We start from the raw sequence: 276628 nt of genomic DNA on the forward strand, positions 1-276628 counted from the left end.
ATAGAGAACTTCAGCACAGTCACTAGCCACAGCCCTAACATTACTGCTTTAAAATCAAAAGGGAAAAAGGAGAGGAAAAACCTTTGCTTCATGCCCGTAATTAACATAAAGGAAATTCTTTGTATATTTTTATTAAGGAAAATCATGCTTAAGCAAAGTGGTACTTTACGAGGTGGTTTTTTTTTTTTCTTTCCCCAAAAGAAAAAAAAAATAAAATTGATTGTGCTTTATGAATTAGGAATAGGATTGTAACCTTCCAACCCCAATGACTCAAAACTTGGTGGCATTTCTATAGCAAAAAAACCCCCCAAACCAAACCAAACCCAACAACCAACCAACCAATTCTGGGAAAATAACAAATGTACCAGTCTGACATTCAAAACTCTGCTCAAGAGTTGCTCGGGGTGGGTTGATTTCTTCCAGGCGCTGTCCTATAGGTTGCACCACAAAATAAAACATCTTGTCCAAACCCCTCCGAAAACCCGAAAGAATACAGCAGGTAACATTCAGCTTTAAAAATCCATCTTAGTTTGAATTTCCAATGCACAATTATCCAAATTCAAGTATACTGGCATCCCAGGTAGACATTTACTATATTAGATTTCATAGCGTTAAAAGAAACAAACAAACAAACAAAAAAATATCTCAGTTTGCTGAAAGACACCAGGAGAAATCAAACATTTCAATTCAGAAGTATCCTGGAAAAAAAAAAACCCAAACCAACCCAAACAACAAAACAACCCAAACAAAACAGAGCAGATTCACTTGCTTCCTCAATCGGTGCTTTTAGGCTTTTTTTTTATTCATCTTTTTTTTTTTTTCTAGATCATATTCTTTGTTAACTTTTAAGAAATTTTAATCCTGTTGTACACACACAAGCAGATGGCTACCAAGCTGGTGCAGAAGGGGGAGGAAAAAAGGAAAATAAAAATCAGTGCCGATGGATTCGTGGACTACGGCCAATGGGCCGATCTTCGTGGATCTGAAGCTCTCAGCAAGGCTAATCCATCTGGTCAGAGGACCCTCTTAGGAGATGGAGAGTGTTTGCGAGGTGTTTAACCATACTTCAAGCAAGAGAAATAAAGCAAACTTGAAGCCATTAAAGGGCAGCAGTTTCAAAACTATGACAAAGTAAGAGTTTGACTTCACATGTGCTCCAGCTAAATCAAAGAGAGCATCGTTTGTGGGGTTTTTTTCGTGGTTTGTTTTTTTTTTTTTTCCCCTCCCGAAAAGGGAACAGCTTATAATCCAGACCAAGAAAGTGAATAACATCCAGATGAAGGCTTTCAAAAGTCCCAAAAGCAAATAGACCAGTGGTTGTCAGTCCCTACAGTTCAGAAGGGCAGGCAGGAGTCCACATATAAAAACGGACTTAAAATCCAAGTCAAAATTTTTAAGCTTCAATGCTCTGAATAGCTCCATGCATTTGTATTGTTTGATTTTTTTTTTTTTAAATGTGACTCCACGTAAACTACGATCAGCAAGGTCGACCTGAAGGAGCACCTTTGATTCCACTGTCTGATCTACACGGTTAGTATATCATCCCCCAGATTTTATACTTTGAGAAAACGCTGTTCCACGTTAGCATCCAAGGTGGTGTCTTTGGAAACATCGATAAGAAAGCAAACATCTTTTTGCTAACTCCCTACCTACCAGGGCAGCTGTTTTAGCTGACAGTTCAGTAGCACACAAGTTGACTTGGCCAAATGGAATTTGAATGCATGCATTCGGGCTGCATATTGCTACCAAAATGGAATGTGGGAATATGCTATGCACCTCGGGTTCGAGAAATGACCAAGAAAATCAAGATCTAAAGGGTGATATATATATATATCAATGCTATTATTCATAAAAACCTTGTTTAGTAATAAAAAAAATTGCTTTGTTTAAATATGAATATTATAGTCTGCTTCTCATGGTTAGGAAATTAGAGTCTCTCTGAAAAGCAGGTTGCCTCTTCTACTACAACTCCATATCCTGAGCCTCATCTTCCGAGAAGTCGGACATGGAGCTCTCAGATGAGCTGTCCCCGGTGCCTTCTTCCTGTTCTTTTAGTGCTTCTTCTGTTGCATATTTCTGAATGTATTCTGTATGTGACAGAAAAGAAAAGACATATAAGCAGCATATATTCAACAGTCAGAGGATGGGTGAACTACGACCAATGGCTGGTTGGGTCACAACACGTTTGATAAGTCATATAGGTTACGATATTTCTCAGACCAAAGGCAGCAATGTCCAACAACACATGAAAACGGCTGATGGAGACCTTGGAGACGCGCAAGACCCTTGAAAACAAGTACGATCCCAAGGCTCCCGCGTCAGCATCACACACACTCGTAGCTGGAAACAACCTACGTCCTCCCCGGTGCGGTGTATCTCACTTAATAGGACAGGATTCGATTTACTGCCAAAATAGGAGCTACCATGGTGACCTGGAGAACAAGCTTAAAAGCCATTGAGGTGTCACCGTTATATAGCCTGACTTTAAAAATGAAGAGCTGAGACTTTAAACCGATAGCACAGAACAACCATCACTGAAGCAGAGAGCCAGACTAAACTTCCAGACTAAACTCTGGAAACTAAACTAAAGCAGAGCAGAAGACTACAACAGGAATAGCTGCATTTTTTTTTTTTTTTTTTTTTTAATAAAAAGTAAAAGCTCCTTTCCTTCCCCAGCCCTAAAATAAACACGGGTCTGCCCCAGGCTCTGTTTTCTTGCAACCTGCTTCACATCAGACAGCAGCCATAGAATTAGCTGAGGAGGACCCACAGGGAGCTCTCTGCGGGGAGGAGGGCCACCATACTGCAGGTCACCGACAGAAACCGTGTCTCTCAGCGGGGTCCAAACCACGCTGGCTCTAGGTCTCTGGATCAACACCTTGAACTTCAGCCAGAAGCAAGCAGGAAGCTGTACGGCAAGCATGGAAACTGGTTTACTGGGATTCCTGCCAGTAGGTAAAGTAACCGCTGCTAACCGTGGCTTGTGTGGCTTCCACGGTCACCTCCGTGCGGAGGGGCAGAGCAAAAAGGCAACATGAAGTGGATCGGATCAGTCAGAGTCTGGCAACCACTTTCCTTCCTTCACGGCTCCAGTGACCCCTCCGAGATCTGAGGAGGGGCAGGTGTCCCCAGCGGGCAGGTGACCTTGAGCAGAGAGAGCCTATTCCTTACGCGCATGCAGACGTGCACAATGGAGCAGAGGTGAAAGCCTGGCATGAAACTGGGCTAGAGAAGGGGTGCTCAGCCTCAACATCAAGTCTTCCTCTCTTTATCTCCTCTTTTCCACCTCACACTGAGAAAGCAGCTTCAATGTACGAAGAAGTGACATAACCTCAGTATCCTGATGGACATTCTCCACACCGAGGGTCACGCACTTCGGCGAGGAGAGGGGTGTTGTGCTCACGGTGCCATTGGGGAATTTCAGTTGCAAAGTCATTATCTTTCCAGATATGAAGGCACTAAACCACGACAAATGCTCCTCCAAACAGCGGTATTAAAAAAACGAAGAAAGAGGGAATACCATCAATCCTTTGTGCTCAAAGATGAGCCCCTGCACAGAAATGGGAATGTCACATCCCAGTCCCAGCCCAGCAGCTGTCCCAACTGTCTGTTCTTTAATTCCTCCTAGGGAACGAGGTCCACAAGGAGCTCCTCCCAGAGCACAGGTCGCTGCTTTTTATTCCATACTGTAACAGCAGTTATGGTACAAACAGCAGCTACGGACAAAGCTGCGGGAGGACGCATCTAATGCCAGATAACTAAGTGCTACAATACAGGTTTTAAAGACTGGGCTTTGCAGAGCCTGGCTCTTCTTAAAGCCATCTCTACTTCCCTCCACACTTCAGTCCTTCAGACTAGTGGAAGGGACAATACTCTGCAAGAGATCTGCATCATCATCATGGGTTTTTTCCACACTTCTGGAGCCAATGTAGGGACACAGAGCCCAAACACGTTACTCTGGGTTCAGGAGCACAGTACAGACAGAGCAGCCCAAGGCCAGCACTTCCTGGAGGAGTTCCCAGGATGGAGCAGCTGGTGGCCTTGGCAGACCTGCTCCACCCTGGAAAAGCTCTAAGAGCTGGCTGGAAGGTGCTTCTGAACCCAGTGAGCTTCAGCTTCTCCATCTAATGACGCACGTAGCTTCAGTCTAACTGTTTAATATACATTATTAACCTGCTCACTTGGACTACAGAAGCAGCTGTTCAAATCTGTTCTACAGGAATTCATTAAGAACTGATGAAGTATTGAAGGCAGCTACGAGCACTCAGGGTCTCAGATTTCCCTCAGGCTGCTGGAGCCAACGTAGTATCAACGGCTCCATCCTCAGGCCCCGGCCACTGAGAACCCCCTTCTTGGAAGGTGCTTGCCTGTGTCACCACAGAGCCTAGACCCTGCCTGATCACGTCTCCTCCCTGTACAGGAGAACAGGAGCTGCAGAGTTTGGGGCAGGGACCATCTGCCAAGAGATGGACACTGCAAAGCAAGAAGAATTGGTGCAACAGACCTAATGGTTTAAAGATGAGAGGGACCAACTGAAGGAGGGACCCAAAAAAGCAGCGTGACTTCAGAGAATTTACGTGGGAAGGTGGGTTGGCAGTAGACAAAAAGCAGAGCTAAGGAGACGGGATGCTGACGTGACGTATCCGTGTAGCAGCTACTCCCTCCCCATAGCTTTCCAAGAATTAATCTCACTCTGGAAAAGGGGTGTTCACCCAGAGAAATTGTTATTCCTTGCACAATCCAGCAAAGGGAATCCAGGTTCCTTTGCTGTAAGACTTTGGATGTCCTTGGATGACAAAGGCAACCCCTTACTGGGCACGTTAGAAACACATTCCCTCTACCCTTACCCCAAACCCACCTAAAGAAATGCTGTGGCTGCCTTGGGAGTCCCCAAACACAGTAGCCACAAGCCAGTGACCATGGCAGGACAGGAGGCCAGCAGTGCTTCTTCACTGACTACTTCAAGTGTTCTCGGGGCCACTGGAGATTCAGACATGGAAGCCACTGTTTCCCACCGTTGGAAAAGGCCTGCTTGAAGCACTTCAAACTTAAAATGCCATCATCTACCCAGAAAAGCTACCAGGTCCCTGGGCTGGGTTTTCTGAAGGTTTAATCTGGGACAGGTCAAATTTCCAGGGAGCTTCTGTGCTGAACGTTATATTGAACTTGAATCTTCAGTCTACTAAGGGAAGAAAATGGCAACATCTAAATAATACTGACAAACTTTCTTCCACAGAAGCCTGTTGACATCAAGAAGGGGAAGTCTTGATGCACCCATTCCTGCCAAGGAAACACCACTTTGATTCATCTGTTTTGAAACTGTGGAGCAACAAGAACCAGCTGTGGTTGCACCCCGTGGCTGGTACGTGCCTGTGAGCCATATCGGTGTTTCAAAGGACTCTACTGAAACTTCAGAGCCTAAATGCGGGATGGGAGAACTGCTCCCAGGGACGTCCTCTGCTCCCAGCAAACAGCCTGCCCCTCAGTACCCTTCAGCTGCTGTTACTCACCACTCCCACCCTCCCAAAAGAAGTTGTCATATTAGATCTACCAAAGGTACCAAAGCTGCTTCCTCTACCTGAAGGCTCTAACATGAAGAATCACGGTCTCCAGCTGTATATTGGTAATATTAATGGACATTTATAAGTTCCACAATAAATCCTTACTTGTTTGGGTCTCATACCAAGAATCAAAGGAACTACAAATCTTGGGCCACATTTGTAAGCCTACGCCCATCTCTTCACTACCACAATGTCAAAACAACTGTTCTATGTGCTCATAACTAAAAAAATGAAGAAAAGCAGCAATAAATTATTTACCTGCCATACTGAGTTTCCCAGAGCAGAGAAGCTGCTACAATCCATTGCATCAATTTTAACATGTCCAAGGCTATTTTTAAAAATGCTACGATATGAGGAATGACAGTGTTTAGCTCTACCTTATACTTGTCACGCAAGCCTGGGAAGAGACAGCAGAGGCAGGACTCTTGGGTATATGGAACACGAGACATGTTGCAAGCACTTAAAACTCCTTCCAGATCATCTTCATGGCCTGTACCTGGCTGTCAGGATGGAAACAAGGGAGCAGACTATCTCATTTAGCCTCCCTGAGGGATGTCCTCAGATCTTCCTTGAAGCACCTGCTCTTGGCCAACATCAGGTTATTTGGGAGGGCTTTTGTTGGTTTTTTTGTGGGTTTTTTTGTTGTTGTTGTTGTTGTTGTTTTTTCCCCCCAGGGTGCATCTTTTTTTATTCCTGTTTCATTAAAGCACAGAGGACACTCAAAGTGTCCCTTGTGTTAGCCCTGGAGATTTTATCTGACAAACCATTTTGCCTGGAAGCTTGTTCACATGAGGGAAAAAAAAAAAAAAAAGGCAATGGACTTCAGGATACCGAGCAGGGCAGATCTGCAGGGTAGTTCTTACGATCCTGTCATGCAGCTGTCAGAGGAGGCACGCAAAGTGGGCTGAATAACTCAGTATTTAAATCACAGCTTTGCTTGGCCTCATTTGTAGTTCCGCCCTCAAACAAAAATTGCAGCTGATGAAGAGTCATTTCGCATCAGAACAGAGTGACTCGAGGTTTAACCACTCCAGAGCGACGTGGCAGAGCTGATGGAAGAACTCCACCACCAAATCCCACATCTTTCTGGGATACCTGTGCTCTCTGAACACGAGCCAGCTTTCACAATGCTTCGTTAGGAAAGCTGCTACCCCACCTCAGGAGGAGGAAGATGATTAGATCGTGCCGCTCACAGAGGCTCTCCTTGTTGACCAGGCCCTGCAAACCTTTCTGGCAGGGGTCCCATGGACAAACAAGTCTAATGGTTATTCAGTAACAAAAAACCATAATAAATAAATCAGGCGGTCATGGTCTCTTAAAAACTTAGTTGAAGAACAAATCTGGGCCAAAGGCTGTAAATTTCCCACCACTGGATTAAATGCTGATTGTGTTTACTGTATCAGGGGAGAAATAAAGTCCATGGCTTTGCTATAGGCCTGTCACATCAGGAAATGGTGCCCTGCTCCTGCCCGCAGGAAGCTGATTGTAGGGAAGGCAGAGCGCAAATTTAAAGTGCAATTCTTATTTTTCATCTTATTTCTTATGTTTGCAAGACTAATTCAATTTGTCTCACTTACCAGCTTGCTAGGACAGTCCTTCTATCACCAGTCACTGTTTACATTTAGCCTGGGCTCCCCCAGCCGAGTTCCACGCCTGTAACCGCATCCTACTCGCACTCATCACAGAATAAATCATTCCCTCCCTCTTTGAAGGCAACTTTGACACATCAAAGCTCATAACCCCGTTAAAATCCTCCAATTCTTTCCACCTCTCCTCTTAAGACACGCCAAGACCATCTGCCCTTGTTTCACCCTTCCAGACATTACGAACTGGGCTGCAGCTTTCTTAAAGGGCAGTCCTTGAACCGGGCACAGCACTAGTAAGCCTCGGCTTAACTCGGAAGTCGCAAGGAACGATTACTTGACATTTACGGAGAATTCCTGCTCTATCACAGTACTTTCTGCAACAGCATCACCGATTCCTTGATTGCTGCTCTCAGATCGCTTTCCACAGAACTGCTAACAAGCCACTTTCTATCCAGTAATCATGCAACTGGACGCTCCATTTCAGTTTAACGCTTTTCCTTGTCCCTTCTTCGATCGCACAACTTTTCTTCCAAATCATTTCTCCAATCTCTCAAAATCGTGCTGAATCCTAACCCAGTTTGCTTACAGCCTTCTCTGCTTAGGGTCTGCTGATTGATTTAAAAACCCTGCCCCACATACTGCGCACACCACGGCAGCGGTTCATCCACCCCTTACTTCTGACTACCCCCGTTTAAAATGGACGGGGCCCCTGTAATGGGAAGAAATGGGCACTGACACACAAACGCACAGCAAAGAGAGCCCTCATTCCCCCAGGGTGAAATCACAGTAACACCACTCATTCCACAACATGTTATTTACGCCCTTACCTTTAATTTTCTGTTTGTACTCTTCTGGTCGGTGGAGGTACATGGCTGCAGCGTCACCATTTAGAGGATCTATAGGGTTAGGATAGGCCAGCAGCTGGGGCAGGAACGATTCAAATATATTGGTGAGATCTGTAAGTGAAAGACACAGTTGTTCACGTCCACAGACCCAGAGTCAGCCCAATTAATCATCCTGCAAGCACCGGCACTGAAACAGCAGCACAAAGCTTTGAGGGCAGACACCCTGAAAATCCGGGCACAAGTTAAAATAAAGGAAGCGACACCAGGGAAAGCACGTACGCGGCTGATAAAAGAGCTTCTGCTGCTGCTGGGGGGATGCTGCAGCTCCTCAGCTAACTGCACAAACTACTCGACATCCCAACAACGTAGATACAGATATCTGTGGGTTAAGCAAAGTGGAAGGACCCAAATGTCTTGTTTCCCACTGAGGTTCAGCCCTGGCTTAAAAAAAAAGGAAAAAAGAAAAACTCACTGAATTCTCCTCCTACTTCTATTACTGTCTTTAAACGTTTTGTGCTCCATGACTAAATGGATGTATCTCAAGCATAAAGCATCTTCCAAATTGCTTTAGATGATTGTGTTAATAGAAAGAGCAACCAACAAGTCCCTCCTCCAACTCAAAACAATTCACAGAATGTGAAGAGCTCACATTAACACCTTGGTGCCAGTTGGCATCTGCCACTAAATAATCCACAACAGGAAACATACTTCTGGTGCCGATGAGTAATTGTGGATACACGAAACCCTCTTCCCACATCCCTAAGATGACAAGTACCACACTTCAGGGGTGGGGGTGTTCAGAAACAAGCCCTGCGTCATCATTTCTCCTCGGGGGCTTCAGAAGGACCACGCGCACCCACGCAGAGCAGAGATTAAACCTCCAGTGCAGGGCTGCGTGCCAGGTTTTGTTTTAACCTCTGGAGAGCTGCTGATTGTGTGGGGTTTTTTGTTGAGTTTTCTTTGTGAATATTCTACCTGTTTTTTTATCAGGACCCTCCTTTCCTCCCTAATTAAAGGAGGTGTCTCTTTCCTGGTGAAAATCCTGCCTGCAGATGAGCATCACCAGTCCCCTCCGGCGTGGATCAAAGTGGAGCTGTGAGGAGGGAAGCCCAATGCTCCCTAGGATCCGCCACGTGAGCAGCTAGCCATCTCAACTGGCCTCTTACAGGAACAAGGCTGTGTGACCATTCCTGAGCCCAGCCATCAGCCGAAGCCCATGGAGCTCCTAAATTCAACCAGACGTGATGGAGGGCAGGGACCTCAGGCCCTTAACTTTTGGAAAGATTCAAAATGCGTGGGTAGATAGGAGGAGAAGTCTCCAAGTGCTCTCCCTGTACAAACGGTTACTCCAGCTCTGGGCTGCAGCCACAGAAAACCAGGCTGTAAACTCCATTGTCAGCGAAGATACAGCCTCAGAAGAGTGGCGCAGTAGGTCCAGGCAGATCATCGCCACTACCCGATGTTATCACTTCTGCAGATCTACCAACAGGCGTGCTTTTCAGAATGTGCTTTCAGATCTTGCTCAAGAGGGTCAAAGGAGACAAGGTTTTGTCAGTTCTTCAGAAAGCCAACCATGTCCTGGGCTGCATCAACAGCAGCGTGACCAGCAGGTCGAGGGAGGGGATTCTGCCCTTCTACTCCCCTCTGCTGAGATCCCCCTGCAGTGCTGCATCCAGCTCGGGGGTCCCCAGGACAAGTAGCACACGGACCTGTTGGAGCGAGTCCAGAGGAGGCCATGGAGATGATCCGAGGGCTGGAGCACCTCTGCTGTGGAGACAGGCTGAGAGAGTTGGGCTTCTTCAGCCTGGAGAAGAGAAGGCTCCAGGGAGACCTTAGAGCCCCTTCCAGTCCCTGCAGGGGCTCCAGGAAAGCTGGAGAGGGGCTGGTGCCAAGGGCAGGGAGTGACAGGCCAAGGGGAATGGCCTGAAGCTGCAGGAGGGCAGATGGAGATGGGATGTGAGGCAGAAATCCTTCCCTGTGAGGGTGCTGAGGCCCTGGCACAGGGTGCCCAGAGAAGCTGTGGCTGCCCCTGGCTCCCTGGCAGTGTTCAAGGCCAGGTTGGATGGGGCTTTGGGCAACCTGGGCTAGTGGAGGGTGTCCCTGCCCATGGCAGGGGGTTGGAACTGGATGGGCTTTGAGGTTCCTTCCAACCCAAACCGTTCTGTGATTCTTCCCTCCTGCATCAACACGCTCGGGACGTACAGACACTGTGCTACAACTCCCTCAGTCACCCATTCAGCATAAACCCCGCCAAGCAGGAGGAAAGGCCACGGCTCTGTGTACTCAGGAGCGGAAGGCTCATTATAGCTGATACTGCATCACCCAATTGCAAAAATTAATGACAGTGATTGCTATGGATAGCGATCGGCTGGGACACCACAAAGAAATTAGGTGGTTTTACCCTGAAATCTTTCTGCTATATAGAAGCTGTTGCCCTTCCAACATTGGCTGAGGACAGTCATGAAGCACTTCAGAGCACACATGGTGCTGTGACCAAGTTTGCCACAGCTGGCACAGTGAGCCAGGTGCCACCAGCTGCTTCTAGGATAACCACAACAGCAACTGGAAGAAGGATCCCAATCCAAAGAGGGACTACAAAAACAGTGAGAACGTTCTGTAAGAATACTTTCTGCCGTGGCAGTGGCTTGTCCTTGGTAAACCAATTAACCCTCCTAGGGATTGGGTTCAGACACTACCAGCAAGAAGTTGACTTTAGTTTGTGAAGCCACCTGCTCTCGGGTCAAGTCTCTCCACAGAGCAGGCTCAGATCAAGTACCTCTTTGTGGCTGTTAGACAACTAAACTCTCACACAGACTGCACGAGCAGAGCCCCGGAAGGCCACCAAGGCTCACAGGACACTGCAGGGATTTTTATTTTTTTGTTTTAAGAGGCCTCAGTAATTTCTCCCTTCTTTCAAATCCCCCAAAGCAGCATTGGTTTAGCAGGAACTAGCTGAACGTGCGCAGGAAGCCTAACCATAGTGCCAAGGACATGATACTTCATTTGGGAAGGAGAGGGAATCTAGCCACGAGGTCCTCATGAATTTATTGGGAGCTATTCTGGGGCTCTTCCACCTTAGTTGCTCTTTGAATTATCTGACCCATATCCTCTGCCAGCATAGGAGCGCTCTGATTTAAAAGGGGTGACGCTCCAAACATCACAGCTATGCTGAGAGGCACTGGGGAATGTTATTTCCCCCTTTTCATTTCATGTTCTGAAATGGGCTGCCCCCTTATTTCGCAGGAGGCAGCAAAGGCCTGGAAGCGAAGAGGCGATGTAGGCGCTCCAGTGTTTGATGACTTCTGAGTGAAGGGGCAGAATGAATGCAGTCACCCCCCGCCTCCTCCCTGCAGCTTCAAGGCATCCCACAGCCAGGCAAGGGAAATCTGCAATAAGATGACTGTCAAGCGATGCACTTTCTAGTGCCAAGTTTCACTAGTTACTGTGGAAAGTGCTCTGTACAGAATACACACCTGTTCCCTAACACCTATCACTGATATCACAAGGAAAAACGCAGATGATTTTTGCAAGCTTGCTCATATTAATACATCACAAGCACAGTAAATACCAAGCTGGGGTTTTTCCTACCTTTACGAGCAACAAGGATGACAAAAATACAGCAGCACTCATTAGGAAACCTCACACAGAAAGCCCTCCTTTGAAATTGTTTGGAAATAGTGCAGAAATCCCACTGTGGCAGTCTGGGAGAGCGTGCTGCAGAAGAGGGAGGCTATCCACGCACGGCTTCCAAAGCAAAACCCAGACTGCCAGAGCACAAAAACCAGCACTGCAGTTACACTGGAGTGATTTTCTTTTGTCCAGCCATCCCCGCGATCTGCAGGTGGCATTTCAGGCTGCGGAACAGCAGCACATGCTGCACTGAGCTGGATTCCGCTGCCGACTGAACCATGCGGGTTCATCCCAGCAGAGGGCTTGGCTTGCTAACACCGCTTTAATTCCTCCACCTCGCATCAGATCCTCCCAGGACACAAGAACATCCTCTTCCTGCGTTAGCAACACCACCTGGGTCACAGCTAAGCTGATCTCTCACAACAAAACCACGTGAAGTGTATGTCATGCATCTACTACATGAGGACTTCAGGCATTCTGATGAGGAGTAAAGTTCAACAAGTTGCTATAGCAATTTTCCACCCAGCATTCTCCAAGTCTGGTATTTCCTTCCAAATTGCGCTTGTGAGGAAGGTGAAGTAGCTTGTCTCTCTAGCAACTGCTTCAAAGCTTCAACTTACATAGGTAAAATCATTTTTTCATGGAAGAACGTGAAGGATTTGACATGCATGTTCCCCTGAATACTCTTCCACAAAGCATAATTGGAACATCTGAAGGTCACATTTTTAAAATGCAGCCAACTAGACTAGATACCCAACTGTATTCCTTTTAACAATTTCAGCTTTCCCTACATGCAATTTGAATGGGTCTTCAGCTACCAGTCAATCTTTTTACATCTCTAAAAAAGGAAAGTTATGGCCAGAAACGACCTACCAGGAAACCCAAAACATTCTGCAGCGAGCAGTGTTGTTAGATACACCACCACCTCCTAGCCTGCAATGAAATGATGCTGCCATGACAAACAGGAACAGTTTGTGGTGCCATCTCCTGCAGAAGTGGGATCACAGCCTTGTGCACGAAGAACTACCCGCTCAGATGGCCGTACAAAACGTGGATGGGGTAGCTGGTAGCTAGGTTTCGCTTTAGATAGTCACTCCTCTCAATGCGGAATCATGGTGGGGTGCTGTCAAGCAGTTGCCAGACAATGCCAAGCAATGGATTCAGCGATCCTTTGTGAGGCTTATGGAATATTTTTGCCTCTCCAGCATAAAAACAGGTTACAAAAGTATTTTCACACAAAAATCTTATTTTTCACATGATCTTGACTCAGTGAGGAGTCCAAAACTTCAATATAAAAAAAAAAATCCCACACCCAGAAGTTAGCCTAAGATCATCTGTCTCCAGCAAGCTGCGTTATGTTAACACATCAAATACGGATGTTCAGGGAAATGCCAAACTTACCGTAGAGAGCTGTCCAAGTTTGATTGATTACATCTAGACATACAGTTCCTGACCTGAAACATATGGAAAGGATGGAATTAAAACACAGTCACACTCAAAAATACTCTGGGGATTTAATATAATCTACCCCCTCCCTTCCTCTGCCCTGCCTTTGCCCCACCATTTTGGATAAGCTATGATTTTCTCCTATCTTGTGGTTAACAGAGGGGCAGGCTTTAACTACGTGAATCTTCATACTCTGCAGAAAAGAAATTAAATTGGAGCTTTTACTGAATTAGCTGGTCCATATGGGGCTCTGCTGGAGAGACTGAAGCATAGGTGGCTCCCCTTAACAACCTTAACTGAAGCAAAACGTGACAAAACATCTTATGTTTTGAAGAATTTTAATATGAACGTGAAACTTCAGCTAAAGAGGGAGCTATGGCTTAGCTGTTCCTTGCTTCTAGGAAGCTGGCATGATGCCAGTGAGGAGGGGGACTAGCAACCCTGAATTTTCTGTAAATGAGGCGTGTTGCAGTGCAAAGACATCTGCAAGAGTCTGCAGCACGCAGCTCTCCAGTCTTGCCCACAGCCTGACCCACTCCTGAAAGTTAACTTGCAACAACATCTACTTCTATCAAATCCCCCACTCTGGACTCTTAGATTGATGAAAGCATTATTCAACTCATCAGTGTATTATTGTGAAGCCCAAATACAGTTACAATTAGACAAACTCCTTAGAAAAAAAAAAATCCCCACACAAGGGATTTACTTACGCTTCGTCAATGTTGGGATGGAAAATTTTATTCATGAATCCTGCAAAGAGACACACTGGTAAATAGCAAAAAACAGCCAAAGATTTTTTTTTTTTATTCTTTTTTTTCACTCACAAGAGAAGTCTGGAATTTACTGAACAAGGACTCATCTAACTAGTTTCAAAGAAAATCCAGCCTTAGCTATATATAGCTATGTAACCTTTAAAATACGCAGGCAACTTTCTGACCCTAGGGTCCTCATCCGTTCCCTCGAAATTCAGCAAAACCCTCTGCTTACAGTCCAACTGCACCGCAAAGGTTTTGTGGTTCAGTATTATCTTGAAAAGACCTGCTCATCAGCACAATTGAGCACCCACATCTGATGAAGTGCTTTTAAAAGCTGCAAGGATCTTTTGAATAACCACTAAACATAAACCTTAAGCTCAACAGCTGCTTTAAGATTTTTTTTAAATTTTTTTTTTTTTAAACATCTCCCAGCAAAGATTTTCTGTGAAGTTGCAACATTTATCTAAGCCATTCAGGGGCAGCGACTGCTGCAGAGAGCTAATATTTGGAGTTTTGCAACAACATAGCAATTAATTCATCAGTTGGTACCTCCGGTCTCCTCTAGGAGAAAACAGCTCTGATGCAAGGTCTAGAATGAGAAAGCTCGTCGTGGCTTTGTCCACGTTCCAGACTTCTAGATTTGACAGCGCTTTCTTTGTTCCAACTTGCAAATTAAATTGTTTAAAAAAAAATAAATCCTGTGGTTTCAAGACTTATGACATCATGGTAGAAGATGCTTCACACTTTCAAGACTGCAGCCGATAGCAGCAGCTAGAGCTAAGCCGTGTTTTCCAGCTGCCTGCTTTAACCTCAAGACAGATGGCATCTCAAAAACACTCCCCTCTTCTCCCACAAATAGAGTTTATAAAATGAAAATATTAAAGGAATTATAACACACCATACTTGGCACCATGGCCTGTGTAGAAGTAAAGCACATCCACCCCAAAAACAAAGTTAAGTGTTTCAGACGATGGCTGTGAGTGGATGCAGAATCCAGCTTCCAAATTCTTCCCTTCCCTTTCAACAGGAGGAACCCAAATACCCAGGTATGGAACGTGTTCCCAGAGCAGAATGGACGCAGAACAGGGATAAGAAACTGGGTTTTCCAATTATTTCACTGCTAAATGGACTGAGTATTCCTACATGCTTCTGCTGGCTTGGCTGAATCATTTGGGCTCTGCCCAGTAGGGCTGCTGCAAGCCTTGTTTTAGTGCCAGGCTAAGCTGCTTCCAAATCTCAGCATTGCTTTTTTTTTTTTCAGAACTTAAAAATAAAATCTTCTTTCCTCTGTTGTACCACCATCCCGCAGCTTGTAAAACCCTACAAACAAGGGAATCACAGAAAAGGGAATTGCACCTTTCTGCAATAAACAGAAATCTGCTTTACCCGACAGCAATTATTCCTTCTGACAAAGGTCCGCGTTTATAAAAACAGTAAGAAATTTAGGCCTGGGATATTGACTCAATCCATTTAAAAAAACTCCTTCCAGACCTCGAAACACAGAGGTTTTCTCTCTGGAGCAGCTCATGAAGTGTAGGAACACGTCACAGTTTACCATTCAGCAAATTCTCCACCTTCCCCACCTTTATCCAGCCACTCCAGGCGAGACACTGCAGTAACGCCGATGTACCATCTCTGCCCAAACAAGGAGCGATCGCGATTTGAATGACAGCATGGTTCCCATCTGGGCTAAGAGCTGACATACGGATTTAACTCCCTTTCTTTCCATGTATTATGACACAAATATAATTTCATGTTTACTTGTACTGCTCGGATTTTGCATAAATACAACGCAAGGCTGAAACAGTGCCCGAAGCCAGAACAATCTCTAAAAGAAGAACCGAGAACTGCATAAACAACTCCACGCTAACAAGTGTCTTTCAGGAATACTTTGCCACGATTTAGCTTGAAAAACTGAAGCAGACTTAAAAAGGGAAGCCGTAGTGCCATCAAATATTTACGTTATGGCAGCTCTCGCAGGTTTAAATCAGGTCATGGATCCATTATGCCAGCACTGGAGAGCTGCAGCGAGCACCGATCCCGATTCTAAATCCTGTCTCCCTCTTGGGGAAGGGGGGAAGTTAAGTTTCTGATAAAGCAGAATAGAAGAGGATTGGGGAGGACACCAGGTAACAAGAATAGGAGGGTAATGTGTAGACCTGCTGAATTAAACACTTTGTTCTTGTATCTGGGACACAGACCAGCTCTAACCCAGCTGGACGCAGACAACCCTCCGCCCTCTCCCCTTTTGGTTTTCTGATCATCTCACCTATTTCCTAGTACCTTCTACCACAGCCACCTGCAGCTGGTGAGGCAAGGCTGTGCCGCAAAGTCACCTGTAAGGTTTTGGTCAACTCTTCATTCGCATACTTCAGCATTTAAGCCACACTCGATATCCAGGGAGACGAGATTAGGTTGTCCGCTCAAGCAGCTCCTGTGCTAGAGATTTGTAATTCTCTGTCATCTCCGCATTCACCCAGGCAAGGAACAATCCCTTCTTTCACGTTGTCCTTGGTCTCAAGCTTTGCAAATGAAACAGTTGTTCTTCAAGAAAGAATGCGAATGTCCTCTCCCTGCACTCCTTATTTCTTAGGCTGTTGCCACATCTTCTTGCAACTCTTCAAAACTCCCCCAGCTTCATTCTCCTACCGACACAAACTGCTCAGGCCAAGAGCAGTTCTGTTCACACCTTTCATTTTCCTGAGCCAGAAATAAGCTCAAACTATTATCTCCTCCTTTATTTGAAATGTAAAGTCACCTGCAGTGATAAAGCACTAACGTTACTCCAATAATACTGACTTGCTCTGTATTTATTTTTTACAAATACAGAAGACAAAGCAAGCATAAATAGCCACGTAAAAAAGAAATTCCAATTTAAAGGAGGAAGCCAGGAGTAAAAAAAAATACAAACCAACACTCCCAAGCCAGCATAAACACTGGGGCAGGTTTACTGCTGTAGTCTTGAACACAGCACACCCCAGTCAATACACCATGCAGAATTCCAGGTGAGCATTCCATGAAGAGTGCCAAGGGTTTGGGTTCTCACCACAGCCTGGAGCATGAAGGTCACAGCCCGAGCAGTTGCGATTCTGTGTGCTGAACCTAGCTGTAAACACTTAATTTAACATTTTAAAGCAATATTTACACTGAACCCTGGGAAAGCCAATGCTTAGGAGGAATTTGAGCAGCAGAGCGGCTGCAGTCCACCCTTTCCATGCAGGGAGATCAAGATCCAGGATCACATTTGAAGGTAAAGCAGGACTACGTAAGATCTGTACGGACAAAAAGCCTTTGGGTGATAACAGAAACAACCCTGTACATCCACAAAGGAGTTACACAACAGAAAGGGACACATCTTTTCTGAGACTGGAAGACGCTGAGACCAATATACAGATGCTGACCTTCAAAAACGCTGGTATTTCAGCAATAGCCCTGGAGTAATCACTCCTTGGGTTGACAAAAATCTTTGAAGAGAAGTGCATTTTTAAATTAAAAATCAGCTAACTGAAAGGCTGTCAATCTTCCTGGATGCTGCAAACACAGGAATATTCACAAAGCTCCAGCAGCTGGACATATTCCAGCATGAAACGAAGTTCTCTCACCGCGTTCACACACCAACTGTAGATGGGTCTGAACATCCAAGGCACTGAATTGGGGTGAAGCAGTCACGCTGAGGATTGGACCCCGTGGCTGGATGACAGCTGAACACGCTCGCCAGGTGAGCAAAACCGCAGTGGAGAAACAGGGAGGAAATCAGACTTATGTTGATGTCAACACCTCTCTCAACTCGAGAGGAAAGCTCCCAGGAAATGGCTAGAAGGCACTGCCAGAACCAATATGCTGCCGTGAGCTGCTTTGCCGGCAAGTTCTCCTCCAAGAAGCAGAGCCCAAACACCTGGATAACTTGGGGAACGCTGAGGACACCCTCGTTGTCCTGTGGAGCCATTAGGTAGAAAGCTCCTGCAAGAGGCTGTTCCACATCAATTGCTCCCCTATCGCTATATCTATAGGCCTGGACTGTGATTTAGAAAGGGTCCCCTACCTTGGTACAGCCCCCAGAGAATCACAGAATGGTTTGGGTTAAAAGGGACCTTAAAGATCATCTAGTTCCAACCCCCCTGCCATAGGCAGGGACATCCTCCGCTAGACCAGGTTGCTCATCTACTACTCAGGCAGGATGGACTCAAAACTTGGAGATAAGAGGGATCGGAAACCTGGGCTGGAAACCACCTCCTTGCTCTTTCCGCAGCTCCAGCTGCACAATGCTGGCCCGCAGCAGCAGAAAGCTTCCTGGACACCTTGGTGCTTCTCCCCCAAGTCAGGAACCGGCTGCAATCCAACAAGCGGTGCTTCAAAACCTGGCCCGTTGCTTATCTGAGCTCAAAGTACAGCAGCTTAGCTGGTAGGTTAGGTGAAAGGTCCCCAAAAGACCTTTTTTTTTTTTTCTCCCCCTGCAGTGCAGCTCCTTAAAGCAACGCTGGTGCTGTGAGCCTGGCTGAAGCACAGGGGAAGGAGTAAAAGCAGCATGTCAGCAAACACAGCACATCCCAGCCTCCCGTCATCTTGCACGGTAGGGAGTCAGCTGCACGGCCTGACCACACCAGCGATAACTGTAAGAGGACTTCCCAGCGGCTCTGGGGAACGTGCCAGAGCAGAGCGAGTTTATATCCACTTACCCATCCCAAACTCGCCACTGCTTGCCCACGTGTCGGCTCTCTTTGCTCATAAAATAAGGCCAGCTGGACACTTCTCTGCTTGAACAACTGTGACAGCAGATACAGATCTGTGTACCATGGTGGTGCCAAAGAGCCGACAAGACAAGTGTATGTAACTGCTCCTGACTTTTCAGTGCAGCAAGACCAACAAGCCTCAAAGTTTTATTTTTAATGAGATATTAAGGCCAAGTCAGGAAACTGTTCAGACTAGTGAGGTGGGAAGGTGGTTACGGTCTCTCTGAAGCAGGACGCAATGAATTTTAAATACCTCAACAAATCAACGTGGCTTGGGTGACCACCCAAGGCTCGGGGCAGAACTATGTGCACAGAGATCAGCACACACAAGAGCTTATGTATGGCACAGAGAGGTCAAGAGCAGTGTTTTTCCTTTGCTTTTTATAACCACTGGACAATATACCTAATGGAAAAAAGATCTCCCAAGTCCTTGCGTACCGTTGCCAAACGGCCAGATAAGATTAGTCTAAACTTAAATAGTTCACCCTCCTCAAACACCCAAAAGCCTGCAAGGGAACATGCATTTATTTTTTTTTATTTAAAAAAAAAAACAAACAAACACATTGCACTCATTTCATGGACTACCTTCTTGTGTAACTGATCACGAGCCCGCCACGCACCACCGGTTGAGAAACCATGGTAGGAGATGGGGGAGAGGGCATGAGAGCAAGATTTCTGCCCCAGTTCTCAACCCAGTACCCATTCCCCTCTGCAGACTGGGACAACTGGTTTAGTGTGTGGCTGTTCCCCATTTGAAGGGCGCAGGATCTGCCCACCTCGGAGGTGCGTACCTTGTCTGGAACTCTCAGGTCAATAAGCTCTCACTGGCAAAGGAAAAGATTTATTTTTTTTTTTTTTTTTATGAAATTTGGAGGTTAGGAACCCATTCAGAGCACTAACCACAGAGTCAAATATAACACCGTGCCCTCACCACGGAGGCATTCACGGCACGGTGGTGGCAGGAGGTGCTGTGTAACGTCAGCTTGCTAACAGCACAAGTAGAACAGTTTATATTACCATACTCAAATTCTAGTAGCTTTTCAAAACAATACCATAAATAATTCTGCAGCAGCTTCACGAGGAAAAGATCGGGACAGAAAAATATGGCTGTAACTGATGGAAAATAGTGACAGAGCTATAAACTCTGCACTGCCTGCTCAGAGTGAATCGCTGAGTGCTCCGTTCTTAGAAACAGAAAAGCAGTATCCACAAGCTCACAGACTGGTGCTAAGAGCAGCAATCTCTGGAAAAAAAAAACATGCAGAGCTAACACAAAGCAATTGCCCAGTATCAGTTCATCTCATCGCTTAGGTGTACCATCACCTGATGCCCAGGCTTCAGAGACTGGCACAGACGGCAGCAAATCTGTGCCAAGTCAGGCTGAAAACACCTACCCCATTTTGTCAGTCTGTTCCCATTCTCCGATTGTAGCAGGGAAGCTGCAGAGGGTGCACAGTTGTGCGTCAGACCGGAGTGGAGACAGGGATACAAATTACCTTTAGGTGTCTCGTCTTTCCCCTTAGACAAAGCTAAGTGTATTTGAAAGAACAAGCATTTTCACATCGCTTATAGGTCAGAATAAGGATCAACACGCACAGGGAAGAGCAAGCTCCGAATGGTCACAAGCGATAAGTGACTCATGAAATTCTAAGTAGCAAAATGTAAGGCAATCCAGAGAGGAGCTGAAAGTAAAAATAGCAGCTGCAGTTAAAAAGAAAAATTAAGCACAGGCCAGGAGAGATCTGTTAAATCCTGGCTGGAGCTAAACACTGCTTCATTCCTGTACTGGCTGCCACAATGTCTCGTTATATACATATACACACACACTTCCATGCGTGTACATATATATTTTGTTTTACAACACACTTAGGAGAAAGGTGAAATATAAACGCAAGATATCTGCAGATAACTGGGCCAAAGATGGAAGGAAAATGAGAACTGTGTATAAATATACAGAAGTTATTTGAGAAATTGAGGCTCTCAGCAAATTGTACGCAAACTTTGCAGCTGTGACATTTGATTATTAAGAAACCAGGGTGACTCAGTGCCAGCCTAGTATTTCTGCAGATTTTAGCCATAAAATAAATGCCACGGTGCTTCCAGGTAAGAGCTCAGGCTCCCAGGTTCACATGTTTCTACTGCTCCTATGATCTAAGCAGGGCAGGACATTCACACTCTGCGCTTCCTCCTACGTTTATGGCATCAAAGAGCATTAATCTCCGGCTCTTGGCAGGCGTATGGACTGATTAAAAACACACAGAATTTACACAAAGTGTTCTCATGACTTGGGAGCTCAAAACAGTACTTCAAGTACTTCACAACTCCCCTTTGAAAAAGCAGGAACAGACCAGGCAGAAAGTTCCCCTGAAGATATTAAATCCCAGAGGGAAGGGAAAAGTAGCGGAGCAGTGCCAGCAGGGTTACTGAAATTATAAACAGCTCAAAACTTATTGTCTAGGAGAAAGCAAAAATGGAACCAAACTTCTAGCAGCGGAGTGCTTTGGGTCCTTATAAGCACACAGGGTTATTTACATTAATTGACAAAAGCATTAAGAGCAGCAGCATTCACTAGTTTCAGAAAGCAACTGGGTATTCTTCAGGAGTTGGTTTTGTTCTAACAAACTGTTCAGGTTTGCTTCAACTCTGAAGATTTGGATATTTAGGGATCATGAGTGGAGTTAGTTCATCTCAATGGAAGCACTCAAGCCCAGAGCCAACATGACAGCCCTACATCTGGCTCTGTTTAGATTCGTGTTCTTCTAGGATGCACATTTCCCTTTTTACTGTATGTTACAGAGCTTTTGTTAGGAAAAATCATCCTGCACCAATATGGGATCTGTCCGAACACACAGCAAAAACCAAGCAAGGAACAGGCAGTGCCAGAAATACCGGAAAGGTACTGCAGGACACGATGAAACACTGGAAGCTCTCCCAGGAACTGCTCTTTTCACATAGATCCCAGGACGGTTTAGGTCTTTAAGCAGAGGCATTACCTGCATTGTCAGGCAAACACTGTCCCTGGGGCGGCATCATTTAATAGACTACAGCAATAATTAACAACCTGAGAAGGGCGGGAAATAAATGCCACGCATATTTGAGAAGGGAGCTGTGGGTGGGACAAGGGAGCAAAGATGTGGCAGAAGAGCCACCATACAGACCGAAGGCTTCTGCCCGAGACCCTCAAAGGCAAAGAGGGCCATCAATCATGTAAGGTTTAAGAAAAGGTCCACACCTTTCAGATGACAAATCTGGAACCCACCTTAAAAACCTTTTCAAGTTTGTCAGTCGCACTTTAGAAGAGAACACCAAGTTTTCATGTACCTTATACTCAGAGCCATGCTGGGATAAAAGCAATTTGAACAGATTATAAAGCAACTATATTAGCAGTCATTTTTCAGAAGCGGCTTTCTAGAATGCATGGATATGCTTCAAGCCATCATGTTATTTGCTGCAAAAAGCCCATGCCATGTTCAAGACTGCATTAAGATTTTCTAAGATGGAAAGAAAATTTTAGCCTACAGTACTAGAGGAACAAGGAAAGCTGCAAGAACAGCATTTTGGTGTTAAGCTTCAGCATAAAAGTGTAATTTATTAAAGGAAAAGAAACTGCTGGATTCTATATTTTATACAAGCCAGTGACTTACACAGACAATTTGAACTCTGCATGTCATCAATGCAGTGGGAGCTACGCAGTGCTGAGAACAGAAGGGCTGCAAACAAGCTACACATGTGCCCTAGATGACCTTCTGTCCATTTGCAGGCTCCACCATCTCCGAAATCCTTCACTTCCACCTCTTTACAGATCAGAGATTGCCATGACAAATTTCTTCCCTACTAATTCCTATCCCCGTGTTACCCAGAGTTCAAGCTGGCTGAGGACTGCTGGGTTACGACACTGGTGCTCACTGGAACAGACAGACCTGGGAAAGAACAGGATCTGGTCTCATCTACAGGCTTCTGAACATTCCTGGTTCAGCTGGGACGAAGGCTTGCTCTGGAGCTATCTGTAATGCCCAAACCAACGATATCAGGCACCGCATACCGAGTCTGCCTCCGAGAACAGCGGTGTGGAGATCGGGCTGGCCCAGAGGAAAGGGCCAAGACGTCACTCAGCCCTGGCTGTCCAGATAAGCTGGGGCAGCAGAAATGGGAACCAGACAAAGAAAAACAAACTTCTTCCTGCAGATGGTTGGGAGCTTCCCTGGGTCCTAGCGCTCCCCTTGGCACTTCCACTCCTCAGCTCTTTCCTCCCCGCAGCAGAGCTGAGCCCTGCTTTGCTAAGCCAGCTCTCATCTAGCATCGTCTGTTTATTCAACCTGAAACCTCAGCTGTGCACTGCTTCGCCCGGGAGGTAACCTGCACTTCCAGCAGCCCAACAGACAGCAAGGCAGGCCCTAGAGCAAGAGCCAGCCTTTTGGGGAACTCAGCGAGAGAAGAGGTGGTTTTTTAGCCACTCCAGCAGAGACTCGTAGGGCAAGGGAAGCATGCTAGAAGGTCTGATGAGTCTGGAATAAAACAGGCGCCATGCAGCAGGTATAAGCAAGCTGATGGAATGGAAAGGTGCTGTGCTAAAAGGAAGACGGCAAAAGCAACATCAGAAGGGACAAAGCAATTCAGTGATTTGAGCAGAAAACAACTCCCTGCACACCCACCCACCCCAAGTTCAGAAGGAGAAAGGCCATCCTGGTGGTGTCAGTTCTGCAAACGCAGCTGGGGCAACACTGATCCCAGGCTGCCTTTTACTCTCACCTATCCCAACCAGCACTAAACAGCCTCAAAGCAAAATCACCAAAAGGTCAAACCTACCGTCTTCCACACAACTAAACCAGAGCCTAAAACACCACCACTACGAATATACAAGAGCCTGGCCAACGTTTAGCTGCACTGGCTTCACAGGTTACTGGAGAAAGTTTGGTTTTGCTTTAAGCCAGCAAGCTTGATTTCTGATACACAAAGGAAGAATATATATAGAGAAAAATAATCTTGAGTAGACTAGCACCAAAGCAATTAACATCAAGGAAATTATGGTTCATATGCTTTCTGAGAGTTGTCTTTCATCAGTCCACTTTTAAGATCGCCAACATGACAATACCCTGATCTGCATCAGTTTGTGGCACTTGAGAAGGAAAAAATGATGAGCACCAAATAACATACTGTGCATCTCGTAAACGGCCTCTAACCTAAGAGGTTTATAGCAAGTTTCAGGGCTGACTCAAGAGGAAGGAGAAAAGGGTTCACGTAGCTGCAGCAATACTGCATTGTTACTCAGCCACGTGCACATTTCTGTGGTTCGGTCAAGGTTTCAACGGGGGGGGGGGGGGGAAAAAAGGTAAAGGACAGCATAAAAACAGCGCTGCTCTTTCCCAAAAGGCACGGTTCACATTTGGAACCAGACAGATTATTTCTCACACCAGAGAGATTTTAAATAGAAGACACTCTTAGCGTAAGAGTCTATTTTAAGAAAGCAGCCAATACTTATCATCTCCAAATCAGGATGTTGATATTGGAAGGGACCCATCTCATCCAACTCGTATAGTCACGTTTCCACATCAGTTCTCCTTGGGCTGTTTTCTCCATTCTTTACAGTCCTCTGGTGGCTTGAGGCACAAGCACACCCTTCTGATGGAGAAACACCATGTCACAGAGCTCCCACTGCTTATTCCATAAGTCAGAATAGAGATGTTGAAGCTTTGTGCATCTGCTCCAGTTTTTCAAGCGACGTTGGCTATTTTATTTAGAGCTTAAGTGATTGGAATAAAGTTAGGTACCAGAAGACATCCGAGCTAGATCACTGTTACCCAAGGACAAAGATAGGATGGATACAGTCTAAAGAACATTTCCTTATCAAGCTTCCTATTTGCTCTCGAAGGTTAAACAAGCTGAACCAGTCTACGCAGCTGCGGTTTTTCTGGTGATAGGTTCCTGCTCCTGTGTTCTTCCACATATGCATCACCTAGTCCAAGAGGACAGAGGCTTCAGCTCCTGCCTTCACTTCATAATCTTGGGGTAAACCTAGCTTTTGGGACCTCTTGCCCAAAAGTGGATTGAACACCCACTGTGGTCTTTGTTTTCCATATCAAATAAGACATTTTATATAAACAGGCTCCAGCACTCACTGTGGTATCCTGCACCGTACCCATGAATGGATGTGTTGTTAAAAAACCAAATCACATTTCCAGCTCCTAGCCCTTCAGCCAAAAGACCAAACTTCCTCTCTGCTTGGCATGCAATATCTGGAAGTCTATCGTAAAAGCATTCTGCAGACTTGAAGTAAAGATCTTATGGTTGCACTGAGAGTTGGTGCAACTTCACCTGCAACAATGCTGCAAGCAGTAACATCACTCCTGCATAAACAGTAACATGATTTTGACTGAAAGTGATTATTGGTTACCTATAGACGGGGATTTGAAAGGGTATTTATCAGGAAGGTCGACTCTAACTTTCCATACTCCACCTTCATATGGTGCTGCAATGAAAGAAATGTAGGTATTAGACACTTCGTAACTCAGGAGAGAATAAATAGAACTACAGCATTAAGCAAAACACCTCTTTGGAAGAATACTTAGTTCCATCAAGGGGGTAAGATTTCATATCAAACCTCCTACGGTAAAAGCCTTTTTCCTGTGCTGCCTGACAAGAAATACATGATTTGAACTGATACTGCAGAAGATCTCGGCACAAAGACACAAGAGCCTTATTAAAAATAGAGACTTTAGAATAATCTACTTACCTTTAGAGATGTTACTAAATTAAGGCACGCTGGAAACCTGACTTGTGATCCAGTCACTCAAAAAGCCATCTTAATTACAAACTCCGCAAAAATTCAGATGACTGATGCAAAACTTATGAGCCAGGTCTAGAAAAACTAAGGATCAACAAGAGGCGTGCTGAAGGACATAGCAGAGGGCTTAGTTGTTCGAAGGCAGTATTCAGCTCTGCTCAACTCCAAGGGAGGTGGTTCATCTGCATTAACACTCACAGTTGTATTTCTCCCTGCCCTCAAACACTGCTACCCTTTGATTTCTCCACCCAACTTAGATTTGCTCATCTCTTCTTCCACTCCAGAAGAATGTATCATGTCACTGTTCTCCACCATGAACCATTAGTTTATTTCTACAGAAGGGCTGGGTCATATACTTACTTCCTTGTGGTCCATAAAACTTCACAACAAATTCATTGAGTCCTCCTAAGATTGTGACTTCATGTTTGCTCTCAATACTGATACATCAAGTAAAGGAAAACATTTAGTCCAAAACCCATTTACTCAGTAACTTGCTAGAAGCCAGTCAAACCAAATAGTTTAAACCCAAATATTCAAAATATCCTACAACATGTAATTTAAGTGTCTTGACACATCTAAGTGACCACACCACCACAATGACGTTAGTAAAAGCCAGTTCTACACACTGATGAATCCCTCCCCTTGCATTGAGCAATCTTGAGATGATACCTCCCTCTCAGAGCTGCTTAGCGTTCTCCATCTACTTCTGCAGAGCGTAAGCTCTGATTTCAGACAGTGTTGAGTCCCTATCAGCAATGTATTTGGAAACATATTCAGACTGTGGAGGGGAGCTAAAATCCAGGAACATTAACAGCTGCGATGCCTCACCGCACACAGATACGAACTGCAGGGGCAAGGCTTGGAGGTGAGGCCAGGACTTGGAGAGATCTCTCTCCTTTCCAGCACTCGGGGGACGAGTTACGAAGCAGAAAGTTACCCTTGCCAACCGCTCACATTAAATGTTTACTCTCCTGCCCAGATTAGAGGAGCGGAACTCGCCCCAGTCAGTCCCTGCTCTGACAAATGTGAGTGCTGATGAATTCAATTCTCCTTGGCTGCCTTCGGTGCTGTCAGATGGCCTCCCACAGCTACAATGCAAATTACGGCAATCTCATGTTAATTTGACTTGCAAGACCAAAAAACTCTGCGTCTTTGGAGAAATGGCAGAAGGGTGAGATTATGAGGCACTGTTACAGTGCGAAAAGAACAACCATATTTTCCAACATTTAAAGGAAAGAATCAAAGTGCCGGCGCTTTGGGAAGAAGGTAATACAAACGGAAAGGCAAGAAATCTTAATTTCAAGTAAGGCTCAGTTAAGACAATTAACAGCGATGTTTCAGCACCCAAGCTTGATGAAGAATTCTGTGATAAATCCGGGTTAATGGATTGTGAATAATATCCTACAGCAATTACCTTTAATCAATAATCTTAATATGAATTACGAGGGAAACATCAGAAAAAAAAAACAGAGCAGGAGAAAAATCAAAGGTTTATTCCCACCTGAGCTTCAGACTGCTTCAGCTCTGCACCACAGAGGCTGCCCCCCGTGAGCGAAGGGAGCAACAGTGCAGAATATCTAATAAAAGATCCTTAACATCACAGCAGCAAGCTTGGCAGAAACGCTCAGGCTAAGAGGAACTGAAGCCAGGTCCTCTTTTACAACCAAGATGCTTCACTTGGATGCAAAAGGTTTTCTGTTTTCAAGACACAAAATTTGCCCAGGAAGCTCTCCGCTTTGCAGCAGTTATGCTGAACCCCTTGCACCGCCACGGCACTGAGCAAACAGGCACCACGTTTGCCTTGGCACACACAGACACACTCACTGAAACACTCCTGACCCACCAGAAACATAACTGGCTGGGACCTACAATGAGGAACAAATAATTCTCAGCTTGGGTCAAATCCCCAATTGCACATTATAATCCATGAAGTCTGCTTAAGGCCAGTCAAACTGCTTTAAGAGAAGAGGCTCCTGTATCCAGAAGCGCCAATTCAATCCCAGCAGTCTGCGTGCGTACTCATATGCAGGAGATCCAAGTCCCATCTGCAGGGTCCGTCAGGATTTATTACAGTTCCTCAAGTACAATGACTCCCAGATTGGACAGTTTTCCCACAGTGCCAGCTCCAAAAGAGTTTGGATGCAATAATTCTCTTCCCCTCATTCTCAGGGGGAGGGAGAAAAGTTTATGGCAGTTTGTTTTGGCTCAGGAGTTTTCCTGGTTCAGCATAAGCTGCTTTGCCCTACAGTTGAATGGCAAGTAGCTCGCCGCACCTGGCAGTCACCCAAGAGCAGCTCACGAAGGGCAGATCGATGCCTTAACTGCCCCAAGCGCAAGTGATTTCTCTGCTAAAAGCCAAGGGGCATCTCTGGGAAAAGCTTCATCCCTACAGGTTTGTGGAGAGCAGCTTAGCACTGAGGTATTGCAGCTTGCTTCAGACCTGGCGTTAAGGGACACTCGTCACCAGATCTTTTCATGTCACCCAGTATTACGACAGTAAGTTTTAAATATAGGCTCAACTGAGTTTAGGTTCCTTTGAAAATGCACATTTAATGGATAACTATTCCACATTCAGAAACGGGCTCTTACACAAACCTGCCATGTATGATGATGCCCCAGAGTGAAACGTTTAATACTGAAGTATGTTAACACTTACAGCAGCTTCGCGGATCAGGTTAAATACAAATGGTTTTACTTAGGACTAAATCAAGTACCACATAATAAAACCCAGCTCTCCCAGCCTGATCTTCAGAGCGAGCTCCTGAGCAGCTGCAGCTTGTATGCTCTTCGGCTCCGCAAGTTAATACCGACCATAAATTAAAGCTGAGCTTTCTGCACTCAGACTCAGTCCTGGAGTTCCCAAGTTCAAAAAACTATTAGCAAGCAATGCAGTGCCGTATTTGATTATGCTCCCTGTTGTGGCAAGGACCTAAAACTCCTACAAAAAACAACCCCCAAACAGCAAGGGAGTTAGGTTCACGAAAGGGATACATATTGGGATGCAGATGCTAGGTTTGGGAACAACTGTGTTGTTTATTAACATGATACAAGAGCTTGAGGACACACTGAAAACAAAGTGAATTTCAGCAATAAAGCTCTTGGATCAACACAGGGGAAATCTCTGGAAATGCATTAGCAGAACTGAGGAAGCTGGGGAAGCCCTCTTTCCAGGGGATGAGGTGAATTCCATGTGAGCCTCCACCTTCTAACACCACTGGGGTGAATCATCTTCCCTTTCCCCTCTCCACCAAGTTTTGTGTAAAGGTAGAGATGCCCAGGAATTTGAAATCTCAAAACACCACTAACAAAATGATGGAGAGCATTAGCAGGAGAAGTGCACAGAGCAATTACAGAAAGAACAACTTTTACACCCTACAAGCTCCTTCTATCTCCAGGAAGTCTTCCGAAAAGGAAACGTTTATTGCACAAGCTGGGACTCCTGGAAGACCAGGAACCCCAGGCAGACCTCAAGGCTTCTCCAGCCCACAAAGCTGTACCCGGGAATCCTCTAGCAGCACAAGGCAAAAGCACGGGGGAACAGCAGGAGGGACTTGACATGTTCGGAGGACTGTCCGGACCATGTTCCCAGAGAAAGCTCCACCACAGCTTATGGCAACATATCTCAGAATAAAGAGCGCAGGCTCCAACCCAACTATTTTCTCAGCTCAGACAAATTTTTTCCATAAGGCAAAAGTCTTACAAATCCCAAACAAATCCCATTCCAAACACGCCAGCAATTAATCAGCTCAGATCCAAAAAAAAAAAAAAAAAAAAAAAAGAGTTGCCAGTTTGAAGACTCACAAGACTTAAGGAACCCAGTTGTGCCTAGGGCACCACAAACCTCCCCTCCTGCATTCCGAGCTAGACAGGGCCTGGTGCCGGATCCTGCAGCAAGCCAAAGTGGCTCCAAGGAAGGAAAAATGCTCCTGGTCTTCAGCAAACCAAGTACAGCTTCAGGAAGCCCCAGGAAAAGAGCATCAAGAATTTGGAGCAAGATTTCCACAATTAAGGTGACTGGACTGTTCACAGCAGCCCCTGTGCACTTCTCCCAGGACATCTGCGTTCATGTCCAGGATTTCCATCCACACCTTTCATCAGCTAGTGATGTAAATCTGTGCAGAAAGCATTCCTGTGAGTGCTCGGGACTTCAAACACGCAACCAGCATTTACGGGGAAGACCGCAAACCCCTCACCTTGTTTAAGTCTACTCTGTCCAGGTGAATTCCTCTATCCACTGTCTGTCACTGCACTCTTCATTATTCAGATTTGCAAGAAGAGAATGAGCAGGTAATGGATAAAGACTTCAATGTTTTCAATTCTAGTGGCAATCCAGTGGTTCATACTGGTACGAGCAGCCTGCCTTGTTTCCACAGCAGGGCACACAGCTACACCATGTGTATACGGGGTCAGGAGTAGAGAGCTACAAACCCAGTTTGTAACACATCACACGTGCTAAAATGTTTAACAGAAATACAACCAAATCCCTTTCAAGACTCTCAGCTTGCTCCTACTAGTCTAGGTGACTTATGGCCCCGCTGCTTTTATCTCTTTATCAGCTCAGTATACTAATTTGACTTTGTGTCAAATATAGCCAGTGTAAAAGTCAAGAGAAAAGAGCAAAATCTGGCTGCGAGTCAGGTTTCTAACCAGTGAGAAGTTCAAAAGCTTTACCTTAAATCCATAGAAACTAGAAGGGAGTCCTGAGGACCTGAAGATAAATTAAATTATCTTAGTCCCAAGACTATTAAGAGAATTTTAATGACAGTAAGTGTCGAAAATATTTAGATGATGATATGGAACGCAAGCTTATTTTCAAATATCAGTTCAGAAGGGGTTGCTAGGAGAGAGACAGAAGGGAATTTTTCTGCAGCTGATTATAGACTCCCTATATAGTGCCTGAAATGTGCCAGAAGCGCAAAGGCCAACCGCGCCACGTATTAGCATTACAGTAACATCCACAGCCCCCTATCAAGATCAAGGCTCTATTGTTCAGGGTTGAGCTCGTAGGAAATTGTTTCTTTGGTCAGAATGAAAAGTGATTTAAAGCATTTTGTCCATTCTGCATTGGGACAAAAAAACCACACAAAACCTTTCAAAGCTGGAGAGTGAGAAACTGCCCAACCATCAGTCAGAAATAGACTGGCCACTGCGGATGTGCCTGTTCCAGGGTCAAGTTCCCATTCCCTCATCCTCGTGCGGGGCCACCCAGCACCGTAGGGCTGGATCTCCCCCACAGTAATTAAAAAAAAAAAAAAAATTGTTAGGATTCAACTTCACACCCAGATCTCCCAAAATCCCAGATGAACATCACGGCCAACAGATGGTTAGTCTGTTTGCAGGGTTGAGTGGTTTTTTTTCCTGGCAAACATTTAGCCTTTAAAAAAAGGCCCTTCATTAAGTTTCTTTAAAATTAACGTAAGTTATAAGCTTGGGCAAATCAGTTTTCCAGCTAAAAATATTTCACTGAAAAATATTTTTACAAGTCTAGTGGCCGTGAGCACCCTGCCCCAAAGCAGCAGACAAAGCAGAAAGCTGAAATACCCCAGGGGAAAATAAAGTTGTATATTTATCTACATGCATCCCAATACGAGTTGCAGATAGGTCAATGGTTACCACCAGAAAGCAAGTTTCTGCCTTCTAAGGATCTCTGCCACGTCTTCTCTTACTGACGGAGACTTGTTTACAGCTATCCTTCCAGGGAAAGGACCTCACCAGAGAACACAGTCTGAATTTGAGAGAAAATGGTAAGACTACACCTTTGTGTGTTTAAAAAAAAAAAAATCATCCAGCTCTGCTACCTAAGCAGCTGAGAACCCATCTTTGAGGAAATAACTCACCCTCTGCATATTTTGTGACAAATCTTATTTAAAAATTTAAAAAATAAGATTTGTATTAATCTTGACTTTCTTCCTTCACGAAGAGCTTTGCAGGCAGTGAATGAAGCCACTCCAGCTGCTTGCGGTACAGAAAGCACCACTCTGCTTGTTTGAGGTGTAAATTCTTCCGAAGTATTTGCAAGCAGAATTTTGCAACATAAATAGCCTCTAATATTGGGACTGGTGGTTATGCATGTTTATTTTCTTACAAAGGTGAACAAGTTCCACTCTAAGAAGCACTCACACAACCTGCAGTTATCTGTAAGGAGCCCTATGATTTAGCAGCATTACCGGCTACACTGACACACGGGCAGCAAAATGGCAAGTTCAGCTCAGTCGCATCCTTGCCTCCAAGCCTTCGCAGGCTGCCTCGCCTCCTCCAAACTCCCTGTCTTTATCTGATACAAGTTACCCGAGGTGCCAGTCGCACACGTGAAACCACAGCCGGCACCAGGACTTTGGCGCTTTAAGCAACAGGAATATTTATTCTTATTTTCTCCAAGTAAAAGTTCCTGCCCTTTACTCACACTTGACTTTGTCTTTCCCTGCAGCACACCAGAAGAAAGGACACTTAGAAGCAAAAAAGGTTATAAAGAAGAAAATAAAAAGCTCTTGTGATTTCTTTGAGCAGCAAGAGGCAGCACTTTCTAGTCACCCTGTTTGTTGCAAACTTCGAGAACTCCAGGCTAAACCCATTCAGATTATTAAAATCCATTGGTTTTTCCCCCAAGCTAGTTATTCTCATTGCCACAGGGTACCACTCACAGTTTCCAGCTTCAAGCAAAGGGGTTTTCTAGCACCACAAATGTGTTCGCTATTTGCCAAGGACATTGTGTTGCACGATTTCTGGCATCGGGATCCACAGCCCCATGGTCTGCACGAACCCCAAGAAGGGAAGACACCACTGGGGCAATCTGCAGTTTATCTTCACGTACCTGGGGCAAACCTTTGTCTGAATTGGGATTGCCCAGGAACGCTACAGCTTCGCAAGACGCAAAACTCACTTAAATCCTACAGTGTAAAGGAGGAGGACAGCAAGTCAGTTGCAGGCAGCTGTGGAAAGCTCTGAAGACAACCAGCTTTCCCAGGCCTCCCACCCTCCTTACGGCTGGGACAAGTAAACCAGGGACAGCGTTACACAGAGATGGTTTCACTCATTGCAAGATGATGGCCGGTTATGATTGCAGCCAAAATACTCTGGTAGCAAGGGAATAGCAAATGAATAACTGAACAGCAACCTGTACTTGGTTGCCGAGTTTTTATTTTATTGCACACAAGCGTTTTCTCATTAAAAATGCAATTTTGCTTAAAAAACCCAAACGAATCCTTACTCACCACTTCTCTACCGGATTTTAACCGACAGAGATGAGAAATCACACAAGAAAGAGCAGTCTTAAGTTATTCTGCACACACCCTTCACAATTTCACATCAAGGATGGCAAATTTCCCCAAGACAAACACCCTCGTCACCAGCAATCCCATCAAAATGCACTTTCCAAGCTCAGCCACGTCAACTGGAAGAGACCTTGCAAGTGTGATCGGGGTTTTGGGGAGAAGGAACTGCTGCTCCAGTGACCCCTCCAGTCTGGCTTGCTTACTTTGGAGCTCTTGAGGATTTACAACTGTCCACTGTCCACTAAACTTTGTGCCAAGAAACTGGAATAATAAGGAAAAGGTAGAAGGAAAAGCAGCGTTCCCCAGAAGACACTTCGCCTACTAATTGCAAGCTATGAACCAACTAGAAATTGTCAGCATTTTTCCTACAGAGAGGACACTCCAGGCTTCAAACCTGGTCTTTCCTCACCAAAAGCGAAGGGAACCACCATAAGGAGGCAACAAGGTACATGTCATACGACTCTGGATTGAATAATACTACCCTTTTCCTTCAGAAAACAAATTACTTCATTGCCCTCCCCAACTCCGTGCTGTTCCCTTGAAAAGTTTCAACTTGTTTAGAAAGAGATAGCAGACATTTTTTTTTTTTTTTCCGTAGAGAAAACAGATTAGAATAAACTTGTTTAAAACTGTGTTCTTAAGCTTCCACTGCATGGGTCAACATTTAATTGCAGTGGTGGCACCAAGAGCTCCTTCACAATCAGATTAGACGGGAACACAATCAGTGTCATTTTGACAGTAGATAATGAGCGCTGTAGTCAAACTCCAGTTTTGTGGTGCTGATTACTGTGCAATTCGTTTGCATTTACAGACAAGGAAGAATACAACACGTACAAGCATCAGGCCCTCATTTTACCAGGCATTGTTAGCCAAGCGCAATTCAGGATGAGAATATAGGCCCAGGGTGACACCTTCGGATTTGCATCGCAGCGGAGCTTTGCTTGCGAGATGACTGTGTTTCGGTGCTACGCGTGGCACTGGTCAGTCCCAGGAGCAACATGTTGGACAGAAATAGCTTGAAACCACTTAAAACTGCGACCTATGCAAGGGCTGCTCAAGAAAGGCAGGGAGATGGGTTAGTCAAGGTGAGAAGAAGCTGGAACACAAGATTTTTAAATGTGAAAGGAAGGGACTGGACTTCATGAAAGGTAGTTGGAATGAAGTTGTGATCAATACAGCTTAACTGCTGTTCCCGTGCATGACCATAACGCAACAGCATTCACAGGCACGAGATTTCTTGAACCTCAGTAAAACAGGACAAACTAGAAACCAAGAGAATTTAAGTGTAATTAGTCTGTAATGATAAGCAACTGTCAATCAGCAAACTCCTTAAATGGATCCTAGTTGGAAATGACTGCGTAGTTTGAGGAAGGCATCCTACCTGAAAGGACTCACATGTAAAACAACAGGCAGAGCCATGATGCAGGAGCGTAAAGCCCTGGGCTTCTCTGGGCAAAAAAGTCCGATACGATACGATTGCACTGGTCTCCTCTGACCTGATGCTCAAGCCTCCCAGAAGAATTCAAGCTGTTCACCTGGCATGAACAAGGTGGAAATAATCGGGGAACCTTGCGCTCACAGCCAGACATTGAGCCAGAAGCCACAGAATTCGTGACGCTGACGTTCAACGTCAGTCACGGGGGAAACCAAAGTCAGATCCAGAAGCAGAAGAGGACAGCAGTAGTAATTTACACAGCCACATATCCGTCTCTAAGCTAAACCACTAGCTGTAATATTTGCATTGCTACAGCCTCCATCAAGAGAAGTTTGTTACCATGGTGATTGTACATACTGGTGGGAACGGAATATTAAATGTACGAATAATAAACTTCTCAAACAAGCAAGAAATTTCAAGTGCCTTTTAAGTGAAATATCAGAAGGAGAAAATACAATAATTTCTTTTTCCAGTTGCATTGGGTACAGTTGATTTCTTTGTGAGGATTCAAGAAGTGCCAAAACGCTTCTGAAAGAGAACCTGTGGTTGTAAAACCACAGAATTGAGAGCGTCACCCCAAACCTGTGCTAGACCTGACACCAAGCCTAAGATTTAACTGTGTTGCAGAGGCTGTGTCCCATCACACGTCTCAAGAACATACCAGATCTGTTAAAAGCAAAATGCTTTTCACGTGTTCGCGTGGTTGGAATACTTCACTAATTCAGAGACACATTTTTATTTTAAGATGTGGCCTCTTCCCTCAAGTGAAATTTGGTTTAGGTTTCCGTAGACTTTACTGAAACACTTTTTCACTCCAAGAAACCTACACAGTCATTTAGAAACTGCAAGCATGTCAAGCCACCTCAGCAACAGCAACATAAAACCCCAAACGTACAAACAACCATCTCCTCAGGCTGTAAAGCCCTCGGGACGTGACATGTTTGTAGTCAAAGCAGACAGATGCAGAGGAGGTCAGCAGCTGAGCTTTGGCAAGAGTTTTTATTTAGGGGAAAAAAAAAAAAAATCTAGAAGTACCTCAAGTTCTTGATTTTAAACAAGATAAAGAGTTTAATGGGGGGAATAAGAAAGTGTCAAAGCAAGTATTTTCATTCTGGTAAACTCAGAGTTATAATCTGTTGAACTTAAGCTTAATTTTAACATGCTTTGGCATGGAGCAGTTACCAGTTCTGGAACCAGAGTCCCCATCCTCTTTGCTCCCCTTTACCAGGATCTTGCGTGCAAGGGATGCTGATTTGGGCCACAGAGACTCACCATGGGGGATGCTGATATGCTGCATCGGCTTGAGCTACATCATAACACTGAATTGAGAAAGTGTTAAATATGGGAATCCTGAGAATTGTTTTAATAAACACTTCACACCGGGATGTCTCTTCAACCAAAATCCTGAAGTCCTCTCTAAAAGAGGCTTCGCAAAAACAAACCCAAGCTTGAACCATTAAAACATCAAGGGGGGAGGAAACACATTTAAATTCCTGTCTAGGATCTCGCTCCCTTGGAATCAGGGTAACGTATCACGACAGCTCTCCATGGCCTGCCAGGAACATAACTCAGCAGGATTTTTCCTTTCTTCTTTTTTTGGGTCCAGGCACAACAGAGGTGAGACTCACCAGGATGTGCTGGTTTAGCCCAAAACCCCTGGCAACACACCAAGAACTGGCCCATGTGATAAGCAGATGTGATGAGAGCAAGACGGTTAGTTGCTCAGGCTGCTGAACAAGTACAAAAGGGTTTGGCAACGTGACTGGAAAGATAGCTGTGGGGCAGCTACTCACATGTATTGCCTCTGCTTGCTTTAAAACCGGATCTATGGAAGAGACTTGCTTTGCTGATCTTTGCTATAAACCTAATGGAGCCAACGCTGGAGCAGAGTATCTGAAACATCACAGCAGAAACAAAAGACTGAGCTGCTCTGTAAGCACATCTTACACTGAGGATACTGAGCTATCTACAGCATAGCGCTGTTTTGCAGAGCTCCTTCCGACTCCCCACCAGCAGATGCGAGAGTACATGGAACTACTCAATGATATATTTCTTGCTCACTGAAATCACACCTGCACTGGGTGGGTTTTTTTTAAACAAAGGATTTTGTAAACCATCATCTTCAGAATTGAGACAGCAACAACTATTTGAAACGCCAGCTAGAGCAAGCTGTGCTTAAACTGTGAGTAAGACTCAGAGCAAGCATTGAACACTGCCAGTGAAAATTAAGCAGCACCGGTCCTCATGAAGCTTCTTCAACTTTTAAACATTCCACAACAATTAATGTCCTGAGCTTAATACCCGAAATCCTAGTTCTGAACTGTCACCCATCTAGGTGTTTTCTGTACCAACCAGAAGTAAGGTCTCTCAAAGACATTTTGGAAATTGTTTCTCCCTCTGAAGAAGAGGGCACAACTTAGATTTGTTTGTTACAGAATACTTTGCAACTTGAGCCAGAAGCTCCAGCATTTCTGAGCCTTTCAGGAGAAGGGTTGTTATCTGCCAGTCCTCAAAGAAACGAGCTTTAAAACAAATCTCAGAAACCACTGGTATTTCTATAGCATGGGTGTAGGAAACAAACGCAAACTGAATTTGGAAATTAAACTAGAGATTAGCACAATTCCCTTGACCTCAAGTAACGCAAGGGAAAAGTCATTGCGTGGCTTCAATCTAGATTTCCCACCGCCTGTAGCAGCCCAAGTTGAAGTAACACACAATGCTCCACCAGATACAGGTGTTCGTTTCAGGGTGGATCATACCCTGAGGCACCTGTGACTTTCTGTTCCTTTCAAACCACTTTATTAGAAAGACTTTTTTTTTTTTTCAAGAACAAGTTAAATTCTGCTCTTCTGCTGATTCTCAGGTTCAGCACACAATGTACAGACTGCCTCGCCAGCGGGTAGAAAAAAGATCAAGATGAACATTGCCCTTGGGACCGTCTACCTCTTACCTATGCAAAGGGGCTCGCGCCAATATGTTCATTAATGAAATGCTGTCATTAATAAGCCTGTTGATACAGCACCCACACCTTGTAAGGGCACATCTGAAACTGTTGATGGGGAATCTGAGGGCAGTACACCTTTTATAGATTGCTTGCAAAACCATGAGGATCAGATTTGTCCTCTTCTCTGGGCTACAGCAAGGCATCCTGACAGAGCCTGCCAGAACTTCTGGAGAGATCAGATTTGCTTCTCCCCTCCTCTGTTTTGTTAAAAGGCATCTCAGGAACGATGTTTTAAAGGAACAGCTCAGACAGGACTTTACACGCAATGTTAGGTTCTGGTGTTGGGTTTTTTTTAAACTCAAACAAATAGCCTGAAGGACAGGGCAAGATTTGACTTTACTCTGTATCTGAATCACAGAACCGGTGAAGTTATGACAACCATGACCAGTTTCCAACACAGACCATACACTGTTTTCTCTCAAACCAAAAGGGGGAGGCGGGGAGGGGAAGTGATTTACGAACAAGCACCTTTCAGACCTTGGTTACACGCAGCAGCTGAAGCTTATAGACACTGTTTTCCTTCTTTCTAGGTCACCTGCAATATAAAGTGAAAACACCAAACAGTCCCATGTACCAGGAAACTGCAGTTCAGTTTTGCTGAAAGAATCACAGACTGGTTTGCGTTGGAAGGGACCTCTCAAGGTCATCTAGTTCCAACCCCCCTGCAGTGAGCAGGGACATCTTCAACTAGATCAGGTTGCTCAGAGCCCCATCCAACCTGACCTTGAGTGTTTCCAGGGATGGGGCATCTACCACCTCTCTGGGCAACCTGTGCCAGGGCCTCACCACCCTCACAGGGAAGAAGTTCTTCCTTATATGTATTCTGAATCTACCTTCTTTTAGTTTAAAACCATTACCCCTTGTCCTGTCACCACAGGCCCTGCTAAAAAGTCTCTCTCCAGCTTTATTAGCCTCCTTTATATATTGAAAGGCCACAATAAGGTCTCCTCGAAGCCTTCTCTTCTCCAGGCTGAACCACCCCAACTCTCTCAGCCTGTCTCCATAGCAGAGGTGCTTCCAGCCCTCGCATCATCTCCGTGGCCTCCTCTGGACTCACTCCAACAGCTCCATGTCCTTCTTGTCCTGGGGACCCCCGAGCTGGACACAGCACTGCAGGGGGGTCTCAGCAGAGGGGAGCAGAGGGGCAGAATCCCCTCCCTCGACCTGCTGGTGATGCAGCCCAGGACACAGTTGGCTTCCTGGGCTGTGACCACACATTGCCAACTCATGTTGATCTTCTCATCCACCAACACCCCCAAGCCCTTCTCCTCAGGGCTGCTCTCAATCCTTCATCCCCCAGCCTCAATTAATACCAGGGGTTGCTCCAACCAAGGTGCGGGACCTCGCGCTTGGCTTTGTTGAACCTCATGAGGTTCACATGAAAAGAAAAGGTGTAGGAGCATCCTGTGTGCCACAGCTTTGTACACAAATGCCTACAACAATCCATCATGCCATTGTCATCACTATTAAATCAATTATCCCCTTTATTCTTACTCTGTAATGAGAGCCATGGGGCACTGTAGCCTATTCAGTGCTTCCTCAGTAGATCCCATAAAGAGATCCAACATCCCAGTGCTGGCTGTAAACAGACAAGACGCACAAGGCAAGCGGTTTTGCCTCAGCTTTATTTAGTTCAATCCATTTGGCCATCTGTATTTAAAGGTTTAGTTTATAAAGATGGGTCTATCACTCAGCTTTCTACCTACTCCAAGTCAGGTCAGCTTCTGCTGTACCTATCAGTCTCAAGAAAATACCGACAGACACACATTTCCACGGTTAGGTAGAGGGTCGATAAATGCCGTTTCCCATCCGTCAAGCCACTAACTCTAACTGCAGACATGGCACGGCTTTGTCAGCTAATCACCAAATCATCTGTAAAAAGTTCACTTCTTTATCAGCCCTGGAAATTTAAGAAATCAGGCTGGTGCTTCTGTCAGTCTCAGCGATTCCTCTTGCATCCAGTTTCTACCATTGGCTTTTGCACCAAGAAGTTAAATACTCGCCTGCTAACGAGTATTTTTAAAAGTCTCGAGCGCTTCCGAGGGGGTTTTGGCCTTTCCCAAAGGATTAACTGTACAGGATTTTCCTGAAGTTTAAGGTATAAAGATACATTGTGTTCGAGAGGAAGACATGAAAGAGCCATACTTGGAGACTAACACTGATCCCCACACGAGCTTCCTCGTGCAACAGAAAGGCAAGCTTTAGGGACGCAGCAGAAAGGTTGCCAAGGAAGGAGCCTAACAAAGCGTTTGGGGCTTTGTTTGTAGATGTGAATGCACCAGCAGGCCTGAGCTCGCCAGCCATCAACAAAACCGCGGCAAAGCAGAGCCGGGGTGGCACCGGTGCCCAGAACGGAGGGTGCCCTCACCCTGGGACACCCGCCACGCTGCATTCAGCCATGCCAAATACTTTTTTTTTTTTTAATGGTTCCCAGGTTTTGAAGACCAGGCCTTTGCTCAGCAGCTGCACCAGAAGCAAAAGCAAGTCGCCCAGGCTATTTCTCAAGCGCCGCGGCTTTCTCTAGCTATGCGAATAAGCCTGCCATCTCGGCATCTCGCAGGAAGGCAGGGGTTCGTTAAAGCTGCTCTGGCACAAGCAACACCACCACAATCGGAGGAAGGCAATAAAAGTAGGGTTTTTTTATAACATGACCAGCAGAAGGTGTTGCTAAAACACAGGAACACATAGCCCTGGTTGCTGTGGCCAGTTTCCTCTGAAACAATCTCGGAACCATACAGATGGAAGGGCTGGGGAGAGACTGGGAAGTTCCCCTGAAAGGGTTTTGGAAGGTGCTCTCAGAACTGGCCATTTTAAAACTCTCTGAAGCTTCCTACCCTGCAGGAGCACCAAATCCACTTTGAGAAGGGAACCAGGACAGAGGAGCAAGTTTGCACCTGCCAGAGTCAGGAGCTCCTCATCACCCAGCCCTTTTGCTTCTGATCCAAAGAGCTTGTTCTAGCACATCTGCTCAGGCTTAATTATCCCCCTTCCCTCTCAGCTCCCTAACGAGAGGCACATCATTTATCTGATGACAGAGCCCAGGGGAGTTTTACAAATTAGCCATCCCAATTTATGTCCACCTATTTCTGATAGCTGCAGGAAGAACGCTTGCCTCAAGGTTTCCTGCAGGAATAACAATACCTGAAATTTGTTACGGGGATCAAAAAAAAAAAAAGCAGTCAATCTAAAACTGAGCTTTGTAATTCAGTTTTGCGTACATCACCATAATACAAGGCACACTATCAATATAAATGCTATTGTTAGGCCACTGCTATTCCCAGCTTTTAGACTTTGTTATTGAGCTTTGGAAAGTGAAGGCAGTGCTTTCTTATAATTAGTTAAATTCAGCTGAAACGGAAGATTCCTTGACATCATCTGTTTGGATCACCACTATAGAAGGGACAAAGGAACACTACTGCAACTGCACTAAAAACTAATTAACACAGTTTAGTCGTTAGCGGGTGCAGCTGCCTGAAAAGTGGGATTTTTGTCACAGAGTTTGAAGTATCTCCTCCTTCAGAGATGAGCTGAAAAAAAACCCCCAAAGCTTACACCACTACAGAACAAAAAGCCTAGTGCTGACCTCCGCCAGATGCTCTGAATTACAGGTGACCTCCGGCAGACCCAGCAAGAGTTTCAAAGACACACATTTATCACAGCCTTCTTTAATAAATCAGAATTAAGCCAACTTGACACACTTTAAGCCATTTTGGATGACAATACTACTAATCCACAGAAACCCCCCCAATTAACCAGTGTCCTACTGCAAATAAATAGAATCCCAAAACAAGAGAGGAAGTTAAAACAAAGGGCATCTTGGAACTGCAGAACCAGCACATTGCTCCCAGCAGCCTTGAAATTTTCTCTTGTACTGTCAGAGTGACTTATTTCCCCCCCCCCCTTTACTCATCTCTGCCATCTTGATAATTTTAGCAGAGGTGCTGGGCTCGAAAGAAAGGAGGTGGGAACATTCTCTACTTGAGACGTATTTTAAGATTAATGAGAAAAGCGCTTCCCCCTTTGCTCCGAGTGTGAGCTGTTCCCATCCCCAAACCAGTGCAGTTCTCCAACAGCAACTAAGAGTTCAGCAATCCACAGTTTTTGGGCTGCAGAGGCAGCCAACCGATACACAGGCAACCAAAAAAACTAGCCAAGCTTCTCCTCTGGGCCACCTGGAACCACTGTCAACCCAGACAGGATTGGTGTTACTCAGGAACTTTGCAAACAAACCTCAGCAGCGTACCTACTCCATGTGATTAAAAGGCAGCCAGGGAATTCACTCCTTGTCTTGAGCAGATGTATAACTGGTTGTAGGGCACAGCCCAAGCAGACAGCCCAGAAACAGGGACCGGGCAGGAGGCTGGATACAAAGCCTCACACTTCTGGCTCATATGCTAAATTTAGTCCAGCCTGGTAATGACCTAAAAACAGTTGATGTGGGTTTCTGTGACGCATGTGGCAGCCCAGTCAGCTCCATTCAGTTCTTAAGAGAAGAATGTGCACGCTGCAAAGTTCTGATGCCTTTTGGGTGACTTCAGGAGAACCAATTGGTGAAAAGTAGTTACCGATTCACACCTATATACAACAGCTTTGAATGAGCCAAGCGATTTCAGCTTCTGATCCAGGATACATCTTGCTGAGGAATTAGGGGAATACTGTCCCCCCCACACACCCCCACACCCCCCCGGTGTTTTACACGCTCTTGACCGCAATTTTTGTGTATTAAGGAAAACAAGCAAGAGAAAATCAACACCACTGACGAGGCACACTTAGCAGCAGAAGCATATAACCTGCCAGCTCAGGACACTCTTTCCTTTAAGGGGCTTTTCTGCTGTTTGAAGTGCCTTGTAAGGGAGAGTAAAAGCCTGCAGCATCATAGTGCCATACACCTGAACGTGCAGCCTTTCCCTGGGTGCTCAGCAACAGATCCTCAGCTGCTATTTGAAATAAAACAAGACCTACAGAGGATTATGAAGTTTACCTATCTTAAGATTCGCTTCTTGTGCCTTCCAAGCCTGCAGAAAAATGTCGAGAGCGAGCTGCACGCGGAATATCCTGAAGTGCCCTAATTACACTGAACTTCAGGTAGCAACGAAGAAACCTGCGACTTTGGAAGCCACCAAGAGGCACAGAGGACAATTTAAGGACCCTTTTAAAAAAAGCCAACACGATAATGCAACTCCTGACCCTGATGAATCCCACTGCACCCCAGCCACACCGAGCAGGAAGCCCTTGCAAACAGATAATCTGAAGTCTAAGAAAAAAAAAAAAAAAGGAAACTACATCAAATGCAATATTCATCATCAGAGGACTAAAACTTTTGGCTCTAACAGGACAGAGATGCTGGTTCAGACTCAAACCAGCCAGTTACAACGTAAGCTACGATCTCTACTTACACAACCAACACACAACTGCACGACAGCCTCAAATTGCCTTCCCTAGAATCCCCACGCGGACAATAACCCCACAAAACACATTTCTTGCTATGACTAAACAGGCACAACAGGCAAATCATCTTTGCTTAACCCTGAATCTTTTTTTCAATGCATCATGCTGAAGTGATGAAAGATTTTTTTTTATTTTTCCAGAGAACTGACATTTAAAAAGCTACAGCAGGTCAGTGCAAAGGGACAACTTTTGAGCAAGTAGAAGTCACTGTAAAGATGAGTCAAGGGACTGTACCTGAGGATCTGCACAAACCGTGTGCTTGCAGGAACCAATGCAAAACATCACTATGAATCCTAACGCAAGAATCTAATCCTCTAGCTTCAATATATGCTGATAGTCAAACACACCCCTCTCCTAAACAATCTATATTCTAAATCTGCAAAATTGAGTTGAGCAACACAGGATGGGCAGATGGTTTAATTGTCCAGTGGTCAATAAGCTTTGCAGGACTGAACATCAAGTTTATTTCAGTGGGTCAGCAAATTTTCTTATTTCAGAGCAGATGCACATTTGTGGCATGCTTTTAAATGCAAAACAGTGCCTTCTCATGGACGCAAGGGGTTAACATTATGAGTACATTATTGCTAATCATTTCAATTTTACAATATTTTTTGTTTCATTTGGTACGATGCAAGTTTCAATATTATGCTGGGGAAATTCAAGCAGTGACCAATTATTAAAGTGGGGTTCACAGTTTAAATGACTTACTGAAGCCACAGGAGTATTTTTTCGGTCTTGCACTTACTTAAACATAACTAGTGTTTTCAGATTCCCCTCCCACCCCAGTTGCTAGTGCTGTGGCTCTTCCCACGTGTAAAATGCACTGCTTTTGCCTTCTGCAAAGTTAGCAGAGCATGGCTATTTACTGGCGAAATCTCCTTCTCCTTAATCCAAACAAGGCAAGTATTTAAACTTACCTTTTCAGGGCAACCTTCTGGTCACACTGCCAACATCAAACAAAAGAAAACATGGCAGAAACCATGAAGTAATAAAAAAAACTGGATTATGACCAACTTATAACTTTCTCAGCACTTGCAAACACACCAGAATCTGTTTAAATCCAAGACCTTGGAGCTTTACACAAAACACTGGAGTCATTATGGTGTCCATAATTTTTAAGAACGCTTACCAGCCGTAAACTCACTTGCAGGGTGCAGTCACTCCTATCAGCCACGAGAAGGGTGAGTTAACACCTCCTCACATACCTTCCCTTTCAAGGAATGCAGACTCTGGTATGAGTTACAAGGATCTGATTTCTGACATCTCAACTTCTCAACTGAGTATCATTCCCCCCCCTCCCTCCCAGTCTCTCAAAGCCACATTCTCCTCTTAGGATCTAAGCTTAGCCCAGTAACTGTGCACGGATTCATCCCTAGGACAGGAGTATTAAGTTACCTATGATGCCAGCCCCATTAAACAAAACGCTGATCATTTAGCTTCCTTATTTTCACTGCCTCCCTCACTTCACAACTGACACTGTGGCAGGTTGAAAGCCTTAAAAGCAGGAGGTGGCTTTGGTAGCACCGAGGAGTAAGTCGGTATAACCATGCTGAGTCACGTCGCAGTTAGATTTGACATTTCCAGTGTAAGTGCTTCACTCCTAGAAGGGCTGTTTCTTTATTTCAGCCTTGTTTACTTTACAATCCTGTCATACAAATTAGAGGATTACAAAGCAAGGCCATCACCAAAACTTTTGCGGAAATCAGTCCACGACATGTCGCTCTGGTCCAAGCAAACTACAACCGCCAAGCATGAAGTAGATGCCTTCAAGAAGTATTACAACGCACTGCTACGGCAGACTGCTCCCAAGTCCCATCGACACAGACACATTTCTCACGTAGAACATGAGCTCAGCATGAAAGCAGCCCAGTTATTGCATGGTTTAAAACTTGCCTTGCTGCTATGTGAAACCATTACTCCACACGCATTCATATTCAGCTGTGTTGGCTTTGAAGATTTGATGGGGAAGGTCAGTGAGTTTGAATTAATGGTATTAGACGGAAGAAAAACATAACCGGTTTCATTTGCCTTCAGTGGAAAGGAGAGTGTAATAGAGCATTAGTGTCCACCAGCTTCCCATGATGAAGATGCTTTGATTGAATGTATCATCAGGGAGAAAAACCTCTCCCTACCCTTAAAAAGAAAAGAAAAAAAGGAAAAAAAAAGGGGGGGACACATAACTTTCCCCATACAAACCAGCTTGGGAACAGCCAGGAGCCAAAGGCAAGTTTTGAACTTTGTCTGTCACCAACTCCATGCCATGTTCTGTTCCTCCAGGTCTCAAAAGCACCAGGTTCCTCTCAGTGCAGTTCTCCCAAGGCTGATACTGGGTTTAAGAAAAGCCAACAGCCCCCCCTCTCTAAATGCATCTAAAAAGAAACCTGGTTCTTTTCAAAATAAATAAAAGATCTGGCTTCAAACCATTTACATTTGGCTGAGCAAGACTTAAAGGAGCAGCTTCATTTGCCCCTAAAACCACGATGAGTTTTAACTCTTCAACCATGTCCTCAATGGTGACCAAAACCTAAACTACAGTTTTGCAGCGCAGTTTTAAAATAGCATCTAGATCTAGAGACACCATGAAGAAAATGATTTCCAAGCTCCAGTCAGACCTCTGGGTTTGTGTTCTCATCCAGCTTTTCTGCTGCAAAAGAATGGGCGTCTCATCAGACATTTGCCCCTGCCCTGACGCGTCGCTTCACAGCTCCCCAGCATGCCTGGTTCTGCCACCGTCATGACAAAATGAAGTACCACAGCCCACCAAGAAATGCTAAAGCGCTTAAGTTAATAATTTATCAATCTTTTCAACTTTGCATCTATTAATCTACCACACTTCAGGTTAATCAGGGACACGCAGGCCTGGTTTAGGCAAAGGTAAAAATCAGTGTGTGGTACTGAGTGAATGAGGATGATATCTGTATGAAGTACCTAATCCTATGCTAAATCAGGTTAGATTTTAGTCAAAATCTCACACTTTACAGACTGCCAGAGTCTCTCCAATGCAAACATGCTTAAGCTTACCTTTCAATGTCATACCTTGCTCAGGGGCCAGGAGCAGGCAAACTGGACACTATTCATCCTCTCTCAATACCATTCATTCATTATGCATACCACCACCTCATCCCCTCTTGTTCACCTCCGCTCGAATAGTCTGTCCCAACACAGTCATTACAGAAGGTCCATAGACGACTGACTAGAAAAAAAATCAGCCGTTACACAGAGAACCCAGGCAGTCGGGAAGGCAGCAATGATTTGCACATCTATAATTTACATGCTAAGTCCCCCCATCACCGCTCTCGCAGGAGAGAGTGCTCAAGGCCAGGTGAAAAGCCCACTGGAATTTGGAAATAATGCAAAATTTATCTAACAATCAACTGTCAGCTTTTAACCTCAACCTTTCACAGGGGATGACAAATGCCTCCAGGGTTAAGCTCCCCTGAAGGGCAGCAACTGTCATAAATGCAGACTTTTCCTAATGAAAACATTAACGCAAATTTAAAACATTCATTTTTAAGGGAGTATCACCAGAAAAAAAAAAGCACCTTAAAGCCATCTACAGCCAGATAGTGTGAAACATTTTAGAATAATCCACCCAGACACTCTATTTGTACGACCTCAAAGAAAGTATTTTACGCTTCTTTCTTCTAGCATTTAGTCCAAGGAAAGCACGCACCAGCGAAATGCAATGATTTCTGGAAAACAGCATTTGGCCCTCTGAAAAGCGATTGAAAATGGCTATCCTAAAAATCCCTTCCTCCCACTGAGTCACTAATATCTGGAAGTCTGCACCACCTCCTGCACTTTCCTGTACATGGATCACGCCGAACGTACAGGCATGCTCTGTAATTCACAGTTTTAAAAGGGATTAGGGTCGATAGACCACCGCTGCCCCAGTTTAAAGATGATACAGGCAGATCCACCCCTCTACCTGATCTGAAACACCTAATGCCAAGAAAATGGACTGTGAGTGATTTGGCTTCTATTGGAAGGCTGAATCAATTTGCTGCGGGGAATAAGTCAAATGATTTAAGACTAGAGGACAGCTCTTGGAAGCTGCAACAGTAACAAAAAAGAAATTAATAATAATGTCTTAGTCCTGAATCCAGTACCAGCCTCAGTTTGCAGAGAATCATTAATGGCTACGCAAGCCCAAGAGGCAGCAAAATCACTTTTTTCCAAGAGACTAAATCCACCCTCAATCTCAGACAGATCATTATCAGAGAGGCTCAGGAACTGGAAGAAGATGGAGACTGAAGATGAGGAGATAGCGTTGAGAGGTGAGTGGCCATAAGGCCGAAGGGACCAAGTTGGGACAGGAGGGGGAAGAGCCTGGCAAAGACTAAGCAGAGATTGTCTGAGTGATGAATAAGCGAGAGGAAACAATTCTGAACATCACAAAAAGGTGAAAGAAAAAGAAATAAACATTGGTCCGGGGGGGGGGGAGTGTGAGAACCTCACGGTTCTGCCAGCAACAAAACTAACTCGAACCATTTCCCCGGGATGTGGTAGAAGATCCATCACATGGGGCATTTTCTAATGGCGAGGGCAGTTCATCCACGAGCTCCCTGCTAGAATCGACAGGCACCAGCACAGAGGCTGCATGACCGAGTAGAAACTAGAGATGGCAAGGTCGTATGATTCTTCAGTCACGCGAGCTCTATTTTGGTGAAGAAAAACAAAGAGCAATGCTCTATGTTCACTATTCCAGAAATACATGGACAAAATCCACAGGGAAATGGAGGGTGTGAAAGGAGGGAAGCTGAATGCACACAATAAGACACACAATGAAACGCTGAACTCCTGTTCGCACACCCACATATAGAATTCACATTCAATATTAAAAAAAAATAAAAAATGTTATTCAGCAATCTCTCATCTTTGCTGCCAGAATAACATCCAGAACAGCAGGAGAGCAAAGCAGAAAATTTAGACACCTCTCCCTCAGCATCGCATCACCTCTAATTTAAGCAGACAGTAAAGCTGATAGCTCTTTGGCTAGGAACCCACTCCATATAGGAGCCTGTCACTTTAACTGTGGGCACTTGCCTGCCTTAACAACAACCTGTTATGTGTTTATCCTGGTTATGACTCTGATTAAATCACGGTTTAAGAAGGGCACCAAGTACCAACAGGTGCTGAGAACATTAAGTTATAGTGCAACCAGCAATCGCTCTATGCTGGGGTGGTTTCAGATGCACCCTTCCCTTCCTAACAGCTCAATTCCTGCTGCTTTAACTTGAAGAAAAAAAAATAATCATCAAGGAGAAAAGTCTATCAGGACTCTTTAAGCGCTCCTCCACTTTTGCTTGCAACAGGACACAGGGAAGGACAGAGGGCTCCAAGGACGGGATCCTGCCCAAGAAGTGAAAGCCCCTTCGGGAGGAGGGCAGGGTTGCCAACCACCACCTCCGCCCTCAGGCAGCCCCCGTTGTCCTCAGGCATCTCCCCCTCCACGCCGAGGCAGCAAACCCGGAGCCTCCGAGGAGCGAGCCGCCACCACCTTCTCCCAGAGCGATCCAGCGGCGAGGTGCGAGCTGCTGAAGGAGGCACTCAGCACCTTGCAGGATTTACTTCCTTGGCTTCCAAATTAACAGTCTGCTCAACCTAGCTCCAGGTGCAACAGGTAGGCACAAGGTAAGACAGCAATTAATCACTCCTTCAAATACGTGCTTAAATGATGTTCTTCTAAAAACAAAGTAAGAAAACACTCTGAAAGAGTACACCTCTGCTTTCTATTAGCTGCAGAGAGGAAGGCAGCAGCACAACACAGGGCAGCTCCTTCTGCTTGCCACTCAAGTATCAACAAAGCAACAGTCCAGCAACTTCAAGACTTAGCTTACAAGCTTTTCATAAAATTTTTTTTAATGTTTTTAAAAAACTCCATAATTTTAATACCAGTGTACAGCAATAACCAGAATCAGGACAAAACGCAAGCTGTATGTGAAGATTAAATATAAAGTTTCCCTGGCAAATGAAACAATGCAGAGCCTCATCAGGGGGTATCTTCTGCTTAATCCTACATATTAAGACTTTAACAGGGTTTGCAAGATTCGCAGCCATGCTCGAAGCTAACGTTATTGGCTGCCGCTGCTAAGAAATGTCGAACACGTGGGAGTGCACTCAGCAAGACGCATTTCCAAAAGCTTGCCGGGATTGTAAGATAGTCGTGATGACACTTAAAAACAATCACCTACTACAAATCCAAGCCTGAAGAGATCACAGTATAGTTTCACTAGAAAAGACAGAAGAAATATCAAGCACGCCCTTCTAGACACAGCAGCAGAAAGGAGAGCAGGACACCATTTTACAAGGCAAACCACTTGTTTTACTGAAATCCTGCATGCACTTTTTTTTTTTTTTTAAAAACTGTTGCTACGAAGAAACAACCTCCACAATTTGTTTAACGAGCATTTAGTAATCTAATGCCAGTTTAGTCTTAAGAACTAGGTACCATAAGCATAATCCTAAAGATGACTGCCACGCTATCCAGAATACCGAAATCATCGCTTTGAGTCTAGGGAATGAGACGGAGAAATAGTTAAAATTACCCAAACGCAGAGTGATACAAAGGCTTTCTTTTTCTTATTTTAAATAGGGCCGAGATGTCAAGCTAGAACAGGCACTCTGCTCCAAGCCGTCTTAACCAAATTCATATTCTACAGTTTCATCTCAATGACCATCGCAATTATATGATTAAGCAGGTGCACCGCGCTTTCAGGTCTGTTCGACAAGCCTGAGCTTCAATAGCCTCCGCGATCAAACTGACAAGGCAACAATGGAAGAGTGAACTTACAGTTCCAGCCAAGAGCCTGTCCTTTCGGGGCGGGGGGGAAAATCCAGCCGCCAGCAAAGACGCTGCATTCAGCACTAAAAGCAGCAAGATGATACCCTTGAAAGTTGTCATTTAGGTAACAAAGATGATTTATTTATTTTTTTCCTCTAGTTGGTTTGGTTTTGGCAGAATGATCCGTGAACGTAAAGTTCTCATAATGGCAGGTAGCACTATACATCCTGAGCCGCATTTAACTGGATTTTATTTATAAGCCACAACCTGTGCCAGCATTTCTGACTGCTCTGGGGGAAGGAGGGGGCTCTCCCAGTTCTGAAACGGGGCCGTTGCCATGTCTTTGTGCGTTTTGAAGTACCACCACGCGATTACCCTCATCCCTGGAGACCTCATTAAAACAGAGCCCCAGAAGTAGAGCAGAAAGCAGCGTAGCATGACATTTTCAAATTTATATTCTGACTTGTAAAAGTTTCCAGAAATGTCTATCCTTTAAAACAAAACAAAAAAAACCAACAACAAAAACACAACAACAAAACACCACCAAACCCTACCAAAACAAGACATTCCAGTGCACATGCTCTTCCCCTGGGGACAGGCCAAAGAGAACAAAGCCACGTGACCGTCCTATTGCTCAACGCGACTCTTGGAAGGTGTTCAAGTAGGATGATAAGTGCGGTGTAAGCCTGTAATGAACATAAAAAGGAATTTATCCCAAATGTAAACTGTGTCCTACCCTTTGCCTCAGCCGATCTCAGCGGAGCAAACACAGGGAGTTTTGCGATTACAAAATACTCCGCAGGTAAACTAAGGAGCTTTGTACCTTTATTCTCCTTGACTCAGGACGAGCCTAAAATTAGAAGGGAGCGCAACGCTCTGTGTGTAACGCTCCCCGGTAGTTTCAACACGTGTTACAAACCTTCAGCTCTGTAAACTGGTCAGAACAGGGAGATTCAAATGAAGCTGGGCACTATTTATCATTCCTTTCATGCACAGAACAGGGTGACACTTCCCTTTTCCAGCTCCGATGCTTAAAAATAGAGCTTGGGGACTACAACCCAGCCAGAAGCATCTATCCACAAAAGGAGGAAAATAAATCAGCGCAAAATAAACTCCTGTCCAAGGGGAGGCTGCAAACAGCTCGCCCTGGAGCGTCCGGGTTGCTCCCTGGCGCAGAACAATAAACTCCGGCTTGGAACCATTGCAGCCGGTAGCAAACAGCCCCACAGTCTGGAGGGGGGGGGGGGGCTGCGGGGTGCTGGGGTACATCCCTCCACGGGTGTAAACACGCTGGTTGGGGCACCCCATCAGCTGCTGGCTCGCTCCGCCCCGGCCCCAGTTTCCGGGTAGTAACAGAGCAGCCAATCCACGGAGTTGCGAGCTCTGCCCGAGGCCTCTTCCCTGCAAACACAGCTCCAAGGCCGGCAACTCGCCCCAAAGCCGGGGGGAACCAGCAATGGGATCCCCCCCCAACTCCGGCACCCGGCAGTCCCCGGGGTGGGGGCACCTTGGCTAGGGGCCACCTGGAGAGGCCTGGCCTTGAGCTTGAGCGCTTTCCGGCAGACCCACGGGACATCCCCACGCTTCTGGGCCACTGGCGAGCGGGTCCCGAGGTATTTTGGGGGGTAGAGAGTCTCTCTGCAAAGCCATGCTCGCAGGTGGGGTGCAGGCAGTGCCCCCCACTCTGTAGATACACAGGTCATCCAGAAAACTTCAGCAAGCGTGGTGGGGGGCAGCAGCCCCCCCCCAAGAGGGGAGGAAGGCAGTGTGGGTCCCTGCTGCAGGCCCTTCCCCAGCGTTTGCACAACATTGTGAGCGCGATCAAGAGAGAAACAATGAGTGACTCAGAGTTTCAGCACATAATCGTCCAGGCGATTATTAAACATCAGTTCAACACATTAACACGCACACACAGAGCTCCCCCCCGACACTGCCAGCCCCAGAGAGCTGAGCAACCTCTCCCCTTCCCTGCTCACAAAGAGGCATCCACAAAAGGACACGGACGTGTTAGGATTGAAAATAGGAATAATAAAAAGACCCCACTCGGCTCCTAAACCTGTCAGAGCAGGAGAAGGCAGCGGTGTTATTCGCTCTTGCCATCACCCCCTCCCTACTCAAAAAGGTAGCCCTTGGCAGGCCATAAATCCATGCCGTTATTCTCCATCGAAGACACGAAAAGCGGCTGAAAAGGGAAACTGTAATGAAAATGGCAGCAAAAAGGGTAAAAAACCCCACCAAACCAACACAACAAAACCCTCAAGCCCCAGGGAGGAGCAGCCTTCAAGTACATTCCTTCAGACAAGCCCTCTCTCCTTTGGTGACCACCAAGACTCCCCTGATTCCCTGTCTCGAATCAGACCCTCATTTCAAATCAGCTTCCAGAGAGGAAGATTCCCCAGGGAAGCGTCTCTGGAGTCTGGGCCTAGCAAGCTGCAGCTCACCCCGGGCAGGCGAGGCAAGTCAGGCAGACAAACAAAAAAAAGGCTGGGGAGGGAGGAGTGGTGAGCAGAGTCATCTGACACATCCAACTTCCTAAGTTTGTTGTCCGCAGGAGACCAACCGCTCTAACCCTCACCCCTCAAAACACCGGGAAGGCTGCTCTGACAATAACAAGAGCTTCGTTTTTGGAAAAGCCTTGGGTTTCTTTTGTCAGGGGGGAGAAAAAGAGCAGAGCGGAAACTACCCAGCATCGGGAGGAATGCCAGATATTCAGGGCTTTCTACCTACCACTGCATGGCCCGGCTGCCGCTAGAAATACAGAGCAAGCAAAGCCACTTCAGAAAAACCTGCTCTTTGTCTCCTAAAATGCTGCGATCGCTGGAGATGCCAGCTAGAAATCGAACAAAAAAGGGGAAGAAAAAAAAAAAAGAGAGAGAGAGGGGGAGGGGAAAGGAGAGCAGCAGTGGATCAGGTTGGGCCTCAGCCCCTCTCCGGCCCAGACCTCTTTCCAGAAAATCTTTCTTAGGGATAGTATTTCCCCACACACACACTAAACAGCTGGAATTCCCGACCCTCCTCCCGGTGCGATTAACCATCGATCGCAATTGGCGTTCGGCAGAGTATGACATGTGTGTAACTTTAAACCCCCGGATAAAAATAGCTCTGATTCAAGCATGATCGGTAGTCATTTCCTATTTGCTTAAAAACAAGGTGAAAAAATATACGAAGAGCAGCTTTGTAGAGAGAAACGCACAGGCTGAATGTCAAACAGAAGTTTCCTTCGATAAGCCACCTTCTTGCCACAAACAGGAGCGGTGCTGCTCCTCCCTCCCCCCCCCTCCAAAAAAACCCCACAAAATCCAACTAAGTTTGTTTATCTCTCTCTGGAAACTAAATCAGACCTATTTCTCAGCCCCTCGACACCACCAAGTTAGAGCCACCAGACCCAAGTCCTGCTGAGGGAGGTCAGGCACATTCAGTCAACAGAACTGAAAAACATTTCAGCCACTCTTGTCATTTCTACCCTTTCTCAGCACACACCGCCACCTTGTAAACAAAAACTATTAATAAAACAATCCTAGGACCAAATTCCCAATGATATTTTTCAACGCCACCCACACTCCAGACAGAGAGAAAAAGGATTCGCCACCCTGTAAAGGGCCAAGAATAAAAATTAGGAGAAAAAATATAAACAGATCTTTCACAGAAAGGGGAGAAAAAATAAAAATAATAAAGCCTAACCTAACCTGGAGCGTTACATAAACGGGACCTCTTGTGAGATGGGCTGCGGGCCCCAGCCCCGCTGCCTGGAGCTCTTCGCCTGCCCCCCCCCCCCCCCCCCCCCGTCACCCAGACACGGGTCTGCTGTGAGCCAGTCCCCATGGGCCCCCCCCCCCCACTCCCCCCAAAATATTAAATCCCTAAGCCGGCACCAGAAGCTTCGTGAAACGCAGGCTGAAATCAGGGAGTAAATAATAATAAACACCACAAAAGCCTTTCTTTGGGCTGTGGCTGCTGGAGCTGTTCTCCCCTTCCTCGCCCTCCCCCAGCGGCTGGGCCGCAGGCCAGGGCAGGCAAGGGGGGGTGCAGGGCACCCAGGCCGGGGGGGGGCCTTCACTAAGGGGGGGGGAGAAGGGGCACCTGCAGGGACACCCCCAGGGAACCCCGCTGGTGGCTGTCAAGCCACAGAGGGGGATAAGCCCCCCCATAAGGGAAGGTAGGAGGGGGGGTTACGCATACCCCCCCCCCCGATAAGGGGGGCCCTCACTCCAGGGGAGGCAGGGCCAGCCCCCAGCTCTGAGGAGAGGCCTAGGCCTGGCCTCAGACAGGGGCGCTGCTGCCGCCCGGGGGGATGGGGGGAGCAGCACCGGAGGGGGGTCCCGGTGCCCCTCCGCCCCCCCCACCCCGGTGCAGGCCCGGCCGAGGAGGCGGACTCGCCCCCGGGGGCTGCCGGCGGAGGAGGGAGGGGGGGTTAGGGGGGTGCGGGAAGGATACAGCTTGACCACGTCGGTGTCCATCCGCCTCTTGCCCGGGCTGGGGGAGGACATGGTGGCCGCGGCCGCCCCCGGTGCTCCGGGCGGGCTGTCAGCGCCGCCGCCACGGACCGGGGACGCCCGGCACCGAGTGGAGCGGGGGGGTGCCGGGCTCCGAGCCGCTGGGACCCCCCCCGCCGCCGCCGCCGCCGCCGCTGCTGTCGCCGCCGCTGTCGCCTCTGTCGCTGTCGTCGCCGCCCTCCTCCTGTGGTGCCGCCGGTGGTGGTGGTGGTGGTGGTGGTGGTGGTGGTGCCGCCGCCGCCCGGGCCCCCCCCCCGCTCCGCGCCGCCTCGCGCTCCCTCAGCCGCGAGCCCCGCTCCGGTCGCCTCTGCCGGAGCCTCTCTCTGGACCCCTGACGTCACCCGCAGTGACCTCACCACCCCGCACCGTCCCTATTGGTTGCGCCGGTAACGCTGCGCCGGCCCCGCCCGCCCCGCGGCACGCCGGGAGTTGTAGTGTGTGTGGGGGGAGAGAAAAAAAAAAAAAAGTGTTGGAGAATCCGCGGGTTCGAGACCCCGCCGGGGCGCGGCGGCCCAGCGCAGGTGTCCCCCACCCGGCAGGACGTCAGGGTGAGGTGGCCAGCGTCACCCCGGGGAAGCCACCATTGAACCCAAACTCCTCCCCACCCTGGATCACAAAGCAGCGATGTGGGAAACGGCCAGGCACGAGTCACCGTGCCGACTTTCCGGTGCGACACCGGCAAAGCATTTCCCGTGCCTCAGTTTACCCAACCGGACAGGACAGAGCAGGCACCCGCCAGCACCCCGGAGATGACAGCGGGGTGCGTGACGACAGCGCTAGTGGGTGTCTCTCAAACCGGCGGGGCTCTGGCGTGGCACCTCCACACCCGGGGCGGACATCCCGCATTCCTGACCCCAGCATCACCCCAAAAATTTGCCCCAACGCTTCCTCCCCACACAGGAAGGAGCCGCAGCCGATGCACCCCAAAAAGTCTGAGAAAAGAGGTAACCTCACCCCACAAGTGTGCGTGTGGGGGGCGATTTCCTCCGTTTAATGCCACAATGTGCCCCTCCAGCCCTGAGTCTGGCTGGGACAGGAGGTAACGCATCCCAGGGGGGTCAGATCCACACCCCGAGTGAGCTACGCTGGGAGGAATTTGGGGAGACAAAGGGGAACACGGTGCTGTATTTGAGTGGAGCAGCGGGTGAGTGGGGGGTAGAGGGTCCCCCATTTCCCCAGCCTCAATGCTCCCTGACCAGCGCCAGACAATTGGGAGAACAGGAGGGGAAAAAAAAAAATCAGGATTTTATCTTATTTTTTTTAAATCTTTGCATTTCATCTGTGTAACAAAAGGGGAGCTGTGGGTCCAGACCCCACTTCCCAGCCCATTCTCACCCCTCTGGGGTACCGGGGGGTGTGGGGGGTGTGGGTGGGGGAGTGTGGGTGGGGGGGGTGACACCCCCATCTCCACCCCAACTCCCAGCCTGGCCCTGGGGTGAAGCAGCTCCTCGTTAGGGCCAAGTAATTAGGACCCTCTTAGGAAAGGAAGGGGACCCACCCAAACTGCAGCCCTGCTGCTCCCCAGGGGTTTCCTGCCACCACCCACCCAACAAGCCAGCAGGAACCCCCCAGGGTGGGCAGGTGCACCCACAAGTTTTGGGGTGCAGGGAGAACGGGGATCAGCCCTGACCGAGGCAGCCGCCGCCTTCTGAGGAACAGGGTGGCCAGAAAATGCCCCAGAAGGGATGGGGCAAGATGAGATGCAGAAGAAATCCCAGAGCTGGGGAAACAGAGGCAAGCCCCCTCCAAAGGGGGTTCCTTTGCTCAAAAGAAAAAAAAAAAAACTACTTCTGGGGTTTTGTACTCTGGCCCAGGCGATTTATCACCCCAGGGAGAACATCAGCCCCCAACTAGATCTGCTTCAGGCAGTTGATTGCCAGGTCAGACGCTGGCAGGTATTTGGGTATGAGGCTGTGGGCATCTCTGCATGTACAGGGGCTGAGGCCGGGGCAAAAAGCCCGCATCAGGCGGGGAAGACGGTGAAACAAGGAGTGGGAAACAGGAGAGAGAGGCAGCTGGAGACGGATCCTGCAAAGATGAGCATCCAGAGGGATACAACAGCCATGTGCTAGGTCCAGAGCTCACCCTGCCCGGGGAAGAAGCACCACACCAGCAGTAAGAAAAAAAACCAACACAAAAATGAAATGTTTATTCCCACCTGGCCTCACTTCCCCACACCGCTGGTGGCAGCTCACAGCTGGCCAAGACGGTCACCCACACGAGGTGACCGCATATCAATCGCCCCGCGCGCCCGCGGCACGTCCCAGCTCCAGACGGGGCTGTCGAAGTGCTTGGAGCCAAGGGCTACAGCAGCAATTTGTGAAGGCGGGGGGCTCCAAGGAAGGCCATCAGGGAGGAGGGAGTCCCAGCGGCCGCTGGGGGCTGCATTTGGCCCAGAGCCCCCTTGGTATCCCCTCCCCAGCGCACGGAGCTGCCGTGGGAGCAACTGCGAAGCGGATCTCTTCTGGACTGACGCGATGCTCCCCCTCTGCTGCCAGCCAGGCGGCGGTTCCCAGAGGCAGCGGCCCACTCAGGAGGAATTCATGCACTCCCACTGCCGGAAAATGCGGAACACCTTGCAGGACTTCACCGAGAGACTCTGCGATAGAGGGGAGCAAAGCAACAAGGTTAAGGCACCGCAACAGGACTTGCAACTGCCATCGACCTGGCTACGAAGCACCCAAGGAGAAACTGCAGCAAAAAACCCATCTGAAATATCGTAATCGGCTGCCAGGACATCAATTTGCTCCTCTTCTTTGTTAGCCCTATTTCAGGACCAGCTGGCACTTTCCCGGCACGTGGCACAGCCAGAAGGGACCAGCCTGTTGGGGACACAACTTACACGAAGTCCCCAAGACAAATGCTGAAGCAGGATGGCTCCACTGGTCCCTGCAGCTCAGCAAAGCAGGGGGGAGCCGGCAGGAGAAATCCAAGTGGATAATGGGGCCCGTGGGTCCGAGGAGGCAGCAGCAGGTACCGGCTGCTCCACAGCCACTTGGGGAGGGAGGCCGTGGCCTCAGCTCTGCTCCTCTGGCTCAGCAAACCCACTGGTCCAACAGCCTAGGGCTGGTAGCCACAGGAGCCAGTGGTCAGGATGTCTGCAGAGAGGGCTGGGAGCTCTCTATCGGGACATGAAATGAAACTGGATCTCGGGCAGCGCTGAGCCGCTCGGGAAAGGCTGTTATTTATAGCAGCCCCTGAGCAGATCTGCGCACAACACATCGTTGTAATGGATGAGACCTGGCCGAGAGGCTGCCAGCGCAGCTGGAGGGGAAGCTGAGACTCTGCAGACACACACTTGGTCCTTGCTACCCAGCTGGGTTTGCATTTAGCCCGAACGAAGCCCATCTACCCCAAATTCTGCCCAAAGGCTTTCAGTCATGGGCAAAGCTGGAGCAAGTGGTGTTTAAGCAATTGGTTTTGGGGTTGGGGATCCCGCAGGCTCACCACAGGCTCTGTCTCAGGCACTCTGTCGCACTTTCTGGTGGCGAGGAGCGTGTTCAGTACCACTCGCCAGCCTGGCTCTGCCTTCGCAGGCTCCTTTTCTGTCTGGGTCGCGGTATCCTCCGAGGCTTCCCCTCCCTCCACTGCGTTGACCCAGGGACACCAGTCACGATGCTGAGAGCTGGGGTCAAAGAAGCTCCTCAAAGAAGTATCCTGGGTAGGGGAGGAGGTGACAGTGAAGGAGGAGAGCAACAGCATGGTTTAAAACAGACTCCAGTGACATGATAAAACCCTCTCCATGCCTAAACATTGGCCCTGAGCTGGCTACAGGGACAAGACTAGTCCCTGGATCAGCAGCACCCTGCCTGGATCCCTCTCCTCCCCACCCAGGCTCTCCCTGCGCCTGCATCCAGATCACTCACCGAGCTGCTGGAAGAGCAGAGCCGTGTCCGCTTGGCTCTGCGGAGAGGACTGGATGGCACCTCCACGTTGTCCCCCTGCCCCATGCTACGGGTGACGGGACGGCTCCTCAGAGTGGGGCTGGCCACCTCCAACTCAGCCCGGTCCATGGGGATGGGAGAGTCCCAACCCCGCGGGTGAGAAAGGGCTGGGGACAGGCTCTTCTCATGCTGCCAGTGGGGAAAGAGCAAGGAATTAATAGAGCTCCTCTGGTCACCAGCATGTCCTCTGCCTGAAGGGGATGGGGGGTCCTGCCCAGCTCAAACAAGAGACCACAGCCTTCTCAGCCATCCTGGCAGGAGACGCGCCACCTTCCCTTCACACCAGAAACATCTCAAATGCGTTTAGTTGGACATGGGTGAAGGCAGCCACTGATGTGGAGCACTGAGTTAGACAAGACAAGGATATTGGCTGGAAAGGCCCTTTTTGTGTCTTCCTACAGGACAGCTGAGGGAGGGGAGGACAGAGAGCTGCAAGGAGCAAGGGCAGCAGCAACCCACTTCTGTTGGACATTGCCTACAGACACAGCACCCAAATGAGCCTCTTTCAAGGGAAAAGGCAGTGGACACCCAAACTACATCAGTCTCAGACCCCTCTGTGCCCCTGTATCACCCAGACATCTCGGGCCAGCTGAGCTGGGCCATACCTGCTCAGAGCCTGGAGGGAGACTGTCTTGGCTCCGCGTGAGCATCCTGCGTGGAGATGTGGACACGAGTGGTAAGCGCTCAGCGGGTGCTGGAGGTGTGCTGCTCGGGCCACAGGAGTCCAGCTCCGGCCCCGCAGACTCCAGCTGGTGAAAGCCCCACAGTCCCACCTTCCTCATGCAGCGGGAGCAGGTGATCACCGAGAGGTGCACGGAGCCAGACGCAGTGCTGCGGGGACAGAGCCAAATCATGAGGGAAGGTCAAGGATGAGTCTGGGCCCTTCCCCAAAACTACAGCTTTCAGAACAGATGCAGGTATTTGGCAGAGCACAGGAACAGTCACAGGTACCTGAGTCAGCATGTTTCAAGACTTCAGTACCCCTGGGCTGAGGCACAAACTTACTGGTTTTATACCTTTGTGTGCTAAGAAGTAAAACAAATCCATTAAACTCCATTTATAGCGTTGATTTAAACTGGCTCGGTTACATTTTCGCTTGCCATGAAGCAGGAGCACACTCAGTTAAGGCTTATCAGCCGAGAGCATCCCCATCGTCAGCCCCCGAACTGCCCAGCCTCAGCGGCAGCTCTGTTCTTCCCCACCGTAAGCCCTTTTCCAGCCCGTACCGTAAGAGATCACTTCACCTTCAGCAAGCTGCCTCAGGCACAAACAGCGCGGCTGTTCTGCTCCCAGCGTGTACTTTGGGAAGCCGCAAACCTTCAGGTCACAAACCTTCCCTCCCTTCCCACAGGCCTGACGAGCAATGGAAGCGTTACTGAGGATGACATTTCAGGGATCGACTTCAACATCTAAATCAGCAATGAGCTGAGTTTCAGACACTTTGCCATCTCAGGGAGACATCTATTTTAGATTAGGTAGCTTTGCACTGGTGTTTCTGGAAGCCTGTCAATTTTAACGGCTGGAGATAATAAAATAGTGAAATAAGGGATACTGAACATTTCACGAGGGACATCCACATTCCTCCAGCCTCTGACAGGTTTCACCGCAACCACGAAGCACAGCGGACACTTTGGTATCAGTCCTATGCCACTACCCACCTGCAGGTCCAGCCGCACAGAGCAAGGATGCAGGCAGGAACGTGCACTTGCAGTATTTCCGTGGCAAACTTCATCGGCGGTTTCTCTCCATCCGTTTTGTGCTCCAATTCCTCCGCGATCAGCTGGAGAAGGAGGCTGATCTTCTCCTCTGTCAGGGACTGCAGGGCAGAGAAAGGCAGCAGAGTCTGATAAAATACACCGCTTCTACTCACAAACCACATCCCACATGGAGAAAAATCCCTTTTTCACTCCCCAAAAGGGCTGGGTGTGTGAGCTAGCATGAGCCAACAGCAGAGCAGGTCGCAGCTCCACAGCTTACAACAAGCCTGAGTCTGAACACCCGTCCCTCTGATCCCAGGGAGGCAGCAGGGGCTGCGTTTGCCTGTGCCCAGGCACACTGCGAGTGCTTCTGGAGCCGTTGCTGAGGCACAGCGAGAAACAAGAGTCCCTGAAGGCTGTCAGTTGAGCTCCAGACCTTGCTGCTAGCGGGACAAGATGGGTAGTTAGATGTGAAGATACAATATGTCCATTGGCTTTATGCTGTCTCTTTTGGGGGGGGCTCTGTTGGGTTTCATGGCTCAGCCAGCCCATGGTGGCAACCGTAAAACACCTCTGCGATTTCTGCTGAATGGCTGAAGAGTTCCCCAGTTCCCATACGGCTTCTCACTGCTGAGAGCCATCTGTTTCCCAGTGAGCGAGTGGCCAACAAGCCAGACTTGGCTGGAGTAGAGCAGGGCCTGGCCAGGTCCCTACGAGGAGACAATCCCACGCTTGCTCCTGGCTGTGGCTACGCTCCAGCCTCTTGTGCCGCAGCTCCCGTTCTTGCCTCCTGCCTGCTGAGCCTCCTCACACGACTGCCTTGCACGAGAGGCCTTCCTCACCTTCACAGGCCTCTGCCCACACCTCTGCTCTGGGGGAGCCTCTGGCACCCCAAATTCCCAATCCCACCTAGAGCAATGACTGTCTCCAGTGGGATCCCGACCACTCAGAGGGGTGATCCGCAGGCTGCTGCATCTCATGGAGCGCTCGGAGGTAACAAACAGGGGTGGGAGCTACCAGGGAGGGCTCCCAAAGGAGCCTGTGGGACCCCCAAATCACTACTGCCGGGCACCAGAAAGCACAACACATGCCAGGAAAGGCGCGGAGTGGGAACTGGACACTACAGCCCACTTCCCACTGGCAACATCATTGTGACAGCTGTGCCTGCGTTGGTCAAGATGAGCCTTTCCAAACCCCTTTTTATGCGCTTCCAAAAACACCAGGTGAAACCACCAAGCAGGGAATGTCCAAGGAGAAAGCCAAGGCAATGTCGGACCGCTCACAAATGCCACCAGGGCTCAGCTTTGCCTCTACCCGGCAAGCTGGAGTCTCCAGTTTGAATCTCACAACTGTTTCAGTCAGGGTTGGCGCAGGCATGCCTGGCATCATCGCTGGGGACTTGAACGCACCCAATCTCGAGGGCAGATGGGAACTCACCATGTTTTTCACGTCTTCTGGTCTGAGGGAGGGCAGCTGCAGCTCCAGCTGACACAGGCTTTGAAAGCGGTCCAGGAAATCCTGGAGAAGGGCTCTGGGCTCGTCCACCAGCAACATGGCAAACCGATCTGGTGAAAGCAAACGCGGGAGGTCTGAGCTGTGCTACCAGCATTCCCACCCTCTCCTTATACCCCAGGGAAGAGGGGATGAGTCCAGTCAAGGTCTCCCTGTAACAGTCTCCTGGCTTTTAGAAGAAAAGCTGAGCACAGTCTTTCTTCCTTTGCAACCACCCTTCCCCGGGGTGCAGTGCAGCTCTGAAGATGAAATCTATCACCCTTTGAGCATTCCATGTCATCCAGCCTGCCCGTCCTCTCCCAGTTACGACCCAAAAAACATTTCAACTGCCCTTGAGGCACTCAAAGATTAAGAGAGGCTGGGGACAACCCAGCCTGGAGCTCCAGGCACTGCTCAGTTGTTTATCTGCTGAGGCTGCTCAGAGACATTGCTTTGCCACTGTGTGTTTCATCGTCCCCATGAGGGAAAGAGGGGACTACAATGACACTGCCTGCTTTGAGAACGTGAAAAGAAACCATAATTCCTACAATGGGAGACAAAAGCAGTGACATAAAGGGAGGAAAAAAGGGAATAATGGCAGACATGTGCACTAGCCGGGCTCTGAGACACCAACCTGGGCAGGGGCTGTCAGGCCAGAAGCAGAATTTCTCATGAGCGGTGCACAACGCCTTCTTCAGCTCCACGCAGTGCTCCTTATCTGCAAGGCAAAGCTCACTTCTACTCCCCTGCGGAGCCACCTCCTCGAGGAATGGTTGGGAAAACCAAACCAGGAGAGGAAGGCAGCAGGCTACAAGGGCTTCCCTGCTCCTCCCGTTCAGCATGGCTCAGGTGACAGATGCCACCCGAGGCTGCAGGTTGCAGAGCCTGAAGCTCTCACCTCACACTCATCTCCCTCCCCACCAAAAGGAGCTGCCGCACCTCCAGCCTCCCTGCGGGCAACCACGGAGCAGTGGATCCTGCAGCAGTGAAGGCAGTGCAGTGAAAACACAGCTCAAACCAACCACAGGCACAGGGACAGCCTGCTCTTGCCAGTTTTACCTCCTGGGCTGCTGCCAGTCCTGAGCTAACTTGCCTGACCTCTCCACCCTGACTGTAGGAGCCAAATCACTGCCATGTCGGGAAATCAAGCTTCCCTCCCCACAAAAAAAAAAAAAATTTTAAAAATCTGATACTTAATTTAACTTATTCACACCTTTCAGAACCAAATCACTTATTTTTCAAATTATTTTTCAAGCCTTTCTTCCAACCTGTGATTATTTTAGATTTTCCTAAACCACTGCAATTACCAACAGAATAATTAGGCCAAGGTTTATTTTAAAAAAAGATAGTCTGAACAAACAGCGGACATCAATGTTCAGAGCTCCCCATTACACACGGCCCATGCTGCATTTGTCAGACATTAGGGCTGCGCTCTCTGCTACCTTCCAGGTAACAGGAGCAGGGACTTGTGGTCAGGAAAATTGAGAAGTGGAGATGACACCACTGTTCCTGCCACACTCTCAGCCCCATGTTGTCCAAAAAGGGAGAGATGGGAGCTGTTACTGTTCCCTGCCTGCACCTCACAGCACCAGGAGCGGGTGATGCTCTGCGGGCAGGGGAAGGAAACTGGTGCTGGGTTGGGAGCGTGGTGAGGACAACAGGACGGCGGAGCTTTACTGCTGTAGTCTGAGTGATTTAAAGAGGGCAGTGGAGTTAATTAAATTACACAATTTACAGACTGAGTTGGTGATCAGCAGCCACCAACAGCCCACGTTAGAAGTTTAGAGGAAGATCAGGGCGGCAGACTGAGCAATCAGGAAACAAGATTTAAAAAAGGGACTTGAATGCATCCCAAGGAGGGCAACAAAGCTGGAGGAAGGGCTGGAAGGAATGTCCTGTGAGGAGCGGCTGAGGACTTGAGGTTTGTGTGGTTTGGAGAAGAGGAGGCTGAGGGGCCACCTCATTGCTCCCTACAGCTTCCTGAGGGGGCGTGGAGAGGGAGGTGCTGAGCTCTTCTCCCTGGGATCCTGTGACAGGACACACGGGAATGGGGAGGTTCAGACTTGGTATCAGGGAACATTTCGTTACCAAGAGGGTGGTCAAACACTGGAATGGGCTTCCTCAAGAAGTGGTTGATGCCCCATCCCTGTCCAAATGTCTCTTAAAGACTGACAATGGCCTTAACTTTTAGGCTTTAACTTTTGGTCAGCCCCAAAGTGGTCGGGCAGTTGGACTAGATAATCATCACAGATCCCTCTCAACTGGAACCATTCAATTCTAACCCATCTCTGACAACAGAAGCAGGAAGTTTCACCACATTCTCCCAAACTAAAGGACATTTATTCAACTTGCACTTTATTTTCAGAGACATCAAACACCCAGCACCACCCAGGACAAGACTACAGGAGTCATTTACGCGCACACACCCCCCAAAACCCTACAGCCCACCCCTGTACTCGCAGAATGCCAGCATACGTACACTTGTTGAAGTCAAACGCGAGCTGCAGGCTGACGCAGAGGAAGGCCTGGCAGCTGGAACACTTCAGCATGTCGCACTCCACATTGGTCCAGCCGTACTTGGCGCAAACCAGAGGAGACAGCTCGTGGGGTTTGCCCGCCCACTTCAGCGGGTGCTCGCGTTAAGGATAAAACTCAACAAGTTATGAGTTAACCAGGCAAAGCTTTGGCCAGGGTTTATTTGGCCAAAGAAGAAGAAAAGCTTCTGAGAAGATGGAGCCTGCGGGGAAGCCACGGGAAGGGTGACAGCAAAGCGAGGTGGGGGACGGATGGAAGCTGAGCATCAGAAAGGATATGGTGAATGTTTCTACTCTGCTGAAATAAGCTTCCTTGCTGGCAGACTCCAAGGAGAGAGCATCCATTTGCGAAGATCCATTAGCTGATTCTGACCAGTCAGATTTGTCCTTCCTAAAAGGAACAGCAAGTCAGCAAGCGAAGCATCTATGCTTCCCTGGAAAGATTTCATTAATTAAAAAATGCACAGACCACTATCTACCCTCTCATCCTTCAGGCTTACCCTTACAAGAACCCTTTCTCCGGAGCTCCCAAGCCCTGATTTTAATTACTTTACTAATAAACCAAGAATGCAACAAGCAAAGGTGTGCATTAAACAATTCACGGTGACCAAGAGCAATGGCAGATGGGGATTTGATGTGACAAGCTTGTTTTCCAAGCCCACTGAAACCAGACCAACGATCAGGACACGTCTCTGAAGTCAGGGACACACCTGAGCTCCCGGTACCTGGAACACCGGCTCCCAGCGCTGGCATCCGCGGCCCTTCAGCCTCCCCCCAACACCCCTCCGCAAACCAAAATCCGGGACTGGTTTGGTCAAGGATGTACCGCGCCTCCAAGGGCGACCGCAGTTGCTTGGCTTTAGCCAGGTACCCCCAGAGCTCAGCCGCCCAGCACTCCCAGTGCCTTCCAGGCTCCCCATCGCCCACCAGTAACTCCTGTGACTCTCAGTGCCCCTCTGCGGTGTGACCCCACGCTTTTTGGGACAGAGCCTCGGTACGTGGCCAGTTCAGCTCGCTCAGGCTGCGGGGACACCACAACGCCACAGGTCACTGACCTGCCCCTGCCCTCCCAGTGCTTCCCAGTCCCTCCCAGCACACCCCACCGCCCCCTTTTCCCAGTAGCCCTCCTCCATAATAACTCCCAATACCTTGCAGCGCTCTCCAGCACCCCCTAAACATCCCCTGTCATCTCCCAGGGCCCCTCAGCGTCTCCCAGTGCCCCCCCAATAACTTCGAGGGCTCCTCACATCCCCCCCCTCTCCACGCCGGTGCCACACGGTCGGGCCGCCCCTCTCAGGCCCGGAGCCAGCGGGGCTCCCCCGCTTCCCCTCACCCGTCGGGACTGGCGCCCTCGGGGGCGATGCCACCATCGATGAGGTCGCGGATCTGCTGGGGGGTGACGGCGGGCGGCCTCCCCCAGGCCCCCCCCGCTGCCCCGGGGCTGGGCGCCGCCATCTTGGTCCCTCACTCGTCACGGCCCGGGGAAGGGGGGGCGGGAAACGCGGCCGCGCAGGACGGTTCCGGCCCTCCGTGGGGTTGACCATGACCCCACGCAACTCCCGCGCAGCTTCCTCGTCCCCACGGAGGGTTAGAGGTACGCTACCGCTGCCACCTCCACTGCGGGACTCCGCGTCCCTCCCTGAGCCCCGCACGCTTCAATCCTCCACCCCGTTCCCGGCGCTCTATTTTTCCAGTCGGGCGACGCGCAGAGCAACGGCGTTCTCGCGGCGACCTCTCGTTCTCGCCGCTGATTGGTCGAGGAGGGGAGGGTGGGGCCTGCTGCTGGCTGCCGCCTGGGCTCGCCCTGAGGAGAGGAGCGGACGGGGTCATGTCGGCGGCGGACGGGGCCCGGGCGGGTGTCAAGGAGGGCCCAGGCGGCGCGGCGGGTGGTGGCTGCGGCCTCCTCAACCATTTCGTGCAGCTGTCGGGCAGGCCGCGCTCGGCGGGTGAGTGGCGGCCGGTGTCCGGGGAGGTGGTGTGATCCCGTTCCCAAGGCCCCGCAGTGTCGGGGATCGGGGCACCCCCGTCCCCGCGGCCCTGAGGGGGGGAATACCCCGCAGTTGTGGGGGTTACCACGTCCCCGCGGCTCTGGGACGGTTTTTTTGGGGGGCTGGGGTGCCTCGTGGACCCGGGATGGGGGAAGGTCACGCCATCCCCAAGGCTCGGGGAGGGGTGTGGGGGGAGCCGGGAGCCCACGGTCGCGGATGGGAGCGGTCACCCCTTTCTAAAAGATCTTAGGGTCTTGAGAGGAACCCACAGTCTCAAAGGTGGGGGATCACCCCCCTTTTACGACCCCCAGGGAGTGGCGGTTCTTCCCTCCCTGTCCTGGCAGTCTCAGCGCTTTGGGGGGTGCTTGGATGCCCCACACAGGCAGCACATCGTCATCCCCATGGACACGGGGCGTGGGGTGACAGGGTACCCCACGATCCCTGGTGGGGGGCCAGCCCCATCCCAGTGACCCTGAGATCGTGGCTGGGCCTGGGCTAAACCACAGTGACACCCCCCCACCCCTGATCCTAATGTATCAGGTTTTTGCATTGGGATGGGCCAGGCTACCAGAGGGTCCTTGGATGAGACGTCAGCCCAGTCCTGTGCCCTGGGAAAGGTGGTTCTTTCTCTTTTTCCACCTTGCTCCTAGCAGTGTTGGTATGTGCGTGAGAGGGGGTACCCCATAGTTCACAATCGTAGGATTGGGGAGGTCATCCCCATCCCAAAAGTTCTGTGATACTGGGAGGGATGTGGGGCACCCCATGGTTCTGTGATGGGGTGGAGGGGCTATTCCCAGTTGGTTTGGGGTATCCCCCCATCCTTATTTTCATAGCACCCCCAGCCCTCAAGGGCCACATGGTGCTGTGGTACTGCCACCCAGGAGGTGGGTACCGCAGGCTCAGGGCATCCTTTTCTGTTCTGGTTGCCCCTGGCCTCACCACTCAGATCCCTCAGTAGGGAATGTGAAGCCCCTCGCTGCCTTGGGGGTAGGAGCCTGTGTTCAGTGTGTCTGGAGCACTAGCGGTGGCTGGGAACAGATTTGCAGACCAGGGTCCGCGTTTCCATCCCTGTGAAACCTGCCACGATCTGGATCTGCGGCAAGGACGCCTTCAAGCCTCGTGCAAGACCTCCGTGAATTTGCTAAGTGGCTCCACATCTTCTATTTTTAGGCAAATTCTCAAATGTGTTTCCTTCCTTCTGTGATAAAGGTCTTTTTTGGTAATACAAGATCTGAATATTCACATTCCTGAATTTTAATCATTGGCTTGAGCTAACTGGTACCACATCCTCCTGACTGGGTTGTAACGATCCTGCTTTTGGCTACAGATTACATCCGGATGTGGAATCCTGCCCTCTGCCACCCGTGATGGGGCAGATGCTGCAGCCCTGGGGGGAAAACTACCCCTGTTCAGCTCAGCCTTAGCACTTAAGTCCAGCTTTAACAAACCCAGAGCTGACTGTCAGTGTTGCTAAAAAACTACCTGATGGAAAAATCCCATTTGAGTCGATTGCTGGAGTATTCTCCCCGTTTGACACCTGTTAACATCCTATTTATAGAGCTCCAGCAGCAGCCCTTACATAACTGTTGAGATAAAGAGGGAGGAATATTTTTTTTTCCCCTCTTTTCATTTCCTCCAACCAGGTTTGTTTTCTTACCTCCCAATTCTCTTTCAGAGTTTCCATTGTTCCTTCCTTTCCCCCCACCATTCAATACCCTATACTCCTTCCATAAAGCATGTTGTCTCCTTTTAATCCTGTTTTTATAAGTAATTACTGTTGTCAAAGTACATGAAGAGCTCATAGCACACTTTGGTGTTGGATGTGTTCACTATGTCCCTCCCTGCAGACCTCCTTTGCTCCTGCTAAGCTGTGTGTCATTTGACATAGATCTGGGCTCTCTCTTGTTTAAACACGAGAGCGTATGCCTTGGTTTAGGTGCTGTTTTTGTCACGTTCTCCTTTTCCACCTACTTGTAGAAAAGATTTTCAACTTTTGTCACCTTTTGCACTCTGGAGAATTTCATTTGTCCGGGGAAATTATTATGAAAGGTAAGCAGGTGGCTAGCGGGACCTGGTGCTAGTGTTGTGCTGTTCTGTTTGCTTTTTCAAGCAGAGTATTTCTGTTGAGAGTTTCTCAATAGGGGCATTTCTCAAGCAGCATCCCCAAAAGAGACTTGTTGATGGCTTAACAGCTCAAAAAAAAAAGAAAAAGCAATTTGTTTATGTTTTTGCTGCATCGTGATAGGTAAAATTGTATGTTGGATAAGGGAAAGGAAGGAACTGGTTTTAGGTGTTTGTAAGATTTAGAAAGATCAAAAATGTCAAATATAGGTGGGATGTGGTTTGTTCTTCTCCTCGTTGGAAATCTTCCTGTCCACATTTTAATTTTTTCAGTGTTTTCATCAGACTCTTGGGGTTAAGTGGGTAGAAACAATCTGGAGACCTAAATAGATCTTTGCCTCTTGCACGCTCAGCGTTTATGCTCTTGTCTTGAGCTATAATTTTCCCAGTGTACCAGTTACAGTAGAGGTGGGGTTTTTTTGTGTGTGGAGAGGGTCAGAGTTTCTAATATGTATTTAAAAAAAATACAACCAAATATCCTGAACCCCTTTGCATCATGTGAGGGAGCAAGCCTGAAGCCAAATCGGATCCTGGGCTGCATCTGCACGGGCATGACTAGCAGAGAGAGAGAGATGGGATAGTCCCACTCTGCTCAGCACTTGTCAGGCTGCCCCTGGGGTGCTGTGTCCAGTTCTGGGCCCCACAAGTCAAGAAGGATGTGGACAATCTGGAGAAGGTCCAAAGGAGATGGTTGAAAGGCCGGAGAACCTGCCCTACGTGGAGAGGCGGAAGGAGCTGGGTCTCTTGTTCCTGGAGAAGGGAAGGCTCGGGGCACACCTCATCATGGTTTCCCAGCTCAGAAGAGGACAGAGGGTCTGTCTTCACAAGGAGCTACACGGAGAAGACAAGGGGCAATGAGTGCACGTGGCACCAGGGGAGGTTTCATCTTGGTGTAAGAAAGACATTTTTTACAGTGAGAACAGTCACTGGAACAACCTCCCCAGGGACATGGTAGAGTACCTGTCACTGGAAGGTTTCAAGGTGCAACTGGAGAGGGTGCTGGATAATCTCATCTCTGCTCCCTTTCCTACGAGACACTGACCAGATGATCTTTCCAGGTCCCTTCTGGCCTGGGCTGTTCTACGTTTCTCATTTTCCAGAATTCCTTTCTTTATTTTCCTTTCACACAAAAAAACCCCCAAACCCAAACAATCCAAGGAACACTCAATAGCGTAGAAACACACCACAATCTGTAATATATGTATTTCTGGGGCAAACGTCTCCTCTTTTGCTCCAGTTTCTCAATAAGAACAGTTCACTCATAAGGACTCTCTATTTTATTCTCCGCTCTGGGATGCTGTCTCCTGTATTATAATCCCACTCCTGTTTTACTAATCATGGGAAATACCGACAATCAATTGCATGCTTGTAGAAATGTTTGAAATATGTGATTGCTACAAAGAAGTTTGAAAACAAAAGCCTCCAAGAAGCAGGGTAAAGAAGCAAACCCATTCTGGATGTCAATCCAAACCCGAAAGCTCTCGCAGCTGGATGTGAGAATGATCGTTCTCCTAGAAACATCACTGTAGAGACTTCAAATATTTGAAAGGCTCTTGGCCGGTGGCCTGTGGGTTGTGTTTGGCATCCTTGGCTGGATCCTCTGGTTTCTTCCAGCTGCCCTTGGCCTCAGGCGGAGTCATCGTCCAGGCGTCGGGGACCCAGGCGCACTCTCTCCTGGGTGTTTTTCAGGCATGGGCAGCCTGCCACAGAAGGGAGCTGTGTGATCTGGAGAGGCTGAACGCAGCTGGATGAACGAACAAGTTTTAGACCTTGTTCTCGGTGACACATTCACATCCTGCTTATCCAAACGTTTGTAAGGGACTCTGATTACATGAATTACAAACTTATTTTGTCTGGATGGTATGAAAAAGATGAAGCTTTGAAGACCGGAGTCAAAGTCAATATTGACTTGTCCTGTTCTCTCTCTCAAGAGCTAGCAGCGCTTTGGCTTCAGCCCTTGACCTAAACATCCTTCAGAAGTCTTGCAGAAATCGTAAATGGAAAGGGAGATATTGAAGCCTGCTATTCTGGATGTTGAAAAACTAGGTAGGAGGGAAAATAATATGGGTACTGTCTTTATAAAGCCTTAAGAAGCAGTAAAGAGGATGCATACACACACCTTAGCTCTTCACCACTGGTATGTTACTTTGAAAAGATGGGAACCAAAAGCCACGCTGTATTTGTTAGCTTTACATCCTGTAGTTATTTAGTTTGTATTTCCAAAAAAATTAGAAAATATATTTCTAGTAGTAACGATAGTAATGTTGCGGCGTAATTATGCCACGTGATATGGCCTTGTGCTGGGATTAGTAGGGTTGAAGATCACAGATTGATGGAAAGAGCCAGCATGTTTGGAGTAAGTCTTGTGAGCGGAAGACCCTACACCCTGATAACAGGACAAAGTTGATGCGCTTGCGACTCAGTGTCCATGCCATTCCTTTTCCTGTTGGCCCGACAGGAAGAACTTTAAGAAACTCAAAATGAGGAAATGCAGACAATAGGCAGCAGACCCGCCTAAACTTCATGGCAGCAGAAGGAAGCAAAATTCTGAGGCCAAAGCATCTCACCGTAGGAGCCAGAGGAAATAAAAGATGTCTCCAAACCTAGTCTGTCCTTCTAAATGAAGAACAACCCAGGAATCATAGCGAGGACTTGGCAGCTGTCATCCTTTCACCCTCTGTGCTGTACGTAAGTGATCCTGACCAGATCACTTGGATATACTTGGTTCTTGTGGGTATCAGCAGCCAGACCCAGCTTATTTAAATATTTTGTAAAATAAAATCACCTTCCCCTTCCGCAAGATCTCACACTGAGTTTTGTTGCACTAACTTCTTGCACCCTTTACTGTGCAAATGACCCTCTGGTGGGTATCGTGATTAAAATAGGTCGAGAAAAAAGGGAGCTTATAGAGGGCGGTGCTGGGGTTGCTCTGCTGGGAGGTGTTAGAGGCTACACCTGGATATCTGTTGGTTATGCTCTAGGAATAAATAAAACCATGCTTCGTTCCAGGTGATCTGGAGGAGAAGGAAAGAAGGGTTCGATTTAAAATACTTTAGCATAGTCTTCAAATCCTGATTTGAGATGCACATAAAATGAAGAGGACTCATAGCTGTACCTGCAATTAGTTTTCATCAATAAATGCAGAAATAGCAAATAGTCCTGTAGCTCTAGGAGGAACATCTCTCTAGATGCGAGTCTTTAACCAGAACGAAAATTCAGAGTATTAAAACCACCGGTGCTTTGATTGCAGCCCAGGAATCTGATTTTTCATTCTAGCAATCTATTTGGGCTGAGTTTTCCTGACAGAATGTGATCCTTGCTTTTTATTTCACTCCCAAATGTTTAAACTGGACGAGGTCCTCAACGTTGACCTGTTTCGGGTTACCTGATGTGCATGGCAACCTTTAATCCATCAAATTACAGAAGAAAAACGATACAGCTTTGTTCAAGGAATGAACTGGGAGCTTGCACAGCATTAACTACTGAGTGCTACAACGAGAGCTCGAATCCGGATGCTTTCTCTGTATGCCATGGGATGGCTGCCTTCCCTTGCTCTGTCTTGTATAATATTGCTCAAGGAACTACAGGTACAGCAGCATTTAATCTTTAATTTTGTAAAGCAGAATTACTTGATGGAAGCATGCGATCACTTCGGCAGGTCTGCTCTCACGCTGCCTGCTGTCTTGAGCACGTGTTGGAGATGAAGGTGCAGCTGCCACACTGTATTGTGAGTGCCGATAGGTGTTGCTCAGATAAATTTTGGTAAATTTGTGTGTTATTGGTGACCTGGCATTGTGTGGTGCAGTGTGGTTGAGGTGATGCTCTAAATAGGTAGCTTAAAAAAGGGTGTATACTGTCGATTGTAAACATTTGGATGGCCATCGCAAGCTTATGGTTGAACTGCCGTCATCTTAATAAATGGTATTTTGTGTGTTTGAAGCAAACTTCCTTTAGCAGTAGGAATCTGTAAGCTTTTATTTGCTCTTATTTTGTAATTTTCAAAGTCTCATAATATTAAAGAACTTAGAAACTTGATGTGTTGGTAAAAAATACGCTGCACATGTAGAGTGTTTTCTTTGAATGCATCTTGGCTGGAAGAAAAAAATGGTTGCTTGGCCTTGAGATTTAAAAGTATTGGCAACTTTTATTGGATAAACCTCTTTTCTGAAGGTTAGAAAGCAAGTGTTTCTTCTCACCTTGAATCTCACCTGCGTGTGGAAACCCTGAACTCGAGACCAGTCGTACTTTTTAACTCAGGTCGCCTACGTGAGATGATGTTGAGTGTGTACGTCTTCTGGGAGGCTGATACTGCAGGAATACGTTTCACTGATTGCTCTGAGTGCCCAGGAAGGTTTGTTTTACAGGGGAAGAAACCGGCACTGAGCAACTGCATCCCTGCAGCACCGAACTCTGAGCTTTCAGATGCCAGAGCATCCTCTGGCTCCATCCGCTGCTTTTCTTTTGCTTTTTGGCTGCTTTAACATGAGCTGGGCAAAAGCGAAAGGAAAAAACAGGGATTTGCTGCTTCTGTGGAGAAAGCCACGTGCTATAAGGAAAATACAGATTCTTGGGGTCACATGTGACCCTAAAATTTGAGTGAAACCTTTCATATTGGCCTTTAATTACTGCTTTTGGCTTTGAGGATTGTTCCCTGTGTATTCTGAATGGAATAGACAGTTCTCCCTAATTTCTGTTGCCTTTATCTTATGTGCTTTCCTTTTCGTGAATGGCAATGTCTTTAAATGGCCAAATGAGTGAGCAATAAAATGGTTGCATGAAAGAAGCAAGCAGTACATGGCAAAACAAATCATAAATGCTTTGACTGCTGCATTGTTAGGATCTTTCTGTAATTCAGTGACTTGGGATGGGGCAAGCAGCAGGTCAAAATATTATAATTATGCTCCAATTTCAGATGGGTCTTTCGCGATCCTTTAAGGCTGAAAGAGTCTGCTGATCTGACTGTGCAAAAGTATATTTTTTTGCATCCTTAGCAAGCAAAAGCACGTGGCAGGGTTCAGAAATGAGGCATCCCGAAGCTGGAAAGTCTTCGCAGTTGCAGCTCCAAGGCTGTAACCCAGGGAAAGGCGTATGTGTTTGCAAGAGGAGTGTTTATTTAGTCCTGCTCCTGCCATTTCTGCTGGCTACAGCCAAATCTCTTTCTGGTAACTGTAGTGGCAAAAGAGCTTGACCTGTTTCCATTTCCAGAGTTGCTTTTTAAGCATGACGTTAGCAATTTCACTTGATCTTCTTTGCTCCCAAAGGATCTAGGAATCATTTTTTCTGTTGCAGGTTGCTTTGGCTACTGCTCAGCCTCATACCTGGCCCTGGCAAGGGATGATACGGGGGTCATTCTTTTCTGCTTACAGGTTTCTGAGCAGATGGTGGGACAGCCCAGACCCACGGCCTCTTCCTTCCAAGGCCGGCTGGGAAAGGGAGGCGATGGTTGTGGATTTGCCACCTCAGGAGAACAGCACTACATCGGTTTGCTGGGAATTGATAATGAGGCATGGTAGTGATTAGAGGAAATTCCCTTAAAAAGAAAAATATGCAGAACCTGATGGCATAGGCAGACCTCACTCTCTGCCAGGAGCTTCTCATTGATTATTAGATTTATTTGTGTGGGGTTTTTTTTTCCTGGCAGTGTGGTCATGATAAGAAAAGGGGTATTTTTGGGCAGGCTCTTAAAACAGCTTTGTATTCAACTCTTTCATTGTTTATTTTTATTTTTAATAAATGAATTCAGCTAATTAGACCTTTTTCCCCTCCCTTGCGTAAGAAAAAAAAAAAAAGGCCAGCTGGCTAGCTTACTAACTCAAACAGCAGGTACTCCCGTCTTGTTTAACCTACCTGGTGAGACGATGCCAGCGTTTTTTTCCTGCAGTCATGAAAGGCATAATAATTGAATGGAAAGAAAACACCTTTGTTCTTCAAAACTTGTCTTTGTGCTGCTCTATTTGAAGCGCCTCTTGCCTTATGTTTGTGCTGCATGTGATTCAGTGCAACCACTTGGTACTTCACAGTTTAATTTTCTTCTTCTATAACTTTATTATAAAGCTATTGAAAAGTGATAGATAAATCCAGTAGACTTGAGCGTAGCTGTTGACACGTGTTGTGGTTCTGGGCATGCTGGTAGCATTTCATCTGCTCTATAGCTTCCAATGATCTGCTGATGCCAAGGGATTTTTGTGGGGTTTTTTTGTTTTGGTTTGTTTTTTTTTTTCCTCCAGGCCTTCCATAGATTTCTGTAGCTGTCAAGGCACCAGAGTTAGAATTTAATAAACTTTGTGTTAGTCAGAATAGGAACAACATTTGTGGACTAGCAGGTGCAATTCAGCTTTGTTGTCCTTGTAAGAGGGACATTTTGAGTGGGATTCTTGGATGCCATTCAGGACCATTACGCTTTCCTCCTCTAAAATGAAGGGTTTCTTTACATTTTCTTAATGAACGTCTTTGTCCTCTCCTCCTTCTCGCCCCAGATCTATTCCGTATTCAAAGTTTTCAGAGAGGTAGGAAACAAATGTCAGGAAACTGGGGAATAGATATTTCTGCTGCCTTTTTGCTTACTCTCCTTCTGTTCTAATAATACCTCTTGCAGGAGAGATACCCAATTAGGAATCCGTGCTAATAAAGTCAATCTGGGCCATCCAAGCAGCTCCCTCTGAAGTCACTTAATGAATCACTTGAAAAGGGTGAATTGAACAGGGTGTTAACAGGTCAGTGTGTAACTATCGCCAGCAAGTAAGTTTCTATCAGATGGCTTAGTCCTAAATTGTGACTTTCCTTAATTATGTGCCTGTTGTGATGTTTCAACTTCATTCTGTTTGTGGAGCTTCTTATTCTCTTTACGTTTTATTATTCCCATTTCTGCCCTCAGGACCAAGGCAAAGGAGTCTCCTTGTGAATGCACCTTCCCTTCGTTCCTGCTTCACTTTGGAGTCTTTAAACTGGGAAAGCAAGTGCTTTACAAATTATGTCTGTCCACTTTAAAGCCATTTTCTACAACTAACTTTACGACCTCTTTCCCACAGATCTGTCTTGACTCGGTACATTGTGCTGCTACTTTGCATGTCCGGCATCAAAGAATTCATAGTGGGGCCCAATGACTTCCAGCGTTTCACGGTGATGGTGCCTCGCTGTGCTTTGCTTAGTGTCAGGCTCTTCTTTAATGTGAGGCAGGTTCAGCTCTTGGGGAGCTGAGCTTTGCTAACTAGAGGAGGAAGTTAGCAAACCCTTGGGTGTTTCCATCTTCCTGCATCATCTAAACTTTGTGCTTGTGTAATAGGCTTGTTGCGCATCGCTAACGCTGGAGCAAAAACAGATCCAAAACGTGCACTAAGAATTTAAGTAGGAGATGTGAGTCATCTGATAAAACATAATTAAATGGAAATGCAGCTCTTTATTGGAGGTGCAAGTCATAGAGCTTGTCTGCTGAAGAAACTAATCTGAATTAACTCTTCAGTAGATTCAGCTTGTAGAGGTCCCTTCTTTAAAAAGACAGAGTTAGAGGAATCTTTTTCTAAGATTTTCTTCTAAAGTGAATTAAGGTCAGTTCAATTCTGAACAGAAGAGTTCGGTGACCATTTAACTCAGTTTAACATTGTACCATTCAGTTCATCGATACGTTTGTGAGTGTGCTTGCATAGGTGACGAAGAAGATGTGTTGGATAATTTTTTTTCCCTGTTTTGTGGGTAGATTTGTCATCTTCTCTGGGCCTCTGTGAGCAGGAGGATCTAGTCCTTTGAGACGAAGGGGTTAGTGAAGAGCGAAGCATAAAACCAGCAGGCTGGAAATGTGAAGACTTTGGAGCGAAGTCAGTCCTTAGATCTGGAGCAGGGCGTTGAGCAAACGCAGCTGGGGTCTGCTTGAATAGAGCAGATAATCTGTTATTCTCGAGTCGAGCAAAATGAAAGTGCTTGTGTTTGTGTAGCTACAGGGGTTGGCCCTGAGCTTTTGGAAACCTTGCTCTGGTTGGCATTTCCAGCTCTCCTTTCCCTGGGAGTCACTGCTGTGTAGCAGGCACAGCAGGAGAAAGCATTTTGGCCGCTCTCATCCGCAGTTTGGTGTTCAACTTAATGCTGAGGACAGTGGATTTCCCCTGAGCAGCTGAGCTGTGAATGCATGACCAGGGACAGGTATCAATTCTCCTGCTAGCTCTGCTGCGAGCACCCCTATCTTCTGACAAGTTACTGAGTGAGTGTTTAATTAAAAAAATTTTTCCTGTAGTGCACAGAACCCTTCGAGTTGTTGGTGAGAGTACTGGGAATGGACAGGGAACTGGCAGCAGATGTGGTTTGTGGCAGGAACAGCTGCGTGGGAAGGGTGGTTCTTTCCGACCATCTCCGTTGGGTACTTGCAAGTATCTGACACCAGCTCTTGCTTCTGATGCCCTTTCTGTGTCTTGAAAATACCTTGAAAAAAATTGTTCTAAAGATGGGAGACAGGTTTCTAGGTAAATGGGAAGAGGCGAAGCCATCTGGGCTGTGTATGGGCTCAATGTACCCATCTTGCTATCTCGAGGACCTGTGTGCATCACATCTTCCCCTTTTAATTTTGAGAAGTGAATGGCAGAGAAGGCCTCCTTGGTTTTGTTTTTTGATTTCTTTTCTTTGATTTACACCTCTTACTCTTTAGTCTGTTTGCTTTATATAAAACTCAGCCGCCTTCTCTCCTCTTCCCTCTGGAAAATTCTCACGGCAAGCATTGTAACTAGAGGGAAATAGGATCTATAGTTAATGTAATATTTGAACACTTTTTAAATTCAATGGGCGATTGAACTAAATCCTCACTCCTCTGCAAAGTGTGTGCCTCAGTGCTCCCAGTCTTCCCTGGAATTAAGCTGCCATTTCAGTTCTTTCAGGTCTTCTTTTTGGAGATCTCCAGGGCAAACACAGAAGAAGAGAAGAGCAGGATGAGCTCCCTTTGGCCGAGCATAGACCCATGAGCCCTTCGCCAGGATTTCCTCTACAGGCTGCAGAGAGGCATGGACACTTCTCAAGCACGATTTTGTTTGCAGATATCCAAGATCAGATGAACTGCCCTCCCAAAGCATCTCTGATTGAGTCTGAATGATTACCTTGATTGTATATACCTTTATTATCAGTGTGTTCACTTAAGAAAAGCGAATCCATCTCTTTGGATAGTTTTGGAGTTTAAAATAAAAAGCCAAAAGGGACGGATGTTTCTCTTTCGCTTTGTGAATCACCTCTAAAGCACGTAATATTTGTTTAACACTTTAGTCCAGCACTGAGTCCAGTAACTTCCCAGCTGCTGCTATTAGTTCATGTAATATCGCCCCTCCTCTGCACAAATGTCCACACCACACCGGGTGCCCGATGGCACAGTGTGTCTCAGTAACCAGGCCAAAGACTACAGATTTTTCTGTTAATTCCTTAACTTTCTTCCCTTCTCTTTCAGCCGGTGCTTATTAGTTTTCTAAGTGGGGACTGCTGCGAGACACAATTATTACTGGAAACAACCCAAATCTGTCAAAACTTAGCCACAAGAGTTTGTCTGAACCCTGTAGAGCAGTTTAATTTTGGACAGTTTAAGAGTTGGGAGCTTAAAGCAGCAGCAAACGGGGAACATGATTAAGCAAAACTGCTTGTGCTGAGTTAAAATTCATTATGCAGTCTGGACAAATCATTAATTTCACCTTTCCTGTCGGAAAGATGCTCGATGCCTCATTTGTTATTGCTCCGCACGTCTGATACACTGCTGATAATTGTAACAGGCTCTAAGAAGAAAACATGACGCTTCTTAATTAGATGCTTCACTGGGTCCCATAAAGTCTGTAAAAGAGCTGTAAGAGCAGGTGGGTGGTGAAGATCCCTGGTTTGTTTGGGTGAGGGTCTTTGGGGATCTTCTTTTGATTTTTTTTTTTTGTTGTTTAGCTCTTTATTGTCAGCTGAACTAAAGCAGGCCCACCTTGAGGTGCAACAAGCAGAGGATGTGCTTGAAGGGGTGATGGTTACATGTTGAAATTCTGCATTTTAGGGGGCTATTATGTATCCTCCTTCTCAAGAGAAAGCTTAGAGTTACTTTCACCAAAACACTGTGGTATCGCATAGAAGAAAATGATTTTTGAAGCCTTCCTGGTTTGGTCAGCTTGAGATGTTCTACATGCATCTCACAACCAGCTTCTTTGTTCAGGGACTTGATCATTTTCTGTTCCTTTCATCTTTCTCATTCGTTATCGGTCCTGTGTCTCATTGAAGAGAAACATCCACCTCTGGCACTGTGCTTGGCTCTTGCTGTGCATTGAATTCAAGCAAGCTTGGAATTATTTTTTGATCACTTGTCAGCTGAGACTTCAGTTGTTGTCCAGCAAGAATATTGCTGTTTAGATTTTCCTGGACTGAATCTGTCTTTTTGTCTATTCCACTTGAGGTCTGAGCTTGAATTGTACTCCCTGCTTTTATTTCCATTGGCTTTTAGGGAAAAGGGTGGGTAGGCAGAGGGTTTCCTTTTGGGAAGGGCTGCGTCTGCTGGTTGCCAAGCTCAACTTATAGGATCTCCGATGGGTTCCCTGCTATGCTCCCTCTCAGTGTGAACGCCTTTATCTATGAGCAGATTTTACTTGCTGTATCAGACCCGCCTTGCTTAACATTTGGGAAGTCCAGGGGTGTCCGAGGCAAAAAAAGCCCAGTTGAGATAAAAGGCGCCAGAAGAAAAAGAGAAGAAATGGGGAGAAGGTTTGTGTAGGAGGGAGAGCAAATCATTACTTTTCTTCTTTGTTCCCAGTGGGCAGCTTTACATATAAACATTTTGGAACTGTTTCCTAAGTGAAATCTGCCATACAGAATGACAGAAGGGGGAATTTGTAAGATCTCAGAAACAGCGTTTACAGAAGGATTGTCATGCATCAACCTGCAGAAAGGTCTCCCTTAGGCAGGTGGGGTCCAGGGGCTGGAGTGGACATGAATGAGATGGTGACACACAGAGGCTCTCCCCATTCCTGCTCGGAGAGGTGGATCTGTCATTACAGCACCGTTTCCTCCTGGCGACAGACGTGATTCCCTACAGCTAAACACCAGCCGCTCTCGTTGGAGGACCACCGCAGCGCATGTAGTCCTGACCCTCGGACACAAGCTCAGCTCCTCTGCTGACATTTCACTGAAGCTGTTTTGCCTTCTCTTTTTGCTGTAGGCCATAGATCTCCACCAGCAAGAAGCGGCCATCGTTGCGTGGCAGATAATGCCAACTTGTATGTGTTTGGAGGCTACAATCCTGACTACGATGAGTCTGGTGGGCCAGAGAACGAAGACTACCCACTCTTCAGGGAACTCTGGCGGTACAACTTTGCTACAGACACCTGGCATCAGATGGGCACTGAAGGCTACATGCCCAGGGAACTAGCCTCCATGTCACGTACGTATGGAAATTCAATTCCTATGCACCTATTCCTGAAGCTATTTTAATCGGTGTCCCTGGTGGAATGCAAAAGAGGGCAAGAACTGGGAAATCTGGATCCTGTTTCCAACTCTTCTGCAAGTAGGCCTTGAGTTTGGGTTGGTTTTGTGATTTCTCTTTCCCCTTTCGCTCGGGTTGAGGCAGAGGAAAAGAAAAAATGTCAAATGCAAGAGGTAGTCTTCAGGTGTTTAGCTTGATAGTTGCAAGGCACCTGCACTTTCAGCAGCTAGGTGCTCAGTGCAATCAGATATCTCAAAGCATCCAAAAATAGATCTCTTTGTTCACTAGCCATTTTTAAAAGCAGGCTTTGGTTACCATGGTTTTAGCTTGCATTCTTTTTCTTTTAGAGCATTTCAAAGCCATAAATGTGTAGTGTGAATTGTAGGGTATTTGAACAATATTGAACACTTGCTGCCTACTGTCTCCAGAGCAGGGAGTCCTTTTGGTTTACTCCCTCTCACAGCAACATGTATCTCTGCTCTATCTCTCTCTCCTAGTTGTATTACATGGCAACAACCTGCTTGTGTTCGGGGGCACCGGGATCCCCTTTGGGGAGAGCAATGGCAACGACGTCCATGTCTGCAATGTCAAGTACAAAAGATGGGCTCTGCTTAGCTGCCGAGGAAAGAAACCCAATCGAATCTACGGCCAGGTACGAAGGACAGCCCTTGTTGAGGCACTTTTGAGCATTACTGCATACACTGCGCTGTGTGTGTGTCACAGAAAAGGGGCCAGAGCACAGACATCTCTTTTCTGCTAGTAACCGGTGTACCTAAGTATAAGGAGAGGCAGGTATAATTCATAAAGAAATAGAGCGGTCTTGATTCTTTGAGATTTCAAAGGAAAGGAATAGTTTTCTTGTAGTTAGAAAAGCCAAAATGTGTTAACTAAATGCCAGATGCAGTTGAATGAAAAAGTATGTCTCGTTTAAGGGGTGGTTGGTAGTTTCTGGAGTTGCTCTGTAGCTTCCTCAAAGCCTTTAAAACCCCAAACTATAAATGGAAACAGTGGTTGGTAGGTCTTATTTTTATTAGAATCACGACATGATGGAAAGTCTTAAAAGTTGTTGCTGAATGTGGTGTATTAAAAACTAGATTCACTCTCACGGGAGGACTGCCACCTTTTGCTGTGCTTTCCAATAATACTGCCAATGTACTTGTGGTGCGGAGATCTATAATCCAGCTAATTTCTTATTTAGATGTGTGCCAGACACTTGAGGGAAGGAAAGTAGTCTCCCCTTGTCCAGTTTCAGTTCAAGCTGGCCTTTGGCAAACAGGCACTTGGGAGCAGAAGAAGTTTACATCTCTGCTTCCACCTCGGACTGCATCAGGGAACGGTGCCTGCACCACCTTCACAGTTTCAGTTAGCCGATAGTCCACGTGCTTTGGAGTTGTACAGGCTGTCTCCGTTGTTTAGTCTGACTTATCCACTGCCTTTGGGGCTTTCTCTGCTACGCTTAATGCCGCTGGCATTTTAGCTGGTTTATTAGATTCTCTGTAACAGTATCTGTATAAGGTCAGCGTGGAAGAGATTCAGGGTTGACTGTGCTTTGGTTCTAGCTCCTGGGAGCTGCACAGATCTGTCTTGTCTGATTCCTGAAATGCAGCAGCTCCACTTCTAGGTCCTCATCCTGTGACTTTCCATTCCTACGGGCACCCCCCCATCTTTTATGTATCGTCCTTGTTTGCCCTTCATGTTCCCCCTGAACATGTAATTTTGTAAGTTGTAGGTCGAGCTTTGCAAGCAGTGTCTTGCTTCGGGAGGGCAGGAATTCTCTCTTTTTCAGACACCATCCTTTCTAACTGGTTTCTCTCTGTTACCTTCCAGGCCATGGCCATCATCAATGGTTGTCTCTACGTGTTTGGAGGAACAACTGGTTACATTTACAGTACCGACCTACACAAACTAGACCTCAACACTAGAGAGTGGATCCAGCTGAAACCGAACAATATGTCCTGTGACATGCCAGAGGAGAGGTGAGAGGCTGGACAGTCTCAGAGAGCTTTTGCACTGGGGAATCCCCACTTCTGCTGGGAGTGAGAAGCTGAGAGAGCACAGACAGGACACTCTTAGAGCAGCGTTTTTGGCTGTGAACCTTGCACAACCGGTGCTCCAGCAGTCTGACACGGGGGTGTAGGGAAGGGGTGTGAAGACTTTGTCAGCACACTGCTCTCAACTGTGTGGTGCCGGAGCAGAGCTGGGGACTTGGGACAGCTGGAGAGTGCTGAGGAGGGGAAGAGGCTCCGTTTGATCCCTGTTCCTTGTCCTATTCTGCAGCAAGGTGTGGAGGAAGGAGGGCTGGGAGATTAATCAGTCACCATCTTTGTGAAAGAAGGGGCTGGAATATTGACAGCCATCATGGTGCTCCATAAATCATTGTACTTAAGTTCCGTGGTGCTTTGATCTCAGAAAATGCCTTCCAAGCTTCTGGAGTGCTGCTTAGATTGCTCATGAGAGCTTCCACGTCTGAATGCTCCAACCTGAGGGAGTGATACAGCACAGCCAGGCTTGGGGTGTCTGCTTAAACCACTCACATTTGATAGTGTTTCCAGAAAGCTTTTGCTGTTGCTCACTTGCACTAGTTTCTTGTGCTGCTAAAATGTCCTTCTTTGCACCTTCAGGTACAGACATGAAATTGCACATGATGGTCAACGGATTTATATCTTGGGAGGTGGAACTTCCTGGACAGCTTATTCCTTAGATAAGGTAAGGCGATCAGAAACCTTGAGTGCTTGCCTGGATAGGAGTTTTTTTTACAGTGAAGCGTAACCAGCAAAGTTTCTTCATCTGGCTTTGCCTGATGAAAAAATAGATTAATAGCAGCAGATTGTTCTCCTGTTTCTGTAAAACCTGGTGTTGCCACACACATCTCCTGTTGACTTACAGATGATGTATCTGTGGTACCCGGTGACCACACTGATCTGCAAAACAGCTTCATTTCTGTCGACCTGTTATCAAAGAGTCTATTTAAAAACACTTAGGACATCTTTCTAAATGTTGTATTTGTGCCAAAACAGGAAAGTGCCAAAGGACGGAATTCCTTGACGTTAAATTCAGATATCGATATGGTGACCCTTTTCTTGGCTTCTCCCTTAATTGAACGCTTTAATTTCTTTTCTTGTGGTAAACAGTTTTCTCCAATATGATTTGGGGAGGGAAGAGTGAATTCATCTTGAATGCCAAAATGATAAACAAGGGGACTTTAAATAGTGCTCTGCTTCCAAAAAAGTTGAAACTGCAGCAGTTAACATGACCTTTTACCTCTCCGTTTTCTGCATTTCTTTTCTCCTTACGTGCAGTATGAGATAGGTATTTCTAAATACTTTTGAGAACTGGAGGGTGTGGGTTTTCATCAGTCCAGTTTTTTTAAAAGCAGTATTCTTTTTCTTCAGGTGTGGGGCTCAAATAGCAAAGCCTGAGATGAAAGCTTTAGTAAGCTGGTACACTTTGAAGGTGATTTTATACCTGCTTAGTCACTGGCTGCGATTAGCTATTTTTGGTTTTACACTTAATGAAAAAGAGGTGTTATTTATAGTGGCTCCCTGGGTCAGAGCCTGTAATTGCGTCAGTGCTGGGAGAGCCAGGAGGAACTAATGGCTCCTCTTTGTCTCTTCAGATCCATGCATACAACCTTGAAACCAACACCTGGGAGGAAATTGCCACAAAACCTCATGAAAAAGTCGGTGAGTCTGGAATTTCATGTGTCTTCCCCTGTCAACCAGAGAGTGACCAAGGTGCTCGAAGATGCTGTTTGCTGGCAGGCTGAAAGCCTTTTTCGTAACCTTGCACGATATGTGACTTACCGCTGGCTTCAGGATCCTGCTTGTTTAGAGCTTTAGCAGTGAGGACTAACCCATCTGAGCGTATTTAGCAGTCTGGCTTCTCTCCCTCTCTGGGTGGGAAAGATGATAGCGGCTGGCTCTCCTCCCAGAAGAAGATACACATCATCTCTGCTCCCTCTGAGGACCACATGCTGGCCTGGTTCGCAGCAGGGGTTTCCCTGAAACCTTGTAGGCCCTTGGCTGCTGATTTTCACCACAAGCCAGAGCTGAGGGCTGGAGTCTGTGGGGAATGAGATTCCAGCACATTTCTTCTTTCCCTGGAGAGCAAGTAGGAGTCAAACCTGAAACAGCTGGTTGCTGAATTAGAGATGTTATACCTGTGATTGCAGGAAAGCAGAAGCCCCTTATAAATGAAACAAATGACTCCTCTCCATAATTATATGTTGAGATATAATCACTACTTGTCCAAGCAAGCCCTTTATATATTATATTATTTATATTATAGTTGAATTTTTTTTATTATTATTATTCTCCTCAGGCTTCCCAGCAGCCAGAAGATGCCACAGCTGCGTTCAGATAAAAAATGGTAAGATCTGCCTCTTGAAAATCGGTGTATCTTATACAACCTAGCAATAACAAGCTCATCCTTCTAGCCCAAGAGATGCTGGCCTCCAACACACATTTGAGAGAACTGCAGGGCACGCGTGTCTTTTCTGGAAGAGGATTTCTTTCTCATTAACAGGCCTTAAGCTGCCCAGTGGGCACCACTCTTCGTCTGAGGGATCTTGCTGCTGTAGGCAAATTTACTTCTGCGCTGCACAGTGCTGTCGCTCTTTGGAATTCTGCAGTATTTTATGCAACATGTAAATCTCACGTGGCCACTTCAGTGTAAAATACCACGTATTTCAGCCATGAGTGTCCATGGTGCTTTGCAGATTACTGGTTGCAAGCTCGTGAACAGGTATGAATGATGCTCCTGCTACAGCTTGATGACGAACCTGCTAGCTTTACAGTCTGCTGTGAAAGGCAAAATGGGGCCAAGTGCTGGAAGCCAGGTTCTTTAGAGACAAGATCGTTCAGGGATTTCTTTGATAGTGGGTCCTTTTCATGGTGGTATAAATCCAAGGTGCTCGTACAGAGTGGGTTATGAGGCAGCACCTGAGTCTTTCCACTCTAGCAAAGTGAGGGCCATTTTGTATGTTAGGCGCTGCACAGAGCTTAGTAGAGCCTTTTGTTCTTCACTTTGATCCTCCAGATGTTCTTGCTGTAAATCACTTGTGCAGCACTGTTTGAGGCACAGCATAGAGAGGGCTCTGCACGTGCAATTACCCACAATTTTGAATGGTAGAGTGTGCTGTCAACTAGATTTGAGCTTCTCCCGTAGCCTCGTTGTCCTTCAGAATGCATTCCTCCAAACTTGATAAAAAACAAGTTGCTCATAATGGACTGAAGAAGCAGTTACAATATTGATCCTTCTTATCAAAACTCTTTGGATCGATTACTGAATGCTGTATGTTAAAGAATGGGGTGATATGCCAGATATATATTTCTTAGGAGTGCTAACTGTGCCAAGAAAAGTAAGGCAAGACCTGGGCGATTCTTCCAGTCACCTTCATCTGCAGTATTTTGCTGCACTCAACCTTGGAGTTGAGAACTTGGGCAAAGCCAGGAGCAAGGAACTGCCTCTGGCAGGCAGCAGGACTAGGAGCCGGGGCTGTGGCTGCTTCCTGTGGGTTTAAAACCATTAGAATCTGATCAAAGCCAGGTACCTGTGAACTCAGGTTAGGTGGGGCTTAACACAGCTTCTTAAAGTGGGAGTTGCACTGCGCTCCTGCTTCTCAATGGCATTTCACTCTGAATCTGCCATCGAGGGGCTGGGAATTGGACATGAGCTGGAAACGTGTGCTTGCAGCCCAGAAGGCAAATCGTATCCTGAGCTGCATAATGAGAAGTGTGGCCAGCAGGTCAAGGGAGTGGATTCTGCAGGACAAGAAGGACATGGAGCTGTTGGAGCGAGTCCAGAGGAGGCCACGGAGATGATCCAAGGGCTGGAGCACCTCTGCTATGGAGACAGGCTGAGAGAGTTGGGGTTGTTCAGCCTGGAGAAGAGAAGGCTGCGGGGAGACCTTAGAGCCCCTTCCAGTCCCTGCAGGGGCTCCAGGAAAGCTGGAGAGGGGCTGGTGACAAGGGCAGGGAGTGACAGGCCAAGGGGAATGGCCTGAAGCTGCAGGAGAGGAGATGGAGATGAGATCTGAGGAAGAACTTCTTCCCTGTGAGGGTGGTGAGGCCCTGGCACAGGTTGCCCAGAGAGGTGGTAGATGCCCCATCCCTGGAAACATTCAAGGTCACGCTGGATGGGGCTCTGAGCAACCTGATCTAGTTGAAGATGTCCCTGCTCATTGCAGGGGGAGTTGGACTAGATGGCCTTGAAAGGTCCCTTCCAACCCAAACCATTCTGTGATTCTATCAGTGGCCTCTGTGATTATGAACAGTTTGCTGGAACTGATTTGGGAGGTGCTGAGAGCTCATCTTGAGGTAAGGTAAGTGTAGATCCTAAAACTGTTTTGCAAAGGTGATAGTTGACTTCGTCACCGCACGTTCTGCAGTTGCTGAATGAAGGATAGCTGGGCCTGTAAGCACCGTGGGTTTCCTCTCTTACAGATGCGTTCGTTTGTGGAGGCTATAACGGAGAAGTGATCCTGGGAGACGTTTGGAAGCTGAATCTGCAAACTTTCCAGTGGGTCAAGCTCCCAGCTGCCATGCCGGAACCAGTGTATTTTCACTGTGCTGCTGTCACACCAGTAAGTGACTCATTTCTTTCCTACGTAGCTGAAGTTCAAGCCATTTGTCCAAGCACTCTGACATTTGCGTGGGCTGTAAATAGAGCTGAACCAATGTTACCAAGGAGGTGATGATCTTTACTTGATGCAGAATCTTTAGGGAGGCCGAAGGCTGGTGTGAGGTCACTACATTGACTCCTTTTACTTTTGCTGCTGTTTGAGGAGTGGTAGCACTCAGTGTGTTCTGCTTTCTAAAAGCAGTTGTGTGGAATTTTAGCTTTTAAAGTGAATTGGCTCCTACAAGTAATTCCATGTAATTCCTGTTTGCAAAAAGAAAAAAAAAAAGCACAAATACTCCCCCAGGTAAACTGGTTTTAGCCTACTGAGAACAGCCTGGGTTGAAAGATTAGCAGGCGAGCAACCTCTTTGGAAGTCACTGCTCACGGGAAGGTTGGTATCGCTAGAGCTTTTTCTGCCATAACTAGAAGCTTAGAGACCTCTGGTTGATAAGCAGCAGGCAGCAAGAAATGCATTTACCTGTGCCTTCAGCCTCCTTCAGCTGATCATCGTTGACTGAGGGCAGCGTGCGAGGGCAGAGATTGGGGTTCTTTGGCTCTAAGAGCAGGTGTCACCTAGTTTGGAGATTTATAAATGCAACTCTTTCCGGAAAACTGTAGGCCTGATAAAAGTGTTTCCCAGGAAGCTTGGTGACTGCAGGTGGGTGCCTGGACAGCAGGAATCCCTCTTCTTGTCCTGTATACTGAAGAAATGTCACTCTCAAAATAGGCCAGCAGCTGAGCTTTTCCTGTCTCTCCATATTCATGTGATTCCTGGAGCAGGGTTATGCTGAGCCAGCAGAGGGAAAGCAGCATGGCTTTGTGTGGTGTGGTTTTAGTTTAAAAAAAAAAACCCCAACATTCTTTTTAGCTGAAACCTAAGTATGGTTCTATACTCATTTATTAATGCTTTGCCTCACTCCTAAAATTGATTTCTTGGGGTAGAATTCACCTAAAATACAGAGCAAAGCACTGTAAGCTAGCACATACGTGCTTTAGGGTGAGAGACATGTCCTTCAGCAGCGTGATTTCCTCCCCTTGGCTCCGAGAGGAGCCTGGGATGACTGGCTCAGGCAGCAACACTTCTGTTACCAGCACATAAAGGTGTGTGAGATGACTCCCGCTCTGTGCTTCACCAGCTGGGAAGCTGGAGAGCCAAATCCTGGTTTTCCTTGCAGTGTAACTCCCCTCTCCCCCTTTTCCCATCTAGGCCGGCTGCATGTATGTTCACGGAGGGGTGGTCAACATCCATGAAAACAAACGGACTGGCTCGCTGTTTAAAATGTGGCTGGTGGTACCTAGCCTGCTGGAACTGTCGTGGGAGAAGCTTCTGGCATATTTCCCTCATCTAGCAACTCTTTCCAGATCTCAGCTTTTGCACCTTGGACTGACGCAGGGACTTGTTGAGCGACTAAAATGAGAACATCTCATGCTTCTGTCTGAGACACGCTACGTTCAAGAAGCCCCCTCCCACCCCACTATTTATGGATAGCGTGGATGGTCTTGCTAAGAACCTGGAGGAACCCGCTCAACGCCTTACTCAGCAAATACATCGATGCCTTCCTAGAAATTTTTACTTTAAGTTGTTGAAAATCCATTTTTTATTTATGGAGCTCTAAATTACACCATTAATCCAAAATATTCTCTGGGGCTAATCCATACCATCCAACCATCACTCTCATCAGCACACGCTTGCAACTTAATTGGGGAGGGTGGAGAGCTTGGTGAATGTCTGAGCCCATGCTTACACGTGGCGCATTCAACTTACTATTTTCACAAGCTGTATCTAACAGAGAACATTCACTGCAGAACAACAGCCAACCTGTTCTTTTGCTTTGGATGATACTCATCCCCCTAACACGCAGCTGAGCCCTCCCTCTATAAATCCGAGAACTTCCGCTTGAAGGCTTTGCATGTGTTTCGTGGGCATGTTCCCATCTCTTTGAGCTTCAGAAGACGGCTGGAACGTCGCACAGGGCAGGGAGCGAAGCTTTGCCCGTGCAGCTTTTCTGGTGCAGTGTGCAGTGATTTGAAACACCCTGTGTCTGTGTTCCTCACCTTTTCATATTGAAAGGTTTGCTTGGAAGACTGGTTAAAAGTTACCACTTAATGGACTACTGTGTAGTTTACTCGGGGTGGTGAGGGGAGGGAAAAGGTTTTGCTGAATCCTTTTTAACTCTTTCTGCTCACATTGCTAACTGCAAAAAAAACCCTCACCCCGTAGATTTCAGAGCTGTCTTTTAACCCACAGCGTGTTCTACCCCGTGCTTGGGTGCAAGCCACCCACGCCAACCCTGTCCTGGTTATCAGCGGACTCTAACGTGTAACTGTAAGCTTTTTGTTTTGCTCCCTCCCACGCATCATGCGTTGACCTTGTTCTAGTTAGCTTCATGTTCCTCCGGGGGGTGGAGGATGTTACTGGTGCATGTGGTTTTAATGCAGGTCCTTGGAAGCTTGTGGATCACTCATCCCAGGAAACACAGCATCAAAAAAAAGGGGAGAGAGAACATCTCTCCCTCTTGCTGGGAGCAGTGGTCATCTCTGCACAGGCCAGGGAGGAAAGGATGGCTGGCTCGTGTCTGTACTGTAAGGTAGCTCTAGAGACCACGTGTAAGTGACCATCAAACTCCCAGCAGCTCCACGTAGCTGGCATCAGGTTTGTGCAAAATCCTTTTCATTTTTAAGTGCCTTTTTTTTAAAAAAAAAAAAAAAAAAAAATCAGTTTTTCCCAGTACCTTCTCCTTCCATCAAAGGCAAAGGTTAAACTCTGGGGGTTTAGTTTCTTTTTAAGAGGTTGCATTTATGTTTAAATAAATCATAGCATTGTTTTTATGTTAATCTGAACAGCAGTGGCTGATCAAGTCACCGCTACCCAGCTTAGGGAGTGGTTCAGGTGAAGTGTTACCACTTGCCCCAACCTTAAGCTTCCCCTGTTCTTGGGGATACAATTTTCCCCCTCCTGTAGCCTCAGCTGCTGGTTTATTGTTTTAGTTTGGGGCTGTTTTTTCCCCAAGACCCAGGAAAAATAAAAGTTGGGTATCATAGCTGAAGCGTTCTCTGGTGCTTTGGGCCGTGGAAACTGGTGGCAGCTGGGTGTAGTTCTGTGGTATCTGCCCCCTACATTGTACCTTTGCACAAGGGCAAAGCTGGGACCCTCAGCTGCCCTACGGGGCTTTCACAGCCCCCCCAACTCTGGGTTTGGGCTAGCTTCTAGCCAAGAGCCTGTGGGACAAACCACCTCTGCTCCTGAAGAGTATTGTCATCCTATTTCAACCCCTTCCCAGCCTCCCTGGCTGCTCGCTGCAGCATCCCACTGCTCCTGGCTCAGGGGCTGACCCCAGACCTTGCAGGCAGCTGTGGGCTTGTGGTGTCCTCTTCTGTAGGACCATGATGGGCCAACGGGTCTTTTCTCCAGCTCCCTCTTCTGGCCTGGAGTCAGTGGCTCTCACCTCCTTGCAGAGGCTGAAGTTCTGCACTTACTCTTTGTCTTCTGGCCCCCAGTTCTGCCAGGACCTTTGTACTGGAACAGCCTGGTCATACCTTCCCTCGCCTACTTTAAAGAGCATCTCCCATCATCACCAAGGCAATATTAAAACCGGATCTCTGATCAAGCAGATTCCTGATCTTAGAGGCTGCTCTTCCTAAAGAGTCACTTGTTTGAGGCACGGCAAGGCTCACTGCTCCCTTGGGAGGGTTTGAGTGGTTGCCAGTCTACTGCACGTTGAGTTTTTGAATGACAGAAGCTTCTTGCTGGCTCACAGTGGCAGAGGCTTCGCTCTGGAATGCAGCTTAAAGGATAGATGACTCCAGGCTTTTCTTCATCTCCTACATGTCTTCACCTCCAGCCCAGGTGATGCCCCAGTACTGGTTCCTCCCTGTTAAGGACAAATTAACTCCTTCTGTGCAATACCATACTCAAGAAAGCAGAGTGTTACTGCCTCTGCCAGGGCAGGACCACGATTTCCCAAAGGGAGAGGGAAAAGGTTCAGCTTATACAGCAGCTGGTGGAGGGACAGGAGTTAAGAACATCTGCATTGCTGCCCGGGATGGGGACAGGACACTACCACAAAGGCTGGGTCTGGCTCCAGGAGAAGTCCCAAGTATCCCTCACCCCAGAGTAGATGTTTACTGTTCTGCAGGAGAACCCGCTCAGTGCCACCATCTTCTGCCCTCCCGCCCCACGCCTTTGCCGTCTCTTACTGCCTCGAGCCCATCTGCTGCCATCAGCCAACGCTGGGTACTCACCCAGGAATCTTCCCAAATGGCCATATTAATGACATCAGGATTGTCCGTACTGATGCTATACTAAGAAAACAAAGCTTGATAAAGCAGCATCTTTAATTCCTAACGAGCAACCTGCCCTCCTTTGGGAAGGAGGGGGATCCTGGGCAGCTGCCTGCCTTACCCCGGGCTGTTTAGAGTCTAGTCCTGTTTTTCATTGACTATGAGACCTTTTGGAGTCCAACGTTGACGATGCAGGCAGCGAGCAGTGCTCCCCTCCCTGGTTTTTTATGCCAAAGTACAGGCTGGGGAGGGAGAAAGGGCAGAGGAGCTGTAGTGCCTCTATTTACGTATCTGCATTTTGGTTTTGGGTTGTTTTTTTGGTTTGTTTTTTAAAGCTCTGATAATAACTCAGTCCAAGCCACCCCCTTTGTCCTCTCACCTCACCCACTGGCATTTCCCTTTGCAGAGAGGGAAATGAGCTGGTCCCTGGCACGTCACACCTCGTACCCTGCAAACGGCACCAGGAGCATCCCTGACCCTTTTTAAAAAGCCCCCTGAGCAAGGATGACCCAGGAGAGTCAGACAAGACCAGGCTGGAAACAAGAGCTGGAGCTTAGGGAGGATCACGGAGGAAGCTGGAGCCCACAGCCACCCTCCTGCTGGCTCGGTCCCTCTGTCCCTGGGGCATGGTGGTGGAGCTCCCCTGGAAGCTGCTCCAGTGCTGGGGTAGGACACTGAGTGCTGTCCTGCTCTGATCCCAGGGCTGCTGGCTCCATCCAAGCCACTGCTGGTGCCCAACACCAACCACATTAGGAGCCAGCCTTGGTGGGCACCAAGCGGCCATCACCCCAAGAGCATCACTAACCTGGGTGGGGGGCACAGAGGGGCCCAGACAGGTGAATTAAGGGTCGTTTGAGGAAAAAGAGGTTTGTTTCCAATTCATACAAAACTGCTTTAATGACAAAAACAGCTGAAAAATACTTTTTGGTGCATTTCTAATACCATCAAGAAGCCTTGTGTGATCCCCAGACCTGAGTCCCTTCCAGGCCCAGAATCACCCACTGCCTGGAAGGGCAAGAGGCTCTTTTCAGGCACCTTCTTACAGTGCAACACATCTGTCCATGAGACCACACAGGAACCCCCTTTGAGACTCTCCACTAAGGACAATTTTCCTTCCAACCACACAAGCGTGGGCTGGACATACCTCTGTGAAGTGCCCTAGCATTGGGGCTCCTCCTTGGTTCAGGAGTGCTTCCATTGCCACCACCCTTCCCATCCCTGAAGCCCCGTTGGCACCCCACCAGAGGAGCCAGGCAGCAGCAGGAGCTTCGGCAAACGATGCTTCCGGACCGGAGCCAGCCCGGCCGAGTCCCTGAGACACCAGATAACACCCCAATGAGCGCTGAACCCAACGGGAGGGTTGGAGAAAGCAGAGTCCAAACCTCAGCAACCACTGGGCGATGGGGCGAAGAAATACACAGCCAGGAGGATGAAGTAGACCATCACCAGCACCGTGCCTAGGGCAGACAGAGCAGGTTGGAGAGGGTTACTCCCTGGAGCAGGGAAGGAGGTTGCTTTCAAGACCTTCTGGGGTGGTCTAGGTTAGCTTGCTGTACGGGATTTGCAAGGGCGCCTGCAAAATCTCAGTTAGAAGGGGTTTAAACTCCTCAAGGGGGAACAGAGTGATCCCCCCCTCGGAGCTGCTGCAGGGTGCCAGCTCCAGTCCTGGCCCAGCATTTCCAAGATGGTCAACCACGACCCCAGAATTGCTCAAGCCACCACATGCCAAGAGCTGCACCAAGCAGATGACCCCAGGGCTGGTTCCAGGAGCCCCCCACCCCATCAGCACAAGGAAGCTGGGTACACCATGTCCCACAACAACAGCCTCATGGGTGAGCAGTCACCTTGAAAGTAGTCACATTTGCCATCCATGAAGATGTAGTTCATGAGCACCACGCTGAACATGCTGGCATAGACGTGGAGGTCACTGAAGACAAGCGTGAAGTTGGTCGGCTGTGAGGCAGAGATTTTGGATTTATGGCCAACTAAGGACAGCCCCACACCAACTGTGGTTGGGGACTTGTATGTCACCCCTTGAGCCCCCTGTGCCACGTGCCCCTAGGGCTGGGAACAGCATCAGCCAAGGCAGGAGACATCTGACCCTACTTCCCCCTGAACTGAGCAGAGGAGAGGAGACACTGGGGATGGTGGTTGTGCCCTTGCCACATCTCATGGAGTGCTCTGTGTCCCCAACCCTGCTGCAGGAGGTCACCCAGGGGCTGTCCTGGGGCTACTCACATAGAAGATGGTGAAGAGCACCAGGATGGGGATCTGGAGCATGCAGACCTGGACAGCGATGCAGTTCCCAATCTCGATGCTGGGGGAGGACAGAGAACTTAAGAGCTGCCAAGCACCAGGTCTCAGCACCCCTTGGGTGGCTCAGCTCAGGGTGAGGAAAAAAAACCCACCCCTACACCTTGGGGAACCAACCTGGTTCCAGCCCCATATTTTGGGTGGCTTTAAGTCCTCTTGAGGACAAGTTGGCAGGGATCTGACCCTGCAGTGGCATGAAGCTGGGCAGCCCATCACTGGCACCAAGGCACAGCTATGGCACTGGGACAGGACACGGGGATCACGCTGGAGGAAGACACCTCAGAACTCATCCTTTGAGCCATCTCACCTCAGACTCAGGTTGTTCTGCAGGGCAAACTGGATGCCATTGACGATCTCTGGCAGCTCAGGTACCATCGCCAGCACAGTGACACCAATGAAGTACTGCAGGGAAGAGGTGACATCAGTGCACGCATATGGCCTGATCCTGACCACATCCTAGCCATGGGCAACCTCAGTGCATGGAGCATCTCATCACCTTTCCCCTGGCTTTTGGGGTTCAACCCTGCAGCCAGGGCAGGTTCCCATCCCTGGAGGGCACATCTTGGTCCCCAGGGCCACCCAAACCTGGCTCACCACCATCCCCACACTCACCTGTGAGATGGTGGAGTTGGTGAGGATGGGGCTGATGTGCTCCGTGGCCAGGTCAGCACAGGCTGACATACAGAGGGTGGAGAGCAGGAGGATGACCAGGGCCCGCCAGCGAGACCAGTGGACCACAGCACTGTGGTGGTGGCCAGGCACTGGGGGAAGAGCAGATACATGGTGGGACACCTTGGAGCAGTGAGAAGAGCCAGCCCTGCAGCCAGGGCACCCCACGGTTTGGGGACACTCACTGTGACAGTCGCTGATGTGGATGTCGTAGATGTGTGAGTGAGTTTTCAGGGTGAAGAAGAGGCCGATGAGGTAGGCAGCAGGGAGCAGGAGGGACACTGTGTACACCAGGGGTCTGTGGGACATGGGTGACACATTCAGTGCCACCGAGGTCCAGCATGGAGATGCCAGGGGGGTCCCCTGCACCATCTGGGGATGGAGGAGATGGGGGTGCAGGATTGGAACCCTTCAGAGTGGCAAAGAGGGGACCTGGGAGGGATGTGGGGCCACAACCCAGCCTGGGAGGTGCCACCCTACTGTAGTGACAACCCTGTCCCCACCCCAGCAGACACTCACTGGACGTGACTGTAGTAGAGGGTGCCATTGTTCTCCATCTGTGGAGAGAGAGCCTGTCAACGGGGAAGCAGGGGACAAGGGACAGCCCCGCTGCCACCACCAAGAGCAGGAGCCAGGTGGGCTGGAAGCATCCCCGACCCCAAACCCCAGCAGCTGGGGGGTCAGTGTCCCCGCTCACCAGGTCAAAGTGACAGTTGTGGCAGAGGTAGTGGCCCAGCGGGTTCTGGGTGACGTTGTGGCACTCGCCGCACACCAGCTTCCCGTACACCTTGGAGAAGAGCGTTGGGGCAAAGACACCTGTGTGGATGGAGGGACATGGCATGGGCACCCACACTGGTGGGACCCCCCCACCCCCAAACCCGGGGGACATCCCAGTCCCCAACTCACCTCCCACCGAGAGGAAGAGCAGTGCTGAGCTGACGCCCGCCGAGCGGCTGTTGAACCGTTGCTCCTGGTGCCGGATGCCCCCGATCACCATGCACAGACCCTTGGGGATGGAGAAAGCCCCCCAAGAAATCCCCCATCAGTGCTGTACTCACAGCATCCTCATCCTCCCAGCTCCCTGCAGAGACTGGGTGCTCTCCCACCATGAGCGTGCCACCCCATCTCACCGGGACAAAGAGGACACAGCCCACCAGCGTCCCCGTCAACGCCGACTTGACGATCTCAGCATAGCAGCGGTTGCCCTCACGCGAGCCCTTGATGAGGGCCGTGATGTAGAAGGTGAGCTCCGTGATGGAGCCGAACGTGGCGTTCACCACCGCTCCCACCGCAAAGTTGCTCTGGGCCGAGATGCTGGAAGAGAAGGAGGGTGTAAGCGGGGCTGGCATGTGTCCCCACCTTGCCACCAAGTGTCCCCCCGTCACCGCTCACCTGGCAATGGCCATCCCGATGTAGTAGGAGAGAGGCATGATGGAGAGCAGGGCCAACGTGAACTTGACAGGAGAACTGGTTAGGCAGTTGTGGCTGTCCACATAACCCAGCACCAGCGTCACCAGCACCAGCGGCAGCAGGTCTGGGGTGGCTGGTCAAGGAGTTGACTGAGGTGGGGTGGGATTTGGGATCAGGCCCCCACCCTCCCCACTCCAGCCCATGAAAGGATACTGACTGCGAAGACGTTGATGCCATCCACGGCATATTTGTAGTAGTAGGGGTTGACGGCACGGTAGCAGCAGAGGATCACCTCCCCCTCCAGCGGCACCTCCGTCTGCCGAGGGACAAGTGGGTGACGCTGCTCCAAGCATCCCCCCCCAAACCCAAAATCCACCCCAGAGCAGGGTGTGGGACCCTCGCCTCTGCAGAGGCACCCACCATCCTCAGGCGCCGGACGAGCACCCGCTCCGGGGGCAGCAGCAGGACACGGGTGGCAGTGCGGGCGCTGAGCTTGGCCACGGGGATGAGGATGACGAGGAGCCATGCGGTGACGCACACCAGCCCATGGGCCAGCACCAGCGCTGGGTAGCCCAGGCACAGCCACGCCACGGTGCCAGCACACTGCTGTGAACAGGCAGCCGCCTTTAGAGCGTGCCCACCCCGGGGGAGCAGAGGCACCCATGGGTGCCATCCCCACTGTGATGGGGGGGGGGCTCCCTGGGTGCCCATGCTCAGGAACGGGGTGTCACTGTGTCCAGCATGGGGCTCACCCAGTATCCGGCATCCGCCCAGCACCGCAGGCGCCAGCGGCACGGCACAGGGCCACCGAGCAGGGCTGAGCTCTCCCCCACACCGCTCGTCTCCGCGCCGGCCTCACACGCACCCAGCGCCCGGCGGGATTTGGGGACCTGGGGAGAACAGGGGGTGTCAGGGTGCTGCATGGGACACCCCAGTTTATCCCCCAGTGGGGTCCTGATTTGGGGCACGCCGTTACCTCCTCTTTCTGGATCACTTTGCCAAAGGGCCAAAGGAAATACCCAGCCAGGTTCCAGCAGAGCCGCCCTGCAGGGACACGAGCATCAGCTCTGTTGGGGACACGTGTCCCCTCCAGCTACAGGGCCACCCCACAGAGAAGGGACCCAGGAGACCCCAGCACCCATTGGTGCTGTTTTGGACTCAGCCAGGAGACCCACGGCTCACCCAGCTCTTCACATTGGGGTCCCAAATTTGGGACTCACCATAAGGAGCCCCCACAATGGTGATGAACATCATGGCAGCCACGAGGACATAGAGGAGCGAGAGCCACCAGCCAAAGAGCAGCAGGTAGAGGACGTTCCCACACGTCACTGTGGACCCTGTGGGAGGAAAAGGCACCAAATGGGACCACTGTCACCTGCACCATCCCAAATCCACGCTGCCACTGCACAGGGTTGTCCCCAAGGCCACCAACCTCCAGAGCCCCGGATGACGTTGAGGTCAGAGTAGAGCTCCTTGACAATCTCCGATCGGTCCTCCCAGGGCCGCGCTGTTACGTGGCTCTTCCATTTCTTGAAGCCAAACTGCAAAGAGATTTTTTTTTTTTTTTTTTTTAAGGGGGAAAGAAAGAGAAAACCCATTGCAGCCACCCAGGAGCACCCATGGGTGCTCCCACCCATGCCATGGGCACCCACCTTGTAGTTGTTGGAGAGCTTGTTGGCCTCCACAGCATTTTCGGCCGTCAGGGTGGTTTTCACCACGCAGCTCTCACAGACTTCATCCGAGTGCTGCTGGCAGCAGGATGGGGAGGACATGGCTGCGAGCAAAACAGGGGGGTGACAGCGGGTGCAGGACATCCCCCCCCCCACCCTGGAGCCCCATGCCCAGCCCAGCCCATGGCCAACCTACCTGGGGGGATGCGGGGACGGTGCAGGTGGCAGCCCAGGTCACCCAGGTCACCCTGCACGTTGTTGATGGCAGCACAGTGCCGGTCACAGAGGGAGCTCCGGCGGGGGCCATCACTGTCCCCTCTGGGCTTGGTGGTCTTGGGGACATCTGCAGGGGGCTTAGAGTCACACTGGGGCTGCATCCTGCCCAAGCTCAGCACCATGGGGCACCCAGGGGCTGCTGTGCTGGGGTATCACCCTGGTCCCCAAAGCCCATGGGGGGGACACAGAGCCCCCAGGGTGGCACCCAGATGATGCTCAGGAGAGGGGACCCCACCAGTGCCCAGTGTGATACTCAGGAGGGGGGGACCCTCTGGTAGTCAGGATGTGGGGGGCCACCCTGGTACCCAGTGTGATGCTCAGGACAGGAGGGGACACCCCCCCCCCCCGCCAGTGCCTGGGATGGGGGCATCCCCTCAGTGTGATGCTCAGGTGGGGGAGACCCTCCGGTGCCTGCGATGGGGACATCCCCTCGGTGGGACGCTAAGGGGGTGGGGGGGGGACGACACGACAGACCCACCCCGCCCTCCCAGTGCCCGGCACGGGGGTATCCCCTCGGTGTAACGCTCATGACAGAGACCCCTTGGTGCCACCCCACACCCCCCCTCACCCTGCCCATCCTGCGTGCAGCAGCAACAGCGGCGGCGGCGGCCGGGCTCACCCTCGCTGGCCATGGCGGAGACAGCAGCGATCCCAGGGGCGGCGGTGTCGGTCCGGCCCGGCCCGCCGGTATTTAACGGGCGGTGTCGGGCATGCGCGGGGCGCGCCCCCGGGAGCCGCCCCCCCCTTCCCACCGGGAGGGGCCGGGGCCGACCCGCCTCCGCAGGGGGCTGGGATGGGCGGTATAGCGGGGTGTTTCGGGATGGGGGGGTGTGTGGTATATAGGGGTGTAGGGGGACCAGAGTGCGCGGGGTATGGGGGTGCACGGGGATCCAGGGTGCCTGGGGATCAGGGTGCGCGGTGTATCGGGGTGCACAGGGACCAGAGTGCGCGGTGTATGGGGGTGCACAGGAACGGGGATGCACAGGGATCCAGGGTGCGCGGTGTATCAGGGTGCATGTGGGGTGCGCGGGGCTGGGGTGCGTGGGAGGGGGGGTGCATGGTATATCGGGGTGTACAGGGACCAGGGTGTATATTCTATGGGGGTGCACAGGAACCAGGGTGTGTGGTGTATTGGGGTGCACGGGGCTGGAGAACGCAGGAACTGGGGCGTGCGGTGTATCTGTGTGAACAGGGATCGGGGTGCACAGTGGATTGGGGTGCACAGGAACCAGGACGCATGGTGTATCAGGGTGCAGAGGGACCAGGGCTCACGGTGTGTCAGGGTGCATGAGGATCGGGGTGCACAGGAATCTGGGGTGCACAGGAAACCAGGGTTCATGGTGCACCAGGGCACACAGGGCTCCGCGCTGGGAGTGGGGTGCGCAGGGACCAGGGTGCAGGGGGACCAGGGTGCAGGGGGACCAGGGTACATGGTGCATTGGGGTGCACAGGGAGCAGGCTGCATGGTTTATCAGGGTTCACAGGAACTGGGATGTGCGGGGACCAGGGTGTGTGGCGTTATCGGGGTGCACAGGGATCGGGGCCATGTAGTGAAGAGGTTGCGCAGGATCCTGGGGGTGCACGGGGACCTGGGGATCCCACAGCTGCAGGGATGGGTTTTTCCTCGAGAAACACCCATTTTTGGTCAAAGAAGAACATTTCTGCACTTAAAGAGTCTTTAGCAAGCAACTGGGGCAAAAGGCAACGGACAGCCCCGCTCTGCCCTTGGGACGCAGACTCGGGGTGCAGAATTGGGGTGCAGCCCAGCCACCCCCCTTCCTTGACCGTCCCTCCTTGGCGCACGATGCTGAACAACAGAAGAAAAAAAACCCCCGAAACGAGCATTTGATAAAACAAACTCATTTAATACGGAACCAAACGAGCCATTTTGGTAGCAGACCCCGAGTAAAACCCTGCATCTCACGGGGAGACTGAGTTGGTTCACACCAAAAACCAGCAGTAAAAAAATCCAGTACAAAAATAGATTATCCTAAGAAAACACGTGGTGTTACAAGCCAGTGTAATTCTCACGTCTTTTATGTACAAGTGGGTTTTTTGGCAGTTTACAATGAGCGAGGGGAGTGGTTATTCACTGAGGGGAATAAACCGACACAAAGATCTTCAGCATCTTGGGGCTTATGGATTTTTAACTCCCCCTTAAAAAAAAAATAACTAATTACAGTAACTATCTACACTTCTAAACTCCTCATTTGTGAGAATTTACAAGATTCTTTCCCTGCCCCCTTAAATAAAAAATTTTTTGGCAAATATTGAACTGCCCCTTCTTTGAAATAAATGCACTTTTTTTTTTTCTCCCAAAAAATTGGGGCCTTAAAAGTCTGCAGGTTTGTAGAGCCTGGGCTGCAGAGGTGCTGAAGCCTCGTGCCAGTCCATAAGGCTCCCAAAATAAGCAAAAAAAAAAAAAAAGCTGATGGGAGCAATAAAAATAAATTAAAAGGCAAAGGCAGGGTAATGCTGTGGTTGTACGGAAGGCACCTGGTATTTCAGGGCTCACGAGACTGCTGAAGGTGGATGGCGTGCTTATCTTGTTAAAAAAAAAAAAATTAAAATAAAAACCTTATTTACTGAAACCAGCAGGTCAAACATGGTTTTCTCTTTCCTTCACACCTGCAGCGCGGATGCCCGACTCATCTTGGGGGGGGGGCAGAAAACCCAATTACACCAATAGCCAGGACTAATAATAACTAAAAAAAATGTTTTTATCATCCATAATAAAATGAACCAAAATGAGTCTAAACTTTATGACTTGGCTTTTCTTCTGCCTCTCCGGAATTTCTTGGATCCCCAACTTGGCCAAATTGCTGTTATCTTTCCAAGCGACGGCTCACTCGTGGCTGCGTAGAACCTCGGGAGGGCTGTTCCAGCCCTCAGGTGGGGTTGGAGTTTAGGCCCGAGGATCAGTTAAGCTTGGTTAAGCAGCAATGGCACTCACAGATACATGGAACAGGAACAGCATACAGCTTTTTAAACGGGATTCGTTCAGGTGTAAAGTCGGAAAGAGAAAATCTGCCTGGCCTTCATACGCAGTAGCACTTCGACAGTGAAATATTTTAAATAATATCATCACAAAACCCACACAGGAATTACAAACACTTCCCCTCAACTTGCAAAGTGGAACTTAAATTATCCCCTTTTATACTAAGTCCGTGTTTAAGTCAAAAACATTAACGATGCTGCTCAGTTCATCTCGCCAGAGGAGCGTCGTTCCTCTGAACCAGCATCCCGCTGGAGATGTTATTCTCCAAAAATCCACAGAACGTTGACTCCCGATAAACCAAGATTTACACGCCTGCAAAACCAAAAGCGATCACAATAAATTGCACGTAAATCAAAGCGCCCGTTTAAAAAGTTAAACGAAAACCTATCAATTCTGCACTTCAGTATTTTAATGTGAAGGCAGGTGTTGTCCAAGTCTGGACATTGCTTTTATTGCTCATACACGTAAGATTTATCCAATTTTATTGAAAAGCTGCTATCGTTTCCGACGAGAAGATGATTTTAACACCACTAATATCCTCCCGCTCCAGCGATTTCAGTTTGAGGCGCCTTTGGACAAGGCGCTTCAAACCAGGACACTCTATTTGCATCTCGTACGCAGTGACATGTAACGGCGGGTACTCACCCCAGCATCCCGGATTCTTTTGTCTTGATGATATACAGAAACATAAGCAAGGTGTGGAACATGTTGTTTCTGCCCTGAAGCCACGGGAAGAGAGGAAAAACTCAGAAATCAAGTCACCGACGAGAAATCATAGCGATATTTCAGGTAGGATTAGTGACCATAGAGAAAGACACGATGCAATGCCATTCTGGGGAGGGTTGTGGGGCTTTTTGCCTTAATACTTTATATTTTTCAATTAGGTAAATACCAGAAAAAGACCAAATGTGGGTTTTGGCTGGATTATCATCTCCAAATACTAGAGCTTTTTGGAAATCAGAGATCCAGCAACAACCAGGGATAAATATAAAATTAAAATTTGCAGGAGAATTTCACTAGTTTGAGACTGCAAGCTTCTCCCAAGGATTTTTACGGACAAGCACCGGGCTTGCTGGCCTTAAGTCACGTGAGGAATGACACAACTTGGTATTTTAAAATAAATTGTTAGAAAATAAACCAGAGGAAGCTACTATCTAAGTACTTATATATCTTAAATAGATACTAAAGCTATTATTTAGTAGCAGACTAATTACCATGTCACGGTCAAAGCCCAAGCTAATGTTTACTTCCTGCATTGGGCTAACCTATGTGCAAATAGTCAATAAATCTGGTTAGGACCTAAAAAAAAAAAAAAAGCCAACCCCAAATCCGAGCTGCCAATGATTTCCTGACGGCAGGAGAAGACCACTAACACCACCGTACCTTGGGCAGGTTGTAGACGTGGCGCTGGTAGATCAGCTCGTAGTGGGGTGGATTGATGCTGCTCTGGTAGATGCAAAACACGTTTTCGTTTGAAGTGTCTGCGAATGACAAGTTTAAAAGGCGACAGGGATTTCCAGGGTGCCGACACAATCCAAGAGGCAAAGAGCAGCTACGTGTGAGCGCAAGTACCTGGTTTGTCTGGTGTCTGAAGAAAGTGTTGGGAAGTGAAGGTTTTCCCGTCAGGATACTTGGGGTGAGGTGGCAGCCTGGAGTCAAGGTAAGTGCAGAACACGTGCATAATGATCTGGGTAAAGAAAAACAAATCTCACTTCAGTGTCCTTAAAAATACAGCAGCTTTCTTGCTATAATCTCAGGTGTTAGTTACAGTATTTGGTAGTCTGTGGTTTCAACGTTGACTTAACCCCTCTAAGTTTAGGACCCCAAGGCAGCTTAAGGCTTAAAGCAGAGATTTCAATGGGCCAGGCACTCCACTGGTGCGAAGGTGAGTTTAATTTTTCCAGCAAGTGAAAGAGCGTCAGTCACAACGTGATAAACTGATGCCACACGTCAGGAGCTCAGTTCACGCACAAGTGACTTTATCCTGCAATCTTGCAGAATTTGGCAGCGTCACGTATCTTAGGAGCTTATTTAGGCCACGAACTCCAAGCCAATGGTTTTAGTGATGAGTTCTGTACTAGCTGCAAGGATTTGGCCAAGAAGGGCAGATGAAATCAAATTATACTGCACCTATCAAGCAAATTTCTCTTTTCTCCTCACAAAAGGCAAAATAAAAATCACTGGAAAAACCTGAGCTGCCCATAAGTCTTACTAAGAAAGCCAAAATTTTGAAGTAAAGTCCTGGAACAAGTGTTCAGAAAACCACGCCACAGCCCGCTAGTTGTGTTTTAACCCTTCCCGGAGAGTTCTCAGCATTTTTATGTGGGCAACCTCACTGAATTATCTGTAATTCAGTAATAAAAACACTTTCTGTGTTCATTACATACAGCATGATCTGGTTTGTAGACAAAACAAAAGAGTTTCTCTGGGCTAAATGCCAAAAGTCTCAAGAAGTTTGGGAGATGCAGCTTGGAAATCAGGGCTTTGTATTACTTGCAGTGTGATTAACAAAAAAGCAAAATTGTGGGTTTAGTTTTTTTAATAGGAATTGTCTTGAGTGAGTTAATGTAAAACTTCATGGCAGTGTTTGTAAATTTCTAATACTGGAACTTTTTTCCTAGAATTCTTAAAAGTTTAATATACCGCCCAACAGCACCTCTCCCAGCTGGTTTTGATAAAAGACTGAATTCCAGGGTGTGCTCATGATCTTTACACACTTTAGAGCTGTTCACCCTGTGTCTACCGAGGCGCTAAGAGCTGCTCTGTGGCCAGTCACTACCAAATATTTAATCATCTTCACAAATAGAAAATCAAATCCTATTTCAAGACTGATTTTGTACAACTTCAGCTTCCAGCAATTGAATCTCGTTATATCTTTGTCAGTAAAGATGTGAAGCTCTGACATTCAGATCTCCTGGTTTTTATTCTCCCAAGTAACTGAAAATCTATTTACAGTGGGGAAAATAAAGAATAAATCACCCTAACACCCACTCTATGTCACTCAATCTGCATTTTTTCCCCTCTGTCCATTATAGCAAAGGAAAATGAGAACAAGGTGAAAGGTTTTCCTCGCATTAAAAATTGTTAGACTACGGCAGACATTTGGGGTTTTTTTAAATATAGCAGGAGAACTGCGCCAGCAAGATCCTGACCTGTCAGACTGCTCCTCAAAGTTAGTTATCTGACTTTTCAGAGGACTCTAAGTAAAAGCCCAGCCTAAGACGAAGATACACAATTGCATTTTTGTGACCTACTCAATATCCAGTCCTGTTTGCATTATTCCCCACGTAATCTCACCAACAGCAATGGGATTATCTGCGTAAGCGATGCAAAAAGGATTTTGCCATGTTCCTACTTACTGGCTACTCCCTCCAAAGCCTACGCTGAAAAGCAACCCACTCTAAGCCATCATATCAAGACGTCTTTGAAAACTTACAGAGGAGTCAGTGGGCAAGTCGGTGTCCCACTTGCGGCCTTTGAAATCGCCTCCTCTGCTCCATCGGAATGAACTCATGCATCCTCCCTGAGAAAGCTCTGAAAGCAACAAGATTTATTCAGTTACTGGGGGTTGAAACTGTACAAAAGTGGTATTTTATGCTAGTTTCAGGGGCTTCCCACATGTTTCTGGTGTACAAAACAGGAAAAGTACAGCTAATGAAATGCTTGTAAAGATAATCATTTACAGGATCATTTTTATTTGTAGTTAATGAAGGGATTAAATCCAGCACTTTGCACCCCAACCAGGCAGGAGGAAAATGAGAAATAAGGCTTTTAAAAACATTCCCAAAGTTACATCCAAGTCCCGCGTCGTTACATCGCTGTAAAAAGAGAAAGTTGCAAAGAAACATCTCTCCTGCTTCAAAGCAGCTCTGATCCCTGCCGTGATTCTTCAAACATCTCCACTGAAGGAACATCTGACGCGACCAACACTGACTGTGGTAACAGAAATGTTTTCAAGTCAGTATGGTGACACCACGTACCTTTGATCCTTTCGACCAAATACTCCTGGTTTGGTGTGAGATCCAAATACTGCACTAGAGCGTTCAGGGTTGGAATGAGCGGAGCTTTAACGAGCGCTGCCTGCTTCAGACTGCTGATGCTGGCTTCTGCAACACAAGAAGAGCCAGCGCGAGTCAGCTATGACCACCCCAGAACTCCCAACAGCCGCCCTTACCAGGCACCGCTGCAAAGAGCTCTCCTTTTTGGTGCACTATTTAAAGTTCTAGAAACATTTAACATGTGACACTACTCCAAACACTCATTTCGATTCCAATGAAGTAGCAGATGGCTGCTTTACATCACAGAATATAAAAGCTACAAGGAACCAACATCCACTTTGAAAAGCAGAGGGAGAGTAATGAGGTGGGGACAAGGCCAGCATTGATCAGTTTTTCTGCAGGCATCAGGACGGATGCAGCTCTTGAGGGGACACAACAAGCTGCCTGCAAAAGGTGGATTTAATTTAAACGCAGCTCATCAAATCCACTTCCGGGTTAAGGGACTATAAATTTGAAGCAGTAAGAGGAGCAGTTCCTTCAGATTTGTATTGCGACATGAAAACCAGAACTCCAGTTCATTGGAATTTAAAAAAAAAATTAGTTATTTCAGAAAGCAGTTGATTTTAAGGAAGAATTTGGAAAAGCACATAGGACTGGAGACACTGAGAGTCTATAGCACCTCTATCCTTGAAATGTTTTCTGACAGTTTAATATGATATAATCAGTGATAATTTGAGCCTGTAATTCCACAGCAGTAAGTTTGGGTGGAGGGGGGGAAAGAAAGAAAGAGAAAAAGAGAAAAAGAGAGGTGTATGAATTTTATATAAGACAAGCATAAGTGTGACTTCATCCATATTTCCAGAAGTCTCCATATTTAACAGACCTAATTTACATAAGACCGATCCGATGCCCCAGATAGAGAGCAGCCTTCCATCAACCACCACCAGGAACCCCAAAGCCACCGTCTTATCCTACCTCCGATCTGCAATTCCGGACACCCCATTCTTCTCAGCTGAGTGCTCACAGACTCGATCTCTTGGACAAGTGGCACTAGAATCGTCTCATTAATCCACTAGGAAAGAAAAATGTGAAAATTCAGAAGGTCAGAAGCAGCAAAAATACGAAAGAAAAAACCAAAAACCCAGTCTTTGGCTTAAACCCTATTAATCATCACCATCAGAATCACAAAGAAGCTTAACAACAGAAACACTGAAGCCAAGCAAGGAGAAAAGTAATTAAATTAGAATATTAAGTTAGGCAGAGTTTAAATGACTCTTTAATACTTTCTAAAAGGCCAGAAAATTCAATGTAAAGGAATCAGGAAAACAAATCTCTAGAAAGTATCAGATAAAGCTTTTTGGAACAATGAGAAAAGGGGTATTATGAAGCACAGCCCTCCACCCATAAAGATAATTTATACTTTGATGAGTCCACTCCCTCTCACATTTGTTTCAGGAAATCAAGGAGCTGATAAACACTATGTGTGGGGTTTGTACGTGACAGGATTTGGGATCTGAAGCAAGCTGGCCCTAGGTTTATGAACAGATGCTCAGGAATCTGGCATGGATCTCATACTAATCTTTGCTTTTTACCAATCTTATTACTTTAAAAAAAAAACAAACCAAAACACCACCACAAAACACAAGCAAAACTACATACTTGATAGATGGTATGACTGTAGGGGCAATTCCAAGTTAGATTTACTAATTATTTTGCCATTTTGTGCAATTAAGTCTCCTCTGCAATAGCAATTCCTACTGATATAAGATCAAAGCTTTGCTTTTTGCTTTTTATTACGCGGCTCATGACTGTCAGAAAAAGTCAACCTTCGGGTTGGAATTTTCCATGCTTTGAGCCCAGGAGAATGAGTTAGAAATACTGCAGAAACATCAATTTAGCAATCCCAGTTACTGCAAGGAAAAACAAATCCAAGATGCTTTTGTTTCGCATTCAAAGGTGGATGAACTTTACAGCTGTGAAGTTTTTGGAATACAAAGCACTGAGGCCAGGTCAAAACCGCATCTCAGTAGTCCTCTCTTGACGCACACTGTGTTTCTATCTCCCTGAGCCAGCCCACCCCAATCCTCAAACAGACACTGCAATTCTTCCCACCTCCTTCGGCAAACAGGGGACACGGAGGTGCTTTTCCACTCCACTGTGCTTGTTCTTAAAAACCAGACTTACGTTTCTGAACTTAGCGGTCCAGGAATCCATGTGATCAAGGAGCTGTCGGTTCATTGTCACCCGTGCCCAAACCTATGGAAAGGTTTATTAAGAACATATAAGAACTTAACAGTATACCAAGAGTTTTTAGGGTCTATGATAATTTCTGATACTAACTACAGCACATAATTCAAATTGTATTTTTGCCATAGTTCTTATACATCTGCTGGCTGTATCATGTGACTTTTACAGCAGCTTCACATCCGATGTTCCCACTCTCTACTCATGGTACAATCGTCTTGCACGAGCTCAAATTCACTTTTAATCTCTTTGATCCATTAGGATAAAATTCATCGGAATTGTAGGATTGATTGAAGAAGTATTTGAATGGGAAGCTTCATAAGATTAATGGAGGAAATAAAGAAAATTGATCAAATTTAATTTAAGCCACATGAATTGTGTTCCTTTACATCAGACTTCTTTGAGACGCAGGCGTAAAGGCTTTCTGATTTATATCCTTCAGCCCCTCCACTGGGTTAAACAAAGACCAGTTTCAAGTCAACTTTTATGTCACAAATGTGTTTTACCCAGAGTACGCCCTGTTCTCCAAGGGAGAAATAATTTTCTAGCTAAAATTCAGACTTTGAAAAGTCCATTTACAGTGAAGCTGTATGAAGATGGTTAAATGCTAGAGGATTTCTCTCTCTCCAGCTTTTTTGATACAGCTCAAATCCAAATCTTTGCATGAAGCTGTATATTTTAGAGGCCCGTTTCTCCCTCTTGACCACCCCGCTGCTGAATTTACCTCTTCTGCAGCCTGTTTCGAGCTCAGATCAGCTTCGTCCTTGTGTGCCGATGGAGCCTGGGACCTGCAAGCTGGCTGATACTGGAACTTTCTCAGCATCTGTGAGTAGTCTGCCATAGAACGGCTGTAGTTCCAAAAAGTTGGGCTGCTGGAAGGAGAGCTGGAGTCTGAACTTCCTGAAACGACCCATTCGTTAAACAGTCAGGTACAATTATTGCCAAGTAGTTCTGGAAGCAACAGCACAGGCAAGAGGTCAGTATATCAGGGCTTTGACAAGACACATGAACACAAACTGCCACGAATGCATATGCTGAAGTCAGTCTGCATAACCACTGATTTCGCCCTTATCTTGATTGCCCCTATCCAGGACAAAAACCGCCTGCAGATAATTCACCCCCTTTATCTGAAATGCATTCTCCACAAGTTATCCCTCTCACTAAGGTGACAGAGCCCGTCATCTTATCGTGGTCCACTACAGCCAACAAATGCTACAGAGACAATCTACCAGCACACATTTCTGAATACTTTGGAGAAAAACTTTCTGAAGCTCCTAAGCCACAGAGGTGTGTAGAAACGATGACGTTCTACCTCACGTCCTAATTCCTCAGTAGAAGACTAAACTGTTTGGCAGCTGCCTTTACCAAGGCCACAAGTTATTACCATAAACAAGTTAGGTCTATTTACTAGTACGAGTACACTGGAATCCTTTGCAATTTTTCTCATCCGCAAAAGCCAATCTTGAATAAAACCAACACCTTCGCATTGCCAAGCTTTTTCCAACCAAATCGGTTTATTTACCTAGTTGAACTCTGTGCTGCTTCTCCTCTTCATTTCGAAGGAAGGTGTCCAGTGACTTGAGGTCTGTCATATAATCTTCTTTGCCAGTAGGAGAATTATAGAGAATGGGTGAAGAGCGGTAACGAGACCTTAGCCCGCCGCTTTCCACTGGCCCGATACTGGTAGGGTATGGTGATCCACTAGGAGAGGGGCTGAAGCTGGAAACCTTGGGCGAATAAAAACAAATGGTCATGTCACATGAGGAAGACGGAATTCCACCTTGATTTGTAAACAACATGAATATGAAAGACTCTTGTTTGGAGTTTGGGTTGGTTTTGTTTGGGGTTTTTTTTCCTCCTTGGCATTTACATTTTGGGTTCTTATTTTGGCTTTGTTCTGAAATAAACTAGCCACTCTCAAACAAATGAAGTGACACTAGGGAAAAAGAACAAATCCCAATGCGACAAATTTACATCTACTTTGCAAAAGGAGCAAACAGACAAATACACAACTCTCCGCTGGCTGCTGCTCACCTTCAATGGCAGATGGCACAACACAAAGACCAAACCATACCATTGGGAGCTGTCTTGGTTCTTACCTTATTGTAGCTGCTGCTCGGTGAGTAGGTTACAGCACTGCTGTAGGAAGCACTGTTGCTCGACAAAGCCTGTAGCTGAGGACTGTACCCTGGGATACAACTGGTAGTAAACTTTGGACTGGCACTAGGGGAGCGGGACGGGCTGTAACTCAGCACACTTTGACCCTGGATCGGAGGAGAAGGCGTCGAAGATGGGACTTTCTTTGCTGCGAGCTCACATGGTGGAGTTGTTTGTACCGCTGCAATAAGGAAAAACAGGATTAGCACTGTGGATGCAGCAGCCCCAAACTCTCCTTCCCCGCTTTAAACACACAACAAAACGCATACACAATGCTATCTTAAGGCAATTTTTATAAGATGCTAGAAGGGACACTAGAAAAATCTGGCCCCTACAGAGCTCAGCAGTCAATCCACTGACAGGAAAAAAAGAGAAGACCGAGACACATGACCACAACTCAGTACTAATCCTACAGCTTCAGACTTCAGTTAAACGTTACCCAGCACCCTGCATAACGGGGGGGGTGTTCTCTAACCCATACCATCAGCTACTCTACCTGCCTACTTTATGCATCTTTAGCACACTGAATGTCTTAATTTATCTGTGCAAAGAAACATACGAGATCCTTGAACTTTGGCGATACAGCATTACTCCTGTCTGCTTCCCATTTTCTAGGGGCAGACTATCAGTGTGTAGTGCTACTATGCCAGCCTTTTGCTTTATTTCCCTTGTCAAGTTCTGCTGTATTTTAAAACTTTGCTTTGCTGTTCAAGAGCTTTCTGAGTGACTGCTCTCTGGGCTGTCATTTTCAGACTTCACACAAAGGTCTGTCTGTCCCTCTAATTTGGTTCTTGTTACCCAGCATGATATTAGTAGGATACCAAAACTAAATATAAACCTGCACTCTCTGCCTTGCTCCTAGTCCCATGTAGAGGTTACAAATTCCTTGTCCAACCTCACAACGTTTGAGTCTCTGTCCTTCAGCACCCGTTATCATCCTGTTCTTTTTCACCACGTATGTTTGTTTCCCCTCCAGTTCTCCCCACAAACACTCATCAAATTACCACTTGATGTCGTGAATTTTAATATGCTGCACGTAATTTAGTTTACCACTCATATCAGATGAGGTAATTCAGAACTCACTTCACTGAAGAATCCTGCCATTGAGAAAAATACTATCTTGAAACGAAAAAAAAAAAAAAAAGAAAAAGAAAGATTGCCAGAGATATTTATTACACCCACCTGCATTCTGCAAGCCCAGCAGGGTCTGTTGGCCAGGACTCATGACCAAGCTCGTCGGTGCCACGGTGTATTTGAAGTACCTCCAGAAATCAAATAAGGCATTCAGGCTGAACAGAGATGCAAGTGCAAGTTCTAGAAGAAACACAAAAAGTTTTTACCATAGCTTGAGCATGGGGAATAATAAAAGTATATTATTTGCAAAAACAGGCATACGCCCATTAAAAATAGGTCATTATCAGTGCTATCAATAAGTACCAACTTGGGCAAGTATTTAAGATTTCTTCACCTTCTTAAATGAGAATCACTGGAGATAATTTTCCTTTCTATATTTATTTATATTGCTAAAATTGAATTTTTAAAAATGTATAGTGATTTTCCAAAAGGGACATAGAGTACTGCAATGAAGTTTCACAGTATTTCTCAAAAATAATCTTCCATCAAGTCATCTGTCACTCACCTCATGATTTTTCTTCCCCTCATTTCATCCTCTTATAGTATTTGATACAGCTTAGAGCCTACTCATCCGAAACAAACTTTAATTATTGTGAAATGCCATCCACACCCATAACACAACACAGTAGTAAAATCTGCAGTGTTCTCCACACATTAAAAGATTTAATGCACCAAATTCTTCATGCGCTTTCATGATATATATAAGAAAGTTGTTAACAATTCTTACCTGTCACTAAAAAGGATGAAAATCCAAAAGTTTCAAGGGAGGTAACAGAAAGCAAAACAAAGCTTTGGTTTAAATTAAAAAAAACCCAAACAACAAAACCACCAACAACCAAACAAGGAAAAAAAAAAGTCTTGCTTAAAAATAAATGGCAATAAAACTGACAAGTGAAAAAAGGTAAGAATCCTGAAAATTAACTGAAATGCTGCAGCAACTCACCGATATACCAGAGTGGCCAGTACGTGATGTTGTAATATGAGCTTATGAGTTTTCCAGTCCTGAAAAGAAAACCAAGAGGTTATAATTTTGCAACTATTCAGTCCCAGGAAATACTTAGGGATATACAAAGTGCTTGTTTGAATCAGATGTAACAATTAACGTACATTTCAGTATATATCATGCCTGCAACAGACACATTAAGGAGTCCCCAGGCCAAAACCACTTTCCGGGCTTCGGTCTCTTTCCTCATCTTGATGGTCCTGTCGATGAGGGAAGTCGCCGGACTCTGTTCTGGTATCATTATCTGTAACAACACACACAGAGAAATGACAAAATCTCTCAACTTTTATACAGTAAGATTCTCAGTCAGCACAAGATTAAAGAAAAAAATGCAGTAATTCAAAACAAACTATATAAATGGACTTTACCTTTACCCAGAGTCATATTTAATGTATTAAAAATAACAGAGATTCTTTTTACCAGTAAAAATAGGTAATATTTCTTTGATTAACTCTACTGTCAGCTTATTACTGAGGTCTATTTTCTCCAGTGAGATGCAAATGTGAGGAGAGACTTCAACCTTATTTTTGAAAAACAACATCCTTCAGAAGTGAGAGGCAAAGCTCCTGCCTTCTCCAGGCTAAGGAAGCCAGAGGAAGGAAAGGCCTTGCACAATCTGCAGGTTTTTGTTCAAAATTCCCACTCATTTCAGTAGGTAACAGAGTATTTTCAGACTGTACAGCCACCTCCTGAGGGTTCACTACATCTGAATACTCTTTGCACACCTTGCTACCTTTAATCCTGTAACACCTTACGTGAAAGAAATAACCCGGTGACTTTTTCTGCAAGTCCCATCACTAAAATACGCTACCATTCCTTCCTGCCACTTGCTTAAAAACTTGTCACGTAATTCTTCACTAGATGGGAACATAAATAATTTGCTTTTTTGGGACAGATAGTTCAACTGCACATTACTACCTAAAAAAAAATAAATACAAACCCCAAATCACATTACCTGCTTCTTACTGGTACAAGGATTCAACGGTGAAATAGTTAACATCAGGATTACTGAAAGAATTATACAAGAACACATTGCCTGATATTTTTTTTGACAGGTTTTTCATCCAGTTTGACCCCCAAGACTTCCCTTCCCACAGTGACAAAGGTAGCAGCCCTAAGCAGAGATCCTCTCCTCCATTCTCACACTCCCAACCTCTCTCCCTGAACCACGTCATCCAGCAGAAGCAGGAGTTGTACTTCTTAGGACACTGAAATAGAAGTGAGATTTGGTCCCTTTCTATTTGCCTAGGAGGGTTGGGTGTGGTGTTTTCACCTCCAGACTGAAATATGTCCTACCATACCCCCACCCTCTTCTTCTAAGACATAGTAATGATGGAAGGCCTCACCTTGACAACCCATAAGGCACTGACCCCAGTGCCACACATGGAGGTCCCCCACACCTCCCCTTGCCCGAAACCCCCAGGCTTCCCCCATGCACACTCCTTTGCCACACACTGCCCCAGCTCCCCTTGCCCAAGACTCCACAGCACCCTCCACCCAGATCTCACCGTCACACACAAAGAACCCCCACAGCTTCCCCTGTCACACACACAGGGACCCTCAGAGCTCCCCCTACCCAGACCCCACTGTCACACCTCCACACCTCCCCGCATGCCACCCCGGGGGGCCTCTACAGCTTCCCCCCACCCAGATCTCACCGTTACACACAAGCAGCCTCACATTGCACACACACACACACCCGCCCTGTCACACAGAAGAGACCCGACATCCCTCCTCGCCCCCCCCATCCTGACCCTGTCACATGGAGGTGGCCTCGCATCTCGCTCCTGTCCTGACTCATCACAGCTCCACCCGCTCACAGCCCTGTCACACACGGGTGGCCCTACGCCTCCAGGACTCGCTGCCGGACACTGCCCAGCTCTAGGCAGCCTCCCCTCAGAGCCCTCCCGTGCAGGCCCTAGGAGCCAGGCAGTGCTGGGGCGGGGGGGGCAGTCACAGTACCTGCCGAAGGGCTGAGGATCAGGGGAGGTGAGGGGACACACAATTCCCTTCAGGGAGGGCAGGGGCACCCCCTTTTCCCAGCCGGGGGGACACGCACGGCAGAGCTCTCCCCTCACACACGCGAGAGAAACCGTCCAAGGAGCAACGGCCGCACCGTCTGCGCCTGCGCGAGCACCGCCGCACGCACCGCCGTGACGCGCGGGGGGAGAGGCGGGGCCTGTTGCTATGGGGACGGCGGGGCGCTCGCGCCGCGGCCGTTGGTGGGTGCCGTGTTTTGGCGGGAAGGGGCGCGTGAGGCGGGTGTCGGGGCGGGCGTGTTGGCCGCCATGTTGGCCGCGCCGTGGAAGGTGTGAAGATGGCGAAGGGGGGGGGGTGACTGGCTAACTCGCTGTCCTATGCGCCGTTGTTGTAGTGAAGAGCCACGCGTCGCCGTGTTTTTGTGAAATTACAGCTAAATTAATTGATTACACATAGTAACATATATCAGACTGCATGTTGCCAAGGTCAGGAGTTAAAATTTTTAAGAGATCTTGGGTCTGTTTGCGCGCTGTACAGGAGTAATTTTGTATTTCCAATCCGAAATGCTGTAAGTGAAGTGGATTGTGTGAATTTTGTGCTAAATCAGTGTATCCAGAAGGCATTACCTCAGGTAAAGATGGTCCAAATTGACGTGGTGACTTTGGGTGACGCGCTTGTCGTGTACGTCTGGATGGTAAATCACGCAACATTCTCAGTGTGGTGATGTGCTGATTTATCTTGGTGACATTTTCACGCAATATGTCCTTTTGAGGCAAGAAGAGTGGAGTACATCAGCAGATAGGAATAATCGGGAGGCAGCAAAGCGAGAGGAGCTGGATAGAGGAACTGGATGTGGCAGGGAAAGGTGTATGGAGCTGAGGTGGCTGCAACAGCTCATGCAAGACAGGGGCGACAGTTTTGCAAAAGAAAAATTATCTAGGATATTCTGATTATTCAAGATATCCAGCCTATTTCTTTCCCTCTCTGCTTCCAATTTGGGTAAATGCAATAACTTCCAAGTTGTCCCAGTGTAAAAGCTGGTGGAATGCATTATTCTTTTATAAAAAGCTGGTTAGAGGAAACATATGGTAATAAAAACAGAGTTGGAGAGGGAGGAGACAAATTTAAAGAGGATGAGAGTTGGTTCGGTAGATCCACACTAATGGACGATTTCAGTTGGTTTGAAAGTCTCTTGACTTTGACTTCTTTCCTAAGCAAGAGGATGAAAGCAAGAAAAGCATGAAATGGAGATAATATTGAAGGACTGTTCAAAGCCTAATTTGGCCTTCTAGTCCCAAACAGCTATTTGAGGATGGGGTGAATCGCCCTTTATAGTTACAGAGGAGGGAGAGTCTTGTTTTGGTGCCATTCCCAGCTTTGACGCAGCTCAGGTGAGAGGAGGTGAATCGCACCCAACATCCCCAAAACACTACAAACCTAAGGGCACTCCAGCCTTTCTCGGATTGCAGCTGAAGGACTTAATGGCAGAAAAGAGGTCACTTTGCAATGCCGTCGTCCCTGTGGCTCCGCAGGTGGCTGACACGTTCGGGCTTCCCGAGATGGTCAGCTGGACAATGGGTTGCCGAGGGGCTGCTCTGAACACGGAAACGCTTGTCCCTCAGAGAGGGGACAGCCTGGTGTCCCACATCCAGCACCTATGGGATACCCTTTTTCTTTTCTTTGGTGGTATTACTGGCAGACCGACCCCTTGCTTTCTGGCACTAGCCAGAAACCAGATGAGAGGGAATATGATGAGGATGAGGAAGGCTTTGGGGAGATCAGAGGGAAAATCCTGCTCTATTCCTGCGTTGGCATTTTGATTATCTGTCTTGTTTGCTGTGCTCGAGTAAGATGTTATTTAATTCTGTTTTCTGCTGACACCTGCTGGCCCTTAGCAAAAGGTTATTGTGGGCCTTATACAAAACTTCCCTGCCTAAAGGGCTTTCACAACCTCAGAAGCTGTTATTATTTATAACTATCTCATGGGATGATGTCACTGTTAGAACCGGTCTTTAATTTCCAGGTATAGCTAACTGATTGTATCTCTCCCAGTACCCTTCCCATCCCCTTCTTGTTATTACCAGTTACAATTCATCCATGTACTTGGTGTCCGAAAATGCAAAGCTATGATATGATCTGATGGAGTGTGTGGTGTGTTATAAGCTGCTGTGTGACACAGACATATGAAATCTGGGGACAACCCTGGGAACTTGAAGGACTTGATTTGCTAATTTAAGGAAATTTGAGTTGGAAGTAGCTCCACTGCAGTCAGTGTTATTACACTGGCAGATTTTCCAGAGAGATCAAAATGAGGGTTCTGCTCCTAAAATAAAGCCAGTTGTATTTACAAATGGTGAGCCACAGACTGAAATCCCTACTCAATTTTTATCCAGGCCATTCCCAAGGTGCCTTGCAGATTAGGAGTGTGGAAATAATCCATTACTTACAGAAATAATAGTTCTCTCACCAGTAATCCAAAATGAATCGCATTATAGCCAATTAACTTTGGTCATCTAGGAGATGAGTTGCTGACGGAGCCCTTCGCCACGTCGGTGTTACAGGTCTAGCTCGAGATGATGAGAAAAGCAACATTTCTATCCAAAGGTGAAAGGTGTATGGGATTTCTGAGGAATATGGGCTTATTGAGAGTGTTGGTAGAAATGGCGGAGGCATGAGGACACCCCTCCAGGCTGCATTTTCCTGGGGCAGGCGCTGCTCCCTGTGCTGTAGCTGTGCAAGGACCAGCCAGCCTCACGTCCCAGAGCCTCTCTCACAAGCTCACACACGCTGTAAGAATTAGCATTATATAAGGAATTAATATTTATATGTTGTTCTAAGTAACATAATCTGTACAATGTTATTTTCCTGAAACAGATCCTCCAGAAAGCCCATGATAAAAGATTATTTTCTGACGAAAGGGAGAGCAATTCAAAAGGTAAATATGAGTTTTGTGAGTTATACGTAGGGTTCAAAAAAGCATTACAGAAAATGCCTGGGAGCCCATGAGAGAGCAGGAAGCAATGCAGAACAGATGTGGAGACTGCAGAGGGGACAAGTGAGGCCCCGGGAACACAAGGAAAGCTCTGTCCAGCACAGGTCATCTCCCCTCTCTCCCCCTTTCCTACTGTATTGCTGAACATTTGTTTTGAGAGGATGGGAGACAAGGGAGACCGTGGGCTTGGGTTCAGACATGCTCTGTGGGTATGGCAAGCGCAGAGGCTGCCTCTTCTTTCCTAACCCTGATAGGAGAGACTACTACGTGTATCTTGGTTGCAAGAACCTTTTTTTAGACAGGGGCAACACCAGAAGGTCCAGACTTTACAGAAAAGGAGTGACTCCACCTAAATTTGATGACTTTTGAGGCCTTTCTAGTAGGCAGGGAGGGTCATATCCGTTCTGGCCCTCTATCAATGACAGCATTGTCTGTATATCAATACGGCAATTTTAAGCAACAAGACAAAGTTCGGTTAGACGAGATTCATTTAACCTTTCACTTCTTAATGTGTCACCAGGGTGTTTGTGATGCACTGCGTGATACCACATCCTCTTAGGACCATGCAGAGAGAATGTCTCACCCTGGCCATGTTAGTGTGCCAGAGCCCTGAGAGCGCTAATTGCCCTGACCGGCCTCATGTAGGGCCCCCACCCACACACCCTCCGCCCCTTGGTGCAGGAGCTGCATATAAGCCAAGGCCATTTGGTTTAGTCTTTGTTTGAGCTGCAGTGGGTGCACGGTGGACTTGGGTTTGTAGCTCTTGACATCCTGGCTGTAGACCTGCTGCGTCACTTACCTGAGGATCTGGATTGTGGCTGTTCCTGGTCAGTGCCCCCAGACCTGCTCTGCGCCTCTCGTTTGGGTCCCGTGCTGCTTGTGGTGAGCTCCCTACCCCTGCCTGCTTTGCTGTCACCTTTGGCTTCTGGCTTGCTGTGGCGGTGCACCCCTGCTCTTGCTGCTCCCTAATTTGTTTTGGTCTCAGAGCACCATGGAGGCTTTCAGCCTGGGCAGTACTTCACCCATAGAACTTAACCCTGCGGTTCAAGGCTGGTCTCCAAACCCTGCAGGACCTTATGGCTACAGCAGGAGGTCACAGTACTGCAGGCTTCTGTAGCCCCTTCAGTGGGGATTAGGAGTGGGTACAAAGGTTTGGGTTTAAATTCAACTCCTTAAATGCGATGGGTGGAGGTCCCAGAAGAGGTTGGTCAGGGCACTCGGAGCTTGTTGGTGTACTTTAGACCCTGGCAACATGTTTGGCGGGATCTCTTGGCAGCCTTTAAATCTGTGCAGGATGTAGCATGAGTAATGAAGCAAGCTATAATTTTGCCCTAAATAAAGTCCCTCCTTCCTGTTTTCAAAGAGTGAATCCACAGAAGGTGGTATGGACAGTCTGTCCATGGATATTTCTTTATGAAATGTTGAAGGCCATAAGCTACAAGTGGGATTTGACTTCCACCAGGATTACTGTAGTGCTGGAAGCAGGAAATTCTCATGATGTTTCCTGTCTCTTAAGGTAAACGTACGTTATCTGATTTACGTTGAGAGGAGTGGAGATCTGCTTGTTTCCCAAGGACTGGGTTAGGTTAAACCTCAAAGACCAGGGGACTTGCAGGAACATCCCTATCTCCCTGGAGAGCATATGTTCTCCACGGTGTGCCCCCAAGATACAACAGTTGCAGGATGACTAATTCCTATATGTCAGGACAGGCAGAAACCCTGCCTGAGGCTCCCTTTGTTCCCCAAAACACGAGGCCTGGCCTTACAAAAGTCTTACTTGGAGTCTGCTGTGAACCCACGACAAGAAGCCCCTGTCCCGGCTGCAGAGGGGTGGGGTGGGAGTGGAGACGAGAGGAGGCTCCTCAGGGAGGTGCTGACAAATGTTGAGAGCAGTACGGGTGGGATCCTGAACTGTCTCCCTTCTGCCCTGTGTTAGTTCCCAGGAACCCCATCTGCAGGTATTACAGCAGGGTCAGCACCTGGCTCTTCCTCAGTAACATTTTTAATGGGATGAACAAAAAGTGTATCCAACAGCCCTCCGGCCCTACCTGTCATTCTGGGACAACCGCGGCTGGGTGTTCCCACGACCAAAGGCAAGCAAGATGGTTCCCCAAGCTCAGCCAGGAGACTGCCCGTCGCCGTTACTCCTTCAATGCGACTAATGACAACTCAAATATCTGGGCACCTTTACGGAAGGTGAACAAGATGGAGGCTATTCCCCGTGAAGCGAGACGTAGACAGAGTCCAGCAGAAGAGCAAAGGGACTTGGAGAGCTACTGGATCAGGGAACAGCCCTGTGGGCATTGTAAAGCTGAGAGGACCCGGCAGTGGCTGTTCCAGCACTTCTTCAAACCTGCGTCACCTCCTCCTGAGAAGGATACTTTGTTAGAAGAGGATTTCTAGCAAGCCTGTCCGAGGAGAAAGGTCTAGCTGCACAGTTGAGCTCTGAAGTTCCTGTTCATCCAAAGCTTTTTTCTGCTTCTGCTATACAACTTGCTTTTATGTGAATCTTGCTGCAACCTTTGCTTGAAGGACTGGCTGGATCTGTATGAAACCATCTCAACTGAAGATGGAGGGCATGCTAGCAATTTCAATAAAGAATATATTTAAACTATCTGGCTTACATCTAGAATTGTGTAACTTGTATATAAGAGTGAATTTATAGCATGGCCTTGGCAGGTAGGACCCAGAGCCTGCCCACTATCACCAGAGTGATTATTTCACCCAATTATTTCACCAGAGTATTGAGTATTTTTGCTGGAGTGAGATCTTTCTGCTGGCTGCCTCTTTGTAACAAGGAGTGGGCTACTAGAAATCTACAGTAGGACAAAAACCCATGACCAAGAGTCAACTGGTAGAGCTTCTCACCCCCAGTGAGAGCTGGGATGACATTCAGTTTGATTCTTGTTTACCTAGAAAAATGTGTAAAAGGACACCGAGGAGCTTTGTGGGCAAAGCTTTGAAAACAACTCCTCCCTTACAGGTTTGAATGTGTCAGTGGAAAATATTTTTTGGAGATTAAATTGACCTCCTATCTGTCAGTTGCCTTGAGAGCTCTGATAAATGTGAGAATGGAGTCACATGGAATACAGATATGTTTTATCTGAAAAAGGGGTTCTTAACAAGTTCTGTATAAATTCACCTTTGCTAGGCTGAGATCAACTTCACATCAAACATGAAGCTGATTTTGATCTTCAGTGCCCTCTTTGGGGCTTCCTTGTGCCTGGAAACTTTTGTTGGGTGAGTTATGCTTTTGTGGAAGACCTTTCATTTAAGGCTGTATTTTCCAATTGTTGTTTTTCATGATCTTAACTTTACAAAATCTGCTTGGGGCACATTCTTTGCTTTTTATGACTGACCTGTCTTGTGGCTTTGGTACTCTGGTTTTTGAAGGAACCCCTCTCTTTAGTTTCATTTGGGTTTTCTAAGGAAAAGGGTCTAGCTGCAGAGTTGAGGTCCTAAATTTACGTTCACGCAAAGCTTTGTTTTGGCTTTGACTGTACCTAGGGAGCAGTCTGGAGCCTTGATCTGGAGCTAAACCTCACTGCAAAGCTTGAGTGTTCAGCTTGACAGAGCTGAAAGACCAGAACCTGGCCTCAGATCAGAAAGGTCACTAGTTTCCCTTTGTTTGTGAAGTTTCTCGTTTCTCTTTAAATCCTTAATCCTCTTCAGAGCCTTTCTAAGCAATTGGAATCCTTATTTCCAACCATTATCTGTATGTTGCATTGCAAAATTATCTCCTACTAGTGTATTTCCTCACAGTCTTGCTGATTGTAAGGTAAGAACCTTAATAAAAATGATAAAAACCATAAATAGATACTTCCTGAGATGTAGTAAGTGAGCACTAGATTCCAGTGAGTAAATCTGTATATGAAGATGTAAGGATTAAGAATAAGAAGTAATACACATAATTTACTAAACCCCTAGGATCTGTAAAGCCAGGAGAAGCTATTTTGATCATTTAATCTGGGCTCTGGCATAATGTAGACTGGATTCTTGTGAACTCATTCCTCAGTCATGTCCAGTAGTTGTGGTTAATGAGCCTCATCTCTTCACAGAAGAATCCAACCCAGAAATAAATCTTATGGTGGTGGAGAATCTAATAATAAGTCATTAATGTGCTAAAGTGCCTTCAGTCTTAACTTGGTCATCAAAAGAATCTTTTACCTCAACTGGCCAGACTGAGGAACCTGGTGTTAACGAGCGTCTCATCTTAAAAAAGACATTTAACTAGTTACTAATCTTGTGCACGTGTAGCAGGCTGGCCCTGCAGGTCGTTGGTTGAACTGTTGGGTGACACTAAGTCTGTCACATTAAAGATGTCTGTATCAGCTGGTAGTATGCAAGTAGCTACTCACCAAATTCATGATCTTAATAAACTAATTCAACCAGATGCCTTTTTGAGACTGTTTCTGAGACTTACTGATTTATTGCAGGCACCAGGTTCTCCGAATCAAGACAAGAAGTGAGGAGGAGGTTAAGAAGTTACAGCTTTTGGAATCGCTGGCACACCTTGAGGTATGTTATTCCCACAGAGGCATTTTTCAACATTTCAGACCTGGGTAGGACTTTGCATTGTGTTTGGAAGGTTCGTACCACACTGTGGCAGCTGCCATAAATAAATTTACTGTCTCAATACTTGGTGTTTGATCTTTAAATTCTGGTACCAGCCTGGTATTGAGAAGCACCTGCATTCATATTTTCTTCCTGCTGGGTTTACAATCATATTTGAACTGATCTGCTCTTAATCTTAATATCGAAAAGCTTGTCTTTTAAGTGAGGTTTTGGGGGGTTTTTTTGTGAGTTTTTTACATTAACTGATAGACAGTTGTGGTGAGGCTAAGCTAAAGAAAGGAGTGTGCTCTAAGCATGACAGGACACAATACTGCAGGAGTCGTTCAGTTTGGGAGAAATCAGCATTTCTAAAGCTTTAGAAGAGCTGTTTGCAGAACGCTTTCTCCAAACCAAATCCATTTTCCTTTCTCTTTTCAGCTTGATTTCTGGATAAATCCCTCCTCCCCTGCCCTCCCTGTGGATGTACGAATCCCTGCTAACAGTGTCCAAGCAGTCAAAGCCTTCCTGGAATCCCATGGGATTCGGTACTCCATCCTGATCGAAGATCTGCAGGTAGGCCATGCTGTTGGCACGTGATTAGCTTTTATATCCTTTGGAAACAAATAATGATTCACAATCTGGCCTCATTCATTAATTCATGGACTCTTCTATACTCTGCTTTCCATGAGGTCCTGCCTTTATTTTTGTAGTCTGTGGATTCCTGCTTGACCTGGAAGCTGTGGAGATCACTCTGCAAACGCTATCCAAGGCCATATTGAATAGTGACATCTTTAAACTCATAGGTTTCGTGGAGCTCTTCTGATAACCCCTGAGGAATTTTGTGTGGTCTTTTGGCCTCAGACGTTTGAGAATCACGACATCAAAGTTACTCATAATTCAGTAGACTGTGTTAAGAGCAGCTCTGGATCATAATCCAAAACAACTGTGCACTACCATGTGATGGAAAAGGCACAGCCTTCACCAGCCCTTTGGTTTTTGCCCATCTTGGTGGTCAGCCCATCAGAAATAATCTTAGGCTGGTGCCCAGGATCGCTTCCTGGGGAATGGCAACTATTTCTGGGTAGCAGTTTTAATGCGAGGATTGAGATTTGCTCCTTTTCAAAGCCATAGTGTGTGTTTGGTTTAGAATTGCATGTGGCAGAAGACCTGCTCCAAGAATCAAGGCAGTCTGTGTGTTGGACACTTAGGCACTAGTCTGATGTTTTTTCATGAGCAGTAATCCCAAGATGTCACCTAAAATAGCATTAACTCCGCAAAAACACTGCCTTTTTTTCCCCCCCAAGTTTCCAATGTTATCCTTGTTCATCATAACAAGCATTTAAAACTTAATGCCGACCATTTAAACACTGATATCCTTGCCCACTTTGCTACAGATATGTTCAGCAAAGGCATCTGTTTGCTCCGGAGCTGTGGGAAACATGGGGCTGGAGCCAATATGCAACACCATCATGTTGTTATTTGAGATTGATTAGAAGTTTGCAAATTAAGCAAGGTTTTTCTCAACATTTGAATGGCTTCTTTTAGGTTGTTCTAGATAAAGAAAAGCAAGATATGGTCTACAGTCAACAAAGGGAGCGCAGCAGCAACAGCTTCAACTATGGAGCTTACCACACTCTAGATGCTGTGAGTACCTCAGGTTTGAGGGCATAAGGATTCTTTTTTGTGGCCTTTTTTCATGCTGTCTTCAATTAAATATCCTATATTAGGGTCTAAAATGTCTTTCTGGCTTCTTTTGGCATGTGGTTTTTGTTTTTAAATGGATTAATTTTGTGGTCAGCACCATGAGCCAGCTCTCTCCCTTACAGAGCATTGGAACAGACAAGTGTTGATTGTACTTTTTCATAAACTCTTCTGCAGAGTTCTGTCAAAACCCTTCCTTCTGACCCTCAAAAGAGATTGAGAAATACATGAATCTTGAAATAAGGAAATATAGGAAGCCAGTAGTCATCAAGCAGAGCAGAGGGTAAGGTATTTTTACTACCAGAAGTTCTTAAAGAGGGTTTTGAACTTATTCCTGAAATAAGTGGATCTTGATGATAAAGCAGTGCTTCCGTCTACTTTGTGATGTTAGGAACAGCACTGACTACACTGACGTAAGGTGAGATGGGGCTTTGAAGAGGTCACAGTAATGAAGGCAAAAGGAGAGAAAAGTAGATTTCATCAGGTCCTACGATTGTTCTGGGCAGTACTATACACAAACGTAACGTAAACGGCATTGTAACTTTTCATTTCAGATTTATGCAGAACTGGATCATCTTGCATCTGAGTACAGTAACATTGTCAGTAAGCTCCAGATTGGGGAATCCTATGAAAAGCGGCCTTTGTACGTGCTCAAGGTATGACATAGATCACGGAACGTGTGCCTACATACGTGTATACATATACTAATCTACATATGTATTATAGATACAGCACAATTCAGTCCAAAGCATCCCAGTCTATACAGGATTTTCTTGACTAAAAGGTGGCAGTGTGAGTTTGAAAACTTTCTGTTTTGTTTGGCAGTTCAGCACCGGAGGAAGCAACCGTCCTGCAATCTGGATTGATGCCGGTATCCATTCCCGAGAGTGGGTTACCCAAGCGAGTGCAATATGGATAGCTAAAAAGGTCACTTCGGCAGTGATGGATTTTTCTTTTATCTTGGGAATGTCTCTGATTATTTAAAAGTATATCGCACCTGTATGTGTTTAGCCAACTTTGCTAACTTTCCTTTACCTCTCTTAAAACACAGCCGACTAGAGAGAATATGGCAGCTGCCTAGATAAAGAATTGAAAAATGCCGTGTATTGTTAGAATGGCTGGGTTTAGGTAGACAAAATGTAGTAGTTCAGGTGAAATTGGTGAGGACTGTAGGGCTAATAGTTATACAAATAACCATGGACTTTGAGATTAGTTTGCTGCTTCAGTCTGCTGACAGAAACACTGTGTGGTTGGTTACCTTCCACAAAAGGGCAAAAACTTTCCAGTTCTGTATAAATGAGCATTTAAATTCTGCTGAAAATGACTAAGCTGCCACAGAAGTGCAGCACAGTTGTATATTCCCAACCTGGCTAATCCATCTCAATCTTAGTGCCAGCCTTGGCCCATTCTCCAGGACAGGCAGGAGAAAATTTTGTTGCCCTCTTCCATTAACTTCCTATCTTCAGAATAAAATAATAAACCAGATTCATTGCTCTCTCCAACCTCCAAGTCTAACGAGGGAACAGTTATGGCCAGCAGATAATTAATGTTTCTTGTTTCCCTGCCCTGAAAGCCAGACTTGCCTCTGTACCAAGCTGTTAGAGCGTAAGCACGTGGGAAAGAAATATGGTGATAATCACGGCATACCGTATTGTCTCTGCTTAGATTGCCTCCGACTATGGGACAGATCCATCCATCACCTCTCTGCTGAACAAAATGGACATTTTCCTGCTGACAGTCTCAAACCCTGATGGATATGTATTCACTCACACCACAGTGAGTAAGCGTGCCGTGTGTCTAAGCTGATTTAGAAAGCTGTCATGCTCTTCCAAGCAAACAATAAATGCGAGGGAAGTAGGCTCTGAAAGTCTGTTAATGCTGTAAGAAGGAGTTACAGCAAAAGCGTTGGGCAGCCAAAGATACTAATTACTTGTATAACCCATCTTAACCCTCTGGAAGTTCACCAGCCCTTTGGTTTTTGCCCATCTTGGTGGTCAGCCCATCAGAAATAATCTTAGGCTGGTGCCCAGGATCGCTTCCTGGGGAATGGCAACTGTTTCTGGGTAGGAGTTTTAATGCGAGGACCGAGATTTGCTCCTTTTCAAAGCCATAATGTGTGTTTGTTTTAGAATCGCATGTGGCGGAAGACCCGCTCCAAGAATCAAGGCAGTCTGTGTGTTGGAGTTGATCCAAACCGGAATTGGGATGCAGGTTTTGGAGGTAGGAATAGTTTCTGGATTATGGCTGTCACTAGGAAGAAAGTTCCTTTTAACGTTCCCGGATCCTGTTACACAGGACCAGCAATTGCCTTAATGTAAGGGATTCAGAAAGAAAATGCTCAAATAGGATGGTAATTTTCTTTTGTAAAGATAATTTTGCATTGATTACCAGTGAGCACAAGATGAAGGCAGTAATCTATATCTTCTAGAAGTATGTCCCTTGAGTATTCGTGCCCTGTCGCTGCTGTTCGAGCATTTATCAGTACTTAAGGCCTTGCCTTTAGCTGAAGACCTGTTCTTAGGAAAGCCCGGCTTTGTGTTGGTCCGCTTTGACCTTTCATGAATGCCAGTTCTTACAGGTTTGCCTTTGTTCCTCCTTCGCACCAACAGGTCCTGGAGCCAGTAGTAGTCCCTGTTCTGACTCTTACCGCGGGCCCAGTGCCAACTCAGAGGTGGAAGTTAAATCTGTTGTCAACTTTATCAAGAACCACGGAAACATCCGGGCCTTCCTCACCCTCCACAGTTACTCTCAGCTCCTGATGTATCCCTATGGGTATAAATGCACTGAACCGGCAGACTATGCTGAGCTGGTGAGACATAATGATTTGGCTTTAGCTTCCTCTCTTCTGTCCAGCTGGCTTTCTATACTCAAGTATTACAGTGAGATACCAGGATTAAAACAAGAGGCTAAACTCTGCCATCCATAACAGAAACCACCCATGAGAGCGAACAAAAACCTGGTGCAATGCAATGCCTTTATAAGAGAAATCTTGGTCATATGTGAACACGTGCCGTCGCTACCCATTCTCAGCCCTCTTTGCTCATCCATGTTTCCCTCTTTCTGCTTTAATGACAGCATCACAGCTGTAATAATATCTTTGAGATTATATGAATCTCACAATCGTAATTCAAACAGAAAAGACCTCTGGAGGTCTCTGCCCTCTGCTGAAAGCAGGCAGGCGTTGCAGTCGGAGCCAATTTCAAGGTTGGATTGCGTTGCTTAGGGCCTTGCCCAGCTGACTTTTGATTAATTGTTTTGATTTCTTTTGATATTCCTAAAGACAAATTCCACAGCTTCTTCAAGCCCTTCCTAAAGTTTCCCCACCATCATGGGGATTTTCTTTTTTCCCCAATACCTAAATGCAATTCCCCTTGTGGCAATTTGCTTGTTGCCTCTCATCCTTTTGCCCTACATCTCCAAGAAGAGCCTGGCTCTGTTTTCTCTACAACCACCTGTTACGTAGTTGAAGTGAGCACAAAGCTGACCACTGAGTATCGGAAGATCTCTGACTGTCTTGGGATTTTCCGGTATCTTTTGAACCTTCTCTTGACAAGACAGTTGGTGAGATGAAACACTGGATGATCAGAAACAGAACTTGCTATGATTTAATTCACCTGCAGTGTCACCTCCCAAAAATACTGTGGAAACTGTGAGTGCTGTCGCTGGTACGAGTGATTAAGAAATGGGTTGCTTTGGCAGTACTTTATTGGGAGTATGAAAAATTGGATACTTTGCGAAAGATTGTGGAGATTTCCCTGAGTATGGTTCAGGTTGGCGAAATCTAAATGTTTAGTCTCATTAAGTGTGGCTGCTTTCTGACTCATCATCTTGTCCTCTCCAGGATGCCTTGGGAAAAGCTGCTGCCAGTTCCATCCAGTCCCTGTATGGCACCACCTTTACAGTGGGGAGCATTTGCACTACTATCTGTGAGTATTTTGGTAATCTGAGCTTTTACGGGCTGTCCGAGGGCAAGATTCTCTGTCCCCACCCCCAGGTCTCTCCCTCTTGGAAGCGGTGACACCACCAGCCAAGTATTGGAGCCGAGTGTTCACATAAAAACCTAACACGTGTCCCTCACAAATATGAAAAGTAGGACAGCGGAACTTGAATCACTCTGTTCACCCCTCTGGCTCTTCTCCCGTTCTCTTTCAGACCAAGCCAGCGGAGGCAGCATTGACTGGAGCTACGATAACGGCATCAAATACTCTTTCGCCTTTGAGCTGCGAGACACAGGTCACTACGGTTTCGTCCTGCCAGCCACCCAAATTATCCCAACTGCAGAGGAGACCTGGCTGGGTCTGAAAACAATCATGGAGCACGTGCGAGACAATTCATACTAACAGCTGGGGTGGGAATCAGCTGTCTGTGGCAGCAAACTCATAAATCCTCTTCTCTTGGGGTGCTTGCAACAGCTGGAATGATATGGCATCTGGCTGAATAAAAACCCTGTGTGCATTCCTCCTACAGTAATGTACGTCTGCATATAAAAAGCATTTAATGCTTGTCTTGTTCAGTGCATGGTAGACCTCTTAGAAGATTTTTAGGACACAGTTGTGGTCCATCTCACTGAGACACAGTAGGAACAGTGACGAGAGGATGGAAGATGCGACCGCTTGTGTAGCTGTTGTGATGTCAGAGTGGGAGACAAAGAGAGCAGGCCTTTTCCCACTGAGCTAAAAAGTCAGCTGAGGGAATTGCATCAGTGTGGAGGCTGAGGAGAGATAAAACATAAAGCAGAAAGGTGGGCCGGGAGAGGAGATGCCCGTGACCGCAGCAAACTGTCCGGCCTTCTGCCCGCTAGGGTGTCTCTGCAGCTCCATCTCTTAGTAGATGCAAAATGCATTTGCTCCGAGCAACGCTGGCCCTTAGTAGGGTTTTGTGCTTCTGCAAACCTCCCCGCCCGCACAGTGACCCCCTCCTCCCAACCAGCTCTGTCACCGCTGCGGAAACTGGCTCCCAGCGTGGTGGGGGTGCAGGTTTTCTAAAGCATTTCGGAAGTTTATTGATTGAAAGCGGTGTGAACTCTTCAGAGCTGCTGAAGCACTCGAATGATAAACTTGGTCATCTGGAAAGTTAATTGCTGCACTACTGCAGCATAGTTACAGCTGGGGGGGGGATTGCACGAGCCTGCCTTACGCTGCTCCGGTAGCGTCTGGTGGCTGTTTAGAGAGGACAGGGAGGAATTTCTTTTTTGTGCGTAACAGCTCTGTGTTGCTGCTCTTGTAAACCTGGGGCCTCTGCCAGAGCTCGCTTCTGGGGGCAGAACGGGCTGGTGCAGAAGTCCTGATGTTAAGCATCGTAATCCAGGCTATGAGACTGATTAAAGGAATTTAATTTCCTTTAACGAGCCTCAGGACGCTGCCAGGTCACCGACCGCTGGGGGGGGTGGGTGGGTGGGGGTGTCTCCTGGCCTAACGTCCCTGTGTATTTGTCCTGCCCCCTTTCTCCCTCCCAGGCTTGCCCGGTGGGCATGGTTAGAGGCAGGATGGAGGAGGGAGGACGCCTGCTCTCATCCAGCATGGCCAGTCCTTGGTCCCTCAAGAACCCGCCTGCCTCGTTCTGTTGTTCAGCCTGCTAATTTCTTGGGGATTAAGAGGCCGTGCATGGGAGCCACCGAAGGATCAGAGATTAGCAATCCCTGCTGCTGTTGCAGTGATTATCAAGTCTAACAGGTTTATCTCCATGTCCTGCGATCCCCCCAGCAGCTGATGAGCTACTCACTCCTCCGTGAGCTTGGCAAGAGAGCGAATGCACCTGACGCAGCGGGTAAAACGTCAGTTCAGACTCAAAGGACGCGAGGCTGTTGGCAGGGGAGGTGACGGTGCAGTTGAGGCATAGGGAGGCACCACGTGGGTTTGGGTTGAGGAGCTGTTTTGGAAAGCAAACCCGAGCATGAGGCAGACGGTGCTCCCCACACGTGTCCCCGTCCCCTCTGCTCACAGCACCTGTATCCCAAACTGACACACCCCCCCCCCCGACCCTTCCAAAATCCTCCGGCTGGTGATAAACACACCCCTGGTAAAACCCTACTGACATGGGGCACGCGGTTGGCTCTTAGACCTCGGTGACCTGCTGCCACCGGAGTGGGTACCTTGTGGCAGGTGGTGGGCAGGAGCTGCAGAGCCCGAGGAGCCTCAGCTGGGGTTGTAGACCTGTGGCTTCACCCTGGCTTTGAAGCTCATTTCAACCATCCAGGTCTTGAGGCCACCTGGCCCCTCTTCTTCTAAATGCATGTCTTGATGACAACTGCATCCAGTTTTTGGACCCCTGGCACCAAAAAGACCTTGGAGCAAGTGCAATGGAGGCCATCAAGAGGCACAGGAGGATGTGTCCCATGATGGGATGTTGAGGGAGATGGGCTGGTTTGGCCTGGAGCTGAGACGGCTTTGGGGTGGGGCACCTAACAGGGACCGTCCCATCCCTATGAAGAGGTTAGTGAGAAAACAGAGCCAAGCTCTTCACCACAAAGGGTGATGGGAACAACAACGGCGTCAGCTGAAACAAGAGCGTGCCAGGCTGGACATACAGACACAGACCTCCTGCGGTCCCTTCCTACCTCAACTGCCCATGATCCTGCCTCAGTGAGGACCTCTACCCTGGCACCACCAGCCAGGACCAGCTCATCGACGTCACCAGTTCCACATTATGAAGCTGTAACAGACCCCTGACCGCGGCACCTTCCCTGTGACACACCTTGCTGTCGGTGCAACCGGGACGATGACCTGGTTTTGGTGGGGAAAAGCACGGACAGAAGACGTCTGCTAAAATACTGACCAAGATGATATTTGCCAGCCTGGGAACCCGGCCCAGGAACCCAGACCATCCTTGACAAGCGCAGATGGGAGCTCAGGGGCATTGTAGATAGGCGCACAACAAAGACGCTGCTATAACCTGCGGAACAAAGACGCTGCTATAACCTGCGGAACAAAGAAACCACTATAATGAACTGACCTAAGACAGCAGAAGTCAGCAACAGCTGCTCCAGGAGCTGCTGTCCTGCGCCCGCTTATGTAAAGACATAAAAATAACTTGCTTTCCACCCAAAACCGAGCTCCTCCTTCTCTCTCTCCGATCATTACTCCCAGATGAATGTCCCTGAGCAACCCCTCGGCCTCTCACCGGGGACGCCTGGCTCCGGGCTCCGTGACACCCATCGTCTTTGCAGTGAGACTTCATCCATCGTGAGCTGGCCCCACTCCTGGGAGCGGTTTGATGACTGGCACTGGTAATAATTTGAATGCTATATTTTGAATTTTTTAGATACATATATATGTGTGTGTGTATATATAAATTAATCATAAATACATATGTTTCTATGCTCGCTTTTCTGCGAGTAATTTTGTAGTAACTTGTAATATACACTTGCTTTACTAATCATAATTATACTTGACTTTTGAAGTAATCTGTAATAAAGAAATTAATGGCAACAAAGTGCCGTGTCCTTGTGTTCTCTGGGGTCCTATGACCCCCACCGTCACCACCGTCCCACGCCCGTGAGTTGGCTGGTGACTGTGACCATGACACGCGCACCACGCTGGGTACACAGGCACGCATCCTGGCAGGACCTGAGCGCCGAGGAAGACGTTATCAGATCCTCCCTAATTTGGCTGCTCTTTTATTGACTTCGCCAAATAAAGCAAACATTTGGGCTCCTGGGAGCCGTTCCTGGCTTATCTGTTTGTCGCTGCCGGTTCCGTGGGGACAGCAGATGTGGCCTTGGTGAGAAGGTCCACGAGTGCCCCTGGAGCGCTATATAGGGGGCTATATACGCCCTCAGGGGCGGAGGTTCATCTGCGTCCACTCACCATGAAGTTCCTCCTGGTCTTCGCCGCCCTTGCGGCAGCCGCCCGCAGCGAGCAGCTTTTCGTGGGGTGAGTCCTGCCAAAAGCTGGGGGGTGGTGGGGCACCCTGGTTGGGGACGGGGACTGGGGTGAGAGATGCCTGGCTCCGTCCGCTCTCCTTTGGGGTCAACAAGAAGGATGACATCCCACGGGGGGAAATCTGTCAGCTTTTACCGCAGGGACGCTGGGGAAGACGTGGTTTCACCCCAGCTTTGGAGGGAGGTTTTGAGCATGTAGCAGGTAGAAATTAGGGGATGCTAAATCCTGAGAGCGTCACCCCGAGCTTTTCCAGGGAAAGGACTGACCAGGGATAGGGAAGCCTTGCTGCTGGGGAAGGAGAGCGTTTCCCGCTCTGCTGGGGGCTGTTCCTGTCCCTGGGGGGAGCCCAGCCGGGCTGGAGCAGCAGCTATGTTAGGAAATTCCTAGCGTATGGATAGATATAGACAGAACATATAGATATGTTAGATACTTCCTAACATTTTGGGAGCTCTTGTGGTCAAAGGGAAGATGGAGACTGCCTCGGGCTCTCTGGCACTTGCTGTTTTTCCTATTGCGGCTATTCCGAATCTGCATTTTTTTGCTCTCGACACCAAATCTCCAACAACTGATGCACTTTCAACTTGTCAAGCCCCGGTGTAGACCCTTCACAGTCTGCACCCAGCCCATGATGGGGCCATGTCAGCGCTGGAGGCTCAGCTCCTTTCCCTCTTGCATGTGCTGACGGCTTTGCCTCCCTGCAGGGACCAGGTCCTCCGCATCATGCCCAGCGATGAGGAGCAGATCAACCTGCTCAGAGTGCTGGCCGAGCACGCGGCGGTGCAGGTGAGCTGCGATGGGGCTCCGAGTATCCCCCGGTGTAAAAGAGACCCCCGATGACATCCAGAGCTCCCTCCTTCTTTTGACCTCACATCCAATTTTTCTTCCCATTTTGGATACGTATCATTTATAACTATGTAAATATAATATTTAGCTTGCGTACCTTGAGCCCTCCCATTTCAGATGAAGGGGGAACACCCGGGCCACTGCAGCATCGTTGTTCCCAGGCTGAGTATCCAGGTCTAAAATGTCATTGCCTTTTTTTTTTCTTTTTTTCTTTTTTTTTCTTTTTTCTTTTTTCTTTTTTCTTTTTTTTCTTTTTTTTCTTTTTTTTTGTTTTTTTTTCTTTTTTTTTTCCTTGAATTATGACATAACTCTGCTCCTGCTGCGTTTGCCCTGGTTGCTTTGAGGGAGGTGAATCCTGGTGAAAAGTTTAAGCAGTGGGAGCACCAGGAAAGAGATGGGTGGTGGGGAACAGCATCTGCACCGCAAAGCTGATGTAGGGAGTCACATCTATCAAATTAAAGAGCAAAACCAGCACACAGTGACCCCGGTGTCTCACCACATCTGCTCAAATCACAAATACTCCTCATTCAAAGGGACATTTGCAGCCAACGAGCAACTTGGGCTGAAACATGTTTCTGTAGAAGATCCACTGAGTGAGGCAAAGGGACCCTGACCCATCCTCGTAGCCATGCGTGTCCCAAAACTTGTCCAAAGACCGTTTTAAATCCTTCAATGGAAATTCTTATGAGATCCCTTTTGGTGCCAGGGAGCTCAGTGAATGAGCATCAGCACGGGATGGGGCCAAGCTCTCTCCTCTCCTCCACACCAGGTTGACTTTTGGCGTCACCCCACCAGCCCCGGCCAACCAGCTGACCTGTGGGTGCCCTTCCCCGGCCTCCAAGCGGTGAAAGTCTTCCTGGAATCCAATAACATTTCATACATCATCATGATTGAGGACGTGCAGGTAAGGGCTGTGACAGGGAGCAGGACAAGCTCCTACAGTTCAGTCCCAAGAGAAGGTCCAAAAAGTTGGAAACCATGAGAAGATGTAAGAAAAACTCAACTCCCTGCTCCTTCCAGCCTGTTTGATTTTTTTTTTTCCCCCCTCCTAAACAGGAATTATTGGATGAGGAAAAGAAAACCATGACGAAGTCCAGGAGGATAAATAGAAGCACCAGCACGTTTGATTATGCCTCCTACCACACAATAGATGAGGTACTTTGCAGAGCATCTGCTTCGTCTTTCTGGGGGGGTCATGCTTAGCCCATGCCATGGTTGCATCCCTGTGGTTACATTCATGGTGGCGGCGAGACTTCCCTGGGATACGTCTCTCCTCCCTGGGTGGAGGTTTTAGCTGAGCCAGGAGACCGGGCGTCCCTCCATGTACAGCGTGGCCTCTCTTGGCACCTCCCCGCCTCGCTGGAAGACATCTGCAACTTCATTTTGGGAGTCAAACCCTGTGCTTGGAGCCCAGTGGGTGGCCGATGGAGGCTGTGATGGTGTTGGGGGGATCTCAGAGCTTTTCCCAACACCACCATTTATGCTGCTTTTGCAAAAGCCTTTGTGATGTGCACCTCCCTGCTCGCGCAGAGGTCTTCTCCAGGAAAGCTCTGCATTTTGCATCTGGTGCTGGATATCCTAAAAACCAAAAGGAAAGCCAGGGTGAGTCTCATGACCCAGCAACTCCTCCTTTCAGATCTATGACTGGATGGACATGCTGGTGGATGACCATCCCGACCTCGTTAGCAAGCTCCAGATTGGGCAGAGCTACGAGAACAGACCCCTGTATGTGCTGAAGGTGGGTACTGGGGGCACTCTCACCTTGCCCAGCCCTGGGAGGGCACGGGGCTGAAATCCCTCGTCTCTGTACAGTTCAGCACCGGGGGATCAAATCGGCCGGCCATCTGGTTGGACACTGGCATCCACTCACGAGAATGGATCACCCAAGCCACCGGCATCTGGACAGCCAACAAGGTAATCACGTGCCCTGGGACCCCAATTCTTACCCCAGCCCTTTTTTAACGCCTCCCCGTGGCACCGCTCAGTTGCATCCCTCATCCCCGAGGGGTGCTGAGGCGGCTCCCACTCCCCTTCCCCGTGCAGATTGCCAAGGACTATGGCCAGGACCCCTCCATCACCGCCATCCTGGACAGCATGGACATCTTCTTCGAGATCATCACCAACCCTGACGGCTTTGCCTTCACCCAGAGCTCCGTGAGTGTGGGGACACTGCGGGAGGGAACTTGTCCCAGCACTTGGCTCTGGCAACCGTGGCTGGTCACGGTTTTTGGGTGGGGATGGATGTCCCTTCCCATGTGGGATAGCGAGTGGGTGGAGGTGGTTTCCTCCTGTCTCCAGAGATGCTTGGACAGGAAGGCATCATCTGTCCCCCCAAGGGGAGTCACATCCCTGTGATGGTCTCACCCCCATCTGCTCCTAGAACCGCTTGTGGCGCAAGACAAGGTCCATCACTGCCAGCTCCAACTGCATCGGCGTGGACCCCAACCGAAACTGGGATGCGGGCTTTGGAGGTGAGAGCCAGGCCACTGAGGCCTCACGTGGAGCATTGCTCGTGCCTCAAAGCATCAAAGCTTCTTGCTAGAGGGCAGAAACCTGGGGTCTGGAAACCTTTCCCTGGGGCAGCCTCTCTGCATGGTGTCTCCTCTCCCATGCCACAGGCTCCGGCTCCAGCAGCAACCCCTGCTCTGAGACCTACCACGGCCCTTATGCCCACTCCGAGAGAGAAGTGAAATCCATTGTGGACTTCATCCTCAGCCATGGGAACGTGAAATCGGTCATCTCCATCCATAGCTACTCCCAGATGCTGCTTTTCCCCTATGGCTACACGACAGCACCTGCACCCGACCACCAGGAATTGGTGAGATGGCCCCAAAATGTAGACATAGGGCTGCAACCGCCAGTCTTGCTGGAAGAGTCAGGTCAGACCATCCCAGGACCCTCCCTGCTGCTCTTGTTAGATGCAACCTGCACATTGAAGCCCATCACCTATTTCTTGGAGGGAGGGCGATTGCGAGACATACCTCCCATCGATCAAAAATTGAGGGTGTTTTGGGGAAAAGCAAAAGCAGAGGGGGTGGGAGACGATGGTGGGCTCTAGACCCCACTGCCCTGAGGTTTCTGCTGCCCCAAGGTCTTGGTCCACCAGGTCTCACCACTTTTGGGCTCTCCCTTGCAGAATGAACTGGCTAAAAAGGCGGTGAGCGACTTGGCCGCTGTGTATGGGACAAAATACACCTACGGCAGCATCGCGGACACCATCTGTAAGTGTCCCTTCCCCTTCCTGCGGCATCGTGTCCACCACGAACGCTCGGCGTTGGGATCACATCTCCTCTCCTCTCCCCGCAGACATGGCAGCCGGCACTACCGTCGACTGGGCCTACGACAATGGGGTAAAATATTCCTTCACCTTCGAGCTGAGGGACACGGGGCGCTACGGCTTCCTCCTGCCCAGCAGCCAGATCATCCCCACCGCTACCGAGACCTGGACAGCACTGCTGGACATCATGGTCCATGTCCTGGAACATCCGTACTGAACCCAGCACCTCCCGTGGTGTCTCTTCCTCTCAATAAATAATCCTGGAGACTCTTTATGGTTTAAGGCTGACGCTTTTTTTTTTTCATGCTAGACTTAAAAAAAACCCCAAACAAACAGTGAAAAAAGGATTCCCAGCCCTGCAGGTGTTTATTCCCCCTCATGGTTTTGGCCCTACAAGTCTCCATCCTTCAGGCTCAAAAGTCCTGAAGGACCTGGAGGGGATGGGTGGGTTTGGGGCAACCAAGCCCTAATTTGTGGGTTTTTGGGCAGCATTGATCCATTGTCCCTTCCCTGGGGGCTGGGAGGGAGGACGCTGGGCACCTTCGGGGCCATCACGGGGTGCAAAGCTCCTTCAGGCATTTGCTGTTTTGTTTTTGTCACCTGGGATGACTGTCACCTGCTCTGACCTCTATTCTGCACCAAAGTTTAAACCAATTCCCTCACCCCTGTCACCACAGTTTAGGTCCCCATCTCGCCAACCCCCCCACGTGAAAATATTTATCTCGCACCTTCTCGACCCAATTTAGCCCTTTGCCTCCCCGCAGCTCCAAGCCGCAGCCGTGGGCGGTGGGATTTGGCACCTCCCTGCCTCTCACCCCGCCGGCGGGTGACTCACTGACGGCTCCGGCCGGTTCCCAGGACGGGTTTGGCCGGGACAGGGAGCGCTGCTGAGGGGGGACGGTAGGGCTGCGGTGCCCAACCTTGGCCGGTGCCAGCCGGAGCCTTCCCACAGCCCTGGGAAAGGGGACAGCTGGGGGCCACCGTCCTGATGGGATTTAAGAGGCCCCGAGGTGCCACCGGGACGCAGGACGGGCTCTTTCGGCTGACGATGAGGGTCCTCGTGCTGCTGGCTGCCCTGGTGGCAGCAGTCGCCGGCACCGAGACTTTTGTTGGGTAGGATTTGGGCTGGCGGGGGGTGGCTGGGGTGGGGACGGTGGCACCGGTTGGGGCAGAAGGAGATGGTTCAGCCCCGAGGGGACACAGACGCCCCCAGGAAGAGGCTGAGTTCACATCCCCAGGGTGGGGGGGGATGGATGGAGTGGGGGTTAGGCTGGACCCAGGGGGGTGGCGCTTGGCCTCGCACACCCCCCCCCAACATCCCCTGACCCCCCAGGCACCAGGTGCTGCGTATCATCCCCACCAACAATGAGGAGCTGCAGAAGGTGGAGGAGCTGCAGGAACTTGAGGAGCTGCAGGTACCGGGTCCAGCGGCTGGGGTGGCTTTTGGGGACAACCCCCAGCCCATGTCCCTTGCTTTTGCACCCCCCCAAGCCACGCTGTAGAGCGAGGGGGGGGGCTGGGGGGGGGGCTGGATGTGAGACCAGCTGGTGAAAAGCAAGAGGGAAGCTGGCACCGGCGGGGGGGGGGGCGGGCAGCCCAAGGCCGGATCCGACCCCCTCGTCTTGCTCTCTCCCCTTCCAGTTGGATTTCTGGCTGGCACCCCGTGGCCTTGGGCACCCGGTTGATGTCCGCGTGCCCTTCCCCAGCCTGCAGCCCCTCAAAGCCCACCTGGAGGCCAACGGCATCTCCTACTCCATCATGATCGAGGACGTGCAGGTCAGCAGTGGCGGAGGGGAGGTGGGTGAGACGTGGGGTCTCGGCGCAGAGGGGGACGAGATCTCATCCTGCCCTGCGTCCCCCAGGTGCTGGTGGACCACGAGCGGACGGACATGCTTCGTAGGCAACGCCAGCTGCTGCTCTCCACCAGCACCTTTGACTATGCTACCTACCACAGCCTGGAAGAGGTGAGAAAGCACAAGATTCGGGGCATTTTAGGGGAAAAAAAAAAAAAACCTCCACAAAATACCCCTGCATCCTGAAATTGCTTTTGCAAAGCCCTTTGCTCCACGTGCAGCAAGGGCAGGGGGTGAGGCAGGTGTGACCCCCCCTCATCCCTCTCCCCCAGATCTACGCCTTCATGGACCTGCTGGTAGCCGAAAACCCCAACCTGGTCAGCAAGCTTGAGATTGGCCGGTCGACAGAGAACCGTCCCCTCTACGTGCTCAAGGTGAGGATTTGGGGTTTGTGGGGTGACCGGAGGAGGGAGCAAGACCCAGGACAAAGCCAACCACCCCCCCTCTGCTTTTTCAGTTCAGCAGAGGGGGAACAAACCGCCCGGCTGTCTGGATCGACACCGGCATCCACTCCCGGGAATGGGTGACGCAGGCCAGCGGCGTCTGGTTTGCCAAGAAGGTATGGCCACCTTCCAGACATATCTTATGGCCCCAAGGGCCACGAGGTCCTGCAGCCACCGTGGATGCTGAGTGGCTTACCCCACGGAGAGGACAGTGCTCCAGCAGCACCAGGGAGCCCCAAACCACCATCCTCTCTAGATTGTCCTGGATCATGAGAATGACGAAGGTCTGGCCTCTGTCTTGGACAAGATGGACATCTTCCTGGAGATCGTCACCAACCCGGATGGCTTCGTCTTCACCCACACCCAGGTAATCTCCCTGGCTTCCCTTTCCCTTCCTACGGCCACGCTGGATGAGGCTGGGGAGCTGCACATGGAGGCCCCGAAAGCTCAAATCCTCCTTGTGTACATTTCCATGGGGTGGGAAAGGGACCACTGTGACCCGTTAGCCCTCTCAGATGACAGCCCCCCCATCCACTTGAGGCTGGTGGAGCTCTGACCCCGGACACCAGCTGAGATGGCTCTGCTCTTCCAGAACCGCATGTGGCGCAAGACCAGGTCCAGGCACTCAGGCTCCCTCTGTGTCGGCGTAGACCCCAACCGCAACTGGGACGCAGGTTTCGGAGGTCAGAACTGTCCCGCTAACCCCATGGAAGGGTTCTGTCCCCCACGTGGAAGCTCTGAGGCCACTTCTGGCTCAGAAAGGTCCACTGATGTCTCCTGGGGAAGAGATGGGATTTACTCTCTGTGGCAGAGATGTGGGTTTGGGCTCCACTAGGGCTTTGGTGTCCCCTAGTGACCAGCACAGTGGGGACCACAAATGCAAGCCACCATACAAACATCCAGGAGGAGCTCCAAGAGCATTCCTTGCTGGCCACCAAGCAGCTGAGGTGTGGGAAAAGGTCTTGGGCTTGGAAATGGAAAAGGCCCTTTGACCTTGTGATTCTTTGAGCTACCCAACTGCCACCAAAGCCACCAAACACCCACACCATATTTTCACTTCTCCACAGGGTCCGGGGCCAGCGCGAACCCCTGCTCGGAGACGTACCATGGACCCTATGCCAACTCGGAGCCTGAGGTGAAGGCCATTGTGGACTTTGTGAAGAACCACGGGAACATCAAGGCTTTCGTCTCCATCCATAGCTACTCCCAGCTCCTGCTCTACCCCTATGGCTACACCAGCACCCCGGTGCCTGACCAGAAGGAACTGGTATGGCTGACGCAGAGGTTTGAAGGGGGCCAGGATGATGGGAGGCTGCTCTCCTCCAAGGAGGAGCAACCTCCATCACGCACTGTGGAGGGGACATTGGCAAGCCAGGAAGAAGCCCTGGCTCCTCTGCCAGCCCCTAGGGACTCCCCCAGGCCAAGGCTACCAAGCTTTGGGATCCTTTCTGCCTGTGGCATGAGGGAAAAACCTCTCCTGCAGGCTGTATCCCACAGGCTTTCTCCTCCTCTGGCTCATCTTTCTCTCTTCTATGTATTCTCAGCACCAGATTTCCGAGGAGGCAGTGGCAGCTCTGTCTTCTCTGTACGGCACTTCCTACAAGTACGGCAGCATCATCACCACTATCTGTGAGTAACGGGGGGGCAGCAGTGGTTTCCCCCACCACCATTAAACCAAAATCATCACTCACACCTCGGCACCTTATGAAATAACCCCGTAGGACGCAGAGCGACTAACGTTTCACATCCCTCCCGTTGTTTCCCCACTCAGATCAAGCGAGCGGAGGAACCATCGACTGGACATACAATCAGGGCATTAAATACTCCTTCACCTTCGAGCTGCGGGACACGGGGCGCTATGGATTCCTGCTCCCCGCCAAACAGATCGTCCCGACTGCCGAGGAGACGTGGCTGGCGCTGAAGGTCATCATGCAGCACGCACTGGACCATCTCTACTAATCGGGATTGGGGGCTGAGCGATGGTTTAACTAGCTGGAGGAGGAAAAGAATGCAATAAATAAAGAAGGATAAGAAATACTTTTTGTTGTTTCTCTTATTTCAATCGCGGTGAAAAAGCTTTTTTGGAGACTGACTCGGCACTCCTGTGGATACACACGGTGGCAGCCAACATAAACAGCACACGCTGGCCCAGCGGCCCGAAAAGGGCATTAAAAGAGTATGAAAATAGTGGGACACAAAAGAAAAGAAGGTGCTTGTTTTCCCTCTGCTCTGGCAGAGGATGGAAGGGAAAGAAGTTCAGTCTGACACTTACTGAGCACAGCACAGACCTCGCACACCGCAGCCATGCTGGCAGGAGGGGCGCCCACCTTCCCCAGCCCTCCCAGGGGCCGGGGTAGCTCTGGGATGCGATGGAATTGGGTTAGCACGGTTTATTCTGCGTATTTTTGTGGCTGAACACCAGCTTGCAGCACTGGTAGAAAGGTCTCTCCTCACCCGCTGCAGTCCCATGAGGAAGGGGAACCAAGACCTGCTGACTCCCAGCTTCTGCAGGCACCACTCCACGCTCTCCGTTAGCTCTCAAAGCTCAAACTGAAAAGAAATACTCAACCATATGATGTCATTTACTTTTTATTAAACAAATTAAAACTCCCCGACTACATAGACTTTGACTCTGTCCTCCAAATAATACTAAGTCAAGAGTCCAAAAACATACAAAATCCATCAAGACAATGGGAAAGTACATTCAGCTCTTCCTTTGACATCCTGGATTTGGAAGATCTTAAACAGCTCAGATTAGTTTTTTCCGTCCGTTTCAGAAGGAGGTTTTCACGCAGCCCACAGGGGCCAGGGATTTTGGATCTGTCTCCCAAAATCAGGACTTTAAGCCAACACAATGACCACTGCTCTCATCCCCATTTTCAGATAGATGCATTTTATACGCTTCCAAGGGCTTGTGGAGCTGAGAGATCTCCCACTCGCACACCCGTGGGACCCTGTGTGCCGCACTGGTCCGTGTCTTTCAAGCACGTAATAAATGGCTCTTGGCTCTCACCTCTCCTGCGTGCATTCAGCTAAATCAATCAGGTAGTATCATTTTTCAGGCAACCAGCCTAGGCAAGCTACCAACTGAATCGCACAGGAGATACCGCTTAGTTCAATGTTCTTATTTCACGACGACATAAAAATGGAGGTGCTGTACAAGAAGGAGCAGGGGACTCGGGACATCGAGATCAGACTACGCAGCTGCAAGAGCCATGTTATATGTTCAAAGCTAAACATGGCATTTCCGTTTTATTTAGCTTTTATTTATTTCATTAGGCCACCAAATAGCATCACCTCTCAGTAACTAAAGCCCCAAGAGCTGAGTCAGCTTCCCAAGGCTGCGAGTGAAGAAGAGTGTGGACAAGCAGGTCCCCCGTGGCTCCTGCTTTGAGCTCAGACCACTTAAATAAACACTTTTCTCTCAAGAAGCGATGCTGCCGTTCCATGGAAAGCCAACCGCTCTGACCCAGAGGACAAACTACTTCATTCAAAATAAACACATCGAAAACTAAACCAACAAGAAGTCTTCCAGAAGTAGGATCAAATAGGAAGGTAAGAAAGCAGAGCAGTTAGTAAGATGGTGAGACGCATCCAGCTTCCTAAGGGTGGGCTGAAATAAGATCTTTAATTTTTTCATCTGTTTTTGAGGGGTTGGAAGGACAGTTTGTACAAATTAGAGCTGGTTTGTACAACGTAAAGCACCCAAGGGTTTCCTTGGGAAGTTGGGAGCTTTAAGGTAAGCCCCGTATTTAGATTTTGTTACGCATAAAAATACAGATGTGTATTCGAACACATGGGGGCATTCAGCTCTTTGTTCAGTACCTTTTAAATGTTGGCTCTGCTCTACACCTCTTGATTTCTCCCCTTATTCTCCCTCCGGGGGATCCCTACACAGCATCAGAGCTTTGTGCTCATCACCTTGCTCTTCTCTGGAGAGCACTGAGGTCACGGTTGTCATCAGAGTGAGACTGAGTCCCTGTATCAGCACTCCTCTGATTTAAGACTCGTGGAGACACAATAAACACAATAAATGTGCTCAGGGATTTTGAGTCTTAAATTGCCAAACTGGAAATTAGGTGCAATTTCTCTCACCTTACCCTTTAATCAGAATTATCCCCTGATGATCCACACCACGGGTGAATTTTGGGGTATGTTGAAGATTCTACTTCAAAAAGGGGGGGAAAAAACCCCACTGAAATCCAAAAAGCCATGCACAAAAACCTCACAAGCCCAAGAAACCAAAGCTGGACCAACCTGAGCAATCCTGCAGGTCAAGGCTACAGAGCAGGATCTCTCCGTAATCACCTGTGATGGTCTCTAGTAGGCAACTCTGCTTCGTCACTGGGTAGTTTCAGATGATTTCTAGGTCACCCAGCTAATATTGGTATGGTGGACACACCAATTCGATGAAAGCTGCAATACTTGTTTTCAATGAAATCTTCACGCCCTGTTCAGTTACCAGATTCATGGTCCCTGCTTTTAGGGACCCTGGTGAGAGGGCAGAAGAAAGTTTCCCTTCAACCACCTTAACCTTAAAGAAGCTACTCAAAAAAAAAAACCAAACCACTGGCAAGGGCATAACTAGGAATAAATTTCCAGCCTCTATCAGGCACTGGAACTGCAAAGCTCTTCACTGCTCCACTGAAGAACGCAGCTTGCCTCCAAATATCGGAAAAGCATTTTATGAAGCAAAATGACGCTCTCCCTCCTGACTGGCAGCTGCCTGTACGATGCTTAGGGAAGTCAGTGACCGGCTCCTCCGTGTACATTGTAGTTTTCTGCAGCTCTAGTGACCTGCAACCCGCTCTGGCAAGTCGGAAAAGGAGCAAACCACCAGCGCGCAGTCAAACTAAGAAGACACTCTGCCTGCACACCAAGAGGAGGGGCAGAGCAGATGATTTTGCTCTAAGACATGTCAGCTAAAACCCTGCTCAGCACATCTGGCAGCCTTACTCTCTCATTTAGAACCAAAACCACCACACAGTAGTGCTCTCTGTAACCACAGCAGAGCAGGAAAAGCACAGTTAGAAGCCAAACCTTCCAGATAATAAGGGAGAAAAAGAGGAAAAAACACAGTTATTTTTTCCTCCCAGCCCACCTTTAAAAATACAGAACTGTTTCACAAACTGTCCATGAGAAAATGCAGCTGTCAGGTTACAGTGCCACGCTGGGCATTATTTCCAAAAACATCTTTATTACAAATACTTCCATTCATTAACATAAATTAAAAAAACCCAAACCACGGAATCCTCTCTCCAACATTTTGGCAAGTTGCTGAATGTCTGTATCTCTGCTACAAAACACCACAGTTTTTGCTCACAGACGATTTCTGGCCCATTTACCTTCGCGTGTTCTCCTGTTCACAGTGTCTGCAGTTCCAGGCACAGCGCAGGAGTACGTTACAGACATAAATTCATTTGTCTGAACTATGAGCTTTGCAGAACCGTTTCTACTGATCGCAGGCTTTACTACCAGTTTCCTCCCTCCCCTACAAAATCAGTTATATCAACTCTGTCCTGACACCGCACCTAAAAGTCAGCCTTGCCAAAGCGATATCGTTCCTGCTTCTATGAAATGTCAACCGTTCCAGCTCCCCCAGCCTTACCCAAGCTGCCATTTCTATACCACCGCTGCTTTTCTCTGTGGATTCCTAAAACGACAAATGGGCTGCACCGCTCAGGGTTCCCAGAACCTGGACACTCATTTATTCAGTGGAAGACGACACCGCTGCTTATTTCCACGGCCTGTTCTGGAGGCTGCTCCTGCTGAGTGAACGAGCGGTGAGGGATCCCACGTTGCCAGCGGTGCTGGGGAGACTGGGGCTGCTCCTCACAGTTGTCACCTTGGAATCGCGGCCTGAAGAACCACGGCTAAGACGGCCTGGGAGGGGGGGGAAAAAAAAAAATAAAAAAATCAGAGGCTGCGTGTGTGATGGAGCACAAGGACACACGAATGATCTGTTGCCTTCACTGGCTCTCCAGCTCTCACCGTAAACATACAGACCCATGAATAATTCAGTGGGGGGTTCTAGGCACCCTCTATCTAGCTGTGCAGGCCTAAGAATTTGAAAAACTTACTAATCACCAGGAAAACCTAAAGACATTTAAATACGGTGGGCAGAATCGTATATGCCCACCCTCAGCAGGTCCAGGATTTTGCGATCGTGTAGCTATATAAGATTTAAGTTCTCTGGGATCAGCACAGCACAGGTTTTGGTGGATCTTCTCAGTCAGTTTGGGGAAAAAAAAAAGAAAACCCAACAAAAAAACCCCAAACTCAAACAAAACCCAAACATTCTCCCTCTCCCAGCACTCTCATGGAAAGACTAGAGCAAAGCAGAGAACTGCTGCAGGGCAAGCTCAAGAGCTACAGAAAGCGGCCACAGCATTTGTCCTGGAGTCTTACTGGCAGCATCTGAAGGAATGTGCTCCTCTTCCAAGTAGTACTTTATCTTTTGTAGATCATCTGCAGAAAATCTCCATTTATTCTCAGCAGGTGTGGGTGGCACTTTGGGAGATGTCTTTTTTCGGGCAGATCCAGTGGAAGCTGCCACCTGGCAGGACACGGGGAGTGAGCCGGTGATCAGACCTTCTGGAATCTTCTGTGCAAGGACCTTCAGGCCTGTAGACATATAGATCACACATTATCAGTGACCACCAGCAAAAATGGTATCAGTGATTTTACCAGTCACAAATAAAACACTCGACAGAGCTGAATATCCAGCTCTTCCCAGTCTCCAGCTCACACAAACCTCACTCTCTGCTCTCGATCTACCCACCCGAGACCTCAGGGAGTCCTGCCCATCCCCACTTACCTCCAGATAACATAAATAAGTTCTCAAAGCCCCTCTCACACATGGTTGTTGCAGCCTGGCTGGCTAACCTCTCATCATTGTCATACAAAATGATAATTTTGCCATGTGCATTTTTCTGATAGGTAGAAGAGCTAAGGATTCATTTGTAAACTTAAGGTGACCGTTAATACCTTTTAGAAAGAAAAAGGGAGACAAACAAATGGGACCGGAGACTGAGAGACTCCCTACTTGATCTGTGAGTATCAGGCAGGAACGCCTTCCCTTCACCTGTGCTTTAAAACTGATTTCTCAGTAGCTGAGGCTTGCCAGGCACTGGAAGGACACAGCCTAATCCCCACGGGAGCGCAGCCCCTGCACCAAGTGTCCACTGCTGTTCTGAAGGTTAGTAACAGGCAATAGCAAGAAGAACCTTCTTTTACAACCTCCCCTTTCCAACCTGGGAAATTATCAGCCTAATCCTAGCTAATAATCCTCTTTCTGTCCTCCAGAGAAAAGCCAATCCCCATGAAGGTGCTGAGAGGAAGCCAAAGGATTTAATGAACGCATCCCTCAGGAAGCCCAGCACTCCAGCAATAGCGAGGGACAGGTGCCCAAGTAGTACAGCTTTGCCTTCCAGTAGTCAAAAATCCCAAGAAATGTCAAATTCAGGCAGCTCCCACCAGAGTCAAGAAGTGTTACAGCCTGGAGGAACTAGGATCCGGCATCTGATGGCGGCAGAGGAGCCGCACCAGGGAATCACAGCCAGTGTAAAGGACAGCCCCCCCCCCCGCTCCTTGAAATCCCCAGATTTTGTTGGTTAAGCATTGTCCCGGTCACAGTGACTGCTATAGCTCCAATTCTTTTTGGAAGCCCCCACCAACATACCCCCAGTTTCTTTTTTTTATTTTATTCCAGCACTTTTACATATAAAGGATACATATTCCAGAATACTATTTGTATATGGATTCATTGTTCTAGACAGCGTTGCGATAGGGTAGGAATAAGCTGCAGAGGAGGAAAAAAAAAAAAAAAAGAAAAAAAAAAGAGAAAAATCATACAGCAGCTGAACACCAACCATCACACAACCTGGAATACAACTGACACAGACTTGTTAGAGTTCAACAGACTTGAAAACCCACTGAGTAAGGGACTAACATCAGCTTGGTCCCCTCATCCCTTTCCAGGGGACATGGGTATAACTGGATGAGTGCTGAGAGCATTCTGCACCCAAGTTGTTTTCCACCTTGGGGGGAAAAAAAATGAAGCCAGCCAGACTATGACACAGAGCTGAATACATGCTCCCAGCTGAGACTAGGCTGCTGTGGGATTCTGGCGTCCTCACCTCCAACAATGTGACATTGGTCATACGCATCTCGGTCTCGTACGTCCAAAAGCAGGAAGGGGCAGTCGGGGTAAGGCATGTCTTTAGCCTGAGCGTCCGCTTTCTTTGGAGTGTCCTTTTCTATATCCAGTTCACCGACGCCACTTATCACACTACAAGAGGAAAGAGGAGGTTATGGTGCAAGCTCTCTCTGAACACTTCTGTACCTCTTCATCAGGTCAGAGTGCTTTTCCATCGACTGTTCCAATAGCTCATTCACGTTTCAGTACAGCCAGACACCACATAAAAATGGAGAGAGTCTATTTCAGGCTTTCCAGTACATCTTAAGAGACTGATTTCATTTTTAATCAATATAAAAAAATAAACTGACTACTTTGCTGTGTGAACATACTACACTCTTCTGGATCAGTCAAGTCGAGGAGTTTTATTCAATGTCCTAAGTGACTCTGAGGTGAAGGAGAATAATTCCAAGAAGCTGCCAAGGTCGAGACATCAGCGAGTGAGACACAGTAAGTAACTGTCAGTCACTAGTCAAGGTCAGAGATACCAGGAAGACACCCTAAGAGGAAGCTTTGTGAAAGAAAGGGTTTGGAAATTTGACTCTTATTCTCAGTCACGGGACAATCCATTAAGATCATCAGCAAAGCACATTACTGAGTGTACCAGAGCAGTTTATAACATGGATTCTTGAACCCAGGGACCTGGATCAAATCCCACAAACATATTTCCTTGTCAGCCATTTAGACAATCATCAATTGGCGACAGTGTTGGGTTACAGCCGGAAACCAAACTCCTTCAGACAGGAAAACTTGCCAACCCTCTTTCCTGCTCATATCCCCAAACCTGCAAAATCAGGCTTTACTGAGAAATACAGTATAAAGCCACTTAGTAGCAATTTAAAATAACTAGCTGGATAAAAATAATTATCTTCTAAGACAGGAAGACTGTCTTAGACATTGTATGCTATTATCAGGCACCTCTGCAGCGTGGACCGATAGGATTCCCCAGCTCCTGTGTTGTTTATGAACAGGACTGGACTAGGTGTCCCATCAGGGCTTCCTTTCCCATTTGTCCCTGCTGTGACTTCAGCATCTGCATCTGGAGCAGCAGAATCGCCATCTGGGGAGAGAACAGGGTGCAAAGAGTTAAAATGCTGCAGACAATAAATAAGCAGGTTTTAAGCCCAGCTTCTATTCTTAGAAGAAAGCACGTCTCTTAAAGGCAGCCTTATCTTCATCCTCTTACAAGAATGACTTACCAAGAGGCTCATATTAAAAATAATAAAAAAACCATGTGATTTTTAAGGACTCAAGATCTCATTTTAAGAATTCAATAAAAATTTAATTCTTGATGCATGATATCTACTGAGTTACTACAATAAACTTGGCAGCACGAGGTCTTTCCTATTTGCAAGCCTCTGTTTTAGGAGTGTTTCTGTTCCCAAAGTGGAATGGCTGCAGGCCACAAGTTAAGTTATTTTTTTCCTCCTGATTAAAAGACTTGCTGAATAGTCAGCTATGTCTGTCAGGACACAGTTCACCATATGACAGTGATCTACAGCTCTTTCTCTTTGTGCTTACAATAAATACTGTTACCTTCCAGCTTGTGGATCTCCTCATTTGTCACTTCTAAGGTTTCATCAGATAGGGAGGCAACCTGGATGACCTGCATGAAACAAAAGCAAGCCAAGGATACCTTGATACGCATGCACCAGTGGGGGATCAGCTTAAGTAAAAACAATCCTCAAGCCAAAACATGTTTAACTCAACACAATTTCTACTGGACTTCAAGGTCACATATAAGTGCATACATGATGCATGTGTTGCAAGTGTGGCCTTTTATTAAACAAAACTTGTAGCAAAACCCCCCCAAAACACTCAGCCTTAGAATAAAGAAAAGCCAGATATGCCATGCTGGCAATATCAAATACCAGAATGCTTTCTGATATTTATGAAGTTCAGTCACCGGCTGCAACTGAAACATTTCAGAGAATACGCTACACCGACTAAAATCGGTTAATTGGTCTCTGAGAGCAGACCTGAGGTATTCACATACTAACTCAGTTCAGCACCCCAGTGAGAGTCACAGGATTGGTCTTAATAATCCAGGGGAACTAAAGACACAAGTCTGCAGAAACCCACTCCTTCAGGAAAGGGAAGGTTAAACTTGCAGATACTGCTCTCCTTAGAAGACAGCTTGTTTTTTCTAGTTTTTACTAGTTTTCTTGAACCAACATGTAAGCAACACATAGCTCTTTATTTACCGATCAATTTTTCCATTTTTTTAGTCTTTTGATTCATTACTTTTAATTAAAAAAATACGCAGAAAGCCTTGAGGTCACAACCTTCCCATCTTGTGCAGTTAAACCCGCTATTAAGGAGGGCTTCAGGCTGTGACTGCTTGACACAAAGCTCGATGAGATCAGATTTGAATGCTACTTTACATAGCCCTTTTCTTTTGTAAGAGGCTTGAAGATCCTCTTAAGTTAACAAACAGGGAACAAATTTCAAAGACAGGGTCACTACAAACTTCAATTTGCAACTAAAAATGTTTGACTACTCTGAAAACACTGGCATGAGTGGTTTGCTTTTATTAAGGGGAAATCTCCGAGGGCAGGAAGAAGCCAGCACGGAAGAATTACACACTAAGGCTACATAATTACACAGAAAGCTTTAGACAAAGCAAAAATGCTGTTCACAAAAGATAACAACTTTCACAGAGGCCAGAGATGGGAACTATACATACCAACTGGGCCAAAGTAGTGACTTTCAGTCTTTTAAACAGCTCATCCTTTTTATATCTGTAATCTTCAAAAACAAAACAGAAGAGGACAATGTAAATTTTCAATTAACATCCAGCTTTTGCAAATACCAGGCGATAGGCTTAGTCCCAGCTATTCTCGTAGACTCTCTTTGCCAAGGCGGCAGGATTTTGGGCACTAAGCTTGTGCTGAAAGATCGGAGTGGCAAACCTGAAGGCTTTGTGAAAAGTAAAACCAGTTATAAAGAGAAATTTTGTCCAAATGTGATTAAAATGGAGAAGGCAGATTTAGTTGCCTTTAGACTATTTTGTGCTTTCTGTGCTCGCTGGGGGAAGGAAGCGGTTTCATGAATTTATCACCTTGCCCACTGTTCTCTGAAGCCTGCTATGGTCACAAAGCCTCTTAAACCAAAAGATTTAATTTACACGAATTTTTCATTTGTGTAAATTACAGCAGAATCAGAGCATAGGAGCACTGTATCTCAGACTATGTGTTATCAAATACTAAGCTAAACACGTATGTTTAATCCTACTGATTAAAATGCTCCAGGTTTTCTTACTTTATCTGACAATTCAATTCCGATCCCTACAATTTGCTAATTGGATATCTAAAGGAATGGATAACTGACAGAAGGTGTTTAATGCAGAAAACTGAACAGCGGATCGGCACGGATACCAGCTTGAAGGCCACATCATTGCTACGGAGAAAGTGGACTAATTGAGCCTTAAGCCTGAAGACAAAGCTTAGGCAGCAAGAAAACCGAGCGGTCTGTTGGAACAACTGGCAAACAACCAGAGCAGAGATTAACAGTGCTAAGTAAGCGATGACAAGGATGGAAGCCTGATTGCATACAGATACTCGAGCTGTGTAAACACGAGGAAGAGAGAAGCCTTCTACTGTGAAACAAAAGGGTGTATGTAGTAGGAGAGAGAAGCTAGACGAGTATCAGTAGGAACATCTTGATATGAAATAGCCCCCCCACGGGAAGTAATGGAAGCTTCATCCTTTGGGAAATTTACAGCTAGAAAAGGGGAAAAAAAAAAAGAAAAAAGAAAAAAAGATCAATCCTGCACTGGCAGAGAAAGGCAAAAAAGATGAACAAAATTCCTCACGTGTCAGGTACTGCAGCTGCAACAGAGTTCTGCATGCAGGTCTTGAAGCCACGCTCTAATGAACCTGAGCGCTCTCAAAAAAATAAAATTGCCTCTCCCTTCTTTTCTTTTCCTCCTCCTCCCTTACTAGGCTCCACCTCTGAAGTCACAGATTTTTATTTTTAAAACTAAAGAAAAATCCTTTGCATTTTATAACAATTTCAGTAACTGTTGGAGAATATTCCAAACCAGTCTCTCTCCAGCTGTTCAGCTAAGAGGGCTAACAACGGAGAACAGGACTTTTATCAAATCCAGCCAATAAGCAATTCTAAATCCTCTGAAACCATCTGCTGAATGCTCCATAGCTTAAGCAAGGGAAGATGGGGGAGAAAGGGGAAGGGCTCCAATCCATATTCCTGTAACCAACACACAAAAAATTACGGCAAAATTAGCTTATGGAAACTCTCCAGCTGAGATTTGTTTAGAGAAGGAGCCATGCAAACACTGGAACTCTTCCCCATACAAACGGTGATCACACGCTTCCTGACAGACCCTCTGCTCGGACAAGATTCTGCCCGTACACAGCCAACGGGCACATTACGGTAGCCAAACAGACACAAAAAGAGAAATTGTGAGCTTTATCTCTGGGCTTCTTTTATTCCTATCCTTTCATCTCAAATATACTTCCTGAAGAGGTAGGCCAACTAATTTTCAGCATTCAGAGCAAGCAGAGTTCCCAAATTTAACATCCCACCCCATAAATTTTTTATTAGGCTGCAAAGCAATGTCTGCTTTCTACTAAACAACTTGTCTTACAAAGAAGTAGCCCATCCAAAATAACCCAGTACATTGCAGCGCATACTACAGCTTTCAAACCATGGGTCTAAAGTATAAACTGTACATAAACTAGATTTCAGAATGTCAATTAACTAGAAGATTACCCTGGCAGTTCTTGCAAAACCACCTGGTTTCAAGCCTCAAGCTCGGGTTGCTAAAGCCTCCCTTTACAACTCGGAAATAACAGCAATAATTATCTTTTATACAGCCCATTTCACCTGCCTGACACAAAACCTGCATGTAGCCCATGTCCAAATGATTAAAACTCCTCAGCCACGGACAAAAAAGAGCCCTTCAGTCATGAGAAGAGCAAGAAATAAATTTAATTTAGAAGGACAAATAAAAGCAGCAAAGCTTATGAAATACCGGATGTATAAATATAAACACCGACAAAGCCAAACTGTTGTCACAGTGCTTATACAATACGGCTGCTAGATGGTTTCTTCCCACCTCAAGCAAGGATTATTCACTCCAGAACAAGCCTTTACGACCTAGATCTTGCTTTCACCACCCAAAATTATTTCTATCAAAAAGAAAAGACAAAAGTGTTGTTATTACAAAGCCCAAAGTGGAGCAGATCGATCTGAATGCCTGCGGGAGCCTCCCAGCAGTTATCAGAAAGTTCAGAAGTGCTGCTTCCGACTATAAAAGCAACATGACGTACCCGGTTCCGTCCTGGAAGGTCCATTCGGATTTTCTGACATTTTTTGCTTCAATGAACTGGTCTGAAGCTGTAATTATTGTGTATTCAAGGATGTGCTCCTCGAGGCTTCAGCAATGAGTGAAGCAACACCAGAAAAAAGGGAAGAGGCTTCGTGTCTCTCCTCAAGTCAATCCTCCAAAAGACAAATCATCGTGGTTCCAGCTCTCTTATCACTTTTGATTCCACAGCAGGCTCACAGTATTAAGTCCCACTCTCTCACATTACACAAGAGACAGAGAGTTGACTGTATAAGGTATTTAAAGTTGTGTCCAAATGGTGTCATCTATCCATGAGAAATCAAGGGGGAGAAGTTTCTAAACTGCCTGGGAACACAAGGTGCCTATTCAGCCAAATATAATGAGAAAGTTTCTACTGGACTCCAGAACCATGATGAAACATAAGAACTCCTACATGAAACAAAATCAGATTCACAGCAGAGATTGAAAACCAACTAGACCCATACAAACAAGATTTTCAGCACAGATAAAAACCGATGGCAATCCAGCGTTAAGCACTGAAATCTTAGTCGGTCAACACAGCGTTTTGGAAAGCAAGATCATTTCTCTTTTGATTTTCCCCAAAGACCACAGTGTTTAAAAAAACCCAAACACAAAACAACCAACAAACCAGCAACAAAGGACCATTTTGCATGAAGCCAAGCACAAATACATTTATGGGACAGATTAGCGACCTCCCTTATAATCTGAATGTTACCATCTTAGAGAAATACAGTAAGTGGGTCTAAGAACTAAAACTCAACATTCGAAGTCCTAATTAATCCTCATTAATGGGGACAATTTTTCTTTCACATCAATAAACACAGCTTTTGGGTTTAATAGCTTTCCTGGCTCTCTATGTGAAAATACTCCAGACAGTAGCTGGAAATAAAGTAGTAAAATATTAGCTTTTTCAGTACAAATTTTTTAAAAGCACCTATTTTCAGCAGGAAAACAGACTGAAAGAAAAATCAGTGAGGTTTTCATTAGCCTGAACGACCCAAAGTCTTCAAAAGATCAGTGTTTTGTTCTGGTGAAATCAATAAACTACATGGGAATGAGCCTGTCTTTTTCCTGTCTTGGAGTATTCTAATAGAATTCTAAATACGCTACAATTATACACAAGTAAAAGAACTCAAGCTCAATCATTTTGTCACCTAAAAGTGAAACAGAAGTCTCAGAAATGCAGTCTGAGTCTTTCCAGATGAGTCTAGTCCAGTTTTCTTAATCCAGAGACCTTCTTCCTGCCTGGTTTCCATTCAATACCAACATTCACACAAAGAAGGATCTGGAAAGACTCCTACAGCTGCCTGCCTGGCTTCTTATGTTAAATCTGTAAAGTTCTGTGAGAGACAGAGAAATAAGGTGCAGGATAAAGTGGAATGTGTCCAGCAAAGAATCAAGGTAGAAGCATCTTTCTAACTGTAGAATCTCCTGCGTGTTCCTACGGTTCATGCATGTAAATGTGGGAATCATCGGAGCAGAGACTTCTGAGCAAACAGAGGGCCTGGGATTCAACCCCTGCTCTTTCAGTTTTGAACTAACCCACCGCAAGTTACATTCTGCTCCTCCCCAGATACTCACTTCTTTTAATCTCTTCCAACTTCTCGGTGTATTTTGTCAAACTGTTTCCTGTAACAAAAAAAAACAGTCAATCAGTTTGTTACAAATTTTTTATTAGTGGTTTTCTTCAGCACTACTAAGGCTTAAATTTTATTTTTTTGAAGGAAAAGATCGGGCTATGATACAAATACTTGTTGCAGATCGTCTTTCACCGGGACAATATGGGGCAGCCATAAATCAAAAAGTACTGTGATTTTCCTCTTAGCAATTTTCTCTTGCAAGGAAAACCGAGCTAAATAGCCAAATCAGTCAAAGGACTTGCTGGACCCCAGCTGCCAACAGTCTCCAGGAACAAGCAGTGCTCCGTAGCTTAAAGACTCTGTACTGGAGAGGGGAAGTCACTGTGAACGTTCACAACCAGGAGGAGCTCAAATCTTCTCTGTATATTCCCAGCCCTACTTCAGTTCTTCTAACAGAACGCACCCAAGTTTTATTTTACAGGATTTTCAGTAAGGGGTGTGGAAGTATCCACACCCTGCTAGTCAGAACAGCAATATTCGCAAAAAAAACCCAGCCTTGTAGCACCCTTCCCATTTACAAATTCCATACTGAGCCCCCTCTACTCAAAAGCTAAGTTACTTTGATGCTGCTTTGGAGAACTAAGCCATCACCTTCAGAAAGTCACTACCTAAAACTCAGTACATTACAGGTCCATATGTTATGGCACTCTTTCTAAGGGAGCTGAAATCAGGACCTTGGTATTCAAATCCTGCCTCCACCACACTACTTCAAGCGCAACTATGTCCACACTGTCCCTTCTCCAATATTTTTTGCGTTGATACTATAGGCGGGTGTTACTGGATAAAAATTCAACCACTTTAACAACAAAAAATCCCCAAAGACATCCTCCAAATAATTATCTTGATTTATACCCTTGTCAAGATAATAGTTTATACAAGAAAAGCCCACACGTAGGAACTCCAAGACCAGTAATTTCTATAGGAACTGTCACAACAGAGCCTGATGTAATAAGGTGAGATACATCATAATTGCGATGTGAGTTCTGACATTCCTGCACAGTATCTAAGGTAAAGCAGTTTGGAACAGAGGCAGTTAAGACATTCAGCATACTTTTATACATTCCTACATTCACATTTTGGTTTTTTACCCTATGATGTCACTTACCAGTATCGAGGCGGGTTTTTATATGTTGGTATCTGGGATTCTGAGGGATGCGCCTCATTAAATACTGTTTTAAAAAGGAAAAGATAAGAGGAAGTCAATATACAGCCATGTATTTTCTTTAAAGGCAAAAAAACATTAACAGAAAAGGCAATTTGAAGAGCTCCAAGAGACAGCAAAAAGAGAAGCAAGATCACAGGCATCCTCTCAGACAATTCTCCACTCTCAGACGGAAGGAAAGATCTCCAACTCGGTATTAAATCCCCTGCCGAACCGCCACTTTAAAGCCTAAAAAGGCGAATCTCTCTCCATCCGCCACTCACCCAGAGCACGCCCAGCTCCAGGGGCCCCAGGAAACCTCCCCCCCCGCCCCGAGTTACACCTCTGGAGGCAGCACGGGCCCCCTGAGGCCCCCGAGAGCCCCCCAACCCTCCGGGCACCGCACCGAATCGGTCCCCACACCCCGCAGCTCCCAGGGATGCACCCAGGGCTGTTCCCCTCAGGTCAGGAGGCCGCCGCCGCTCCCCGGCCCGGACCCCAGAGTCCGTGTCTCCCCCCCCCCCCGCTCCCCGCCCGCCGGCGGGAGGGTGAGGGCGAAGCGAAGAGCCCCTCGTCCCACCTCCGGGTCCCCGACACTCCTCCTGCTCGACATCTTCCCACAGCGGACACCCCGCCGCTCCCTCCTTCCCTCCTTCCCTCACTCCCGCCTGTCCGCCCGCCCTCCGGTTCTGGCGTCCCACCCCGCAACTACCCCAGCTCCGATTGGTCGCCCGCCGCCCCCGGGACCAATCAGACGCCGCGTAGGGGCGCGAGAGGGTGACAGCCCTCAATCGTCGCCGGGCAACGGCGGACGCCGCGGCTGCACGCGTCGTGACGCGCGGGAAGCGGGAGGGCGGGGCGTCCGGGCGGCGCATGCGCGGGGCGGGGCGTTGGCCCCGCCTTCGGAGCGCCATGCCGGCTCGCGGCCGAAGCACCTGAGCCAGGTGAGGCGCGCGCGGTCCCCCCGTCCGCCCGCCACGCGACCCCGTCAGGCGCGGAGGCTCCGCCCACCGGTCCCGGAGGGCGGGGCCTGCCTCCCTCAGGGGAGGGGGCGCACGGTGGGGAGGGGGGCGTGGCCTGCAGGGGCAAGTGCTGCCCCGAGGGGGGCGGGCCTGTTGGGGGCGAGGCTTGGCCCGTGGAGGGGCGGGGCTTAAACTGAGGGGCGGGGCTTGTTCATGGGGTGTGGCCTTGCGGGGGGCGGTGCTTTACTGAGGGGTGGGGCCTGGGGGCGGGACTTCGGCACCACTCCCCCGACCTTCAGCTGCCCTTTGACCCCCAGCTCTCAGACTGGGGCCCCTCCTCTCAGCCCCCCATGGGGCTGCACACCCCCTCAGACCCCCAGTGGGGCCCACGACCCCCTCAGACCCCTTGTGGAGCCACACTCCCCCTCAGACCCACAGCTATCCCTCAGACCCCCAGTGGGGCCCACGAAACCCCTCAGCCCCACAGCCATCCCTCAGACCCTCTGTGGAGCCACACTCCCCCTCAGACCCCCAGCCATCCCTCAGACCCCTTATGGGGCCCATGTCCCCCCTCAGACCCACAGCCATCCCTCAGACCCCCAGTGGGGCCCATGTCCTCCCTCAGACCCCCAGCCATCCCTCAGACCCCTTATGGGGCCCATGTCCCCCCTCAGACCCACAGCCATCCCTCAGACCCCCAGTGGGGCCCATGTCGCCCCTCAGACCCACAGCCATCCCTCAGACCCCCAGTGGGGCCCATGTCGCCCCTCAGACCCACAGCCATCCCTCAGACCCCCAGTGGGGCCCACGAAACCCCTCAGCCCCACAGCCATCCCTCAGACCCTCTGTGGAGCCACACTCCCCCTCAGACCCCCAGCCATCCCTCAGACCCCTTATGGGGCCCATGTCCCCCCTCAGACCCACAGCCATCCCTCAGACCCCCAGTGGGGCCCACGAAACCCCTCAGACCCACAGCCATCCCTCAGACCCCCAGTGGGGCCCATGAAACCCCTCAGAGCCCCTATGGGATCCACATCCATCCCTCAGACTGTAAATGGGGCCCACATCCTTCCTCAGAGCCCCTACCCCTTACTGCAGAGACTGCTTTCTGTCATGGATCTGCCACCCAGGGATGTGCAGGTTATGGGGATGTGGGGGTTTGGGGGATTTGGAGGTGGGTTACAGGGACGTGAGGTTGGGTTACGGGGACGTGGGGGTCATGGGGACGTGGTGGTGGGTCATGGGGACGTGGGGTTATGGGGCAAATCCCGTTAGACAGGTGCCTCGCTCTGTCCCACAGGATGAAGGAGTGGTGGGTGCAGGTGGGGCTGCTGAGCGTGCCCCTCCTCGCCATCTACCTGCACATCCCGCCCCCCAAGCTCTCCCCGGCTCTCCTCTCCTGGAGGTCCTCCGGAAGCTTCTTCACCTACAGGGACCAGAACATCTTCTACAGAGGTGACGGGGCCGTGCCAAGCCCCGGGGACACCTCGTCTGTCCTGGTGGGGAGCGGGGCTGGGGGCTCTGCCCCCCATGGTGGCCCCGGGGATGTCCGCAAGGCCAGGAGGGATGATGGCGAATCCCTTCCAAAATGTAATGGCTTTAGAGGGAGTCGCTGTGTGGATCCAGGCGCACTGTGGCTGTTTGTTATCAAAACATTTCAACTGGGTGAAGCCACCAAGGGCGGTTCTTGTGCAGCAGCAGCAATACCTTAGTATTGGTGGGGAAGGATCCCGAGTGCCTCTGACGGGTCACAACAATGAAAAGATACTGAAAAACCTTTTTTTTAGAGCAGTTTTTACCCATCATAGCAACTTGGGGGCAGCTGCAATTAATTTGTGCTAAGTAAAACCCTGGTTTGAATCAAGTAGCTGGTGCCAGCGGCCGCGGTGGCTCATCTGGCTGGGTTTGCGAAGCCACGCTGGCACTGCGAGGCTGCGGTGTGAGTCAAACCCACGCTTGGTTTTGAGGGAGCAGGGGGAGAGGTAACACCGCACTGCTGGTTGGGGTCCCAGAGGGAGGGGAGGAAATTGAGGGGGGGAAAAGCTGACCCTGAGGTGCCCCGTTTCCTCCCCAGATTCGACTGGTGCCGTCGGCAGCTCCGATGTCATCGTCCTCCTGCACGGCTTCCCAACCTCCAGCTACGACTGGTGCAAGGTGAGGGGAGCGAGTGCACAGGGGGGTTGGATGCCGCCAGCAAACCCCACGATTTTTCCCTCCTGGGGATCAGCAAATGGACACGAATGGTGGCTTAGGGCAGGGTGGGCAATGCTCTGGAGGAGTTTCTGCTGGGGGTACCACTGTGCTCCAGGATTATCAGTCCTGTTCCTCTCCTGACACCTTGCACAGGAGCCAAGCTCTTTTCCTCTCTATAGCCACAACTATTTATTGGCTTTTTTGGGGGATGGTTCTGTTTACTGGGAAATTTCAACCTCCTGCAGTTTTCTTGGAGCTGGAAGGTGCTGTCTGGGGGAGAGGAGTGTGGCTGTCCGTGGCTGTGCATCGCCACAGACCTCTCCTCTGTCTGCTCCTGTCAGCTGTTTTTTTTTAATGCATTTCTCCTCTTTCCAGATCTGGGAAGGGCTGACCCAGCGGTTTCACCGGGTGATTGCTCTGGATTTCGTAGGATTTGGTTTCAGCGACAAGCCTGTAAGTAGCCTGGGAGGAGGATTTTTGCAGTTACTTTTGGCCCAGAGGTCATTCTGCCCTGCCAGCACCCCTGGAAAATTGGCATTTTCAATCCAATTTCTTCTATTTACATCTGGAAAAGGAATAGGACATTATAATAGTGGAAGGGATGGGAAAAGGTTTGTGGTGGTGATTGGCTCCGTCACTGTCTTGCCTTTACTTGGGTTTGATGTGATTCCAAAGCAGACTGTGACCCCTTTGGGGCATGGGCAGTGCTCCCACAGGTTTGTGCACACAGCTGCTGGCCCAGGACATCCCGACTGCTCCGTCCGGGGTCACAAACTGCTGGTCTCCACCTCATATTCCTCAATTTGGGTGTTTATTCTGGAGTTTGTGAGCTCGTGGTGGGTCAGGCTCTCACTGTGGCTCCTCTCCCGCTTTGCTTCGCAGAGGCCCCACCACTACTCCATCTTTGAGCAAGCCAGCATCGTCGAGGGGCTGGTGCGTCACCTCGGCCTCCGCCACCAGAGGATTAATCTCCTGTCCCATGATTACGGGGATACGGTCGCACAGGAGCTGCTGCACAGGTCACTGCAACCACTGATGCTGCTCTTTTTTGTCCCCATCAAGACAATTTCCAGCAGATAAGTGGAAGGACGTAGTGCGGAACCCCCTTTCCTCTGTACCTACAGCTGTAACGAACACTGGGAGACCTCAGGGCACATCCATGGTGGGTAGAGCTGAGGCTCCCATCCACCAAATCCCAGCTGCGAGGATGTTTAACTTCCCTCCTGAGCTCCTTCTTATCAAGCCAGGGATAGCAGGGGAGCAGAGATCATCTGACACTGTTAATTTGACCTCCTGGTCGGTCACTTCTTGGAGCCTGGAGAAGGTTCAGTTGTGTTTCACCTTCTTCTCTTCTGTCCCCAGATATGAGCACAATAAAACTGGAAGCATCTTGATCAACAGCCTCTGTTTATCCAACGGAGGTAAGGTTTGCCTGGCGTGGTGGGATCGGTGGGCTGGGAGGGATGGGGAGCTGTGGGATGGGATGGCCTTCCCGTCTCCATCACCCAAGGGAAAGCACCACCTGAACCCAACGTGAATCGCAATTAAGGTGCTGTAATTAATCGGGAGCGTCAATCCTCGGGCTGCATTTGCAGTGCTTTTTGCGGCACCACAAAGAAAGAGAGAGACTGGGAGATGCGGAGCAAAATGCTTGCAGCGTTACAGCTCTGTTCTTTCACATCCTTCCAGGGATTTTTCCTGAAACGCACTACCCTCGGTTCATCCAGAAGGTGAGCTGCTACCCCCTCTAGTTGTACTGAATCGCTCCTCAAGCAGAAGTCTGACTCCGTTGAGTTTGGGGTTTTACCTGGCTTGGATGCCTGCTGCTTTTCCCGTGTCGGTAATGCTGCTCACAGGCATCGTTAGAGGCGGTGGGGAGAGGCAGGGGCTGTCAGGATGCGGCTTGTCTCATCTGAACATCCTGGCTAATCACCCCTCGAAGCGCTGATGTCGCACTGTCGAGAGCTCACGTACATCTCGGCATTACCAAGGGTCAGGAAACTGCTGTGATATGGGGTGCCGGGGAAAAAGCCCTCCGAGGAGGCAGGATTTACCCGTCTGTACGATACCGAGCGGTGCTGTCTCCTTTTTCCCTTCTGCCCAAGATCCTCAAGGATGGGGGTTTGCTGTCCCCCATCATCACACGGCTGATGAACTTCTTCTTCTTCTCCAGAGGGTGAGTCGGGTCTCTGTGCTGCTGGGCACAGTCCGTGCAGGGGGCGTGCGCCAAGCGGGGAGGGGGCAAACGTTGGAATTAGTGTAGTGGGTATCTGGGAGGTGAGCAGATCCCCCAGCACTGTCCCAGGAGAGATTTGCCCCTGGATCTGAATGACCGTGATCTTCTGGGGCCGTTCCCTCTCCAGGTTGGCAAAGCGCTTCAGCCTAATAATAAACCACACGGCTTTTCGCTGTACACTGAAATCCTTCTCTCCCACGAGTATTGGACTTGCAGGTGTGACGGAGGCAATGAAAACCCTACCCACACTCCGCATACGGCGCGCAATCAGATATATGTTTTTATCAGATGTTGCAAACCCTCTTTTTTTTTCCAAAAAGCCCTTTAGAGTGGCCGCTAAGTCCAACACTGGGTGCCTTTGGGGGATGACTTGCAGTGCTGCACTGGCACCCGTGCGTTTTGTGGTAGAAGCTGGAAGCGCTTGACTGTTTTTTTGCCCTCGGCTAGTTTTTGAGCCGTATGCTAACAGCTGCTGCCATGCTGCTCTGAACTCATTTCTTTTTTCAGGCTCGGGGCAGTCTTCGGGCCCTACACGCAGCCTTCGCAGGCAGAGTATTGGGACATGTGGACGGCGGTGCGGACCAACGACGGCAATCTTGTTGTTGACAGGTACGTCGCCATTAATTGTTGCGCGAGCTTAGTTTTACACCCGCAGCATCCTTCTGTTTGCAGGCAGAGCCATGCAGCAGCTTGGAGGTTACCAGGCTCAGCCAGGTCCCTGGATGCTGGCTCCCCAGAACCTCCAGATGCTTCTGTTGGGGTCTGGGATCATCGTTGCACCCCAAAAAAAGAGCTGGGGTGTGATGTAGGAGCAGGGATTCTTGCTGGGATGATGCAAGGCAGGTAAATGAAGTCTGGAGTCAGGAGGATCTGAGCTTGCACACAGTGGGAGGAGGACAACTCTGGAGACGTACAATGTGGGGTTTTTTCTTCTTTGGAAAATAGGGGCTTGAATTTGTGGGGTTTTGTTAACAACTGGAGCTAAACCTGGTTTTCCCCAGTTTGGGACTTTTGGAAGGACGTCGGGCGGGCGGTTGCGAGTTAAGTATCCCCATTCAGCGGGGCCTGCATGCGTCCTTCTTCCCCGGCACACAAACTCCTCTCTCCTCCTGCTGGGAACAATCTCTGGCCAAATCACAAAACACAGTAAGGACCAGATAGCTGGGCCTTTCCAAAGGGCGCTTGCTAATTGCCTCTTATAACGAGGGATACTTGCCCAAGCCCAGCAATGGACACGTCTGACATTCTGCCCACTTGATATGTCCCATCGTGGCAAATTCTTGCCATGTCACCTTTGCCGGCAGTGCAGCCGTGATAAGAAGCTCATTGCCAAAATATCTCCAGCCCCTTAAATGTTGTGTGTCAGAGTATTGGTATGTTTATTTAGCGTAGCTTCCCATCCTCGGAAGGCTTTTTATAATCCAACTGACTTGAACCTGCTGTTTAAATTGTGAGCCTTAGCAAGGAGTCACTCCCAGTTGCTGGTGGGGGGAAGAAAAGAGGCTGAGGAGCCTCTAACACCTCAGATTTTCAGTGTAAGACCCAAGCAGTGCAATTTCTCTTCTCCTGCATTCCTCCACACTCAGTAGTTCAGCATTGACTCCTGTTCTACAGCACACCGAAATGGTTTCAGAGCTGCTGCGCCGCCGGTGAGCCGAGCATGGGAGCGCTTGGACGGTGCTGCCTGTGCGTTGGCTTTCAGCAGACTGATTTCTGCCCCGACGTTTTGTAGGATCTGATTGCAAATCTGCTTTTTGCCCTGCAGCATCAAGTTTGTTAAGGGGGCTTGGCAGTAGCTGACCTTTCGGTGCTCGTTTGCCAGCTGCCTGCAGCCCACTGTGGCTTTCTGCACCACCCGGAATGAGGATTAAAATGATTCACCCCATTTTACAACTCGGTGGTATTTGACCGGGAGCAGAGGACCCAAATTTCCTTCCCTCTGAGTTGGGAAGGATTCAAACCTCATACTCCCACCTCCCCAGATTATGGGTTGGTTCCCCCTTCGTAAACAAACTTGGGTTATCCTGAGAGACTCTGAACTGGACTCTGCACTTAGGGCACAGAGCTGGCGGGGGTGAGACCTGGAGTCAGGGTTGCAACCTCATTTGCACTTTTATTTGCTATCTAAAAATAAACATGTGGGGCAGTTCTCTAAGCTCAGGGGCAGTCAGCAGACCAATTTTTTCTTGCTGCCACCCCAAGGAAGCTGTCTGTCCACGGGAAACACAGATTCCACCTCCTCGGTCTCACTGGACAGGCACGCGATGCCCTGAGAGCAATTTCCAGGCTGTGCAGCAAGGCACCATCTGCTGCATAACAACAGGTTTCTCTTCAGTATTTTGCAGTATATAAACCAGAGAAAGAAGCACAGAGACCGCTGGGTTGGGGCTTTGATGTCCACCTCTGTCCCACGTGAGTAGGAATCCCATTTTTCTTAATTTACTGGTTGTTTTCCTTGATTTACTGGTTGGGATGTTGGGAATCACTGCCCCTGGCCTGCAGGCAGTGGAGCGTGGTGCTGGCTCCTTCCGCTAATCACTGGAGCCTCTCATTATTCTGATGAGGACAACAGGACTCAAATGTGGTTTGTGCAGGGGGTAACAAACTTCCCTGCTCCAGTTTAAGGCTCGGTCACAGCAGAGAGCTGTGAGGCTGTTAAGGTAAGAGGAAATAGAGTTTGTTCCACTGAGCAGAGGTAAGTTTCCTTTAGAGGCTGGTTCACGGCCTCTGGTTTCTCCAGCTGCTGCCCTAGGGAAGCCAAGAGAAGTTACAACCACTCAAGGAAAGGTTCGGTGTTTGCAGGAGAAGGGTTGGAGGCTTAACTTGACCCCAGGGCAGAGAAGTGAGAGTCCTTTCGGCAGCCGGTTTGCTCAGTGTTCTGCTGAAAGCTTCCCAAGTTCCATGTTGAGGAGAACAGATCTACAACAGCCCTCCTGGGCTTGGGTTAGGAATAAAAGCTCGCTCTGTGCTTCTCTCTTGCAGTGCATCTAATCTATGGGCCCCTGGACCCTGTCAATCCACACCCGGAGTTTCTTCAGCTTTACAAGTAAGCGGGAATACACAACTGGTCTTTCATTTTGAGGGAGATTTTTTGTGTCAGACTTTTCCTTCCATTCCCTTTTCATCGAGGCTGTTTATAATTCCCACCTGTAACCTGCACAGCCAGGTGAGTCAGTAGGAACCTTCTGCAGTTTGGAAACTGCTTCCCCATTTTAGGCACCAAAGTCACAATTCTCAGTCAAATCAATTGTGCCAGAAAAACTACATCAGCCGGAGTTAAGATTTATTGACTGAGGTAGTCTTCTCCTCCAAACTAACCTGAAGTAAATCCAGAACTTGGAAGAGTGATCAACTGTAGCTGCTACAGGATGGTTTTTTTGTGCCAAAACCATGTTGTGGGCAGAATCCCAACTGTGCAAGAGGCTTGTGTCTTCCTTGCTGGTAGCATCTTGCTGGCTGCAGTTCCTGTGCTTAAGCCTTGCTGCATTCTTCCAACAGGAAGGTGCTTCCCATGTCCACGGTGTCTGTGCTGGATGACCACATTAGCCACTATCCACAGCTGGAGGATCCCACAGGCTTCCTGAATGCCTATCTGAACTTCATCAACGCCTTCTGAGCTGCTGCAGCTCAGTTCTTGCTCTCTGTTTATGAGTCAGGCTTTGGGGGCAGGAAAAAAACCTTGATTTTAATCTCCAGATCCAACACTTTGCACTAACACCTTAATCTTTGGCTGCCAAACTGTTGCATTTATGCAGTTCAATCCTTTGAGCACCGGAAAAAAGATTAACCTACAGGGAGGCACAGACAAAACTATCAACCTAAGGAGAATTACAGGACACCGACAGCTCTTCTAGCCCTGCGCTCACCTTGTTTCTGACCAATCTATCTCTGTATTTAGAGCCAGGAGGGCTCAAGGGAGAAGAGGAGCACCTGAGGGGAAGCAGAGCACATACAGCAGTCCAGGAGTCCTTCCTTCCCTTCAGCGCTAGGCTATGCTGCGTGCCACGGGCAGACGGGACCGCCAGCAGCCAAGGGTTGATGCGCGTATTCCCAAGATGGATGTTGGTCTGGTTTTTTTGAGTTGCTGTGCAGGCAGTTTAAATTATAGCCCCCTGCAAAGTGTTATAATACCCAGCCAGCTTGTCAGGACTGAAGAATTTGAAAGTGAGTTTGCCTACGCTAATTACAGCAGGAGAACTGGATCTGTAATCCCCCAACATACAGGCAACGATGCTCTGCACCGGTAAAGGGGGGTTTAGGCACCGTAAGTCCATCTTCAGTAATCTCTTTTTAATGGCCAGTTACCCAAAGGCAAGCTCTAAACCTCAAGTTTTTACCACAGCCCTTGTTTCTCTGATTTTTCAGTTCAACAAGCAGAGCCACTCACTGACACTACACCCTTGGGACTGTCTCAGGAGCTTCCCTGAAGCTCGGCTGTAGCAGGAGGCTCTATCAGGGCAGGCTTGTACCTGTTTCACTACAGCAAGCTGAATATGCAATACTGGCACTAGAAAACACCACCGTGTTCTTCTGAGCACTAGCTATTCCACAGGGATCTGGGACAGGTGTTTAAATTAGTACTAAAATACTATTCCTTCCTTCCTCACCCCGACTTGATAACTAAGGAAACACCAGTTCATCAGCAGAGAGATGCAGAACTTCCCTCACAAGGAATTCACTGCAAGGTCCCTCCGTCCCCTTCTCTTCCCAACTTCTGATACAGGATGTTTTCCATCTTTGAGCCCAGGAAAAGGCTGCACTGTTGTTTGGTATTATCTGACGTAAGGCTCAGAGAATTGAATACGCCTTGATAGGTGAAGTTTCATCTCTCTGTACATTGATTTTTCTGTGTGGAACAGAGGAGACAATCATCAAGATATCATAAGTTTGCAGGTTGGCAGATCCTACAGGTTTCATGTGGTTTTTTTAACTGCCTATGTTTGAAATTTAATAGCATCCCTTTAGGAATAAGGGGCTTCTGCTGAGTAAACAGCCATTATGGGCTCAGCCATTACAGGCTACTTTTTCTGTACTGAAGCAGAAAGAATTAGAACAAGAAATTTCTATTTTATTAACAGTAATTCATATGAATTCCACCACTTGGACCAGTGTTTATTTTCTGTTAATAAAAATCAATTTTGACAAAACTCAGATTCCATTTTTATCATCACTTGCATTTTTTTTTTTTTTTAATCTTCCCTGCTCTACTGCAAGTGGCCAGAGATACAATAAGTTAGACAGGAATGCGTAAGTGACAACGAGGGAAGGGACACAGGAAAGGCTCAGTAACAGCCACTGTTGCCACTACTGTAACATCATACAAAATGTTTACCAAATTGAGGAATAAAAACTACATGCAGAAGGACAGACAGGCTGCTTGATATCCAGTAAATATCCAACCGGTGTTTGCAAACGTTTCCACTGCAGTCAGTATGCTGCAACGCTCAGCCTACAGAAGCCAGGATGACATCTACAGGTGTTTCTTCCTTGCTCCTAACTGTCACCTGCATGGTCACGCCGTCTCCTAGTGCAAGCCTGGACCTCACCAGCACATCGCAGCCACCTCTGTATACACCTGGGGACACAGCAACAGTTAAGAGATCACTGTAAGAGAGGCTCAGCGATCTAGTCCTAACCCTGGAGCCAAAAACCAACCCCCAAACTCAAAAGTCACCGAAGTTCTTGAGGCCAAGACTGAAGATAACAGATACTGTCCTAATTAAACAGAGTCAGCAAGTGCTGCTGGAGGGCTAGGCTGATTTAAATAGGTAGAAACCAGGGAGTGGGTAGCTGAAGCTGACTTCCAGTTTGAGAAGGTAACACATATCCTAATTGTGCAGTGAAGGCACAGTCCTTTAGCTCAGTGCCCTGGCTGTTAAGGGAGGAGTAGTCCTCCTATGCTTCTACTAGAGCGCTGGGCGCTCCTGGAGGCAATTCAGACTGCGTGACGAGCCATCTCCTGTCCCACTTCAACATCACTACAGAGACAGACCTGGAGTTACCAATTCTGTGCCTGAAGTAAACTGAGATCCAACCCTCTGTTGGACTCCGACGTACCATGTTGCTTTAACAACTACAATAAAGTTTTGTAGAGCACTTGACATACAGGGATTGCCCAAAACTGTAAGCCTGGAGCACAGTCACCAAACAAGAAGCTGTGGGTACTGCAGGCCAATTCAGGGTGTGTCTTTAGTGACAGGAGGTTGAAAATGAGATGGTCCTAGGACCCTCCTTCTGAGGTAACAACAGGCAAGGAAGTTAGTTAGGTGTCTGGTCTGGAAGTTCTTCATTCAAAGGATTCACTAGTGTTCCAACAGGTAGAATACCTCCATTCTGAGAGAGACAGAGCCTAGCCTAAGTAAATTTGCAACAGCAGGCTCCAAATCAGCACCAGCTGCTAATTTCAACACCCTGGTTCACTTCAGCTTTCTCTAGAGAAAAATTCTCAAAACAAGTAGAATCTTCTAACCCATCTCCCTTCATTTAATTAAATAATAATAAAAAATTATCTGTGTGGGGACATGGAAACATCAAGTTCAATAGCACGAATACTTACCAGCTAAGTAGAGCGTGTGAGAATTTTTGTTCTCTGGCACTTTATCTGATCTCTCACAGGGCTGCATGCCCAAGAACTTGATGATGTTATTGACAGCTTCTGCATTCAGAGATTGAAGAAGAAAATTACCTCCAGGTTGGTGCCAAGCTTTCTGTGAGAACTATTTTGCAATGACAGAACATTCTCTAAGCCTTAACCTTTTCCATTTGTTATCTTGGTTGCAGCCCCACCAATGCAGCAACCTTGCCATGTCCCTTCTGCTGTCCTAACAGCCTGGGAACGCATTCCTCCCTTCAACCAGCTTCAAGCAAGAGAGCACCGCAAAACTTCCACTCGCTATAATCCCAACACAAAGCTGGGACACAGTGTCACATTAAAAGGCACCAAATTCTCCTCCTACCACGCTAAATATATCTCCAGCATGGCAGATTTACCGGGATTATGATGTGGGTCACTGATAAAAGAGGAGAGATCATCTCACCGTCAAGGGTTTTAATCGAACTTAGTGCAAAGGTTTCTTCTTTCTCAAAGTCACCTCCCACTTCTTCCCAGGCAGCTGCAAAGTTTGGCTTTAAAACCTTCTGAATATGATCGGACACAGTCACCTCCAAATCTTCCAACTGACAGAAAAGCAAGGGAGATTTTCAGCTGCCAGTTACAGAAACTATCTCAATCTTAGAAAGGGAAAGAAAGACAGAGAGCAGCATTCTGCCAAGACAACTCTGGCATGCCTGGCTTTAATTTCAGCAGAAGCACATAATAATAGCATCTAAAAAGCAAAGAGAAAAATCATATTTATGGTGGTCATCTGTAAAGCTTGAAAACATTAACACAAAACCATCAGTGAGACTAAATGAGAGCAGAAAATGGGGCAATCACTGTGTAAGTCAAAGCCCATTCTAGTCCTTACTGGGCATCTGAGGAGAGAGACTTTCTCAGAATCCAGAAGGAGCCTTTACTTCCTCCAAGCCCAAAGGACAGGCACTTCCCTGAGATCTGACTTGTATTTCAGCAACTGATAACATGAACACAACAAACAAGTGCAAATGCTTGGTTGGGGTGGAGAGAAAGATTGGGCTACAATCCTGAAAACAGACAAGGGAAGTTATTCCTTCCTCCCTGTCTGTCCCTACAAATCCTATCTCCATAGGTCACTAACGCTTAATTATCGGCAGAAGCAAGGTTTTGAGGAAAGATCTAAAGTTACAAGCTGCCATATTTTGGATGTGGCATTTCAGGCGGGCCTGACGTTCTCTCCTACTGGCTTCAGATCTGAAAGGAAACCATCGACTCAATGGCAATGTGTATTTAAAATTAGTGAAAAGGAAAAGGGAAAAAAAACCAACAAACCAACCAGTCCTGAACTTACCACATATTCATCATCATAGCCATCATCTTCCGGCACACCTGTGTTTGGGTCACAGTCTCGAACAGTGAACTTCATTGTGCAACTGAAAGTACAAGCAACTGGGGAGGAAAAGAAAAGCCCGTACAGGTTAGTGGTGCAGTTTCTTCTGCTTGAGTCCTTGCTTCCCAGAAAGGAACTGGAAAGAATGTGCATTAGCTTTGCCCCAGAAGATACGACACGGTTGTAGTCAGAAAATTTTTCAGCTTCACATAAAATCCCCCTCCCAACTCTAAGATGAAGGTCAAAAGAGGATCTCAGGGGAGGAGTATGCCAAGGTCACAGTGTAACCAGCACAGCTCCACCAAACCAGTCAGCACTGGCTACCAGGAGAAGCTCTGCAAGGATTCCTGACAAGTGGATTATGATCCAAAACCACAGTTCAAGGAATTCAGACTAGTTCTAATCTTCTCTGGTATTAAAGCGATAACCAAGGAATCCACCTCGCTGATGAGCTGAGTCGTGTTAAACCAACTGCAAATCCAACGGAGTTTGTTTTAAGTGTGAATAGTTCAAGCAAGCAAGGGAAGCTTTATGCCCAAGAAAATCTCTCATTCCTAAATTTCATAGTCACTTCTAATTCTCTAAAGAGAGGAAAAATTGCATTAGCCAGATATGTAGAGGCCCAAACTACCGATCTTCCCACACACACGCACTTGTATTTTCTTTAACAATTCTGTTCCTGACTACTACCAACAAACATCCATGTTTTCAAAGGTGCTCCTTTCATTGACTCAAGATAATAAATTCATTTTCCTGTATTACCTGCATGCTCTCCAATCCTTTTTACAAAAAGCATATATACTATTTCGCACAAACACAGGTTCTACATAAAAACCAGCATGTGTGACACATAAGGAAGAAACAGCACTAGAATCTCAGTTTACACTTGCCAAATCCCACAACCTAAACATTTTATCTGTTGTCCAAAAACGTCATTTGAGGGATTTGCTGTGCAGAACTACTCCTTCCCAGCGGGTACCTGCAGTGGGGTCATCCTGGGGAATCTGGACAAGGGTGTAACACATGCCCGGCTGGTTGTAAGCCAGGCTGGGTGCTGGGATGCAACAGATCACGTCGTAAGCATCCGATGGCTCCATCTGCACAGTGACTCTCTCTAACAGCTGATCATTTAACGTGTTTGTGCAATCAAACTGCAGAAGAATAAATGGAAAAAGGACTTGAGCACAGAAGAAACATTTCTAATCAAGGATTTTTACCCCCAAATCAGCTACAATACTTCATGACTTATAGCAGACATCCCGATCTTTAATCAAGCCTACCATTCTCACTAAACAGCTTTTCTCTCCAATTTTACTAGAAATCTTTAACAGATGGGAACATAACCCCCAACCTTTTTTGATCCTTGAGGAAAACATCACACAACCTTTTAACTCTTCCTTGCAACTAACTCCCTTAAGAGAGAAGCTGTCCTTTCCAGGGCACAGCGACAACACTGTTTATGCTACACCCTACCAACTCCTACTGCACCCTGGCAAAAGCGCGTAACTTCTCTTACCTGGAAAACGATGTGATTTGTGAACACGTGTTTAATACAACGAACAAAATACTCTGTTTCTGCTTCTGTGAGCTGCACTGGTTCCGAAGACTTGAATAATGGACCCAAGCTCTTAAACTCTGGAATGGCTGCCAGTTGTTCTGCACAGAAAGGAAAAGACGACAGACACTTAGTGACAGGCTTGTGCATTGCTCCCACCTGACCTGTGGCAGTCCTTGCAACACTTCAAGCGCTGGAGACCCACTGATTTTCTCCCATACCTTGGAATATATCCTGACGTGAAGGTGCAACTTTCTCAGGCTTGCTGGTCACTAGGGCAATCTCTGTGAAGAAAAAAGCAAAGATACTGTGCTGTCAGCTACATCATGCAGGACTTTTAAATGCCTTTATATTGCCGCTAAAAATTTCTTAACATTCTGCTGCGAACCACTGCCAGCCTAGTTCCTCAAACACACTGATACATCTTTTCTGCTATGCAATACTGGATTGTAAGGAGAGATGTTTGAAAACCATGCTTGAGTCTAGAACAGTCAGCAAAAAAGCTGGAATAAGGAGGAGAAGGGGGGAAAAAAAAAAAAAAACAAACCACAACAAACCCAAACCTAATCCTTTTCTTAAAAGGTTGTGCCAAGTCAAAATGCAAGAATTGTGGAAAAACATGGAAGAAAGCCAGTGAAGTGACTAAGCACTTCTGGGAAGTACTTTTTTCAAAACATCTATGAACTAATAAATTCTGATGATGTACAAATTCCTCTCTGATAACAAGATTAGCAGAATAAATAACGACATTCTTGCCAACCCATACCCCTTTGGAAAAGGAACTGTCCTCCTTTATCTGTGAAGATCAAGCAGGCTTGCTCCTGCAGAGCCAGTGTCACCGTAACCCGTACGGCATTCAGCTGAGCCACCTCCCATCTTGGCCTGACCCTACTAGGACAGCAGCCAATTTGCAGATGTCATCTATCTTTATGGCAACCAGAATGCTTATAGTTTATTTAAATGAAGCCCGAGTGTTACCTGCTTTCTGTTCAAAAATCGGGGCAGTAGCCAGTGGAACTGTTTTCATATCAAAAGGTTTGTCAGAAGGCTCCAGTGTATATTGGTGCAGGGCTTTTTCCATCCCAGGAACAGAGACGGTCAACCCTGCAGAGGAGAAGCACAGGTAGAAAATTTCAGTTTTAATAGCAGGAACTGTCAAGGCACAATGACACAGGGTTCACAAATGAAGAGTGTGAATTTTGGATTGCACCAAAACCAATAAGATGACAGAGTCTGAAGGGGAAAAAAAAACCCCACCAAACAAGCCAACCTTATCTGTGTCTCAGTTACCTGCTTCTTCAGATATAAGTAGATTATTGAAAGAGCTCTTCTCTGTAGCCACTGGCTCAGGCTGCAGAGAAAAACTCTTGTGAGGAATCTAGAGTTTACAGCTAGACAGACATGGTTTGGACTTTGGGTAATAAGAAGAACTGGTAAAAGCACCACTCAGTAAACACAAAACAGACGCTAAGTACTTCAAGATACTGCACAAAATTAAAGAAAACTGCTCTGAAGATGACACACAAAGTTGCTATTCCAGAGGGCACCGCAGTCCGAACAGTTCACTCAAGAAAAGTCCTCTTGCAGTAGTCTTAATTATATTAAATACTCTGCTGGCATGAACGTTCAACCACAGACCATAAAATGTTTTTATAACCAGCACTGGCAACAAGATGTCTCATCCTCATTTGGTAATGGAGAAGATGGAGCAAAGATTAAGACGACTGTCCCAAGAGAAGGAAGAAGCAATGGCAATGATGTAAAAAGCCCAACCCATACTCCTGCTCCATTTCCTAAACAATCCTTTACATGTTTTGCTAAGTCTGCCATTCTCACTTAGCAGACATACTTCACAGGACAGCGCTACGGCCAGAAAAAACACACGGTTCTGTCCTTTCTGGTTATTCTGACTCGAGTTACATCATGGAAAACTATTCTTACAGCAACAAAGCCCACCCACAATACAGAATGTGAAATAACAGCTCAGACTTCTTTCCTTTCTATCACTGACCGTTAAAAATATAGGCAGCATTCAGTGCTATCTGTCTCTGTTGCAGTACATTCAAGTAGAAGGTTGCTCTGTCCCGAACTTCGTCATCGCTGTCCATCATGCACCTGTTTTGGGGAACAAGAGGACAGCAGTCAGTCAGCTCAGGGTATCATGAGAGCTGAGCTAAAAATGGCACTGACCAGACTGGACTCAATACCGCAATGATAGTCTGAGCTCCCCAAATAGATTTTCAAGTTATGGGAAAAGTGTTCATATAACAGAGTAGTTGAAGTTTATACGCAAGTGTCACATCAGAAAACTAAGATTAAAGGAGATGTGCATGTGAATTGTTAACACCATGCACACTTGTTAAGGTATAAAATATACACTTGCATTTTATGGCTAATAATTCTGATGGGCACCATGTGGTTGCACTGTTTGTTATTTTTATAGCATTCTTTCACAACAAAACAAAAGCAGAAGAAAGAGATTGCAAAAATAAACATATTAAAGATGCTTTCTATTTCAGACTGAAAAAATGGCTGTGTGAGAAATTCTCTCTCCCACCTGGCAACTTCCCCCTGTCCCCACATTGCTCAAGCCAATTCTTGCAGATGTAATTCGCTTGCACCTACGTTGAGGTTGCCTTCTGCCTGAAGCACTTCATAATTTGAATTATCCCTCACACTACAGAAGTCAGACATGGCATGGGTTTACGCTATAGTGCTATACAAATGAAGAACACGACATTTATGGTATGGACAATTTAAGGAGGCTGGACGGTCTTAACAAGAGACACAAATCTATGAAATGGGAACACCTCAGATCACTACTCAACCGTACACAAGAGTCATTTATGAGTAACATGGAAAATATTTACTTGCTTCAAGGAATGAAAAAACACGTACTAAACCACTGTAGATATATTACCCACTGAGGAACGTTCTCAGATCAAATTACTATCAGATGTTTTCATGACTAATCACATCTTTCATTCGTTTATCTCCAGCAGTGCTATGCTTCCTCCAGCCAGGGAGGGTGGAAGACAACCACCTCCCCACTCCTCAGCTGATATGTTGTGACAACCCCTGTGCAAGTTCTGACCTAGTTTCTTGCGTGGAGCCAGACTGTCCATTGTCACCAATAAGCTCAACACACACGCAGCCATACCCACTCACCTCTGCAAAAGCACCAAGATGCTTGGAAGAAGATTCTCATTCTGGGCACCAAACTTCGCTAGTGCACTTACAGCAGCTAGAGAAAACGGGGAGATGTCAGAGGTGCTCAAGCTATATGCAAACACATTCTCACAGTCAGATTCAAAGCGCTGTGCGTACTGCTGTTCTGAAGTTCCAATTTACACAGCTTTTCGCTCCCACACACCATAAACCTTCTAGTGTTATGGGAAGACTAAACTATTTTCCATATTTTCAAATGGAAATAGTTTCGTGGCAGGGAATAACAGAACAAGATCAGCTGAACAGCCCTGCAGCTCTGTTCTGAGAGAATTCTCTATCAGATAAGGTTAGTTGGCCCCTCTGCTATTAGCTGTAGCTCACACCCCCAGATAAATCCATTTTTCGACACACAGTGGTGACATGCACCCAGCGGTGACCACGGCCAGAATGCATCCAGTGACTTTGCAAGGAGCTGAAACCCCTCAGCAACCACTTAGAGCTGCTTGTCCAAACTAATCTAATTTCAGCTCAACATTGGCTTAAAGAAGTTCCATATACAGAAAGAAGAGAAAGCTCTACAAGGAAATGCAAGCTTTATGGCCTTGGTGGTTAAAATATAATCCTTATTTTTGTACAATGACAAAAGTTTCTATACAGCATACACTCCCTGGGGGATAACTTTTCGTGTGCTCCCAGTTCACAATCAGGAAGCTGCGACCAGAAGAGCTGTCACCAAAAATCAAATGCAATCTGGACCATGCTGTGTTTGTCAGCTTCTTTTGCTTCCTCCCTCCCAGTAGTACTTCCTCTTCTAACACACGGGAGATCAAGCTGATGCCAAGTCCCATGTATGAAAATAGGCTGAACACTCTAAAGGGTTCACTGTAAAGGCTCTGCAGGATGGAAGTATCCGTCTGCAACACGCTTCCAAAGGAGGAATCCTTATCTTGTGGTGAGGAGATTTCCATAAAAGGGATGATAGACTATAGCAGACAATTACATTAAATAGGGAACTAGCAGTGCCCCTCCTTGTATATTACCTCTCGACTTCTAGGAGACATTCAAAGAACAGACCAGAAGCTAATATATTGCTTATGTTCTGTGAAGCAAGAGGACCAATCACTGATGCTAAGATGATATGAGGAGTTTAAACACACTGCAGGATAAAAATCACCTTCCCAGCTCCTCACAGTGCCTGGGGAGTAACCATTGCCTCCCACCCTCAAACCCAGTTTCAGCCCTGAGATTTCTGGCAGAGCTCAGACATGAACCGGTCAAGCATTTGAGCTGAACTTACCAGCCCTCACAGCCTCGTTCTCCAGCACCACCCTGTTGAATATGAAGCGGATGTACTTGGATGGGGATGGAGTTCTCGGCCCCTCTTTCCCCAGCAGGTGCAGGATCTTGGTGGCTAGGACAGTATGTTCGCAGTCTTCAATGAACTCACAGAGGTGAGCCAAGCCCGATTCCTTACTCTCGGGATTCTCCTCAATGATGCTGATTATACAGTCCACAATGGCTCGCTTGTACTCAAAGCCACCCTGGGAAAGGAAAATCAAGGACACTGACCTGACAGGCAGAGCTCAGACCACAGTGCTGCTCCCTATCCCTCATGCTTCAATTGCTTCTTTCCATTGAGAAAAACAAGCATTCATACATAAAGAGAAAAGAGAAGGCGCCCTGGGTAACCTAACAGGGTCTTCCCAGTCCCCCCTGACTTGTAAAGGCCCATCATCTGAACATGTCTTCAGATCAGGTTTTGATGTAGCAGCTCTAATTCATAAGCACATTTCAGACGAGTGACCCATGAGATAAACAAGGTCTGGGTAATCAGGCCCACCACTGCTGTGTACCCACTGACACAAGACAGCAGAGACCCTTCATACTAGCTATCGGAGCTACCTGCCAATAACTACACAAAGAAAGTTTCACACGTACATCATCCCTGAGCATATTGGAAAGGAAGGTCATCATGACGCTGTGTTTCCGAGGGTATTTCTGGCACAAAGCGCTGATAGCCTGTACTACTACTACCTGCAAAACAATGGAGAAGGATGTTAGTCATGTGCATTTATTTTTCTATGAAAAATACAGGCTTCTCACTATCTCAAGTTGTCACCTTGATACATTAAATTCATGTAGAAGGATAAAAATCAGGTGGTGGACTCTCAGCATAAGAGTGCTAACAACCTTGCACTAGCATGCTGCAAGACCTGGCTCTGCTAGAGGGACTGTAATTTAGGATGGACTACATTAATTCAAAGGCTTCCCCTTGCTTCCTCTGCCCAGTGACGATCCTGACCTAATTCTAATTTAACTAGTTACATTTTGTCATTAAAACTCTTTGCAATTTTAAACTTGTCTAATATTTATTTCCTTTTCTCATAAAAACAAGAACTTAAGACCACTGTACATTAGTGGACAATGACTTTGTAGAGACATGCTATGCTTCTCAAGGCAACTCCACAGTGTAAAAGGGACAGGTACAAGTGAACTACCATCCTTAACAAGTTATTACCCAAGTTCACAGTGACTAAACTTGACAAATTAGGTAAAAATTTACAGTTCACACTATATCCGAACTACATATCAGACTGACATAGTATAGACTCAATCAGAACAGTTAAAATCCCTCTTACTTTCCAAAGGGGCTGCCAGAAGGCAGTACAAGGTTTTGCAGGATACTGTACAGGAGCCAGGAATCCACCAAACAAAATTTATCCTTTCTTGAAGCGGTGGGAGGAAACAAGGCAGTATATTTAAGTTGGAAAATAGAGGACTACACCTTCTGAATTTCAAACTGACTTTGCTCTATCAGACTAAGTTGGGTTAAAACTAAGATGGATTAACAAATGGGAAAAGCTTCATAAAAACAAGAATGGGAGAAAAACCTGCAGCTGGAAAGAGCAGAGGCCTCCAATGCCACACCTTAAACTCATCTGATATTTCTGACACGAAGGAAGAGATCTGTTTCATGAGCCTGTCTACACTGCTCTCACTCCCTGTCTTCAGCAGGGTGGTGATGGCGAGGGTAGCAATACTGCGGTTGGAGTCAGTGATGAGGTTTTCCAGGTCCAGGTTGCACGCAGTGACTGCAGACGGATGCTTCATGGCCACCTGTAAGGAGTGCAATTCCCAATTATACAGGAGCAATGACATCCTACAATTCAAAGCTTTCGATGTGGCAAGGATTAAAAACCTTTTTTTTTTTTTTTTTTTAATTTCCTCCAAGCATTGCTCTGTTCCACAAGGATTGCAACTAAACCTACATCGTATGACTGCTGGCAGGATGCAATCAAAGCTCAGCTTCTTTTGTTTCAGCATTTCAAACAAACTCTAAGTTATAGCTCATGGGTTTGACAGTCACAAACTGCTTCTGCTGCAATGTGCAGCTTTGAAATCAGAATGTTATTTCCTTCACACACAGCCTATTAACACTTTTTGCAGTATTAAATATCTAAGACTTTGCTTCTTTACAGCTCAGAGCTCACAAGTTATCAAACTCCAACTTGTTGTAGCCCTGTGGTCCAGAAATGAGCAAACATAGCTTGAGTGCAGAGAAGATTTCTGTCTCACCAGGACATCTGGCATGGAAAAGCCAATTCTCCAACATGAAGTATTTCAAAAAACAGTAATCACAAGAGCAGTCACTCTGCTTTAGGTAACACACCATTAGGCACTGAAGTCTGGCTTCTTCTGATGCTCAGAGATTTATGGTTGTTTAGAAGGTTTTGGAAGCACTCACTTTATTAAGGGTCCGTACAGCTGCATATCTCAAGACAGGTTTGGGAGAACTACAGAAAAGCTGCAGCACTGAAAATAATAATAAAAAAAATAAAATTAAGAGAAGTAACTCAAGAAGATGTTACAGAGTAAAGACTGTTTAACAAAAACCAGCTCCCAGTACTACAACTCTAGGCACCTGTAATATCTGGGGAGCAGAAGGTGAGACCCCTCCCAACCATATCAGATGAGGAAAGGGAAATTCCCTTGTGCCTGCACTTTGATATAGAGAGGTGCAAATAGTTTAGTCAGAATTCACCGCAGCAAAAAATCAGATATGGTCTCTTTCAAAGAAAGGCAGTAGAGAGGAAAGTGTAATGTCTACATGCTGCTAAATGTTCACACAGCTCTATTCATAATTTATCACCAGCTTCAAAAGCGAGTTAAAAATAACCTCCTCTTATGTCAATAATAGGTGGTTTGCATAGTCATCTGTGCTATCAAGTTCTCCTCTACCTTCCCTCCCACTCCAACTTCCTGCAGTTGGAAAAAGGCAAGCGTCACCCTGTGCCGCCTCTACTGCCCATATTCTAAAGCTTTGGATGAAATGGGAAAAAGGAATCAAGCCACTTCTCATCCAAAAGCCCTCTAACATGGGAACAATCAGAAAATTCAGGTTTTGAGTCTGGTATTTCAGTTACACTGCACTGTCTCTGCAATGCTCTACCACCCTTTCTTTCAGCCGCATCAGTGGTACAAAGGACTCTGACCAACCTGAAACAGCCGGTGCCAGCTCCCTGGCTGTGCAGTTTGGGAGATGGATGATTGCAGAAGCAGCTTCATAAATAACCATTTCATGTTTATTCCGCAGACAGCTCTCAATGAAGTCAAAGAGTGGACTTTCATGGCTACAGACAGAAGACATTTCACAGCGTGATGCTGAATGACGTACAAACCACTAAGACCACATTTCTGAGAACTTGACAGAAAGCACAGTTAGTGGACCATCTCCTATTTCTTACACCAGCACCTTGCTTAATTCATACTTGAACTCTAAACTTTCTATTTATTGTTATTCTATTCATCTTTACATTATCTTCTTCAAGCTAGAACTGCTGCACTCTAGAAAGAAATACTTCATTATTAAGCATGTATCACATCCCACTAACAAAAATTTCCACTGATAAAAAGAATGTTATCACAAGGTGAATTTCTCAGGGGTAACTATACCCTCCTCTGCTAGCGTGAGATCAGAATAAGAGAGATCCTTTTATTTATATCCTCACAATATAGGTAGAGCCTTACTGCATTTGAAATGCATCTAACTAGACAAAGTACAAAACCTCTCCAGACATTATTCTGCAGTTTTAATCCTACTCTCAGCTAAATCGCAGTGGTATGGTGCCAAAAGAAAAACCCAAACCCCACCACACAACTGCCACACATACCACCACTAAATTCGGTCTAGCATTTTGCTTCTACCTGCATTTTACTTTTAACACTACAGTTCTCTCTGCCTGTGTGTAGATTTCCACAAACTTAAAAAAAAAAAAGCAAATTTCCTACCTACTGTTTACCTCAAACTAGAATTAGTTTTGTAATTCCTCCTACTCACCCCTCTTCAGATTCCTTCAAGAGTTTGCTTGCAATTCGGATCAGCATGCAGTATGCAAACTGGGATTTCAATCCAGATTTAGTGAACTTATTCAACATCTTGGAAACCGCAAGGCGATCATTTTTTCTAAGGTGATAGAGTAGCCCCAAAGCATGGTACTAGGAAATCAGAAACAGAGCCGTGCAGGTATTGAACACACACTGCAGTTGGAAAAGTCAGACCGTAAGACATAAAAGAGGGCTAACAATCACTGGTTCCTAGCAGAAATACTTCCTAACCTCAAATGATCTGAGTTTCCTGACAAGTTACAAAGATCTGCAGTACTTCCTTCCCACCATAAAACAGCCTCAACACATTTCTGAAGATCAAGAGTGCCACGGAGTTAGTTTACTCCCTTTTATCCCCATTAAATGTCAGAACTTCAAAGGCTTCAGCTTACTACATTATACTGCACAATAACACTTGCGTTTCTAGTACAGTCAACAGCCAGGATATCTCAAGGACTTTAAATGACAGCTGACCTTACAAAACCCCTCGAGGCATTTATGGCGAAAGTACAAAGAAACATGTCTAGTTGCTTGCCAAGTTGTTTTGGTTTTTTTTGCCCTAAGACTGATTCATAGTAAGGTTTAGTGAAGCTGCAAACTGGGCAAGAGCAAATCTGATTTTACAGATTCATGTCTCATCATTAGTCTGTAACACTGACTGAACATACAGAATACTTTCATTTCCACAGCTGTTTGGAATACTTGTGCAAAGATTTTGTTAATATGGATGTCTTACTGATATTTGGGTTAATCTCTGTGGTTCTGCAGCAACTGGAAAATTTTCTGAAGGCCAAGACAAGAGATGCTGGTGTTCTGGGAGGCAGTGAGAGAATTTCTTGAGCTTTTCGAAAACTCAGATTCAAAGCCCTTCTGCAACAACTACTGTGGAACAGTCAGTGGCATCCCAGCTATCAGAAGGTAAGCAGGGAAAGGGCAGAGGACTGCATTAAAGAGCCAACTCTTAATTAAGAATCTTGCACTGCAATCATAGAGAAACTCGTGATTTTTTTTAAACAGTTGAGGCATTTCCCTCAAGTCACAATTCTTATAAGAATAAGGGAAAAGAAAAAACACTTACTTTTTCTAAGTTTATCTTAAGAACTCACAGAATACCACTGAAACCCTTTAGAGCTTCATGGGACAACCACCCTCAAACATACCTGCACCATGATGTTGTCACTAGAAGCTGCTTCTTGAGCTTCATTGATCCACCGTTTGACTACATCATAACTGATCTTCATCATATGCTGGAAGAAGTCACAAATTGAGACTGCAGACAAACTAACATTAAAAGCACAGCAAAGTACCATGAGCTTTGTTTTCTAAGTTTAAAGACTTTGAGACTGCATACTACATGTAACAAAGAACAACTCCAAAATACATAGTTTGTATAGATGCACTTGTTTCAATAAAGAGAAAAGTAACTCAGAAAATTTTTGTTTATGTTCAAACAGGACAGAAGACAATACTAGGACAATTCACCTGCCTGTGGTTAGTCCAGCAGAAAGACTTCAGTTCTGTATTAATACAGCTTTGTTTGCACCCTTAGCGTCCTAACACAGGCACTACTCCACCTCATCAGCTGGACCTCTTACCTCCTGCTCTGCCTTCTTGATTTACCAATGCAGCCAATCTCTTTATCCTATGCACCTATAAACCACTAGTTTTCTTACATCTCATTCTCAGACTACCATGCTTTCACTTGTATTCCCCTCTTTAATAAAAATATTAACCTAACGAGATCTTTTCCAGTCTTTTCTCCTAAACAAAGGAGAGAAAAACAGTCAACTTCTTCATCTTGCCCTCCTACTACATATTACCAAAAATAATCTTGAATTGCATTTTTATCAGGGCAGCAATTTCATGGATTTGTTTTTTGCAGAGCACAAAGCAGACTGCTCTTACTGCCTGTGACAGAACTCATATGCTCTTCTGCGGTCATTGCTGCTAGTTCTACCACAGAAGAGGCTGCTTCTGCTTACTCTCACCAAACTGATAAGCACTTCCAAGGTCATCAATGTGCTCGACTTTTCAAAACAGACAAGTCTCCTCCCCACAGAAATTAATGTTCCACACTCGTGATGTAGTGCTGATGACTGAGCACTTTGCGCTTAAACTTATTACAACCGATGTACTCTAAAGCAACAGAACGTTAAGGAAGGAGTTTGAAAAGACAAGTCTGCTTGAGACAAAGGAAACTATTGTTACTACTTCTTGTTTATTTTCCAGTGAGGAGATGACGAAGAGTCATCTCAAAGGAAAAGGAGATGAAGAAAGAACAAAACAAAGGCCAGGCAGAGCTACACAATGCAGCAGACTAGCCTTCCCAGCCATAACACAATGCACAGATTTACAATAATCTACTGCTTTACTTACTAAGGAAGACACCAGTGCAGAACTAGACACACTGGGGACTTTGTCCACAATGGCTTGCTTCATGTATCTCTCAATGGCTTGTAACATTGTACCCTACGAAAGGGAAGAAGAAAAGCATTGATACTTCGGAGACAGAGCGTAAAAGCAGTTTAAGGCAAAAATATGTGCACAGCATATACAAGAGGCCCTCAGAAAAAATCTTGAGCTAATTCTGAAAACATATACTCATGTCTCCCCTGCAGAAGTATCAGCTGCCCAGTCCTGAAGGTTCAATGACAAGATCAAAGTCTACAGCAAAGCAACCTCAGACCAGAAACTAGAGCGCCAAGGCTCCTGCTTTCTAATTCCGTGTTTACAGAGCTACAGAGCCACAGAGCTCCTCGCATCTGCAGAGGGCTTCAGAGCAGTCCTCCCTAAAGTAGCAGTTCCATTACTAGTATAAGAACGCACTCTGCGAGAGAGTAGTTTTTCTATTTTAAATATGCTCATTGTCTCTCCCACAACAGTGATGTGATTTGTACTTACATCGGTGATCCTGCAGAGCGCTCTGATGGCCGGCCCTCGGTATACGTCTTCCTTTCCTGTCATGTCTTTCGTCAAGCTAAAATAATCAAAGACATCCTGTTAATACTTCTTTAATATCTTGATGTCTCGGTCCTTTTGTGACAGTCACCTCATCTCATTTAGCTGTTCTTTCAGCTGTTACCATATAACTGCTAAGCTCTAGTACTGGCTAGAAACAACTTCTTACTAATTATCTATTTGAAAATTATTAACATCAAATTCTGTGAAAATACAGAACATTACAAAATGCATAGTCCATAATACTGCTTTGCCATAGGCCTGGTTTATTTAGCGTTCTACTTTCTACCACATGAAATTTTGGTTCAGATAATAGTGAAGTTCAGCTTTAAAAAAAAAAATAAAATAGAACAAATCGCTTAGCACATGCCACAGATCCAATTTTTGCTCTCGCAACAACTGTAATGTCTATTCTGTAGTCAAAAAAATGGAAAGTTCAGCTGGTGGACTGACCTGCTCTGACAGCAAAGTGAAACAGAAGTCACAGCCTAGGTTTTCACAAAACTATCAAGCACCAATAATTAAAAAAAAAAAAGAAAAAAAAAGAAAAAGTAGCAACCAGCTGAAAAACTGTAGGCAAACATCTTGCTTTTTTAGGAAAACATAACACCACAGTAGGAAGACATTACCATTTCATATGGTGACACATACTCTGTATCATTGAGCAATTTGTTTTCCCTTGCCGTATCCTTTGTAAAGCATAATTACAGAAAACCATAGCAGCTAAAACAAGCACATTAAGATGCAGCTACTCATTTCAGAGCTCTGATACCGTATGTTCTGTAGGTTCTACTACCTGCTCGTAACAATGATGACGTCCTCAGAAATATTGGCCATCTCTTTGATAGTGAGGTAACACATTCTTCTAAGGGTTTGCTGTGAAAGTGTATTGCAGAAAACCATTGAACCCAATGGCAATTATGAATAAACATTTCCTTGAAGTTTTAAAAGTTAAATATTTAAAAGTTAAATAAATAGAATACCCTCTTCCCCACTTCTATAGTTATAAGCACACAAATAAAACTATGTTTGATAACTGGATATCCAAACACCATTACTCCCCGTTATCAAACAAACCAGGAGAAGAATAGGAGATACATATCTTGTAAAATGATAAGACTAAAAAAAAAATTCACATGTTGATTATGAAAGTGGAAGCCTCACAATTATCAGTTAAAAAGCTTTAAAAACAGCTTCCTCTGATCTATTTGTTATTGTAAAAGAAAAATAGAAACATGCGAAGAGCATTGACACTTTAATTCTTTGAAAACAAATGACACATTTACATTAAAACCCCCTACTTTCTAAAATGTGGATACGAGGAAGGTCCTAAACACTCCGTACTTCCAAAATTTTCATTCCATCTTCAAACAGTTACATGTGCAACCTTCCTCAGTCAAATCTCTAAAAACGTTAAGTGCCAGTTCATTTTTAATAAAAATTAATGAGACCCATCAGATGAAGCACATTCCTCTGAGTTCTTACACTCTCTGCAAAAGAGATCAGAGAAGGACTTTACACTGGGAAAAGTCCAAAGTTTAATTCCAGCATTTTTAGGATGTTCTCATCCCTTCATTCCATGCTGATTCACAAATCGAGCAAGTTGTTCTAGGGAATAGCGGTATTTGATCTACAGGCAACTTTCAAATTCTATTTTGAGTTAAGCAAATGGGGATTATTTGCAAGTGTAAGAAACAGTCATAAATTTACACTAATTTGTATATTAAAGCTTTCTGCCATTATTCACATTCTTTACAACAGTAATTCAACTCAGAAATAACACCTCACCACCAAAACAACCAGCAGAAGTAACCGCATGTTATTATTCAGTCATTTTTTTCCAAATCATGAATTGCCTCCAGCAAGTACTTTGCATCCAGAGCTCGTTCTCTGAAGTACTTGTCTCACTCTCCTCCCACATCCCAACATCCAACTGTTTTGTAATTACTGCAAATCCAGACAAAACCAGGGAGACAGCAAGTAGTAAACACTAGGTACTTACATCATTAGATTGAAATAATCTGGTCATTGCAAAAAAAGCTTCCGTGGCTTCAGTGGTTCCAAAGTGTTCACCCTGAAAACAGCATAAAAGAAGCGAGAGAAAAAACCACCGTCATTATCCAGCCACCTCCACCTTTCAGCCCCCACTTATAATTCCTACTCATGCATGAAGAAATCTTTTCTTTGCAGACTTTTTCTTGAGGGAGAAACAGTCTCTCCCTCACCTTGTGTTTCCTGGGGAGCATATGTCAAGTTTAACACTAATTACCTGCTTGGTTTCAAGATAAATGCCATCCACAGTGGTACAGTGGTGGAATAGTTCGCCAAGCAGCCTGCATTCCCTCTTTTGATGTTAGTGTGTCAGCAGTTGGTTTTGTGTTATGCTTGTTAATCAGAAGGATCACCTTGCTTCAAAGGGATCTACTTAAAGCTGACTGGTGCCAATGAAGACTGAACAGCGTAGGTTCCTTCTAAGCGATAAAAATTCTACATTAAATACTGCCTAACATGCAGGAAACCTGAACTATGTGGATAAAGAATATCGCCTTCCTTATCATGCTTCCAATTTCTCCCCAGACAAAAAGACACTTCCCACTTCATCACTTCCTGGCCTATGTTCTTATCTCACTTCAGTTATTCCTACTTTAGCTGGGCAAACACAAGCGGCTCTTTAATTGCACAGCACTGCAATGATCACAAACCAACCAGCAGCTCTCACTTGGCACTCAGAAAAAAAAGTCTTAAAGGCTTCAGCGACACATACCTCACTCACCTTAGTGGCAAAGTCACAGGGGAGAACATAATACTACAGCATAAACACTCCATTTCTGATCTTCTTAAAAGCTACCTCCCAAATCCGACAGGAAGAGGTATAAAACTTCTTTCACAATGAAAGCTATCAGAAATTTGCCTCAGGAATGGTCATTCTGGCTGGGAAGAAATTATAACAGTTACCTGGTTCAGCAAGTAAAGGATCTTGGTAAGGATGTGCAGGCATCTTCGTGGATTTATTGGGGTCTCATTAAAGATACGTGCCTACAAACACAGCATAAATACTGTATTACAGCGTAACCCAACAATAATAATTTCTTTTTCACCATATGAAGTAAAGCATTTTGTTTTCAACCAAGTAGCTTAAACTTTTTCATTCTAAAATGTGTCGCAACAAACATATTCATGCACATTTAGTTTGCTGGATGGGCAGCAATCACAACAAATGACAATGACTCAGTTTACCACCTGGAACTAGCCAAAATACTTTAACATGAAAGCACTAACAACTCAATTCCTTCCATAGCATGTGTAGCCCAAACACTACTTAGCACTAGTCTGCAAGAACACAAAATTGAAATTATTAAGTTCCTACTTATAGCTCTTTGCACTCACCAAAATTCCCCATCATTCAACCACATGTTCAATCCACACTTGCAGTCATTCTTGGAGCACACAAAGAGCAACAGGAAAACCCGTTACACAGTATGTTGAACGAGCACAGGGAAACTGGCAGGGCATCTCTTCAGAAAGAGCACCCTGAGATCCCGCATGTCCATGTGGAAGGCAAAAGCCACGTGTAATCTAATTACCATGCATAAATGCCTCGTAGAGTAACTTTACGTGCACTTAATTTACATAGTCTGTGATTTTAAATTAACTATATCAATTTAGCATTTCCTGAGTCGCACTGTAAAACTCCCCTACACTGCCAACACCTACTGATCAAGAACAGTTATACAGCATCACACTACGACTGTTCATACCTCCTGAAGCACAGCACTCTTCTCCAAATGCTGGAAAGGATTAGAGCCACTACCTGAAGAACAAGAGAGACTTCTCAGTTAAGGAAACATGTTTTTCAGACATGCCAGTCATTAAAACCAGGACTGAACATGAACAGCCCCCCAACTTTACAAAAACGCCTCAGTGCTACAGGGACATTCCTCTTGGAGTAACTGATGTTCTCCATCAATAGCTTTGAAACCACTTTCTTAAATTGTATATTCAGAGGTATAGGGAATTAAAAAAAAAAAAGGGCACTTTCAACATAGCTGGTAAGTGAGGAAGAAGAAATATGTTTACTTGTAAATTTGCCTTAGTACTTCCTTTATTATTTACTTTCTTCTCCCTAGTCCCCCTATTTTTATTCCTTTAGGCACAGAAAGCACTGACACATCAGAACGGAGCTGGTGACAGGATCTGAAATAGGAGTGTATCGATCAACATACCACTAAAACGGGCTACTCAGCAAACTCCAAAAACAGCCTGGCTGCTGCACCATCCTAAAATTGTTAACACTAAACTATCTCCATAATGTATCTTCTCAGCCTTTTAACAGCCCAGACCCAACCATTGAGAGTAATTAATTTCTTGGAGATGACACTTCTCTGTCAGCAGCATACAGAGGAGACCAGCCTTCTAATCTGCATTCACAGTAAAACCACCTCTCAGAGCCACCTTTAGAGACATGTAAATCCCTCCAGACCCTCACTACTGCTTCTGATCCTTTTCCTCCAGCAGTAATTTTTCTTTTTTTATTCATTTATTCTTCAGTTCTCACATCTCAAGCAGAGGGAAACTGAAAATGAAACAAAACTCAACCCAGATGGGCACATCTTGCGGCTCAGAAGACCTGAACAGCAGAAACAGAAAATTCAAGACCGCCTACAGGCAACTTGAATTTAATTTTCAGACGATTTTGTGAAGAAAAAACATGCAGGCGATAGCTTCATTCACCACATCTATGCCTAATGTGATGGTTTTTTTCCCACCCGCCGGGTACCTGAACACAACCGCTCCTGACACAGTCCAAACCACAGGGTCTGCGTGTGGGGACGGCTGCTGCCCCCCTACCAGGCTGAGGTGCGGACCCCGATCAACCCCTGCGAGCACCGCTCCTCCTCACCGAGGCAAGGGCGGGAAGAGACCGTCAGGTGCAGCCCACAGGGCTGAAGGGAACCGGCTCCCTCCGAGCGCGGCCTCAGGGGCCCGGGCCGGGCCCTGCAGCCCGCGGGCCACCCTGAAGGGCCGGGGGGAGGCTTTGACCGAGGCCGGGACACCGGAAAGCAGGTGGAGCCTCCTTCCTCAGCGGCCGTTACCCCCCTACACCTCAGCGGCCGTTACTCCCTCCCTCCCTCACCTCAGCGGCCGCTACAGGCCGCGGCGCGCTCTGGACGCCTAACGATCGCTCCCCGCAGAGCCGTACCGCCATGCCCACCCCTGCGCCCGCCCCGGCTCCCTCCCCGCCGCCGCCAGCCCAGTACCGGACTCCTCGTCCTTCTTGTCAAACTTCTTAATCATGTCGCCGACAGTCGCACCCCTCCCCTCCCTTCGAGCTGCACCGCCGCGGGAGCTTCCCGACGGAAGTCCCGCCTCCCCACCTCAATATTTGCCATCTGATTGGATCGAAGCGCTGTCACTCAACCCCATACGCTGGGCGCCTTCCGTCTCTCCAAGCCACGCCCCCTCTCCCGCTGCTGAGGAGGCGGGGCTGAGCCAGGCCGGGGTGCGGGCGAGTCTTAAAGGAGCCGCACCCCCATTTTGTGAGGAGGTGCTTAGCCTCGACTGACCGACTATCTGAGAACTTTGGCAAAAAAATAAACACACGTGTCAACCACCAGCTCCCCTCAGAAGGGGGAAGCGAGGCGCCTTTGCCCAAGTGCTGAGATATTTCAGCAGCAATGGCAGTGCTTCCCTGCTGTGCTCTGAGGCCACTGCTTCCCCCCTCCCTGCCCTGTCTAAAAAATAATAAAGCTAAAAAGGAGCTCTCATAAGTTATTAACACCTCAAGAAGGTCTTTCTGATAGATGGGGTGCAAACAGCCTCCTTCACAGTGATGGGACCCCCAAAAAAACCCAGATATGATATAGGTCCCCCATTGCAGTGCCATTCCCCACAGCAATGGCTGACCCGTGAGGCAATGGAGGGGTTTACTGGGTGCTGGGTGCTGCCGAGCCCCTGAGCAGTCACCGTCTGTGCTGGAAGCCATTGTTGTCAGGCACAGGGATGACATGTTGGGTGTGGAGAAGGATGGAGAGGGCTCCCCTGGCTTTAGTCTGCCCCTTCTCACGCTTGGCGTGTTGCTTTGCAGGTGGAAGATCTTCACATCAAAAGATGGTGATCTTTTGGGGTGAGAGATACAGAGTGCTCGGCAGGTGTTGTTAGTGAGTGTTATCACAGGTATTTTTTGAAGTATTTCAAATTCAGAAATTCCCTGGAGGGGAGTGAGTGAACCCCCATGCTCCAGGTCCTCCCAGGTAACCAGAGCGGGGAATTTCTGTTGTATCTCAGAGTAGCACCACTACCGAGCCAAATGTTTTCCTCTCCCTCCATTTCCTCTCCTCTTCCATCTCTGTGGCTGCAGCTGAAGCCTTGGAAGGACTGATATTGCTGGCAGTATACAGCAATAGCCCAGCACCTGCTTGCGTGTTTAGAGTGGCTGGATTTTTCTGATTTTTCTTCTGCCAAGACAAAAGGGCCATCCCTAGTGCCTGCTCCCTGCTCCTCTTCCCTCAGACCCAGAGGCAAAGAAATGCTTTCCTTTAAGAGGATCTCATCAATAAGGCTTTTCTTTTCTTCATGCTCTGAGGACAGCCTCGCTAACTCTCTGCATTCAGATGGAAGAAGCCATCATGTCCCTTTGCTCAACGCTCCTACAGACCCTGATTTTCAACAGAGGATCTTCTGCTTTTGATTGCTTTCAGAGATGATTTCTTTCACTAGGGGTCCACCTGCTCCTCTTAGTATAAAATGAGAAGCCCAGCTCTTGTCAGAAATACCAAGGGAATGGATCGAGTCTTGGGATTGAAGATGAAGCACTACTGGGCATGGAGCATGGCACTTACAAAGGGGAGAAGTGGAGAGCCCCGTGTAAAGGGAAGAGCTGTACTGAAGAGCAGGAGGGATAGGAAGGCTCGGCTAATTGCAACATTAAGGTCTGGATGGTAAATTAGTTTGATATAAATTAGAGGAAGAGGCTGAGAGGAGGCAACAACACTGAAGTGAACAGAGGATGGAAGAAAAAGAAATGGCAGCAAGCGTAGAACTCGTTGCCATAAAGTACTCAAGATGGCATGCCACGCTTTATCTCACCTATGATGTGCTAGCGTCTTATCTTCTAGGAAACGCTGGCCCACGTGCCCATAAAAGTTTAGCTTAATCAACTTAAAAATAGATTTGTCAAGCTGATGTATCTTCTTCACGTGTAAAAAGCTTTAGCTATTATACGGAGGTCTTAAATGGTGACCAGTGCCATAAGGGATGATATGTATGGGTCCCTACTGCTGGGAGAATTGCTCTATGGGTTTAGGATGACTACAACAGCTTTTATTCAGGGGTCTGAGAGGTGCCTTCACTCACAATTAAATCTGTAGTGATTGTAGCTTTGCCGCAGATGGATGGAGAATGACTGGAGGACTTTTATAGATCTTGTAAAGAGAGTGCCTTGTAGTAGGCTGGAAAAGGAGAATATTTTATCTTATTATGGATTATTACCTGTGGACTGGAGTGGAGGGTACCAACACTGTGTCTCACCTTCCCCACACCTTCTGGTCCTCCTCCTCCAGCTACCCAAGGAATTAAACATTGGTTTTTGTTTCCTTCTGACTTAATAAAAGCTGTGCAGTAGGTGATGACTGGGTGCTGGACCCTTCTCTCCTCTTTTCAAGGAACAGTAATTTCCCACCTGGTTTAGGGAGGGCTTTCTCTTTGCTTTTCAGCAAAGATTTTTGAGAACTGTCCTTCAGCCCAAAATCACTGTCTTTGGAGAACCTAGGGTATGAAATGAAAACTAGACTCAGGAAAGCAGCCTGAGGTCCCAGGGATAGCTTCGTGTTACTCGATTATGTTTCTGAGTACTTAACAGCCATAAATCATGCTAATAACAAAACGGGCAGCCCTTTTCATGGGTCAGGGAGAATAAGGCAAGTAGGTATTGCATGACCTTGGGCCCACCATGTCCTGTTCCTTAGCGAGCTGGAGCTAAGGCAGACTTCCTGGTGTCTCTGGCAACCCCAACTGCTGAAATTGCTCCATGACTGTTGATTTAAGGTGAAGTAAAGCCCTTTAAGTGCCCTTTTCCAACTACTAAGTGCCCTAGTCCAGCTATTACGCTGCTGCTTCCAGAGAGGGAGATTTATTCTTGGGCTCAAGTACCTGTGCTGCGCTGGTGGAGACCCCCAGCACAGCCCACCCAAGCACTGTTTTAAAACCAGGAATAGCAGGCATGGTGGCCCAGGAGAATGGACAGCACAGGGGTATGAGAAGCCATAGAAATGCACAGGCTAAAACATCTGTGCAGGATTGTTCTTGTTCAAAGTTATTTAAGGATCTTAATCACCATTGAAAAACACTCAGATAGCTTCCTTTTCTCATTGCATTTAGAAGACACAAATCATAGCTTTGCTACCTACTCCAGGTCCCTTTCTTAGTCTCAGATCAAAGTTACAGCTTAATATTCATGTTAATGCTCTGGCAGAGATTATGTAGGAAAGCAAAGGGTTTTAACTGCACCTGAACATAAAATGTTTCTCAGCCATTTCCCCAGGAAAACTTGTCCTTGGCTCTGCCAGCTCCTTCAGTTGTGTCTTCAGCAAGGGAAAGTGAATCTGACTCTTGAGAGCAATCCTCTGGAAGAGAATGGATAATGAAACCATTAGATACACCGAGGCAAGTTGGAAACATCGACCTTAACACAGGAAAGAAGGTCCTAGCAGTTGTTCAAGGTAATATAAAGAGCTTTTTTATCAGGAGTGAGGAAGTGAGGATGAGCCGAGTGTTTCTATGAGAAAGTAAAAGTAAATGGAGTAACTGCTAAAGGAGTGAAGCAATGGAGGCCAAAGAGGCTAAGCTGTAGGGAAGGCAATAATGCAGCCATCCTAATGCATGCAAGTGTGTTTTCCAAAACTATCGTGTGAAGCTGGCTGAGATAGGTAAGTAACTAACACGTTTTCAGTTGTTCTTACTGTTGTTTTCTGATTTGCTGTTTGAGTTCTATAGTTTCGCTTTGCTGACACAGAGACCAAAGCTCAGTTTTAAAGAAAAACTAAGGGCTTTCTGTAATTTCACAACACTGAGGCTGGAATTCATCTCACCTAACTTCATCTGGCTCAAACTTAGGCATCTAGTCTGAACTGGTCATCCAGATTTCTTCTGTATTGTGTAGAAGGTGAGAGAAGGAGAGAGAGGGAGACGCTGCACAGAGCGTCCCATTTGGAGATGGGGACACAGCCACAGGATGCCTCTTCCCGGACCTCTAAGCTTTTTCTATAATTTAATTTTAAATGAAAGCCTTAAGTCTAAGGTGGCTGTAGTTACGCTAGATGACTTCTTTACTTAGGAGAGACTGAAGACAGCTCTTGCTAAACCCTGCCCACAATTCACCGTAGCCCTCAGTGTTCTTCTGATACAGCATTTGCTCACAGGGCTGGTTCTCTCCCCCCAGACCATGCAGTCCCCCTGAAATGTGCTTGCAAGCCCCCAGCTAGCCGTGGCGTGCTGTCCCCTCTGCTGACCACATCACGTGCTTTTGTCACTCTCCCTGCCTGAGACGCTATTTGCAAACAAACACAGACATGAGTGAAATCCCGGGCTCAGCACTGCTCCGAACAGTGATGCCCAGGTCCATTTAGACTCGTTATCTCCTTTTGCAGTCAAGAAATGGAAGAACATAATAGCGCGATGTGCTACCAGACCTGCAGGAGATGGAGGCATTAGGCTCTGTTTTGACCATAACCCCTTATACAACAGGATTGGTTTTGTTGTTGTTTTTTTTAACAACCCTGGATGTGTTTTTTCCATGTTATCTGCATATGGCTGATAACAGGCAGTTGAGCTGCCCACCCAAGGTGATACAAAGTTGAAAGCAAACAAGAAAAATGTGGTGGAAATAGCTTGTTTTGGCAACATCTCTGAAGTCTCCCAGATTTTGACCCTCCAGCCAGCCAGAACCAACCCCACAGTCTGTGGGTATGGTTTCTTGTTTTGTTTAATACAGTTTAAGTGAGGAGTGCCCTGAAACCCACTTCCTCTTCCCACTCCTAACTACATGCTCTCGTTGACTCCACTGTGTACCAGGGCTAAGAGAGCAGCTCATTGATCGTGGGAAGTGGACCCAGTGGATATGATTTGATTGCCATTAAATCATTGACATGACCTGCTGCACTCAAAACCACACAGTCCTTGGCCAAAAGTTAAAAATCAACATCCCAGCACGCTGAACATTATTGCCTTCCTTAGAGCCGTGACTCTGCAGCCCTCAAAAGACCTTCTCAATAGCTTAAAAATTAAACTGATTCCTTGTGTATTGATTAGCTGTGACGGATTTTACCAATCCAAGTTGCTTTTCAGTGTAAAACGCCGTGTGGTTACAATTCAGTTCAGGGAGGGGATTGTTTATTATGACCAGTGTTATCTTACCTTGATTGAAGAGCGAAGATCTGACCATAACAGCCACGAGTTTCCTGCAGCTATTGAGATGTTTCTGAAATGAATTGCTGTTGAATGGCACAGCATCTCTTTCTTGTACCTGGCCAAAAGGGAGGGCTGAATTAGAGGGACCAGCTCCATATATCCATTTTACAATTACAGAAGTAGGAGAACTGCCCTCCTGCACCAACCTTGAGTTGCCTGGGCCCACTTTTTGCTGAGGGGATAACCTGGAGAGATGCCTGTCTCCAGCAGAAGCACACAGAATAAAAAGAATCACCCTCACTCCAGCACTCCAGTGGTCACCGTGTTTAGTGATTTCCATAGCTGCACTGCTGAGTTTAATAGGCATTGGTGTCTCTCTTGTGGAATTGTCTAGATCATGTTTGAACCAGCTTATATTATCTGTGACAGCTGTTCTTCAGAGAATGCCACATAAGGGCTTAGGTACTGCATCTGCTCCAGCCTGCCTGCTGGAGTAAATAATATTTTATCTTGAAGGAGCATGCGTTACACGCTCCGTTACGCTGGTGAAACAACCTCCTGTGGGTGGCAGATCAGCAGGGTTTGATCCTAGGACCTCCAGACATCAGTATAGATGTCACCTGAGCTAGAGAAGAAATGCTCCAAGGACTGCTCTGCCAGTCCATTTGCTTTTGAGGGATCTAATCCCAGGGCATTCATTTTTTTTCAGTTTTTGGCGGTATTTTTCTTCTTATGAAGATTTGATGGCAACAGCAACTTTAATGAGAAGGAGTAATGTGAAAACATAACCCACCTCTTGTTCAGTCGCACTTGGGAAGGACCATGCCCTGAAACATGCAGTCCTTCATCCACAGAAATGTGGATGTGTCCTAAAAGGTGATGAATTAATATCAACAGCGACATTTAAGATTCTGCAGCTTCCATGTTGAAACAGCAGGAATAGCTTTGCAGAGCTGGGATGTTAATTCACTGATGTTGCCAGCATATTTGCTAGCAGAGGAAATGATGCTGCCTTCACTTACCAGGTTGGGAACATTGGGATGCCGTAAGGAAAATCTTTTCATGCTTGCCACCTCTGGGGACAAAATGAAAACAAGGCGATTCGTTAGCAAACATGGTAATCAAAGCCTGTATCCTGCTAAATACAGCAGCACTGATCTCTGCAGCCACTTTAGGTGATAGAGCAGACTTAGATGATAAAACGTTAAGTCATGATTCCATTTATAAGCAACTTTCTTTTCAGAGTTGGACTTTTCTTAGTATTTTAGTAATGCAGTCATGAAAGAGATCTTAATTTCATCACAGTTTCCCAACTTTCCCTTCTTATAATGCTGTCTCCTTACCTTTACAGAAGATTTTTCACCAAAAAAAAAAAAAAAGTCTTTACAAAAACTCTTGTATGGTAATGTACAGGTATTTATACTTAACCATGGTTCTTTCATGGGCCACCAAGGTGCAGCCAATTTTGAGTGAGAAGGTTTGATAATACAGACAGTAATTTTGGGCAAGACACAAAGAGCAGAGTGGCCATTTCTGAAATGTCCTACTCAACTACTCAAAGGGGAACAAGGCCAACTTCTGACATTATTACTTTTTCCTGAAGAATTCCCAGAGAATAAGTTAAGATAAAGATAGTTGTTTTCCAATTAAAAAAAAAAAAACAAATAGACTGGAGTGATGGATGAATGTAATTTTCCCTAGAATTGTGAAATGCATGAGAAAACAATGTAAAAAATGTAATGAACTGGACAGAGTTACTTCAAGTATCTATTTTCCCTTTCCCATACTTTATCTTTAGCATTTTTGTCTATCCTAGACATCTCCAGTCCAGAGAACTGTCTTGCGTTGTAAATTTTGAAAAATGATTGGCAGTGCTGCAAAATAAACAGTACTTTTAAGAATCTGAAATGCCATTTTATAGAACTGAGTGATTTAGGAACTTCTTTCCCACAAAGAGCCACAGTATACTTTACGCTTGTTTTGCCAAATGGGAGATGTTTGTTGCGTTCAAAAACCCAGTGGCTTTTAAGAATTTAAGCTCCTTAGGCTGTTTAGAAGTTTATGAAACCTCACTAAACAGCATGCATCTTCGAACGTTTGAGCTGTACGAGGAATGTGGAGCTGGCATTTCAATAAATCTTTTTCTCCCATGTTGCAGCTGTTCTCCGGCTCAGCGCAAGTGCAAGGCAAGATCCATCTGAGAAAGCTGGGTCAGATGCCTCAACATCCTCTTTCCCTGTTACAGTGCATAAAGGAACAGTAGCTATGTATAAGTGCTTCCACAAAGCAACTTCTGGCTTTGTGTTTTTGCAGAGTTTTCTGCATAGATAGTGATGGCAGAATTGTGGGATTTTACTACTTAACATCAGCCGCCTAAGGATGAATATGTCTGTGCTTAACAGCCTTTGGTTTTGTCCATACTGTCCAACCTGTTGTCACCCAGGTCCTGTCTGGCCTTGTGAATATTCAAAGAGGATGTGGAAAGGGTCAGATATTAGCACAGCGAACTTACAAAAAGGAAAGTTTCAACCATAGGAAAACATGAGTGCAACTTCTACACACCTGGCTGTTTTACTGGGGGGGTGCTGCTCTCTATACTGAATAACTTCAAATCTGGAGCAGAGACGCTTTTGGGTACCGTATTTAGGCACCTCTCTACAGCTTTAGATACTTCAGTGCTCTAGAAACTTGTCCCTACAGACCTCACGTGCTGGGAATTTAGTATTCATTGTTAATATGATCAACTATTACTCATTGAAGGTCATATTCTGATTGTTTCACACAAAAATATGCTATCCAGCATCTTGCTTTCCCCCATCCTCATTCCCAAACTTTCTCCGCTTCCCTTTGCCATCACCACCAACAAACAATATTGTATCTGTCATGAGAAGACCCCAATCTCCACCCAACCTCACCCCACATTCTGCCTTTAGACCTTGCTGCTTCTGACCTCTCTCCGTAGCCAACATCCTTCTTTTTCTTTCCAACCCCATGGCTAAATTCTCTTTTAGTCTCTTAACCTCTTCTGCTTGAACTGCTGTACCATCACAGCCTTCCAAGAGTACTCATTGAAGATACCACTAGAAAAGCCATCTCCCTTGTCTTCCAGTGTACTCAAGGGCCCCTTCCACCACCTTCACTGTCTTCCTACATGCTCTTACATCAAAAACACATTTCTCACCCCCGCTGCATTTGTCTTTTGTAATGGTGCATATTATCCATCAGTCCCCTCAGCTTTATTTTCCCATTTGTAAATGTCTCACCAGTTGCTCTGATGCCTTCTTCATGTGGTCTCTGTGTGCTGTAAGACACTTGCCAAGCTCACCTGCTAGGCTGTCTGCTTAACACAAGTTTCCTTGATTTGTTCTTAAAATAAATAAATGCAATTTTGCTGGTCCTCTTTTTCAAAGATCTATTTAGTTTTTATACCACCCACCTGACTATCTAGAAACCATCTAGCAGGCAACAGTTACATTACCAGTAAAGCAAAGTTGGCTATCAAAACCTTCCTGCACAGCAAAATGCTCCTGATGAGCTTGGTTTACACAATAAAACACATCCTTTCCCCTCAAATACTGAATTAAAAATGCAGCTTAAGTTGTCAGTAGGCTTGCTGTTGACTTCCTGCTTTCTAGAGTGCTGTTCCTTCGTACAGAATAAAAAGGAGTTTCTGGACCCCTCCAGGAGGTTTCAGATGGAAGGCCAAGACACATTCTTCTTGTGTCCTTTCCAGCAGAGCAGTGTGATGGTGTCACAGAAGCACTGGCAAGAGGAGCTGAGTGTAACACTCCACAGCTGCCCTGGCTTCGCTAACGCAGCAGGACCGAAGAGCTTAATTTCGTAATCCAAGGAACAAATTAGCAGAGTGGAGGAAGAACAACCATGAATCCATTTGAAAGCTCTAGTGGAAGTTGGTTTGCCATCAGCCGGGCAACTAGGACTGTCAGAGCTGCGTCGTGGTGTCGGGTATCTATTTATCTGGTTTGGTATCCCAGGAAATGTCAGATGGATCAGCCTCAAAGTGTCCCATCTGCTATCAGGTCCCTGTTAGTGGCCCTAAGGAAGAAGATGAGCCCTGTAAAAGGTCATTGTGGATAATCCGTTCCAAGAGCAGCCCTCATTTTGGCCTCTGGAAAACTGGAGACTGGTTTAAACCTTTAGAGTAGGTCTGCTGTTTTGGATGAAATGTTTCTCATTAATTCTTTCCATGGACAATACGGTAAAGTGACAAGGTGGTTTTGTGGGTAGATTTTTGTCTATAAGGACTTCTGTTGTCTAACAGTGTTTTGTGTTATGTGGCTTTCCCTTTCTGAGCGTCTGGGTTTACTACTTTCTCCTTTCAGTTTTGCCTGCCACAAAACCTCCGTACTGTTCCTGAGAAATACAGGCTTTCTCACAGTCCTCTCCAACATATTCAGAGAGTTTTTCCATGTCTCTGAGCCTTCAAAATTGCTGTTCTCTACATTTCCTTGTGTTCATCTGCAAAATGCGATGACCAGTACTGTCCGCTAGTTCACAGGGAACAGGATTGGTTTTCAATTGCATAATTAGTGCAGAGGGATTACACTTAATATTTCTGATTTTGCTTCTCTGTACAATCCAGCAAAGACAAATGCAGAGCAAGCTGCATTCTCTCAGTCGACAGTTTGAATTACTATTCAAGTATGATTTATTTGTCCCAATCCCCTGATACCATGCTTGTTTTCATGTAATTGTATACAGTCTTCTGGTAGGAAAAATTCCAGTGATGTCTGCTTGGACCAGAGTGTTGCAATAAAAATTATTTGTTTTGCTCTTCTGAGCAGCATAAACATGAACAACAAGCAGGGCTCCTTGGTCTCTGAAATGAGAGTGGGTAGAGGATGTGTTTATTTCCCTAGTGTCACTGTGGGATATGCTGCTTTGTAGATCTAAATCTCAACATGAGCTAAATACCAGGCAGCTGGCAGGACAGAGCAGAGGGCTTCTTTCCAGATTTCCAAGCAAGTCTCTCTGAAACAGTGGCTGCAAATAGTTAAATACCCCTTCCTCTTTGTCTCTTTACAAAATGTCCTGTTACCCACAAGAAGTGAGAGGTAGTTAGTAGTTTTTGTAAAACTACATCTTGTCCTGCTGACGCGAAAGCTCTACTAGTTAAAACGTGAAATGAAATCTTTGCAGATATTTCCTAATCCTGACCGGGACCTCTAATGGGAACCAGCTACATCGTATCCAGAAAGTGCAAATTTTTCCAGCAGACCTCAGAGGAATTGAAGGCAACTGGGTCAAGTGGGATTATCTATATTGTCAGTGCTCAAAGATGGGGGAGATGTGTCTTTCTCCGCTAAGAGACTTTCAAAGTCATTGACTTCTTGAGCAATTAACAGGCACAGCACCGTGTTTGGTGAGTATTGGCACCTACTCAAACTTCTTCAGCAACCAATTCCCCACATGAAAGCCTGTGGGTAAGGGAGGAAATCTGTGTGTGAGACTAGTGTAGAGCAACTCTCAGAGCTGGAGGGATGTGGTTTTAACCCTCGATTCAGGTAATGTAGGAAAGGAACTTAAAAAGTTACAGATATCCACAAAGACAAGGTACTCCAAAATGCAATATCTTAGTTTATTTTTTGTGTCTAATAAAACCCCATGATATATGTGCATGAGCATTCATCTTTTGAAAACAAAAATGCATCTTATTGAAAGCTAAAAAAAAAATAAATTAAGAATTGGATAGTTTGCAAGACTGAGTTCTTCACCATGACAAATAACTTGTTCTGTCATATAAACTGTTCCAATATAACTTTTCTAGAGTGATTACTTCATGGCTCAGATTTTAATCTATCTTGCCTACTTACACTATAATCACATCTGCATGGAATTAACCCCAGAAGAAATGCCTGCTCTTTTAAAATTTGCATTAATTTATAATGTATGTCAGCATTTTCATTTTTATCCATGCATTGTAAATGGCCCTTGGCTTCAAACACAACATCTCATTCCAGAAAGTACAGATTCATGAAAAGTAAGTCCAGTCTGAGGCTTTTCCCAAACTACTCTTCTTTTCTGCTACTGTTTTCAGAAACCCATGTCATTCTTTGTCCGAAACCTAATGCTCTGTACCAGTTCATCACTTCATCTCTGAACTTAATTCATTAATGTGACTTTGCTACTTCAAGCCAAGATCTTAACTCCGAATACTTCATTACTGGGAGTGCGGAGGATCTTAATTTCATCCTCTTTGGCTGACTCTAGTGGCAGCACTCCTCAGCTGTCATGCAGGTGTTAAAGCCCCACAGATGTGTTTGAGATGCTGTGCAAGCCCTTCCCTCGCTGTGTTCACTGTCTCCCCACCTCTCTCAAGCTCCCTTACTCTTGGATCCTTTGCCCCATCCCAAAATCACAGCAGCAGCTGCAGGGAGATTTTTCTCCTGCAGGAAGGACACACTTCTCAGCTGCACATTTTCTTGTGCTTTATGCAAATAAAGTGGTTTGGGTTGGGTTTTTTGTTTGTTTGTTTGTTTTTGTTTTGTTTTGGGTTTGGGTTTTTTTTGTACCTTGACAATACTAAAAGGATTAATAAGAAAAGGGAGAAGCTGTAAACAAGATATACAGAGACACAAACCCAGCAAGCAAACATAATGAGGCCAAAGATGAGAAACATGCCTCATCACTCACGCTAATTGATGGGCTGTCAAGATAGTGCAGGTGACTTGGGACTTTGTGACTGATGTGGATGTGAACCCTCAGGTCTTGGATAACCTCACAACTCAGGGATGAAATGTGTCTAACCAGGAACAAGTTTGCTCTTTTGGAAGAAATTCCTCACTTTAACCCCTCCAGCTTTACGCTTGCTTTTGTTGTTGACTCTGGTGGCAACTTTTTATCTCATATTTGCTTCCCTGGATCTATGCAGAAGCCCCTGACTCTGCCTGGCTGCTCAGGTTTAGCATCCTGGAAACCCACTTCACTAACACTTTGTAGCCTTGTTGCCATATGTGTATGTCATTGAAGTTGTTACGCACTGAATGCAAGTCTGATGAGGTCGTGGTTACACCTCTGATGACCTTCAGGAACAGCAGCATCTGCTTAATCCTCTTCTGAACCGTGGCATGAAGGAAGGATAAGAATATACTGTATGAGAACTTTAAATAACTGTCTGGGGTAATGAGTCAGCTCATAGGCTACTCTACTCTCCTTACTTGCATACCACTACATGTCCAAAACCATAGTTTAGAGAGAACCATTTATAAATATCAAGCCTGGGGCCCTTAGCTGGTTTCTTCTCAGCATCTCTGCGATGCCCAGGAGGTGTTGGGGAAAGGCATTGCTGTGAGCAGGCAACGCATTCAGTCAGGACATTTGTTACGAGTATTTATTTTCTCACAAAAGCAACCATCCTCCCAGGAAGGACAAGCTGCGGGTGCTTCCCTAAGGAGCAGCAGCTGCCTTTCTCCAGCCCCCAGCAGCAACGGGGTGTTCCTGCCGCGTTCCTCAAGCTGAACTTTTCCGCCATTCTTGCCCTAAAGCCTAGCCAAAGCTTTCACAGTCTTGGCCACCTGTAGACAGGGCAAGATCTGCAAAATAAAAACCAACTCGCTCACAAACATGTTTTTTCCCCCCTGCTTTTAGTTGGCTATAACAAGCTATTTCCTTCGACTGCTTATAGAGGTCAATGAGAATTTCCCTACATTAATTACGAGAGGGGAAATGTGATTTCTTGTAAGCCTTTACAGTGATGCAGCACCATTTGCTCTGCACAAGGCTTTTAAAGTCAAGATTTCCAACTTACCATAATTTTCAGCTTTTGATGGCAAACGAAGTCAAGCTTAATTTTACAAATACCAGCTTTAAAGATGAATGTACAGAAGCGATTTTCCCTACAATGTGACACAACCTGCCTATAATTTGTTATGCTGTCTAGCAGCAGACAAATGATGTTACCCACAAATGATATTACCCTGGGGAAAGGAAAAAGGAAACAAGCTCTATGTGATAGACATTTATGTGCTCCTGGAAAGTGATGGTAGAAAGAGCTATACAAATCTTCCATCCTCCTTTTAATTATCAGAGAATAAAAAAATGTGAGCAGAGTTAATTTTGCTTTAAGAGAAATCCTCTGAGGCTGTTATTTGCAGACGAAAGGGGATGTATCCAAGCCTCCATCTGGAAATTTTACAGCCTTGTGTTTCATCGGTGGCTGCAATTCTGGTTATTTGTTCCAATGTAAGGAACTCTTGCCTCCTAGGATCTGATTAAATAGCATAACATAAAGTCTTGTGACAACATTCTACTAGTTTTCTTTGAGAAAAGGCTGCAACGCTTCTCACCAATGACCTTACAAACCGAGAACTGAAATTCCCAAAAGTCAGGAAACCCAGAAGTTAAGACCCAAAGCAACCCCAAGGCAGAAAACCACTTTTGTGGTTTCATCAGTACTTCTCCCTCCACCTCCATCACTCCAAATGGAAAAGGAGCTGAATTTCCAAAAAAATTCCAATGGAGATCCCCTGCATGCCCAAAAGCTGTGCACACCCCACCCTGCCTCTCACCCGGCTTCACATGAATTCCTCAGCAGCAGAGTCACACTTCCAGAAATTCCAACGTGAGCAGTTTCCAAGCTCAGGAGCAGCTTTCAGAAAGGCAGGATCCTCTCCGGCCAGATGCTGCAAATGCAACATGCACTCATAGTCATCATCGTGGTGTCCCTCTGGGCAGCAACACCACTCTGTTTCAACCAATTCTACCAATTCAGAAGTAAAAAAAAAAAAAGATGTTTTCAACATGCATCAATGTGTAAAATCTATAGCAAGCATAAGTGTGGTGTATTTTAGCTTTTGCCAGAGAATGGTCCTGCCTACAATACTAAGCACTGGATCTCCTTCTCCTTCTCCCTCTCCTTCTCTCCTTCTCCTTCTCTCCTTCTCCTCCTTCTCTCCTTCTTTTTTCCTTCTCCTTCTCTCCTTCTCCTTCGTCTTTGTCTTCATCTTTATCTTGTCTTAATCTTCATCTTCTTCCTCTTCTTTGTCTTCATATGCATGTTCTTCATCATCTTATCTTTGTTGTCTTTATCTTCATCTTCTTCAACTTTGTCTTCTTCATCTTCTTTGTCTTCATATTGCTATTATTATTGTTATTACATTGTTATTGTTATTCCTTCTCCTCCTCTTCCTCCTTCTCCTCAACATGTTTAGCTTTAACACTAATCTGTAACACCCGTAGGATAGGGTCATTAAAACTAATAAAGGTCATAATAAAGCATTTATAGTCTCCTGGGTGGGAAGCAGTATCAAGGCAACCTGGTTTAGTCCCTGCAGGTGCAGGTCACACTTACTTCTGCCTCTCAAACATGCTGTGCCTGCCTTGAGCATTTGCAGTGTGCTCCCAGTAGGGATAATTATTATCACAGCACCAGAAAACCATCTGCTTCATTTGTTAGAGAGCCTCAATATTTTTGTAGCTCCCATAAGACAAAATGGTAGCACTATAATTTGTTCCTGGTTAAGGAAAAACTTCCATCTCTTTTTTATTTTCAGGGATCTATTTTGATTTTTTCTAGGTGCCTCTAAGCACAGCGGGTAGCACCGCTTTGGGAGAGAGAGACCATCCTGAGCAGCGACCGCTTCTTGCCTAGACTGATTAATAGTAGGTAAGGTAAAATTAGAGCAGGGATGCTAACTTGATGGGAAATCATTCCGGTTTGCAAACCTGATCTTTACAAATGGTTCGTAGCAACCTTTTGTACCGAGCATGTGCTATTCGCAGGGATGAACCACACTCCCAAATATTCATGGGAGATAAGAACATTTAATGATGAACTCACATCCTGAGTGGGTTATATACACTTGGTGCAGGAACACATATGTCAGAGATGATAAGAAATGAAATCATTCCTGGCAAAGTCCTCAAAGAAAAACAAAAGCAGATGAACTGTTGGATCTCGTACTATTTTGCTGTATAAGGCATCATTTCAGTTGCTCTTAGCTGGAAAGTGAGCCCAAAGGAACATTTTTGCCCAGGAAGGAGATTGCTCCTGTGCTGACATCTTAAAACAAGCAGTTTGTTTCTCTTCAAAGACACTGGACTGATCTCTAGTCCTGGCCTAGAATCCAGCTTTTCTTACCCCAAAATCTCCAGTTAAAGAGACATAATCAATAACACAACCCTTCCACACGCTACATCCAAGGAGAAACAAGCAAAACCCCAGCAGAACTAAAACACTTCTGCCCAACCTTCCCAAAAGCAATACAAGGCGAGATGGAGGGAGATGGGTCAGCACAAAAATTGTTTCTCAGATGTTCAAAGCAATTGAAAACAGAGAGCTTTTAAATTGTTAGCTTGGATGCGGGATGGCAAAGCCCTCTGAAAATACAGAAGATGTGCTCAGCCCTTGGTTATCTCCATGTCCAACTGTGAGGGATGCTTTAGGGTGCATGGGGCAGGCACAAGGTGGGAAGGATCCTTTGATGCCGTGTGTTGGGGGACAGTGCACAAAGGGCTCCCCGAGACGTGGATCAGGCAGGGCTCAGTGGGGTGATGCTGGAAATCAGCAGCCACGGTCATTCATAGCTCTGACTTTTTTGTAGATAAACTTCCTATTGAAATTATGCCATTCTCGGACATCACAATTTTCCAGTTTGGCCAATAAAAATAAACTCTCACAGGTAGTTTTGCTTATCTTCTTGAAGATTAGTAGTTCCAGATTTTTTTTTCGCAAGGATTGCAAAAACCCTTGATCAGAAACAGTTATGACAGAATTGGGTTTTTTTCTGGCTTTCGAAGGAATACTTGGAGAAGGGTAAAGTCTTCACAGACTGTATTTTCTTTACCAAATCCCAGTATTATTGCCCTCAGCTATTTATTGTGTAAGCTAATTGTGAACTCTAACCTGCTGATTGCTTTTCATAATGTGAAATCCCAACCCGTCCAGAGTACATAGATTAGAGTGCTTAATCAACACAATTTAAACACCAAGCCCTGGGTATCTGGGGTATCACTTAACTGGGGCATAACTGGGGCAGCATTTTCATCTGCCTGGCCCTGCATGTTTCCAGCCGCAATCCTCAGGTGTATACGCCTTGTTCTCAAGGTTTGCGGTCTTGTATGTTGCTCCTTCTAAAATACGCTTGTCGGGATCAAGTGGTTTGTCAACTGGTTGGGCCACCTTCAGTGACTCTCTTGTGCTTTAGGGGAGGTTAACAGAGGTTAATGAACTCTCCTTGATAGGCAGAGGGAGAATGTACCCACTTTTCATGAAGACTTCCTAATTGGCCATGAAACGTATCCTCCAAATAGCCCTTTTCCTTCCCTTTTGTAGTTATTGTGAAGATACTCACTGCCAAGACAAAATGACTTGCAGTCAAGAGAAGAGGAAATGGAGACAGGCAAAGCCAGGAGGCCACGAGCAAGGAACCGGGAATTGGAATTGTTTTGGAATGATTTGTTGTAAGCAGGACCTGTGGGAGCAGCACAGTCCCAGGCATGCTGCAGGTTGGAGTCCAGTGTAGGAGCTCTGTAGATCTTCCAGGGCCTTGAATCATATCTAGCCTGAGTTCCAGTTTTAAGGTTTGCCTGAGGACCACCAAGCTCCAGCTCCAGCATTGGGATATCTGCGTCCCCATGGCCCCCTGGGTATTGCATCACCCCAGGAACTGCTCTCTTCTCTAGGGGTATCACAGCTGCCATCCCCCAGGTATCACATCCCCTCTCCCCCACCCCCTGATATTGCATCCCCCTGGGTAATGCACACCCCCTCCTCACATATTTCATCCTCCTGGTATTGCACACACGCACACCCCCGGGTATCTCATACTCCTTGGGTACTGCATCCCCTCTCTGGGTACTGCATCCTCCCTCGGGTACCAAATCCGCCCCCCCCAGGTGCTGCATCTCCTTCCTGGCTATTGGACCACCCCCCCACTCCTGCCAGCGCTATTGCATCCCACGGGTATTTCACGCCCCCCCCACCGGCCCCCGAGGTATTGCATCCCCCCGGGTATTGCATCCCCCCCCCCCGGTATCTCATTCCCCTCCCCGGGGCAAAGAATCCACCCCCACCCGGTATTGCATCCACCCCCCCCCCCCAGTACTGCATCCCCTCCCAGGTATTACATCCCCCCGGGGTACTGCATCCCCACTCGGGTACCGAATCCACCCCGGGCATTGCACCCCCCCCAATCCCCCCCTCCCCGGGCACTGCACCCGCCCTCCCTCCGCCCGGGCTCCCTTCCCGGCAGGGCTGTGGGTCCGTCCCTCTCGGTCGTCCCGGCTCGAAAGCGAAAGCGAAAGGGGAAGGCAGGACGCGCCACGCCGGGCATGTCCGGCGGCGGGCGGCGGGACAGCGCCGCGGAACCCCCGCGGGAGCGCTGAGCTGCCCGGCCCGGCCCCGGTGCCGCCGCCGTCCCATGGCGCGGCCGCTGCTGCCGCTGCTCTGCGGTACCGTCGCCCTCCTGCTGCCCTGGGCCGCCGCTGACACCGGTAAGCGGGATTCCCCCGGGCTCCCCGACCCGCCGCCGACATGCCCACGTCCTCCCACGGGGTGCCCACGTCCTCCCCGGGGTGCTCACGCTACTCCTCGGGGTGCCCACGCCGTTTCCGGGGTGTTCGCTTAGCTTTCCGGGGTGCCCACGCTACTCCCCGGGGTGCCCACCCCTCTCTCTAGGTTTGTCTTGCACCCCCCTGGGGTACCCACGCTGCACCCTGGGGTGCCCACACTCCCCCCGAAGGTGCCCAGGCTGCACACCAGTGTACCCACACTCCCTCCCCAGGGTGCCCCCGCCCCCGCCAAGGCACCCACACGGCTCCCCTGGGTGCCCAAGCTGCACCCCCACGTTCCCCTGGCACCCCACCAGGTGCCCACCTCCCTCCCTGGATGCCCACACCGCCTTCCCCACCAGTGTCCAGGGAGGCTGGGGGTGATTTTTAGGGTCCGTGAGATGGACCTATGGGAGCTGCATCACCGCAGGCTTTCACTCCGGGTGGGCTGTGTGATTTTTCCACGGGACGGTGACTTGTCCACGGCTGAGCATTGCTGTCGGACTGGGAATGTCTCACCTCTCCAGAAGTAACTTTGGGAAAAATCACCGTCACGGCTCAGTGCGGATGGTGGAGGAGCTGGTGATGCTGGCAGCACTGGGAAGCCGCTGGCTGCGGCAGCAAGTCCATTGGGAATACTGAATTAACTGGAAATGCGGTAATTGTGAAGAATTTGCCTGGAAATGCAGGAAATAAGGCTGGAAGGGACTACAAAGCTTCGGGACAGCTTTAGCGCTCTCCCTTCTCCAGGCTCCCGTGTGCTAATGAAGCTGCAGTGCCCAAGAAAATGAATTTATTCCTATTTCTAAACAACTGGGAGGTGCAGCGAGGGTTGTAAAATTACTCCAGTAGCAAAAATTAGGAATGAGCTGTGTGTGCTGCCAGGCGCATCTCAGGAACAGGCTAAAAATAGCTTTCCCCGAAGGCAATACCCTCCAACGGCCCCATCCAGGATCTGCAGATGATGTTCCTGATAGTGGTGATGCAATCAGGACCACTGTTTGGGGCAGAAAATGTGGTTATCTGGGCTGTTAGGGAACAAGAATAATAGTTACTGCTTTTAATTCTGTCAATGGATGATTCGGGACACGCCGCAGCTGCTCTGCACCGGCCGTGCCGATGCTCGCACCGGGCATCACATCCGCTCCTGCTTTCCATCCCCGGCACAGCTTGTAAATGTTTTTCAGTTAAAAAAGTGAAAAAGTTTTATTTATTTCATGAATACAAAACCCCCTGAATATTGTGCATGTGTTTCAACTTGGAGATTTAATATCGGGGGGGATGCGGAGAATTTGGATGGAAATAAGGCAGCCAGAGGTATTTTCCCAGGTAGGCTGCTACCTGGCACCACGGCTCGTTTGGGAGGTCAGCTAACGATGCGACATCTTTGAGCACTTGGGCTGACATATCAATGGGAAAACTCAACCAGCAAAGCTCAAAGGGAACAGAAACAAGCAGAAAGATGCTTTTGGCCGTCCTAGGAGAGTCTTGTGAGCTTTTCCTTGGTTTAAACAGGAAAATAGAAGACACATGTTTTATTTCTGCATGCAAGTCCCCAGTAGTGTCCAGATCCAAAGAATTTTATCAATCTGCTCCAATAAAAAAGCAAACGAGAGGGAGAGGTTTGTAGTTACTGCAGATCTCCTTGCTTGGAAGCAAGAGCTTTATCACGGCTCTCCCTGTCCATCCATATTTTCCACCATTTCCAATTCACTGCTGAGGTATAAAAGAAAGTCTAAATCTTGGCCATGCATCTCCAGGGCTGTAGCAGCGCTGGAAACCTGAATCTCCAAAGATTTCCTCCCCTTTTCCCCCTTGGAATGTGTTTCGTCTCATTGAACAAACTGAAATCCATGCACTGATGGCACGAGTCGCCGGGGTCGCAATCCCGGAGAGCAGCGATGCTGGGGTCTTGCCATCAAAGGACTTGGGCATTTTTTGGAAGAGCAGATTATTTTACAGTCAAATTAACTGGAAAAAAAGTGCTTTGGTGAGATTGAGATGACGTTTTCCTGGATATTTTTGATGCTTCCAGACAGATTTTCCGCTGCGTTCCCTTTGCAGACGTGCCTGCGGGTTGTCTTGGCGCTGGAAGGGCTTTTCATTCATTTTATGGCATGGCTTCATGTCTGACAAGGTGCGAGGGTGTTGTGAAACAGCCCGTGCGGTTTCCTCGAAATGCTCCCAGAAACTTCACCTCTGACTTGAGAGGAGACCGAGAACTGACATGCTCAGCACATGTGTGGCCGCCGCATCGCTCGTGCTTTCCGGACACGGTGGCTGCAGCAATTCGGGGTGTCCCAGTGCCGGGGGGACACGGCACGGACCCACCCAAGCACCGAAACGGAGCAGAGGCCCCTAGGATGTTTGGGGATACATAACAAATTGGGGCAGGAGATTTTTAAGATTAAGGAGATTTTATGTCCGGGTGTTTTGGGTGCCTAGGGAAGCATGTTGTGTTCCTGTCCCCACTGCCACTGTGCTCCCGTCCCCGCTGTGCTCCCGTCACCATCCCACTCGCGATCCCAGCCCAACCGTGCGTCCCTCCGTACCAAATGTGCATCATCCCGGCTGGGCACCGCTCCGTCCCAGCTGGGCATCGCTTCATCCCAGCTGGGTATTGCTCCATCTGTGCCGGGCATCAATTCATCCTTGCTGTGTATCGCATCCCAGCCGTGCATCGCTCCATCCCGGCCGTGCATCGCTCCATCCCGGCCATGCATGGCTCCATCCCGGCCGTGCATCGCTCCATCCTGGCTGTGCATCGCTCCATCCCGGCCGTGCATCGCTCCATCCCGGCCGTGCATCGCTCCATCCCGGCCGTGCATTGCTCCATCCTGGCCGTGCATGACATCCCGGCTGTGCATTGCTCCATTTTGGCTGTGCATCGCATCCTGGCCATAGATTGCTCCATCCTGGCCGTGCATGACATCCTGGCTGTGCATCGCTCCATCCCAGCTGTGGACCACTCCAGCCTGGCTGTATATTGCTTTATCCCCGCCGTGCACCGCTCCGTCCTGGTGCTGGAGCATCACCTCTCCGCAGCGGCTCGCGTAGGACGACAGGAGGTGGCAGCGGGGGTCGTGGGCGAGCCGTTCCCATGCTGCGGCAGGGGTCCAGGTGCGGGCAGAGTCTTGGGGCAACCAAGAAACTTTCTCCATTGCGCCAGAGAAAAGAAGTGAAATTGTAACATCCTCTTGCAAAACTGACCTCAAATCAGGGCCAAAGGGGAAGCATGAGCCCTTCTGGGGATGAGAAAAGCTGTAACCCATAGCTCATCACCACCACATTGCCCAGCCACGTGATGCTCAGATTTCAGCTGCCTCTGGGGCTGTGCGCTGCAGCTTCTGGCAAGGAAAAAGCCCCAGGAAGTGGCTGGAGGACTCACGCAGCACCTGGAATTTTTCAGCTGAAAAATGAGCAGATTAAAAAGGAGGCAGCGAGGGCAGATGAAATGCAGCAGCTGTTGGCAGGATGCAGCCAGGGCTGTCCGCCTGGGACAGTCACTGCGGGGGGATGAAATTCTGTGAAAAGGCTTCGTCGACTGGAGGAGCTGCTACAAGTGGCTGCAAATGTGCTGGAAACGGAGCTTTCCCCTTCTCCATCCCCTGTGCATCCCGTCTCTTTGCAGGTTGGATGAGGCTCTCCCAGCCTCAGGCCAGCACCAATACCTCATTCCCACCCTTTGGCAGGATTTGACCCTCCTGGGTGCTGTTCAGCACAGTGAGCTGGGGCCGGAGGGTGCCTAATCTCCCTGTTGTGATCTCCATCTCTTTTTTTTTTTCCCCCCTCTGCCAGCTCGATGCAGCCGCCCCAAGGATGTGGCTAACGCGCACATCGATGTGGGCAACAACACGCTGCTCAACGCCCGCCTGCGCTACACCTGTAACCCGGGCTACAAACGCAAAGCTGGTACCTCCAGCCTCATCCAGTGCATCCTCCGTGATGGTTCCACCGAGCCCGACTGGACCCACACCACGCTGCAATGCATCCGTAAGCCCTCGCTTGGCAGCTGGAAGGTGATGGGACCGGGGAGGGGGGACACCTCCAGCACTGGAGGAGGATGCGGGGTGGCGTGGGCGCTGCCGTTGATGGTGTCTCTGCGTTGTGTCTTCCCGAAGGGGACCCAGCTCTACCTCCGGAAACCCCCAGCCCTGATGTCATGACCACGCCGCGTGCTGAGAGGACGACCCAAAGGGGTGAGAAGGGGCAAACGCGGCCCATGGAGGTTGGTTTGGGGCCACCGTGGCCGTAGCCACGGCAAAACCACAACCACCGTGGTATGGAAAGCAAAATATTTCAATGGCGTGATCGAGTTAATTCAATTCCATGAAATCAAGCCATTTCATAGCTGCCGGATGGGCCGTATCGCCCTTGCGATGACCTGCCCAAAGCAGGCACGAGGCTGAACACTGAAATAACAGTGCTACCTGGAACATGCCTGTTAATTTCTCTAAATTAAAAAGTTTTACACCATTTTTCCCAGCAGAAACCACTGACGCCAGCCCGACCTCCAGCCCCTCTCCAGCAGCAATGCCCAGGCTGCCAGGAGCTGCCAGCCAGTCACCTATTCCACCAGCACCCGATGGGCCATCGCTGGAGGCATCTACACCGCCGGAGGTTCCCCCACCACTGGACACATCCACGCTGGGAGAGGGGACGGCCCCAAGGACATCTCTGGGGATAACCCCTCTGCCCACCGCCCCCGCAGACCACGCCGCAGGTCAGGCCACCTCTCGGGGAGCTAACCCACCAGCGGGGCTGTGTTTCAAATCGTGAAGGCTCTTACTTTTTCAATGCGTTTTTCCCCTTCTGTCCAACCTCCTTTTTAGTGAGGGTCCCCCCCTTTCCTGACTTTGCGGCTAAAAAATAATAATAATAATAATAATAATCATCTCAATTTCTCTCTTCTTTTCCAGTTTCCATCAAGACCCTGGCCTCTTCCATTGGTGAGCTGGGAAAAAAGCTTCTTTTGGCAAACAAGGGCTTATTTTCTTTTTTTAGCCTAAGAGCTCTCCTCGGGGCTGGGGGAGATTTATGCTGTGGTCAAGGGCAATGCCTGCGAGGGGGGAAGGATGCAGCACCCAAATTTCTTCCCTGGGTGGGGAGGAGGCCTCACGAACATGCACAAAGCATTTTCAGCTCTTTGTGGAGCCGTTTTGCTTGAGTTAGGCTGGGTGTTGGAAGATGCTCATCAGCCGCTCTCTCTCTCCCGCAGGGTTCCCGGTGCTGGTGGTCGCCAGCATTGTGGCTGGCTGCTGCTGCTGGAGGATGAAAAAGTAAGTGTGCCGAGCCCCACGAGGTCTTTCCACCCCGGTGATGAGTTGTCCTCAGCCTCTGACGCTCCTCTCCCCTCTGCAGACGCGCGGAGCAGAACTACGAGGTGGCGATGATGGCCATCCCCATGATGGCTCCCACCACTGAGAACGAGACGTCGCCACCCGGTGTCTTCGCCATGGGCTGAGCACCCACCGCCCGGCAACTTGGTGCGCCCACCAGCCCGGAGGACGCTCCGGGCTCGGATGGAAAGCCGGACACTGCCCCAGGCGGCGGTGGCACGTGGCAGAGCGTGTCCTGGTCCCCAGCTGCTCTCTGTGTAACATGCTCGCCATGGGGACACGTGGCTGCTCTTCCCAGCCTGAACAAGTGACTCCCATAGATGAGACTGCTCCAGCACCCAAAGGTGTGTGGGTATCCCATTATGTGGCTGAATGGGGGATGGGTGAGCCCCGTGAGCACCCCGAGGTGGCGTGGAGGCGGCGGGTGTCCTGTGTCGGGAGCCAAAATTTGGAGGTGGTGATCCTGCGGGTGCTGGTGGTTGGCAGGGAGTGGGCTGGGGGCTGCCTGCCCCAGTGAAGGGGGTTTGGGGTGCAGGGGGTGGGGTTTGGGGTGCCAGGGGATGAAGCTGGGCTGCCCTGCCCCAAATAGCGCCCGTTCTCTGGTCAGGAGCAAGGCCAGAGTTGGACCAGCTGGACTGGCCCCATCCCTCAAGCTACTTTGCCCCAAAATTGCCCCAATAAACCGGAAAGCAGCGCTGCTCGTGGCAGACAGAGAGGGACCCAGCTGAACATCCTTCCGCCGCGTCCTCACTCCCTTCCTGCTCTCTTTCAGCCATTCGCCGGTGTGTCCGCAACCGCAGCAAAAGGTGCCGGCGCCGTCCTGCTGCGGTTGCAGGGGTCAGCCCTTGTACCGCAGCTCAGGGATCCGACCCCAGGTGCCCGCCGGCTCCGGCCGCTTGCAGGGGACCACAAGCAGGAGCGATTTCGCTGTAGACACTACCAACGACCGAAGGCAGTAACATGACCTAGGAACTATTTTCCTTTGCATTTTTTCCCTTCATCCATCATCAGTTGTTACCCACCCATTTCCTCCTCGCTACAGAACGGGCACGTTACACTGATGCCGTTTTATGTATAAATGTGTACATTTTGTATATAAAATAACGCACACACAGAGGTTGATTTTTTTATCTCGTCGGGTGTCCGGGCAGCCGTGACGGTGGGGGACAGCAGGGACAGACGGGAGCGGCACTTTGGACGCGTGACGGACCAAACCCTCCGGCAGCGGCGCTGCCTCTCCCCACTGTGCCACGGCTGGGAGGGATCCCAGGAGGTGCCCGGTCCAACATCTGCGATGAGTTTTGCTGTTAGATCCAGTGTCTGAGTCTTGGGGCAACTTCTACCCATGCTTAGGTGAGCAGAAGAGAAAAAGCTTTTCTGGAGTCAGTGCTTCGAAAGTGAAAGGAGAGCAAGCGGACCAGCTACTGTTCAATGAATAACCATGGAAGTCAACAGGATGTGTGAGCTTCCTCCAGCAGGCATGGCTCACAGCTCTGGGCTCACGTCCAAGAGCAGATCTCTTCTGAAACTGGTTTCGGTTTTGATCTCCACCTGACACGGGCTCCGGTACAACGAGTTACGGTGTCGTCAAGCGGAGAAAACACCATCTGATTTACAAGACCACCGTGCTACTTGCACCATTGCTACTGTGATGGCTGGTAAATAAATGTAACCCAGGACAACTTCTTAATGGAAGAGAAGAGAAAAAAAAGAAAGCATTAAGGCTTTTTTTTTTTTTTTGGTTACAAATGTAATTGCAGCATTAAAAACTCTCTCCCGTTTGTCTCTGAATTAGACTCAAACCAAAGCAGTTCTTCAGATGCGGTCTCTCTTCTTCCCTTATTGTTTCCTGCAGGGAGAATGGAAACAGAGTCTGGGGAAACTCCTCTGCTGCAAATAAGGAAGATTAATTCAGCTGGCAGAGATGAACAGCTTCCTGCCAGAGCTGATAAGTGACATTTTCCATATTAAAATAGGCTCCAGGAAAAAGTCCATTCTCTAGGAATAGCGTTTCTTTTCAGTGTCGCATTTCCTCTTCTGGTGGCTCAGAGGGATTTCACTGAGGCATGACGTGATGGAATAAGCAAGGAAATCCTGGCAGTTTGGTCACTAGAGGTGTTTTCCTGGAAATAACAGAGAGGTAATGCTCAAAAAACCAAGCTGTCCTGTCCGATACAGTTTATATATAGTGCATATTCTGTGCAGTGGTGCGTGCCGTGCTGACCAGCTCTTGGAGGGCCAGGCAGGGCTGGAGAAAAGGTCTCGCTCGCACCTTGCAGAGAGCCTGGAGGGTTCCTCTCAGAGCTGGTGTGAAATCCTGCTGCAATATCCACCTCATTTTGGAGCTGGGATGTAACAACAGGCCTCGTCCCGCATCCAGGATGGCTCCGGGGTGCAGCGAGGGCTCTGGGGAGCTGGAATGTTTCGTTAGAACTGGATGGGCTGTTCCTGAAGCGCTGGGAAAAGGGTCAGTGGTGTCAACGAGCCAAAGCGCTGCTGCGTGCAAGCGTGGCAAAGGTAACCACCTGCATCCCTGCTGCCATTGCTCTGTGGGAGAAAGAGGAGATGTGAGAGGAGAGGAAGGCTGGAGGAAGGCTTCCAACCTTGGTTGCAATCTCCTCACATTCAGGGAAGAGAGCAACGATGCGCCCAAAGCATCTCCTGCCACCTCCCTGTGCAGGTCTTTGCTGGTGAAGGATGAGGCTTTGCCCATCTCAGCCCCTGTGATGGCTCAGAGCCATCTGCTCTCTGGTTGTGGACATGGAGCTCCACTGGATTTACTGCATGCTTCCAAGGGAAACTTGGCCTTCACCGCACCTTCTGGGCAAGGATTAACCCCAGAAGGTGGGATCGAAGCCAAAACTGGACCCTAAAGTCTGATCGTCACTTCCAGCTGGCTGGCAGGGACGAGTGGAGCTCTGCCAACCCCAGATGGATGTTCAGTGGCCTTGGCAGAGGCTCCAAGAGTCAGGAATGGGATCTGACACAACAAAACCCCAAACCCAGCCCCATGTGAGACCATAATTCATCTCAGAAGAGAGGTCAAGGCTTGAGTGGATCTGTGGGAACTGCACAACCACCCTGAACCATATGGTCAGGAGGTCACCCCAATACGAGTCGGGGTTGTGAGCAGAAGCAAAGGGCCGGGGACCTATGGGCGTGAGATCCAGCTACAGGACGTTTCCTGCTCACTCCCACTGAAGCTTAGCACTGAGGTTGTCCTTCCCCAGTGTGATAGCTCAGAGCAATCACAGAGCGCAGCCACCCCCCAAGCGAACGGAGCCGCTTGTGAAGACTCCTGATCCAAAAATGTGATCTCAAAGGCCCAGGGAGGAGACGTACGTGAGTCAAAGGGAGCTTCTTCACAACCAGCCCAGAGCCGGATTGCAATGTTTTTGTACACTGTGGCATAGAACAAGTGATGGCAGCTCCGTCCTTCGTAGCCTCACTCATCAGCTCCACCTGAAGGAAATGCTCCTAAGGAAAAAAAGGGAACAACACTCAGAAGGAGCTGAGATACTGGAACAAGTTGTTTCATTTATTTTTTTAACCCCCTGGAAAGTGATTTGCAACATGATTTTTTTTTTTTTAAAGAAAACGAACACCCCCCCCCCAAACACCCAAACCCCCGGTGACAACAAAAATCAAGCAGAAGCCAGCAGCAGCTCATAAAGAAGTGAAATAAGAGCTGGCAACCACTGCAAACAGAGAAAAGGGAACCTACATGCTTGCACTGAGATAAGAAGTCAGGATCTGCGGTGGACAACACCCAAATGCAAGGACTGTGGAAAAAACCCACTGCAAACTTGTGTCTTGCTACTGAAATCATGGTGCAGAGCAACGTGAACTGAGGGAAAAACATGACCTCAGCTATTGTGGACTGTAACATCACAAGCCAGGGCATAGTCCACGCTCAGCATGAATCTTATGATAATTTTCTTTTATGCTTCTCCACCCCAAACATAATAATCAGAGATGAACAGACTTTACGGGTAGTACATGCTGCCTCTCTCAGCACTTCTTTAAATCAGCAGCAGCCCATCCTGACTGAGATGTCATTGCTTGTAGAGCTGCCTCGAGATCCCAAATCCTAAAGAAACAGCAGCGTGTCCAGGAGTTTGCCCTCCCCAGCCACCTGCTCTGCCTCTGGAGCTCTCACGCATCAGCTGAGGAACTGCCGCGGCTCACGGGCAGGGCTGCTCAGCCAGGTTGCGCGTGGTGATGCCTTGCTTTGAGGCAGCGTGCTATGAAGCGCAGGTATCAAGGCCCTAAACTGCCCTGCTTGAGGATTTGCTTACCTTGGAAAGGTTTCACTTACCCCAGCCAATGCTAAAAGATGTTCCAGGGACTTTGACATCAGTAAATACTTCTTTGCGCGTGTCACTGCTACATAGAGCAGGTTCCATTCATCCTCTGGATACATGCCTAGGTTGGATAAAAGAATCATCAATATCACAGAATCCCAGACTGGTCGGAGTTGGAAGGGACCTCTGGAGATCATCTCGTCCAACCCCCTGCTAGAGCAGGATCACCCAGAGCAGGTTGCACAGGATGGCGTCCAGGAGGGTTTGGAATCTCTCCAGAGAAGGAGACTCCACAGCCTCTCTGGGCAGCCTGTCCCAGGGCTCGGTCACCCTCAGAGGGAAGAAGTTTTTCCTCACATTGAGATGGAACTTCTGTGTTCCAGTCTGTGCCCGTTGCCCCTTGTCCTGTCACTGGGCACCACTGAGAAGAGTCTGGCCCCATCCTCTTGACCCCCACCCTTTAGATATTGATAAGCATTGATCAGATCCCCTCTCAGTCTTCTCTTCTCCAGGCTAACCAGCCCCAGCTCTCTCAGCCTTTCCTCATACGAGAGATGCTCCAGTCCCCTCCTCATCCTCGTAGCCCTCGGCTGGACTCTCTCCAGTAGTTCCCTGTCTGTCTTGAACTGGGGAGCCCAGCACTGGACACAGAACTCCAGATGTGGCCTGACCAGGGCAGAGCAGAGGGGGAGGAGAACCTCCCTCGACCTGCTGGCCACGCTGTTCTTCATGCACCCCAGGTACCTTTGGCCTTCTTGGCCACGAGGGCACCCTGCTGGCTCATGGAGAAAATAAGAATGAACAGCTCTGCCATTCTTCTAGGACTTCTGGAAGGACACTCGGTGTTTCTGCATGAACCCGCAGAGCAGCAGAGCTGTGCAGCTCTCCCCCGCGTTTGCTGTGCAGTTCCTGACACCACCAATAGCTCCTGGCTTGTTCCACGTTCTCCCTTTCGGGCAAAGGCAGGACTCTACATGCTCAGAGCAGCAGCTCACTGCTACGTGTTTTCACACTTCCTGGGCACAGATTTGGCACTGGAGGAGTTTCTCAGTCTCTAGATCCTTTCTGCTCCCTGGGAAGAGACCAGCTCTTCCACAGCATAAACTGTGGCACCTAAGGAAAGCAGCTTCTTTCCCAAGTGTGGACTTGGTCCTTCTATATTGCTTGTTGCTCCAAGCTCTACTGCAGGAATATTCCCCTTCCCCTACCTTGCTGTGAAGGAAACTACGACAAGTTCAATGATCACTAGGACAGCCAGTGGCACTTGACGCCACCGAGAAGCACAGGCTTGCAGGACAAGCGCTGGCAGCATGCTTTGCTTCCCCACTTTTAGATCAGGACGGGTACCGCACACAGCTGTTCCCTTACCGATACTGAAGTTAGTTCTTCTCTGGTAATTGCCACTGAGACACGGTACTTCCACAAAGTCATCTGCAATCAGCACCGTATCAAACTCCAGGCCTTTGGCTTGGTGGACAGTACCTATGAGGTAATCTGTGACCAGCGCAGGTGAGGAACAAGAAGGAAAAAAGATCAGTCATTGCAGCAACAATGGCATTTTTAATTTCACCAGGTGCCGAGTCAAATGAAATTATTTCATTCTGCCTTTGTTTCACTTCTCCCCAAATATAAATCAAAAGTAAAGCACCTCTGTCGGGAATCCAGACTGCTGAAGACAACCTCCCTGACAAGGAAAATGCCTGGTGGTCACCAGCCTGAGCCCCAGCCCCAACTCCCAAACAGGAATGAATGCTCTTTATTTGGTGAATTTTTGACTTGATTGCTTTGTCCCCTCCCTAAATTTTAGTCAGCAAGTTGCAGGGCAACTACAACAGGAATCCTGAAAAGCAAGATAAAGTCCTGGGGCTTTCCAACTCCGGGAAATACTGTGTCCCAAGGTTTATTTGCCTCTAGCGATGCCACATTGAGAAACCTTTGGTGGAGGATTCATTTTACCAAACTCCACCTGGAGTCCCAGGTCACACAATCATTGAACGGTTTGGGTTGGAAGGGACCTCACAGCCCATCTAGTTCCAACCCCCTGCCATGGGCAGGGACACCCTCCACTAGCCCAGGTTGCCCAAAGCCCCATCCAACCTGGCCTTGAACACTGCCAGGGAGCCAGGGGCAGCCACAGCTTCTCTGGGCAACCTGTGCCAGGGCCTCAGCACCCTCACAGGGAAGGATTTCTGCCTCACATCCCATCTCCATCTCCCCTCCTGCAGCTTCAGGCCATTCCCCTTGTCCTGTCACTCCCTGCCCTTGTCACCAGTCCCTCTCCAGCTTTCCTGTAGCCCCTTTAGGGACTGGAAGGTGCTCTAAGGTCTCCCCGGAGCCTTCTCTTCTCCAGGCTGAACAACCCCAACTCTCTCAGCCTGTCTCCACAGTAGAGGTGCCAGAAGCTGCGGCTCAGCTTCCTTTCTCCCTATAAGACAGACTTGATCCAAATTTGGCCTTTTTGCAGAAAGAGGTGGATTCAGCACTGAAGCTGGATTGAAAAGAGACCTGGATTTGCTCCTCTACCAAATACATAGCTTGGCTTTACCTGCCATGGCTTCTTGTGACACATGGCTGCTCTCAATCTTCTTCACCAGCTCAGGGATCCGATCTTTGTATTTCTCCACTATCGCAATTTTCACTTCCAGGTCTTTGTCATCGATGCACTCTGCATATTCCTTTAAACCGAAGAAGCCCCGAGTTTCTTCCCATTTTTTGATAAAGGAATCATTTATAACAAGGTTTGCTGAAAAGAAAGTAGCAGATGACATGAGTTTGACAGACATAATGGCATTTTTTTAATTCTAATCAAATTTCAGAGTAAGTGTGGGGCAGTGGATGGACTGCTGCTGTGGGATGCAGGGGCTGGGGATGCACTCTTCGCTCTGCCATCGCTGTCATAGGTGGCTTTTGCTCAGGATTTTCTTTTTACTGATGCAAAACACCATCAAAGCTCGATGCTTTCATCAGAGCGGGTAGTTTCACAAAGCAGAATCACTTTGAGATCCAGAGCTGGTGTACTATGAAGGGTCTGGAAGTTTACAGAGCTCAGGAGAGAGCGGCTGGCAAACATTCACCGAGCTCATTCATTTCTAGAGAATCCGCACGACCTTCATTCCCAGAGATACTTGGAAATTAAAGGAAAAAAGACCCTAAGCAGTCTGAAAAGACTCTAATGTGACTTCAGAGAGGCCCTGGCTGGAGCAGGGCCCGTCCAACCTGCATTATTCTCCCTTTTTACCCAGATGGCAAGGAGTTTTCCTGGTAGCTCAGCTTCCAAAGAACCAGTAACACCACCCATATAATCAATCACTCGTGGTATTTCACTAAGTCCTTTATTTGTCCCCGTGCCCCATATATAACAATACTCCCCTACTGCTGCCAAGGCAGAGGGAGATTTTAAATGAATGATTTAATTTCTAAATTATATCCATCAGTGAATAGAAAGCATGTGACAGAGGATGTGACACCAGGTTTAAAAACAAAACAAGAAACGCCCAGGACAAATGAAAAGTGAAGTCAAATCAGAAAACACAGGGGGGAAAAAAACCAACTTATGAGTTTACTGGGCTCTTGCACTCAAAATAAGGCATTGCAGGGAAAAACTGGGGAGGGATGCGTGACACGCCCCACAATTTTGTCATTTCTGGTATTAACACCAGCTGAAACGGCACAGCCCATGAAACTGCCACTGAGAAGTCAGGTTTTGATGCATAACTGCACGAGGAAATGGAAAATAAACCACCAAGAAACGTGTTGCTTTCCATCACCACAGCAAAAACTAACCCGTCCGTGCTGCTGTAGGGAGGATCATGCACAGAGAGAAGGGTGAGGATGTACTCACCTTTCTTCCGTTCATCTGCAGGTTGACTGAGTTTCCAAATATCATAAATTCTGCTCAGGCCAAAACGGGCGAGCCCCTAAAACAAACAACAATTTATCTTAATATACAGGAGTAAAGGTGTAGTCTAGAGTTTCTAGATAAACGAGCAGGGCCCAGTGGTTATCGGTGTTAAGAAGGAGGGAAAAAGGAAAATGTGCTGAAGATGCAGAAGGAAGCTGGTTTCTGGAAATCCCTGGAGCTGTAGCACAAGTAAAGGCAGCTGAAAAAGCAACGAACCAGCCCCGCGGACGGACAGGCAGCCAGCGAGAACAGGACGCTGTGTGATCGGCTTTATAACAGAGATAACGGCAGAATTTTATATTCAAAGGCTTTTCAAAGGGAAAAAAATAATTTCTATAATGTTTTCTCTTTCACTAACAAAAAAAGTTTTGGGTTTTGGTCATTTTAGCTTTTAATAGCTGCATGTTGCTTTGTTAAAATGAATTTTAAATGTCTGTTGTGCCATAAATGCTGCTGGTCTATCAACTCCATGCTGTTTCGCAGGAAAGCCACCTCCAGGCACAAATGCATCCTCTTTCCTGAGGCGACGACCACCACAATGAAGACAAACTTGCTAACCTGACTGTAAATGTTTCGGATTCAATGTAAACTGAAACAAAAGGCTTTCTTTGGCAATTTTTAATTTCAGAAAGTATTTTTCCCCCTTGTTTCCAAATTCAGTTTGTTTTGTTCCATCAAAAGAAGCGTCAGGCTGAATTTAGACTTGTTCCAAACTGCAAAAGCAGATGAGAATTTCAGTACCAGGCAGCCAGTTCAAACGCTCGCTGCATTGTAATATGCAGCTTTCCGGTGAAAAAAAGATGAAGAACTTAAAATATCAGCCTAAAATTCAGAAGACCAGGCTCGTCCTCAAACATGATCAGCACTAGGACAACCATTCATTGTCTTTGAGCTTCTAACATTTCAGAACAAGATCTCAAATTAAATCGTAGGTAATCCATGATGCAGAGTTTGAAGACCAATGATTCCTCTGAGGCTTTTGGAACGTGGACCCTTATTAAAACTTTCCTGCAATTCACGCCCGTGGATTTCCGCAGACGTGCGCACACATGCACACTCTCCTTCAGATACACGGGCGCTTTTTTGCAGATGAAAATTCAATGCAAACCTCAGAGCTGTTGCTCCCTCAAGGAGTTAAAATTCAGCATTGCTGAAAATCCCAATTTCCCTCACCATCAGTGCTGGTGAACCAGCTTTCCCTGGTTTCCTGGGCATATCAAGATGGGGAACAGACCATCACAGGACTGGAAATTAGTAACGAGGACAGCACAGCTCTCTGTGGCAACCACGAGCCCTAAGGTCACCTTCAGCTTCAAGCATTGCCTTTGTTTGTCAAGAGAGCTTGAGAAATGCTTATTCTCTGATGGTACAGCCAACAGCCTTTCGTTGCTTTTTACACTCAGCCTGCAATTACAGCTGATTTTTATTTCCCTGACGCAGGAACACGGTGCCAAAGGCAGTCGGCAGCGCTCCATCTAATGCAAATACTCGCAGTGACTTGTTACAGCCATGTATCACTCTGTCCCTGCCCCATCCAGCAGACTGGAGCTGCTGCCGTCTCATCTGAGCCTGATGAAAAAAAAAAAGGGACAGATCAGCCTAAAAAGGGAACCTTGCCTGCGCAGATTTGAGGAACCACTGCTCCAAATAACCCTTCCCCAGCCACACCAGATTGCTGCTTTCTCCTTGAATATTAGTTTTAACCCTACAGATCAGCCACACCTATTTCAAGACACACGTAGGTGACGCCGCTACAAGTGCCAACAGGTTTGGGGACTTGAGGTTGGGATGTGACAGACAAACTGGCAATTTTCCCTTACCCCAATCACGTGTATTTTAATCGGTCTCTCTCTTCCAGTAAGTTTCACAGCATCCTCGAACACATTTAAATTGCTTCGTGATAAGATTGTTATCTTCCCTTCCCTGCTGCCTCTCACATCACCTGCACGAAGAAATTCCCAGTTAGCCAGAGCAGTTAGAAAGCAGGTATCTAAAAACCAAACATCTTCATAAATCAGGATTAATCCCAAGATACTTTGGTTATTATGCAGCAGCTCTATGACTCCCAGTCACTGCGCAGAGCTGGCTGAGCCGAGCGGTGCACCAACACAACTTACCCTTTTGGCTTCCACCCACTAACGTCTTATTCCTGATCTTCTTGCAGACATCCAGGATGGTTGCTCCAATGTAAGCTATTTCAGGACCAAATCTGAAACTCTACATGGAAAAAAATGAAGGAAACAGCAGGAAAAGAAGAGGAACTTGTTAGAACCTACTAAAGTTATATATAGAACTGTACAATTCCCACCAACCTTCTGGACAAGGTTTCTCTTAGAAAAAACACCCAAATCCCTCCAAATTACTCCTAGAAGTCCTGGTCGCTCTTACACCCAAGGCGATAGGAACTGTGCTGTGAGATGGGACTATCACACAGGGCAAAATGTGGTTTCCAGCCTCTCCGTGCCAACAGCTGCCACGGCCAGGACTCCTTCCCAGTAAGTTAAATCGACATGGCCCATCTGTCCTGCAGCAGGGCAGGGGCTAGAGGTGGTGGGCTGCTGGAGCGGTGACACACTGGAGCAGCAAAGCAAGCCTGGGGGTTGCTCCTTACGGTTTCCTAACCTGTAGATCTGGGTCCAACAGTCAAAACATGGCGAGGTCAAGGCCTTAATCAAGTTTTACTAACACCACAATTAAAAACCACCAGTGCCTGGCTGAGCACAACGCCTCCACCAGCAAAGAGAAATGGAAAATCTTGTTACCCAAAAAAAACCCTCCACAAGCGAGGTGATGCCAGGCTGGTCCCGCGGTTGTCACAAGACGTGGCACTGCAAATAAATGCAGTCCCTGTTCCTATGCACCTGTCCCTGGCTCCCGCCCCTTGGCAAGGCTGGTGCAACGGGAAAAAGGCAGCTCGGATGGAGTCTGGTGGCTGTTCCGGCTTAGGAGCTGGTTGCATTGCAGCTTGTATCGCTGTTTTAAGCTGATTCATTCTGCAAGGATTCCCAAAAGGATAATTCCTGCCTTATATTAGATGTGAGAATTGTGTAGCCATGTGGCTAATCAGGCCAAAAAAATTAATCAGGGTGAGCTTTCAGTTGGTGTAACAGCAGGTTAGGTAACGCAGCCTGCAGAAACAGCATCACTTGTGCTGAAGGAAGGTGGGAGCTCTCCTCCAGGGCAAAGTCAGATCAGCTGAAGCTGCTCACGAAAATTACGCCCTCGGCAGACAAACAGGGCAGAAGATACCATGGACAAAGGCGTGCTGGCGGGACAGAGGTGGCAATGCTGGGGTTTGTACAGAGCCAGAAAAAAAAAATCACGTGTACAGCCAGCATGTGTACATGTCCTCCTTAATCAGTGTGGGCTTATTTCAAGGAGATTACTGCCAGAACAAAATTCATCTCCTTGCTTATAGAATCACAGAACGGTTTGGGTTGGAAGGGACCTCACAGCCCATCCAGTTCCAACCCCCTGCCATGGGCAGGGACACCCTCCACTAGCCCAGGTTGCCCAAAGCCCCATCCAACCTGGCCTTGAACACTGCCAGGGAGCCAGGGGCAGCCACAGCTTCTCTGGGCAACCTCTGCCAGGGCCTCAGCACCCTCACAGGGAAGGATTTCTGCCTCACATCTCATCTCCATCTCCCCTCCTGCAGCTTCAGGCCATTCCCCTTGGCCTGTCACTCCCTGCCCTTGTCACCAGCCCCTCTCCAGCTTTCCTGGAGCCCCTTTAGGGACTGGAAGGTGCTCTGAGGTCTCCCTGGAGCCTTCTCTTCTCCAGGCTGAACAAGCCCAACAAGCCCTTTCCCAAGAGGAAAGGACATGCCCTCAGATCATCTCCGTGGCCTCCTCTGGACTCGCTCCAACAACTCCACGTCTTTCTTGTCCTGGGGACCCCAGAGCTGGATGCAGTACTGCAGGGGGGTCTCACAAGGCAGAATCCCCTCCCTCAATCTGCTGGTCACGCTGCTTTGGATGCTCTGAACTCCTTCATCTCTCTGCACGGGACCTACTGTCATAACTGACTGACAGTATGAACAAGGAGGATATCTGCCCCTGCTTGCTCAGCTGGGGATGAGAACCAACCCAGAAAAGAGGGAACCTCCTTGAAATAATACTAAGGTCTCTACCCCAGTACCCATTTTTCAAACCACATGGCTTTCCTAGTGATGAGATCACTCCACGAAGAGGCACAAGGGAGCTCTGCAGCGCAGAGTGGGAACAGCAAAACATGCCGCTGGGCAATGCAAACACTCCACAGTGACAAACTCAAGAAGTCTGGCTGTTAGATGCCTTCTGCAGGTGGACATGAAACATTTTTCATTGCACTAGGGATCTGTCCAGGCAAGGACAGCAGCAGACCCTCATCTTACCTGGGTGAGGTAGTAGATATGGGTGTGACGCACCGAGTAGAGGGTATTGACAGCGCCTCGGAAGGTATAGATCTGCTGGTGAGGGTCTCCTACAAGGATTATGCCACATTTCTGTGACAGCACAATATCCACGATGGCTGCAGGAAAACATCGGAGCATTAAGGGGGAGCCTGCTCGTAAACCAAGAGTCAACGGTACGATATCTCTTGCCTGTACAGAGGCAAGATCTCTTGCCTGATGGCTTTTAAGAAGGGGTCAACACAGCTGCAGGAGACCAGTTGGGGAGAAGCAAAGGGAAGCGCGTAGCTGACTGCGAGGTCTACAAATGTCCTCCCACTATTTTAGTCTGATGGTACTTTTTCCTGGATGGAGCTGCACAGCATCTTAATCCCCCACGTGTGAGCCCAGCAGAAATCCATCACCCATCCTCCGGTGACCCACATGCACCACATGTTTGCACAGTGACTCAATGCACATCTCAGCAAGCCCTCCAGTCCACTTCGACCTGCTCAAGGCTCAGCGATGCTGGCAGAGCAACCGCTTGCATTGCGTGCAGCTGCGAAAGCACAGCCAGACGTTCCCAAGACCAGGTCTCCAGTGAGTATAGGTGGGAGATGGGATGATGAAGCCTTTGAACTGATTTAAAATCTGCTGAAAAGACCAGGCCTTCTTCTACCTCCCTTCTTTTGCTCCTCAGCACACAGTTCGGTCCACTTAGATCCCTTTGCAGAACAAATTCAGCTTGCTTTGCAACAGAAAGCTACTCCCCATATGCCCGGCAAAGAAAGCCAGCAGCTTTCTGCTGCGCAACTCGGGAATCCCCAGGATGGTGCAAGGAACAGGCAAGATTTGCACCCAGTGCTGGGGTGGGATGGAGCAGCTCTGCTGTTCTGATAGTTGAACCATTTAATATCCTGCCATTCTTGTAACAAAGCATGTCCTTGGCTATGCTGGTAGTCTGGTTTTCCCTGTTAGCAGCAAAGTGATAGCAAAAGGGTCTGGATGGTGTGGCTGGATGCCCAAAACAACTGAAAGCAACCCCTCAAGCTGATGCACACGCACTCCTGTTGTCTGCTTACAAGCTGCCTTACTGAATTTGCAAGGATCTGGGACCAAGCAATGGGTCAGTTATAATGTTACAGCTGGGGGGTAGATTTTTTTTTTAATTGTGCTACTTCTCACACACCCCCGAGCACATGAACATCCTCTCTGTAAAGTGTTTAGGAAAACTGCAGCTCTGTTTCCTGTCACCTCTCACCTGGAGTGCAGTCCTGTGCTTCATCGACAAAAATGGCATCATATCCTGAGAGCTGAGGCTTGCTGAGCTGCCAAAGTTTCAAATACCCTGAGAGAAAGAACAAGGCATGTCAGTGAGAAGGTAATTTTCTCATCGTAAAACACCATGATTGTTAAAACAAGCCCATTTAAAAAAAAAAAAAATGTTCCTGGCCCTACTTCTTGCTTGGAATTTGCAAGAAGGGGTTGCAAAAATCTTTACTGCTCCCAGATTTTGCTCTGTCTCCCCTGGCTGTATGAAGGATGAAAAAAACCCCAACCCAACTCAACCTGACTGCACTGGAGGAAGGCAGCTACACTGATGACTCCAAAGCTCTTAATGCACAAAAGAAAATGAGAAGAAAGGTTTTCTGCAGTATGAACCACCTCTGGCACTATCTGCATACATGCTAAGAAGGAAGAGGAAAGGACATGCCAGCAGTGCAAGGAGCAAACACTCGTTGTTAGCACTTGTCCGCCCACCATCTCACCCGTTATTTCTATGATTTTGCTGCCAATCACACACAGCTGAATAGTTCCACCATCTTCTGAGGCCAAACAGGAAAAATGAACAAACTTCCAGCCTTCGGGCCTGTTTTGAGCTCCCTGGTGAGCTAGTGGCAGGAGCACAGGAACTTTATGTACTTTCTAATGCTCCTTCCTGGTGCAGAGCCACAAGTAAGAAGTATGAATCTGTTTAGTTTTCTACTACAGCTCTTCATCTGAAGGCATTTGACATCTGTACTCTCTTACCATCACAAGTTATCTTGTATTTCTTCTCTACGTCTCCATCCAGCTTCTTCATGTTGTGCCATATCTCTTTCGCCTCTTCCACATTGATCTAGAAAGAGAAAACAGAAGGGTCTGGCTAGATCGCTTTGAGCAGAAAAACAGTCCAGGCACAGCAGATCTTGAAAGGCTTCTCTGAAGCTTTTCTCCTCCTACTCTCTTCTGCGTCACTACCAGTTTACTACTTCTCCTGAACACAGTCTTTTCCAAATGCAGCCCCTTGAAAAGAACATTTCTTTGGCCCAGCTATTAGGACTGTATAATACAAGACCTCCTAACTTCTGCACATTAACACTTTGTTTATTTTGGCTTCTCTGGACACCTTGCAAGGTGCTTAAAGGTATTTAATATTTTGAGGCTGTCAATTCATTCCCTGGCTGCAAATTGGACTTCTGCTAGCTGGACTGGATCTGATGGGATGTGATCAATGCGGAGCAGAAAGGCTATTTTTCTCCACAACTTCAGCCCACATTGCTTGCAATGTCAGTGTTACCCTTTAAGTGTTGCTAAGATGTCTGTACTCTAAATGAGAACTTTTGGGTTTGGCTCTGCGTATCAAAATGACTACAAAAATGTTTATTGTCTTTACATGTAATATCAGAACGCTGTTCAGGCACTGATAGAAATACATGCAATCTCTTCTCTTTTTTCCACGCAGGGGAGAAACATCTGCACTGAGCCAACACAGTGATAATCTCTTCTCTAGAAATCAGCTGTGCAAACAGGGAGAACAAACAAACCCCAGGTCCTTTGGATTTGGCACCACAGGAAAAAAAAATATTTTGACAGTTGCTGAAGCACAAATACTTGTGAAATAGGAGAGATGTGGGATAACTACAGCCCCTTCTAAACCTTGCAGCCCAAGTCTTGCTTCATCTCAGATACTCACTTCCTTTTCTCGTCGGCTGACAAGTTTTCTAATGCCGTGAGTATTTTTGAACCAAATAGGAGTGTGCTCTTCACAGATCTCTTTATCCGAAGAGGCAAAAAAGTTTTCAAGGGTCTGTGAGACTGTTTTCCCTCTTATGAACAGAGATTGTCCTTCACGGTTTTGGATAAGGGAACTCACGGAGTAAACTGACATCTTGGAGAAGTTCAGCTTGCCTTTTTCTTTATAGCTGTGCCGCAGATGACAAAAAAATAAGAGAGACATGTTGAAACACACATGAAAAGCCTACCAGAAAAGCAAGCTCACTTTTGCTTCTGTTGCACACTAACACTTGCAGAAGCTCTGTTTTATACACCCACTTTGACCTAAGAATGGAATATCTTTAAAATCTGCACTATATTCTTGGTGGAAGCACAAACTTGTTCATTTTATAGATTTTATGGATGAAAAGTCAAGTCAGAGAACTATTCCCCTCATTCATCCCTGCAATTACAGATTGTTTTCAAAGCCAGGTAAGAGGATTCCCCTCTTCTTCCATGTTGTGGCTCATTTTCCCTTCTGCCTGCAGTTTGATGTGCCAACATGAAGAGAAGAGAAGAGAAGAGAAGAGAAGAGAAGAGAAGAGAAGAGAAGAGAAGAGAAGAGAAGAGAAGAGAAGAGGTTCAGTTGGAAGGGACCTACAATGATCATGTAGTCAACTCCCTGACCAATTCAGGGCTGGCCAAGACTTCAAGCATGTTATTAAGGCCATTGTTCAAATGCCTCTTGAATACTGACAGGCTTGGGGCATTGACCAGCTCTCGAGGAAGCCTGTTCCAGTGTTTGACCACCCTCGGTAAAGAAATGCTTCCTAATATCCAGTCTAAACCTCCCCTGGTGCAGCTTTGAACCATTCCCACACGTTCTATCATAGGATCCCAGGGAGAAGAGCTCAGCGCCTCCACCTCCGCTTCCCCTCCTCAGAAAGCTGCAGGGAGCAATGAGGTGCCCCCTCAGCCTCTTCTCCTCCAAACTAGACAAGCCCAAAGTCCTGAGCTGCTCCTCACAGGACATTCCTTCCAGCCCTTTCACCAGCCTTGTTGCCCTCTGGATGCATTCAAGGACCTTCACATCATTCGTAAATGGTGTGGTCCAGAACTGCATGCAGTACTCAAGGTGAGGCCACACCAACGCTGAATACCGTGGGATAATCCCCTCTTTTGGCCGGCTGGTCCTGCTGTGTTTGATGCACCCCAAGTTTGCCCTCACTGCTGACTTCTACTGAGCCTGCTGCCAACCTGCACCCCCAGATCCCTTTCTGCAGGGCTGCTCTCCAGCCACTCCTCTCCCAATTTATACTCGTGCCTGACGTTATTCCATCCTAGATGCACGATCCAGCCTTTAGACTTCACATAATCCCAGACTGGTTGGGGACCTCTGGAGATCATCTAGTCCAACCCCCTGCTAGAGCAGGATCACCCAGAGCAGGTTGCACAGGATGGCATCCAGGCGGGTTTGGAATCTCTCCAGAGAAGGAGACTCCACAACCTCTCTGGGCAGCCTGTCCCAGGGCTCGGTCACCCTCAGAGGGAAGAAGTTTTTCCTCCTGTTGAGATGGAACTTCTGTGTTCCAGTCTGTGCCCGTTGCCCCTTGTCCTGTCGCTGGGCACCACTGAGAAGAGTCTGGCCCCATCCTCTTGACACCCACCCTTTAGATATTGATAAGCATTGATCAGATCCCCTATCAGCCTTCTCTTCTCCAGGCTAACCAGCCCCAGCTCTCTCAGCCTTTCCTCATACGAGAGATGCTCCAGCCCCCTCATCATCCTCGTAGCCCTCGGCTGGACTCTCTCCAGTAGTTCCCTGTCTGTCTTGAACTGGGGAGCCCAGCACTGGACACAGAACTCCAGATGTGGCCTGACCAGGGCAGAGCAGAGGGGGAGGAGAACCTCCCTCGACCTGCTGGCCAAGCTCTTCTTCATGCACCCCAGGTACCTTTGGCCTTCTTGGCCACGAGGGCACCCTGCTGGCTCATGGAGAGCTTGTTGTCCACCAGGACTCCCAGGTCCTTCTCTGCAGTGCTGCTTCCCAGCAAGTCAACCCCTAACCTGTACTGGTGCCTGGGGTTATTCCTCCTCAGGTGCAGGACCCTACGTTTGCCCTTACTGAATTTCATTTGGTTCCTCTCCGCCCAACTCTCTAGTCTGTCAAGATCTCGCTGAACGGCAGCACAATCTTCTGGTGTATCAGCCACTCCTCCCAGTTTTGTATCATCAGCAAACTTGCTGAGGGTACACTCTGTCCCCTCGTCAGGATCATTAATAAATATGTTGAACAAGACCGGACCCAGTACTGACCCCTGGGGCACACCACTAGCTACAGGCCTCCAGACTGCTTAAATTTTATCACATTAATCATTGCCTAATGCTCCAGTTTATCTAGATCTCTCTCTGTGTGGCCTCTTGCCCCTCGAGAGTCAACAGCACTCTGGGGGGTGTGCGTGTGTGTCAGAAACTATCATTAGAACAACTCAGGTAAGAAAACTCGTCGTCTGCTAAAGAAAAGCAGCGCTTGGAGTGGTTGTACCACTGAAGTGTAAATGGGAAATGGGAAAAAGCCATTCTCAGTGGCTTTCTATCTCCCTGTGAAGTGCTTCTTGGCTACAAACACAGGTAGGATGAACAGCCCCCCAAAACAGCAATGGAGCTCATCTCAGCACCGTCTATGCCAGAGCAGGGCAATAAGTCTGTTTCCCCAGGCTCACACGGATGCTAAAATCACTGGCCCATCCAATCTGAAAGAATTTGGAAACCATAAATCAGAGGCTGGCTTGAAGCAGGTGAAAAAATAATTTCCCCAATTATTTTTGCTTCCTTTGGTTTACTTCAAAAGCAGACCTTCCTTTCCTGCCGTGTCTTTTCCCGGCTCCACTGGCCTTCAACGAAAGAATCTAAAATCCCCAACTCACAGTTTGCCGACACTTCCAAATGCTAATGAATGGAAAGTCTTGCACGTAACATTTCTGGGGAAGACACTTTTCCCCCTCTCTGCAACAGCTTTGTTAAACGTCACGTAAAGGAAATTCAGATCAGCAAACTTCTCCGCATATTTGACCAAGGTTGAGGTCTTTCCTGTACCTGAAGAACAGAAGAAAGTAAACAAAAAGCATCCAGAGTCAAGTATGAACAAACCCACACATCTCTTACCAGCTTTACCTTCCCCCTCCTGCTGTCCTAACCGCACAGCAGGATTATTTGCAGCTAATGAGAATTTATTCACTGACTCATCTGACATCAGCAGAAGCTGTGGAGGAAAGCAGCTTTGAAAAATTACAGTCTGCGGCCTAAAAGTTTTTTAAAAATAAAAAAATAAAAAAATTATCACCCAATATTCTAGAAGTCTGAGCATACATGAAGGTACTGGTTCTCTTGAAAGACAGCTTGGTAAGTGACATGTTAAAATTGCTCTTTTGAATGATTAATGAGCTCATTTCCTTGCAAGATCTCCCACAAACGCTGCTCTCCTTCACTCTAGTTTGCAGCAGGACAGCACTGACAAAGCTGCCTCACTTGTGAGGTACCAGTCACAACAAAAACCTGAGACAAGAAGGGCTCCACACATTTCCTTCTTTGCCCTTTTTCATATCCTCAGTGATGACACAGCGTCAGCAAACTTTGTCACCTCGCTGTTCACACTCCTCCCGGAGGACTCGTGAATGTTGGACAAAGCAGGTCCCAGCACAGATCTGTGCAGGACTCCGGGAGTTACCACTCTCTGTGCAGAAAACTGACCATCTGCTCCTACTTTTGCTTCCTAGCTTTTAACCAACTAGTCACCCATGAGGACCACGAGATTCTTTTATCATTTTGCCTGGTACGGATATTGGGCTCGCTGGTAGATTGCTCCCATCTCTGCCTGTACAACTCCACTGCCACAGCAGCTTTCAGCAAGAAATCACACTCGGCTACTGGTTCAGCCACTTCACCCTTGAGTTCCTTTACATCTTCTGGGTGATGCAGTCCAGACCATGAAACGAATAGCACTGATGCTTATTTCATCCGCAACCTTTCCAATGGGAATATGAGACCGACCCTCTTGGTGGACCCCCTATAGAGAAGGATCCCGAGGCCGGTCCTGTCCAAGAACACGGATGTAGAAACGCATTTAGCTTTTCTGCCACCGCACTGTTCACCCTAAGGCATCTTTTACACTGTAGTTAGCTAACAGATGCTTCAGCAAACATCCTCATCCACACGTTTGAAGAAGGATTATGAGTCTTTTATGCTTTTTGCCAGCGGTTCCTCAAGCTCTTTTTCTGCCCTGCCTTGTTGCGGTTACACGTAAGCTGTCAAAGCTCGTGAATATTCTTGGTTTTGTCATTTGGACACAGTGACGTTGTACAGAAATAAGAAACCATTATTAGTGGCTTTTGTACCATGGCGCTTAGCTGTATGTGTCCTTTTGGAAGCCTTTGGGGCAGAGAGCACGCATTAGCTCTGAGCCCCCAGTGTGGTGTCTTTAAAGGAAACTCTCTGCAGGTGGAGGGAGATGATTTACTTTTCTTTTTAAACAGGCTCCCTTGATTTTATGCACTTCCCCTTTTCAAAACAGTGCGCAAGTGCAGAAGATTTCTTGGCTTGTGTTGCTTTTACAGAGATGCTAAATCTAAACAAGTAAGATTGACTCCGTCTAGTGGCCTGTGGACAATAACACTGCGAAACAGGCTCAGCAACACACGGAGAGTTGCTTCTCCTCTCCTGGATTCCCTACTAGCTGCTCTGGGCAGTTATCGACAGCGCCCAAACACTCAGTTTTGGTATCGTGTCCGAATATGACATTTACCCAGCTTGCATGGGAGTAACCACCACGCTTCCCATTCTGATTTCTCTGCAAAAGCTTACTCTGATTTTTTGTATTGGTTAAAAGTAAGGTTGAGCCCCCTGGCATCCACAGAGTTCCTTGGACAGAAGCAGCGGGGAAGGAAGGAGCAGAATTAGAGGTCATGTATTTATTCTTACAACACAATTTTTGGCTCTTACCTGCAAATGCCATAATCTTAACTACTTGACCATGCTCAATTTTGTGATTCAAAATCCTTTGCTGTTCATGGGTCAGCTTTATTTCAGGCCAGCTACTAAAATCAGAAAAAAACAGAGCAAAAGGAATTAAGAAAAAAAAAAATCCTCCTACATAAAAAACCCAAATTGACTAACAGCAGAAGGAAACCAATGAATGATTTATCCCAGCCCACAAGCAGGAAGGTAGCACTGGAGCAACTTGGTTATCACACAAATGAGAGAAGCAGGAAATAATAAATATTGGAGATAGCGGAAAATAAAAATTAAACCTTGGGAAAGGTTACATAGGAAAAGATCTCAAGGGCCTTAAGCCATGCTTTAAAAATGAATTTGGCACCCTGGCTCCCTAGGCTTACTGAAAACAAACAGTGACTTGGGTTTGGGGTGTTTTGTTGCTTTTGAGAGCATGTACCTTAAATTCCTTTATGATTTCTCAGCATGTAGGACAGATCAATTATCCCTGCCTCTCAGGGGAGCTGAGAGCTTTGATTAACATTAAGAAAAGCATTCAGCGCTTCTGGCTGGAGTGCAACTGCTTTATTCACAAAGGTCTGAAACCTGTAATCAGCCAACAGCGTGAACCGTCTCTTCGCACAGGGTCCTCCCGATACCATGCGTAAGGGTGGAAAGCCTCGTTTAAGTATCCTTGACATTTCACAGCTGGCAGTTCGATAGCTGCCCCCAGGATGCATCTTTTACTGAACAAGCAAAATCTGCTTAGAAAAAGATTTCAAATGGAAGGGTAGAAACCCAACATCCGTTTACCTTTGATTTATTTTTTTTTGTTACAACCTCTCTCACTGTTGTACCACGGATCATCGGTGATTTTATTTGATTTATTTTTGCTAGATCTCTGTGACAGATAAAAGCACTACTATCCCCCTTCTGTAGGTAAGGACAAGGAAACTAAATGACTCGAGCCAGGATAACTACAGCAGAAGAGGAACCAAGCCTTGATCTCCATGTTTCATTTACTGTCCTTCCTTTCTAGGCAGCAAGCTACCAACCAATGCTAATTTATAACACACACGTATATATATATATGTTAGTATATAACAGTTACCCCACAGGATCTAGAAGCCAAATCAATATCCTGCAGCCGGTATCTCGTTTCCTCCCGTGCCCAGAAATTAGTGTTCATAAATGAGCGGCCACATTATTTGCACTACAGTAACATCACCAGCAAGCCAGCCCTTCGTTTTGGTGGGCTGCAGCTTGCGTTTCCAGAGGAAATTAAAGCAGGAACTCTCCCCTCCTTCCAGAGCTTCTTATCCATAGGGAGAGTGGTGATTTGGGAAGGTATTTTGGGATGATTTGGGCTCTGTGAGATTTCAGTGGCCATCACACTGGAGCACACAGAACTGTGTTCCACTGATACACAGACCCATCAGTGAATAATGACTTTTAAATTCAGTCAGTGGTTGGTAACTCAATTTTTACAGATTTAAGGCCTGATTCTGGTTTTCCTCTAAGAATTCAGGCCAGAAGATGACAAGGAGCAGAATAAGGGTTTGTACTAATCCTTAGGAATCTCAGAGTCTTGTCAACCAGCCCTTGCCAGGAAATGTTTGCTCCCCCTCCAAGATCCAGCTCGGATCACCTATAACAGCATTACCCGGCCCATAAGTCTCGTCTGCAGTGTGGTGCTGGTGTTTCCTCTTCTACTGTCTGCATAGTTACTGAAGCATTTTCCATCAGGTACAAGCAGTAGAAAATATTGTAATGGATCCTGGTAGAAAAGACAAAAGAGAAACTATCATTGAGAAATCACCAATAACAAATTAAATGTCCGCAGCCACCTAAAAGACTGCCAACATCTTGAATACTTCCAACAGAATGATGCACAGAGCCCTGAGCGCTCAGGGAGTTGCAGGAGACGATATTCACATTTTAAAGTCAGTTATACCTTGAAAAGCGATTGCAAATGCACCACGAGGACAGCTCTGTTTGTGGCCTCTCCCTCACTCCCGCAAGGTTTTTGTTTCAGGGTCTGCCATGCAAACATGACCTGGGCTCAGAGTCCACAGGATCCTTTTTCTCTCCTGAACCACTATTAGCAAGAGAGTCTGGGGGAGCCCAAGACAGAATTTGGGCTACTTTAGGTCTCTAAAGCGAACCAGTTTCACCAACCATCTTATGATGATTTTAAACAAGTGTGTTAGCCCTGACAATACTTCATGGTGCTTTGTTACTGCAAAGAGAGGAGCACAGCGACTCTGCAGCTTTAATTACACCAGCAACAGCGGGTTTAAAATTAACCTCCATCGTATATCAGGGTTGGCACCACTGTGGTTTTATCTCTTTTAGTGCAGCTTTGTTCCTGTGACCTAACAGCTGCCGCAGGACAGTTTTGTGTCTCACATTAGGTGACCTCAGACTCACTGGTTGCTCTAGGAGCTACAAATAGGTATCACAGTTCCTCGAGGACGTGTTTCCTCCTTATGCCCTAAATTACAAACCTTGTGGGGTTTTGAAGAGATAATGGCAGAAGAGACATGGTCATTCCTACCTCTCCTAGTCTAGATTGTTCAAGGAGATGGAGATGGTATGGGGGTGACTTTGACCATGAGCTCTCATTGCTTGAGAGCAACACCCACTGTCTGCCTGTGCTGGGTTTGGCTGGGGTGGAGTTAATTTTCTTCACAGTAGCTAGTATGGGGCTGTGCTTTGGATTTGTGCTGAAAACAGCGTTGATAACACAGGGATGTTTTAGTTACTGCTGAGCAGTGCTTACACAGAGCCAAGGACTTTTCTGCTTCTCACCCCACCCCACCAACGAGTAGGCTGGGGGTGCACAAAGAGTTGGGAGAGGACACAGCTGGGACAGCTGACCCCAAGTGACCCAAGGGATATCCCATCCCATATGACATCATGCTCAGCACATAAAGCTGGAGAAAGAAGAAGGAAGGGGGACACACGTTTGGAGTGATGGTGTTTGTCTTCCCAAATCACCGTTACGCGTGATGGAGCCCTGCTTTCCTGGAGATGGCTGAACGCCTGCCTGCCCATGGGAAGTGATGAATGAACTCCTTGTTCTGCCTTGCTTGCGCACACAGCTTTTGCTTTACCTATTAAACTGTCTTTATCTCAACCCCCGAGTTTTCTCACGTTCACTCTTCTGATTCTCTCCCGTATCCTGCTGGGGAGGAGCAAGCGAGCAGCTGCGTGGTGCTTGGTTGCCGACTGGGGTTAAACCACGACACCGCCACATCTTCAGCAGGTGTTTACTCAAGTTTATGACCTTAGCCAGCAATTATCAATCTCTATCAGGCCAAACAAGCATTCTGATTTCCCTGGTTGGTAGCCTGAGCACACAGTTGAGTAAACAGAGAACAAACCCTTCTCTTGTGTCTAACACAGGCTGAACTATAACTTGCAGAAAGCAGCCCATGGAACCGTCTTCTTTCTGGCTATAGATTCCTTTTCCAGTGTATTTCCTTGCCAGTCTTCTCATAAGAAGAATTTACATGTGTCCTTAATCCTTATCTCATCCTCACTGCAATTCTGAAGCAACCTGTGGGCTCTTACCTGCATTACCAGGCACCTCCAGGAACAAAAGGCACAGGACGGATCGCTACACACATTCAGTGGGTGCCCATGGGACTTGTAGTGTGATTTAAGAGTGAAGTGAGTAACTGGTCTCAGGAAGGTAATAACTGCATTAAATTGTTGCAGCTCATGTGTATCTATTTCTAATAGGAAAGTTTCTATAGTTTCTTTAAAACCTGCTTTTACTTCTGAAAAAAATTATTTTTCTTGAGCACTACTTCCCCAAAACCAAGCAGACTATGAAACAGTCTAGGAGTTAAAGCAAATCCAAAGGCAACGCTCCTGAAAAAAGCTAGGGATATGTACACTGTTCCTGACAAACTGCATGCACTGAGGAACTGAAGAACCCTAACCAAGAGGAACATAATTGCTCATGAGCATGTATTCACTGTACACAGAGTCATAGAATCATTTAGGTTGGAAAAGACCTTTAAGATCATCGAGTCCAACTGTTAACCTAACACTGCCAAGCCCACCACTAAACCATGTCCCCAAACACCACATCTACACATCTTTTAAACACCTCTAGGGATGGTGACTCCACCACTTCCCTGGGCAACCTGTTCCAACGCTTGACAACCCTTTCAGTGAAGAAGTTTTTCCTAACATCAAATCTAAACCTCCTCTGGCGCAACTTGAGGCCATTTCCTCTTGTCCTATCGCTTGTTATTTGGGAGAAGAGACCGACCCCCACCTGGCCACAACCTCCTTCCAGGTAGTCGTAGGGAGCAATCAGGTCTCCCCTCAGCCTCCTTTTCTTCAGACTAAACAACCCCAGTTCCCTCAGCCGCTCTTCATCAGACTTGTCCTCTAGACCCTTCACCAGCTTTGTTGCTCTTCTCTGGACACATTCCAGCACCTCAATGTCTTTCTTGTAGTGAGGGGCCTAAATATATATTACACATCGCCATGGCTAGAAAGAGGCAGGCAGGAAGCACCTCCCCACTCCTCACCTGTTAGTGATCGCAATGTTCTTTTCTCTCATCGCGTAGAGCAGCGTGGCTATGCAGTAAAGCGTCTCGGTCATGTCCACAACAGAGAGGGTAGAGCAGGGTCTCTGCAGACATGCCATCAGCCTTTGGATGTCACTGACGCCATCGGAGAAAAGCACCATGACTGCAATTATGGCCCACATGTTCTCAGGCTGGTAGAGGCAGCGAGAAGAAAGTGAGAAAAAAGCTTTGAGCCTTTAGGAGCAGGGAAACCCTGCTTCAACACTGAAAAAACCACTTATGCCATGATGAATAGTTAAATTCTCTTCAGTCACCCTGACTAGTAGCAAATAACACCCCAAAAGGAAAATCTTTAGACGCAGGAGGGTCGACATGACTTCAAAGCACCAGCAGTTGTTAAACCTGTTAAATAAAGCAGTTAATAACTGTTAAACTTACCCCCATCCTGCTCTGTAAATGTGGCAGTTTGTTCACAACGCAGACTTCAGCCTTTGAGAAGAGGTGATGACTCTTCAAACACCGGAGAACCGCACTGGGATTTACCTTCTGTCCGGTGGGTATGGCAGACACATACCTGCGCAGAACGGGAACAGCGGCATTTGCAAAGAAGCCTTATCAAGTGAGTTTATCCTTCAAGTAAATAATGCCTTCTCCAAAGTACCATCGGTCAGGCTGCAGTCAAGTGTAACTGCACCTTGCTCTGCGCCCCACAGATTTGAACAGATGCATTCAGTGATGAGGCTGCAAGGTGCTCAACTTGGATTTCCAACCCTAGTTGTTGCACCTGGACAAGTAATTCCCAGTTCCGTTACGCAGACATGTGCTTAAATACTTTGCTGCATCAAGCCCTTAGTCTGCAAGTTCATTCTGGCTGTCTTGAACTCTCCTTCCACCTTGCTCTTAACCCAGTTTGACTCTTCCATTTGTACATCTGTCATACAAAATTGCCCTCTAGACTACAGGGATCTGAACAGAGCATTTGCTTTTGTCAGGGACCTGTTCTGGGCTTGGGCTTGCTGCTGAGCTGTGACTGATAAGTCAGTGCGGGTCCAGGAAAGGAGCCTTTCAGGAAAGGAAAAGAAGAAAATACATTGGAGATGGGAGGGACCAGGAAGAAGAGCTCAAATCTCACATCCTCCACAAGATACTGGTATTTTAGCTAAATCCAGGAGATGCTGATCCTCTCTGAGACCCTGACCGATCAAGAAATGGAAAAACAGTGCTGACATGACAGATTCCAGAAGGGATGTTAAAAGGGACGCTTAGATTGAGTCTCACTCTCTCCAGCATAGTCACCCTGCAGGAAGGAACCATATAACATCTTCTCCCAAGTTGGTTGTTGGGTGCTAGATGCCAGCAAGTGACAGGACAGCCCAGCCTTTTTCGATTTTGTCATCTAATGCTTGTCTTGGAGCTCCTGGCAGCTTCTCTCAATTGCTGTCCCCAGCCTGGCTGTGCTATGACATACCGGTCCATCTCAAAACCTTCCTTTGAGTCTCCAAACCCAGTAGTTGCTTGCTGACACCCTCTTGCTCAGGTTCTCCTCATCTTTTTCCTCCTTTGGTGCAACAACCATCTCCCCGCCCTCCAAGAGGCAACACGATCCAACACAAAAGGCCACCACCAAGACTGTTCTTCTGGCCCCTCTTCCCAGTCCATGTTCAGTTTCTCCAAGGCTATCCCTGCCCCAGGCTTAGCGGCCTCTCCCTCACTCATCCAGCACTTCTCACTTCAAAATCACGGAAACTGCAGAAGGGACTTAGGAAGCCACGTGCTCAAAGCAGGGACGACTTCAAAGTTTGGTTGTTTGTCCAGCTGAGGTCTGGGCATCTCCAAGGATGGAGATTCCCCACCTCTCTGGGCCAATGTTTGACCACTCTTCTAATACCCAGCTGGATTTCCTATGCTGTAACTTGTGGCCATTGCCTCTTGTCCTCTCACTGTGCACTGGCAAAAAGAATTTGGCATCATGCTCTCTACAGCGCCTCGTTAGGCAGGGGAAGACAGCAATTAGATTCTCTTTCCACCTTCTCTTCTCCAGATCTCATCCTCTACTTGTACATCACGTGCTCCCAACGCAATGAAGAAGAGGAAAGAGAAGGGGTTTTTTACCTATTTCTAGAACCCTATTAATGATTTCTACTGTTCCTTCCTCATCTTCCTGCACATCTTCCACCTGTTTAGAAGACAAACTCATTTCTCTCCTGGCAATTCACAGGATAAAATGGAAGAAGATCCAAAGCAAAGAAAGTCTTGAGGATCTACAGGTACAAAGTCAAGTGCTGAAGTGGACTCACCTGATCAGCCCCAACACACATCCTTCCTGCTCCTTTGTTATGGCAAAATCCTGCAAGATCCGCTCAACTGTTTGCAGGGCTGTGTCCTCCTTCATTAGGTACCGATGGTACAGCTTTTTCCAAGGAATGAACTAGAATGTGAAGCACATACCACCATCTTTCATCTCACAGCATGGGAAAATAGATTTCTTCTGGCAATAAGCTAATCAACTTCCCAAGAAGACCTAGAGTTCAAAAAGTCCCTGTAGCTTGATGGAAACAAGTACCTAGCATGAGATGGGGAAGGAAAGAGGAAACAGAGGAAAGAGAGAAAGACTTGTTCCTCATAGCCTGCAAACATGTCTATAAAAGGCTCGTTTTTCTAGAATGATGGGAACAGGGTGATGCTGGTTCAGTTTCAAACATCAAAGCATTAAAGGAATGGAGGTATTTTTAGCATTATTGCACAGATCTGCTCTGAGCAGGGTCTGAGTGCTTAAAATCCCTGTGTCCATGAAGCCCTACCCTCCCACAGCCTGCTGTTTGGACTTCTTCCGTAAAAACAGACCGGGCGCTGCCTTTTAGGCTGTGTAACGGAGAGAAGAGCAGACTTGGGAGAGGACCTGAGCACACTGAGCATTCAATGCATGCATTTTCTATGCATCTTTCTAGTTCTTCAGGCTCAAAGCATGCACACTGTGCTGATAAAGCACTGAGTGCAGGACACCTCCTGTATTGTGTCCAGCCTTACCCATTCAAATTTATCAGAAGAGCATAAAGAAGAACTTGGAGCTCCACAAAAATCTGGGCTGTGATCAGTCCCCCACCACTCTGAGTCTCTTTGTACAAGCTGAGGATTTCCAGCGTGGTGACCAAGTCTACTGGTGCCAGCTGTCTCCGGGCCACTTCTAAGTGAAATGCAGAGATCCTCCTTGCGGCCATAACAACTGTCAGTGGGTTCGCGACTGTGCTGTAGGGCCTTGACCCCAGATGAACCAAGCTCCATAAAAACAGAGTTAAAGGCCTTTCCTCTAAACCAAGAGACACCACACATACACAGGCTGGGGGGCAGTGACGTTGACTGGTCATGAGAGGACACTGCCCAGTCTGGTAGCCAGAATATCCTGCGTGATCCCTGTCAGAAAAAAAGGTTGCAAGAAAAACAGTGAAGGGGGATTTTGTGGAGTCTTACAGGATGCTTTCTTTCCATGTATGGGAAGAATGCATCAAGGGAAGTTACCCCAATATTGATGTTCTGATCCAGGTTGGCATCTGAAGATGCCACTGTAGTCCTGAAGACCAAAAAATGACACAAGATCTCATACGAAAGGATGTGGGCATTAGGGGACAATAAAGGGATTTAAAGGAGCAAAGAGAGACAGACACAGCATGGATGCTCCTACAGCAACACATGCAGCTGCAAGACTAAGACAGAGCAGGAGGAGAAGGGACCAGCTCAAATCAATATCACAGCAGTCCTTACCAGTGGATCCCTGACTATCTCCCTCCAGCAGTGACACACCAGGCTCAGGTTCTGATACAGATCAGTCACTGGTAGGAAAGCAAAGATGTTCCTCAGGACTTCAACAGGCAGCTCGTCAATACTTCCCTGAGGCACTTCCCAGTTACGAGTCCCCAGGAGTCCATAGTGTGCATCAGGGACTGGTTCGATTTCCATATCATCAAGTTCCTGCTTGATTTGGCTGTGTTCCTGCTTGATCAGGCTGGGTTCTGGATGAACGACCATTTGCTGCTTCTCAGGCTTATCCCACAAATCGTGCTCTGGCTTGTGAACGCCTGCAGCTGCAGTGGACAGAGGCCATTTTCTGGAGCTTACCGTGGGAGCTGGTACAAAGTCTTCATCCTCCAGAAAAGAGCAGGAATCACTGCTGATCTCCATCACAGTGGAGACACTGCTGAGGGAATCATCAGGTTCACTGAAGATGGGATCCAGTAGCTCTTCTTTGATTCTACAGTTCTTCGTCCCACCGGTACCTACTTGTTGTGTCTGAGAGATCCTGAAGTAATCAGTGATGCTCTTCTGCTGACCTTGGCCTGCAGAAAGAGGAAGAGCATGAAGTCAACAGAAACAACTGAGCTAACAAGGAGACTGGAGCTTGTGTAAGGAGGTAGTTATTTCCACAAGGTTCCCTACAGACATATGAGCCTCCTACAGATGAACTGTCCTGCTTCATATTGCTTCTCTGGCAACCTATGGAAATCAACAGAACAACATTCATCTCTTTGCACTGTCCACATAATCTGGGCGCTCTAAAGGTACATCTGACACCTCCCCTAGCTTCTAGAAAAAGATATGGTCTGCATAACAATCTCTCAGATCAACAATCCTTAGCTACATAACACAGCAGAGGTGTGTTAAACAGAAACACAGCTGCAGAATGAATTTGATGGGAGATATTTCCACTAGCCAAAGAACAGAAACAGGAAGGAAACAAAATTCAAGACCTGAGTTGTTGTGGTGTACCTCAGACTGAGGTTGGGCTCCCAGCAGTTATTTATTGTTCTTAATGTGGTGAACAAGAAGCACACTAAGACTTTAGGAAAGCTTAAGGGTTTAACTACTGCTCTGCACCATGAGAAGGTCACAGCACCAAGCCTCTAGCAGGCTGCTCCTACCACACTATAAGAGAGATCAAGAACTTTAAGAGGATAAACAGCCATTTCTTGCTAGTCTGCAAAATATCCTGATGTTTCACTAAGAAGCAACTCGAGAAGAAAAAAATCACAAGCAGCTACTGCTGATTTTAATGTATTTTATTTCTGGATGCTCATGAAGGTGTAGCTTAAAGAGATCTGATCTGTAAGACACTTGCTGCTTAAAAAGAACAGCTTCCCTGCTAGTGTTTGACTCCAGTACCCTAAAACATGCAGCATTTAAGAGTACTAGATTTTTTTAAAGTGAGATAGTCAAAGATGTCACTGACAAAAAAAAATGGAAAAGTATGTCTAGGACTCTGGTGTCTTGTCCTGGCTCATCAGCAGATGTTCTCTGTGAAGTACTCCCCAGGACAGGAAGGACATGGAGCTGTTGGAGCGAGTCCAGAGGAGGCCACGGAGATGGTGCAAGGGCTGGAGCACCTCTGCTCTGGAGACAGGCTGAGAGAGTTGGGGTTGTTCAGCCAGGAGAAGAGAAGGCTCCAGGGAGACCTTAGAGCACCTTCCAGTCCCTGCAGGGGCTCCAGGAAAGCTGGAGAGGGGCTGGCGACAAGGGCAGGGAGTGACAGGCCAAGGGGAATGGCCTGAAGCTGCAGGAGGGGAGATGGAGATGAGATCTGAGGAAGAACTTCTTCCCTGTGAGGGTGCTGAGGCCCTGGCACAGGTTGCCCAGAGCGGTGGTAGATGCCCCATCCCTGGAAACATTCAAGGTCAGGCTGCATGGGGCTCTGAGCAACCTGATCTAGTTGAAGATGTCCCTGCTCACTGCAGGGGGGTTGGACTAGGTGACCTTAAAAGGTCCCTTCCAACCCAAACCAGTCTGTGATTCCATAATTCTAAATGACAGCTCCTACAGTTGCACTCCCACCTTCTGCATCCAAACCCCTTTCAGACATCGCTCTGACCCGTGGCACGTCAAGCCAGTGACCTACCAGTCTGCCTTTTTCAAGCAGTCTACGCTCGCGCCTCTCTCCATGAGGTAGGAGACACACTCCCTGTGGCCCATGGAAGCCGCTTCGTGGAGGGAGGATTCAGACTAGATCTGAGGAAGAAATTCTTCCCTGTGAGGGTGCTGAGGCCCTGGCACAGGTTGCCCAGAGAAGCTGTGGCTGCCCCTGGCTCCCTGGCAGTGTTCAAGGCCAGGCTGGATGGGGCTTTGGGCAACGTGGTCTAGTGGAGGGTGTCCCTGCCCATGGCAGGGGGTTGGAACTAGATGGGCTTTGAGGTCCCTTCCAACCCAAACTGTTCTGTGATTCTATGATTCTAAGTGAGTCAGCTCACACCAAGGCACAGAGAGATCCCCAAGCCTCCCAGGGAAACACTGAAATGCTCCCAAGTTTCACCTTCCACAGTGACCAAGGCACTCAGGAGCTCAGGAATAACTCAGGAGGTTTTTTCTTTGCATTCCACCTGTCTCCTCGCCTACACGTGTGTGTAGGGTCTCTTGTCACTAGGCAGGTTTTGAGGCTGGGCCTTTAACCCTGCACTATGAGCTATTTGAAAATAGCTCTTTCATCTTCTGTTCGAGCCCTGAGCCGTGTCGTGTGCAGATTAGCTCAGTCTTATCAATCCTCAAAAGCCCTCTAAGGCTTCGGCACTTTTGAGACCCACATCTACCAGTTGTGTACCACAATGTTTCCCACTCCCAGTAAAGTCAAAGATCATTAATATCTGGTTAGTACTCAATGACACTCTTGCAGTCCTATATATCTAAACAGCTTGTTATTATTTAATAAGTATCATAAAGAGCATCTAGAAGCAGGAGTCACATCATTAATAGTGCCTAATTGCAGTGTTCCTCAGGGAGAGCTGCTGTTCTCTCCACGTAGCCTCCGACAGCTCAGCGACAGAGACATGGAGGCATTTCTGGTGTGAGGAGAGACTAAACACACATGCGAGGGCAAACTTGCTCCTTTACAGAGGGAAGTATTCAAAGGTATCTCCTTTTCCTGCCACTTGACTTTGTGGAGGCAGAGCTTAAGCCCAGTTTTGCCACACACCACTCAAACCCAACCAATTTCTTCCATTTGCGCCCACCTCGCGTGACATTACTCTCCTATCAGCACAAATATGACAATGGACTACGCAACGCCCTTTTGTTCCACACCATATGAGCATTTTTCTCCCCCCAAATCCCTCAGCCTTCAAAGTATTTGCAATCGGTGTACCTCCTTGATGTCTCCTTGTCCGGTGGGTGGGATGGAGGCTCCTGTTTACATCTCCTCTACTTTGTCTTTGACTGAACGGCTGCGTCAAGGAGGATGAACCTTCTGCGAGAGCTTTGCAGTCATCGACCGTGAGGTGCATTTTCTTGAATCGCTTCACTGCTTTGCCAACATGCAAAAAAGAGACCCCAAAACCAAACTGTTAGCAAATAACAATATGGAATCCATGCCTTTAACAGAGGCGTAAATACACAGTTTCTTTTCAGAAATTTTATAGGACAACCCCAGTGTTTCAGCCAGGAGCTTCTCTGAATAAATCATAGCAGAAGCTTGTACAACGCTCTGGCGAGACGCTAAGGAGGGCAATGCATTGTGTCAAGGCGACACATCAGCAGTCACTACAACAACAACTTCACCCCAGGTCTCCACTCGTGGGTTGTACAAGGCTTCAGAACAAAAGAGGATGATGTAAAACCAGAATCTGTGCATGTTTGTGGCCTTCTCTACAATACCATAACAGGGAGGAAGCAGATACAGGCATTCGTGTGAAGGCAAAGTATCATTACCAGGATGCCAAGCAAGCCGTGCAACCCCCGGTGAGAGATGACAGTGATTTGCCCAGGGAAGGTCAGAGCCAACATTCAAACCCACGAACTACAGCCTCTTGCAAACAGATCCCAGCTGGGATCCTCCATTAAGGAGGAAACACAACCCACTTGCAGCACAGCTCTTCCCCATGAGAAGAAGCACAAAACTACCTGAAGAGTTATGTTAAAAAAACCTTACTTGAAGTCTGCACGAGCTCCTCTTTTCTGTACGCGGGACGGCCAGCAGAAAAAGTAGAAACAATGCAACTTGCTTCTCCCAAAAATGCTCACGAGAAACCCGAAACCACGTCACAGGATGAGCTTCCTTCCCGTAGGAGAATTATCAGCAAAACACAACTCATGTAGTTTCACTTTTACTTTATTACTACACGGTGCTGCGGAGGATAAACTCCTCTAACAGGTTTACGGTAGCCACGAAAGTAATCGACTGATCTCATACAGCAGGGTCCAAGGGCCAGTTTGTTTCATTATGCTGCTTCCTCCTTTTCATCCACATCAGCTCGGTGGAGCAGAGTTAAAAGCACCCGCTGAGCTCCCTGGGGATGCTGTTTTGTAACATCCCATGTTCCTCAAAACACCGCAAATGAGGCAAGAAAAAAAAAAAACAATGCAAGACAGTCCTGTGGCACTTAGGGACATGGTTTAGCGGTGGAATTAGCAGTTAGGTTTATGGTTGGACTCAATGATCTTAAGGGTCTTTTCCAACCTAAATGATTCTATGATTCTACTTAAAAATGGTATTTCTCACTTGAAATTGAAAAGTTTATCGTATTAAACAGCACGAATGGTTGAAGCACCCTAATTCTCTTAAGATGATGCTGGCAAATATTAGAGCCAAGGTACTGGCTCTGTGCCAATTCCCGGAGCTGTTGGACACGGAGATATCTCACGTGAGACTGGATATAGGACAGGAAACAAAACCTCTGCTCTCCCACCCCAGGACAGCAAAACCCCTCATATGCCAGGACCGTGACACAGGGTTCAAGTCCAGAAACCCAACACGAGAAGATGACCCGCTCAGGCTTCACCTGCATTCATTTTTTCTCCCTTTTCCCAGGATTTTCCATTGGCGACAGCAGTAGAGACACAAGCGCTGAGCAAAAGTTGCGTCGCAGGGCCCTGTCACGGAAGGAACGTGCCGGGGAGCAGAACTCCTCAGCCACGAGAAGACACTCCAGCTGTGAAGGGAAAGGATCAGCCATGAGCAGCAGCTGCAGAGGACGGGGGAAGATCCGGGGGGACGAGAAATATTTGGGAGGAGAAGGTCGGAGCTGCTCCCCGTCCCCCCTCTCTCCCGGCATGTTGTTTCCAAACCCTTTCTCCACATGGATGCACCAGCCGTGTGCCCCCCCCAGCATGGCACAAGGAGACCCCCGGCAGCCCAGGGCCCCCCAACTGGCCCGGAAAAGCCCCCCCCATTCCAGCCCCTGCCGCCTCCACATCCAAGGGCTCCCCTCCTTTGTGCCCCCCCCCCCAATACCAAACCCCCTCCTCCCAATACAAGGGTCCCCCCCAATTGCCAAACCCCCCCCCCAATGCAAAGGGGGTCCCTTTTCTAACCCCTTCTCAGCCAAGGGCCCCCCTGCTCGGTCCCCCCCGTTGCCAACGAACCCCCGTTGCCAAGGACCCACCCCCGTTGCTATGCGGAAGGGCCCCCCCCTCCCAGTGCTTCACTCCGCTCCCGGCGCGCTCGGCCTCGCGCCACTCCGCCGGCCCCGCCCCTTCACAATGACCAATCAGAGAGCGTGTAACGCCCCGGCGCTGCCCAATGGCGCAGCACTTCCGGTTACGGATGAGCCCGGGGAGGGGGGGGAATAGCGTTGTTGGGGCCGAGAGAAATGTTCCCGGAGTTTGTTTCTCGTCACCCGCTCTACTCCGGGGGTGATATTACGTCGCCGCGTGACGTCACGCAACATCTGCAGAGAGTGGGTGGGTTTTTAACCGCCAGGGAACGCCCTGCGAAGGGACCTGTCACGGTGTGGGCTGAGGGGAGGGAAATGTGGCGGGTCCTCAGCCTGAGGGAGAGGCCGGACTCCGGTATTCCTGAGGGAAAAAGGGAAATTCTGGGTTTTCCTGAGGGAAGAGGAAATTTCCCATTTTCTGGAGGGAAAAGGAAGTTGCAGGTTTTGTTGAGGGAGCGGCTGGTTTTTGATTTTCCAGAGGGAGATGGAAGTTACTAGTTTTCCAGAGGAAAATGGAAATTTCAGGTTTTTCCAGAGGGAAAGGCTGGTTTTTAGTTTTCCTGAGGGGAAAAGGGAATTTCTGGTTTTTCTGAGGGAGAGACCAATTCCTGGTTTTCCTAAGGGGAAAGGAATTTTTAATTTTTCCTGGAGGAGGGTCTGGTTTCTGATAATTCCTGAGGGAAAAAGGAAATTACTGGTCTTCTGGAGGAAGAGGCCAGTTTCTAGTTTTCTTGAGGGAAAAGGAATTGTCTGTTTTTCCTGAGGGAAAGGGAAATTCTCTTTTTCTAGAGGCAGAAGCCATTTTCTGGTTTTCCTAAGGGGGAAGAACTTCCTTTTCCCTTGGAAATCGCAGGTTTTCCAGAGGGAGTGGCTGGGTTCTGTTTTTCCCACTGGAAAAGGAAATTTCTTTTTTTCCTATGGGAAAAGGACATTTCTGCCTTTCCTGAGAGGAAATAGATTTTTCCTGAGGGAGAGATTGGTTTCTGGTATTCCTGAGGGAAAATTACATTTCTGGTTTTACTGAAGGAGAAGTAATTTTCAGAATTTCCTAAGGGAAAAGGAAATTTCTGGTCTTCCTGAGTGAGCGACCAGTTTCTAATTTTCCTGAGTGAAAAGGAGATTTCTGGTTTTTTCCAGAGGGGAAAGAGAATTTCTGTTTTTCTGGAGCTGGTTCCTGGTTTTCCTGAGGGGAATGGAATGTCTTGTTTTCTGGAGGGAGAGACCATTTCCTAGTTTTCCCAAAGGAAAAGGAAATTCCTGGTTTTCCTGAGGGAGAGGCTGATTCCTGGTTTTTCTAAGGGGAGAGAAAATTTCTGTTTTTCCTGAAGGGGAGGCTGGTTTCTGGTTATCTTGAGGGAGAGGGAAATTTCTGGTTATCCTGAGGGAGAGGCTGGTTTGTAGCTTGGCTGATGGAAAAGGAAACTTCTGTTTTTCTGGAGGTAGAGGCCAGGTTGTATTTTCTGAGGGAAAAGGTAATATCTATTTATCCCTACCCAGGGAGCACCCATTATATTTGTGTATTTTGAAACCACAATCCTGATTTTTTGCCTCTTTCTTGCAGATTTTTAGCCGTGGCAGAGGGGGAGATGGCAAGGCCGCTCCTCCGGCTGGTGCAGGAAGGACGACTGGACCTCCTCCGGGATGAGCTGCGGCCGGACGACGTGCTGGGCTCAGCGGTGCAGAGCCGGCACTATGGACGCTCAGGGGACACGCTGCTGCATCACGCTGCCCGATACGGACACCAGGATGTCCTCGCTTACCTGGTAGAGACGCTGGGGATGGATGTTGAGGTGTTCAATAGTGACTACAAAAGACCCCTCCATGAAGCAGCTTCCATGGGCCACAGGGAGTGTGTCTCCTACCTCATGGAGAGAGGCGCGAGCGTAGACTGCTTGAAAAAGGCAGACTGGTAGGTCACTGGCTTGACGTGCCACGGGTCAGAGCGATGTCTGAAAGGGGTTTGGATGCAGAAGGTGGGAGTGCAACTGTAGGAGCTGTCATTTAGAATTATGGAATCACAGACTGGTTTGGGTTGGAAGGGACCTTTTAAGGTCACCTAGTCCAACCCCCCTGCAGTGAGCAGGGACATCTTCAACTAGATCAGGTTGCTCAGAGCCCCATGCAGCCTGACCTTGAATGTTTCCAGGGATGGGGCATCTACCACCGCTCTGGGCAACCTGTGCCAGTGCTTCAGCACCCTCACAGGGAAGAAGTTCTTCCTCAGATCTCATCTCCATCTCTCCTCCTGCAGCTTCAGGCCATTCCCCTTGGCCTGTCACTCCCTGCCCTTGTCGCCAGCCCCTCTCCAGCTTCCCTGGAGCCCCTTCAGGGACTGGAAGGTGCTCTAAGGTCTCCCTGGAGCCTTCTCTTCTCCAGGCTGAACAACCCCAACTCTCTCAGCCTGTCTCCAGAGCAGAGGTGCTCCAGCCCTTGGATCATCTCTGTGGCCTCCTCTGGACTCGCTCCAACAGCTCCATGTCCTTCTTGTCCTGGAGACCCCAGAGCTGGACGCAGCACTGCAGGGGGGTCTCACCAGAGGGGAGCAGAGGGGCAGAATCCCCTCCCTCGACCTTTTGGTCACAGTTCTTGTTATGCAGCCCAAGATTCAGTTGGCTTTCTGGGCTAAATTCCAGCCCTATCACTGATTTCCCCCTGTTTATTGCAAAAGTTGTAAGTTACTTCTTTATTAGCAGATCCAATTTAAAAGCTTTCATCCACAGCTATTTGTTCTCCTTGTTCCCCCATTTGATGGGGATCAGTGATACTGATTCACATTTTTATGTCCCAGTCCTCAGAAACTAAAATAAGAAGATAAAAAGTAAGTTTTATTCCTGTTTCCCCCTTGCAAACAGAGCTTGTCAGGTCAGATTTGTTGCTGATACAATAGTAATAGCCTCAACAATCCAAGAAACAACTGGTTTCTTCAGGGCTTCTGTTTGCCTGCCACGTGGGTAACACGTAAGTAAATGATGAGGGAATGAGAATTGAGAATAAAAACCGAAGTCTAATCCACAGACATACAGCAGGCCTGATCAGTGTCAAATTCTCCTCTTGGGGAGGGAGTTTTCTGTGTATCACCTTGCAAAAGAAAGCAAAGATTCTCAAAGTTAAAGCCCGGTGAGGTTGTTTTGATGCTTGAACTAACATAAATACAAAGGCAGCATCTCAGTCCTCGTAATTCAAGGCTGTGCCAGCGTTGTGCTGACATCAGGGGGAGCAGAGGGAGGCAGAGATCTCATGAGCTGCGTGCAGATGCGTCTGCAAGCGTGGTTTTCTTTGATAGGCCTGCAGTACCCTTCCATCCACGGATTAAAAATGGGGAGCTATGTGCTTGCTAGCGCATGTCCCAGCCCTCGGACAAAGTCTCATTTGCATTGAAAATATACGCCGATCTGAGGCACTCTCTAGAAACAGAGCCGCAGGAAACGTGGAGCTCCAGGCTCAGCCCTACCCCATCATCCCCAGCAGGCGCGTGCCTAATCTCTTCTTAAAAATCTCCAGCGATGGAGATTTTTATCTCCCTTCACTTCCTGTCCTTGTCCTTAAAACCAGAGCGTTCATTCTAAAGTCTAACCCAAGTCTCTTTCACTGCAGTTTAGGCCCACGAGTCCTCTCGTTCCTTGTGCAGTGGGAAGTTTTTGTGCCACAGCTTTTCCTAAATGAGGAATGGTTGGGTTTTTTTCTCTCCCAGCTGATGTATGTGGGCTGATGAAGAGGAGATAAGTCCTCTCAGATGGAGAAGCGTCCATCTTTTCTGGGAAAGCTCAGAGGTTTCTGTCCGATCCATGCGCGCACCCAGCGTTTGATGGTTGGGTGAAGTTTATAAACAGATAAAATGGAGAATGCAGCTCCTACTTGCCGCAGTTAAACTATTATTGTTATATAATGTGGTAATTAAGGAAAATAAGAGTTGCTGGTGGTGAGATTAGTGAAATTAGTCACTTAAGTGAAGCCAAACACGGGATGTGTCTGTGTGTTCAGCACCTCAAGTTACCCTTGCGAGTAAACCCTGACCTAATGCCCACCTCCTGATGGCTCTCTGCTTGTTCCTCCAAAGGAGGCTGCAGATCCAGCAACCTCACCAGTCCTGAGTGGGGAAGGGTAAGCAAGGAGATAATGGGTCACCAGGGAGGAGAGCCTCAGTGGTGGACCTGCCCTGCTGCCAGGCAGGAGCTGAAGTAGTTGTTAATCTGCAGTGTGTGCGTTATAGATATGAAAATGTGGTCATTGCTGGATAAGAGGTTGAAAGCAGAGTGAGATGGGCTGTTCGCCGTGTTTATTTACCAGATGGACCCACTGGATTTCCAGGAGCGTGCGTACAATCCGTGCAAGGCGTGGCTTAGAAATTGTGGGATGGAGAAGATGCTGTTCCTCTGGGGAGCTTGTAAAAATGTTTTTAAATATCAAAGGTTGTTCCCAGGCACGTGAAACAGGACAAAGCTGTGAAAAACTTCACTCTCAGGCCAGCTGCTCTGCATCAGAAATGTTCCAAAGTGGCATTTGCTGCTACACTCGTCCCCTACTGCCAGGAGATGTGGAGTTGTCTGTGGTTTGTTGCCTGCAGCCACAGCTGCCTGGCTGGGGTAAGAAACACTGATGTTAACAGCTCTGTCTCAACAGTCCCCAAAAATCCAGACCCCATTTTACCTGCATGAAAAAACAGTGCCGTAAAATCTCAATGGGTCTGTATGCAGCGTGTAGTGAGCTTCAGTCAAAGCATCCAAATGCAGGCGAGATGATAAATTTAGCCCTGGGCTTGGAGAAGGACTTTGCCTTTAGCCAGCAAAGTTTCCCACTGCCTCAGAGTAGTTTTAGCACATCAGTTTTCCCTCTGGCTAGCTTACCACAGCTGGCACTGAGCTTCTGTGTTTTATTAGACAGGCCTGTTGGTGCTACAGACAACTTTAAATCATGCTTCAAGCTCAGACATTAGAACAAAAGCCATCAGGCTTGTACAGCACTGTCTCTCTAGTTATTATATTTGCCTCATCTTTCTTTTAGGACTCCCCTAATGATGGCTTGTACCAGGCAAAACCTGGAGGTGATTAAAGCTCTTGTGGAGCATGGAGCCAACCCGCTGCTGAAGAACAAGGATGGCTGGAATTGCTTCCACATCGCGAGCCGGGAGGGCCATCCCCAGGTCCTCCGGTACTTGCTGGATGTGTCTCCGGGCAGCTGGGACACAGAGAGCACGATAAAGAGGACTCCTCTGCACACCGCAGGTAAAAGAGGGTCCCATTGCCACCAGACAGGTTGGAAGAGAAGAGAGGGCTGTAGCAGCAGCGGAGAACAGAAAGGGGCTGTTATTTCAGTTCACATTTAGTTTGGAGAAGCGAAGTGTGACCAATCTTGATACAAAAATGCAGGGAAACAGTTAAATACTAAGTTATTGAAATTAAATGAAAAGAGGCTAGTGGTGGGCATTAGTGGGAGCTCACCTCTCTGAACTTCGGTCTGCTAATAGTGCTCTGCTGCCTCTTAGCAGTGTTTTGCCTCAGGACAGACACTCATTTTAGTTGCTTTCTGATAAATAAACAGCAAGAATTAGCCTTAGTATTTCTTAGTGATGTGCCAGAGACTCAGCTTATGGGGTTGGAAGATCCTCAGTTCCCGTGGCATTGGGTTTTGCCTGTGCTTAAAGCATGTTTTTGTGGTGAATGACAGTTATGCTCCCTTGGGAGTGGTGGATCCACACCAGGAGCATTCATAATCACCCACTGATTCCTTCAACCAGGGTGTTCATTTCCATCTCTGCTCCCTTCTCTGCCTCCCTATGACAAGTAAGTCCGAGCTCCCACAGCTTGGAACACATTGCAAAACACTTTCTTTTGCTGGCGTATAAAGCTGCAAATTGCACTTGGAAAATCTGCAAGGCTCCAAGCATATCCTGGCATTTTAAAAGTCCTAAAACCAGCAGAGGTGCTGAGAGGCACCTTTTGGGACCTACCTGTTGATGAACATTTTTGCTAGTTTGGTTTATAGTCTTGTCATCAGTTTTTATAAGAGATATATCTCTTGAAAGAATCCTTTCTTGTCTGAGCGCTTGGTGGGTTAGGTCATTATGGCAGATCTGAAGAGCTGTAGGGTCTCTAGGCATTACCTCCAGAAGAAGCATCACAGGTTTTGTTATCCTCATGAATTAGGTAGCATTGAGTGGTGAGAAATCCAGATGCCTTTCTGCAAAGGAAAAGGACAGTCTCTGCTGGGAATATGCAGGGATAGTTGTTAGGGTTGGAGCCTTCTGTGTCTGATTCCCCTTTTCATTGGTTTAAAACTGGTCTGAGGAACCACAGACATCATCTGTAGGCATGATGGGGAGCAGGAGGACATGGTTAGCTGAGTGGTGACCAGGAGGCAGTTTGGATTTAGTTTCTGGCTTCCTCACTCTTTCATCCTTAAGATGGGGGAGTGATTCATTTTAATTGATAAACGATGCATAAAGTGTGCCTCAGTCCTCTGAGCCTTAATAAGTTGAATGGCCCAAAAATCTGTTCATGCAGAATGACATTTGTCCTGCTGTCTCTCATTGCCCCTTCCAGAGTATTGGGTCTGGTTACCCACAGAGCCATGCAAGCTAGGCAGTACGTACTTTATCAAGCATGTATCTTCCCAGAGCTTAAATCCCCTTAACTCTGCTCTCCAGAGATGCAGTGGGAGTGGATGATGAAGGGAGAAGTGTGTGACATCAAGTTGGGATGACGTTGTGGGCCAGGCTTGGGGCTGGAGGCTGGTGGCTGACCTGAATCTGAAACACGCCCCATCCCTGAGCAGGGATCAGGCTGTGTGTCCCAGGGCTCGGCAGTGTCTCTGCAGGAGAGATGAATGTGGGGAGCCACCAATCAAAGCTGTGGCTACCTAAACTCATTTCCCGAAGAATTTAATAGGGATCGACTCTCCAGAAAGCCCCAACGTACCGTGAGAAGACCCCTGCTGTGCTGTAATTAATCTGTTGGATATCTTGCTCCTTGGCTGTCATTCCCGTTACTTCTCTGTCCCTCAGTAACCGCCTGTCCGCCGCACTGTGCTCATCAGCAGTGACACTCCCAGCCCAGGGGCATTGGCTGCACCTTAGTCCTTGTGCTTGCCCTGGGAATGAAAAATAGCTAATGAGTTGTTTGATGTTTCAGTCTGGGCAGCGAGGAGCAGGTTGCTTGAATGAGAAGTGGCTACTCCTTGTTTACTTGTGCGTTCTCCTGTTCCTGCTCAATCCTATGTCTTGTGTTTCTGTGTCTGGGCTCGCAGCCCCCCCTCTCAGCCCTCTCCCTGCAGAGAGGTGGACGTTGGGTTGGGGTCTGGGGATTGAGGGTCTGGGGGACAGGGTCAGGAGTGGGGTGAGGACTGTCCTGGGGAAAAGGAGTACTTGTGACCTCAAACTTAAAAGTCTCCTCCCTGCCTCATAGCGCTTGGGAGATGGGGGTACAGACAGCGACAGTGGGATCCAGCGCTCTGTTCTCACTGCTCCATAGAGGTGTCTCCACCACTGTGTGGCCTCCCACATTTGACATTCCCTGTGGCAAAGCCAGCAACCTGTGATTTGGGTTGATTTCTGGTCATTTTACTGATGCAGGTTAGACCATGCATTGGCGGAGCAGCAGCTGGTGTGGGAGCGACTGGGCAGCAGGAAGGGCTAGAGCTGCTTAAACCACCTTTGTCTCCAGCATAATTTTAACTCAGGATGATGCTGAGGGCTGCTGCTTGGTGGGTGCTGATGCCAGCATCCCCATGCACACCAGCATGTAGCCCACTTACACAGGCACAACTCCTGACGTGAGGGGCCAGAGACGATGCTGGAGCTGCCGGGGGAAATCATGTCAAGATGAACTGCGTCTCAATAGTTTATATCCCAAGGGTGTGGATATGAGCACATTAACCCGTGACCAGTCCAGCTGGCTTCCTGGCACAGTTATACCTGGATAGATGATGGGTAATTTTCTCCTCCGTGCAATTTTTTTTTTTGGGGGGGGAGGTTGATTCCTTAAGCTTTGCTGCTTTGTATATCCGTAGCCTGAGGCAAGAGAGCTGGGGAGATGTAATTAGAGGAAGTGGAGTGCAACAGTGGATCTGAGCGTTGCAGCTTTCTTGTGTCTCTGTTGCTGTTAAATGATGTAATCGTGTTGCTTGGGGTGTTTTTTCTTCACATGGCTTGGGTTTTTTAAAAAACTCCTTTCAAAAATCCTTTTCACAATGTGGCTCTGCCTGTATTTACATCAGCACAGGTGAAGGGGTGATAAACAGGCAGGGAGCAGGAGCAAACAGCCCAGATCTGGGAGGATGGGAACCCTTCCTTGGGCTTTCAAAGAGCATCTATTGTGCAGCTGTGTCTGAAGGTTATTGCTGGTAACACACATTTGTCAAGGGCCTTTCTTTCATTGCACAGAGTAAATAGTCTGATGTAGCAGCTCTGGGCTTGGTTTGATTTTTTTTTTTCCTTTAATATATTTCATTTGTTTTGCAAAATGACCTGCAGAAAAAAAAGCCAGGTTAAGGCTGTCCACACATTGCTGTCATACGATGTGTTTGGGTTTTTTTGTTTTTTAAAAAAAGAGAATATTTCAGTGCATGATGTTCAAATCCTCCCCCACTGTTGTTTTTCCTCTGAGATGCTGTCTGGGTGAGGAAGCTTCATTAGGATGATGAGATGGGAGTGATGGGTAGTTTGAGTGGCTGAGGAGGGGTGGAAATGCCATCCAGCTATTCACCAGCTCCCTGCTTTGTGTTCATTTCGCTTCTCACAGATTTCACTTCAGGGATTAACAAATACTTGCAAGAAAAGATCTTTGTGTCACTTTAATTGGATGTAGGGTCTCATGCATGCACTCTGCAGTTACAAGCAAATGCTGCCTATATGCATGCCTTTTCCCTGATTTATCTGGTGTTTTCCTATAGGATCAGGGGCAGGGAAGGTTTGAGATCTGGAGACAATGTTTTAATTACAAAAAAATAAAACAAGCTTTGAATTTAAAGCCTCTTGCAATCCCTTCCCGCATCATGAGTAAGCCGAAAGGGTCAGAAACCTGATTATGTTCCACCATAGGTGGACAGTGGCATGAAAACATAAATTAACCCTGCGCTTCCTCTCTCTCTCACAGCAATGCACGGCTGTTTTGACGTTGTGGAGCTACTCCTGGAGCGGTAAGCAGGCTTCCTCCTGGCACTGCCTCTGCCTCCACGCTCTCCCCCGTCTCCTGACCACCGCCAGGCTTGTTCCAGCTGCCTGGACACAAAGGGCATTTATGCTGTTCGGGAAGCCCGGCTGCTCTGTGTGTGATCCTGAGGCCATCTCTCTTTCCTCTGGGTTTTTCACGGCCGGTTAGGGACCTTTGAGACAAGGATGCTCTCTGGATGGGCTCCGATGGGCTCTGACTTCGCTATGACATAAGCCCTGGTTATATAACTCGGCTGTCTTTCTTTGCTGATTCATTCTCATTGCCTCTGATGTGTCCGAGGCCATACGATAACAAAACAGTTTTCTGGCAGCTCTGTTCTGGGCACAGCTCCTCTAGGCTGGACTCAGCCTCCAGGCTTTATTTTCAGGCTGCAGCTCCCGGGAGATTGTTGTGAAGTGGTTTTAAATCAGCCAGTGCCCAGTCACCCTGACCCTGTTACCTTCCTAACCATCACTGCCTGCTGCCAGAGCTGGAGCAGCTTCCCCCGGGCATTGTAGCAGTAGCTCCTGTTAGCTGACTCGTCCCTGCCTTGTTAATTCCTGTCCGTGCTTGGCCCAGCATAAACATAGCCCTGTGATTTGAGCCAGGCTTTCAATTTTAATTTGGTCTTCTCTCATTTCAATGAAGCTTTAACCTGAATGAGACCTGTGGGCTTTGATTTTATATGTGATGTTATTACACGAGGATATGGTTTTCCCCTCTGCCAGTGCAAACCTTACCCCTTCCAGAGATCCTCTGCTTGGAGGACAAGGGAAATACAAATGATCTGAAGAGCTCTGGCTTTCCTGCAGCCTGAACAAGCTGCACCAGCTGAGTACCAGATCTCTGACCCAAAAACCCCAAGCCGTAAAGCACCGAGAAAGGTTTATGCATGATCTATGTATGGGTAGGCTTTATATCTGCCTTTTCCAATCCCATCCGCTGATAGTCTCCTGCCCTGCCAATGCAAAGCAACTGATGCCGTAAGGATTTTAGAGCTGCCAACGATTCTATCCTGGCTTTTGTCTTCCTTCCCAGGTGCCAGTACAAACCTGACAGCAGAGACAAATGTGGAGTCACTCCCTTTATGGATGCCATCCAGAATGGGCATGTCAACATCGCCCGGCTGCTCCTGGAGAAACACCAGGTAGGTGCCAAACCCCTCACCTCCCTCCTCCAGGGCCTGACCTAGAACTGCCAGGACGAGCAATCCGCACATTCACCGGAAGCAAATTCCCAAATTGTAAAGAAGCAAACTGCAAAAGAAGGCAAATTCCCCTTTGGAGATGAGCAAGATTTTGCTGAGTAAGGCCACTGGGATGCAACTCATGGGGGAAGATCTCACCCTGGGGCATGGATATATCCCCATAGCTGGTGAAGGCAGATGGAGAGAGAAGGCAGTGGCGGGAGGGGACAGGACTTGCCCAGCACCGCAGGGCCAGCTGTGTCAAAGCCAAGACCCATGCTTGGGAGTGCCAGGACTCAGCGGGGAGGCTCTCCTGGCAGCACTGAGGGTGGATAACACTGAGGTGTCTGGCTGTGCCGGCAGCAGCTCATCTCTGGCCTCTGTCTCTCATGACAGCTGCTGCTCCCGTGTTGTCTTCCCATAATCTCCAATTTCCTCCAACATACAAGGCGTAACCGGGGTGTCGTTAGAGCCAATTGTGCGTAGTAGGAACCAAACCGCTGCATTATTTATTGACTGCTGAACTGATGTGAGGTAGTTGGAGCCCACCTAATGGCTCGTTCTCACGGAGGTGGGGTTGTGCTCCCTTCTCACCTCCTTTGCCCTCATGGGTCCTCTCCCCTGCACCAGCTCCAGTGTTTATTGGACACCGTGCTGAACCGGTGCAGCTCGCTGGCTTGGCAGAAAGCGAGCATGGCAAAACCAGTGAATCTGTTTGTGCCGTGCTGGCAGGTTGAATTGGCCAGCTGAGCCCTCAGCATGGCGTGGAGTGGGCCAGGGCATGTGGTACGACACTTCTCAAGATCACAAGCTTTGGATTTACTCGGCCGTTACACACAGCCTCACCCAGCAGAGATGGTTTGATGCCCAGGTTGTGTTTGAGTGTGTAGGTGCTTGTTGATCATCTCCTTGAATCATCTGCTTGTCTTTGCTCATCTGGCCCTTACAGGATAAAACATTTGTGAAGTTTGCTTACATTTTTAGTCTCACATTTCAGGCAATGAGGATGGAATAGTTGATTTAATTTCCTCGTTGTGGTGCTCTGGCTTACTGCCATGCAGCAGCACTGGAAATGCTAATGGCAATGTTGCTACCTTCTAGGTTTTATAAAACCATGAGTCAGGCCCACTAGACTTCAAGAGGCTGGATTATATCCTTTAAGATGAGTGCACTGTGTATTACTTCCATTACCCTTTTCGATTTTACGTCTTTGCGGTTCACGTTCAGAGACTCACAGAAGAGATCTCATGAGGTCATCCACCCATCTCCCTCTACTTGCGTCCAAATTCTTCTCCGCCAGTGCAAAGATTGGAGGTGGGTTGTTTCCTGCTGGTTTAAGGAGTTGAAACCCATCATATGTGCTCCAGCAGAAGAGAGAGGAGGGTTTGTTCTTTTTTGGTACTAGTTTTGCTTATCCCTTAACAAGCTGAGCAGAGAGCTGGCTCTGGTCTGCAAATTATAGAATCATAGAATGGTTTGGGTTGGAAGGGACCTCAAAGATCATCTAGTTCCATCCCCCCCAGCTATGGGAAGGAACACCCTCCACTAGACCACGTTGCCAAAAGCCTCATCCAACCTGGCCTTGAACACTTCCAGGGATCCAGGGGCAGCCACAACTTCTCTGGGCAACCTGTTCCAGTGCCTCACCACCCTCACAGTAAAGAATTTCTTTCTAACATCTAATCTAGATTGACCCTCCTTCATCTTAAACCCATTACCCCTTGTCCTGTCACTACACTCCCTGATGAACAGTCCCTCCCCAGCTTTCCTGTAGGCCCCTTCAGATACTGGAAAGCCACAATTAGATCTCCCTGGAGCCTTCTTTTCTCCAGGCTGAACAATCCCAACTCTCTCAGCCTGTCCTCATAGCAGAGGTGCTCCAGCCCTCTGATCAGCTTCGTGGCCTCCTCTGGACTCTCTCCAACAGCTCCATGTCTCTCTGGTACTGGGGCCCCCCCGAGCTGGACACAGTACTGCAGGTGGGGTCTCACATGGGCAGAGTAGAGGGGCAGGATCACCTCCCTCGACCTGCTGGTCACACTTCTTTTGATGCAGCCCAGGACACAGTTGGCTTTCTGGGCTGCAGGCGCACACTGCCAGCTCATGTTGAGCTTCTCATCAATCAGTACCCTCAAGTCCTTCTCCTCGGGGCTGCTCTCCATCCATTCCTTGCCCAGCCTGTAGTCGTGCTTGGGATTGCGCCAACCCACGTGCAGGACCTTGCACTTGGCCTTGTTGAACTTCATGCGTTTCGCACGGGTCCACCTCTCCAGCCTGTCAAGGTCCCTCTGGATGGCATCCCTTCCCTCTAGCGTGTCAACCACACCACCCAGCTTAGTGTCATTGGCAAACTTGCTGAGGCTGCGCATCATGGCGCTACCAACTGCAGTGGTCCCGCTGATGATGTCCTGCGTGTTCATTGCTGTCACCACAGCCATGCCAGGCAGACATGATTCTGCTTGGGCCCGTGATTGTCCTGGAAGGTTTGGCCAGGCTGTTCATTGTTTTCCCTTTCCCTCCTCCCCCATTCCAGGCCTGTCCTACAGCTGTGGACGCGCTGGGTGCTCAACCTCTGCACCGGGCAGCTGTCACGGCCCAGGATGAAGCCATCCAATTCCTTGTCTCCGAGCTGGGTGTCAATGTCAACGAGAGAGCGACGACCTTCCAGCTCACAGCGCTACACTACGCAGCCAAGGTTTGTCCCTGTTTCCAGGTTCCCTCTACAAAATCTCTGCCAGTTGGTGTGCTACCGGCAGGCATTGAAATCAGGCTGGTTTAGTTGTTCACCTCTGATGATGGATTTACATTCCTAGCTCATCTTCTGTCACTCTCTGTCTGCTCCTGAGCAGTCCCACACCCTGTATGGTGGTTTTTAGACCTTCGTTAAGTGTGTCCAGCTGTCTGCAGGGTGGCGGTGGGTATCTGAGTTCCTCTGTTCACCACCCTCCTGCCCACGCTGCTGACCGTGTTGCGGGTTAATAAACTGAGTGGGATCATTCACGAGCGGAGGTTCTTTAAGTGCAGTACCTGAAGGGAGTCTACCCTGCTAGTTGTTGGGTAGGTACCAACAGTTCATGAGCTGTGACAGTTCTTCACAAGCATCTTCTTGCTTGCCTGGCAGAGGAGATGTGGATGAAACACTGCTCAAATTTCTTTCTCTGTCTTTCTTCAGCCCTGGCAGTTTGGGTCACAGCAGGTCAGCGGCCAGATCTTCACGTCAGCAGCTTGCTGGACAGAAGATGGTTGATGTGCTGTGAAACAGCAACTGTTTGTCTCAGTAAGGCCGGATTCTGGTCAGACGTGAGAAAGGAGAGGTGGAAAAGCGGAGGGAGCTCCCTGGTGCTTATCTGTGTCCTTCACACAGGAGCTGTTTTGAATTCCAGGCAGTGAGAGTTGTTTGAGCTTTCTCCTCCTCCCATCTCACGCCTGTGCGGGAAGTGGGGCTGGTGGGCTGTGGGTCCTGCAACCCTCCCTGGGAGCCCAGAGCAGATCCCAACAGCCTCACCGCTGCCCAGGATCCCTCCTGGGACCCTGCTGCCTCCCTTCCGCTTGGTTCTGTCGCACCATGGTGTGGAACATGCTGGCATCCGGCGGCAAGGGAAGGTCCCTGCTCAGATCCCTGCATGTTAAACCTCATGAGCTTTAACATGCAGCACTCAGAGCCCAGACTAGACTTGTAGTGGGAACGAAGCAACGTCCCAGTGCCCCACTCCTACAAAAGCATCAATGACACTTACCGGGAGTGCTGGCAACAGTATTCTCCTCCAGCAGGACCCAGCCGTGGCATTTGCTGGCTCCCACAAAGGAGGCCTTTCTCCCAGCTTCCCTTCCTCATGCTCTGAGAAACCATGTTGAAAGCCCTTTTGGTTGCCAAGGGTACGTTTAACAGCAAGGCTATTGGGGAATATAATGTGCTTTGGAGAAGATCCCAGCTCTGTCTTGGCGAGCGGCTGATTGGGGAGCGATTTGATGGGTTTCTCTTCCTTCCCAAGGCTCAGTGTCACTTTATATTTACAGCATCATTTGTTTGGCTGGTGGGGTGTTTTTTTTTTCCTTCTTTTCTTATTACTTTGCATTTATAAATACATGAAAATCAAATTATGCTTTCAACTCAATTTGCTGCCAAGGCTGTGGCAGCTAAAGCAGTTCCTGGCTTGCTGTCTTTGCCACTGGGAGGGGGTGTGTATGCAGCAGGGAAATGGGAGCCTTGAGCAAGGGGGAAGATGCTACTGAGTCGTACGATAATGGGGGAAAAGAGTGGGTGGTGGGGATAAAAATAAGGGCCTTCCATTCTCATGCCGCACGACAAAGACTAATTCATTGCAGTGAAGAAGTAATTACAAAATCAGGCGTGTTATTTAGGGAGAGAGGATTTATTTAAGGAGAAGCTTGTGCAGAGTGGAGGGGTGTGGGGACTGTGTTGCATTTTCACCTACAGTGTTTAAAATTGCCTGCTGGCAGAGGAAAGATAGAGGACACTGTGGGTTGTGACGGTGTGTAAACGTGGCATTCTGCGTCTTCTCACAGGGTATTACAAATACTGGAGTAATCCTTTAGGAAATGCCAGTGCCCGAGGGTACCGCAGGTAGATACGCAACAGTTCACATCAGCAACAGGTTCTGCTCTCTGAGCTGAAATACACCTCAGTAAGAGCAACTCTAGATCCCTGTGGTACTTGAAGTGGATTTACGGTGTAGGAAAACACACGGCCTTTTGCTGACATTTAGTTCCTTTAACAGCCAGCTGCCAATTATGAAAGGTAAGGCAGGGATCCTACAGCTCTGTGGCAAGGTGAAGTTAAAAGCAATTTTAATTGAGTTGCTTGATTGGAGGTGAGGACTGGAGAGGCAAAGGCAAGACTGGTTGACAAATTAGTGCACTAATTTGCTATTAAGAAACATCTTTAGGTTGTGTCACCTAGTTGTCAGAGATCGTTTGTGCATTAACTCCTCCACAGCCACCAGCAAAGGTAAAGCCGCACTGGGAGACAGTCCTCCAAATTCCTCGCACCTCGAGGTCCTGGCTGTGCAAGGTGGATTTATTGACCAGCACCACCAAAGACAGCTCTGTGCTGTAGCATGATTTTAAGCACTATTGGTCTTAATTGAACACTTTTGATTTTAAAAGTGTTAAATGTTTGCAGAGAGAATTATGTTCCTGGGGTGCCTCTTGCCTTTTCAGCCTCTGGGTTGAAATTGCTGCCAGGGCCATGCAAGGCAAGCAGACACGCTGACCGAGGGCCAAGCTCCGAATCCTCTCATGGGCTGCCAGCAGAAGGGCTGGAGAAGGTGCCCAGTGGCATCTCTCTGGTCAGTCCCCGTGGGGTAACGGCAGCGTGTCTGCTGTGTCTGGGCAAACCCTGGCTAATGGACCCAATCTGCACTGCTGCTGGCAACCAACCCTGATTTCCAGCTGCTGTAAGATCGTCTGGAGCCTGAAGCAGCTCCTGGTAGCCCCAGATTTGACCATGACAGAGTAGATCTGTGTCTGTGCCCTTCCAGGTGCCATATCCAGTTAGGGACAGATCGCTTGCGGTCTCCTTTCTTTTCAGGCCTGTGTTATCTCTGCTAAATGCAAAGGTGAGAAATTGTGCAGAGCTGATTCTGAATTCCACGTGCCTGTGCTCACCACTGTAGGAAGGACATGTGCACACCATCCAGACGCTGCTGTCCCTTGGTGCTGATATCCACGCAAAGGATGAGAAGAGCCGTTCTGGTAAGGCTACCGAGCTATTTGTTCACCCTCTGTATGACAGCGAGAGTGTGCTTTAGTAACAGGAGCCCAACTTCCAAAGCAGCCCGCGCTGCGTCCGCTCAGTGGAGCGTGCAAGGAGGTGCCAGATGCATGTATGCAAAAGGCTGTTGGAGCAGCATGACGTGCAAAGCTTGGGGGTTTTTTTGCAGCTTTCATTCACTGACTCTCTTCCTGCTGGACTTTCTGATGTCTAATGGCGTGGTTGAGCCTGCACTGGGGCCTTTCCCTTGGGGGAAGAACAGAGATGCTAATTGATGTTTCTCTTTACCCAGCTGCTTATTTTGCATGAAACTTTGAGGAGCTTAGTATCTTTGATACTGCTGCCTCGCCATCCAATTTGGTTGAAATTAGCCAATTCGAAACAGTTAGGGTGGGCAGACAAATCCAATGATTGCACAAGCTCTTAAGCCTCAATTCCTTAGCAAACTGCCTAGGAATGGCTTCTGAGCAAATAACAGAGAGCTTGAATGTAAACATAGTCGCTATAGTAATGCCAGTGAGTTGGCATTCCCAGCATAAGAGTATGAGGCATCTCTTGCATCAGCATGTCGCTCTCAAAAAGTATATATAAATGGTTTCAGCCATTGCCAAAATTGGCAACTTACCCAGTCTTTGGGTTTGCTTAATAACATGCTTCAGCGGCGAGCATGAACAGTCTTGTATCTCTTGATCTCTCCCTCCGCCCCCTCAGCGAGTAAATTTGAGCTCTGCTGAACTCGTCCAACCCTGGGACGTTTGTGGTGGCTTCTTGTGCCTGTCAGCTGCCCCGTTCCCTGGCACCATTGCTGTGTTAGTGTCACTGCGTCCTGGGGAGCTTCTCACCCAGACTCTGCTCCTGCAAAGTCTCCTGCGTGGATTATCCATGGGGATCAGGATGCCTCATGGCCAACATCAGCCCGCAGCAGGAGCTAACTACCCTCAGTGTAAAAGATACTCACCCCTGTGCAGGATTAGGCCAGGAGATCAAGGCTGGCTCACCCTACTACGCAAGCCAAGTGTAACAGGACTGCCTAACTGTGCCGGAGCCACACTGCATCAGCGTGCCGGCTGTTGTAGGGGTCTGCGGGATGAACTAGAGCTTGGGCTGGAGTATTTCAGCCTCCTCCTCTGGGATGCTCTTTCCATGTGGTGCATGGAAACCTTTCTGATAGTTTGAAGCCCCTCTCTTGCATGTCACTGTTAAACCCACCCCAAACACAGAGCAGTAAGAAGCCCAGAGGCCTTTTGCTCTGCCTGCTCTGTCCCACAGCCTCCCCCTCCTGCCGTGGGCACCTTCTGCCCATGACTCTGGCTTAAATACTCCCAGTATGTTCGCAAACCTGGTTAGCTTTGACTCAGCCAGGTTAGTACTGCTTGATGGATTGAGGGACTAGTAACCTGTGAGGGGAAGATGGGGGAAGTAGCTGGGGTAAACTGGGCTGATCATTTTTCTACGAGCATGGCTGGTTGCGGAAGAGGATCTATCCCCTGCTTGGGCGGGTTTAGTCATCCCACTGCTGCTGTAGTATCCATGGTCGTGGCAGCTGAGCCCTGCTGCACCATCGCACCAGTTGGCTGGGTGTTGCAACTGGGAGAAGTAATTTTTCACCCTCAACCTGTTCCCTCCGCTGACTCGGTTTCCTTCACCGGGAATCCAGTGTTTGCATCTGAAGCGGGCTGAGGCCAAGCCCACCGGGCAATCTCTGCTCCTGTCTCAACATCTTGTTTCCCCCACAGCCCTGCACGCAGCGTGTGCTGGGCAGCAGGCGGCTGCTGCACGGATCCTGCTCTGTGCCGGGCTACAGGACATGCCGGATAGCACGGGCACACTGGCATGGCAGCTTGCGAGGAAGCCAGATGTCATCCAGGTTTTCCAGGAAACAAATGACAGCGCATGAGACCAACTGGGAAAGAGAGAAACACGTTTCATTTCAGCATGGTATGTTATTTATCACTTAACAACCATTCAGATTTAGGCAAATACCTGTTTAAAATGATGGGATTTTTGCTCAAGGATTGAGCAGAGAAACTAAGCTTGATACTTGGGAAATATATTTAGGAGAAAACATATTTTAAACAGGATTATCTCAAAAAGATTACGGATGTAATGGGTCTGGGCTGTCACACTCCTGTACTGACTCCATCGTTGTAAATTCATGGCCGCTTTTCTTTCACTTCCACATTTCAGGGCTGAACTTCACCTCTTCTTGTGCAGCACCCAGCACGTCCGAACAGCTGAGGCCAGAGCCCCTGAAGTATAACCATCTGAGGAAGGTGCCCTGTGGGCCATTGTTAGATGACTGGAACTGCCTGGAGTCTGCCCAGCTCTTGCTGGGATGTTTCCATACAACGGACATCCCGAAGGAGAAGATACACCTGGATCGTTGATTTTTATAGCCCTTAATGGACCCGCTCTCCACTAATCTCTTAAGCTGATCCAAAAGCCTGCTGAAATCAATAGTAAGACCTCAGCCTTGCGATGACATCGAGGGTCTCTGGATCAGATGGAAAAAGAGGCATTTGTTATTCCACACAGCCTTCTCAACACCAATGAACTTTAAAAAAAGAAAAAAAAACCCTGCTCTTTGAAGTGTATAGGGAAACAGCTTAATATTTAATGTAGCCAGTAAGTCTCTAACAGCCTGGAATACGCATAAAGGTAAGAGTTACTGTAGCTGTTTGGTTTATTTGTATCCATCTGGAATTGTAAAATAGGTTTTGCATGGAAACATGGCACGCCTCTGTATGTAGTGTCAAGATGTAAAAACCAACGGGATTCTGCTGTTTTTGTGATAGCAGATGCTAAAAATCAGGCCTATAACTGGGTGAGAGAGCTGGGTTTTGCTCTGCCCAAGTTTTGGTGCTCACGTCACAGTCTGATGCATGACCCATGTGCTCCAGGGTGGATTTAAGATAATGCTGAGCTCTGTTTGAGTGAGAAATTCCCGCCCCATGGTCCGCGGAACAGAGTTTGCTGTGACAATCTGAAGCCAGAGCAACAACAGTGCTGCGCTCCTCTTGAGTGAAGCATCCTTTACAGCAGGGTTAGGACTTCCTCCCCTCTGCTGGCTCATGTTGCACAAGGAGAGGCAGCACGCTCACAAAAATAATTTGGGGGGTTGATGTTTTTGCCAGTCTTCCCCTGTCTTGTTTCTCCATCTGTGAAGGAGATTTTCCTCTACCAGGAAGGAAAAATGAATTAATGCTGGAAGACGCTAACGATGCAGGATGATGGGAGCAGTATCAGCCCCTGGGCAGGCTGTATTCCTCTAAAGATCCTGAATGCTTCTATAAATCCAGGCCTGGCCTCAATACAGCAAACAGCAGTACTGCAACCCGGTAAATGCAAGGGGCTCCTTTATTCCCACTTTTCATGATTTTAGCAAACCATTGAAATAGCTGTTTTCCTCCCAATATCCCTGCTAACGAGCTCAGAGTGCTTGTGGGTCCAAGCTTTTATGAGAAAGCAAGTGGGAATGTTTCCAAATGTCTGACGCTAGCTTTCCTGGCCACGGCAAACACCTGAAAAACACAAAAGGGAAATTTGCATTATTTTGAAGGTGCTCTATGATTTCTGAAGGCTTCTGGACAGTAGCAGAGGGCCCGTCCACCTGGGACGGGGGAGTTCAGGCACTGTGCTCCCGGCCAAATGGCACGTCTCCACCACTGTCTTTTATTTACTCTTCTTTTAAATCTGCCCCTCAGGCAATAAAAAGATGCACAGAAACAAACTGGCTGTTGTCATCACAGATGGTCAGGTACAAAAGGACGTTAGAAAAGGGACGTGGATTCAGCTGTATGCCTGCAAAATTAGCCCAGGGAAGCGCCTTTGCTGTCTTTATTGCTGTTTTTGCTGTTGCTTACTCGCTGAAAGGTAAGAGCAATGGGTCTGGACACCTCTGTGTCCACAGGAGCGTGCTGCAAAATGCTGGGAAGAGCTCAACAGCGCTAGACTGCGTGTGTGCGAACCCCCGTCGCGTTCCTGGCAGACGTCTCACGTGGAGAGACGGTGCGGGCGCCTGGTCCCTGGGGAGGAAGCCTGGGAGCCGGGCTCTGTGCCACATGGCGCTGAAGGCAGCTTGAAGCGGAGCCCGGCAGCCGGTGCCCGGCTTCGGCGGCGTCCTGTTATGCCACCTCTTCTACCCTCAGCACTGGCACTTGCTGAGGTCCCTGCAAACACTCCTGATCCTGCAGCCATGGAAGAGAAGACCTGGTGCCTTCATCTTGTAGGATGTGGCTGAGATACAGTAAGTAGAAGCATCTGGATTGGTAATGGAAGTAATGTTGAATGCTGTCAGAGCTCGCTGGGAGAGCTTACTGAAAGGGAAGGCATTTTGGTTTTAAATAAAATGGATTTTGCTCTGGCGGTTGCACCATCGCACCCCCTCAAACTCACAAGCACCAAGACACTCGTGCCCGAGTGGTCTAGCCAGGTTTCCTTGCGATGACACTGAGGACGAGGGACTGCAGCTATTGTGTCCTCATCATGTCTCGCGAGCTTTTCTTAGGTTGGTGACCATGTATCGGTTTTGGATGTGCGCTTTTGTACCTCTTAGGAGCTGGTGGCGTTTTTCACTCCATTGTGTCCCCCTTCTCTGTGAGTTAAAAGGATTCGTGCACTGGCTGTTGTCTCTCAACCCTGGTGTCCCAACTAGCTGCTGGTAGACACGAGCCAAGAGCTTGAGGACCTGCTGCCCATGGTGCATCACCACCAACTTTTTGCCATCTCTTCTGCCTTCTGCTGCTCCCACAGCCAGACCTTCTTGCTCAACCTCTGTCCAGGTCAGTCTCAACATTTCTACTGTTGGGTACGTCCATATGGACGTTGCTCCAGTCCTCCAAGCCAACCTGCGGCTGCCAATGAGGCAGTCTGTCCCATCCCAAGCTACTTGTGCGTCACTGACTCGTCCGACGGGGATTCATGGTGGTGGCTCATGCAGATCAATGGATCTCATCTCATGGATGTTGGAGAGGAGGTAGAAAACCTGTGCCTGCTGCTTGGGCACCAGAAACAGGCATCCCTCAAGGGCCTGATGCTGCCGCCTGCTTACAGGTGTTTCTGTGCGTCACCTGATGCAGAAGGTTTGTCCCAGTTCCTGGGCAGATATTGTCACCACCTCGCTGTCTGTCTGGCTTCTGGCATTGCTCACTCCTTGCGTGGTCTCCCATCAAGTGCTCCACACCACTGAGCCTTCACCAACACCCCGTAAATGAAGATTTTATTTTATTTTTCTTACCTGGGTGTGAACGAGCTTGGTGCAAGATGCAGAGACCAGCCGTGCATAAGAAGTGTTCACCCCTGGCACCTCGGGACTGGCAAGTCCGATTTCCCCGGGACCGTGCAGCCACATTCATCTCTCCAGGCTTTGCTCCTCCAAAATTAAAGCCATTTAAAAGAAGATGCTCTGCTCCCCATCTGAGCCACCATGGCGGGGTTTCAGCTGCGTGATGGAGCTTCACCCGGTTCTTCTCGGCCCTGGTGCATTACCCTCCGCCTTGTGCGTCCTGGTAGATACGGGGGACGCTGCTGTATGATCAAATTAAGATGTCTTGAGCCCTGCGGGTGTCTAATCCACGCTGCCGGCCCCGAGGCACATAAGCAGCTTTGCCGTGGCCGCTGCCTACGTGCTCCCTGCCTGGCTTGCTCCTCTTTCGCGGGATGCAGATCCATGGGGTGTTCAAAGGGGCGCGCAGCTGGGAAATTCCTACCTCACTTCAAGGAAGCGGTGGGCGGTGGAGACTGGGTAGCGGCAAGGATTAAAAAAACCTCTTAAATGAAAAAAAGAAAAAAAAAGCCCCAGTCTTCTTGAAAATGCGTTGTCTCCTTTGCCTCAGTGCTGTGGTTTTGCTGCAGACGGGGATTTGCTGCACGGAGTGTGATCCTGAATGAGAGCAAAAACTCTTTATCACTTGTTTCGAGGTGAAAAGAGGGAAATGTGAGAGGTGACGTGTGCGAGAAGTGAAACCTGCGTTTGGGAAGTAGAAACACACTGACGTTCTCATTGGTTCTTGCGATAATTGAAGTGGCTGCCGTTAAAAGCACATCCCTGCGGTCCCTGGGATGGGGTGGAAAAGCACCGGCTCCATTAGGGGATGCCTGGGACCTGTGTGGGTACCAAGTGGGGCACCCGTGGGTGCTCTGCCCTGCACCCAGTGCCACCCTGGGGTGCCCCGAGGGTGCTGACAGCGTCAAAGCCACCCCGGCTTGGTGGGGAGCATGCAGCAGGGCCATGTGCCAACACGTGCATACACTTGCCTGTGCCTATTGCACAACCCTTGCACGCACGTGTGTGCACACCCATCGGGCACCCACACGCCCTTTACACACGCAGCACGTGCACACACGTGTGTCGTGTCCCGTCCCGTCCCCCGTCCCCCCCCCAAATTGAGGACGCCTGGCGGTGCTCGGCGCTGCACAAACCCGTAGGGGCGGGGGGAAGAACGAGGGAGCGCGGCGCAGCGTCGCGCATGCGCGCCGCGCCCCCACCACGGTGGCAGCGCCGTCGGTACGGCGCAGCGCCCGCCCCCTAGCGACAAAGCGTCGAGCCAATGACGGGAGGTGTTGGGTGGTGATTGGCAGGCGCGCGAGCGGGAGGGGGCGGAGCCGCACCGCCCCCGCCCCCTCCCGGCGCGGTCTCTTCACGGCGGCGGCGGCGGCTCCATTTTCTCCCGCTCCCGCGGCCCCGCAGCGCCCGGCTCGCCTCAGCCCCGGCCGGCGGAGAGAGACCTGAGAGACGTCCCCCCGCACCCCACTCATCCCTTCCCTGCGCCGCCATGAATGAGGAGTACGACGTGATCGTGCTGGGCACCGGCCTCACGGTGAGGAGGAGCCGCCGCCGCCCGCCTGGGCCTCGGGCCTGCTGCGGACGGCCGCCGCCCTGCCGGGCCCCGCCGCCCCCCCACCCCCTCCGGCACCTGGGTCCTGTCTGTGTCTGGTTCCCCCCTCCCCATCATTCACCCCGGGTGCTGATCCCCGCTCCCCCCGGGTGACGGTGTCCTTTTGCCCATTTACCACCTGATTATCGCACCCCCCCCTCCCCCCCCCCCCCCCAGCCCCCGGTAGGACACCTGGGGTCTGCGCCCCCCTCCCCCCCCCCCCCAGCCTCGGGCACCCGGGGCCTGGTTCCCGCCCCTCTCCCGCGGATGCCGGGATCTGTTCCCCAATATCTCATCTGATTATCGCCCCCCCACACACACCCGCTCGGACCTTGTGGTCCTTTTCCTCATCTGTCACCTCACCATTTTACTTCCCTCCCAACCCTGGCTGGGGTGCCTGGGTTCCTGCTTCCCCTCCCAAATATTATCCTGAGGTAACTCGGTCCTGGTTCCCGCCCTCCCCCCCTAGACACCTGGGTCCTTTCTCCTATTGCTCATCTAACTAAGACAGCACCCCCCATCACTACCCCCGCCCCCGCTCGCCCACCTGGGTCCTTTTCCCCTAACTAGAGCCCCGAGCTGGGTTCTGGTTTTTTTATATGATTATCATAGCCCCTCATGTTTGGATCTCCCCCCACCCCGATCCCCGGCCGCCTGGGTTCCCCCCACCGCCCCGTGGGGCCGGGCCCAGCTCCCGAGAGGCCCCCGGTCCGCCGCGCTGCTTGTGGGAGGCCCCAGGAAATGCAGTTGTTTAGCGGAGGGAGGGCGGGGGACGACAGACAATAAAACGCTAACGGGGATTTATTGCCTGATTTTTTTTTTTATTATTATTATTTTATTTTTCCCTTCACCCCCCCAGTCCGAAGTGGCTGCAGGTCCATTGAGCCGTGCCCCCTCCCCGGAGCTGAGCCCAGCTTAGGGTGGAGGTAGACCTGGTTATCCCCCTCCTTCCTCCCCGCTCCGCCTTTGCAGCCTTCGGCTCTCCATCCAGCCCTGACTGCAGCAGGAGGGGGATGGGGAGGCAGGCGAGCCCTGCACGCCTGTCAAATTTGTCTGATTTCTCCCCCTCCAAAAAAAAAAAAAACCACCAACCAAAAAAAACCCCTCTCTAGTGTTGTCGCTTCATTTCGGTCATCCCTGAGGAAAGCTGACAGCTGATGGCACTTGGGGGTGCGGCGGAGGGAGGAGGATGAGCTATGGTGGGGCTTTGTCCTATTGTGGAGGATGCAGCCCGCGCTGCAGGCTGCTGAGGGGGAAAAAAAAATAATAGAAAAATGGCAGTGTCGCTGCCTGTGAGGTTTGCTGGTGGGGGTTTCTTCTGGTTCCTGCCTTCCTTCGAACTGGGGAGATGCCTGTGGTCACCGCTAGCTTATCCGTTGCAGGTTTAGTAGGGGCTGAAAGGCGGATTGCAGGTTACAAATAAGAGGCATTGTTTGAAGAAGGGGGGAAGAAAATCCAATATGGTGGAGAGGAGGTTTTCCTCGCTGTTAAATAGCCTTTCCTGCATTTGTTTCCTCCTGTTAACGGGGAGAGGTGGCTAGACAAAGAGATATCTTTGGGGTTGGCCGTGAGGGATTTCCCCCACTTCCCCTGTTGATGGTAATTGTAAATAGAAATACATGCACTTCCTACTGTGGCTTTGGCACTGTGATTGCTGGGGGCCGCCACAGTGGTGAAAGCATCATGTCTGCTGACATAGGACTGGGGCATGGCTGCTTAAGGCAGATTTGTTTTATTATCCCCCTGTTTCGAGTATGGGAATAAGGGTAACAAAATCAGGATGTGGCACAAGGAAAATGTGCAGAGTGTGGGAGCATCTTCCCAGCTGCTGCCGTAGGGTAAACTCAACTTTCCTGGTTGCTTTCATTCCTTTCTCTAAAGGCTCTTCCTTTGAGGTAGCCGGAATGACTTATGAGGCAAAAGCTTCTTCCCTTTGATAGGGAAAGCTGCAGTCTGTCCCAAACCCTGTCTCTGGCTCACCAAAGCAGGGAAACAGACTTATGGGGAGGTGAAATATAATGAGCTTCTAGGGAAGGGGCCTCCAATAGATCTGAGTTCCATTAAAATGTTAATTTATGCTTTAGAGTGAGCTGTGGTATCAGGTTGGTAAGCACCGTGCTTAATCTCAAACTGACAAATGCCAATGTAAATTTGACAAAAGGCCTCTTGTGAAATCACTTTTAAGACAAGCTAATGCTAATGATCAGCAGTTGAGTTAAAAGGAATAAATTATGGCTGTATTTTAAGGTGTGCTGACCAAACTCCAGAGCCTGAGAGCATGCAGGAGCGCTTATTTTGCTTCTGATGTGCAGGCTTCATGTCTGAAATACCAATTAGAGCAGGATGGACTTCATCTCAACTTGAGCAGCTTGTGTGGAAAAGCAAGTGAATGGAAACCAGAGGCCCTGGTGCAGCCAGGGTGTTCCTGATCCTAAAATGCACGGTGTTGGCTCAGCCGTTGTGGCTGGAGAGTAGTATCGGAGCAGAGCCTGGTTCAGGCTGGGCTACAGGATTCTTTCTGCAGTCAGATGAAGCATCAAACTGGAAGCTCAAAGATTGCTTCTCCAACTTTGGTCTGGTACCAGTGCTGGCAGAGTCAGGCTTCCTGAGGAAAAGGAACTGGAAAATGCTCTGCGTAAACACATTCAGTTTCTTTCCGTTTCCAAAGAGCCTTGAACTGTCGTGAAACTTCAGATGATATTTTCAACTACTCTTTCCTTAAAGCTAGCCCTTGCAGAAATGGACTGTAGTCTTTGAGTCCCGTCAGGCTGTTTGTGTCTCCTCTGCTGAAAAGCCTGACTTGCACCTCAAGTACCAGTCTTGATGCTGCCTGAGCAAAATGAGATTAAATGGGAGTCCTGTTTTCTAGATACTTGAGTTTCTAGCTGTGCCCCTGAGGGCTGCCTATTGGGCTGTGCCCATCTTGCATCTTGTCCCATGAGAGTTATCGGTTGACTTGTTCCAGCATCCATCACTAGGACTTGTACAAAGCCCATAAAATAGCTGTAATCCAGACCATCTGGGAGAGGATGCGAGCGGCTGCTGATCTGGAGGGTTTTTTCTTTCTCTTTCCAAAGCAAAAGTTCAGTTGTTGGTTTAAAGAGGAAAAAAATAAATTGTCAGAGCCTTTGTAACAGAGCCACAAATACATCTGTTGCAGTGGCCATCCTGGCTGGGTCTGCAGGACCATCGCTATGTAAGCGCATGAGAATACTTGCATAAATTCCCCTTTTGGTGGATCTGAAAGCACAATATGAGTATTTCAGGTGCTAATCTCTTCAACCAGTACTGAAGAGCTCAGGCAGCTTTAGGACTGGGATTACTGGCACTCAAAATATTTCAACTTTTCCCTTCCGTATGCTAATTGGAGACCCCATTGCAGTGCCAGGCTTCTAAAGATATGTCTTAGCAGTATGGGGAAAAATAATCCCAGCGTGTTTTTAATCCTGAATTACTGCTAATACGACAGCCTCAAACTTACACAAGGTATAATTAACTTTGCAGTGCTTGTACAAGAGCGCCTTGTTCCTCCCAGTCCCTCTGTGCCTTGAGCGGTGGTGAAGTGTCAGGTCGTATGTACTAACTACAGGTGGGTCTGGCTGCCCTGGCATGAGACCTGGTAGATCTTCCAGCTCCTGCATTGTGGAGGTGCTGGTGGGAATGGCTTCTCCAAGTTGCTCAAGTCTTAACAGCTTTAAGATCCTTGACTTAGGCTGTGTGCATCGTGCATTGCAGATTAGGCAGCATCTTTCTCCAGAGCTACTGCACAAACCCGTTTTTAATCTGGTGCAGTAATCGGCAGGCTTGGTGAACACCTAGTGCTTTTATTTTCAGACTTGTCTTTTCACTTCGCCTTAATTTACACCTCTGGTCTGGAAAGGACTCGGTACTCGTTCATCGGGGTGTTTGGGAGTGGGATTTGTGCCCTCTGACGGGTGTTACCTGCTTTCTGTGCTCCAGACAACGTGGGTTATTTGACATGAATGTTGGGTGTAATTAAACTATCTTGTTTAGCCCCAGTACGTGAACACTGTGTTCCTGCTAGGTTTTCACTCGTTGCGGGCACCAGAGCACTGAACTAAGCTTCTTACCTGCCAGCTGCCTCACCACGTTAAAGCTATATAAATCCATTGCAAAGATACAGATTCACTTTCTGTAGGAGCAGGGTAGCCAAACTCTTTGGTTCAAGATATATTTAATCGTGTAGGCACAGGCCTCATGGCTTAAAGAGCTTAAATAAAGAACCTCAAAGTGACTGTGAGGACCAAGTGGAGTGTCACTGTCCCTTGCATCATCACCGGTAACTGAGGGGATTGCTCAAGTGCAATGAATAATTGCTTTTGCAATTTGTATGGCTAAGCAGAGCTTTGAGTCTTGCTTAGCGGAGTCCAGCACAGTAGACGTAGCCAGCGTATATTAAGAGGTGGAATAGCCTGGGTGATGGTAACGAGCTGTGCGTAATTTCTTGCTCACCACGGCACAGCCCTGTCTTTCTAAGAAAGGGCTCTTGCTGTGCCAGAACCCATTCTTGAAGATGAAGGGATTTTGCTAAATGTTTTGCACAGAATCCTCCCTCAGCGCTGTTAGATGGACCGACACTGGCTCAAGATTCCGTCGGTCTGTCTGATCCTTTCTGAACTGCTGCCCTACTTGGAGAAAATCCATGTAAACCTACTTGCTTCCCTTGATTCCTGAAGGCTTTTGCCTGCAAAAGGTCTATTTGTGACCAGTTCGTGCAAGCGATGGAGGAGCTGATGGCCTTAAGCAAGGATGGAAACACCGATACCTCCGAGTTACCCCTTACTCCTGGTTTTTTTTATTATGGATTTGTATCGAATGTGCTGTCTCTACGTTTCTGATGCACGAGGCTCTCTGGTTCTGTGTTCTCCAGCCATTTGAAGCGGCCAAGCAGTGCTGCAGACGACATCGATCGCTTAAGACTTGCTCTGTCATTCATTCGGCAACACAATGCGAGCTCTCAGCAGCCCATCGTAACCTGAACTGGCTGAAGCTGTGGATTATAGTAGCGCAGCGTGACTGTAATTTGCACGAAGATTATGTTCGACCCCAGCTGGATACCTGGAGCTTTCTTTGCTGTGTCTTGGTGCCCTTTCTGCTGTCAGCAGCTGCTCAGTTTTACCTGTTTGCGCCAGGTTGATGTTTGTAATATGGTCAGAAAGCCACAGATTTGAACTCTGATGCTTCCCCTTTTTTATTTGCAGTCTAAACTGTCTCCAGCCCTTCCCTCATCAGTACAGGCTGTTTGTTTTCCTCGCTCCTTGACCCAAACGACATAATGACATATCAAGTGGTTCCTAGACGCAGAGTAGCGCACCAGTGGATGGGTATAGCCAGCGGTCAGCCAGCACAGCCGTCAAAAGGAATTGCTGAGCTGGGAGGATAAATCTATTGTGCATCTCGTGTATTTTGTGACTGTGCCGTTGCCTCATCGGTCGCAAAGGGAAGTGACATTGAAGGACCTGCACAAGATTTCAACGCTTCAGGGTTCTGCAGGAGCCTGGATGATATAACGAACCTGTTAAATGAGCCTTGGATAAAATAGCTTCCTAATACCTTCACATCAAATCCCATATTGATGTTTAATGGGTATGAAATAAGATTGAAAAGGCTCTGAAGACCACTTATCTTCTGGTATCCAAATTTGCTTGAGGGACACGCTGGCAATTTGGGCAGGCAACCTGTTGAAGGGATACACGCTCACTGGGAAGTGATGGGTGAGCTCTTCTGAGAAGATAGAGCAAGAAATGTTTTGAAGTTTCCTTAAAGGGAGGAAAGAAATCAGCTGACATCTGGACCGAAGAATGTAGCTTCTGCAGCTTTTACTGTAACTTCATCCCTACAGTTGATACTTATTTTGTTTTGAAGTCCTGGTTGGCTTCCTGATGGCTCAGCTCCAGCGTGGACGTTGGCAGTCCTGTACCACCATCTGGCAGAGTTGGTGAGCCAGGATTTTGGAAGATGTTCCAGGGGAAATAAAACCACAGGGTAGAGCAAAGAGTCAAACCAGAGCCCTTGTGTAGAGTTCTGTGAAATTCGGTTTAACTGACGAGATCACGCTGGCTGGTGGTGATGTACTTGGTGTGATAGTCCCACGTTGCGGGTGGTAAATCATTAACGTTTTAACTGACACTATAAAAGCCACCTGTACTTTCACTTGGGCAGTCACTCGGGCTTGTAGGGCTCGTGGCGCTCTTGAGTAGTGTCTTAACACAGGGTTTGGTGCAGCCATGTCTGCTGTAAGGGTCTCTGCTTGCTTCAGCCTGTTCAGAAAAAGTGGAGCGGTCTTGTAGGGCGTGAGGGATCTGGAGTCTATGGAGGATGGTATGGTGCTGGAAGGAGCAGCTGACAGCTCGTGGAGAGGTTTTGTGGGAAATACTGTGGCTAATTCCGTTCATGATCCACGGGATGACCGTGAAGCCTTGAAATCACCCACAGCTTCAGGGATCAAACTCAGAGTGTCCCATTCTTGCCGTGCATTGGGCAGGGCAGCTCGAGCTTTGCTCTTTGGGGCCTTGGCTGAATTACTGTGGCATCCTGGTGGGTAACAGGCTGGCCAGCAGTGCCTTGCTCTCCCAGCAGAGAAGATTTGCCCGTTGCCACCTGGAAGCACAAGAACAGCAAGTCCTCACGCCAGCGAGGAACAAAATACCTCCTGCTACAAGCTGCCTTCACCGTGGGTTGGTCTTTGGCTGATGGAGTTGAAGATGGCTTTAAAAGCTTCCTTTACACTGAGGATTTACTGGAGTTAGGATTCGCAAGTCACGTAAACAATATACAGTGGGAGACTTTTTGTGTTATAACTGTGGTTTGGCTGAGTGCGCTGATACCAGTATTAGCCAGCATTGCCGTAACATAGTTTAAACTAAGCCTCCTACACCCCACAGCAGGGGGAAGTGACACACGAGGAGAGCCCTGAGCGGGGTGAGCTGCGTGTGGAGTAAACATGAAGGATCTCATGGAGACGAGGATCTCTGCCAGGAGGGCCAAGCTGCCAGTTCTCTTGAATGAACAGCTCCTAGGTGAGCAGATGTGCAGTGGTGGCATCTCTCAGCAGCTGGATGTGGGGTTTTACAGGCTGAGTGAAAGATAACACGAGATGTGGCCCGGACCTACAAATTAGGTAATCTTGATGGTGAACGAGAACTCAATTGCAGATAGAATTTTGCCTTTGGAGAGAGTTGAGGCAGAGCAGGAAAGATCACTAAAACCCCCACGATAAACAGTTCTAAGCATGGAAGTATTCAAGCTTTTGTTAAGCTCTTTGGCTTCTGAATATTAAAGTTGGTGACCAGGTTAGTTGCAAAGTTGTATTTTAATGGGGATTTAGCTTGCAGAGCAAGCTAAGGACTTGCATGGCTACAACTTGCGTTCCTCTGATTAGTCTCAGCCTCTTGGTGTTGTATTCGGACACAGCAGCTGATCTGCTGCTCAGAGTAATCTCGGTGTTTTTAATCTCAGTGGGTACATAGCAAGGATAGCAAAGTGTCTACTGAGATAAAGCTCCCAAATGGCTTAATTTATTCTTTATGCTACCTCTGTCCTCTAAGAGTAGCTGTTGACTCTCTTCTGTGTCCCAGCATGGCAGATACCAAAGATTGAGGTTTTGAGGAGACTACCTGGAGTCCTTTAAGGCAAGGTTTTATGTTCCTGGTGTCACCCATAAATGAGGGTGCTGCCTCTCTGTGAACATCCTTAATTTGATTGCTGGTGGTTTAGGAGCATAGATTTTCCTAATCTAGCCCAAATGCATGAACTTTCCAGAAATATCCTCGGAGGAGCCTGGATAGTTGGTGGTTGCGTAGTTAAAACATCTTGGTTGGCTTGCACAGAGCAGACAGCAAACCTAGTAAGGGGTTAATCTGTCTCAAATAGAAGTCTTTCAGCATGCATGTCTTAATTCTGGAGTGAGGCAACTGGTGTGTTTGTTTTCAAAGGACTGTGCGGGCACCTTCAAATCTAGGCGTGCAGCAGGCTGTCTGAACATGCTCTTTGAGAGAGCATCGGTAGTAAAAATGGAAGGAGGCTCAAATGCGACTGAGTCCCTTGCGTGTTTTCGTTTCCTCTCTCTGTAGGAATGCATCCTCTCCGGGATCATGTCAGTGAACGGAAAGAAAGTCCTTCACATGGATCGTAACTCTTACTACGGAGGGGAAAGTGCATCCATTACACCCCTGGAGGATGTAAGTACGGAGGCTGACACCCGCCTATTGTGTCCTCCCCAGGCACATAAAGGGGGCTTTATTTCCAGCTACCCTAGGGATGGATTTGAAGTAATTACTCTTTAGGTTTCCTTTGAGTAGGAATGTTTTATGGCACTTCCACACCAGATAATAGTGGGGGAGCAACCAGTATGTATGTTTACACTTGGCAGATAACGCTTGTTTTCTGTAGTTCCCAGCTGAGATTCAAGCACACAACACTTGAACGATCGTTCAGAGGTATAACGCCCCACAGCTAGATCTTAAAACTCTTTGGGCCGGCGAATGTTGGCCTAACAAATGCTGTGTGCTCTCTGTGCCTTGATGTTACACTTGGTCCTTGGTCTGCGAGCGCTTCCAGCTAGAACTGCCATCTCATTTGGTTACCGCTTGCATCCTGTGATCATGTAGCCCCTAAAGCTGTTAGTGTGGCTGATTAATCAGATGTCAGGAAATCACTGCTCTCCTTGCTGCTTAATTGGGTTAAATATTTATATTGGAGAATATGATTTAAGTATATGGAGGAGCCTGCCCTCTCCTGAAGTGGGGGTTTTGATCAGATTACCTTTAGCTATGTTAAACAGTATTTTGGTTCAGCAGGTTGTAAATTCCCCAGCTTTTAGCCTTGGAAGAAGAAAGATTGGATGAGCAGAATAATGCTGCCCCATTCTTACTGTAAGAATTTACTGGATGTGCTTTGTGTATTGCATCAAAAAATCAAATTCAAGTTAAAATGCTGGCCAAAAGCTAGCTGTGAAGAGCTTATGTTCAGCTGGGGAGGTGTGGGGGTGGAAAGTGTGTACATGTGTGGGAGAAATTATACCCATAGATATTTCCTCCCTGCTATAATAAGTTTTGTATTCTCTCCGAAGCTCTACAAAAGGTTTAATCTACCAGGAACTCCACCAGAATCTATGGGGCGAGGAAGAGACTGGAACGTGGACCTAATTCCAAAATTCCTTATGGCTAACGGTAAGCAATATTGAGCTCCCGAATCTGCCCCGTAAGCTTAGCCAGGGTTAGCGTTCGGTGCTGTAATCAAATAAACAGCCCTTCAGCTAGCTCTTTGTGAACTTGTTGAAGCATTAATCAAACAGCTGCGGAAAGCTCACTCGAGCTGATCTGTGTGCGTTTATGCCAGAAGCGCCACAGCTTCTGCTCTATGACTTGTTTTGGCTGTGGACTTTTCAAACTTGGAAGGTGGCTCCAGCTTGGAGTGTGCAGCAATGGCACATCCGGAAGGTTTGAACGTCCGTTTTCCAACATCCTCTCTTAATATGTTTGCGTTTCTAGTCAGAGTTAATGCCACGAATTTGTGCGTTGTTAGTCTTCCGTGGCTTAGGAAGAAACGGTTGATTGCATGGTGACTGTTAATTCCCTTTGTTCCTATTTTATGGTTTGCAGACTCTGTCATCCCTTATTGATGCTACAAATCCTCGTTCTTTAATCGGTGTGTTCTAGTACTGGGACAGGTCTTCTAGACCAAATCTACTATCGGTGAAGTGGTTATCAGTGCAAGTTCGGGGCAACTCCCTTTGCCAAATACCAACCACTTGCTACTGGAATCCCTTGTCCCTGAAGCATGAGGGGATAAATACATTGTGTAGTGCCAGTCTTGCTCAAGGCTAGTGAAGTGGAAGATTTGATTTGATTCCAGTCAAGGTTTGGTTACTCTGGTCTCAGCTTACTCTCAGCTTGCACAGGAATCCCGTTGTGGTGGATTTCTAAGGGACAGCATCCCTCTGGGGATGTGACAGCAGGTGGGGACAGGTAAGTGGGCATATGTTGGCATTAGCTGCTCACAAGCCGGGGCTAATTTGTTCGAAGTTAGCTGGACAACTAAACTGCAGGCTGTGCTAGGTCTGAATAGTGAGGATGAGGAGCTGCTGTGGTTCAAAGATGTGACCTTGTTTGTCATGTTGAGCGTGAATGAAGTACAAAGAGCAAAAGGCAGCAGTGTTCTGCAGCGGATTAACATGCTGCAGGATGGCTTTTACTCAGAGGACTGACGGAAGCTGTTAATTGCCTGTAAGAAAGCCTTAAAACTGCCTAATAATTGCACTAGTGAGTATCTGCCACACCCCGTCTGTTACACAAAGGTGTAAGGGCTGTGTGGGTTGAATGTAGCGAGGCAGTTGAAGGGTTTGCTGTGTCGGAAGAACTGTCTGCCTTGTGAGAAGCACTGTCCCCCTCTTGGCGTCTGGCTGCAGACCAGCTGGGTGACTTGTGCCAAACCTCCTTTCCAGGTCAGTTGGTAAAGATGCTGCTCTACACAGAAGTCACTCGCTACTTAGACTTCAAGGTGATCGAGGGGAGCTTCGTCTACAAGGGAGGAAAGATCTACAAAGTTCCTTCCACTGAGGCAGAAGCCTTGGCATCCAGTGAGTAGTCGCACCTTCCTTTGTTTCCTCCTGAGGCTGCTGTTTTCAAACAAAGGCAAGACAAGTCTCTGCCACCCATATCTCGGGATATTCTGTGCTCATGTAGAAAAGGAAATCTTGACCCTCCTCACATGGTGCTGTGTGTAGACACCATCTGAGTAACAAGCTGTGCTTAGCGTAGGATTCTTCCGCATCTCATTTGACTTCAAACACCACTTGCAGTGTGAGTCTTGGGCTTCCTGAGCCTTGAGTTACTGTTTTCTTGGAGCTTTCAAATGGAGCTGGTCAAGCTGCCTGTTCTGTGTCTCATCTGGTGAGAATTTGACAGTGTTTTACTTCATCAAGAGGTTACGTTTGGGGCTTATGCTCCCAGCTCTGCCATAAATATTTAATGTTGGGTCCTTGTTGGATGGAATCGTGTGTGTGCGTGAAAAATGTTGCATTCGTCAGCAGGCAAATTGGAATGACTAATTCTGTTACATGGCACCTAGCTTAAATCTTAGTTGTTGTTTATTTAAATTTCACTCTTCAGATAAAATTACAGTATTCGTAGTAGTACAGTGAAATACATTAGGAGCTGGCAGAGGGAAGTCTGTTAGCTTCAGATGCAGGATGTATGTAGCATCTCTGAAAAGTCTCGTGATAAAGTGACTCCTGCACATAAGGCTCCCAGTACGTAGCTTGTCTGTATGTTGGAGCCTTCCTCATGGCAGATATTCCTGTTTGCTGTGAAGTAATTGGTTGTGCCTTCAATTTTGGCTGCATTGTTGTCTCGTAAGGAGTCTCCTAAGAGATTTGTACTGGCAGAAGTAGGAGGTGCTGTCTCTGCCTTTGTGTTCCAGCAAGTCCGGTCTTGCTTCTCCAATTTGTAGAAAATTAAAATGCCTAAACGGTGCCTTGTCCAATCTTGTGTTTGAAGTTTTGACCCTCGCAGCACTTGCTAGTTCCTTGGCGAGGCTGCATGAGAGCCCAGCACCGCTTGCTTTGATGGTAAGTGTCGTAGATGCTAAACACAGGTCTCCGCTTAGGGAAGCTCAGATCGGGCTTTACACCAGACCGAGTGGAAACTGCTTTCTGAGCTCTCCCCCAGCTGGGAGTAGTGTGTGGAAGCCACGTCTTGGAAAAAGTTGGCCGTACCACCTCTTGAGATCCAGTACATCAGGACAGCTGCTGGCGCAGGCCGCCTTGGCAGATGTTTGTGTCTCTCCCGCTTGAACAGAGCGCCTTGGTTAGCCCTCAAGGCCAAACTCCACCTTATTGAGTGATGTTTGAAGCGCTGGGCAGTTTTTACTCGCTTCCGATACTCTGTGGCAATGAAAAAGCCATTTAGTAGCTGTGTGAGTTCTTGACAAAATACCTTGTTTTTAGGCTTAATGGGCTTGTTTGAGAAACGCCGGTTCAGGAAATTCCTAGTGTACGTTGCCAACTTTGATGAGAACGACCCCCGGACTTTCGAAGGCGTTGATCCCAAGAAGACCACCATGCGTGATGTGTATAAGAAGTTTGACCTGGGGCAAGATGTTATAGACTTCACGGGCCATGCCCTCGCGCTCTACAGGACTGACGAGTAAGTGTGGGTTCAGTTGCTCCCCCAAACTGACTGGGGTGCTGGGCGCTTACAGCACAGGCCTTGCAAATTGAGGGTAGGATGTCTTGGAAAGTGTTTCTGTCCCCGAGTGCTGCGTGAATCTTAAAATACTGGGTCCTGCTGATGGAGTATTTAAAGTTTGTGGGTTCCTGGGGTTAATGAAGAATCTCTTTCCTGAATTAAATCCCCTTGTGACACTTAAGTGCTTCCAAAAAACTTCTGGGGAAGTACTTGCCAGGAGCAGCTGGAGGGTGGGGAAGGAAACTTCACGGGGAAGTAAATATTTTGCTCTCTGAGTGTATTCTGCTCTAAGTCTTGGTTTATGATGTTGCAAATCATCTAACTGCCCTCTCCAGCTATCTAGATCAACCATGCCAAGAAACAATCAACAGGATTAAGCTGTACAGCGAGTCGCTGGCTAGATACGGTAAAAGCCCGTACCTTTATCCCCTCTATGGCCTTGGAGAGCTGCCCCAGGGATTTGCAAGGTGAGAACTTGATTTTGGGCTCTAGTGTTTTCTCAGCCCTGCTGTGGTACCTGGTGGGGGATCTGATGTGGGGAGTCCGTGCTCAGCCTTCCAGAACGTGACGCTGTGTAAAACCACTGTGGTTGTTAATGGTTTTCTCGCTGTCTTAATTGAGAAGCGATTCCTCCATGTGAGATGGCTTCTTTCTGGGCTTGTTTACTGCGATTCCTGTTAGTGGTGGTAGTTCTGGGTTTGCTCAGAGATACTGTTTGCAGCCTGTTGTCTGTCAAAGAAGTTG

The 276628-nt window shown here is 47.8% G+C and overlaps 15 protein-coding genes across 38 annotated transcripts in view; 8 read left to right on the forward strand and 7 right to left on the reverse strand.

Annotated features, from left to right (window-relative positions):
• Positions 1-505: 505 nt before the first annotated feature.
• On the reverse strand, positions 506-54082 carry UBE2H (ubiquitin conjugating enzyme E2 H). Of its 7 annotated transcripts, XM_054848409.1 has the most exons (7): positions 53711-54082; positions 25695-25771; positions 24945-25019; positions 13779-13818; positions 13024-13076; positions 7975-8103; positions 506-2087 (listed from the first exon to the last, which is right to left on the reverse strand). In XM_054848409.1, exons 1-7 carry the CDS (start codon positions 53761-53763, stop codon positions 1963-1965), a joined length of 552 nt encoding a protein of 183 aa, XP_054704384.1. In that variant the 5' UTR covers positions 53764-54082; the 3' UTR covers positions 506-1962. The 7 variants fall into 7 exon arrangements, with proteins under 7 accessions (XP_054704384.1, XP_054704435.1, XP_054704415.1 ...); XM_054848460.1 differs by lacking the exons at positions 24945-25019; positions 25695-25771; positions 53711-54082 and adding an exon at positions 22474-23191; XM_054848440.1 differs by lacking the exons at positions 24945-25019; positions 25695-25771; positions 53711-54082 and adding an exon at positions 22198-22464.
• Positions 54083-55899: 1817 nt separating this feature from the next.
• ZC3HC1 (zinc finger C3HC-type containing 1) lies at positions 55900-65094 on the reverse strand. The gene is made up of 10 exons (XM_054848382.1): positions 64769-65094; positions 63715-63826; positions 63381-63531; positions 61536-61619; positions 60848-60975; positions 59372-59529; positions 58319-58544; positions 57636-57842; positions 57217-57426; positions 55900-56368 (listed from the first exon to the last, which is right to left on the reverse strand). Exons 1-10 carry the CDS (start codon positions 64888-64890, stop codon positions 56300-56302), a joined length of 1467 nt encoding a protein of 488 aa, XP_054704357.1. The 5' UTR covers positions 64891-65094; the 3' UTR covers positions 55900-56299.
• A 59-nt stretch (positions 65095-65153) lies between these two features.
• Positions 65154-88607, forward strand: KLHDC10 (kelch domain containing 10). Its single transcript, XM_054848397.1, has 9 exons — positions 65154-65381; positions 78691-78912; positions 79452-79606; positions 80782-80930; positions 81576-81660; positions 82571-82637; positions 83275-83322; positions 85398-85537; positions 86783-88607. Exons 1-9 carry the CDS (start codon positions 65264-65266, stop codon positions 86990-86992), a joined length of 1194 nt encoding a protein of 397 aa, XP_054704372.1. The 5' UTR covers positions 65154-65263; the 3' UTR covers positions 86993-88607.
• A 2124-nt stretch (positions 88608-90731) lies between these two features.
• LOC129214505 (uncharacterized) lies at positions 90732-96836 on the reverse strand. The gene is made up of 19 exons (XM_054846266.1): positions 96763-96836; positions 96115-96261; positions 95901-96022; positions 95681-95789; positions 95469-95585; positions 95225-95292; positions 95001-95138; positions 94669-94854; positions 94462-94564; positions 94231-94372; positions 93969-94152; positions 93745-93844; positions 93536-93654; positions 93358-93395; positions 92782-93136; positions 92477-92571; positions 92095-92173; positions 91701-91809; positions 90732-91313 (listed from the first exon to the last, which is right to left on the reverse strand). Exons 1-19 carry the CDS (start codon positions 96824-96826, stop codon positions 91240-91242), a joined length of 2349 nt encoding a protein of 782 aa, XP_054702241.1. The 5' UTR covers positions 96827-96836; the 3' UTR covers positions 90732-91239.
• Positions 96837-98038: 1202 nt separating this feature from the next.
• Positions 98039-111839, reverse strand: TMEM209 (transmembrane protein 209). 2 transcript variants are annotated; one of them, XM_054824903.1, is made up of 16 exons: positions 111691-111839; positions 110684-110736; positions 109833-109972; positions 109669-109727; positions 108774-108905; positions 107534-107772; positions 106957-107161; positions 106159-106334; positions 105375-105446; positions 104166-104262; positions 103173-103298; positions 102629-102726; positions 100765-100879; positions 100576-100673; positions 99838-99911; positions 98039-99504 (listed from the first exon to the last, which is right to left on the reverse strand). In XM_054824903.1, exons 2-16 carry the CDS (start codon positions 110726-110728, stop codon positions 99450-99452), a joined length of 1731 nt encoding a protein of 576 aa, XP_054680878.1. In that variant the 5' UTR covers positions 110729-110736; positions 111691-111839; the 3' UTR covers positions 98039-99449. The 2 variants fall into 2 exon arrangements, with proteins under 2 accessions (XP_054680878.1, XP_054680886.1); XM_054824911.1 differs by lacking the exon at positions 110684-110736 and having other exon boundaries at positions 111691-111833.
• An 85-nt stretch (positions 111840-111924) lies between these two features.
• On the forward strand, positions 111925-125419 carry LOC129206157 (carboxypeptidase A2-like). The gene is made up of 13 exons (XM_054824924.1): positions 111925-111950; positions 114583-114643; positions 117852-117940; positions 119137-119218; positions 119693-119827; positions 120800-120898; positions 121510-121611; positions 121781-121882; positions 122621-122731; positions 123085-123175; positions 123565-123764; positions 124797-124881; positions 125108-125419. The coding sequence occupies exons 2-13, from the start codon at positions 114599-114601 to the stop codon at positions 125293-125295; spliced, it is 1329 nt and encodes a 442-aa protein (XP_054680899.1). The 5' UTR covers positions 111925-111950; positions 114583-114598; the 3' UTR covers positions 125296-125419.
• Positions 125420-128681: 3262 nt separating this feature from the next.
• On the forward strand, positions 128682-133227 carry LOC129209561 (carboxypeptidase A1-like). The gene is made up of 11 exons (XM_054834184.1): positions 128682-128826; positions 129537-129618; positions 130448-130582; positions 130735-130833; positions 131315-131416; positions 131491-131592; positions 131722-131832; positions 132059-132149; positions 132297-132496; positions 132815-132899; positions 132985-133227. Exons 1-11 carry the CDS (start codon positions 128762-128764, stop codon positions 133170-133172), a joined length of 1260 nt encoding a protein of 419 aa, XP_054690159.1. The 5' UTR covers positions 128682-128761; the 3' UTR covers positions 133173-133227.
• A 705-nt stretch (positions 133228-133932) lies between these two features.
• LOC129209566 (carboxypeptidase A1-like) lies at positions 133933-137286 on the forward strand. The gene is made up of 11 exons (XM_054834193.1): positions 133933-134068; positions 134289-134370; positions 134597-134731; positions 134818-134919; positions 135081-135182; positions 135266-135367; positions 135508-135618; positions 135844-135934; positions 136319-136518; positions 136796-136880; positions 137023-137286. Exons 1-11 carry the CDS (start codon positions 133944-133946, stop codon positions 137208-137210), a joined length of 1323 nt encoding a protein of 440 aa, XP_054690168.1. The 5' UTR covers positions 133933-133943; the 3' UTR covers positions 137211-137286.
• A 542-nt stretch (positions 137287-137828) lies between these two features.
• On the reverse strand, positions 137829-152213 carry CEP41 (centrosomal protein 41). 2 transcript variants are annotated; one of them, XM_054813124.1, is made up of 11 exons: positions 152142-152213; positions 151526-151589; positions 150362-150409; positions 146135-146196; positions 144985-145054; positions 144367-144508; positions 143390-143541; positions 142985-143052; positions 142069-142183; positions 141660-141875; positions 137829-141134 (listed from the first exon to the last, which is right to left on the reverse strand). In XM_054813124.1, exons 1-11 carry the CDS (start codon positions 152172-152174, stop codon positions 140986-140988), a joined length of 1119 nt encoding a protein of 372 aa, XP_054669099.1. In that variant the 5' UTR covers positions 152175-152213; the 3' UTR covers positions 137829-140985. The 2 variants fall into 2 exon arrangements, with proteins under 2 accessions (XP_054669099.1, XP_054669100.1); XM_054813125.1 differs by lacking the exons at positions 142069-142183; positions 142985-143052.
• Positions 152214-152420: 207 nt separating this feature from the next.
• MEST (mesoderm specific transcript) lies at positions 152421-165672 on the forward strand. Of its 3 annotated transcripts, none has more exons than XM_054813016.1 (12): positions 152421-152505; positions 153824-153978; positions 154598-154677; positions 155092-155169; positions 155599-155735; positions 156079-156137; positions 156406-156446; positions 156822-156892; positions 157460-157561; positions 159288-159364; positions 159935-159998; positions 160451-162099. In XM_054813016.1, the coding sequence occupies exons 2-12, from the start codon at positions 153825-153827 to the stop codon at positions 160566-160568; spliced, it is 981 nt and encodes a 326-aa protein (XP_054668991.1). In that variant the 5' UTR covers positions 152421-152505; position 153824; the 3' UTR covers positions 160569-162099. The 3 variants fall into 3 exon arrangements, with proteins under 3 accessions (XP_054668991.1, XP_054668992.1, XP_054668994.1); XM_054813017.1 differs by having other exon boundaries at positions 160851-162099; XM_054813019.1 differs by lacking the exons at positions 159935-159998; positions 160451-162099 and adding an exon at positions 164788-165672 and having other exon boundaries at positions 159288-159368.
• Positions 162000-183352, reverse strand: COPG2 (COPI coat complex subunit gamma 2). 3 transcript variants are annotated; one of them, XM_054813013.1, is made up of 24 exons: positions 183241-183352; positions 181741-181793; positions 180938-181018; positions 179985-180056; positions 178779-178858; positions 177926-178001; positions 177401-177493; positions 176185-176271; positions 174978-175135; positions 174137-174270; positions 173385-173452; positions 172568-172756; positions 171578-171673; positions 170937-171180; positions 169640-169715; positions 168483-168586; positions 167450-167575; positions 166693-166755; positions 166433-166572; positions 165896-166067; positions 164878-164975; positions 163990-164128; positions 163509-163607; positions 162000-162527 (listed from the first exon to the last, which is right to left on the reverse strand). In XM_054813013.1, exons 1-24 carry the CDS (start codon positions 183275-183277, stop codon positions 162397-162399), a joined length of 2616 nt encoding a protein of 871 aa, XP_054668988.1. In that variant the 5' UTR covers positions 183278-183352; the 3' UTR covers positions 162000-162396. The 3 variants fall into 3 exon arrangements, with proteins under 3 accessions (XP_054668988.1, XP_054668989.1, XP_054668990.1); XM_054813014.1 differs by lacking the exon at positions 177401-177493 and having other exon boundaries at positions 183241-183341; XM_054813015.1 differs by lacking the exon at positions 181741-181793 and having other exon boundaries at positions 183241-183329.
• Positions 183353-200615: 17263 nt separating this feature from the next.
• On the forward strand, positions 200616-207153 carry IL15RA (interleukin 15 receptor subunit alpha). 4 transcript variants are annotated; one of them, XM_054813033.1, is made up of 8 exons: positions 200616-200839; positions 204695-204889; positions 205018-205095; positions 205383-205619; positions 205816-205845; positions 206115-206175; positions 206258-206579; positions 207008-207145. In XM_054813033.1, exons 1-7 carry the CDS (start codon positions 200767-200769, stop codon positions 206358-206360), a joined length of 777 nt encoding a protein of 258 aa, XP_054669008.1. In that variant the 5' UTR covers positions 200616-200766; the 3' UTR covers positions 206361-206579; positions 207008-207145. The 4 variants fall into 4 exon arrangements, with proteins under 4 accessions (XP_054669008.1, XP_054669006.1, XP_054669007.1 ...); XM_054813031.1 differs by lacking the exon at positions 200616-200839 and adding an exon at positions 204142-204527 and having other exon boundaries at positions 207008-207153; XM_054813032.1 differs by lacking the exon at positions 200616-200839 and adding an exon at positions 204142-204527 and having other exon boundaries at positions 205386-205619.
• A 151-nt stretch (positions 207154-207304) lies between these two features.
• On the reverse strand, positions 207305-240221 carry FBH1 (F-box DNA helicase 1). 5 transcript variants are annotated; one of them, XM_054813023.1, is made up of 21 exons: positions 240081-240221; positions 238448-238603; positions 235087-235658; positions 233625-233755; positions 231766-231901; positions 231328-231518; positions 228441-228554; positions 226787-226881; positions 224716-224884; positions 221769-221997; positions 220844-220931; positions 220074-220160; positions 218849-218952; positions 216558-216657; positions 216261-216382; positions 214381-214456; positions 213085-213282; positions 211908-212033; positions 210554-210660; positions 209578-209712; positions 207305-208782 (listed from the first exon to the last, which is right to left on the reverse strand). In XM_054813023.1, exons 1-21 carry the CDS (start codon positions 240088-240090, stop codon positions 208663-208665), a joined length of 3066 nt encoding a protein of 1021 aa, XP_054668998.1. In that variant the 5' UTR covers positions 240091-240221; the 3' UTR covers positions 207305-208662. The 5 variants fall into 5 exon arrangements, with proteins under 5 accessions (XP_054668998.1, XP_054668996.1, XP_054668995.1 ...); XM_054813021.1 differs by having other exon boundaries at positions 207306-208782; positions 218816-218952; positions 226787-226878; XM_054813020.1 differs by having other exon boundaries at positions 207308-208782; positions 218816-218952.
• ANKRD16 (ankyrin repeat domain 16) lies at positions 240191-260565 on the forward strand. 5 transcript variants are annotated; one of them, XM_054813025.1, is made up of 9 exons: positions 240191-240316; positions 242296-242643; positions 245736-245956; positions 249824-249866; positions 250919-251027; positions 253600-253761; positions 256703-256781; positions 258537-258738; positions 258988-260563. In XM_054813025.1, the coding sequence occupies exons 2-8, from the start codon at positions 242321-242323 to the stop codon at positions 258695-258697; spliced, it is 1098 nt and encodes a 365-aa protein (XP_054669000.1). In that variant the 5' UTR covers positions 240191-240316; positions 242296-242320; the 3' UTR covers positions 258698-258738; positions 258988-260563. The 5 variants fall into 5 exon arrangements, with proteins under 5 accessions (XP_054669000.1, XP_054669005.1, XP_054669001.1 ...); XM_054813026.1 differs by lacking the exon at positions 240191-240316 and adding an exon at positions 240862-240981; XM_054813027.1 differs by lacking the exon at positions 240191-240316 and adding an exon at positions 241016-242206.
• A 2819-nt stretch (positions 260566-263384) lies between these two features.
• The window catches only part of GDI2 (GDP dissociation inhibitor 2), a 16980-nt gene continuing 3736 nt past the window's right edge, over positions 263385-276628 (forward strand). The window contains exons 1-6 of the mRNA XM_054813101.1: positions 263385-263618; positions 271769-271876; positions 272767-272866; positions 274141-274275; positions 275644-275842; positions 276220-276351. Of these exons, the coding sequence (XP_054669076.1) occupies positions 263574-263618; positions 271769-271876; positions 272767-272866; positions 274141-274275; positions 275644-275842; positions 276220-276351 (719 nt within the window). The 5' untranslated portion in view covers positions 263385-263573. The remainder of the gene's footprint in view (positions 263619-271768; positions 271877-272766; positions 272867-274140; positions 274276-275643; positions 275843-276219; positions 276352-276628) is intronic.

Source organism: Grus americana, chromosome 1 (genome assembly GCF_028858705.1).
Source record: "Grus americana isolate bGruAme1 chromosome 1, bGruAme1.mat, whole genome shotgun sequence".
Classification (NCBI taxonomy): domain Eukaryota; kingdom Metazoa; phylum Chordata; class Aves; order Gruiformes; family Gruidae; genus Grus; species Grus americana.

Coding starts and splice junctions, on each gene's coding strand:
- UBE2H (XM_054848409.1), bottom strand. CDS start 53,763: ATGTCCTCCCCCAGCCCGGGCAAGAGGCGGATGGACACCGACGTGGTC. Junction 25,772..53,710: donor GACACCGACGTGGTCAAGCT/GTATCCTTCCCG, acceptor TTGATGTATCAG/TATTGAGAGCAAACATGAAG. Junction 8,104..13,023: donor AACTTGGACAGCTCTCTACG/GTAAGTTTGGCA, acceptor TTTCACTTACAG/ATCTCACCAATATATTTGAA.
- ZC3HC1 (XM_054848382.1), bottom strand. CDS start 64,890: ATGGCGGCGCCCAGCCCCGGGGCAGCGGGGGGGGCCTGGGGGAGGCCG. Junction 60,976..61,535: donor GCCTGACAGCCCCTGCCCAG/GTTGGTGTCTCA, acceptor TGCTTTCACCAG/ATCGGTTTGCCATGTTGCTG. Junction 57,427..57,635: donor TCTGCTCTTCCAGCAGCTCG/GTGAGTGATCTG, acceptor TCCCCTACCCAG/GATACTTCTTTGAGGAGCTT.
- KLHDC10 (XM_054848397.1), top strand. CDS start 65,264: ATGTCGGCGGCGGACGGGGCCCGGGCGGGTGTCAAGGAGGGCCCAGGC. Junction 81,661..82,570: donor CAGCTTATTCCTTAGATAAG/GTAAGGCGATCA, acceptor TTGTCTCTTCAG/ATCCATGCATACAACCTTGA. Junction 83,323..85,397: donor CTGCGTTCAGATAAAAAATG/GTAAGATCTGCC, acceptor CCTCTCTTACAG/ATGCGTTCGTTTGTGGAGGC.
- LOC129214505 (XM_054846266.1), bottom strand. CDS start 96,826: ATGGCCAGCGAGGGTGAGCCCGGCCGCCGCCGCCGCTGTTGCTGCTGC. Junction 95,139..95,224: donor AAGTGATCCAGAAAGAGGAG/GTAACGGCGTGC, acceptor TGTTCTCCCCAG/GTCCCCAAATCCCGCCGGGC. Junction 92,174..92,476: donor CAGAACAACCTGAGTCTGAG/GTGAGATGGCTC, acceptor GTCCTCCCCCAG/CATCGAGATTGGGAACTGCA.
- TMEM209 (XM_054824903.1), bottom strand. CDS start 110,728: ATGTTAACTATTTCACCGTTGAATCCTTGTACCAGTAAGAAGCAG. Junction 103,299..104,165: donor TCCGGAATTGCAGATCGGAG/GTAGGATAAGAC, acceptor CTTGTGTTGCAG/AAGCCAGCATCAGCAGTCTG. Junction 100,880..102,628: donor ACTTGCCCACTGACTCCTCT/GTAAGTTTTCAA, acceptor TTCTTTACCCAG/ATCATTATGCACGTGTTCTG.
- LOC129206157 (XM_054824924.1), top strand. CDS start 114,599: ATGATAAAAGATTATTTTCTGACGAAAGGGAGAGCAATTCAAAAG. Junction 119,219..119,692: donor AATCGCTGGCACACCTTGAG/GTATGTTATTCC, acceptor TTCTCTTTTCAG/CTTGATTTCTGGATAAATCC. Junction 123,176..123,564: donor TTGGGATGCAGGTTTTGGAG/GTAGGAATAGTT, acceptor TCGCACCAACAG/GTCCTGGAGCCAGTAGTAGT.
- LOC129209561 (XM_054834184.1), top strand. CDS start 128,762: ATGAAGTTCCTCCTGGTCTTCGCCGCCCTTGCGGCAGCCGCCCGCAGC. Junction 131,593..131,721: donor GCATCTGGACAGCCAACAAG/GTAATCACGTGC, acceptor TTCCCCGTGCAG/ATTGCCAAGGACTATGGCCA. Junction 132,497..132,814: donor CACCCGACCACCAGGAATTG/GTGAGATGGCCC, acceptor TCTCCCTTGCAG/AATGAACTGGCTAAAAAGGC.
- LOC129209566 (XM_054834193.1), top strand. CDS start 133,944: ATGGGATTTAAGAGGCCCCGAGGTGCCACCGGGACGCAGGACGGGCTC. Junction 135,619..135,843: donor TCGTCTTCACCCACACCCAG/GTAATCTCCCTG, acceptor CTGCTCTTCCAG/AACCGCATGTGGCGCAAGAC. Junction 135,935..136,318: donor CTGGGACGCAGGTTTCGGAG/GTCAGAACTGTC, acceptor ACTTCTCCACAG/GGTCCGGGGCCAGCGCGAAC.
- CEP41 (XM_054813124.1), bottom strand. CDS start 152,174: ATGTCGAGCAGGAGGAGTGTCGGGGACCCGGAG. Junction 151,590..152,141: donor GGAGTGTCGGGGACCCGGAG/GTGGGACGAGGG, acceptor TTTTTAAAACAG/TATTTAATGAGGCGCATCCC. Junction 141,135..141,659: donor CATTCCTTCAGATGCTGCCA/GTAAGACTCCAG, acceptor CCCCCCTCCCAG/GCCGTCTTAGCCGTGGTTCT.
- MEST (XM_054813016.1), top strand. CDS start 153,825: ATGAAGGAGTGGTGGGTGCAGGTGGGGCTGCTGAGCGTGCCCCTCCTC. Junction 156,138..156,405: donor CCTCTGTTTATCCAACGGAG/GTAAGGTTTGCC, acceptor ACATCCTTCCAG/GGATTTTTCCTGAAACGCAC. Junction 156,447..156,821: donor ACCCTCGGTTCATCCAGAAG/GTGAGCTGCTAC, acceptor CTTCTGCCCAAG/ATCCTCAAGGATGGGGGTTT.
- COPG2 (XM_054813013.1), bottom strand. CDS start 183,277: ATGATTAAGAAGTTTGACAAGAAGGACGAGGAGTCCG. Junction 181,794..183,240: donor CAAGAAGGACGAGGAGTCCG/GTACTGGGCTGG, acceptor CTTGTTCTTCAG/GTAGTGGCTCTAATCCTTTC. Junction 174,271..174,977: donor TTGAAGGAATCTGAAGAGGG/GTGAGTAGGAGG, acceptor TTCTGTCTGTAG/CCATGAAAGTCCACTCTTTG.
- IL15RA (XM_054813031.1), top strand. CDS start 204,371: ATGCAGCCAGGGCTGTCCGCCTGGGACAGTCACTGCGGGGGGATGAAA. Junction 204,890..205,017: donor CACCACGCTGCAATGCATCC/GTAAGCCCTCGC, acceptor GTCTTCCCGAAG/GGGACCCAGCTCTACCTCCG. Junction 205,096..205,382: donor TGAGAGGACGACCCAAAGGG/GTGAGAAGGGGC, acceptor CATTTTTCCCAG/CAGAAACCACTGACGCCAGC.
- FBH1 (XM_054813020.1), bottom strand. Junction 233,756..235,086: donor AGATAGTCAGGGATCCACTG/GTAAGGACTGCT, acceptor TTCACATTCTAG/TTCATTCCTTGGAAAAAGCT. Junction 213,283..214,380: donor TGCAGATGAACGGAAGAAAG/GTGAGTACATCC, acceptor CTTTCTTTTCAG/CAAACCTTGTTATAAATGAT.
- ANKRD16 (XM_054813025.1), top strand. CDS start 242,321: ATGGCAAGGCCGCTCCTCCGGCTGGTGCAGGAAGGACGACTGGACCTC. Junction 249,867..250,918: donor GTGGAGCTACTCCTGGAGCG/GTAAGCAGGCTT, acceptor CTTCCTTCCCAG/GTGCCAGTACAAACCTGACA. Junction 251,028..253,599: donor TGCTCCTGGAGAAACACCAG/GTAGGTGCCAAA, acceptor CCCCCATTCCAG/GCCTGTCCTACAGCTGTGGA.